This window comes from Diplotaxodon limnothrissa, linkage group LG2 (genome assembly GCF_057381915.1).
Source record: "Diplotaxodon limnothrissa isolate DT_005_m linkage group LG2, D_limnothrissa_male_GT1.1, whole genome shotgun sequence".
Taxonomy (NCBI): Eukaryota; Metazoa; Chordata; class Actinopteri; order Cichliformes; family Cichlidae; genus Diplotaxodon; species Diplotaxodon limnothrissa.
The window spans coordinates 33,358,468-33,623,149 of record NC_140597.1 but is presented as its reverse complement, the minus strand read 5'-3'; the positions used below and the strand labels follow the sequence as shown (position 1 = coordinate 33,623,149).

The 264,682-nt window shown below is 40.7% G+C and overlaps 17 protein-coding genes and 3 non-coding genes across 24 annotated transcripts; 5 read left to right on the top strand and 15 right to left on the bottom strand.

Moving 5' to 3' along the window:
• Positions 1 to 10,215: 10,215 nt before the first annotated feature.
• On the bottom strand, positions 10,216 to 29,434 carry LOC146638934 (neuronal acetylcholine receptor subunit beta-2-like). The gene is made up of 6 exons (XM_085371778.1): positions 29,383 to 29,434; positions 21,177 to 21,322; positions 20,984 to 21,028; positions 16,328 to 16,437; positions 10,569 to 11,559; positions 10,216 to 10,380 (listed from the first exon to the last, which is right to left on the bottom strand). The coding sequence occupies exons 1-6, from the start codon at positions 29,432 to 29,434 to the stop codon at positions 10,216 to 10,218; spliced, it is 1,509 nt and encodes a 502-aa protein (XP_085227904.1).
• A 19,078-nt stretch (positions 29,435 to 48,512) lies between these two features.
• On the bottom strand, positions 48,513 to 62,993 carry LOC146638933 (E3 ubiquitin-protein ligase RNF38-like). Its single transcript, XM_085371777.1, has 12 exons — positions 61,631 to 62,993; positions 57,168 to 57,220; positions 56,792 to 56,973; positions 55,703 to 56,144; positions 54,854 to 54,994; positions 52,723 to 52,911; positions 51,945 to 52,106; positions 51,727 to 51,827; positions 50,685 to 50,763; positions 50,462 to 50,583; positions 49,925 to 50,024; positions 48,513 to 48,684 (listed from the first exon to the last, which is right to left on the bottom strand). Exons 1-12 carry the CDS (start codon positions 61,914 to 61,916, stop codon positions 48,622 to 48,624), a joined length of 1,920 nt encoding a protein of 639 aa, XP_085227903.1. The 5' UTR covers positions 61,917 to 62,993; the 3' UTR covers positions 48,513 to 48,621.
• A 3,276-nt stretch (positions 62,994 to 66,269) lies between these two features.
• Positions 66,270 to 77,792, bottom strand: LOC146638932 (zinc finger CCHC domain-containing protein 7-like). 2 transcript variants are annotated; one of them, XM_085371776.1, is made up of 8 exons: positions 77,131 to 77,792; positions 75,147 to 75,220; positions 70,796 to 70,906; positions 70,514 to 70,684; positions 70,248 to 70,283; positions 69,706 to 69,810; positions 69,277 to 69,394; positions 66,270 to 66,745 (listed from the first exon to the last, which is right to left on the bottom strand). In XM_085371776.1, the coding sequence occupies exons 1-8, from the start codon at positions 77,504 to 77,506 to the stop codon at positions 66,270 to 66,272; spliced, it is 1,467 nt and encodes a 488-aa protein (XP_085227902.1). In that variant the 5' UTR covers positions 77,507 to 77,792. The 2 variants fall into 2 exon arrangements, with proteins under 2 accessions (XP_085227902.1, XP_085227901.1); XM_085371775.1 differs by having other exon boundaries at positions 75,159 to 75,220.
• Positions 77,793 to 80,112: 2,320 nt separating this feature from the next.
• On the top strand, positions 80,113 to 84,105 carry LOC146638931 (paired box protein Pax-5-like). The gene is made up of 7 exons (XM_085371774.1): positions 80,113 to 80,155; positions 80,326 to 80,491; positions 81,668 to 81,865; positions 81,952 to 81,992; positions 82,063 to 82,170; positions 83,850 to 83,993; positions 84,083 to 84,105. Exons 1-7 carry the CDS (start codon positions 80,113 to 80,115, stop codon positions 84,103 to 84,105), a joined length of 723 nt encoding a protein of 240 aa, XP_085227900.1.
• Positions 84,106 to 88,377: 4,272 nt separating this feature from the next.
• LOC146638927 (signal-transducing adaptor protein 1-like) lies at positions 88,378 to 95,042 on the top strand. The gene is made up of 10 exons (XM_085371772.1): positions 88,378 to 88,479; positions 90,156 to 90,227; positions 90,383 to 90,499; positions 90,633 to 90,689; positions 91,324 to 91,496; positions 91,640 to 91,771; positions 92,260 to 92,329; positions 94,464 to 94,566; positions 94,637 to 94,813; positions 94,924 to 95,042. The coding sequence occupies exons 1-10, from the start codon at positions 88,378 to 88,380 to the stop codon at positions 95,040 to 95,042; spliced, it is 1,122 nt and encodes a 373-aa protein (XP_085227898.1).
• trnaf-gaa (transfer RNA phenylalanine (anticodon GAA)) lies at positions 92,582 to 92,654 on the bottom strand. The gene has a single exon. It is a non-coding gene; the product is annotated as a tRNA-Phe (tRNA).
• trnaf-gaa (transfer RNA phenylalanine (anticodon GAA)) lies at positions 92,932 to 93,004 on the bottom strand. Its single transcript has one exon. It is a non-coding gene; the product is annotated as a tRNA-Phe (tRNA).
• On the bottom strand, positions 93,875 to 93,948 carry trnaf-gaa (transfer RNA phenylalanine (anticodon GAA)). The gene has a single exon. It is a non-coding gene; the product is annotated as a tRNA-Phe (tRNA).
• Positions 95,043 to 96,387: 1,345 nt separating the features above from the next.
• Positions 96,388 to 105,156, bottom strand: ankrd13d (ankyrin repeat domain 13 family, member D). The gene is made up of 16 exons (XM_085371771.1): positions 104,543 to 105,156; positions 104,294 to 104,429; positions 104,083 to 104,207; positions 103,810 to 103,855; positions 103,381 to 103,524; positions 102,937 to 103,126; positions 102,708 to 102,774; positions 102,473 to 102,554; positions 101,890 to 101,951; positions 101,646 to 101,776; positions 101,407 to 101,564; positions 100,868 to 100,981; positions 100,590 to 100,762; positions 100,226 to 100,305; positions 99,118 to 99,351; positions 96,388 to 96,727 (listed from the first exon to the last, which is right to left on the bottom strand). The coding sequence occupies exons 1-16, from the start codon at positions 104,624 to 104,626 to the stop codon at positions 96,664 to 96,666; spliced, it is 1,890 nt and encodes a 629-aa protein (XP_085227897.1). The 5' UTR covers positions 104,627 to 105,156; the 3' UTR covers positions 96,388 to 96,663.
• Positions 105,157 to 106,677: 1,521 nt separating this feature from the next.
• On the bottom strand, positions 106,678 to 121,239 carry kdm2ab (lysine (K)-specific demethylase 2Ab). 2 transcript variants are annotated; one of them, XM_085362759.1, is made up of 23 exons: positions 121,067 to 121,239; positions 120,607 to 120,648; positions 118,048 to 118,186; positions 117,793 to 117,871; positions 117,658 to 117,704; positions 115,613 to 115,791; positions 115,302 to 115,408; positions 115,044 to 115,137; positions 114,158 to 114,311; positions 113,926 to 114,041; positions 112,292 to 112,418; positions 111,889 to 112,163; positions 111,700 to 111,777; positions 111,338 to 111,595; positions 110,843 to 110,971; positions 110,633 to 110,719; positions 110,243 to 110,467; positions 110,023 to 110,052; positions 108,778 to 109,823; positions 107,923 to 108,086; positions 107,633 to 107,779; positions 107,246 to 107,461; positions 106,678 to 107,154 (listed from the first exon to the last, which is right to left on the bottom strand). In XM_085362759.1, the coding sequence occupies exons 2-23, from the start codon at positions 120,640 to 120,642 to the stop codon at positions 106,973 to 106,975; spliced, it is 3,915 nt and encodes a 1,304-aa protein (XP_085218885.1). In that variant the 5' UTR covers positions 120,643 to 120,648; positions 121,067 to 121,239; the 3' UTR covers positions 106,678 to 106,972. The 2 variants fall into 2 exon arrangements, with proteins under 2 accessions (XP_085218885.1, XP_085218895.1); XM_085362769.1 differs by lacking the exon at positions 121,067 to 121,239 and having other exon boundaries at positions 120,607 to 120,743.
• A 4,143-nt stretch (positions 121,240 to 125,382) lies between these two features.
• Positions 125,383 to 138,531, bottom strand: stx3b (syntaxin 3b). The gene is made up of 10 exons (XM_085371770.1): positions 138,152 to 138,531; positions 131,074 to 131,148; positions 130,840 to 130,939; positions 130,647 to 130,721; positions 130,434 to 130,504; positions 129,769 to 129,877; positions 129,600 to 129,673; positions 128,849 to 128,983; positions 127,963 to 128,073; positions 125,383 to 125,870 (listed from the first exon to the last, which is right to left on the bottom strand). Exons 1-10 carry the CDS (start codon positions 138,179 to 138,181, stop codon positions 125,784 to 125,786), a joined length of 867 nt encoding a protein of 288 aa, XP_085227896.1. The 5' UTR covers positions 138,182 to 138,531; the 3' UTR covers positions 125,383 to 125,783.
• Positions 138,532 to 142,509: 3,978 nt separating this feature from the next.
• On the bottom strand, positions 142,510 to 144,355 carry LOC146638923 (uncharacterized). Its single transcript, XM_085362747.1, has one exon. The coding sequence runs from the start codon at positions 144,041 to 144,043 to the stop codon at positions 142,838 to 142,840; it is 1,206 nt and encodes a 401-aa protein (XP_085218873.1). The 5' UTR covers positions 144,044 to 144,355; the 3' UTR covers positions 142,510 to 142,837.
• A 5,473-nt stretch (positions 144,356 to 149,828) lies between these two features.
• ran (RAN, member RAS oncogene family) lies at positions 149,829 to 152,433 on the bottom strand. Its single transcript, XM_085371762.1, has 7 exons — positions 152,374 to 152,433; positions 151,434 to 151,491; positions 151,206 to 151,290; positions 150,884 to 151,009; positions 150,590 to 150,777; positions 150,325 to 150,495; positions 149,829 to 150,207 (listed from the first exon to the last, which is right to left on the bottom strand). Exons 2-7 carry the CDS (start codon positions 151,464 to 151,466, stop codon positions 150,163 to 150,165), a joined length of 648 nt encoding a protein of 215 aa, XP_085227888.1. The 5' UTR covers positions 151,467 to 151,491; positions 152,374 to 152,433; the 3' UTR covers positions 149,829 to 150,162.
• Positions 152,434 to 153,322: 889 nt separating this feature from the next.
• ndufs8b (NADH:ubiquinone oxidoreductase core subunit S8b) lies at positions 153,323 to 160,491 on the bottom strand. 2 transcript variants are annotated; one of them, XM_085371750.1, is made up of 7 exons: positions 160,435 to 160,491; positions 157,327 to 157,389; positions 157,184 to 157,249; positions 156,978 to 157,067; positions 156,163 to 156,335; positions 153,916 to 154,044; positions 153,323 to 153,731 (listed from the first exon to the last, which is right to left on the bottom strand). In XM_085371750.1, the coding sequence occupies exons 2-7, from the start codon at positions 157,373 to 157,375 to the stop codon at positions 153,600 to 153,602; spliced, it is 639 nt and encodes a 212-aa protein (XP_085227876.1). In that variant the 5' UTR covers positions 157,376 to 157,389; positions 160,435 to 160,491; the 3' UTR covers positions 153,323 to 153,599. The 2 variants fall into 2 exon arrangements, with proteins under 2 accessions (XP_085227876.1, XP_085227867.1); XM_085371741.1 differs by lacking the exon at positions 160,435 to 160,491 and adding an exon at positions 157,472 to 157,490.
• Positions 160,492 to 161,301: 810 nt separating this feature from the next.
• tbc1d10c (TBC1 domain family, member 10C) lies at positions 161,302 to 168,876 on the top strand. The gene is made up of 9 exons (XM_085371728.1): positions 161,302 to 161,414; positions 162,687 to 162,786; positions 162,919 to 163,026; positions 163,721 to 163,827; positions 164,090 to 164,204; positions 164,453 to 164,518; positions 164,719 to 164,908; positions 165,108 to 165,265; positions 165,847 to 168,876. The coding sequence occupies exons 1-9, from the start codon at positions 161,302 to 161,304 to the stop codon at positions 168,874 to 168,876; spliced, it is 3,987 nt and encodes a 1,328-aa protein (XP_085227854.1).
• Positions 168,877 to 169,047: 171 nt separating this feature from the next.
• Positions 169,048 to 178,900, bottom strand: rad9a (RAD9 checkpoint clamp component A). Its single transcript, XM_085371716.1, has 12 exons — positions 178,650 to 178,900; positions 178,461 to 178,531; positions 178,231 to 178,304; positions 178,075 to 178,123; positions 175,720 to 175,834; positions 172,448 to 172,547; positions 172,090 to 172,196; positions 171,857 to 171,963; positions 171,601 to 171,665; positions 171,410 to 171,508; positions 170,496 to 170,736; positions 169,048 to 169,431 (listed from the first exon to the last, which is right to left on the bottom strand). The coding sequence occupies exons 1-12, from the start codon at positions 178,681 to 178,683 to the stop codon at positions 169,324 to 169,326; spliced, it is 1,170 nt and encodes a 389-aa protein (XP_085227842.1). The 5' UTR covers positions 178,684 to 178,900; the 3' UTR covers positions 169,048 to 169,323.
• Positions 178,901 to 180,415: 1,515 nt separating this feature from the next.
• Positions 180,416 to 186,496, top strand: LOC146638918 (uncharacterized). Of its 2 annotated transcripts, none has more exons than XM_085371705.1 (6): positions 180,416 to 181,222; positions 181,318 to 181,442; positions 185,027 to 185,465; positions 185,583 to 185,718; positions 185,843 to 186,060; positions 186,243 to 186,496. In XM_085371705.1, exons 1-6 carry the CDS (start codon positions 180,416 to 180,418, stop codon positions 186,489 to 186,491), a joined length of 1,974 nt encoding a protein of 657 aa, XP_085227831.1. In that variant the 3' UTR covers positions 186,492 to 186,496. The 2 variants fall into 2 exon arrangements, with proteins under 2 accessions (XP_085227831.1, XP_085227823.1); XM_085371697.1 differs by having other exon boundaries at positions 181,300 to 181,442.
• Positions 186,497 to 189,845: 3,349 nt separating this feature from the next.
• p2rx3a (purinergic receptor P2X, ligand-gated ion channel, 3a) lies at positions 189,846 to 197,240 on the bottom strand. Its single transcript, XM_085371684.1, has 12 exons — positions 197,107 to 197,240; positions 196,818 to 196,980; positions 196,548 to 196,619; positions 194,947 to 195,010; positions 192,714 to 192,810; positions 192,550 to 192,624; positions 192,314 to 192,455; positions 191,850 to 191,986; positions 191,669 to 191,762; positions 190,218 to 190,283; positions 190,060 to 190,137; positions 189,846 to 189,971 (listed from the first exon to the last, which is right to left on the bottom strand). The coding sequence occupies exons 1-12, from the start codon at positions 197,238 to 197,240 to the stop codon at positions 189,846 to 189,848; spliced, it is 1,248 nt and encodes a 415-aa protein (XP_085227810.1).
• Positions 197,241 to 202,512: 5,272 nt separating this feature from the next.
• ssrp1a (structure specific recognition protein 1a) lies at positions 202,513 to 218,125 on the bottom strand. The gene is made up of 18 exons (XM_085362736.1): positions 218,072 to 218,125; positions 217,189 to 217,268; positions 215,345 to 215,530; positions 211,572 to 211,677; positions 211,206 to 211,399; positions 211,002 to 211,102; positions 210,323 to 210,452; positions 210,114 to 210,217; positions 209,792 to 209,920; positions 209,461 to 209,682; positions 207,337 to 207,409; positions 204,823 to 204,955; positions 204,677 to 204,722; positions 204,456 to 204,588; positions 204,192 to 204,359; positions 203,952 to 204,046; positions 203,670 to 203,838; positions 202,513 to 202,934 (listed from the first exon to the last, which is right to left on the bottom strand). The coding sequence occupies exons 2-18, from the start codon at positions 217,240 to 217,242 to the stop codon at positions 202,866 to 202,868; spliced, it is 2,112 nt and encodes a 703-aa protein (XP_085218862.1). The 5' UTR covers positions 217,243 to 217,268; positions 218,072 to 218,125; the 3' UTR covers positions 202,513 to 202,865.
• Positions 218,126 to 220,279: 2,154 nt separating this feature from the next.
• On the top strand, positions 220,280 to 234,016 carry clcf1 (cardiotrophin-like cytokine factor 1). The gene is made up of 3 exons (XM_085371673.1): positions 220,280 to 220,298; positions 228,843 to 228,994; positions 232,673 to 234,016. Exons 1-3 carry the CDS (start codon positions 220,280 to 220,282, stop codon positions 234,014 to 234,016), a joined length of 1,515 nt encoding a protein of 504 aa, XP_085227799.1.
• Positions 234,017 to 264,682: the final 30,666 nt, after the last annotated feature.

Genomic DNA, 264,682 nt, shown 5'->3' with positions numbered 1-264,682 from the left:
TATGGACAACTAATATGCAGTCAGATCAGCTGACCATGAAATGCTATAAAGCTCCAAAATAGATGGGATGTTGTGAGGGAGTGTCGCTGAGGAAGAAAAGAGAAGATTTTTCTAATTTCGCAAGATGTAAAGAAAAGCAGTCTTCACCCTTCGCCTGAGACTGGAGAGAAACAGGAGATCTTTCTTTTTTTCCCTTCATTCCCTTTCATTTTGTCTTTTTCAGATTTAATTTTTGATTATTAATAACTTTTTCTGTCTTTTTTCCTGTTGCAGATTCTTCTTTTTTCTTTTCTTTTCTTTTTTTTTATCCAACAGCTTAAAAACAGCGCGTTGTTTCCTGGTGACATTCTGCAGGCAAGATGCTGGACAAAAAACAAATACTTGCAGGTATTTTCCAGAGCGAATCTCCAAAGGCATAATACCAACCTGTGACCTTTGTCAATTATTGGTTAATGTAAGTTTTAAATGATTTAGGTTTCCAGAAAGGATATCTAATGAAATCCCATTTCATTGGAAGCATGTGATAAAAATGTTGACTGATGATTTTCTAGCCTCATATGGGAAACTAAATATTAAATGTTGTCAGATTTTAATATTTTGTAACCTCATTTCAACAAGGCTCCAATTATTACAACAACCGTTCCAAGGTTAAGGAAACAGTGTAATATATACAGCTATGTAATAACTGCATTATAATACAGTATATTAGACTTCAGCACACATTGTAAGTGATATAACATAAAGTCAGACTACATAGAAGCCATTACACAATGTAAGGTTTTTAAACTTTTTTAATCAGCAATCATTTCAAATTGTTATATGAAGGAAAGTTTTTGCCTGCATTTGGTAGAGCAGGTGAGTGCGAGTATTAGAGCACCGATACTCTATAAATACTAATGCAAGACTACACAGCAGATTATAACACACCCACATAAACCCAGCAGAGTGAGAAAGTCAGGTGGAGAAAAGGAAAGTAAAATGGGATTAGTTCATAGACGCGGAGCATCTGCACGGAGGCAGGAATTAGTCAGGTGCACGACAGGAGTGCATTGCTCTGTAGTGTCAAAATCAGTCAGCTGATGTCTGCAAACCACGCCAAATCTAAGTGACATCCCAGTCACTGTTTACTCTCTAAAAGAGCACCGAACATGGGAAACATTGTCGCCCTACAGCTTTTAGTCACTTTCTGCCTCGTCTATGTTTGTGAAAGGAAAGAAAACACAGAATTTAGACAGAGTCGAGGCTGAACCCTCATGGATTTGGTCAGTGACATGTTCACTGTTCGGGTAATGAAATGCAGTGTGAGGTGGAACTTTATATGTTCATGATTATTTATCCGACTGGTGCTTAATTGAATGCCTGCATATATTGAAAAATTGTGCATAGTCAGTTAAGGTTCACAGCAATGAATAACACTGTGGTCGACAAGCAAATCAATTATTCTTTTACAGCTACCTGCAAAATAAAATAATATATATGTCTTTATACACAGAAACACTGTAATTTTCTTAAATAGAAATGGTTCTGCATGTGCAAAATAAAATCCAATGCACCACTAAACTAAACTAAACAGAACAAGAATGGGAAAAAAAAATCAAACGTCTTTGCAAATAAGCAAGGCACCTATGCAAGTCTGCAAGTGTGGTGAAGTCCAAGCATTTGCATTCAGCCGAAAGGAAAAAGGCAAGAGTAGTTACCGTGTGTGTCAGACAGCACTGTCCTGGCTCATCCACGTCAACCTTATACACGTTTTCTTTCTCCTGGGCTGAATCTGTTTTTGCTGTTTGCCACACTCGTCTGTGGTTTTTACTTTACATCCCTCAGCCTTCATTTTTTTCCTTCTTTCCTCTCCCCAGCTTCATTTTTGAATATTTCACCCCATTAGTCATAAAGGAAGCTTTTTCTTTACACCTTTTAGACAGTTGACACTTTGATTTGCCAGACAGAGGTGGAACTAATAATATTACGAATTACCGCACTGCATTAATTGCCGGGGCAGAGCTATCAATGCAATTAGTTCCACCATTTGTCCTGCTATAACTAGCCAAAATGCTGGATATAAATAGAACAGTTTAAATGGGGGTGGCAGTGGCTCAGGAGGTAAGTCATTTCCTCCAGGTCATTTACTAAGTTTTTCATCTGCTATTTGAAAGGCTGGTGGTTCGATCCCTGGCTGGTCTAGCCTGTACAATAAATATTCTTAGCAAGAAACTAGCTCCAAGTTGCATCCATCAGAGTGACTGTTAGACAGAAATCACTTAAGCATAGAAAAAAATGCTTGTATAAATGGTGTGAATGGGGTATGTTGTATAAAGTTCTTTGAGTGCTCAGGTAGGGTAAAAGAACCAATCTATTTACCATATATCAAATGTAAATATAAAAGACAGCTCGAGACATGGAAAATCTGTTAGGAGAGATCAAATCTGAGGGACATAAAAGAGAAAAGAAGAAAGTACAAGTAGGTTTAGTCTTTCCATGCCTAATTAAGTGTATTCTAAGTGCTTGTCTTGTCCCCTCAGCTGGCAGCTGTCTCACCTCATTGTCTGTCAGTGACACTGACGGGACGTCTACGTATGAACAACCTTAGTCTGACGTTACTGCAAGTCTGATCCTTAGTTTGTATTATTGATCAAGTTGTGTCTGTAGCCAATTTAGGATCAACTTGGATTACAGCTGGCCTCTGTTCAATCATACCGTAAGGATATTTAAAGCGGCACCAGTAACTATGTGATGCAGATTTGATCCCTGTTACGTTTACTTGACCTTTAACTTTTTGCTCAGTTTTCATTTTTCGCCCTAATTCTTCGTTAGTTTTCTTTTCTTGTCTCACAGCTCTGTTTGTCACCACAAGCCTTCCACCAAACTGCACTAAACATACAAAATAAGCAAAGTTATCAGCTTTTGAAATGAGAAGAACAAATATTGCATTTCATAATAACCTGATGAAGTCATTTTGTGGAGGTCATGCACTCATGTTAACTGACATTAGGTCATGTTGGGGAATAGAAAGATTTTGGTCTATCATAATCCTGAAAATGTGTCTCATATTCAACATTTAAGCCAAACCATTATTACTTACCAAAAGAAACAAGTGGGATGTCAATTCTAATCATAGAAATTATCATGATCATGATTAACCCCCTAACCCTAAATCTCAAATTTCCTCTTCCCATCCTTGCCCTTTAACCTAATCTAAAAAGCCTTCTTTCCTATAATCCCCATCTTCCACCACTCCACCCTCCGATATTCCCGTTTTAAAAGCTCTCAGCATCCCCTTTCCCCCCACAGCTTGTCCCGATCTGCCAGTCACGCTACCCTTGCTGACCCCACTCAGCCCTCCAAGCATGCACATCCTCAACCCCAGCCCTCCGCTTTGCCACTGCTGTCGCTCCTCCCTTCTTCACCCTCCTGCTCCAAACCCATTAATGCCACAAAGTCCATTTCTTATTTCTCATTCATGCAGTGTCCACTGTAGTCTGCTAGGCCATGCTGTGGTCTGTTCTAGCCAAGAGCAACTAATTAAAGTCCTTTCACTGCTCAAATCACAGTTATCTGATTAAAGCCCTTTGCTGCTAATTAAACTGCCATTTCTCTCTGCCATGCTTTTCCCACAGACTCTCCCTCCCTCCCTCTCTTTCTCGGTTCTCTCACAAAACATACAAATCTACAAAACCTTGTGCTCAAATATTGGTCATGTTATACTTCATGTTTTATCGCCTCTTCCTGTCTCATCCTCTGAATGACCAGCAGTGTCATTTTCAGTTAAACAGCTGCAGCCCGAGGGGTTAAAGTGAGCCACGCAAAGCTTACTCATTATCTGACTCACTCATCTTTGTCCTGAGATGAAATCCAAATAGTTTCCTGTGTCTCTTTTAGCTGTCACTGATGATCATAGCTGCGAGTGATATTTAATCAGTTTGAAATGTGGGAGGAACTTTTTAAATTAATACTCTAATACATTTTACAGTCCTTCTCATTGGCCTTGAGGCAACTATAACTATAACAAATCAGCCATCTCAGCCTTCTGTTATTCTGCTGCTTATCAGAGTAAAGATATTTCACATGTATCTGTGTGGCAAGTATATGATGTAGATTAGGTTTTGTTCAGCTGTTTTGGTTGTTTTTGCTTTTGTTGCCTTGAAACATCTTTTTTTTTAAATCCCACCTGAGTGCTTTTACTGTTTCTGGGAAAGACACTTAACACTGCAGTATCTCTTGTAGCCACTAGTGAGCAGCAGTAGGCACTCAGATCTGTCAGCCAGCAGCAGACTCAAGGATATTTATTTCTCTGGCCGGGACATTACAGAGCAACCCCTGAGCCAAGATGAAAGCCCTCTAAAGTGTTTAGACCACATCTCTGTGTCCGTCCCTCATCCCTGAGGCTCAGCAGCTCAGAGGAGAGGATCGATGGCTCCCCTGACTTAACTGCACGGCAGCTACACGTTAATGTAGTTCATAAATATCGACCACAGAGCAGAAATGGCAGGTATAAATCCTGAAGGAATGCCTTGTGGAGGATAATGGGGGAGATGGAGGGCAACGACCAACTACAGGAAACAGATCAAACTGCTGACACTCACCCTGCCACTCACACACACATAGTCCTACCAACAAGATTTCAACACAATATGGGTGTGTGTGTGTGTGTGTGTGTGTGTGTGTGTGTGTGTGTGTGTGTGTGTGTGTGTGTGTGTGTGTGTGTGTGTGTGTGTGTGTAGTGAAGAATTAATGTTTCTTGATCTCTGACCACTACAGCATGAAACAGTTTCTAATGTCACCTCCTCTGTCCATCTGACAGACTGCAAAAGTCCAGTGTTTCTCATTTATGACCGACCTCTCTGATGTCTGTCATCCTCCTTCATACCCTTCCCCCTCTCTTCTCTGCCTCCAGCCGTCCAGTTTGATCTCTTTGGTCACACTTCACGATCACACCTGGAAACCTTAACAACAGGATTTCTGAAGGAAAGACCTGTATGCAGTGGTGCCATCTCTGTAGAGGTGTACCTCTGAAGGGACACAGACACACACATGCACACCTTTATCGTATCTAAGACTGGCAGGTCGCTGACAGCGTGGTATAAATGACTGAGGGTCTTGTGGCTATAATACATGTGCTGCTGAAATCTGCGGAAAAACCTACTTTCTTTTTTGCTTGTCTGCAGTCAGTAAAGTTGCCAGCCTATACAATTTAGCCACAGCAGAAGAATTGCCAGGTGAGGCATTAACCTTGGTTCGATTTAAGATAAGCTTGAAATTGATTTCACTTGGATGGCTCTTTGCTTTAATCTTTCCTAAGCTTAAGCTTTGTCTCAGATTTGTTTTCTTATTGTGCTCCTTGTGCTGCAGAGGAAAGGATCAGTAAATCCAGAATGTGGGTAATTGGATGTAAATATGGTATAACAAAGGCAAACACAAGAGCATGAAAAGATGACAAACACTGCAAGGCCATATGTTCAACAGCAATAATCAAACTAAAACCAAAATGTAATGTGACTGTCTGACTCTGCAGCTCTCCAAAGCACGAACAGCACCTCTCCATCCCTCTCCAAAATCACGTGGCTCCGCTCTCATTAGAAACTGATGCAGATGTCAAGTATCTAATTTATGTGTCAGTGGAGGGAAGATGGGGTACAAAAAGGAGCTGTAATTGCTGAACCCAGTCCCAATTCAGTGGCTGTCACTACATCTCTGGGCTTATGTCAAAGTCATGTGTGTGTGTCGTGTACATGCTTTGTTTGGACACTTTTTAGTTCTAAGCTATCACCATGTATTTTTTTAGGGTTTTGTCTGGTCCTTCAAAGAGGTGTGTGATGTGATAACCTGGTTTTGGAGCTGAAGATTCAGTCATTAAGTTTTAAGTTCAAATGTTTAAACAGTCAGAATTTGAGGACTCAACTGTCTTGGTTTATTTGAAAAGAACCAGTTAAAGTGTTTGGGGGATCTGACCAGGATGCCTCCTGGGTGAGGTGCTTCAGGCATGTCCTACACTGGCGAGGCCCCAGGCCTGACACAGGACAAGCTGGAGGGATTTCATTTCTCAGCTTGCTTGGTAATGACTCTGCATCTCCCTGGAAAAGGAGGAAGAGGAGCTGGCTGTCTGGGCATCTCTGCTTATACTGATCTCCCCGCGACCTGAACACAGAACAGCGGCAGAAAATGGACTGATGTGTGTGTGGTTGAGCTGGGTTTATTTGCTAGGTCAAAAGAGATTTAGGGAAATAGCACTTGGGGGTAACTTGTCAGGAAATACAACCCTAAGTCCCCAAAAAGATGTAAATAAAAACACAATAAAACATTAAAAACCCAACACTGAAAATGTTTAAAATGAAAATGTTTAAAATGAAAAAAAAGTCCCTTTTTTTAATCCTCAGTGAACATCTGGGATCTCAGGAGACCAGCTGTTGGAATTTTGGAAGAGGAATATTGTCCCATTCTTGTCTGATAAAAGATTCTAGCTGCACAGTCCTGGGTCCTCTTTGTTGTGGTTTCATTTCATGATATACCTAATGATTTTAGTTGGTGAAAGATCTAGACTGCAGGCAGGCCAGTTCAGGACCTGAACTCTTTTAATATCAAACAATGATGTTACGTAATAAATGTGGTATGTGTGTGTGTGGCTGATATAACATTTGCAGGAAAATTACAGTGGCCCGCTCAGTAGTACGTTTGCTGTACACACCAGTTTGTTTGTATTTCTGGTTTGGAAGAACAAATAAAAAAATGTTAATAATAAATATGTTGGAGGTTCTGTTTTCCAAGCTCCAATTGTTACTGGAAATTATATAATAATAGAATAACAGTAAATAATGACCAAACTTTGACTCTGATTGTGTGAAATGTGATTATCTGTAACATGTACCCAAATATTTGCCTCTATCAGATACTTTAAAACCCAGATAAGTAGCTGCTTTGTGATAAAGCATCATAATACAGACTTTCCAGATTTGTGACTGTGTGTATGTCTGTATTCATTCACAAGCTGTGTCTCTTCAGCAGTCATACAGCCTCGCTGCCATCTTAAGATAACAGAAGGTGAAGTTGCAAAGCCTGATATGAGACTGTCTAATGAATCTGCAGTCAGCTGGCTAATTCTTAGCACTGACCCAGGACACATAGATCGCACACACTCCAGAAACTCCTGCTCAAAATTCTTTTTTTTTCTTTTGTACTTTCAGGTGAAATGATCTCCGACTATATAAGCAAAAAATCAAGAAGGAAGACAGAAAATGAGAATAAAAATGTCCCAGATAGAGATAAACGCAGAAACTAAGGCATGTGAAAAAAAAAAAAACACAGGCCAGAGTGAATAGTGTAGATGGGATTCATGAGGCCTGCTTGTTGCTTTCATTACCCTTTATTGATTCATTTAGCAAGACATCAGGTCCCAACACAGCCCCTTACTGTTAGACAAAACTCAGCATGTCACGTAACATGACTGTCTACTGGGAAGAAAGACAGGCATGTTTTCATTCAACCATCCACCAACAAATGAAAAATGAAACAAATCAATCAAGCTGGATTAGATCAGTAAACCCTTTTTTTCCCAAGCTGACATTGGCAGCAGTGACCGACGAGTGCATTAGGAAGGTGAAACGTTATATAATACCGCTCAGAAATAACAGGATATGATTTCAAGTAATTCATCTGAGAACAGACTGTAAAGTATACAATATGATGGCAGATAATGAAAGTGAAGCGACAGGCTGTTTGGTCATTTCATCCACGTCAGTGTGTATAAAATACTGTACAATATTATTGCTGCTGGTTTTTTGGTGATGGATGCTGATGAGCACTGCTTTTGACTGGCATGCTGTACTTTTAAAATCAGCAACAGCTTCAAAGTCATTGGTTTGGAGAATTTTTAGCACTATTTACCCACCTTTATTTCAAACAAAGATGCTCATAGATTTGATCAGCTTACCAAGTCAGCCTATCTGCACAGTGAGCTGTGTGAGCGTAAACAAAAGGCTGGTCGCCTCCCTCATACACACCTATCATTGTTATTTAAGCAGTCCAGCTGTAAGCTGTTTTGTGTCGGCTGTATATTGGTATTGGCAAAAGGACACAAGGGGAGTGAGCATCTTCTGGGTGTCTTCACAAAGCAGATTCATCTTTTGCTCTTGAGGCGTGCATGAGTGATGTAAAGTCCACATCTGGAAAATCAGCCGGTTTGTAAGATTTTGTTTCTCTTTGGGCTCTGTCACTCTTCAAGTTAACAAAATCAGCATCTGTACTGGTTTGTGCGCATGCTAGTCCCAGTTATGTCATGACTCAGCCACTAGAATTATTTCTTGATTTGGACGCAGCGACACAGATAAGAAATAAATGGGGTGGAATATAAGTCCTGAGTTGTTGTTTGTGTAACCTTTACGAACAATGATAAGGGTACCTTCAGTCTCGTTTCCAGTAAAGATGTGAGTTTTCAAATATGCTACATTTCAGTCCTATAAGAAAGATATTGACCCCTAAGTGATCAGATCAGGCTTAATATTTTATATTTAAACAGCATTTTGGTTAATTGTAACTTGGCTCTTGTTCTTGTTCTTTTCTAGTTTTCTTGTGAGAATGATACAAGAAAGGTATTAAGTATAATCCTTTTTTTTTTTTAAATTGGGACGCTGTGTAAAATCTTAACATAAATAGAACAAAAAATCATTTAAAATCTTTGTTTAACTAAAAATACTACAAAGTAGAAGCTAAAAATATGTGTTAAAAAGATTTATTTTTAACGTGATACTAATAGCATATTTCAGAGTTGTTTATTTTCTATTTTCTTTTATATTCTATCTAATATGCATTACTATAAAAAGTACCCCGCCCCTTCCTGGTTTCTTAGTTTTCAGCATTCTGTAAAATGTTTCAGAACATAAAACAAATTTTAATATTAGACAAAGATAACTCAAGTTATTCAGTGATGATTTCATTTATTAAGGGAAAAAGTCTATCCAAACCCATGTGGCCTTGTGTGAAAAAAGTAATTTCCCCCTAAACCTAAGAACTGGTTGTGCCACCCTTGGCAGCAAGAACTGCAATCAAGTATTTGCAGTAATTCGCATCGAGTCTTTGACATCGCTGTGGTAGAATTTTGCTCCACTCTTCTTTGCAGAGTTGTTTTAATTCATCCATGTTTGAGGGGGGGTTGGTCATGAACAGTCTTTTAAGGTCATGCCAAGGCATCTCAACAGGATTGAAGTCTGAAGTCTACACTCCAAAATCTTCATTTTTGTTTTTTAAGCCATTCACAGGTTGACTTGATGGTGTATTTTTTATCATGCTGTATAACCTGAGTGCGCTGGAGCAAAACTGATGGCCAGAAATTCTCTTTCAGGATTTTCTGGTAGGCCTAAGTCTTCATCTATTATAGCAAGTTGTTCAGGTCCTTAGGCAGCAAAGCAGCCCCCGACCATCACACCACCACCTGCTTTGACTGCAGACATGATGTAAGTTTGGATTTTCTATTTATTCAGGTTATTTTTATCTAATATTAAAATCTTTTTAAAGCTCTGAAATATTTAAGTGTGAGAAATATGCAAAAAAAAAGAAAAAAGAAAGAAAGAAATCAGGAAGGGGAAAAGCAGTTTTCCCAGCACTGTTTTGCAGTGCAGTTCTTTCTTTTTGTTTCATAATGCTCCAAACTGTTGTGGTCCGTCCAGCACTCACATTCTTAAAGCAAAGTGATGCTGCAGGTAAAGGTATAAAGGCTTTTGCCTTGTTGTACTGAATGGTATGCTGCCTGGTGGTTCACGCAGCCATGGCTGTCTGTACGCATTTGTTTATAGGGATTAGTGAAAGTGTGGCTGATACAAGAGGCTACACCCAGACTTGTGCTGGCTCTCCAAAATGAGAATACAACCACATTTTGCATAGCATCCCAACCTTTTAGATAAAGGTATTGAAGTAAATATTGTGACAGATAAAAAACACAAAAAAACACCTTGGGTTATGTTTTTTTCTTAATTTTTTTCTGTTATAAAGCTTGGGGTGGCAGATCATCTGAAATAAAACAATCACAGCCCCTGTGTGAATGGCAGATGAGTTGATTACAGGACTGCGGGGGGTATATGTGTAAGATTCAAAGGGCAGAGCAGGGATGGGGAGGAGGAAATGGAAAGGCTAAAATGCGTCCTTTCCCAGTCAGAGTGAGGTGAGAGGCGGACATATGACTTTATGTGTTAAAATCTGCTTCTGGAAATAAAAAGTCACTTCTGAGTCACATCAAGTTTCAGATTTATGATCCATGTCCTCAACAATGGGGGTGTTATAACTCTGAAAAAGAGGTTGCATGAAGAGCCCCATTGTCCCAACTACACACACAAACACAAAGATCCACAGGAAAAGACGGTCGATAACCATCGCCACGTATTTCCAGTCTTCAATGATCTGCAGAGAGATAAAGACGTTGGATATTAACCACTTGTGTTCATGAGTCTGAACTAAAGTGAACTGAGATTCAGGTAACAAGTGATTATGATTAAACCTTACAAAAGAAAGAAGTACTTTCTTTTATATATATATATATAAGCATATAAATCATGATATATATCCGATTACTTCTTCAAAACACCTACCCCTTCATCATCATCCTCACTCTTCATCTTCTCCGCAATATAACGTACTCCATCCACTGCATCCTCCACGTCAATGTTGCTCTTGAGCGTCATCCTCTTCCTGAACTCTGTGTTCTCTGAGCAGTCACTGACCCTCCAGCCATAGCGCTTGGCTGACTCCTCATTGACAAAGAAGGATGAGGAGGAATCAGCCATTCCCACGGAGCTTCCACCTCCAACTTCTGTTCCACACTGCTTCCGGTCAGAGTACTTCTGCTTCTGGTGTTTTTTCCGGAACCGTTCACGGATGTTGGAACTTCCTGGTCTCCGCATGAAGAGGAAAGAGGGGAGCCGGTACAGAAAGACACGCTTGACCCAAGGAGGCATGGTGTGCGTACTGGGTGACCGATGGTGCACATTGAGCACGCAAACGCTGGTGACAATAGAGAAGGTGACCAGCACCATTGTAAACATTAGGTACTTCCCAATCAGAGGCACTGCTAGAGACGTAGGTGGCACAATCTTTGAGATAAGGAGTAAAAACACAGTAAGGGCCAGGAGGACTGAGATACAAAGAGTCATCTTCTCACCACAGTCTGATGGGAGGTAGAAGACAAGAATAGCCAGCGACGTGATCAGGATGCAGGGAATGATCAGGTTGATGGTGTAGAAGAGAGGTTTTCTCTTGATAATAAAATCATAAGTAATATCCAGGTATCTAATATCGTTAGGGTCTTCATTCTTGCGTCCAGGCAGTGAAACAATATCCCACTCGCCACTAGGCTTGAAGTCATCGCGTGAGGCGTAATCACTGAGGAGGATGAGATCGATCTCCGTGTGGTCGTAGGTCCAAGAGCGAAACTTGAGAGTGCAGTTCTGCTGGTCAAAGGGAAAATCACGGACTTCGATTTTACAGGCCGACTTGTAGATCGCTGGTGGGAGCCAGGCCACTTCACCATTATTGGAGACCACAGCGTTGGAGTAGAAGGAGACTTCATATGTCCCATCAGCACTGAGGAAAAGGCAGGAGATGAGATAAAGTCAGTAAAGTCAAGCACTCACAAAAAGATTGCCCATATCACATCATTTAAACCAGTGCTTCTTATATTTGAAGGAGCCAGCTGAGGCGCTTCAAGCATACTCACAAAGATACGCCAACTGAAACAAGAGAACACTCAAGGACACTTGAGTGTTTTAATGCAAATCATTTTTGCTTAACTTTACAGGTAACTTGATTTCCTTAGACAGACAAAACTGTGAATAAAAACGAAAATATAATTCCTAAAATAAAGTCTCCGCTGTTTGCCCCTTTTCACCCAGAATAATGTGCTTTCTGTGGACATCTATGATTCGGACACAGAGTTAGGTTGGAAAGCTGACATGGTTTGAGTTGATAGAGCGTGCTCTGCTCTTTCAGTGAAGAAAAATAATCCTCTTGTGAGAGTTTGTACTTCTTAACAAACACACCTATGTACAGTATGTTCATTTTCTTATTTCCAAAATGCTTTCAGACAGTGATGTGGTTTTGGTGGTATGAGTTGCTGAAGCCACATTCAAACAAAATTACTTAATGAACTTAAATTAAAGTCAACAATAAGCGTTAATTACTGTGTAAATAAAATAATTGCTCCTATAATGATTGATAATCTGGTATCTGATCATTCTTCAATATCACTGATATACCCAACTCTGCCTTTTTACAACATTTGGCTGTTTCAGTCTGATAATGGCTATTGTCAGATTTTAATTAGCATTGTGCTTTGTTATACAGCTGCACACTTTTAGCTTCAGTTGATAAGAAACACTGTGCTGTCGGACACTTGTCAATATCCCATCACATTTATTAAAATAGTCTTTTAATAGCCTTTTATTCTCTGAATAAAGTCAAGAAATCCTGTTACAGACTTTTAGCGCGAGACAAACATGGATTTTATGTTAATTCATTCACCAAATGCTGAGTAAAAGATTGCCTGACTGCTACCATGAGGCTGCAGAGGTGACGCATGCAACAGTTTGAAGTCCAAAGGATGCATTTAGCATCTCAAGGGAAGAGCTTGGCCTGGGACACATGCTGGCATCAAGGCAACACCTGTCCCTCACAACTCAAATCTGCTGAGACTGACTTTTTTTCTTCATCTCATCAGGGCTGCAGGGGATGCATTATAAATAAGTGGCCTATCAATTATAAAGTGGGTCAGGAATACAACCATCCCACTTGCCTCTAATGCTTTGGGGCTGCTGTGTATATCCAGACTAATAAAAAATGCAGAGGTCCCACCTGCTTACTGTGACCTCAGGTCTCCCAAAGTTAGAGCTCAACCTGAAGTTAGATAGATGACCTCTCACTGGTCTCTTAAGCTATTATGCTCTTCAGGTTGTCCTTCAGCTGATGAGCAATCTCCATTCATAAAATTTGAATGCCTGCAAGCATAAGGTCAAAACACAAGAACAGTTCAAACAACTGTAAGACTCTGTCAGACTCAAGCTTAGTGGTTACAGTAGCTGAGAGAACAATCACGCATGTTTTCTGAGGTTTCATTTCAAACTCAAGTTTCCCTTTTTATCCTGCGCACTTTGGGAACTTTTCTCCATGTTGGCCTAAAAGCCGAAGTTCAATCATAAAACACCATGATCCGATGAAAATCATGACTCAGAGTTCAAGAACAGTTGTTGGAGATTTTGTCATGACACAAGAGGTTGTTTTCATGTAAATTATTACATAAGTTAAGGGGAAACTTGGATAAATCTGGGAAGAGAATAAAAAACAGCTGCTTGTCCTTCATTAGCAACACTGAGATGCCCTAAAACAAGGTTTCCAAACCCTAAATGCTCAGTAGATAACTCAGTACCCTGCAGCTTCAGAGGTGCGTTTTAGGCATTACATTATGAGCACTGACAGGCAACTTGAGTATCACTGACTGTCTCTTCATCACAGCACTTGTTAGTAGGTGGGATAGATTAGCGAGCAACATTTTATCCTCAAAGGTGATGAGGTACAAGGAGGAAAAATGGGCAAGTGTATGGATTTGAGTGAGTTTGATGTAGGTGACTGGGTCAAAGTATCACCAAAGTGCCAGGTCTTGTGGGTTGTTCCCTGTTTGCTGTGGTCAATATCTATCAAAAGTGGTCTGATATCCATGATGAAGCAGAGACAAGGTAACAGCAGCTGAGGGTCACTGATGCACATGGACAGCTAAGGCTGGCCTGTGTGGTCCAATCCAACAGACGAGGTGCTGTAGCTCAAATAGTCAAAAAAAAAAGTTCATGCTGGTTCTGATAGAAAATTGTCAGAAACACAATTGATTGCTGTTTGTTGCGCATGTATCTTCACAGCCACAGACTAGTCAGGGTGTCCATGCTGAAAGTGACAACAATGGACACGTGAGTATCAGAACTAGACCATGGAGCAATGGAAGAAGGTGGCCTGGTCTTTCGTTTACATCCCGTGGATGGCCGGGTGCATGCAATGCTTTGGGCAATGTTCTGCTGGGAAACGTTGGGTCCTGCCATCCATGTGCATATTTGACACATACCACCTAGCTAAGCATTGTTGTAGACCATGTACACCCTTTCATGGAAATGCTTTTCCCTGATGTCTCTGGCCTCTTTCAGCAGCATAATGTGCCCTGCCTCAAAGCAAAAATGGTTCATAAATGAGCTTGAGGTGTTGACTTGGTCTAAATTGTCTAAGGAGCTTGGAAAGAAAAGCGTCTGGACTTCTTTAAGTTGCTTCAAGCAACTTAAAGAAGTCCAGACGCTTTTCTTTCCAAGCTCCTTAGACTACAATGACCTGGATGACTGAGAACCTTCACAGACTTGGTGTAAATTGTACAGATATCAATCCAATCAAGCAACTGGGAAATGTGCTCAACAACAAGGTCATGAATGCTCCAATCACAACTTACTGGACTTAAATATCACAGAGAGCTGGGGAACAGCTGCAATCACAGCATTGTAAGATGGTGAAAGATGTTCCCTTAGGCCTCCTCCTCGATTCAGAGATGGTCTTTCCCTTTTCATGCAAATCTTACTTTCGCCATCTTACAATGCTGTGATTGCGGCCATTCCCCAACTCTCTATGAATGGTACTTATGGTCTTTGATCGATGGGCTTTAATCAGTGGTTGTTGATCATTGGTCATGAGAATTTGCATATTAACAATCAAGGAACTGACCTACCAGCCCATTGTGCAAATGTACTATTTGTAAGGTTAGGGAAACCTGCAGTCGCCAGAGACAGAAGAAGTCACTTGATTGACTGACAAAACTTTTCTCCCACTGAAAACGCTATGTCCAGATGAACAGAATCAACCTTTTGGGATTTAGTTACCTGGATGACTGAGCATGCATCAAGACACTGCAGAAATGAGTTTATTAAATCCTGTGGCGCGAAAGCGGAGAACGCCTACAAAAAGATTTCTGATGCTGCAAACAAAAAAGAAATTCATCTTTCAAATGAAACATTATGGTCTAATGAATAAAACCATTAACAGGAAACAAAGCAGATTACCACTACTGTGGTTTTTCCTCATCGTAAGCCCACATCAACTGTGGGCTCAGTGCAATTATTCCTACAGCCTAAAGAGGCAGACACAGCTTTCACACTCATATTACCTTTCTGCAACAACTGTTCTTAAATTCAGAAATAAAATTACTTTTACTATTCAAAGAATTATATTCTCAAATTATTTCTCCTATGGGCAGGTAGAAAAAACAGTACCTATTTATGCATGCTTGTGCAAAACTGCTTGACTTTGCTTGACTGTGTCAGGAAGGACTTTCCCACTGAATACATTTTAAACGGGGAAAATCAACAGTTAATGTTTTTCAAGAAACTAACAGATGGCGATGAGACCCATCTGCTGACCTATATGGGTGACAGACGACGTGACGTTCACAGGCCTTTGCGTCTGTCAGCCGACTCTCCAGTGAATAAGAGCAGTGCAGCTTATTTCTCCGAGTTCCTCTTTTTTTACAGTGCAGAAGTACTGATGTATTGATTTTTCCCTGCAGCCATTTTCCAGAGTTACAAGATAAATTCCAGATGTGCCAAGATATTCTCACCTCATCATTTTGTATACCTGTGCTCGCAGTACAAAACAATCAATAATGTACAAGGATATCCTGCTCTCCAATGTAACTAAGTTGGAAAGTCTGGATTTCTGTGTTTCTGTCAACACAGTAGTTGCAGAATTGCGCAGGAATAAATCTGAAGCTTTTCTTTCCAATCATAAACGAACTGCAAATGTTTACAGGAAGTCTAAAAAACCTGAAAGGTAAACATTTAGTGTATAGTGTGAAGCAGTCTCTACTGCGTACTGCAAGGTTAGCCTCAAATGGAGCAGTGAATATTGATTAAAAAGTAATATTATTCAAGTGCACCAAAACTTAAGAGATAAAAACAAATTGTTTTACTCTGTCTACAACAGGCCTGATTCTGCCATTGTAATTCATAATCTCCTTGTGTGAATGATTCATACGCTCTCTAACATTCAAACAGTCTTCATTATTATCAGACTGTCTGCAGACGCTCCATACAATGCCATTAAAAATTTGTTGGTTCATTATTCACTATTTATTAACCTAAAAGAAGTGACAAGTGGGCTAAAAATGAGATAGGAGGATAGACTGAGTAAGAGGATAGAATTGGAAAGCTTTTAGGGAAATGGGGCTTTTGTAAATATTAAAGTGAAGTTACTCAAGCTTTCTGTCTGTTCCTACTTTCATCACTTAGTTTTACACACACACACATTTATTGCGTCTGTCACAAAGAGGACATACTTGTTGTAAAGGACAATGTCAGGCAACCAGATGTGTTGTGACGGGAGTCGGATTTTCTTGATTCCCTCGTACTCTTCAGGATCCCACATTAATCTGTAGTCATTCCAACCCTGGTGTAGAAAGGCACGTAAGGGCATGCATGAACATACAAGTAAACAATTAAAATCAAGAGCCACATACAGTTATGGTCACAAGTTAACAAATATTTATTATGGGCTTGAATGTTGTGGTAATTTGAGGCTTTTTTGGGTAGTCATCAACAAGCTTCTGGCATAATTCTGGCCACTATTTCTGTCAGAACTGATAGAGTGGATGGAAATTGTTTGGTTTCCTGACACGACTCCACTTTCAAGAGTAGTCCCCAGAGTTTCAGTACCTTAAAGGTAGACTGCTATATCCACTCCAAAACCAGCTGTGATGTGTGTTTGGGATTGTTTTCTTGTTAGAACACAGAGTTGTCTCCAAGTTTCAACCATCTAGCTGCTGATTTGAGGCGACGCTGAAGAATTTGGAGGTAGTCCTTCTTTATTATTGCATCCAGTTTGTGCAACAGTACCACTGGCAGCAAAACTGTCCCAGAGCATAATGCTACCACCACCATACTTGACAGCTGGTATATTGTTCTTAGGTATTAAAGCCTCACCTTTATTCCTCCAAACATAGTTCTTGTCAATGTGGCCAAAAAGCTCAATCTTTGTCTCATCTAACCATAGAATATTTCTCTAGAAGACATTTGGCCTGTCCTTGTGGGCAGCTGCAAATTTCTGTTGAATGTGAAAGTGTTCATTTTGGAGCCGAGGTTTCTTTGTTGATTATAATTTCAGTCCATGGTAACTTCAGTGTGAACAGTGATGCTGGTGTTCCAGCAACTTCCAGTTCATGGCAGGTTCGATCCTTTGTGATTCCTTGCTTGTTCCTAAACATGCTAACTAATTTCCTCTCATAGGGTGACTGTGTGGATTAGAGGAAATCCAAAAAAAATTCATACTTGTGCACCTAATTCTTGTTTTTTCTTAATCATTAAAGATGTATGTGACACTCTAGAAAACAGTTCAGTGAAGTCATTAAAAGCCCAAAATTACCATGGTACTCATGCCCATGATTTCTGACAAAAAGAGACATCTATCATTAACTACATGAATACATACAAATGCATTTAAAGAACATGTCACGGTCCGCAGGGCAGACCATGTGTGAATGAGTGAGGACCCAGGCATGAACACAGGCAAGGAGACAAAACTGAACTTTAAACGAAAGGCGAGCCTTTATTGAGGCTTATAGAAAGGCAAACCAAACAGCAGGGACAGTGGTTAACCTAAACTAAAACCTTAACTGGAGAAACTTTGGCTATGTTCACACTGCAGGCGAAAGATTTTTTTGACCCTATGCGACCCATATCCGATCATGGTATGACAGTGTGAACGGCACAAATCCGATATTTTCAAATCCGATCTGGGTCACTTTTGTATGTGGTACTGAATCCGATACATATCCGATGTTTCAGAAAGCGACTGCTGTATGAATGGCCAAGTCGCATTAAATCCGTCTTTTACGTCACTGACACAAGACAGACGCCAATTATCAGCGCCGGAGAAGCGCCCGATAAGACATCGCGAAAGCTTCTTGGCCATCCGGTGAAACTGCTGGGAAGACAACGTTGGAGAAACGTTAACATTTTATTTGTACTGCATAATCTGCAGATTCAGATAGAAATCTGCAACTATCCTTTGAAGCACCACTCCTCTCTAAAACAGCAATAAGGATCATTATTAGGTTATCTACATTATTATGTAAATAACAAAATAACTTAAAGCAAAAATTGGGAAACGTGAAGTCCGAAGTCTTTATATTAAGGGCCATCAGTCAAACAATATTGTTTGCTCTGGGTCTAAACAGAGCGCGTTGTGTGTGACGTCTTCTTTTGCGCATGCGGGCCGCTTTGAGCGTTCACACTAGAGCGCGTTTGCTGTCGCATTTTATTTGTAGTGTGAACGAGCAGACAAAAAAATCGGATTTGATCAAAAAATCGGAATTGAGCATTAAGACCTGCAGTGTGAACGTAGCCTTAGGCTACGTTCACACTGCAGGTCTTAATGCTTAATGAACGTAGCCGAAAACTATGACTACGACAACTGTGACAACTATGAGGGAGGTCTGGAATGGTGTGAAAACCATCACAGGCCACAACACCAAGAAAAGCACAGTGGGGGGGACTGTGGAGAAGGCAAACGAACTCAACAACTTCTTCAACAGGTTTGACCAGCCCACAACCCCCCCACCCTCACCCTCACCTTCACTACAGAGTCCTCTCCCCACTCTCCTGCCTCCCTCGCTTCCCCCCCTTCCTGACACCATGACACCCCCCTCCTCCAATCCCTCTCTCAGCAGCAAGACATCTCCCCCCCTCCCCTCCTCCCAAACATCTCCCAGTGTCACAGTGGATCAGGTCAGGAGGCAACTGAGGAAGCTTCGCCCCAGAAAGGCAGCAGGCCCAGACAAGGTGTGTCCTAGGATGCTAAAGGCGTGTGCTGCTGAACTTGGGGAGCCGCTACAACGAGTCTTCAACCTCAGTCTGCGACTGGGGAGAGTGCCCGCCCTATGGAAGACATCCTGCATCGTCCCGGTCCCCAAAAAGAACCGGCCCAATGAGCTGAATGACTTCCGACCGGTGGCACTGACGTCACATCTTATGAAGACTCTAGAGCGGCTCTTCCTCAACTTCCTCCGACCACAGGTACAACATGCCCAGGACCCACTACAGTTTGCATACAAGGCGGGTGTCGGAGTGGAGGATGCCATCCTGTACCTCCTACACAGAGCCCACTCACACCTGGATGGGGGAAAAGGCACCGTCAGGATACTGTTTCTTGACTTTTCCAGTGCCTTTAATACCATCCGGCCCTGTATGCTTCAGGAAAAACTGAACAGGATGGAGGTGGACCCCTGCCTGGTGGCTTGGATCTCCGACTACCTCACCGACAGACCACAGTACGTCAGGCTGAAGGACATCACGTCTGACACTGTGGTCAGCAGCACAGGAGCACCACAGGGAACTGTGCTGTCCCCTCTTCTCTTCACCCTGTACACCTCTGACTTCTGCTACAACTCTGAATTATGCCATATTCAGAAGTTTGCAGATGACACGGCCATCATGGGGTGTATCTGGGATGATCAGGAAGAGGAGTACAGAAGTCTGGTGAGGAACTTTGTCGCATGGAGTCACACAAACCACCTGCAACTCAACACCTCAAAGACTAAGGAACTGGTTGTGGACTTCGGGAGGTCCAGAGAAGGTCCACTGCCGGTTCAGATAGAGGGGGAGGAGGTGGAGGTGGTCAACAAGTACAAGTACCTCGGGCTGTGGTGGACAATAAACTGGACTGGTCATGCAACACAGAGCACCTGTATAAAAAAGCCCAAAGCCGACTGTACTTCCTCAGGAGGCTGAGGTCTTTTAACATCTGCAGGAAGCTCCTGAGGATGTTTTACCAGTCGGTGGTTGCTGGAGTACTTTTCTATGCTGTGGTGTGCTGGGGGAGCAGCACAGCAAAGAGGGACTCATCCAGGCTGGAGAAACTGATCAGGAAGGCTAGCTCTGTGGTCGGCATGAAGCTGGACACTCTGGTGACAGTGGCAGAGAAAAGGACATTAAAGAAACTGATGGACATTATGAACAATGCTGGGCATCCTCTGCACACGGCCATAAACAATCAGAAGAGTCTGTTCAGTGACAGGTTGCTTCTCCCCAAGACAAGAACTAACAGACTTAAAAACTCCTTTGTCCCACACGCCATCAGACTGTTTAACTCCTCTCTGGAGGGGAGAGGGAGGGGAAACAGGAGGACAAAGGAGGGGGGAACAACTAAGCTGTAGTGCCTCTTCACCTCACTGTGCAATACCTTGTGCAATACTTTTTGTAAATAGTCAACAGTGCAATAGACTCAATACTTGAAATGTGCAATTCACTTGTATTTTTATTTTTTATTCCTATTTATTCTATTTATCCCCTTTGTATATTTTATTTATATTTGTCTCTGTATTTATATATGTGTGTGTGTGTGTGTGTGTGTGTGTGTGTGTGTGTGTGTGTGTGTGTGTGTGTGTATATATATATATATATATATATATATATATATATATATATATATAACAATTCTGTAACTGTAACTTCGGTCGTTGCTGTGCTTTTTGGAAGTCGAATTTCCCAGAGGAACCCACCCGAGGGATTAATAAAGTTCTATCTTATCTTATCTTATCTTAACTATGAACAAGACCTGTGCTGGAACGTAAAGGAACTATGAAATATATACTAGAACAAGCAACATCACCATGACCATGACCATGACCTGCACAGAGTCTTGAAAAAACACTGGACATGACCTGAGGGAAGAAACACAGACGGGGGGGGGGGGCAGCAACCATAGAACACAGAAACCGAAACCAAAAGACTAGAAAAGATAAAAAAAATGACAAAATCAAAGTTCAACAATGATACAAAAACTCAAAACACTGGGTCACTGACCCAGGACCATGACAGTACATTTATAATTGTAGTGGTTCATGAACCGATAGACCCTAATGGTCAAATTTTTCAATTGGTCTGATCCTCGGAAACAAACAAACAAAAAATTATGAGCAAGGTGCTTTGACACTAACCTGGGTGAGCCAACAGTTGGTGGTCATGATCTGCTCTCTCTCATTCTGAAACACAGACATGGGAAAATTCTGTAAGCAGTGGCTCCACTGACAACAACCAGGTTAACGTGTTCCCCAGTCATTTGACATTAGTAGGGTATGCCTCTTTGCTCACAGTATGTGAGGTTATGGGTTTGTTTGTGTGTTTTCTTACCACATTGATCAGCTGGGCTAGAGACACCTGGATGTAAATGGTGACCTGCTGGCTGGTGTTGATAGCTGGCCTGATGAGTTTGTTGTAGCGCTCTGGTGACAACAGGTGATTCACCAACCGTTCCTCTACCTCCGCACACAGGATAGCTGCACACACAAATACGCACACAGGGGGAAAACAGTCAGAAGTACACTACAGAGGATATCACAACTCATTACAACCCAATATAACCTCCTATCAAAGGCATGTTAGAAAAGTGCTAAGCACTGACTTGACTATGATATGACAAGCAAGTGTGAGCACAGTCTAATACACCACTGGTTCCACTCTGTAAATGAAAAGCAAACAGTAACTGGACTGGTTCTTATTGAGTATTTTTCTACCTTTAATCTGAACTCTATACAGCATCGTTCCACATCTGTTCTTTCTGTCTAATATTCACACTCTAATAAAGCTTTAGGATCAACTTGGGGTTCAGTAACTTGCCCAAAGATACTTTGGCATGCAGACTGGCGTTGTGAATCTCTGGACTGTTTCCAGAACTATTGTATACAGTCTTCATCTGTTTTCTTAAAATAAATTAGCTCCAATTTTATAAAGTAAAAGATAAATTGCATTATTAAGAATGAACATATTCCATATTTCTTCCTCATACGTAATAGTAGCTACTCCAGTTTATTCTGTTTCACGGAGATAAATGTCCTCTGGCTATCATACAGTCAGAAAATGTCAAGAATAAGCCAGACTTATTCGTAATTTCATCATCTCAGTCGAGTGCTTGTTGTGATGATGCAGCCAGACCAAGCTTACAGTAAGCACATCTTTACTACCGTGCAGCTTAAGTTATTGGGTACAGTGAACTGGGGCCTTATGTAGACCTTGAATTTAACACAACCTTGAGCTAAAATTTACAGCAGAATAAGCTGTTGTTTGGTTGACCATCCATTAACTTCACTTTGAGTCTCCTGCAGTAAATACCTCCTTGTTTGCAGCCCTGCATTTTGGCTGGGTGACTATAAAATATATGTGTATGCAATTAAAGCATTTTAATGACCGCTAACACACTCACGATTCACATTTAATTTCAGTGGGACTTGAATGAGAAAACACAGATGCCCAAAACTCTAGCTGGTGAAGCGATGTTTAAATCTCGTGTTGTCAGGTTTCGCCAATTACGTGCTGCAGTGATGCAGCCCGCTGCATGCTCTCATGCGCTCGTGTGTATGTGTCATGAGTGGGAGTGTTACTGTCTCACAAACAGATCACATGTAATTGTATTCAGTCACAATTCAATACACAAACACAAAAACATAAACAAGTTTTGCACCTGCTCAAAGCACCTCATGCCCAGACATTTCATCATATAAACTACTGACTGTATATTCAATTTTAAGAGGAATAAATATTGGTGTTTTTTAAGGAATAAATACTAAATAAAGAAAATATTATGGATGACTTATCGCATATCTGTTCTGTTTTATGTTTAACTGCAATTTAAGAAGCCATTGTCTTTTGTGCTGCCACACAAACAAGTCTTGTCACATAAATTTCCATTTAAAAGCTTTCTATGCTGTCCTGTTTTGTCCTGAACGTGTTGTTTCCTGGTATGATTTGCCTTGTGTGTTTTTATGTTATTTGAGGTCTGGGAGGCTTTTGTGGCAGCATTTTTTTTCTGTGTGTGCCTCATAAATAAACTTGACATGACTGTTGGCTATGCGTATACAGTGTATACAGGAGAATGACGAGCAGGGGAAAAAGAAAAAAAGTGAATTGTATTAATGCTTTGCAAAGCAACATAAACTACCAGCTTCAAAAAAACAAGTTACATAGTACATGTTGAATCTTAACCTTTATCCTAAAAGCACAAACAAAACACTAGAGAACCAGAAAAGTAAATAACGGGGTTTGTGTCAGTGTCTTAATGAAGAGTAACGCTGCCAGTCCTCTATTATGCAGTGGTGTCTGTTTAGATGAGATTATATCTCTCGGCTGCCCTGGGAACGCCTTGGTATTCCCCCGGACAAGCTGGAGGGGGTGGCTGGGGAGAGGGAGGTCTGGGCCTCTTTGCTTAGGCTGCTGCCCCCGCGACCCGGCCCCGGACAAAGCGGATGAAGATGGATGGATGGATGGATGGATGTCTGTTTAGATGAGTCATCTTTGGCTTTGCCAGACACAAAGCAGGTAAACTGTGATCTGCCTTTGCCTGGCCAAAGCAAGTAACATGGAAGTTGCAAAGAAGCAAGTCAAAATATCATAGCAGCCTCCTATTATTTGCACCTGTGGTTAAAGTTTGAAAATCCTAGGTAATTTTCACCAAAACTGACCTCTGAACCAAGATTTTTATTAGATGTGCCTTGTTCTCTATGACAATACCCCATCAGCCTTTTACTGCTGAGGGGCAAAAACAAATTGCTGTTTGAAACACAGTATATTTAAACAACTTTAGCACTGAAATCTATTTTCTAACCATATTCTACCCCATAATGGCATTGTATGTCAACTTAGAAGAACACACCTGTTCAGGCACTTCACTTGTATAGCTTTGCAGCCATGCTCTCAACTGTCTTGTCAAGATATACTCAAGAAACCAATATGTTTTGAAACATGTCAGAATCAGACTGAAAATAAGAGGATCTGAGCTTTAAAGGCAGGTGACAGAAGAAGAGGTATATGCTACACTTGGTCACTTTACATTAACCTTCAGACAGGAGACAGGAGAAGTGTCCGGTGTCTGAGCAACTATGACAAGAAACCCCGAAGGTAAACCTCCTCAGAGACAAAAAGCTGCGTCTGTCAGGATTAGAGGGAGAGGAGACTCGTGCCAGGAGAAGAGGACAATAGAGACACGACAACATACAATGGAAACATCAGAGCGTGAGACAAAACAATTCCCAGATTAGTATAATCATCAGATAAAATTAAATAGGATCATGCTATATTATGGTGATGAGTAATAACAGGGATTTATGAGTTTCATTTTTAAAGGGATTAAAGCCTGACAACAATTCACTGTTTACATGCAATAAACAGCCGTATGAGGCCAACTTCTACTTCTAATTCAAATCAACTGGTTATCAGATTTTGGTGGCCTTCAGCTCTTCTGATTTCAGAGTTTTAAGGTGAGGTGTGACTGAGTTTTGGTTCCTGTTAATTTCATTGTTATTTTTATGTTAAAATATTAGTCCTGTGTCTTTTGCTGTTTTTAGTGTCTGGTTATTCCAATGTTGAGTGTTTTGGTTCAGATCTTGGTTTTTATTGGTTGTAGTAGTTTTAAATCCCTTAGTATTTCCCGTCTCTTGTCCACTCTCTCATGTCTTTCCATTAGCACCTACACACAGGGGTTTGTTATTCATGTCTGTGTTTAGTATTTTGTCTTTTGGTTACTTCCTGTTAGTTTTTGGCGCTACTTTCTGTTTTTAACCTCCTTTGTGGTGATCAGCCCCACAGTAAGAGGATAGTCTGACTGCTTTGAGCAGGCAAATAACACACGGCACATGACTTCACTGTACTCGAATGGCCTCCATGGATGTGGTGGAGCAGGAGATTCCCATCGTAGATGTCCAGCTGGAAAATCTGCTGAATCCATGTGATGCTCTCGTGTCAAAATGGGCCAAAATCTGTGAGGAATGTTTCCAGCACCTTGTTGAATCTATGCCACGAATAATTACAGCAGTTTTGAATGCAAAAAGAGTTACAGGAAGGTTTACCTAACAAAGTGACCAGTGAGTGTATAGTCCTGTCTTACTCTTGTTACAGTGTCTGTTTTTGCTGTCCTGCTTGGCTCCTGCATGTTTTCTTTGTTATGTTCTTTTGATTTTCATATTTATTGTTCTTTTTTTATTCGCTCAGTACTTTTGATCAATGACTCAACCTCAAATGTCATATATGTGAGTCCTCAGTCGTATACTCTTTACAGATCCATTTTATTTTATTTTTGTTTCTATTTGTTAATTATCACATTTGCTTTGCATGTGATTCTATTTATGTCATGGTCCTGGGCCATGTGGGCCCAGTATTCTTAGTTTTCATGTATTTTTGTATTTTGTTCCTTATTTAGGCCATGTTTTCTGAGTTGCCCTGTTGTGTTGTTCCCTAAGTGTTTTCCCTTCATGGCTCTCTCCCCCCTGTGTGCCCTCTATGTATTTATGAGCCCTTGTCTCCCTTTGTGGTTGTTTCATGTTTCCCCAGCCCGTTACGTCTGTGTTTCCCCGTGCTCTCTCTCCTCCTGTCTGAACCTCTGTGCCTGTACATGTCATGTTCAGTTCACCCCGCCCTGTCTCGTTATGATTATCAGTGTCACCTGTGTTCCCCGTGTGTGCCCACTTTCCTCGTTTACCCTCTGTGTATTTCTGTCTGAGTCTCCCTCTGTTCGGCGTCGCGTTCTCCCTCATGTTGTGTGTAATTCTCCCCGTGGTTCGGTTCCCTTGTGCAGTTCATGCTTTAGTTTTCCCAGTTTTAGTTTATTTGTATTGCCTCCCGTGGCCAGCAATAAAGCTGTGTTTTTGAGTTTATCCCCGTGTCTGCGAATCTGCATCTTGGGTCCTTCCCCTGCCTGCCACACAACGTATCATGACAATTTATAGGACGCAACAAATAAAACATGTTTAAAAGCTTATCCCAGCACAGGAATAAAGTTCCAGTGAAAACAATTTTGTTGTCAGATGGGGCAATTCAAGTTAAGCACTGCCAATAAACCATTTCCCACAACTGTTTTAAGATTATAAAGACACAGTATTTTTTAGAGAAGTCTCTAAGCTCTCACAGTTACTTTGAAAATTAACATTTTATTGCTATCGTGACTAAAATCATTCTCATCGCCTTCGCTATTTGCTCTAAGTGTTTCAATCTTTCTGAAGCAGAGAACAATCAGTAAAAAAGTCATTTGGAGCAGGAGCAATAGACAAAATTCAAACACATCTATACACTATACAAAAAGAGCACTGTAGTAGAACAAAGTGAAATAACTAAACAGATGTGGTTTCTAATTTGAATGCACAGTTTTGTAGCTGTTTGACCCTAACGCGTTACTCCTTCTCTAGTGACTTCAGCTTGTGGCTGTTCCATGGCTGCACTCTGATTTCAGCCTGAGAGAAACAAGAAACGTCACATTGCCTTAAAAATGTAAAGGGAGGCAGTATAAAAATAAATCCAGCACAAAGCATGAACAAACTGGGAAAGACAATTTGCTTCATGTGTCTGAAAATGATGAAGAGATGCGATATAGATGGTGGGTTCGACGGTAATGGCTAAAATGGTAGATGATGCTAAAATAAGATGCGGATACGGCTTAAGTAGAGATGGAGCAGGAGGGAGTCTACCAACAGGTCTCATCACACATGTATGCACACACACTCCTGTCTGCCTCACTGCACTCTCCACACCTCAATAATTCATTACCGCTAAAATAAAAATGCCATCATCTTACTTGCGCGGAGACGCAGACACAATCAGAGAAATAATTAAAAAACAAACAAAAACAAGCTTTCAGGCGTGCCGCTGAGTTTGAGTGATGCAGATGGACAGAGAGGTTGTGTCATCAGTCAAGAGTGCAGAGAGGAGAGGAAAAAACAGTTCTACATCCTGTAGGTTTCTTTTCAGGTTAGTGAATTATTCAGCGTGTTACCATCTGCAGTGGCCTTTCAGAGGCCAAAACAATTTAGGATTCAGCTGTCTTTGGTTTTACTCAGGATGCTGTCCATATCAGTCATGTTATAAAATACAGGCCTGCGTGCATACACATCCACAGAGTCTCACATCCACGCATTTCATATTGTTCGTAGCAAATCTACTGCCTGAGAGATTTTTGTGTTTTTTGCGCCTCGTGGGATTTCTTTTACTTGTTTTGCCCCGAACTTTTCCTCATCCCAGACAGTCCTTCTGTCTGTGAGAATAAAACAAATTCTCTTATTACAATGATTTTCTTTTAATCTGTCGCAATCTCTCCCTCGTGTCTTCCTGTCCTGCTTTGCTCTTTTGTTCACAGCGTGACAGGAACATGTGCAGATTTAGGATATAAGAGAGACAGCAGATGCAGTAAAAGTGCCTTTCTTTTGCGCTCAGCTCGCTCAGTGTCACCTCTAAGTGGAAGCATTGCTTAGGTGTGCACCACCTGGTGCCGCTTTCATTTTTTCTTTTTGCTTTGCAAAGCACTTCGATACATCTTTTCATCGGCATGCATCTCTCCTTCAAAGAGCAGCATCCAAACAATCCTGCCAACGCAATGACTAATAGTTTACTATGAAGTGTTGACTCAGTGATGCTGGGCCCTGCTGGCGAGATATACATCTGCAGTTATGAGAAACCAGTTTTAAACTCATGAGAAACTACAAGCACAAACTAGGAGCTGCACAATTCTGCCCACTCACGTATAATGCATCACACATGAGCTACAGAGAAGCAGAATCAGGGTATGGTGACACTGATGGTTTCGTGCAAAATGTTAAAGATCTTGCAAGCCTACAATGAGCAAAACATCTCATAGGGTAGCTGTAGCACACATTAGCACTGTGCATTTACTGCAAATGATCCTGAGAGCACAGAAGGCAGAGAAATGTGTGATGCAGCACTGTAAATATTAGATAAGTTGCAGTATAGGAAACAAACAAAGTGTGAAAATATAGAGTAAGGCAGAAAAGATGGTGTGCAGGAACAGAGACACAGAGTGAGAACGGTAGGGAAGCCAACACAAAGGAGCAAATGCATCCCAGCAGAGTGGCTGACTGGATTTCGTCTGTTTAGAGTTGGAGCCATGAGAATGTTTGGTTGAAGTGACAGATTCATACAGTGAATCACTGGCAGACAGAGCACAGGTGACACTGAATAAGTTACAGAGAACAAGCAAGTCTGAAACCATGAACTTCACTTTTGTACTTTTTTAAATAATATGAATGCACTTAGCTAATCCTGCTTAATTTCTTAGCTGTTTTACTGAATACTCAAAAAAATTAAAGTGACTTTCTTTTTGAACTTACAACATGTTTAATATTGAGATTTTTATTAATACAGCAACTGATGAAATACACCAGGAGGTAGAGCAGGTCATCTACTAATTGCATGCTTGGTGTTTTGATCCCTGGTTTCCCCAGTCTGCATGTCAAGGTATCCTTGCATCCTTGTGCTCTCCAATGTCCCATCAGCGTATGAGTTTGTGTGATTGTCAGATAGAAAAAAGTGTTTGTATGAATGTGTGACTGAGGCATGTTGTATAAATCGCTTTGAGTGTTCAATCAGAGTAGAAAAGAATCAGCACATTTACCGTATTCCCCCGTATGAATTCATATTATCTGCGCGTATACTTTTCTTCCAGTAAGAACACGCCCTATTCATGGCAGGGGGGGTAAATTAAACCCTCAATTACTGAATTTAATTCCACTGCAGTAGTTGTAACACTGTTTTTCTATCTCTCTGTCTATCTGAACTGGAGAAGCAAACACAATGGGTACTGGGGTTTGCCTGGTAGAGCTGCACATTGATCCAATTTCAGCACCACTGACAGCTCAATAATAGATTCCTCCTGCCTGATTTAGGACCTCATAAGTTACTTTACTTGTCTGTAGGTGGGGAGATCATCTGATAGGTGTGATGTAAGTTAAAGTAAGCAAACTCTCAATTGAAATGTCTGCTATTGTTATCAAAGTATCTTTTTCACTTACTGGCAATGAAGGCATTTCATGTAGGTTAAATAGCAATAATTGTATCTGCACTTACAACCACGCAGTCAGCTGTTTCGCGAGTTCTCTTCAAAGCACGGTGCCAGATTTGTTATTTAAATTGCAGGCTATGAAGTCTTGAACCAAACTAAAATGAGTGAATGAATGCTCCTTACTCAGATTTCACACCCTTGCCCTTAAAATGCAAATGTAATTAAAACTCCGTGGGTTTTCTGCCTAAAGGACAAGCGTGTTAGTTAATTGAAGCATGCTGAAAAATCACGTGCTAAAGGGTTTGACGCATGGAAATGCCGCTACTTATCCCCACTGGCCTGCTTTCCCGAGACCACCTCTGTCTGCAAGGTAAAAGTGTGGCTTAACCATGCAAGAAATTAAACCCCTTAAGAAAGCACTTATCAGACCTGTTATATTAACTGGCATGCATTTGTGTAAGAGAGGGTGTGCAATTTTGCAATGGCCAACCCAAGCCAGATTTTAAAGCCCAATAAAGTAAAGTCTCCCGTCCCGTTCCGAGAGGATTGGAAAGGATTACTCACTTGTCACGGTGAAAATCAGGAGAGCCAGGGCTGCTTTCACCGGGGCTGCCATCTCTTCCTCCCCTCCAGTGCGGCACACACACGAAAACTTGCAGATGAAGAGTATTTCCCGCGTTTTCCTCTTCTCTGCGCTCACTTTGCAGTAAGTAAAGTGTGAAACCGAGAAAAAAAAAGAAAAACAATGAACAGGGTGGATTACAACGGTTTCATTGCGAGCGGTGAGTGAGGGTTGGGGGACATTGAAAAGAATACCGATTGCTGTTAGAACCGAGAGATAAAGAGGCTGGATGCTTTCTGCCAGAGCGCACCGACTGTAACGCTGGTCCTAGAGCTGTGATTGCGCGCAGTGGAAACCGGCTGTAGAGATCAGAGCCCCCCTTACAAACAGCACTTTCTTTGGGAAAGTGAGTTGAGGAGCTAGCGGGAATACGTCAATCCCGTTATCGCCAAAGCAGCCATTCTTAAGATAAAAGATTTAAGTACCCCGGTGACCGCATCGCCCTGCCCGCCCCAGTGCGCTCACTGACCGGGCGTCAGTTTCGCTCTGCACCTCCTTGATCGACTCAGTTTAACATGTGTGACAACAAACAGGAAGCGATAACGGTTAGAAACCCCCCAGGGAAGATATTAAACACCCCGAACCAACCTTATCTCCTCCAGTTTATGGAGAATTCAAAGTGGAATTTTACTTTGTAAAGTTGTTGTAGAAAAAGTAGAGAAAAAATAAAGTCAATCTTTTAATTAATTAAATAATGATTAAATGTAGTTAATAACGCCGAAGCAGGTTCTTGGCAGTAAAACAGAAGTCTTGTTGCCCCTGTTAGCATGTATATATAAAATCCTGGAAGGCTGCCACTTGCAGTAATACAAAATGAGCATATAGGATATTCAGCTGTCTTTCTCCCACTGGGCGGTCAAAGGTCAGGGTCCACTAAAAGATAACTCAATAAAGGTTATCATGGAGAGATTCAGAAACCACACAGCTTTTGTCCAAATCCACATTTACTCTGAACACCAGTTTCACCAGTCAAATACAAAACAACTGGAACAACTTTCTCAAGTCCAACTCAGAGTTTCTGAGGGAGGCTGGAGCTTATCCCAGCTCTCAAAAGGTAAGATTGGGATTATAGATTATACCAGTCAACAAGGTCAACAAAGGGACAAACATAACACTGTCACATCCACACCTACAACCAGGTTTTAGAATCACCAATTAACCTAACATGCATTTCTTTGGATTGTGGAAGGAAGCTGGAGTCCCCAGAGAAATTGCACGGGGATCAATAAAATCCTTCATCACTGTCAGTCATCATCAAACCAGCTGTATGATTTCACCAAAACACAAAGATACAGAAATTTAAAAAAGGGAAAATCCCACTGACTTTATCAAATCTGTTTCCTCACAAAAATCTGAGAGGAGGAATTCAGATATATTTGATCTGTGGCTTAATAAGTCAACTATAGTTATCCTACAGTGGAACTGGCCTCAGCTGGTGGGTCTATGGGTCTGGTTTGTGTGTGTAATGAGAATGGAAAAGCTGCAGGCTTCTTGAGTCTGCACACATCAGTGAAGTATAACTACCCAGAACTCCCTTTGGTGATGTGAGAGGAGGAGAGGGCAGAAGGAAGACGTGGTCTTAAATTTGCTAGACAAAACGACTCCAGCTAATTACATGGACAGAGAGGAGGAGGAGGAGGAATAAGACAGGAAACAAAGAGGGGAAAATGAAAAAAGCTGATTGAAGATCATATATTCAATGTGAATTAAAGATCAGATTTTTTTCCCAAGAATTAGTGGAGGAGATGGATCACAGTTTCATGCCTTAAGCAAGACCTGGGGATTCTCCAACATCAGCGAAATTTTCAAAATAGTATATTTAAAGATCACTAATGTAATTCACACAGTAATGGTTTAAAAGATAGTATGAATTTTTTTTTTAAAACTCAAGATGTGCTATCAGCTCCTGACACGTTATGCGATCATTTGAGCATCAGACAAAGAATTTTCACACTTACTTCATACATGAATTAATTTAAAATAATTTTAGCTTCAATAGAGAGTGCACTGGCTTCTTTATTAGGTACAGTTGAACTGCAACTTTTAGTTTAGGCATGTTGTTGTTGCCAGAGGAGCTGGTCTGAGCATTACAGAAACTGATTATCTACTTGGATTTTTTTACCCACACAATCATATCTAGAGTTTACAGATAATGGTAATTGGTAGTTATCTGGATGAATGGCACAGAATAATGGCCAGACTGCTTTGAGCTGATAGGAAGGCAACAGTAACATAAAGAGTCAACCAAGGTATGCAGAAGAGCATCTCTTAATGCACAACATTTTGAACTTTGCAGCAGATGGGCTTCAGCAGCTGAAGACCACACACCGGTCAACCACTCCTGCCAGCTAGAAGAGGAAAAATGGACAATAGGTGATTGGAGAAACATTCACCTTATGAGTATCAATTTGTGCTGCAACATTCAGATGTTAGGGTCAGAATTTGGTATAAACAAGATGAAAGCATGGATCTGTCCTGCCTTATATCAGCAGTGCAGGCTGCTGCTGGTGGTTGTATAATGATGTGGCACCAGCTGAACATTTTTAAACAACACAGCCTACCCAAGTATTGTGCTGACCGTGTCCATGACCACAGTGTATCCATCTTCTGATGGCTGCTTCCAGCAGAATAACCCACCTTGTCACAAAGCTCAGATCATCTCAAAGAGGGTTCTTAAATTCACTGTACGCAAATGGTCCACAGTCAAAATGAGGATGCAGACAATCATAAATACGTACTCGTGTTTACTGTGGAAATCTATGCATCTGGTGAGAAGTTTGATAGAAGGAATAAACTCATATTTTTGGAAAAAAAAAAAAAGTATCAAACTTTAAAAAAAAAAAAAAGCTTAGCAAATAAATAATCTTACAATAAAGTTTTTAGTACCTAATCCTGCTAATTTCATTGTACATCCATTTATATATGAAGAAACTGTGAGTTAATGTTCCTTAAGTGATCAGCTAAGTGAACTAATCACATAAAGTGATTTGGTAGTGGCACTTTTTAACGGTGTGCCTCGGAAATCCATGACACAGCTTGCATTAAATCAAACATTTGCTAAGCGTTACTTTTTTTTTTTTTTCTTAATTTGAACAGTAACAGTAAGTGTAATAACTGATACATTGATACTGATACTGAGGCGATCGTGGTTCAAGAGTTGGGTGTTTGTCTTGTAATCGGAAGGTTGCCGGTTCGGGCCCCGGCTTGGACAGTCTCGGTCGTTGTGTCCTTGGGCAAGACACTTCACCTACTGCCTACTGGTGATGACCAGAGGGGCCGATGGCGCAATATGGCAGCCTCGCTTCTGTCAGTCTGCCCCAGGGCAGCTGTGGCTGCAGCTGTGGCTACAACTGTAGCTTGCCTTCACCAGTGTATGAATGTGAGAGTGAATGAATAGTGGAATTGTAAAGCGCTTTGAGGGGTCCCGAAAAGCGCTATATAAAAGCAATCCATTATAGTTATTATTCCATTGTGGCTTCATAGTCTGTGTCTCTATAAGGTTTCCTGGCAACAGCAGAGACCGAAAGACACACCAAAGCAGCTTTGATCAGTCAAAGTATGGATACAGGACCTCCTGCAGTGTGCTGTGGTGTCTGGCAGTGCATCGTCTCGAGCCTCTGTGGACTTGTTGTGGCACACGTCCCCCAGTGTATAGAATTTTGAATTTTGGTGGAATTTTTAGTGCTCTAGTAACATCCATACAACATAATAGTCACAGCTTCATATTCAACCAAATAGCATTAACCTCCCATCAGACCCCATTATTGCCACACATGAGCAACACACGAGCATCCGCCTCCCAAAATCCCCACCCGTCGCTGCTAATGAACATTATCTCTGCATCCTAAAAGCAATGGAGAGGAGCAGAGGGAGGCCAGATTTAATCAGGGTTACTTAGAGCTCACTGCTGGGATTGCTGTGGCTCTGAAGAGCCTACCAGAAAACACTCATGTACATTTAAAGGATAAAAATCTTTGTTCGCCTTAGTCTTGCTTTGTGCATAGTGTAACTGATATATGGGAGATGAACATTATTACATGCATCCGCATACAAACACACAAATAGACGGGACTGTGGTAAAAGCTTTTACATCTCACAAATAACACCTGGAAAAACCTTCTTAGATTTCTCTTAAAAGCCTACTCTTGTGATTTTGGAGGAATTAAATGCAAACTATGCATATCTCTAGTATTTAAGTCATATTATTACCAGATAATTTCACAGATTTTTAAAAATTCCTTAGTCTTTTTGGCTTCCCCTAACATCACATTGATTTCCTCATAATGATTTTTTTTTTATTCGCCTTTTTAGAAGTCAAAGGTCAGTTGATAAAAACAGGATGAACAACAATAAACCCTACATCCAAAATACACTGCAAAAAAGTGTATTTATTTAGCCTGATTTCGTCTGAATTTTGCCTGCCAGGAAGGTGATGCTAATAATAAGTTGTCCAATAGCCTCTTGAAAGTTAAAACATACATATGTTTCACATTATAATTTCATGTAAAAACAAACAAAAAAAATGACATCATTGGAAAATTGAAAAAAAAAATCCTAAATCTTATATTTACACAGTTATTCTGTCCCTAATCCAAACCTTTTAAAGCACACATCCAAACTGTCAAGACTTCAGAGTTCATAAGGATGTCTGTAGTTCTGCAGAAGGTGTTTTTGTTTCAGTCTACACTGTAATCCCTAACAGTTGTCCTAGCTCATAACTAATAAGCTCATAACACTCAAATGTCGTTTTGTAGTTGAGCAAACTATAAAGTATTGAGCTCTGTTGGCTTTTATGCAGCTTTAATTGAATAGGGCTCAATATTTTTTAGCTAATTTTTTTGGAACGCTCAGAAAGTTTAAGAAGCATATATTAGTGACGTTCTGGTGGGTGGAGTCTTGTCGCTCCCTCAGGAAAGCTGAGTCAGCCATCTTGAATTTACCTTGATGCAGGGAAGATTTGGCCAGCCCTGTGGATTAAGAGTCCCCAACTTCAACCCACCACGACCACCACCTTATTTTTTTTCATCAACTGCCCTAAATTTGGTAAGTCTAACGTGTTTTTGTTTTGTTTAAATTTAATTTCGATAAACATTCTTTTTTTATTTTTTACTGGAAATATATTCGTACTTTGTGCACAGTGAATGTTTGTTATAAATGAATTCGAATCCAAGTAATTGTAATTTTTGAAGTTTTCGAATGTGACAAATACGTAATGTTATTTCAAATTAGAATGGTGTAACGTTTTGGCGGTTTTCCGTGGGGGACAACATTTCCCATAATGCATTGTATTCTTGCCCGGGAGGTTGACGGTGGCAGTTCTAGCTCCATGCGTTTGAACTTTCTACTAAAACGTTCTACTGTCCGTTTTTACCGGTTGTCGTATTCGCCGGTAATGCACGTGCGTATTGTGAGTATACTTATTTCAATAATTGTCCGTGTTACACAGTCAGTAGTTTACGCTGTTGAGCTGTGTGTGTGTGTGTGTGTGTGTGCGTGCTAGCATGAAGCGAACAATAATAAACAACATGAGTGTGTTATCATTATGGTAATTAGACACATGTTTGTATTTTTTCGTAGTCTCAAATGTGTGGTTGTGAGATAATCTCGAAATCCTTTTAACAGTTTAGAGGGGTATTCCACTAAGCGAGCTCTACAAGTCAAGGCTTGCGGAAAAATGCATCGCCTGATTCAGCCTAACATTATACACTGGTCGAACTCTGTGCTACGAACGAAGTTCAGCTAAATTGTTCACGCTAATTCGACAAGGCTCAACCAGCCAGACTGAGGCGCCTCCTTGACACCTTTAAGCCAGACCCTATCGATCTTTGATAGATAAATTGAAATGAAATGAAAATAAAGAGCCACGTTCTGCTCCCAGGCTAAGAAAGAATCATTGATGCAGACTGTGCGGATCACAAATACTCCATAACCTGTAAGGCTGGGGTGTCCAAACTTTTTTCACTGAGGGCCACTTACTAGAAATTAGGTAAATAACCTTAACTTTAGTGTATTAAAGATCACAAAATCACTTAAAAGTGGTCGAATATGTTATATTGTTGAATATAATTAAAGACAAAACTGCCTTCATCACAGCTTTCCATAAATGGATCTTTATTGATTCAGTCAGAAAAAGCTTTGGTAGCTTATTTTCAGAACAGCAGCCTCAGATTTCTTCTTAGACAGAAGATTTACAGCACAGAGAAAAAACAATAAAGGGGAAAATAGGACGGGTAAATTTCAAGTTTGATATTTAAGTTATTAAGCTTAGCAACACACCTATCAACATTAGTTTGAAACGGTTAACATTAACAGACTGAACTGGACTTAATAACAGGAGTGCATATAATCTTAGTAAATTATTGTGGTGAGTATCAGCTGCGCTGGGTATGTAAATCGGGCCATCCAGCTGCGGTGCTGATTTGACGTCACACAAATGTCACTTGATCAAGGAGCAGATCTGCATCAGATGAGATCAGCTGACTACGTGTGTGTGTGCTGTGCAAAAAATGTTTTTGAATATTAATAAGTCGTCTTTGTGCACATATTGTTTACAGATATCAGACTGCAAAGAGTACTACAGAGAGTCAACATTTCACCAGTTGTCAGTGGGTGAGTTTTATAATTTGTCCTAATTTAAATAAAAAATAAATACAAAGAAACTAGAGAATTTTGCCCTGAATTATTCAAAATTTTTAGATTTTTTTGGGTTACCCTTCTAGATTGACAAGTTTAGCCCGTTACACAAAAAGTTTGGACACCCCTGATCTGTAACAATGACAATCAGAACATGGCTATCCAACACTTTGTTTTTACTCTGCATTTGTGTAAATACTATTCTAATAGATATTGTATGTTCATCTAGGAACAGCATGATGTAAATACAAGACGGGCCCTCGTCCTTCGTGCACTTCCTGTGTACACCTGCGTGAAGATGCCTCCACGTTATTCAGGACTTGTGATGTAAGTGTACTGGCCTCAGCATCAACCCCTTTGCCTAGCTGTTCAGTCAAACATATGACATCACTCAGAACTCAAGGAGAACCAGGGTGTATATCAGGAAGGAGGTTCAACACAGTCCTCATCTGACTTGTTTTCTCCCATATATCAACTATTGTTGAATAAGATTGCAAGAAGATTGTTACGCATAAACCAGAAAACATGAAAATAGTTGAAAGATTATTAAACAAAAACAAATCCACAGATAAAAACTCTCCCTTTTAAAATTCAAGTGTTCTATTTTTTTGGAGGTGCCATGTTGTGGTCAGAGAAATGTTTGGTAAATAACAAAAACAAATATCTTGGCATATATTTATTATTGAAAACATTTATTTAAACATATGTTTTGAAACCAAACCCAAATTAAGATTATTGTAATGCATCATGATGTATCGCAATATCAAATTAAATCGTTGACATTATAATCCTAAAAGAAACGTGTGACTTATGAAGATTCACACCTCTAATCAGTAGCATGATTTGTGTCCTTGTGGGGCTGAACTCATTCTTGTATAATTTTTGTTTTGCAGTCAGCAGATGGTCCAGACCTCACTGACACTCCTGTGGCTCTGCTGACAGTTGTCACGGATGACACTACTGATTCGGCCCTCTTCAGTCCCGAAAGCATCTGCATTGTCGTTGAGGATGAAATACTTGTGAATGGTCCCACAAATCTGGCTGAGTCATTTCTCCTGCTCTTTGGGTACATCTATGCACTAGACCTACAATACCCAAAGAAACTTGAGCTTACATTCACATTTATCCAGAAGGTTGTGATGTGCCTTGAGGACAACAAACCACTGAAAGGGCGTCTACTGATGCTGAAGAATGATTTGTTCAATGAGTGAATCACTCAGAATGGACTACTTGTTGAGCTGAGTATTGAGGAAGCTTTTTTTTGTTTGTTTTTTTCCTAATCATTTGCCTCTCCTACCTCACATTTAAGATGAATGACTGTTCAGTTCATGCACTATTCATGTTTAATGTTCTGTTGCCTAATACGTAAATGCACTGCCTTGATGTTTGTTCCCTATAAGTACAGCAGTGGAAACAGTACTGTTTTTTTTATGTATTTTTAAAAAAAGAAAGTGAGCTGCAGCTGTCAAGGTACAGTAAGTGTTAAATGCCTCAATGTTCTAATAGCTGCAATTGCTGTTAATACTGAAAATGTTATTGAATTTTAGAATTGAGATGGAGACCCTTGGAGTCTTTTTCTCTTGTTTTATTTATTAAGCACTTTTTTATGAGTGAGCTCTGTTGTTTGTGCCTTTTTAAAAGCACATTGTGTTTAATAAAAAGTTGTTAAATTGTTAGTGTTGTTACTTTCATGTTTTCTAACACTTTTAGCTGATTATAATTTACTGGGCAAACAGTTTAGAATTATTTGTAAGTGTATTTCCCACAGTATTTTAAAAATATTGAAGATTTTAAGTGTTATTTCCCATATTATAAGTGAGAAAATATGAAAAAGTTTGAGTTTATTTCCCACATCGTATGAGTTGCAATATGTAAAATATTTTGAGTGTATTTCCCACCTTAATTAAGTTGAAAAATATTGAACATTTTGAGTTTATTACTCCCTAATTATAAGTTGAGGAATATCAACATTTATGAGTTAACATTGAGGTAATTTAAGGCAACTGCAACTATAATTTTTATTTTAGTTAAACTTAAAACTTTTAAAAACATCACTAAAAAATTGTTGTGTAATCTGTTACACAACAATTTTTGAGTTCTGTGAACTTATTAGGTTTTACAGTGTAGTAATGTTTCTGCCTCTTTAGGCCACCACCACAGTGGAGTTTAAATTTGAAATAAACATTTAAGATAATTGTTGAGTGAAGTGCAAATTGTTTGGCTTGAATTTATAGATTTCGCTGAGGAATTACAGCCATTTTTAGGTTCAAAAGTAATTTAACATTTGACTAACAAGTAGTTTCATGGCAAGGTGAGTCCTGTTCACTTATATTTTCATGAAAAATGAAGCAGATATAATATCTGTTGATTCAAAGTGTTTAATTGTATTTTGTAGCTTTTCACTGAGGTACAGCAACATGACGTTTTTGATGCCAAGAGATGGAGGCCGTCATTAGATGGAAAAAATAAATGAATGAAATAAACAGCAAAAATTTACAATGGCCAAATTAACAGTGTGGTGTACTATTAAAAAAGAATGAATACAGTGACCTGCTCAGGAAAGAGGACAGAAAACTGCTAAAGTGCACAGCAACATAATTAGTTCCATGAATAAGAAAAATTCAACAGTCAGGAGACACCTTCATGAATGGAAATACAGAGGGTTTACAACAAGGTGCAAACCACTGGTTACACTCAAGAACACACAGTTCTGAGACAATAATAAAACAATTCTTTGGACATTGAAACTAAGATCATCTAAGATGTACCGGAAAGACAGGAAGAAGAACAAGAAGCACAGAGAAGGAGATAAACTGTATGATCCAAAGCTTCCCACACTATTTGCCTAACATGGTGGAGCCAATGTTATGGCACGGGCCATACAGGCCCGTGCCATAACATTGGCCAACAGACAGCCACAAAAACATAAACATGTTTCTTTTCCAAACAACTCATGAATTTAACTTTAAAACCCTTGTGTTTGCAGTAAACTCACATTAAGTGCATCTATTCCCCAAAAGCTGCATCATTGTGCGCTTTATAATTGAGCCTACTGACCAGCATCCCCATTATTTTACAGTTTGTTTCTTGCCTCCAGGCAGCAGAGTCACTAGCAGTGTTCCCAGGTTAAGAGGCATATTCCCCTGCTGCATTAAAGTTCTCATAAATTCAGATCACAAGGGGATATTTTTGCCTCAGCCTGACAGCATGAGATGAGACCACTCTTAAAGCCTGTCATGCTTGGTCATCACATTGTTCCAGTGGGACAGAATCAGTATGATAGGACAAAGTGGCTGTGTAGTGAGAGAAGGAAGTCATTGCCTATATCTTGTGTTTCTTACCCTCATCAGTAGCCCTCAATCTATGTCTTTTTCTAACTGTATATGCTAGTGAACCATTCATGTGCCTGCTTACCTTTTTACCTTCATTTCTTTCTCCTCTAGTCTTCATTGAATCAAACAGCGTATAACCTCTAATGAGTTCCCTGGTGGCTGGAGAAAAATGTCAGAAGTATTACATGGATCTTATCTGGGCAGAACTCAGTTAAGTGCTTTGGAGGCTGCAACCTTGGAGCATATCCCCAAACTTCTATTGAGCACCTGTGCAGCTCTACCATGTACTAAAGGAAGCGGGGTATCTGTGAGAGCCCAAGGATTAAACCATGAATATACGGATGAATTTTCAGCCTCATATACCGCATTGGATACTGTTCTTATACGAATGCTAAGCTACTATTTATCAAAGTCTATTATACTGGACACAATTAGAGTTTTTGCAAATACTGGTGATGTGCCTTTGGAGCATACTTGTAGGTATGTGGATTAAATTTTAAAGCATGCTTATCAGTCTCAGTGTGTTCAAGGCAGTGTAAAAATAGAGCAACAGTGAGCTTTTCACATCATCTTTACTGCGGGCCAGAAAGAGAAGCCTATATTCCATATGTTACAGGTGCGCAGCACTGTTTTCTGTTTGCAAAGTGCAATCCCAAACAAATGGAATGGGAGGTAAATGAAACACAGGACTAAAAGCATATGACCTCCTGTCATCTCTATATGTAAACATTTCAGTGCAGCTCTGCTGACCACACCATAAAGAACCAGATGTGACTGGATTATCTGGGGCATACAGCATGCAGCTTAACACATGAGTCTATAGCATAGGTCAAAGCTGGAGTGTGAAAAGGATGCTGCTGCAGTCAAGTCCTGACTAAAGCCAGCAGGGCAGCATTATGGTTCTTTGTTTGGAGGGGTTATGATACTAGGAATTGAAGAACCTCATTCTGAAAGCCTGCAGATGTACAATGTTCTTCCAAGTGAAGAACATGCTTCTGAAAGCCTGTCAATGCTTAATGTTCCACCAGTTGAAGAACCTTCTTCTGAAAGTCTGCCAGTGACTGATGTTCCCTGAGAGGAAACTCCTTCTGAAACTCCATCCGTGTCCCAGTTAGTTGTATCTGTTATCAGTGTCACAGAGAAGTCTGAAGACCTTAAAATCCAGAAGAAAAAGAAGAAGAAGAAAAAAAAAGGCTTCTTCCAAAAAAAGTCCAGTAAATGTTGTTAACATAAAATGTTAGTGTTATTATTTTTAGGAAAACTTAACTCTTTCTTACTGTTAGCATATTAACAAGAGTAACTAAAACTGGTGTCTGTGTATGTGAGTATCAGTGAGTGAGTGACAGACAGAGAAAGTGGGGAACTGGCATCAAATGAACAGGTGAAATAGTTTTTAATCTTGAGCTGTTTTGTTGGTTTTATTTTAAGATTTTGTGATAGTGGGAAAATAAACTATACAGACTAAAAACAGAGACATTAAAATAGTTTAGATGAGTTGAAATGTGGGAGAAACTACTACAGACAGGTAAATGGTTTCAGTTCAAATCATCCAGTCATAAAAGATGATTCCAAAATTCATCAACTGCCTCCAGCTACCCAGATTTGAGCCACCAATCCACCAATGAAAAATAAGTCTGAAATTAATGTGCCAATCAGAATGCTTTAGCATTCCCACACATTTTAATTCAAAGTGCAATGAAGTTTCAGCCTGTCTGCGATGATTTGGAGTGCCTGGTGTTGGTGGTGGTTGGCCCACTGTATTTTACTGAGTCCAAAGTAAATGCAGCCATCTACCAGGAGATTTTAGAGCACTTCATGTTTCCATCTGCAACCCAGAAGACGGACAGATGGTGATTTCCTTTTCTAGCAGGACTTAGAAAATGTCTGCAACCACAAAAATAGTTGCTGACCACATCATAACTTTGCTTGACTAACCAACTCACCTGACCCAATCACCAACGATGAACACACCTTTCATCGTTGGTGAAAGGACATTTCTATGTAATAAATTATTTTTGAATCATTTTTGATTGATCTAATAATCTTGGATACTGGATATCAGATTTGTTTTTGAGTTTTAACCCATAATCATCAAAAGCCTTGAAATATTTCATTTCATGTGTAATGAATACAGAACATGGAAGTTTAGATTTTTGAATTAAATTAGAAAAAAATTAAACTTTTTCAAAAATCAGATTTCTTTTTGAGATGTAGAAGCACAAGGGCCAAAATTGTGTGTGTGTGTGTGTGTGCTTTGAACCCCATACAGTGTTACATCATTATGACTCAGTCTCTCTGACTTCAGCACTCCTTAGTCAAGCTGCTTCCCAGCCTGTAGCCAACACTTTGACCTGAAATGACATGTCAGTAAACAAAGACTAACATGTTTGCAAAGCTACACACACACACACACACACACACACACACACACACACACATGCAGGTGAAAAGACACACAAGAAGACAGAAAAGCAAGAAACCAGCATTTTCTTTCCCACTGATTCCACCTCTGTGCTAAAAGAGAAATTTCATATCTATCTTTTAAAAAAAATGTGCAAAAACAATTAAATTTTCTATTTAAATGAATAAATAAATAAATAAATAAATAAGCTTGTTTTCTTTTAGAAGACAGCTTCAGAGTATTTATCCTCAGAATAGAATAGAATAGAATAGAATAGACCTTTAGCCCTTTGTCATTGTACATTTACAACAAAATTGTGGGTCCACCACACCAACTGTGCCAGAATAAAATAAAAACCTTCAACAGCAGGAATAAATAACAAACAGGAGAATTATATACAAAAATAAGAGCAAGCCACACATTAGAGAACAAGTTGCAAAGTGCTTGGAAGTAGTACAAAGAAAAAAGTCTTGGTCTGAATAGAGTCCGTGTGAGTGGCCTGAGTGATGGGGGTTACTCAGACCATGGCTCAGATTGGTGAGGTGGGTGGGCAGGGGTGGGGTGTGGGCGGATAGTGTTTGTTAACAGTCCGAATGGCCTAGGGGAGAAAGCAGTTTAGCACCAATGGTGAATAAATGTATTTATCTTCTCCTGTGGTGGGGATAGACAGCAGCTGCAGCTCTGGGTAAAATGACCATCAGCCTGCTATTACATTATTGTAACCATTTACTGGTCATCTTTGAAGCCCGTGGCAGAATAATGCTATCTCAGAGCAATCAGAGTACAGCATATGTCTCTAAGGTTCAACCCCTATAGCAAACTAGAACCCCAAACAAGTATGACCTTCTGCAGGTGACCCGGTCATTGGAGTCACTCTGTATGCCTCGAGCTGTCACGAGTTCATCTGGCACTATAAAATGAAGCTTGGGGCCGGTAGTCGATTTGAAACCATCATCAATCGTGGATCCACTTCAAAATCTTGCTAACGCTTCTTGAACTCTGAACATGAGCTCAGGTAATGTTCTTTAATGTTGCAGAACGCACAGTAAGGCTTAGGCTCACCCTAATTTGAGAGCTGCACTTAGCTTAAATTCAGCCTTTCTCTTTAGGGGTCCAAAGCATACCCACCAGACACAGAAGATGAAAATCATAAAGGACTCAATGCTTGGATGCACTAAGAGTTGGGCTGATGTGAGATCCAATGGTGGATGATTAAGAAGACACTTCAGCATAATGTGGTTGCCCCTTGGCACTGCTGGTATCAGGTTTGATGGAGTTCTTTGACTGGGAGCTACAAATATCACTCAGTGTAGATATGATTGGTATTGTGCCACTGGGACTGGTGCAGAGGCAGGAAGCAGGTGCACATCGCTGAGCCTGGAAAACAGTATTGATGTCATAACCCAGAGAGACTTTATTTTCCAGAGAGGGAGAAGGTTCCTGCGGCTCCATATAAATGGTAAGGATCAAGACAAGGGAGAAGCTGTGGCTTACCTACCACTTCTTACCACTTCCCCCTGAAGAGACACAGAGTCTTCTAGCGCCTAAAGAAAGGAGGTCACAAGTTTGGCAATGACTGACTGATATTCCATTTTCTTCACTAGCTGCTTGGTCAGGGTTGTTAACATTCCTCTTGTAAGCACCACCTCTATTTGGCTCGAATGTTAAATGTTTGCACTCAAGGTCTTTCCCTTTCTGTTTCTGTAAGTGAAGTTAACACTCAAAACAATTTGTACTGCCAGGAGGTCGGAGTCTGAGAGGGGAGATATTCTGCATCATAGAAGGCCAAGGATTTTGATGTCCAGTAGTCTCTGTGAGATTGATTAGACTGTGGCATAACAAGGGTGCTGAATCTGTCGTGTCTACTTGGAACTCACCCAGCTTACAGGACTGAAGGAGTGCAGCTTCTGAATGATTGTGTTCTTCCATGATATCACTTTGAAGTTGACTTTGACCTTTTAGATACCTCTTTATCTTTTCTGCTTCTCTTACATTTGTGTGAAATGTGGCTTCTGGAGTTAGGGTGAACTCACAGTGAACACATTTTTATAGTTCAATCCTTGAATCCAAATTAATGTTTTTGCCAGGCGTTCCAGAAAGCAGACATACTCACAATATACTGAAGATCATAGATTGAATAACCCATGTCCTTCATGCACACAACTGAGTTTTAATAGTCTGTGTTATTGTCCCTTATCATATTTTCATCCTCACTTAGCAGATGGGAAAAACAGGAGTTGCATAGGTCATATATGGCATCACCTTATCAGCAGGTAAAACTTGCATATCTTTTAGATAATGGGGTAAACTGAAGTCAACATCTGTGTCAGAACGTAACATATGTAACTCATATTGTCTGTTTGCACCCAGTGTGAGATGCAGGTCACTACTTTCCTATTTTCATTGTCTCAAACCATGCCTTAAAACCTTTGCTTGACCACAGTAATAAATTGTATAAACTGTCCTTATTTGATATACTGGAATGAGCAGACATAAACCCAAGAATAAAAAAGTCACCACCAGACAAATCATCAAGCCAGCTGGCATCAGATTTGCTTTTCAGCCTTTAAAAAATATATATAAAACTCACTGAAAAGTGATGTAACACCAAAACCGTGGAGGCTTTAAAATGATAACCAACAGGGCAGAGAAAGTGACAATAATAGAAAGTGGGAAAATATGGCTGCCCTCATCTAAATCAAACTATGATTCGAGTATTGGATCATCAGTCACATTCATTGCCGCATTTCAAGTGTTTTATGTGTCTGTTCAGCTTTGTTGATTTATGTGTGCACATGTATTCACTCTGATTTCTCATGTGTACTTCTATCAAGATGAGAAACAAATACATCTTTGCTTTATAAAGGTTTGCTTGTCCTTACTGGGGTTTCGTTTTAGAGTTAGGAGGAGGTTTGGAAGTGAGATAGAACCTTGAAGATGAAACATTTTCAATGCAAAACAGAAGATGCAAGAATGAATTTCTTATGCCAAAGACACATTTTTTGTCATTTTGCCTTCTTCTGCAGCACAGTGGATTTTTTTTAACAGGTGACCATGATGTGATTGAAGCGCAGACTTTCAGCCTTATTTCAAGAGGGTTTTTTTGCACAAATTTGCATTAATCTTGGTTTCATCTGTCCAAAGTCAGAGCTGTGCAGGCTCTTATAGATGTTTTCTGAGCAAAATTCAATGTGGCCTTCCTGTTACTGCTTGTAAACACTGTTTATTTGCATTCATAAAGGCATCTCTTAACTGTTTCTTCACTCTGATAACGGCCTCCCTCATCTCGTTGGGTCTCACATTTAAGGTGAAAAGATATGATATACAGACTCAACACTCTGAATCATCTTCAAGTACATCTGTTTCATTTGACGTGAAATAATGAAAAAAAAAAAGGCTTCACCTGGCCATGAAACTGCCAACTGTGACAAATGGCCCATTGAATTGAAGCTGAACTCCTAAAACTGGACAATTACTACATATTGTAATATTTTTTCTAAACCATAAAAGCCAACAGATAATGATGGCAGCATTTACAGATTAAAGAGTGCTTTCATGGAATTTGCTCCACTTTATTTTTCACACTGTGTCCTAAGAAGGAATCATCTGGCAGAGTGGGAAGACGACCAGAGACACCCGTGAACGGAAATGATGCACTCAGCCTTAAACCTCACCTTTCCTCCTGCAAACTGCATGAAACCGAAAGCCTCTACCTGACGCTGCCACTTCCACTGAGCCCCGAGTACCCGGGCTATTCCCACACCCAAGCACACATGGCAGACATGATTCTGTCTCTGTTTCTGTCGGGTCCATGTCTCATGTGTCTCTCTCTTACACCCACATCTCATTTTCCACGAGTGACAGTGATGGCCTTTGACAGCTCAGAACATGACATGGCCAGCAGCCACCCAGCATGGCGAGAGGGAAATCCCTATAAAATAAATATTACACACATATACTTCACTCAGGGAGACAGGCAGGGGACAACCTGACCTGCTGACACGTTCACATTTAACCCTCACACTGCTGAACAAGGAAAATGTAAAAAAAAAAAAAAAAATTGGAGAAAGGAAGATACATAAACACCCGTATACGTGTGTGGGTATCGGTGTGGGTGTAGGTGAAGCAGGCATCTCATTTTCTTTTTATATATACAAGCAAGATGGAGAATCCATGTACCCTGTCAGCTTGAGACAGCCTCCTCAGAACACAGGGTCTCACCGACAAACACGCACACACACACACACACACACAACTACAGTTCTAGATTTGCACATTAGAAATGTTGGCTGCTCACAAGGAAAAACTCTTGCCTCTGTTTTTCAGAGAAAGGGTGTGGCGTCTGATTTTAAATTTTTTAAAAAGCCTTATTTTTGCTCCAAAGATAAAAAATGTCTAGGATCAGCTTCTCAGCATCTTCTCAGACATAGTAGAACAGGCTGCCCAAAACATGTCACCAACCCGGGCACATCCTCAGGACAGAAAAGGCAGCCACTCATGAGTGAGCGGAGAGCAGTCAACCAAGCAAACACGTGGACATTCAAACCAGAACTTTTACCCGAGGTTTTGGGCAACTGAAGTTCTACTGTAGGAATATTTTGTACTATCTGAGTACTATCAAGGGTGGGTATTGTTGTGGAAATTGTTTTTGACTTTAACTTCTATATTGTAGTTTTCATTTTGCAGTTCACTTCACAATTACTTAAAATGTTGGAAGAAATTGAATGTTCCTACATTAAGAGGGCTTTATGTGCCATTAAAATTTGGTGAACTTGCCTCATACAACCATGGGCAGGAAACAATAGCTGAGTGGCAAAGAGAACACGAGACAAGGCAGATTATGCGCTTCACGGGAGCAACTGGGTAGTTTTAGACCAAAACCCCCTTATTTCCCCTTCAATGCAGCGGAAGCAAGTCAAAGGAGTGGGTGGAGATGCATAAGTAAAAAGACAGTGGAGAGGAAAAAAGTGGTGAGCACAACTGAAGGAGAGAGGAAAAACAGGGTAGTGCAGGAAGCGGTCGAGAATCACCAAAGTCATTACAGGAAGGACAAAAGTGCTAGGAAGGAGAGAAAAAGGCAGAACATGAGGTTGTAGATCAGAAGATGCAGGTCTAACAAGAAGTGTAAGAAAGAGGGACTGAATGAAGATTTGTAGGAAGATGATATATTTAAAGAAAAAAAAAAAAAAAAAGTATGGGGGGGACTTATCAGCCCCAGGTCAAGAGGCTTCTCACTTAATTAAACATGAGTGCAAAAGGGTTTTAGGCGCTTGATCATCAGTTTGAACGCCATCAGAAGTGTTGGATCAGCCCCTATGACAAGTTCTCAAGGGAGGTGGGGATGGCAGTCTTGAAGAGCAGTTACACCACCCAGTGGTCACCTGAAAGTTGTTACACCTTCTGAAAAATAGGGAGTCATCCACAGCAGCGGTCTGTAGTTTCATGTTTAGAAATCCAGCAAACCAAACATGATTTTTGCTGCTGAATGTTAAAAAAAAAATAAAAAGGAGAAAAAAAAAAGAATATACAAATTACTACATTTAAAAAGTCCATATCAAGCCTTTTATTTGGTATACAGATATTCATAGATTTATACAGTTATATATATATATATATATATATATATATATATATATATATATATATATATATATATATATATATATATATATATATATATATATATATATATATATATAGAGAGAGAGAGAGAGAGAGAGAGAGAGAGAGAGAGAGAGAGAGAGAGAGAGAGAGAGAGAGAGAGAGAGCAAGTTTTTTATATATATATATATATATATATTTAACATGTGCCACTGCAAAGTCACAGACAAAATTATTTTTGCCAAGAAAAAAAGGAAAAGAAAAATATATGTGCTTAATTTCAAAGTAGTGCTGTGAAGCTTTTAATGAAAGATGAACAAAATCGGAATGATGAGGTAACTGCAAGGAAGGAAAATAACCATTAATAATAGCTGAATAATAATAACCATAATAACAATAATAATAATAATAATAATAATAATAATAATAATAATAATAATAATAATAATAAACTGAACAAATAAGCAACCAAGAACTATAGTGGCAGCATGGACCCTTAGTGTCAAACTAGAGAAAAGGTTTAAGTCTATAACATACATACACACATAGTATGCATACAGACAGTGCATAAGCATACAAACAGGAAGTAAAGTCAGTCACTCATGAGAGCAAAAAGCTCTCACATGTTGTTTACTTTTCTCAACAGAAAACTCAGACATGCTTCAGGAGATGTTTAAAAAAAACAAAACAAAAAAAAAAAACAAAAACAAAAAAACACTCACACTCTCTCTCACACACACGGCCCTGCATTACAGAATGGGCCCAGCAACAGTTGCACAGGTGTGGTGCATGCACGTGTACGCGCCCGCACGCGCACACACAAACACACACTACAGCGGGAGATACTGGAGGACTTCTGTGCATTTGCATGGTAGAAAAGTGCGAGAGGAAGTCATCCCATGAAAATGACATTACATGTACGAGGGGATGCAACATTTTGGCAAAGAATGAAAAGAAAACAGGAAGAGAGAGTGCTGCACAAACATATAAGATTATGGTCACAAATATATAAGTGTGTGTGTGTGTGTGTGTGTGTGTGTGTGTGTGTGTGTGTGTGTGTGTGTGTGTGAGAGAGAGTGAGTGAGTGAGTGAGTGAGTGAGTGAGTGAGTGAGTGAGTGAGTGAGTGAGTGAGTGAGAGAGAGAGAGAGAGAGAGAGCAGGCAGTGCTGAACATGTCTGACAGACATTAAGGAGTGTCTGGCTCCCTCGTGTGGTCACTCCGAGTCTCTCTGGACCTCTGAGGCATCCGCTCGACAAATGGGGCACGTCCTGTTGGCCTGAGGGAGAAAACAGCAAATTAGGTTTGAGAGATGGTCCTTATATTCAGTCAGGATACTGATTTCATGTTCCCACACTTAGATATTTTATTTTTTAATCAATATGCAACCCTTTTAACCCAATTTACACTGAGGCTTTGTAGAGTGCAGCGTGTGTCTAAATCATAAGACTAGTATGATCAACAAGAACTTGGTGTTCAAGAGCCTCATTTAGCATTTTCAGTGGGAAATCACGTGTTTATGAAATCTTCAGCACCTTCTGACTGTAGTATCCTGGGGTTAGTGCGAGTTCACAGATTTCAGTAAATCAGATGAGATGAATTTAGAAACATTTCAACACACTTGGACTGAGACTTGCTTCTGCTATTTATCAGATCTCTTGAAGAGTGAGATTCTCACTAGAATCCTATAATTAAGAGGTGTCTGTGTATCTTAATACATGTGTGCTTGGACTGATTAGGTTTGTGCCTTTCAGCAACTTCCAAAAAGTTTTCCAGGTATGTTATGTAACACTTTGCTGGGTGACTTCTGCCCTGTTCACACATGGTCATGAATGATGTTATTACATTTAGAAAGCTCTAATTTACACTTGACATTAGAATCCATCACCACATGTGTCTCAAGTGACAACCTGTGAGCGTCTCTCACTTTCCTGCTTCATTTGCAAAAAAAAGAAAAATGTGTGCCACTTCTCTCTGCAGAGACCAAAGTGATGCAATTTTCAATACTAGTTTGCCAGAAATTAATGTTAGAAGAAGAAATCACAACAATATTAGACTCTGTTTATTCTTTGATACATTCCTGGCAAACCAGATCACCCAAGGTGTTTAACACACTCATAAACTGTCTTTATCATTTACAAACATTAAAAGGCACTGTGTATCTCATTTGAGAGCCAATGAGCGCACTATTATGCTTGCACAGAGGTCATCAATGAGCAGGGCAGTCTTTCATAATGAGGCCTCAGGCACAATTTCATGCTCACTTGAAAAACAAAGTGACCTTATGTGGCTGAGACCAGCTCAAAATCTGGTTTAGGTTATCAGATCATCCCTTAAAGTGTCTTGAGAGGACTCAAATTTACACTTGGAGTGAGCACTTATTTTGATGTTAATGCCATGTGTGAACAGTGATGTGAATCTGTTGCCAAACAATGCGCAATAAGCCTTGGCTAACTGTAAATATGTGTGTGTAACAGAGATCAGCATAAGCTGGTGGGCTTCATGCTGGACACACGTACCCTCAGCCACTTGTCGACGCACTTTCCGTGGAACTCATGACTGCAGGGCAAAACTCTAAGCAGTTGACGCGACTCAAAATCACTCATACATACCACACACCTGCAATGAGATAGCTATTAACACACAAATTACAGCAAAAGAAGAGACCTTTTTGACACTTTCTAAATGACAGACAGTGCATTCAGGCAGATTTAGTTAGGCCAGTAACTTAGGGTATCTGTGGAAATTATTTTGAAAAAGGTCACTTGGATGTACGCTTTACTAAAAAATATGCACATTTTGAATGTGAACATATTTCTCATGGTATCCAACCCCATTAGAGAGAGTTTATGGGTGATATTAGTGTGTTAAGCCCTCAGAAGCTTTCAAAACTATAAATATGCTAAATAAAATGTACAAAGACAGTCTGTTATCGATAAAAGTCCACAATGAGATTCTCAACCCTGAGTAGCTGAAAAAAATAAATAAATAAAAAAATAATTAGGATAATTGTCCATTATTAGCAAGTACATAGTTTCTAAAAGGGAAGTACTCACAGTGTTTGCTCAGACTGATGGTTATTTGGATTAAATCGATAAGAAGGAAGCTGTTCTATGTCTCCCTTGGTCAGTCCCCGGAGTTTAGCCTCTCCCAGGCGCTCAGCAAGGTTCAGCAGAGCCTGTGGGAGAAAACATCAGCGACAGTAGAATTAGAGTCTCTCCCCCACCCTGCACACCAGGAAATGCAAAACCAAAATGCTAAAGAATGGCAAGAACAAACCTCATAATTTTCCACTTCACCATCATCGACATCCAGCTCTAGACTGATTGCAGGACCTGGCTGGACTGGCAGCATTGATCTACAGAAGAGCGATTTAACACAAACCAAAACATTAATAACATAGTAGTTAATTCAGCTCTTGAATCATCACAATACAAAGTTACTTTTTGTACTTCACATTGCAATAAAGTTATGTTTTGTTGTCACTGCTTGGCTGTATAGTACAAAATAATGAAAATTAAGTCAAGGTGGCTCACAAACAGTCAAATCCAGGAGTGGAAATTGAAAAGTACCTGTAAAAATGACAAATATCATCTTGACCTTAAACACAGTTTGGATGAAGACTCATTAGGGGATCAGTAAAATCTAACCAATAGCCTGCACTGCAGTCATTGTATTCTTTGTTTAAATAAATAAACTCTGTATTAGTTCCTTAGCCTCAAGGGGATTTTCAATGACCATGCTCAAGTCTTAATGGCTGCATCTCATATCTCGACTTTATTAATTTGCTTTTATTTTGTCGGTGTGGACAAGATTTGTTCTTCGGTTCTTTTAAACACGCAGCAAAATTAACATATTTATCAATAACACACTAATAAATATTCACATTCCAGCAATAAATATCAGGTAAATTAAAAAGAATGAGCCGATTTAAAAGTCCTTTAATTCTGCAGCTGTCCACCGGTAATGACTGAAACACATACAGTAAGAAAGAGGGAAGTCATCAGTTTTATGTGGTTGTAGGTAAGTAGCATAACAGCAGTGGCTGCAGTGACTCCAGACATGGTCACAAAAGTATAGGAAGACTTGGACTATCATGTGGACATATGCTGTCTGCCTGGAGGGGGACGCACTGAGGTTTTGAACAAAATTTTATATTCAGCCATGTATTTTAAAATTTACCACAAGCTTCTATGTCCATTACTTCAAAAACAATATAATCTTTTGAAATCAGATTATTCTTTCTGATACACTCTGGATATTTGTCTAAAGATAATTTAAAAAAATCATTCTAAGTGAATTTATTCCCCGTTCTACTTACAGGAAGTAAGGCAAGAGGCTGGGGTGGTAAGGCGAAGGTGGCAGCTGCTGGGAGCGGTACCGTCGCCCTGGGAGACGGCGAGGAATGAAGTTTGGATAGGACTAGGTGGAGAGATACAACAAATACAAGTCAGATGATTTGCACAGCATTACATTTTTTTATATAACACTTCAGTGGGATGAAATAAACATATTTTATAAATTATTGTAAATGCTCACCACTCCAAAGAATTCCTGTGGCAGGGGGTCATGGGACAGGAAGTGGAGTTGTGTGGAGTGTGGGGTGAGTGCAGGGTGGGTGGCAGGAGGATAGTGAAGCCCAGCACCCAAAGACAGATGCTCACCAAGCAGCTCAACATCATTCTCTATCCTCTGTAACGGCTGAGGAGATCAAGGACAAAATGTTAAAATTCAAAACATATAGGTGATATTGCCCAGGATTTTTCCTGTTATTACAGCATAAGAAGCAACTTAACAACTTAATAAATTTAATTAAAGAGTCTGAATGGGATTAAGAAAGAAAGTTTCAACCTTTGAAATACAAGTGTTTACAAAAGGGATAAAGAAAAGAAATAACTGAATTCAGAAAGAAAAAAAAAACAATTGAATTATCTCTGAAATCGTTTTTTAATCAGTTAATTGGCAGCTGCTTTAACATGTAGCCAATGCAAATGAAATAAAGTTTTAGATTAAAGCTGTGCAAAGACAAAATGTGCACAAAAGAGCTGTCAATACCACAGTTTCAGTACATATACTCATTTGTTGCCAAAACTCAAGAGTACCACAAACTGCTTCAACTCTAGTGTTTAAAATATGCATCACCCATTTAGCTTGAACTTCGTAAGACGTTTTTATAAAGTTTACAGTTTTTGAAATTCCAGGAGGAATTTTGAAAGCTTCCCAGAAAGATCTCGACTGACTAACTACTAGCTTAAATTAAAACACCTAATACAAAAGCTGTATTTGATACCAAGTTATCAAAAGGTTTCCCACTCACCGAACGGGCCTGCTGTGCTGGATATGGTCCAAACTGTCCAGGCTGAGGCAAATGAGGTGGATGGTGGGAAAGATGTGTGGGGGTATGGGTGAGATGAGGTGGAGGGAGCAGGAAGGCCGGATCACTGGACAACAGTGATGGGAATGGGTAGGGCATCGGTAAGTGCTGTACAGAACAAGTCTGAAGGACCTAGCAGAAACACACAAAAGTTTCACTTGTTAAAGTATGTTACAAAAAAGGATTTCTTAAATAAATAGATAAATAAAAATAACAGAAGAAGATTAAGTAACATTTAACAGACATGATTTGAATTCATGTCGATAAAATGCTTATTTACACCTATAACTACTTTAATTCCAAAACAAAAAATGAAATACAGCCCTGTGAAAAAGTAAGTACACTTTTGCCACTTCCAAATTAGGCAGTGACGTAGATGCCAGCTGGTGCTAATCAAATGCACTAGATTAAATGAAGATCAACAAATTATGATCGGCTCTTTAAAAGCAGAAGTTTTGGCTGTTTGTTGGTTAATTAGAAAAGGAAAGAACAAGCATGGGTTGCCAAGAGAAAGACTCTCTAAAAAACACATCTGAACAAACTACAACACTTCTGAAGAGCATAGATTTTTTTGTGTTCAAATCATGCATGCATAAAATGTATTCATAAATTGATAATACTTTTGTATGCTTTTGTTCATACTTCACGGAAAAATTCAGAAACCCCTCTGACCATGCGTGGGATCAAAACTACTATCCTTTTTTTCGCACTATAAGACGCACTTAAAGTCCTTTAATTTTCTCAAAAATCGACAGGGCGCCTTATGTATGAATTCTGGTTCTGCTTACTGACCTCGAACCGATTTTATGTGATACACAACGCTCAAAAATCTGTCAAAAAATGTTTTAGTACGACTCTGGTAAGCTACGAAGCCACACCACTTGATGGATTGTCGGAGCATTACGACTACCGTAGTCAGGAGTCCCAAAGTCAAACGAACACTGCGACATCAGTAAGAGTTAAAAACTGTCTAAATTCTTTCATCTTTAACCCTTCTTAGGCCCTGGGACCATTTTTGGTCATTTGCATTTTTCAATTCCAAGCCATTTGCACTGTGTTGAATTGAATATAGCCAAATTCTCCAAAAAAAAGTTTGGTATAATTTTATTTCAAAATTCAAGTCTGACTTCCTTAATAAAACGGTCAGCGTTAACAATGAAGTTTAATATCCAGGCATCCATGAAAACAGAATGTATTAAATTTAATGGAGTTAGAAGCGAGCTCGCTAGTTTCCGCCTAAACATGATATACCATGTTCTGACTGAGAGATTTCTGAAATAATTAAAATGTACAGCTCTGCTTTCACTTCCAATATAAATAAAAACATGAAACTAAACAGCAGTGACTCAATAAACATGAGGGTTCCGGATGGTTGGAGACAAATGCAATAGCATGGCAGGATGCTGTAAAGGGACCAAACTTCAGGCAGGAGAACAACTGAGAAAATCCATCCACAATACGAGGTTAGTCATTAATATACAACAACATGGGAATAGAGCAGCAGCGAGAGAATTCAACATTAATGAATCAATGGTACGGAAAAGAGGAAGCAAGAAGAATGAGTTGAGTAAAGTTTGAGTTATCTGACCGTTTTGTTTTGCCTAATGCACCTTATAATCCGGTGCGCCTTATGGTCCGAAAAATACGGTACTATTTATTTATTTATTTTTTATTACCTCCTTCAGGTAATTATTTGCAGTTTTCCCAGAACATCAGCCACAAAATTCTCAGAATTGCCATAAAAATAACTTGCATGTAAAGAAAACAAAATACTAAAGAGAAAGGCCATCTTTTCTCTAGACTTTATCCTTTTAACAAACATATTCTTCATTTAATATAATCTTTTTTATCTTTTCTTTTTCTTGTAGCCAAACTTTTTTTTAAATTAGTATTATTTTCTACCTTGAGTCTCGGATGAAATTATATTCAGCTCAGATATTCAGTTTAGCAGTTTCTCCCTTAAGAAACTGTCACTATTCTCCCCATTTCACCATAAGGTTAAAAAAAACAAAAAACAACAACAACAAAAAACAGAAAATCACCAAAAAACGTGCAAAAAAGCAAAAACACTCACGGGAGGAGGGACGCTGCACACAGGATAGTGTTGACCACTGAAGACCACAGAGCATGCTGGGATCTGCTGTGGGGCAGAGCGAGGTGGCAGGCCAGGTGGCGCTCCCGGTGGTGTCACAGGATACGAGACTGGAGCCGAACCCTAAATATGGAGATCAGCAGAAAAAAAAGGTCTGCCACTTTATGGCTGTAAATTTTAATTAAAAGCTGGATAGCTGGAGTTAGCAGACTTAATCCACATTGTCCGAGTTGTAAATAACAAATTTTAAAACTTCATGGATCACTGCTAACACCACAGATTTATACTTGTTGTGGAGCACAAATCAAGCAGATGATAACCCTGAGGTCTGCATTTCCCTGCAGCTGAAAACTCGTTATTCCATTTTTTTCTTTTTTGTGTTATCATTAAATCCATTGTTCATTATGTTTTCTTTTCTAGAGACAAGTTCAAAATGCTTACTTTAAGACTGCTGGATATGTGCATTAAAATATATGTATTGATTTATGTAAAGATTATGTATTCATGCATGTAGAGATGAATAAAACACAAACAAGCCAGATATATTAACAGACAACCCTGCATTAACCTTTTACCTGTATGATCAAAACAAAATTATATTACTAATTAGTCTCCATCTACAGCCATAAATAAGTTTTTACACCCACGAGTGATAGGCTTTCATTTTCACATTGACTTGTTTGCATCTTAGAGTGTTATTTGCACCCATCTCTCAATCTTAAGCAGAGTTAAAAAACAAAAGGAGACAAAAGCACAGAAAATGATTCAGTTAACAGGAATTCAATTATTTTTCTTTCCTAAAACAGGTTACATCATCTGCTTTGAACCCACCTGCTCATGAAGATCCAACACCACACTGCTTTGTTGCTGGGAAGGGTGGGCGTGTGGGTGCTGTGGATGAGCTGCAGGGTGCAGAAGCCTGGGAGAAAGGTTTGGAGACTGGTGAAGAGGCCTCGGGGAGGGATTTGGAGGATGGTACCCAGGGCGTTCTTCAGGCCCGGGCCCTGCCCCAGGCCCTCGGGAAAGCTGCTGGTTATAGGGTGGGTAGCCCTGTGGAGGAGCCGGATGGCGGTAGTTTTCATCCTGATGGCCAGGTGAAGGGCCGTTATGGGAGTGCAGGTGGTGGTGGTGATGATGATGATGGTGGGCATTGGGGTGATGGTGGTGATTGTTGTTGCTGTTGTAGTGGTGATGGTTGTTGTTGTTGTGGGAGTGGTGGTGGTGGTGTCGGGTCAGACGGTCTCTCCGGCTACGCTGACGTCTCATTGGAGGGCTGAGGTGGAAGAAAGAAGGAAAAACTAAAGAAGAGGCAGAAGGAGTTATGTTGACATTTGCATCATGAAAGACACCTGATAAGCCACCTATGGCAACATGACTAAAACTTTAATTCCTAATCATTTAACCAAACAAGAGTCAAAACCACTCAACAGGCAGATTAGTATTCAAGTTATTAAGCTTTCTGAAATGGAATTTTTCATTCAGATATTCAAATCAATTCTAACATTCAGACAAACAGCCAAATACACTATAACAAGTGAAAATTCACAAATGCATGCAGATTGCAATGCATCAGAGCAAATTGCTGTGTATCTGATACCTTAATACATTCAAGTATTTTGTTTTTGTAACCTCAATAGACCTTCCTGATTTAACACATCTGATTAATTTAATTATACTAGAAAATATGAGAAGACAATACTAAAATTTATTCCAGTCACATAGAACACAGACACTAATATGCCACAAAATATAAGTTGCCAGCTGCCAACTAATAAAACTGAGCATAATAAATATTAATACAGACAAATTCAAAGATACTATTGCAAGATCTCCAATCTGTCATAAGTCATTACATTTACAGGCTGAAAAATTAAATTTATTAATGAAGTCTGTTTGTATGCATTTGTGTCAGACACAAACCTGCGACGGTTTCGAAGGGGTGTGTGGCATCGCTCTGGCATGTAGTGAGGGTGTGGTCTGCGACTCGGCGGCAGCTCCCAGGGGCGAATGGGAGAGGAAGGAGTTGAGGGTGGGGCGGAGTTTAAATCTAACATGGACTGCTGGGAAAGACGCTGCCTTTTTGGGCTTGGGCTGTCTTCCATCTGGACACAGAGGTGAGGGAGGAGAGGAAACCACAAATGTTCGGTTAGAGGGGAAAAAAAAAAAAAAAAAAAAAAAAAAAAGTGAGAACAATAAGGGAGAGGATGAATAAGAAAGAGAGCACAATGAAATACAAATTCTATTTAAACCAGAAAAAGAGCAAGGAAAACAGGCGGTGGTCATGTTTCATACTTACTTTGTCCCGATCCTCGCTGCACACGTTATCTGAATGAAAATGTAGCACTCCTCCTGCCGGCCGCACAGATTTAAAAAAAAAAAAAAAAATATCATAATCAGATAAGACAGGACTGAGGAAAACATCACAAGACACATGGACATTTGCAAGCCAAGCAGACAAAAATACACCACCCGCAACACACAAACATACACAGGTAACTGGCTGCCTCTGGCATTTTATTTTCCTTTTCTTGCCTAAACATTTCTACAGACTTCACACCACAAAGTCCAACGTAGAAAACAAAAATGTGACATTTTGTTACACAACCAGAAAAGTGCTTTGCCCTCCCATAGGGTTTGTCTTCTAAACAAACTTAAATTCTCTGCTTTAAATGAGCAGACAAGAAAGCGAGTCATCTCTGGAAGATGTCACCCTGGACGTCTCCTCGCTAGCTGTCACAGCCAAGTCACTCCCTCTGATCTTACATGAAAAGCCCGCACGCACGCACACACACGCGCGCGCGCGCACACACACACACACACACACACACACACACACGTATGTATAACACGCCAGAGCAACTTTTTGATTTTTAAAATGTAACCTACTTCAAATGCAAATAACTACTTTACCCACTTTTGTAGCATAAAGAAGGAAAATTATTGATAATGAAGATAAGGAAAATAACTAACATAAAAAGCGATAATAGGTGCTATTCCTATCATGCAATAGTTCCAAACATTTCCTGAATTCAGCTTCTCAAATGTGAAGATATGCATTTATCCTGCAATCTAAAGAGATCTTTTGGCAAATTATGATGGACATGCTCATTACTACTTTTTTTTTTTTGCATTTCACAATACATTTAACAACTGAACCCCCTAGCATTAGCCCATAAACTGGAGTGACCCTATACCTGCTGACTATCCCCTTCACGTACAAAGTATTAGCAAGAATCTTGGCTTCAAATGTCATGTTGACCCACTTTTAGTGTGCTAAAGATTTTCTAAGCAGGTTAGTCAAGCACTATCAGGTTTGCAATGACAGCTTTGTTTCTGATAAAGAATCTATTTTATAAGATCAACAGAGCATCACTAAAAGGGATTGAAATTAGTATGTGCCCCCCGCCCAAAAAACCTAAAACTAAAAATAACATTGCTGAATAAACCACTAATGCTATAAACGTAATCTCAGAAAAACACAGTGCTCTCCTATCTGTTTATCTAACAGTCCACATGTGCAGTCTGGAAGCAACATGTGCATGCAGACCTTTCAGCAGCTTAAGAAGGATGTCCTTGAACTTGGCTGACAAGAGTTTCCTCTAAGCAGTTCCCCAAAAAACCTTTAATCACCAAAAAGAGGGGGGGGGGGGGGGACTCCTCCCCTCATGCTTTTCTGTTTCTTCCTCTGTAAACCTCTCTCATCCAGACAGCCCTTTCTGCCTCCTCAGAAACAACAGATCTGAAGGCAGCCCCCTACCCCTTTCTTGTCTTTGCGACGCCACTCCAGAGCCATGTGAAGTCTGCCAATAGTGACAGCTCAAAGATGCCCCGCTAGTGGCTGCGGAGAACAGAGGGACGGGTGATTGAGTGTCTAGCCAACATTTGGGCCAGTACATTGGCTTACATGTTTATTCATCAAACCATCCCTTTTTCTTTAGACCTCATAGGGTTCTGGGCCTCAGATGGCCATGCAGTTTATGCAGAATTAGGCCGGTATATGCTGATTCATCCCGGGAAGCTAGGAGAGGGGATGGTGAGTCTGACTGGACAGGTTCTGTTGGTGTGTAGATGCGACCTTGCTTCCCTTTGAGCATGGCTGCTGATGGGAGACTGACACCATTTCTTTTACAACAGACAATTGAGTCGAGCAGGGTAGTGAACTCAGAGCATCAGCTGTCATCAAGAAGCAATTTGTTCATGCTCTTTAGCTGAAGTTCAAAAACTTCAAGTATCATGTGGGAGAGACAGGATGTAATCAGAGAACCACTCGATTTACAAATAGAATCTGCAGATGAAGATGTCTAAATATGTAACTACAATGTCAGCCAGCTATTACAGCTATACCAAGTGATGACATTGCTTGAAAATGGAAGAGAAAAAAAATAGGAGAAAATAACAGAGGTAAGGCAGTTAGATACATTTTTAACAACCCCAAATCCAACCCTGTCACATTCTGCATAAAGTGATGCCAAGAGGCGTAATACAGTGACATGTACAAACAAGACCTGGCAAACAAAAAAAATCTGTGATGCACTTAAATATACACAGTGTTGCTTTGCTTACACACAGAGAACATTTTACACACAAACCCCTGCCACAAAGGATGAGGCATGTGCAGCTGCTAAGAGGAATAAGAAGACAGCTCACACAGATGGGAAATATAGTGCTGAAGTCATTCACACAAACCCTACTTTGGTCTGTCAATTTGGGAAGCGTGTGTTTCTGTGAGAGTCTGTCTATGTGGCTCATTTTGGCTGTTTGGCAACAGTTTCTTCTATTACAACATGGCACCATTAAAAGCCTGCTTTCATTCATTCCCTGCACTTTTGTTTGCCTTTGAGGGAAGCCAGTCTAGTTTTACAGAGGGCTTCCAGTCACTTTTCACTGGAAACTTGCTGAACACTAAAGAGTGGTGCCAGTGGTGAGATAATAAACAAAAAGAGGCTCATGTGCAATCTCAAATGTTATTTTCTTTTATGAGAGTTTCATTCACTTTTTCCTCTTCTGTTTACATTTTTTTCTGTTGTCTCGTTGACGAGTTTGGGTTTGGTAAAGAAACACCGCTAACTGAATAAACCTTTGATGGAAACCGGACAGTACAATTAGATTTGATGTGAGAAAGTGATGAAACAAACAATGAGCCCACACAACTGCACTCAGCAACATCAATCTTTACTTGTTAATGGCTAAATACAGTAAAGAAAGACATATTTGACTAATCTGAGACAATATCAAGCTTTACTCAGGGTAAAATGCAAGTTGAAGAGTATAATGCTTAAGGATGAAACAAGGAAAACTGTATAATGCCAGCCTGCACCACAGCACTGAAACTAAAAATAAATCACTATCGAGAAAAGGACAAGCCTTGTTTCAAGGCTCCAACTGCTCTATTAATCAGACTCCTCTCATACATGTCTTGCAGAAACTGAATAAGAGCATGTGGGATGTCTTAACCAGTGGGCTCATGCATTTGTCTCTGATCTGATAAATGAAATTGCACTGCTGCTCTATAGCGAACACGATTACAGTCTGAAGAACTTAAAGATTTGTTTTATTCAATGTCAAAAGCAATTCAACTTTATCGCTAAATATCTCTATCTAGATAACAGTAATCTGAATGTTTTTGGTGTTACTTTCCTTATACTGTTTAACTGCATTCATACGAGTAACACGATGTGATCTGGAGGCCTTAAGCACAACTGTGCTTGGATTAGCCTTAGGAAAAATCTGCAGTGTGAAATGTCTACTAATAGCCAAGATCATTTGCATTCTGAGAATAAAGCCAGACAATGACATACAAGGAAAAGTTTGTGACCTATTTGCACTCTATTTCTAGAGATGTGTGAACAATGCACACTCCAAGACACACTGCAATAAGAGATAACCCGTTTCCTTGATCCTTAACATGCATTTTACATTTTTTTTGTATTTCTGTAAAGATTAATAAAAGCAATTCTACAAGTTTAACCTTTGTATTTTTCAAAAAAAACAACAACAACAACAACAACAACAACATGCTCCCTGCCAATTTTAAATATACTTTTCCCCAAATGTGAAAAAAGTCAAATATGCTTATTCAAACATCAATCATTAACCGTTACTTGGATGATAAAACTAAGACATATAAAAGTCATAGTCTTCCAGTTAAGCTACAAATAAGTTTATACAGGGAGAAGTTGCAGGCCAATAGAATAATATTATTTTTGATTTATCTGCAGTGCTTAGTTTCTACTGTGGGCAGGGCAAGTTGAATTCTGGAAATAAAGTCAGCTCAGGAGGTAGAGTAGGTCACCTACTAATCGGAAGGTTGGGGGTTTGGCAAGATAGTTTGGCAAGTTGGGCAAGATACTAACCAGAAGCTGAATGTCAGATAAAAAGCACTTAAGCCTAGAAACAAGTGTTTGTGTGAATGGGGCATGTTGAATACAGTGCTTTGAGTGCTCAGAGAGAGCAGAAAAGCGTTACATAAGAACCAGTCCATTTTCCAATGACATACAAGACAAAGTTTGTGAACTTGGTTTTCCCTATTTACATGAGTAAACGCTGACCAAACCTCTAAAGAAAAGAGACTGCTGCCTACCGAGCAGCGACCCATAGCTGGCCTTTCAAGCAACAGCTGGCAGTGAAAACACCAAGCCTTTTAAGCTGCTAGTGATGAGGCTGCATCCCTCAGAGGAGGGATCCATCCTGTGTTAGTATGTAATGTAGATGCAATGCATCTAGCCGGGCTGCAGGCCCCGACTACTTAACCCTGCTTACCGGCTCCGGGATGCCTGTGAGCTCCGTGTGAAGAGTGGCGCTGCGTCCCTGCGGACAGGTAGCTCCCCTGGGTGTGCTGCTGCTGGTTCTCGGGGTAGCTACGACCTCCGTGGTGCGGCGCCCAGCTAGAGTTGCTCTGCTGCGGGTAGTTCACCCCTCCGCCGCTGGCGCTCATCAAGCCCCCGTTACCGATCGCGTTAGCGCCGCCGTTGCTTCCAACGCTGCCGTTCATGGCGAAATGAAAGAAGCCAGACCGAGACCGCGAACGAGTCCTCGGGGGGTCCATGGCTAGAAAAGGACGACGGCGGTGGTGGATGTAATGTGACGTACGGGCAGGTGCCTCGCTCTTTAGACCGCTTTTCCGTCTCTCTCTCTCTACCCGCCCAGTTACCTCTGACGATCACCTGCTACTGCGAGTGTTTTCTGAGGCATTTAAAGCTATTGTTTTAATGAGATGAGACACCTGAAGGCAGCAGGTTCAGGGAAGCACAGCCCTCGTATGTCGCACAAGCACCATCTGCATCGACTCCATCCACTTTCTCCTTTTTGCTATCGGTGCCGCTCAACTTAACGAAAAACCGCTTATTATTTTCTTAAACCATAAGGATTCAAAATTAATACAGCTGCATACAGTACAACAAAATTATGTTTTAACTCTCCGTTATCGTCAGTGCTGTCCTCATTACTAGAACGGTTTAATCATTTTCTGCGTCTCTTTTGTGTTTTCACAGTCAACAGTCAGGCTTTCCCCACATTAAATAAAAGTATTTTATAAGCACTGGTCGCACAGAATTAAGTCTTATATCAGTGAAACCATTGCCGAGACTTATGCTGAGGAACAACTGAAAATAATAGCCAGCTCTGTGCCACCAAAAAGCCAGCTAAATAAAACACTTCGATCCGACAACACAAAACACAAGCAAGATGGCTAGCTGTAAAGCGTTAGCGAACTAAAAACAAAACACAAAAAACGGCCGCCCGGTAGTTGCTTGCAAAATAAAGTTATTAGCATAAGTTTTTCAATAAATTAGAAGTAAACCACAGCGGCTTGCCTACAGTAAACAGAAAAGTTACACCCCTCTGCGTTTGCTAACTATACCTACTCGTTCATTAGCATAAATTCGATTTTCCAGCTAGCCCAAGGCTAACAGGAAGCGGGGTCTAGAGGGGAAAACAAGTCCAACAGTGCCGACATTACGAGCTAGCGAGCGTCGTTCCGTGTCAATGTCAGGCTGGTCGGTGAGCAAAGCTAAATAGCGAATATCCTATCTACATGAAAAAGCGAACAGCTACCTCGTCCGTGAACTGAGGTGGACAGTATATGTCTAATTTAAATCCCCTCTCGCATTCGCTATCGAGTGTTTTCTCTGGTCAGCGGGGAGTGTAGTGGAGATCAATCAATGGGAGGTTCGCATCGCTGTCAAGTCATCATCAATCGATAGCAGAACGACATTTTGCTAAATTGCTTTCTACTTTTCATATAAAATTATACAAAGTCGCTAGAAAGGAAAAGTGAAAAGTGACGAGAGCAAAATATGTCTTATTAGCATGCGCCAAGGTCGACTTTAACTACTGGCTTGTTTTCGGAATTGACTATTTTTGTCTGGCCAACCGCAGGCGTCAGCTCCGCTCATTAATTATTCAGCAGCTTCAAAGCAGAAATACTATGAGACAAGGCTTTGAGAGCCGCTGGCATCCCGGGGCTTTTTCAGCTGGATGTGCTCCACATACACGGATACTCACCAATGCACTGCGTAAACCTAAGTCCGTTTATTCGGTTTCCACGCAGAAAATATTTATTCTTGTGCTGTGATCACAAATTATACAGTACTGTCCAAAAGTCTTGAGTCATTATTCTTTATATTTTTCTAAGAAATGAGAAATAGGGGCAGCAAACGTACAGGGAAATACAGTATATCAGGAAAACAGAGTTTGTACAATGGTCATGAGATTGAAAGTCAATATATGTTATGGCCACCTATATTCTTCAACACAGCCTGAATTATCTTAGGCAAGCTTTCCTGCAATTTCTGTAAGTCCTCAGGGAGAGTCTTCCAGGTTTCTTGAAAGACAAAGATCTTATTTGGATATTGGCTGCCTTTTGTTCTGTTTTCTGTCAAGACGATCCCACACCGTTTCAATAGTATTGAGATTCAGGCTTTGGGGAGGTCAATCAAAGATAGCTTAACTGCTTTAACTGCATCGGCAGTGTGTTTGGAATTATCAATCATTCAGGCCTGTTTCCTCAAAATATTGAAGGACTCACTGCACACCATACTGAGACATGCCAAGTCTTAGGCTAATAGCTTTTTGGGAATTACCTTGTTAGTGCAGAAATAGTATTTTATGCTTGTCAAACTGTTATCTTTGGCATTTTTCATAGATTTGGCTTTTTTTTTTTTTTTAAAGGAACAAATGATGTGCCTTTGTGACAGTCTGGTAGTAAGAAAAATACGTTACAATTCCATTTTAAATTGGTTTCTTGCTAGGGCCTCTGTTATTTGTAGATACAACACCGGTTCAGCCCTAGATTTAGGTGCCTTTTTGTGCTTAAATGATTCAATGTAAAAAACAATATTCCAATGTCCAAAGAAAAACTTTGAAAGACTTTTGCTCAAGGCTACTTTAAAACAATTACAGAAAAGTCTGGCACTTTAGAAGGAAAACAAAACGAAATGAGTGATTCAAGACTTCCACAGTTTCTCCTTTACAGTATACATGTAAGATAAGATAAGATAGAACTTTATTAATCCCTCGGGTGGGTTCCTCTGGGAAATTCGACTTCCCAAAAAAGCACAGCAACGACCGAAGTTACAGTTACAGAATTGTTATATATATATATATATATATATATATACACACACACACACACACACACACACATATATAAATACAGAGACAAATATAAATAAAATATACAAAGGGGATAAATAGAATAAATAGGAATAAAAAATAAATAAAAATACAAGTGAATTGCACATTTCAAGTATTGAGTCTATTGCACTGTTGACTATTTACAAAAAGTATTGCACAAGGTATTGTACAGTGAGGTGAAGAGGCACTACAGCTTAGTTGTTGCCCCCTCCTTTGTCCTCCTGTTTCCCCTCCCTCTCCCCTCCAGAGAGGAGTTAAACAGTCTGATGGCGTGTGGGACAAAGGAGTTTTTAAGTCTGTTAGTTCTTGTCTTGGGGAGAAGCAACCTGTCACTGAACAGACTCTTCTGATTGTTTATGGCCGTGTGCAGAGGATGCCCAGCATTGTTCATAATGTCCAGCAGTTTCTTTAATGTCCTTTTCTCTGCCACTGTCACCAGAGTGTCCAGCTTCATGCCGACCACAGAGCTAGCCTTCCTGATCAGTTTCTCCAGCCTGGATGAGTCCCTCTTTGCTGTGCTGCTCCCCCAGCACACCACAGCATAGAAAAGTACTCCAGCAACCACCGACTGGTAAAACATCCTCAGGAGCTTCCTGCAGATGTTAAAAGACCTCAGCCTCCTGAGGAAGTACAGTCGGCTTTGGGCTTTTTTATACAGGTGCTCTGTGTTGCATGACCAGTCCAGTTTATTGTCCACCCACAGCCCGAGGTACTTGTACTTGTTGACCACCTCCACCTCCTCCCCCTCTATCTGAACCGGCAGTGGACCTTCTCTGGACCTCCCGAAGTCCACAACCAGTTCCTTAGTCTTTGAGGTGTTGAGTTGCAGGTGGTTTGTGTGACTCCATGCGACAAAGTTCCTCACCAGACTTCTGTACTCCTCTTCCTGATCATCCCAGATACACCCCATGATGGCCGTGTCGTCTGCAAACTTCTGAATGTGGCATAATTCAGAGTTGTAGCAGAAGTCAGAGGTGTACAGGGTGAAGAGAAGAGGGTAGGTATGTCTGTGTAGGTTCTCAATCATCCAGGTCCTGGTAATCTAAGGAGATACACTCAGTTGTACATCTGCATCTAAAGGATAAAGGTCACTCTTTCAAGGACGTCAATGATCACATTTTGGACAGAGAAGACAGATAATTTGAAAGAGGAGTGAAAGAAGCCATCTATGTCCACTGTGAAGGACCATAAACAGAAGGGGTGGCTTACAACACCAACTGTCTGCCACCTACGATCCAGTTTTGAGATCCCTAACCCCTAAGGGAGAACTCCCACTAGGGCTTAAATACCTGGGATTCTCCACCATTTGGTCTTAGAAGTGAAAAAGCTTCTCAGATGAGAGGTGAAATGTCCAGTTGCTTTGGTTTCCAAGCTCCTTAGACTACAGTATTCATGCTTTTCTTTACAATATGCCACTTAAACATCTAGGCAGATTTCAAAATAATACAAAAAAATTAAATATTACTAGGAAGGCAACTACGGTACATTCACAAAATATTACATCTGAATAAAAATCTAATTTAATATAATCTAATAAAAACAAAACATGTTCAAAACTGTGTAGGTGTAAAACACTTAAGTATTAAACTACAAAACTAAATATTAAGTACCAAAGTACATTCCTGTATAATTTTCAGTTTTCTGTACTGTCATTAAATGTTGATAAATAACACATCAAAAGATCACAGACACAAAATGACTTCTTTGCAAACTTGTTACATTTATTAGCACCTAAAAAATAAATGCATTAAAAAAAGATCAGCTATCATTTTTTTCTGTGGCGTACTCTTTGTTTTGGGGAAAGAAGATTTACACTCCTGATATCTATGTCAGCATGGGGATACAAATACCCACGTTTTACCCCTCCTCTTTTCTTCCACCTTTCTGCCTCTCTGCTCTTCTTGCTCTTTTTGCCACCTGTCTCATCCCTCCTTTTCTTCTGTGGAGGTGCAGTGGACTGTTTTTGCCTGTCATCGGGCCGACTAAAGGGGACTCTGGGATAGACTTCGTCATCAGAGCTACAGCGGGACTTTATCAGTAGTCCTCCTTCCCGCCTGGCCTGAGCTTCCCTCCTCAGACGCTTCACCTCTCGTCTCTCCTTGCGCCTCTCTTGCCACGTCTTCCACGTGCCAGCTCGGGTGTGCAGCTCCTTCTTTGTCTTTGTCCACCCCTGGACTGATCGATTCTCCTCACCGCTCGTCCCTGTTTTTTCAGACAGGTCTGAGAAAACATGTGCAGGCTCTGAAAACACAGAAACACAAAAGACGTCCTTGACAAGTCTGATCCTGTTTTAACTGAATAACAGGTGATTAAAAGCAGCTGTTGAACTAATAAATCTTTTCGTTTATTTCCTGATCAAACGCGGTGTGAAAAGAACGCTTTATCAACCAACTGTGCAGTTCTTCTTAACTCTACAGAGATAATGTTTTTCAGTTCATTGTATTAGTTTTATGTTTTAATTCACTTAATTCACAGTGCTGGTTTCAGTCATTAAAAGGCAGCACTGATAAACCTACCAATCCCACCCAAGCAGTAATTGGTGCATTTAAATAGTGAAGGGGCATACTTTGTTGCAGAGCTGTTAGAGATCAAGAAAATGTGTCCAATAACTAACATTTCAGACCCAGAGTTACACTAATCCAAAGAAAGCACCTTCACAGAATTCACATGTCAATCTATTCTCACCAAAATGAAGCACGCTGGTGCATTTTGAAAGTGTTCCCTCACCATTCAAAAGAGCCAGCAAAAAGCATAGATGCCCAATAACATCATTTGTCTTTTGATAAATCGTTTCATTTGAAATGTTTTTCTGGGCAGGATGTGATCTGCTTGCATTTTGTATCCCACTTCTGATTAAATACCCAAAGCCTTGTATCATTATCATGATTCTGCGATGCTTCTTGGGCAAGGTGAATAACAGTCTGGATAGAATCACAAAAAAACTAAGTATGATTAAAGCAATCCCAAAGCAGAAAAATGGCTGGCATTTCCAATTCAAAACCAACAAACATTTAGGTCCACACATCTCTAGACAATGACATTTTTAAAATCATTTTTCCTCTGTACACCATCACTATGGATTTAAATCAAACAACTGAGGTATGACTGAAGTGCAGACTTTCAGCTTTAATTCAAGGGGTTTAATTAAAATATTGTCTGAACTGTTTAGGAATTACAGCTATTTTTATACATAGCCCTCCATTTTCAGAGGTATTTTCAGAATTAATTGGACAACTTACCTATAAATGCTTTGTGCTACCATGATACATCGAATATTCCTGTAAAGCTCACCTTTTCGTCTTCAAATCCGTTTTAATTTAGTCTCAAGCACAAATGGGAACACAGTCATTTAAAAAGTGCCTGTAAATAGGGCCGCTACCAGGTCAAAGGTAAATAAAACAGGTTAATCAGATAAACCATCTCCAGCTGACATCATTTGTATCTCGTGGTGATTCACTAGAAATCTCAAGGAGGAGGAGGAGGAGGCTATCGTTAGACTGAAAAATCAAAATAAACCTATCAGAGAGATTGCAAGCACTTAAGAAGTGACCAAAATCTTTAAAGAATCTGGTCCATTCCTAAAAAGGATGAATGCACTGGCCAGCAAAATGCATGATGACAGAATTATTTCCATGGTTAAGAAAAACTCCTTCACAACATCTGACAATGTGAACAACACTCAAAGAGGTAGGCGTATCATTATTAAAGTCTACAATCAAGAGACACCTTTATTAATGGAAATGCATAGGGCTCACAACAATGCGCAAACCACTGGTTACACTCAAGAACAGTAAGATCAGATTAGACCTTGTCAGAAAACATCTAAAACAGCCTGCGCAGCTCTGAAACAAAATCTTTGGACCAACAAAACCATGATGAACTTGAACCAGAGTGATGGGAAGACAAAAGTATGGGGAAGGAGCAAAACAGCTCATGATCCAAAGCATATCACATCACACAACACATATCTTCCTAACATGGTGGAGGCAATGTGACAGCATGTGTACATATGACTGCCAGTGGAACCAGATCACTGATGTTTATTGATGAGCTGACTGCTGATAGAAGCAGCGGGATGAATTCCTAAATGTAAAGGACTCAACTCTCTGCTCAGATTCAAACAAATGCTGCATAACTGATTAGACAGTGCTTCACAGTACATATGGATAATGACCCAAATTGTACTACAAAAAACCCCCAAAAAACAAACAAAAGTCTTTCTGAAGGCAAAGAAATGGGATATTTCAATGGCCAAGTCAGTCACCTGATCTAAGCCCGACAGAGCATGCTTTTCAGTTACTGAAGCCAAAATAAAGGCACAGCCTGAACTGACAGCAGCTGCAATAAAGGTGTTGCAGAGCATCTCATGGGAGGAAAAACAGCATTTGGTGATGTCGGTGGGTAGTAGACTTCAGCAAGTCATTGAATGCAAAGGATTTCACTATATTTAAAATATTTAAAGTTAGTGCATCCAATGACTTTTGATCCCTGCAGTTATAAAACCAAAGTCTGCACTTCAACACATAATGATCTGATTGTTCGATTAAAAGTCAACTTGGGGGATGTACAGAAAACATATGGACTTGACTGTATATATAAATGAACAACCCATTTCAGGAGATAATTTTGGTTATAATTCACGCTCAGTGTTCAGTTTACATCTGCTGTTTTCGAACTAACAGGCAGCTCCAATAAACTCACATGTACAGCCCAAACAAAGATACACCGATTGTAAAATAATAATGTAAAAACTCTGATATCAGCTTCATCACCTTTAACTCTTTCCTCTCGCCTGGTCCGAAGTTGGAGAATGTCTTCCCTGGTGTCATATTGGTAAACATAAGGCAATGATGGAAAAGTGCCCGTAACCATCCTCCTTTTAGTGCACTCCTGATACAGAAGACAGGCAGTGATACACATGAGACAAAAGAAGAAAAAATGAGTTGAAGGATGGATACAGGACAGTGGAAAATGGATGCAACTGAGACTTAAATAGAGAGAATTTAACTAAGTTTGATTCAACACAAAAAAAGAACAGGGGGAGAAAAGAATTTGGTGAAGCAAAAAAAAAACTAAACAAAAAAAGAGTAGCAAGTTTAGGGAAAAGACAAGTGAGAGACCAAACAGATTAGGCAATAGACATAAAGGCAGACAAAGATCGAGTAAAAGTAAGATGAGGATTAAATGTATTTATCACTTACATAACCGTAATGTCCTCTTTTAGAGCAGTTGTAACAATGAATGCGGCACTTCCTGTGATGGAGGCTGTGGCTTGCCTGTGGCCTGAGGGGAACCGCTACCCTAATCTGGAAGAAAAAGGTCAAATGCAGGACATTTCTACAGCGATAACAGACTTTCACTGATCTCTTGGCTATTTTAGCAGTACACACCTATCAACAGGCTCCTGATAATGGGTGTATTCTGGTCTGATCCCCAGCACGTGGGATCTTCATTGCATTTGATTCCCCTGATCTCTTTCCCCCATTTTCCATCTATTTTGTCCTGTGACTATCAATGAAAAGGCAGCGAATACAGCTTTCAAAATTGCCTAATTAAACCGGTCCCCTGCCACCTAGTACCTAGATCAATTCTATTGCTTACTTTAGAGAAAAATCATTAAGAACTCCAATTAGGTTTACACATTGAGCCAGAAAGGCTTGTTATTATGCATTTTGCTGAGTAAAGAAGATTAGATTAAAAAAAAAAAAAAAAAAAGAGCAGATAAAGAGCAGTCAAAACTCACTGTCAAGTGGTATTGTCTCCATGTATCAGGGCAAGCCTGAGGAAAATCCAGAAAACAGAGAAGAAATGTTTTCTTTAAAAGCAACAACGAGGAAGACAAAGAACTGTTTGCAAGAAATAAAACAACACTTCATAAATTGAGCCCACACAATCATGAGGTTACAGAATCTGTCAACAAACAACTGTCAAATGTTTTCAACGCTTCCTTCAGCACAATAACACACTCTGCAACACCAACACTCAAAGGGGCCAGACCTGCGAACTCACATCAGAAAGGTGCCCTGTCATCCCGCAGCGCAGGCAGTGCTGGTTCCATACTGGAGGCAGATCACATGGCTTGAGCCCGTGTGAAGGCAGTCCACATCTACCACAGGGGCGACTTGGACATTTCCTTTGGATGTGACCTTGGATCCCACAAAGGACACATATAGGATATTTCTGTCAACACAAAGACAAAAAAAACAACAAAAAAAAGATTTTTAAAATGGTCCTGTTGAGGAACCTCTGCAGGTGTCCATGGAAACAGCACTGATGAGTGAGTTCATTTACCTTGCGGAAGGAGCAGCTTTTGGCAAGGTGTCCTGTCCTGTTGCATGCACGACAGAACAGGGAACAACCAGGCGAGAAATAACGGCTGGTCAGAGACTGATCCGCGCCACTCTAGATAAGATGATCCAGGAATAATCCAAGACAACACAGAGATTTTTAAAATTAGGTTAAACCATAATTTTGTCTCCACACTGCAAAATCAAAGGTACAGAAGGCAAGGCAAGGCAAGGCAAGGCAAGTTTATTTGTATAGCACAATTCAACAACAAGGTGATTCAAAGTGCTTTACAGAGACATTAGAAACAAGAACAAATAAAAAGCATGATTTAAAATTGATTAAAACAAGCAAATAAACTAACTAACTAATTAACAAACAAACAAACAAACAAACAAACAAACAACAGTATATAAAATCAAAACAGATAAAATCAGAACAGTAGATAAAATCAGTAGTTAAATGTAAGTTTTGAAATTTAAGCTTAAAGTGTGGATTTGGTGCTTTATTCAAATGCAGCTGAGAACAGGTGAGTCTTCAACCTGGATTTAAATAAACTGAGTGTTTCAGCTGATCTGAGGCTTTCTGGGAGTTTGTTCCAGATATAAGGAGCATAAAAGCTGAATGCAGCTTCTCCGTGTCTGGTTCTGACCCTGGGAACTGATAAAAGACCGGATCCAGATGACCTGAGGGATCTGGATGGTTCATACTGGGTCAGGAGGTCATTGATGTATTTTGGTCCTAAACCATTCAGAGCTTTATAGGCCAGCATCAGAACTTTAAAGTCTATCCTCTGAAGGACAGGCAGCCAGTGTAAGGACCTCAGAGCTGGACTGATGTGGTCCACTTTTTTGGTCTTAGTGAGGACTCGAGCAGCAGAGTTCTGAATGAGCTGTAGTTGTCTGACTGAGTTTTTAGGTAGACCTGTAAAGATGCTGTTACAGCCTACTAAAGATGAATGCATGGACTAGTTTTTCCAGGTCCTGTTGAGACATCAGATCTTTTATCCTTGATATATTCTTGAGGTGATAGTAAGCTGACTTTGTTATTGTCTTAATGTGTTTTTCTAAGTTTAGGTCTGCATCCATCACTACACCCAAATTGCTCGCCTGGTTTGTGGTTTTTAGATGTATAGATTGAAGTTCTCTGGTGACCTGTAATCGTTTTTCTTTGGCGCCAAAGACTATTACCTCAGTTTTGTTTTTGTTTAGCTGGAGAAAATTGTGGCACAACCAGTCATTGATTTCCTCAATGCATTTACCAAGAGCCTGTACAGGGCCTCGGTCTCCTGGTGACATTGTGATATATATTTGTGTGTCATCTGCATAGCTGTGATAGTTTATTTTGTTGTTGTTTATAATCTGTGCCAGTGGGAGCATGTAGATGTTAAACAGAAGGGGTCCCAAGATGGAACCTTGGGGAACTCCACATGTGATACTTGTCTGCTCAGATGTGAAGTTACCTATTGATACAAAGTATTTCCTGTTTTCTACGTATGTTTTGAACCAGTTTAGTACAGTTCCTGAAAGACCTGTCCAGTTCTCCAGTCGTTTGAGTAATATGTTGTGGTCAACTGTATCAAATGCTGCACTGAGATCCAGTAAAACTAGGACTGACATTTTTCCACTGTCTGTATTCAGACATATGTCATTAAACACTTTGGTCAGAGCGGTTTCAGTGCTGTGGTTCTGTCTAAAACCTGACTGGAAGGCATCGTAGCAATTATTCTGTTTTAAGAAGTAACTGAGCTGTTGAGAAACTGCTTTTTCAATGATCTTACTTAAAAACGGGAGATTTGAGATCGGCCTGTAGTTGTTCATTTGTGTCTTGTCAAGATTGTCCTTTTTCAGTATAGGTTTGATTACAGCAGTTTTTAGTGATTCTGGAAACACACCTGATAATAAAGAAAAGTTGACGATCTGTAACAGGTCTGACTCTAAAGTCTTTGAGACCTTTTTGAAAAAACTTGTTGGCAGGACATCTAAACAGCAGGAGGAGGAGTTCAGTTGACCTAAGATGTCCTCCAGGTCTTTGCTGTTAATAGGTTGAAACTGTTTCATGGTGTTTAAACAGTTTTTTGGTGGACACAGTACATATCCTGGATCTGCTGTTGATGTACCAATTGCTTGTCTAATTTTTTGGATTTTTTCAGTGAAGAATTTGGCAAAGTCATTGCAGGCCATGGTCGAATGAAGTTCAGCTGCCACTGACACAGGGGGGTTTGTTAGCCTGTCAACTGTAGAAAATAAGACCCGAGCATTATGGCTGTTTTTAGTGATGATGTCAGAGAAGTAGGACCTCCTTGCATTCCTCAGTTGTAAATTATAATTGTGAAGTTTCTCTTTATAAATGTCATAATGAACCTGGAGGTTTGTTTTTCTCCATCTGCGCTCAGCTTTCCTACACTCTCTTTTTTCATTTTTCACCAGTGTGGAGTTTCTCCATGGAGACTTTTTCCTTCCAGAGATAACCTTCACCTTAATGGGAGCAATAGTGTCCATTACATTTAACATGTTAGCATTGAAGCTATTGACGAGCTCATTGACTGACCCTCTGGACAGGTCAGGTGTTAATGGGAAGACCTGGTTAAAAATTGCACTACTGTGTTCAGTTATACACCGTTTTGTGATCACTGTTGTTGATATATTTGTGTGGGCTGAGATTTTACTTTCAAAGAAAACACAGTAATGATCAGACAGGCCCACATCAGACACAGTAACCTTTGAAATGCTCAGGCCTTTGGAGATCAGTAGGTCAAGAGTGTGTCCTCTATTATGTGTGGCCTCTGTTACATGCTGAGTCAGCCCAAAGTTGCCCAGAGTGTTACTCAGGTCTTTAGTCCCTTTGTCCTGAGGGTTGTCCACATGAATGTTAAAATCCCCAGCAATAATTACACAGTCAAAATCAACACAGATCACAGACAGCAGTTCACTGAGGTCATTAAAAAAGTCTGTGCAGTATTTGGGAGGCCCGTAAACATTAAGAAACACAACTTTGGATGGGGCCTTCAGCTGTAAAGCCACATATTCAAAAGACTGAAAACTTCCAGGAGATAGCTGCTTACATTGAAATGATTCATTAAATAAGACAGCAACCCCTCCTCCTCTCCTGCTCGCCCTGACCTCACTGATAAAACTGTAGTTAGGAGGGGTCGTCTCGATGAGAACAGCTCCACTGTTACTTTGGTCCAACCAAGTTTCAGTTAAAAACATAAAATCAAGGCTGTGCTCAGTGATTAAATCATTAATTAAAAATGTTTTCCCAGCTAGAGATCTAATGTTTAATAAAGCCAACTTAAGTGTTTTAGAGGTATTACTTGTCCCCTCGTGTTTGGGAGCAGTCTGTGGCACACAAGGTATGTTTACTATGTTTAAAGATCTTTTAGAGTGCAGCTCTCTGTGTTTTGACCAGGCCACATGTCTCCTGTCACCTAAAAGTACAGAAATTTTAAAACCTTCTAGTAAACAGGGTCCCAGCTTCTCCTGGGAAAAGTCATCACTGCCATAATCCTCACAGCCCGGACCCTTCACACATCACGCATCAGACTGCGGAGACAGGGCATGAAGAGGAACTAAGGGGGGCGAGGCTGGGCAATGTGACTTCGATTGCTCTGTTGAGGGTGGGGCTCGATGGCGAACCTTTGGCCGCTCTGGTGGGGGGTTTATGGGGGACAAAAAGGGATTGGGACGGGGGGTAGATCTGAGCCCAGCAATTTGTTGAAGTTATTTGACAGAAAAAAGAATGCTGTACTCATGAATATACATTGATTAGAGTGTAATTACATCTTCAAACACACCAATGCCTTCCAAAACCCTTAAATCTCTTTTTCATTATGTCTTTCTTCTCCATCACTGCTCTCCCACTGTTCCACCTGATCCTCTTCCTCCTCACCTCAAACCTCCTTTCCTGACTTGAAATCGGAGCTCTAACACACAAAAGCATGCATAAAATGCTTATTTATTCCCAATGTTGTCGCAATTGCTCCAGTCCAACAATTTTAGATCAATGTCAAAGAATGTTTCACTAACACTGGTTAATTGCAGCTAACAGAGGTTAACAAGGGCTAATAGCAGCTAAATGAAGCTAATAGCAGCACTTACATAGAGAAAAGTTCAGCATCTTCAAAAGCTCACCTCAGTGTTGCTGTCATTGGGCAGACGTGAGCTTCACTGACTCGTTGATTCATATTGGACTTATTTCACAACATTTTACAGACTCCCCCAGATTAAATTAAAGTGGACACCCGGCATATTGACAGCTGAGGTAAACTGTGGACTGACAGGCTACACTCACTGCAGATGAGCTGCAGTGAGTCGTCCTATAGTATTCATGAAAGCTGATAAAAATCAAAAGTTACCTCAAAAGTTACCTTGTCTTTCACAGATACAGCCCAGCTTTCTTTTACTGATTTTCGCACGTTGCCCTTCAAATCTGTGTTGGAGAGAAAGACCAGGGGGAACATTAATAAATACAACTAAATATTGTGTGCAATAAAATATCCAAATTTAAGCTGATCTCAGCATAGTTACTGAACAGAAACATAAGCACCTAAAAAAAGGGAATAAAAAGAAAAATAGGGTTTTTCAAAGCTTGGTAATCTTTTCTAAGCATTCAGTCTCGATAAAGCAGGAGCTCTAAAAAATAATGAAGGGCACCTGACCTTTCTGGACTAACTATCACTTATGTGTAAAGAAAACCTAAAACTTTACTGCTCCAGTGGAGCCCCGAGCTGGTGGGTCAAATCAAAGTGGTTGTTCTGTGCAGCTCCCTGGTGTGAATATGATAATCTTCATCCAAAGCACCAAGCTAAGCAAACTGTCTCTGTATACACTTTTTAAATAAATTGCACTCCCACACATTTACAAAAATAACTGTGCACTTACTGGGTCCATTTACTCTTTTGGTTGAAATGCATTTACAGAGATGTGTTTTTAGTCACCTTTATTTTTCTTCATTTTTATCTCTATGCTGGAAGCTGGTACATCCACAAAAGAATAACTAAACTGTATCACCACAGCCCATTATAGAAAACAATACAGCTCATGGAAACATCAACAGTAGCATAATAAGTAAGCAATAAGTACGTAGCATCTGTTTGTTGTTTGCACTAGCTGCATTTCAAAGCTGTTTTCTCTCTAATTAAATAATTATTAAAGTACATGTATTAAAGTCTTTCTTTTGATCGCCCGCATCCAGTTTTTTTGTGAACCAATCCCCATACCAGTGAGCACAAGCATGTGGTGACAGTTCGTGATTTCTTGGGCTCCCATTTTTGTTATCACCCCTTATTTTAATTTAAGTATTGATTACGCATGTAATTAATTGTGCATGGTTCAAAGACCTATTCATGCCACAAAATTTAGGTGTTTGATGACTTTTGCAGATCAAAATGGCTAAATGTTTCCCTGGGGTGGATTACTTTTCTTTGACCCTCATGTATTATATTCACTAGAATTTGTTGTTTTCCAGTTACAGTACCCTTGGATGTGATTTGGTGTACATTTCTCCAATTGTTAAAACACAGGCACAAAAAAACTTCAGATATTTTGCCAGAAATTGCTGAAACAAATTACCTTTCAACATAAAAAAAAATTAATCTAAGCAAATCTCAAAATGAAAAATTGCTTTGTTAAACTAAACAAGGAGCATTTTAGAACAACAAGTTAGTACATAATTTTTACTGGATGTTTTTAGTTAATGCAATAATGTTTTTATATTTCTTGTAGTTTGCTTTATTTTGTTTGTTTGTTTTTTTGCTTGTGCTAGCATCGTTTCTGTCAGGTAACACTTCCAAAAGGTCCACTATGAGAATAAGTATGATTAATTTTAATGCTTCTATTCATTTACTTATTGCACGCATAGTATCGTGGGATTGTTTTGGTCTGTGGTATGTATTAGAATCAAATTAAACTGATCAATCAAATTAATACTGCACGGCCTCAGTAATCTTTTGGAATTACATTTAAATGTACATCAATTTTCAATTTTCCACATATATATATATATCAATAATATACATTAACCAGACAAAACTTCAAAGGTGAAGCCATACAGTAATATGTAATCTACATATAGTCACTGTGAATAACATCCATCCATCTGGATTAGCTGAGCTTTAACGCACATTACAAATAGGTAGTGGAATAATCGCATTTACTTTTATTTATTTTGTTATTGCAGATTTTGGTTGGATATCACTCCTGTATTGCACTTACTTCTGACTTTTTGCTTTCATATTTAAACTCTGCGAAATCTTCCTCTCGCGCTTGCATTAGGACTACGGAAATAAAATGGCAGGAAACTATATTCTTAACCCAAAAGCTGACCAAGTCAAGTTTCACCTTCATCATCTAATTCCTCCCCGGAGCTGTTCCTGTAGCTCAGATTGAGCTGGATGTTTGAGTCCTCCACCTGTTCCTCCCCTTCCAGGATCATCCAGTCCTCTATGGGCTGATCCTCATCTTTATCGTCCCGTAGGTCATCACTAGAAGACACTTCCAGCTCAGCGTCCAGCAGAGCCCTTTTTCCTCCAGAGGAGAATGGAAAGACCAGGAGGAGCGGAGGGGAGCTTTCTCTGCTCTGCCGTGCAGCTTGTTTGCAGCTCATCGAATGTCTCATACACCCTCCTTCGTCTTCTGAACTGCTGGACCCCCGAATAAAGAAGTCTTCGGAGCCCTCCTGCCCATCATCAGCTTCATTTTCCTCAGTGTGCTCCATAATCAGACCTGACACAACCTGTAGCTGAACAGCGCCACTCACAGGCGACTGTCTTCACTGCTAGCAAACAGCGATAACTGATGGGTGTTTTACACGTTTTTATTAACGTCTTTTATCCGACCGAACTAAAACCGTTTTGGTTTAAACCGGGATAGTTACCGCGCGGGTGTGCAAACATTAAAAAAACGTATTTTGTCGCGAGCTAAGTAGCACCGCTGTGCACGAGGCAGTTAGCTAAAGTAGCAGCTAAACATTACCAAGTCAAATAACTTCAGTAAACATGATATCCGGCTACCTACACCTTTAACTCCCAATACTTCGCTTTCAGGTTCATGGCGTAAAATTATTGTTCCTTCAATACAGCGCAGAAAAAGCTTGTTTTTCTCCCATGCTTGTTTACTTGTGTGGAGCGGTTTACCCGGCGTTTCCGGAAAATGTTGGACAACCAAAACAGAACCCAGCGTCCAAAGTCTGTCTAGGAGTTTCCAGGTATAGTCAGTGATAAAAGAGGAAGAGGTCCACGTTTGTATGAAAAACTACTTTTGTTGGGTTTAATTGTTAGCGATTGAAGTTAGACCATTTTATAATATGGACTTCAGTCTGCAGCGTAGCTACAGCTGTAGGATTAATTTTGTGAACTAAAAATAGATTATTTAACTAAGAAATGTAATCACATTAATACATTTTGAACTGAAATAGGACTATCAGCCTACATTCAGTCAAGCGTAATCCTAATTAGAGGTTAACTATAAAGGTCTAGTGTTATATTACAATCAATGTAATAAATAAATAACTAAAAAAAAGAAGTGCACCCTTTGTCAATTTTAAGGCTTTACATATCAAGACATAATAAAAGACTCAAGAAGTTTATTGTCATTTTGTATGATGTTACCCAGCCTGAAACGAAATACGGTTTCTCACCAGCCTCCACAGTGCAATAAGCAATACAGTTTAAACAGAATAAACAGATTAAAAAGAATAAGTTTAAAAAGAGCAGTTAAAAGGCAGTAATGAATTGCAACAATAGTTATGGATAATAATAGCATAAAATCAAAGTTCTAAAACAAACTCAAGTGACATTCGTTCGGATGGATAGCAGCAGTCCATTCACTGAAGGGGATGGTTAAATTAGGTAGTGTGAGTATCTGAGGAGTGTATTGTATGTGTGTACGTGTGTGTTTGTGTGCGTGCGTGTGTAGACAGGGACAACACAGTCCGCTTGTGGATCTTACAGTGTAGCTGTGTGAATGGCTGTGTGGGTAGGGAGGGGGCACAGTCCATTTATCAGAAGGCTTATCAGGTCTTAAGATAAAATATAAATACAATGAGATGAGTAACACGTGACTTATTACACTGTCATTATTTATTTTTTATTTAAAAAAAAACTAAACCAAGAATTGTGTGGAAAAACTAATAACGCCACATGATTCAGAAGTCTCTCACATGATTGTGGAGGAATTTTGACTCACCGTTTGCAGTATTTACAATATTCCTTCAGTTCATTTGAGGGTTGCACATTTTCAGCTGTGCACAGCTCTTAAGGTCCCACCAGAGGATTTCAATCAGGTTTATGTCTGGACTTTAGCTGTGCCATTGCAACGCCTTAATTCAGAGGAGGGGGTCTCTGTCATCCTGTCATGCTCTACAAATTTTGTTAGTCTTGCAATTATCTTACATCACTGCACATAGCAGAGAACAATAAACAATCAAAATTTAACCTAAATGTTGCGCTGAAAAAGTATACCAGCTGCAGCTCCCCTGCTTCCCACAGCCTTGCCTTGATGCTTTTCTTCAGAAAGTGCCAAACATCTCCACTGTGGTTTTTATCTGTCCAAAGGACATTAAACCAGCAAACCAGAACTTCTGCTTTTATAGAGGTTTCTCACTTGCTGATGATCAGTTTGCATCTGGCTGCTTCTTACCATCTTAATTCTGATGTAAGTAGTTGGAGTGCACACGATAATCTATTATAAAAATACTAAATTTGTGACGTTCTTACACATAAAAATGATTTGATGTGCACACCGAAAATAAGTTGTATGCACCTGATGATTTACTATAATATTTTTGTAATAGACAGATGTCAGCTACACAGCTTGCTTATTGCTCTTGCTTTAAACGTTAAAACTGATTTATCATAAGCACAAATCATCTGCTGCTCAGGCTGTGCATTGTGTGGATTAGCACATCTTTCATATGCAGCAAATGGTGTCTGTACGTGAAAGAAGCCAGGTGTAGTGTTTGTAAATATTAAATATCTCACGATATTTCTATGACAAATAACTTTAAAAGCACATGGACTGTGGGGACTTAAGGGGCTCCGCCTTGGGGACTCTGATTCACCACTTCTGTATTCCTAAAGTCCTGGTACAGCCCTGCTCACACGAGCTGCTGCACGTGCGTGTGCGTTCAAAGCGCTCCAGCAGCTTTCCAGCGCGCAGGTGCTGAAAGTATCAGAGAGGAGCCTCTGACCTGCCACCGCGCACAACTTTAGTTTTTCAGTTTCCAGGTTGGTTTAAAATGTTGCAACCTCCACAATAACCGCACCCAGAAGCAGAAGTCCAACAGATCTCAAAGCATTTTCCACACTTAGACAAAAGTCTGTGATGGAAGTGCATTTTGGACAGGCTCCGCTCACCGTTATGCACAGTAAGTAGCCTAATAATGTTTCCTAGTGAGGGACTTTACCAGCACCGTAGCCCAGACTAAGTTATAGTGTTACTTCTTTAACTTTAAGTAGTACGCGGCAGTCGCATAAATGGGTGGTCCAAAGTATAGCACAATTTAACTGATGTTTCTTCATCCGCTCCGGTGCTCAGGGCACGGTGGAGTCAATCAGCTTGGCGGTGTCTTCATTAACGGCCGCCCGTTACCTCACGTGGTGAGACAGCACATCGTGGAGCTCGCGCAACAGGGCGTGCGTCCCTGTGAGATCTCCCGCCGCCTGCGCGTCAGTCACGGCTGCGTCAGCAAAATACTGGCCAGGTAAACGGAGTCTGTAATGTACGAAGGAGCATCAGGGCCACGTGATTGTTAATCAATGTCAGATTGAAATATAAAGATTGACGCCTTTTATATAATGCTTTATATAGTGAAATCGTACTTCATAATTAGTTTTATTAACCCTTGTTAATAAAACTAATTATGAAGTACGATTGTGTCTTTTTTTTTTTTTGCTCATGAACGCAGTTTGCTGATATGTGATGAGGGCGCTGAAGAGCTGAAAGCTGCATTTGGTCAAAAAGAAAAAACATGAGCTTGGAAGAGTAAAATAAAAACAGCTGGTAATGGAAAGGTGTACGGATACCGATGGTTAGAGGGCATATGTTGTATCACAAGACGCAAGAAGACAGCTGATCAAGTTGTTTCACTAACTCATCTACACAGCCTAGGAGCTGGATTGGATTTATATAGCCCAAAGCGCTTTACAATGCCACTATTCATTCACTCACTGGTGGAGGAAAGCTACGGTCGTAGCCACAGCTGCCCTGGGGTAGACTGACAGAGGCAAGGCTGCCATATCGCGCCATCGGCCCCTCTGGCCAACACCAGTAGGCGGTAGTCTTGCCCAAGGACACAACGACCAGGACAGAGAGCCCGGTGATCGAACCGGCGACCTTCCGGTTACAGATACACTTCCCAACCTCCTGAGCCACGGTCGCCCGTTTGACTTGAAACAACTGTTATTTGACTTGAAACAACTATTTGTTTTATTTAGTAGTGTTAGTAGTGATGTCTGCTTGGCTGTTTTACCACTTTTCCAAAAGCAAAGTGTATCAATTGAATATGAGAACCACATATTTTAAACAATTTTTTTTAGCTTATTTGTAAAACTTGTCATTATCTTTTTAATCTATTCCATGTCCTACTTATATTAATGCAAATATTTTGTGTGAGCACGCTAGTGAGTGTAATTTCTTTGTGATGCTGTGATATTTTGTTGTTGCTTTTTTAAGCTTTAAGCTGGACTGTTAAACTTCTTGGTTTTTCTCACTTCATTACAGCTTGAGGTTTTTATGGAAAATGTAAAAAAAAAAATATTACAATAGCTGATTAAAGGTGAAAATCCTTGAAAGGTGACTTTTTGATGTGGTTGTTATACAGCATTGCTTTCAGGTAAAATGTTAGCCCAACTGATAGATATTGACATTGTTTGTTCAGGTACAATGAGACAGGAAGCATCAGACCCGGACTGATCGGGGGCTCTAAGCCCAAAGTGGCCACTCCCCAAGTTGTGCAAAAGATCCTCCAACTGAAACACCACAACCCCACCATGTTCGCCTGGGAGATCCGAGACAGGCTGCTGCTGGAGCAAGTGTGTGACCAGAACAGTGTGCCCAGCATCAGCTCCATCAACAGGTACAGTGTGTGAACTCACGTGTGTCTGACTACACAGATTTTAAAAGTGAAGAAAAACGTTGAGTGGGTTATTTCTGTCCTCACAGAATCATCAGGAAGAAAGTTCAGTCCGAATCTTGTGAAGCTGGTAAGACTGTTTCTTTTACCCTCTAGTGCTCTCACAAATGTTTAATGACACTAAACCTCTGCCTCTGCAGTGTCCTCAGCATCATCAGTTGCCATGGGAACAGCCTGTTCCTCCCCAACCAGCTTTTCCATCAGTGGGATTCTGGGAATCTCAAAATATAGCTGCAAGATACCAGAAGGTAATGTAATCTGTGAGCATGATCTGCAATTGTTCATGTTGAAAGTTCAGGCTCACGAGTATTCTATTAATTTCTATATTTTCACTTCTACTACCAATTTCTACACTCGATTGCTTTATCTGCTGTTAGCAGCTCTCCATTTTTGTCAGACATTATTAAGGAGCAACTCCTGCCTGCAGCATCACATGTAAGTCCAGAGAAAGGGAAATGGGTGGCTGCTCAGTGTCAATGGAGCAAAGATTTTGGGAGATGGTGTAGCGATTCAGTTGCTCATAGAGGTTGTGAGACACAAAATCTCAAAGGAACTTGAGCAGGGGATGCTCCAGGGATATGAATCTTAATGCTACAGAAAAGATTCTGTTACAATCGTTCAAACAAAAGGTGAAAAAAGCAACAGAAAGAAAGGAGAATTAATGACAGAAATGAGAGATGCTGCAAGAGGTTGAAATAAACCCCAACACTGAAAAAGGTTGTAGGTGAATATCTGGACCCAGGAAGCTTTAGTTTAAATAGAAGATAATAGAATATAAGGTCAAGTCCAGGATACACCGTAGTTTGTTAGCCATCATGGATGGGCAGGTAGTAAACAACCATGAACTGCAAGAGATTGAGCTCCAACTCTTCATACAAGTGCATTTTAATAAAAAAAACAAACATGAGTTTTGTTTTTGTTAATTTTGAGAAAACTGGAAGATAATCAGATCCTGAGGTCACAGAAGCAGTTAGTGATGTCTGGCAGACAGTTTGTGGTGATGTGGAGCTGAGAGAAAGTTTAGGCTATGCTTGCATATATTTTTTCTAAGTGCTATTGAGCCCTGGGAAACACATTTGTTGACAGAGATTAGAAGAGAGGAGAAACTTTTAAACTGTTATTACTGTGTTTCATATTGAGTCATACAATCTTCTCATCTGATTGTAGTCATGTTGGTGTCACAAATCTAGAAACGTTCATATCTGCTCATGAGCTGGTGCCTCTGGAGCTTGCAGACACTAGCTGGATAACTGGTGAAGAATGTAAAGTTTCTCTTTTTAAGCAAATCTGCACATTGTTCAGATGTCTTTGAAAGTCCTATTTTTAATACCTTTCCAACAAGTTTTTTTCTTGATGCACCTTTTTAAAAATACATATATATTTTAAAGTCATACCAAGAAAACATAATTTCTGCAAGAAAAGTCAAACACATTGTTTGAAATTGCATCCTTAAGATAGACAAACTTCACTGGCCATTTCTTTTTCTACTGTAAGAGCTCACACACATGGATGTATTTACAGAGGAGGCTCAGGGTTTAAAGCCTATTCTTCTCCGCAGCTTGTGACCACATGGCAGACTGATGTGAAAAGCCAGCGGTCTTATGTTAATATTAGTCTGACTAAAACAACCTCCACGGCAGGAGGTCCACCTCAGCTCCCCAGGCTTCTGTCCTCAAAGCCAGCAGGTTCTCTGCTCCTCGCTGCCTCCTCCTCACCTTGGCCTCTCATTACAGGCCCATACACCCTCACATCTCCATCACTGCGAGCATTAGAAGAGGAGATTGCATGGAAAAATATGCATAGTTACCCCTGGAAACGCAGGCATGCATGTGTTTCATCATTCGTCTAATTAGCACAAGTGAAGATAGAAATGGAGACAGGAAGGGAAATAAAAGAGAACCTGAGCTGGAACTGTTTTGTTTTCCAGCAGGGGACATCTCTTGCAGCGTGTACCAAGACCAGCCGTGTTCATGTTATGACACCTGGGGACAGCCGGACCCCTGCATGATCTCTCTGTCCAGCTTAACCTCTTATACAAGCCTGCCAGCTAATCGTAATCCAGACGTGATGGGTCAGTATTTACTGAATTATGATCACTTATCTCTCATATGAGGTCAGCTTTGATGTGTCTTTCTCTGTCTCATACATCCTCTTGTTTAGGACCTTCGTGTCAGTGCAGCTGAATAAGGAGCCCTGAGAAGAAAAAATATCACCGCTTTAGTGCCACAAACAGGATGACTGCAGAACTCGTTTAACTGTAATTCTATTTATTACTATCACCGAGATAGAAATCTGGATCATAATCGAAAACATGTGGAAATAAAACCAAGATAACAAGCCTCACCTTTCATGTTTTATTCACATTATTTGAAGCAAAGAACAGCCTAATAGAGCTTCATCAGTCCAACATATTATCCCCCATCCCTGTCGCCCCTGTGGCCACTTTCTCCTCTGTCAGTGGTATAGGGTTAGCATCATTAGGGGCCTCATGATGGAGAGCAGAGACTGCTTTCTCTCCTTTGTGTGCATCTCCCTGGCCTCCCCTCCAGGATGAGGGATTAAAGTAGAAGATGGGAGCTGCTAGAAGGAGCAGTGGGGTCAAAAAAAAAGAAACACCGCTGAGAAAGAAATCTGCTCAGCAGTAGACATCAATCTGCATGAAGCATGTAGAGAATATTAACAGGATGACGAATGTGTTTTTGTTTTGGTTTTACTAAGTATATCTAGACACGTGCACAAATCCCTCATGCACCACAAAAAATTTATGAAGCACCATGGCAACATCTGTGTGCAAATAATTCAGCATGTGACCACAATAAACCAAAGCTATCAAATCAGCTTCACCTTTAAACTTAGAAACCGCAATTCTGTTTATAAAGCAACAACAATCACCTCAAGGTGCTTTATACTGTAAGATAAAGACCCCACAATAATACAGAAAAACCCCAACAATCAAGTACTTGGTGACAGTGGGAAGGAAAAACTCCCTTTTACCAGGAGGAAACCTCTGGCAGAACAAGCGATGGGACGGGCAGCTATCAGCTGGGCGTAAAATAAATGTTCATGACAGAAAAACTGAATAAACCTTAAGATGGTCAATAAACAAGGCCTGGTTTAGCTTACTGGTGGAGCAGCTGCCCGATTTGTGTTCTTTGCTGTATGTCAAATATCAAATAAAGGCAAAAAAACCCCAAATAATCCTAAATGAAGGTCAATAAGCAAAAAAGTGGTCCTCTTCCTCAGATTTTATATGCCCTGGACGGGCATATAATAAGTGCTATAGATACAGATTAGACAGAAATACAGTACAAAGTAAAAAATGACAGGAACATGGAATAAATTCCCAGATTTATTGGATAGGTGAAATATGCCCTCAATCATTACACATGCTTAAAACTCAATTGGATACCAGATTTTCAGATGTATCTTGGAACGCAGCTCTTCTTCTCCCTGTACTAGTCACAGGCTAGTTGTCCACCAGTGTCACTGCGTTAAGTTGAATTAGCAAAAATATACCCTCATTTGGACCCGATATGTAGCGCATGTAAATCACCTCCCGGTACTTTAATCCAGATGTTTTAGTCAGACCCTGACCTCAGTGCATTCTGGTGTTCCATATTTAAATCACTCAGGGAGGCTTTAAACACACCAGCTGAGCCCAGTCCTATGATTGCCATATTTAGTGTGAAACCTGGTCTAAAAACATCCATAATACTCTTTCTTTTGATTGCCTGTTAGCCCATCATCTTGTTATTTAAAACTGGAATGATTACCTCCACCACCCCTTGCCAGGTGGATGAGGGACACCATGTTCCATTTGAAGTGAGAAAGGGTTAAATACAATACTGTTCAAAAGTCTTCAGTCACCATTCGTTTATTCATATTTTGCTAGGAAAATGGAAAATGGGTGTCTTTGTTCAGTTCTCTGTTGAGATAATCTCATTCTGCTTCACTAATGTTGAAGTCTGGGCTCTGGGGAGGCCAATCCATGACTGATCATGTTCTAGTGTGTGTGTGTGTGTGTGTGTTTGTATCCAAGTATAATTCTACTGCACTGACAGTATGTTTGGGATCATTGCAATACTGAAAAAAGAAGCAGCTATCAATCAGCTGCTTTTGAGATGGTATTGTATGGTGGATTTAAATTTGGTGGCACTTTTCTGCATTCATAATTCCATCAGTTGTGATAAAATCCCCTATTTGGCATAGCTCAACCTTTTTTCCCTGTTTCCCTTCTAGCTTCTTGACTGCCGCTCTTCCACTGAGACCCTTTCTGATGAGGTTTCAATGAACAGCGAGAGAGAACAAATCGTGTATTTTTTGTGACAAACTGCTAATAAAAATAGGTAAAATTGGTTCTTTTCTAAGTCCTTGTGTAGACACAAGACTTTTTCATCCCTTGAGTTTGGTGTCTTTTTTTATACTTGAATGATTGAAAATTCCTCTCAAAATAGAAGGACTGAAAATGAGCTTGCATCAGTAGAGGACAGCACTTCTGTGAGTAGTTTGTCTTGTAAAGTGACTCTGTACCAAGGATGCATTAACAGAGCTAGTAATGCATCCACACCCACTTCTTATCATAACAGCACAGCTCCGGAAACACTTCAAGCTAAAACTCATTAAGGCAAATCACTCAGAAGAGCATTAACACTTGATGGGATTATGAGACAGTGGAACAAATGCAAAGGCAGACAACTCAAAGAAGGCTCTTATTTTAGGGTTCTGATCACTTTGTTATGATACAATAGCAGCCAGTGTCTTAATCAAGCCGGTTACTATAGTGACTGTAATCCAGTGTCACTAATTCCAGATGTGTCTCAAGAGGTTTTACCGTCTGTTCAGGTTCTTTAACCCGTTTGGATCAGGAAAAAGGAAGAACAAACCTTAAGAAGGCTTATAAACATAATAGCTGAAAAGCTAATAATTCTATCTAACATCCTTGACTTTTAATGGTTGAGCTTTGTTAATGAATTTGTCAGTTTTACCTGCTCATCTTGGCTCAGGTCATATATTGGGTTTTTTTTAAATACCTTTTTTTCTTTGCAATTACCAAATTTATTAAAAAGCCCTATTTAAACATTCCTGGCAGTGTGGCTAACAACTCTAAAGCAAAAATGCAGGAAGTGTCATGCAGACAGACACGTGCAAGTAATTCCTCTAAAACACATTTTAGCTGAACAACTGCTCAAAGGTTTTAATGGCCGCCAATGTCACTGCCTGCTATCATACTGGTAAATGTCAGGGTAAAAGGTTAAAATGCTGCTTGGCATCAGTTAAACATTAACCATGTTCACCACAGATTGAATGCACTTGGAAAACAATGATGCTTTTCTTACCTCCCAAAATCCCAGACAATCTGAAGTAAGAGCCTTCTGCTGGTGTGATTAGCTGCACCTGAGAGTGTTACATGTAACCTTTATGTAACGGTTCATAAACTGTAACAAGTACCGTAGACACACTTCTACCTTACTACTGCTGAGGATAATACGATGTATTGAAAATGTATAGCTAACACTGTTATTTCTGTTATCTGCTACACAATATCGAACTATTTATTTTTCTAGCTAGCATCACTGAATTTTAAGTAGTGATGCAGGTTTCAGCAATTTACTTTTTTTTTTTAAGTTTTCAGTCTAATTTTGCCCTTGTCCTTTACACCTTAAAATATATTGATACCATCTTATAGTCAAGTTTAAACCATTCATGTATGTATTCTGTGTATTGTATATTTTCAACTTTGTGATAAATCTGTCTTAGTACATGGCGCCGTGCCAGCTCTCACACGACAAATCCTGCTGAATGTTTTTAAACAAGTGTTGCTTATCTTCTTTAATCGTGTGTTCAATCTAAATATTACGCTGACTTGCAATATTAAGAGCTTGTGCGTGCGTGTGTATGTGTGAATTCCTCAGAATCTGTTTGCAGTCCCATTTACACCTGAATTTAATTCTAGGTAAGAATTTATTATGTTTAAAGTTAAGATAAATCTCCAAGAAATAAGTGAAGTTAACTGAAATAATCTTTGATCTGATGTGAACGTGTGTGTGTGTGTGTGTGTGTGCATATTTTATTGTGGTGTAAAGCTTTTTAGGGATATGCTCAGGTCCAAAGTACAAAAGCACAAGTTAGTATGAGAGTTCTTATAACACCAGCTACTTCCTTCTTTATATATTTACTAACATTTCATCATTCTGAGGGAGAGGACAGTGCTGAGGCTGAAGTTGGGGGAAAGAAAGGCTTATCTTTGTACATTTATGGCCTCGTGATCAAAACTCTCATATTCTGGACGCCTAGTCTCAATTCATACCCGTTATCAGAGCCTCATAAGGAAACAAAATCAGAACAAAGCTTTTCCAGGACTCAGCAGTTCGCCCTTGACTAGTGACTGCACTGTAAGACATAAGCTGAGCCAAACCAGGGCAGAAGAAGACGTTGACTTGAGAGACTACTGGACAATGTCAGTGCCCCCCAGAGTTGTCCACAAGAGGAGGGAGACGATCACAGCCCTGCCTCTCTACTACTCCGGACACCTGCTGAAGAAACACAGTAAAGACAAGGTAAGAACGAATATGGGGAATAAACATGAGGAAATGTAAATAATTAAGACCAAACAAACCAAACAAAAGCTGCAAAAGTGTAACAAAAGTAAGGACTTATAATGGAGAATTAGCTTTGTCGGCCTGTTACTAAATCACTTATACTGACTGACAGTATTTTAATGCTGTAGGTCAGAGAGTTGGGTCTTACTGCACTGCACTGTAATGTTGGTTGCTGAGTACAAGCTACATATCTGATTATTAATCCGCTAGATTACATAAATTTGTGTAGCATAATCTGATTACTCTTGGACTACTTTAAAAAGTGGAGACAAAGCAAATTTTGTGTTACTCAACATCAAAAAACATAAAAATGTTTTATGTCTGTACTCTTCATGCAGTCATGACTTTCAGCAGACACACAGTGCTGTGGTACACATAAACTATGTAGGACACATTTTTATGAGATTGTTTTATTGGTTATCGAAAAGGTTTTATAACTGTAAAATATTTTAATGGCATGAAAAATGTAGAGAAGCAATTTTTGACATTATTATTCAAATGTAATCTGGGCTGACTGTAGTTGTTTCAATCTGACGTAAACTGTTACTGCCTTATTGTGGAGAGGGGACTAAATTTAACCACCTTTTATCACCGGTGAGTGAGTAGCTCGGCTCTGACGGTGCATCATATTTTATAATGGTAATCCTACAATAAATATACAAGACATAGAGGTCTGTATATAAATACCTCATCTGTAAATTATCTTACAGCCTTTAGATACGTGTAAATACAATCATGTGACAAAGAGCATTTTTGAAAAAGCTACATCCTTACTGTTTCCACAGGAGTTAAGAGGGTAAGAGGCAGCCATGGGCCGTTAATCAAATGTACTTGATGAACTGATCACCAGCAAGAGTTTTAGCAGTTTGCTAGTCTGGACCATTCTGGTGTGTTTTAAGACAATCTACCCAGGGTCGATGTCTCATCAAGATCAGAAAAATTTCAACAACAACCAAGAGCTACATTTCAGACTCTACAGGCCTCAGTTGGCGTGTTAAATGTTAAAGTTTACACCAGAACAGTTAGAAAAAGACTGAACAAGTAGTGCATTTTTGGAAGGGTTGCCAGCAGAAAGCCTCTGTTCTCACTAAAGCAAACATGGCAGCACAGCTTTGATCCGCAAGGTTGCATCTGAACAAACCACGAGACTTCTGAAACATCGTCCTTTAGACAGATGAGACCAAAGTAGAAATGTTTGGAGATAATGTACAGCAACACGTTTGGAAAAAACAAACACAACATATCAGCACAAACACCTGATACCGATTGCAAACATGGCGGTAAAGGTATCTGCAAAGTTCACAGGCCCTGTGAACTTTGCAGATACTGAGTTGACTGTGAATCTCTCTGTATACTAAATATACAAATGTGAGGCCATCTGTCTGACAGCTAAAACGTGGCAAAAGTGGGTCATGCAACTACACAATGGAGAGCACCAAATCTACTAAAGAATGGCTGAAAAGAGAAAAGAATCAAGGTGCTGCAGTAGCTCAGTCAAAGTCCAGATAGCAACTAGATACCGAATCAGGAAGTGTGCATAGTTTTCCACATGACTGCGTAGCTGAAAAACTGAAACAGGTCAAGTGTAAGTAGTTTAAGTGTGATGCCTGATATGTTCATCAAATGACTTTCAGGATTTCAAGAAATACTATGGAGAGCTCCGTGGGTGTTCGCTGTTTCTGTACAAGGATGACACACAGGATACCGTAAGCAAACACCTATGCTTGTTCACATTGTGCGCTTGACTTAATCACTGAATCATCTTTTGAAAATATGTGGAGTGTTTAATTCCAAGAATTAGGAAGTAGCTTTGAGGGGCAATAAGGAAGTGCTGGGAGCACTGACCTGATTTTTTTCTCAGTATACAGAGAAGTTGGACCTGGACCAGCTGAAGTCGATGGAGTCAGACTCTCCATATCAGAAGAAGGAACCCACTGTGTTCACTCTCAGCCTCAGCACAGAGAAGGTGCAACTTAAGGTCTGTTGTGATAAAACTCACTTCAAATGATCCAATTACATCTAATATCTAATCTTATAATTAATCACTGGATGGATCAATACTATACATCGCACCAGCTTTTTATCAACTGTGTGTGTGTGTGTGTGTGTAGATGGACAGTGCAGACATGGGAGAGGTGTGGAGGGGTTTCATCCTGACTGTGGTCAAGGTGAGCAAACACACGCCGATCTAATTGATTCAGCACAATTATTTCCATTTATACAGGATATTACACACACACAGTGATGTAGACAGTGGTATTTAAATAATGTTCACCTGGTACAGATAAAGTCTGAAGTCCTTCGCATTATTACTGCACAGCAGAAATCGAGACCCAGGCAACATTTTTCTGTTCAGTGATGATGACCCTCAGTTTCTTGTTTGTAGCTGAACGCCTGGTGTTGTCTTTTGTGATTGGATGTGTTGTGCATTCAAAGATGCTCTTCTACCTTAGTTGAAATGAGCCGTCAGGTATATGGTAAAATCCCAAAAGATCAGCAGTTTCTGAAATAATCAGACCTGCCCATTCAGCACCAACAGCAAAGGCCGAGTCACTTAAATCACCTTTTTTCCTTCTCAGTTTGAACTTCACCAGGTTACCTTGACGGTGTCCACATGCCTAAAATGTGCTGAGTTGCTGCCATTTGATTGACTGATTAGATATTGGTGTAAATGAGCAAGGTGCCAGATAAAGTGGCCAGTGAATAAACGTTTATATATTTTTAAAATATATCAGGATATATTTTTGAACATGTTACAGATGATCTGAATGGTACTGAGGTCGAGCTCGTGTTTCCTTGCAGAAGGAGCTTCCCAGTAAGCTGCAGCTGATGCCTGGCCAGGTGTTACAGCTGAAGGAGGTTCTCACTCAGGAAATAAAAAGAAAATCCCCATCGTCACGTCCACCGCTCCCACCTCGACCAGGTTTCCTCTCAGGCCCGCCATCCAAAGACAAATTGAGCTCTGAGATTGCTGAGTAAGCACTGTCTGCTGTTTGTGTAAACACTGATCATTTGTAGGTTCAGAAAATTCTCAGATAGACTTTAAAAAGTGTTTCAAAACAGTTAAAATACAATAAAATAGAAGTGTGCCTCCTTGTTTTTCCTTTGAATCCTGTAGGTGTTTCTTTGATGTGACTCGAAAGGAGGCTGAGAAGATGCTAGAGGAAAACCCAGAGTGTGGAAGCATCATCCTTCGCCCGTCCACCATGCCCAACAACTACGCCTTGACCCTCAGACAAGTGTCATCCAGGTCTGCTAATCTATTCAAACCTCTGATATACACCACTGAATGCAGAATACCTGCTCATAAATGACTATTGAATTTTGACCATTAATCTTTTTGTATTATAAATTTTCTCCTGTACTGACTGATTTCATCAGCACATCAGCTATAAATGTCTTGTTTTATATCTCTTACAATAATATATATTACTGAGTTTTAGAACTATTTTAATATTGTTCCTGCTAATTTCGTAATGTAACGTGAGTTTGAGTGCTTTGAAAGATGCCAACAAACAATTTATTCACCTTATTATTATTATTACTGGTAAGTCTGACACATTGACACAGAGAATGAAGTGTTCACCAGGAACTAACTGGCGATAAAAACAGTATTGAGTGGGACAGACAGAAAGTGGAACGTAATATGAACTTTGCTCAGTGAAAGCCCATTGAGCAAAAACACACTGTGAAGAATTTAACTGTAATATAATCATCACAACGTTTCTTCTGTTTCAGCGGGCCTGTAATGAAGAATTACAGAGTGACCCAAATAAACGCCGGATTTGTCATTGAACTGGAGACACCAGTAAGTCCTTACAGGCTCTCACAGCTTCTCACCAATCAGAATATATTTCAGCTAAAGGACACATTTACACATAAAGTTCCTTCAAAGCCACAGGAGCACAAGTGATTCAAAGAAGAATCATGAGCGTGTAGTGAGTGAAATTAGAGGCGGACAGATCAATCGTGTTGTTAACGATACTGGTTTTGGATCAACACTTTAGTAAGTTGTTTGGAGACATTTACCTGATGGCATTAACACATAATCAAAACACAATGCCGAAACCCGGGATTGAACCAGGGACCTTCAGATCTTCAGTCTGACGCTCTCCCAGCTGAGCTATTTCGGCAACAAACATGTTCAGCAGAAGGACCTATGTGTTCGCCTCACTTGAACAAACCTCAGGCTAGTTTTAAGTCATGATCCATGCCTAGAAACTCACAGGAAAAACAATTAAAATGGGATTAACTTCAGATGAAACCAGATTTTTTTACTGGGGCAACCCACATACACAATTCTGTTCAGGTTCATGGATGTAGAGGAGGACATGCAGAGGGTTGGTGTTGCAGAAAAATACTGTAGTTCACCTTTTCTAAAGATTTATTAATCAGTTAATCAAAGCACAATGCCGAAACCCGGGATTGAACCAGGGACCTTCAGATCTTCAGTCTGACGCTCTCCCAACTGAGCTATTTCGGCACTGGAGTGCCATTATGATGCATGCTCAATCATCCAGGTAAGTAAATCTCCAAAAGTTGATTCTGTTCATCTAGACGTAGCGTTTTGTGGGAGAAATGTTTCATCACTCATCCAAGTGACTTCTTCAGTCTCAGCTGACTGCAGGTTTCCCCAATCTTATAAACAGTACATTTGCATGGTTTCAGTCATTATGTAATGTAATGTTTATAAGATTGGGGAAACCTGCAGTCAGCTGAGACTGAAGAAGTCACTTGGATGAGTGATGAAACGATTCTCCCACAAAACGTCACGTTCATATGAACAGAATCAACTTTTGGAGAGCACTGGAGTATCACCAAGCATCCATGACTTGCACCAAAAAAGGCAAGTGATTCAGTAACTGACATCACCCAGGTGCTGCTGACCAACAGAGTGCCAGTGGAAACTGTACAACTGTTAGCACAAAGACAGAGGAAGAGGAAAAAGGGAAGGCATATGAGGAGGGAGCAAGAGAGAAGGAAAGGCAGGAGTGTACATATGTGCAAATGCATTTCTCTTACTAAACCATTTACTGGTTAAATAAGGGGAAATAAACAGACTTTTCAACAGCATAAGATTAATTGCCAAGAACTACTGTTCCAATAAAGAAATTATTGATCAAACACGAATGTCCTTACTTTCTGTGCCAAGTAATTTTAACTGAGTAAATGACTTGAATTTGGTAGTCATGTGGGAGAGCACCAGACTGAACATCTGCTAAGAGGGCAGTATGTCCTCTCAGGCTTTTTTTTAAACATTTAACCATTTTAGATACAGGTCAGATTTAAAAGGCAGAGGTTGTGGTTCAGTTTTATTAGGCCATTATCATCCTTTCTCTGATTAAATGTATAATGCCGAAACCCGGGATTGAACCAGGGGGCCTTCAGATCTTCAGTCTGACGCTCTCCCAACTAAGCTATTTCGGCAATGCACTACACATGGAGAATGAGAGAGAGCACTGTGACCCGTCACCTGACCAAAACAGTCAAATAATTTCAACATTATCAGTTGTTGATCAAATGATGACCAAAAACTCATTTAAAAAAGCAAAATGCACTTACAGAAAGGACACAGGATTAATAAATGCTGCAGAAAATCATTATGTGATTTATTGCATAGAGCAATAAAACTGCAGAGCTAATAAAGACTGAAGATCTGAGGGTCCTAGGTTCAAGTCCAGGTTTTGGCAATGTAGTACATTTCTGTGGAGCACAAAGTTCAGATTATTGCCAGTTTGCAAGTCTCAGCAGAACAGTGAAGCTTTACAGTGTTAAACAGGCCGCCTGTAATTATCGTTGTTTTATTATTATTTTATAAGCTGTAGAAGTGTCATAAAATCTGCTGTCTGTAATAGAGGAATGACAGATACTTCTGATAAATCAAAGGGGAGCATCATTAACCGAGTCTATCTTTGGCTTTTTTTTTCACACGTCCTCTGTAGGTGACCGTCAGCTCCCTGAAGGATGTTCTAAAATACTTCATTGAAAAAACTGAGTATCGGCTTTGTCCTTTCATTCCATCTCAGCCCTATGACACTTTGATCGGTGAGAGTACTGCTTTTAAAAATGGTTACAGTGAAGTGGGCAACTCCTAACCACCGATTGTGTTCAATAGAGGCGTCACCAGCTCCCAAGTGCCTCAACACAACCGCACGTGCACCTAAACCACTACCAAAGGCACAAGTGCCCCCTATGCTGCGGTCACGGACCAAAGAGGAGATTCTGCCAAACAAGCCTGATGAGGGAGAATATGTCATTCCTGATGATCCCAATGACTCCAGCCTGAATCTAGGTGAGCAGAGTGAATGTTGATTTAAAAACAAAACAAACAAGCGAACGGGCAGAAATCAAGGCAAATGTAAGAGCAAGTCTAAATGACTTGAATGCTTTTGTTTAAACCAGCTCAGTTGGATGATGAGCTCAGGAGAGCCCTAAAACAACGGAGAGAAAACATCTATGTTTCGACTGATGAGAAAGTCTCCCCTTATGAAACAAAACTGAATGGAAAAACAACGATCTAACACGGCACAGTGGACGACCGAGAAACCGACAGCGTGAAGTAGGGACTGGTGTAACCTGACAAGTATAACGTAAAACTTTTACCTACAGCTCAGAGATCACAATGTTCACGGTGAAAATGGCTAAATTCTGCTTTATTGAAACGAAATTTATACATTTTTCTCCAAGATGGGAGAGTTTGGACCGTTGCTTAAATATTGTGACCAAATGAGCGGACGGTGCTAGATGATCAAAAGGATTTCTGTGTTTATTTCAGTGACCACTAATATCTGCATCCGTCATTGCAATCCAGCTGAGGGGTGTCAATAAAAAAGCTGAACATTTCATCCCGTAGTCAGTCCCAAAAACTTTGTAAAAGATTAAATGTTTGTTCAAATCTTTGTACCTGTGGATGGATCCGTATTGGAACTTTTACACTGAGGGTTCACCAAAGTAATCAACCCCCTCGGGAACTTGGATGTTAATCAATGAAAAGTCATGCCCTGGATGTTTAGACTGGGCTGAGGGTGGCCATCAGCGACACCGCTACAGCTAAAGTAATAATACCAGAAGCAGGAGGGTCTGAACATGAGGATGAAACATGTTTGAGAGCCCGAGAATATTTTTAAAAAGCTTGGCCAATGCTAGATAAGATTTTCACATTGCAGAGTTGTAAGATTATCAGTGAAGGTCTTTAATATGTTCTTGATGAAAGATTGTTTATATGTGCAACGTTGCATCACTGTACTCCATTTTTGTATTTTTCATAAGTTTTGTAAGAGTGAGCTTAAACGCTGTCACTGGGGTTGAATATGATTCCAACTCTGCTGAGTGCTTTCTTGCTTTACTGATTGATTGATGACTATTTTCACAATACAAAAGTGATGACTCTGATGTCAAAAATCTCACGTAGGTGAAAACAATCAACTGCCAAAGTAACATGAATAGGTTTTGCAGATTAGCTTTGGTTTTTGTCTCAGCTTCTGCCTGTTATTCATGTTTAAATGTGTAAAAAAAAAAAGAGAAAAGAAACAAAAGCTTAAAGCACTGTTGTTTATTTCGGATCAATGTATAATTAAATTGTAAATATAGAAAACTGATGTTTCTTCTTATTCTTTATTAATAAATTAAAAACAAACAAACAAAAAAAAAACCACAGACACAATCCAGGATCATTGTTATTTTTTTTTTATTTTCCACACACAGGAGTAAGCCAACATAAACTTTTGAAATGTTATAGTTTTATAAGTTATTCCATTAAGATTGCACTTTATTTTATTTTTTATCTTTATTGTGGATCATGTTATAGGTTTAAAGTTTAAGGATCATTCATTACTCAGTAAAGACAGCAAGACTGTGAAAAATATTCAATAAAAAAGAAAACCAAACACACTATCCCTTTTCGTCTCACTCCTTCACTATAGTGTTTATTTTTTGTTGTTTTTTAAGAGTAGCGGTCTCTTCCTGTTTCACATTTCTTATATTCAGGTCCTTTACACTCTGTTGTAGCAGCCTTCGTGTGAGAAATACAAATAAAATGTCTGTAATAAGTTAACATCTCAGGATTTAAAAAATAAAACAGAATAAATAAGATGATTGTTCCCTAATGTAGACCTGCCTCCGCCTGCCCTTGTCGGTGTTACATTACTTTTCGGTGAGTGACAGCTGCAGGATCCTCTCCAGCTCCTCCTCCTCCTCCTTACGCTTCCTGTAGCAAAATAAGAAGTTCATCTGTCAGAACACTGACAGCATCATCACTTTAAGGTGACTTTCTTCACAGGTTTAAGGCATCTGAAAAGCTGTTCGGATCGTGTTATAAGTGTAATCTGAAGGTGAAGTGTCTTGCCCAAGGACACAACGACCGAGACTGTCCGAGCCAGGGCTCGAACCGGCAAACTTCCGGTTACAAGACGAACTGCCAACTCTTTAAGCCACGATCGCCCGATAGTGTGTTAAAGTAGTGTTAAATGTAAAGTGGTGTATTTGATATCCCCGTGTAGGTGTTCCTGCATCATCTTAACCCTTCAAAGCATGAATCACAAAATAATTGTCAGAAAATTCCAATTTTTTAACAATAGAGTATTTGGTGAATCTTCTGATGAAATTTAAAAAACATGAAATATTAATTTGCATATATGAGTTAAAATTTGTATCATATTTTATAATATTTTTTGCAATTTATTCCATACAAATATCTCCTGCAGTTTATTTGGGTTTTTCAGGGGGTGGGGTTAGGGAAGGGAGATCACACTTGTGATGTAATCTCAAAAACTCACTTAACAAATATGATTTGGCTTTAAAGGGATCAAGCACATTGTTGTGATGCTGATCCTGGAGCAACATTAGTATTGATGATGCAGGAACAACACCAACACACCAAAAGATTGAACAAATGTGGCTTGTTTGGAAGGACTGAAAGAAGAAAGCCTCCTCTCTCTAAAAAGCACATGGCAGTACAGCTTGGGTTTGCAAAGCTGCATCTGAACAAAGACTTTTGGAACAATGTCCTTTGGACAGACGAGTGGTGATGATCTGGGCTTGCTTTGCAGTCACAGGGCCAGGGCACCTTGTTGTCATTGAGTGGACTATGAACTCCTCTGTATACCAAAGTATTCTAGAGTCAAATGTGAGGCCATCTGTCACAACAGAATGGCTGACTCAACCTGATTGAAATGCTGTGGTAGGGCATTAAGAGAAACCCTGCGAACCTCGATGAACTGAAGCAATGCCGTAAAGAAGCGTGACGTGAGAGACTGATGTAGAAAATAATTAAGTCAAGTTATTTATACTGAAAGGTGTTTCTACAAGCTTCTCAATCACATGGTGTACTCCGTTTCTCACAGGACCATAGCTGAAAAAAAAGTTGTCAATCTAAGAAAACTGCACAGTTCTTGCTGAAGCGCGCATGAATTATGAAAATCAAGAAATTTACTAATAAAAATGAATTTTTTGTTGAACAGGTGAATGTATTTAATCAGGTTACCACCCAAACGAAAGGCACCAAAAGCAACGTGACTTCACACCGAATTTGCAGCTCATTACCATCTGACACAAAGGAGGATGGAAGAGTAACTCACTGCTAAATGTGCATTAACTCACCAGAGATGACTGAGGATGACCGACTGAAAACAATACACGAGTCTGAGTCGTTGTGAGTCCTAATCTGGGTCAGAATTTTTTAATTTTCACCTTTATTTCATAAAATTGTGTCCGTAGAAGTTCACAAGACTGCAGAATGAGAAGTGACCCCCCACAGCCCCCCACTGTTTTGCTCATTCAGTGGACTGAACCTTTCACTTCGGGCATTTAGCATCTGCTGAAATCCCTCGTGCTTCATAAAGACACTTTTAAACTGCCTGTATAGCTAGTAGTTTGCAGGTTCAATCGGGCCTCTTTGACAGCAGCTGAACTATGAGCCGCCATTAACACCAGAAATAATTAGACCGCTACAGCTGAAGGCTGATATAGTTATAATAACATCAGATAAACTACTTTGCTATTTGGCTATGATAGCGCTGGGTAGCATTAATGGGGTGCTGACAAGCAGTATTTTATCCCTCATTATCTTCCTCTCCTTTTTTTCATATTTTATTTTTCAAGCTTAAAACATTTTTAATGTTTCCAGCCACGTGAGAGCAAGGAAACTTGTCTGCAGTGTCCCCCGCCTCTAGCCCAGTGACAGATGGATAACCCTGAATTAGATACGTGGTTATGAAAAAGGGTGGTTAGATGAATGGATGAATCCATCTGAATCCAACTGCTTCCCTAAGCAGGGAATAATTTGTCAGCATCATTTGTTTTTTGAGAGATTTTTGACACCTAAAGTGTCGCAGTTGTTGTTTGTCACACCATGCTGCCAAAATATGAGTTTGAGATGAAAGAGCAGAGGGCGGCACTCTCTGTGTGCACACTCCATTAAATTAAAACAAAAATAAAAAAGATGACTAATACTTTGTAAGCTCTACAAATTCTAGCAGGTGTGAGAGGTTTTTTGTTTGTTTGTTGTCGTTTCTTCCTTCTGTCTAACAATTATAGGTCATATAAACCCACAATTTCAGAAATGACTCATTTCCTCATCCATCTCGTCTCCACTCCCACCTGTCTATCTCCTCCTGCTCCCTGCAGGACAGCTCCATGGCAATCCGCAGCTGCTCGTCGAAGCTGGTCGCCACACCGTAGTGTGCGGATAAGCGCGGATCGGTCACTGTGCTGTAGGAGAGCGGGGAGTTGGCGGTGGGGTCCAACGGAGAGACAGAAGAGGGCTGGCTGGGGTCGGCCATCTCCTCTCCCTCTCTGCTGGCCAGTGAGATGGACAGAGACTCCTGGATCGCCCTGAGATGGGAGAGAAATGAGGACACCGTTAAATAACGACGGGTCTCTTAACAGGAGACTTTTCAAGCTGCGCTTCATTACAGGATAAATTTAAGCTGGTGCTCTCAGGAGAAGGTGGGAAGAAAAAGCTCATCACTGAACTCTATTTAGAAATGTGTAATTAAGTCACTTCACAAGCCAGGGATTTCCCTACATAACAACAAGGAAGATAAGTTAAAACTGTCTGATTTTTCTTTACAGTAACAACTACAAGAGAGTTTGTGAGGTCATAACCTTTTAACCAGACATGTCAAAAGGTGAGTGAAAAGTATATGATCAGTGCCATTTGTTTCCATTGTGAAGAGGAGGAGCACTGGCAAGAAAAAGAGCCTGTTAAATTTGGTTGCAGAGGTGTTATCACTTTCTTAGAAAGTGTAAGTATTAAAGTTTAATACCAGAGAAAACATATGGAGGATATCTACCTGCATGTCCTCATATCTCTGGCTGTTTTCTGAAGCTTTCATTCAGGCATAAAACCTTTAACTAGTGTGAGCAGCGTGAAAGTGTCCGTGAACTGAAGCTGGGCCTGGCAGCTGATCAGTGTTGCATACGATTTAGACAGACTGACTGAGATAGCAGACGTTTAGTCTCATCATTTCATTTGCAGAACAAACAAAAGTCAGAATGTCCAGCCAACAGTCCACGGACCAGTCATTAACATGTGTTGCATAGATGAGTGACTCAGCTGCCAGGTTTATGCTCCTCTCTGTCAAACACGACAATCTGGAAACAGTCCTTAGGTGTGTTGTGTGCCATCTCAGAACGTTTGAAGTAATTATTAAGGACATGGCCAGTTTAAGAAAAGAAGATGGGTAAAGCCTGAGGATAAGCTCACCTCTCCAGCTGAGAGTCTTCCTCGTACACGGGAGACTGTGGCACCGGACGGCTGTTGGTGAGGGCCTCCCAGATGGTCACCTGAAAACCAGACACAAGGGTTACACCTGGCTTTAGATTTAAGGACAACCTACACAGAGACTGTGCTGAGCTTTTAAATAATTCACAGTGGAATGAGTTTGAGATGATAAAAACACTGTAACAGTATTATGACCCGAGACCCTTTGTTTTTTAAAAGGTGCTGTAAAACGTCACATGAGAAGGGCAAATTAATAAACTGAGAGAAAATTTAAAAAAAACCCAGAAAAGTCTTGAAAGGAAAAGAAGAACAAGGCTCTGTGACCCAGAAGGGGATTTGTTCTGACCTGGTCGCTCTCTGTGCCGGCGTCCAGCAGGCTCTGCTGAATGGCAAACTGCAGCAGGTTGTCATCCTCGTCCCTCATTGGCTCGCTGCGGCCCGGACCGAGAGTGGTGTAGTCGGGAGGGGGCTCAAACACTGAGGGGTCCACCTCACAGTGGAAGGGAGGAGTGGCCTGACCTGTGATATGAGAAAGTACATGATAATAACAATGATAATGATTACATGTCAATTTAAAGTCATGTAAAGGTATCAGGTACCACTAAATGTTAGGTCAGTAGTTACCAGCTTCTCCGGGGCTCTCTGGTTTGTGAACCGTCACAGAACTGACCGGCTCGTCACAGCCGCACAGGTTGCTGAACGTCACTCTGGCATTCAACACATGAAACAGAGGAATCTCTGAAAGGCAGACGGAGAGTTCAGTCAGACATGAGATGTGGTGGCCAGCAAGGACTTAAACAAAAACATATAAATAAAACTCCTTCCAAACCCACAAAAGGTGATTGGAGGCTCAGAGGTGATTGCATTTCTGGGATCTTCAATATATTTAATATAATTATATACTTCATATAAGCTAGGATTGCACACCCTAAACAAGACAGTTGCCATTTGGATTTAACCAGTTTTGACCGATGATTTGATACATGTGATTTTTACACCCTGGTAAACATAGAAACTAAAGTCTTTGCTCTCTCCTCTTTCATTTATACAGGTGCTTGCTCTTGTTATTGCAAAATAACTACCGTGAGATAATGTCAAGTTGGCAAACTTTCAAAAAGTCTCAAATAGTGCCACTAACAACATATATCTTTAACCACACTCACCTATCTTGACAGGGAAGCCTGGTGGCAGGCGGAGGGTGATGAAGTCACGCAGCTTGGCAAAGTGGGCGTTCGAAATGGCCATGAGGTCTATGATGGGTGTCACTTGCTCGGCCAGGGACAGAGGGTGAGACTCGCTCAACCACAGCGTTGCTTTAAACCTAGAATGGAGGCAGAACAACAAAAAGAGAAATAAGGGTGGTGATGAACATCTGTGCATGGATTTGCGTTGTGTATCTTACCTCTGAACTTTGCTGGTAAGCTCAATGGGGCGTCCAATGTCGCGGCCGTTCAAGTTGAACTCCGGGTTGAAGTATTCCTCAGCTGTGATGGCTGTGGGGTTGTGAGGACTGGCGCACTGGGACACGTTGCTCTAAGAGAAATATGGAAAGGGAGCAGTAAGTAACAGTGTTCATTAAAGGAGGCTGAAAGCAGTGTAGGTGGTGTGTGTGTAGATGTTAATGCACGGGCGCTGCTGAGACTTACCCCATTGTGAGCTGTGTGCTGTTCAGCAATCCCCAGGAAAGACTGCAGAGGAGTCTTTGAGCCTGAGTAGGAAGACAAAAAGGAATAAAAAGAGATCACTATAAAAGTGCTACAAAAATCCATTAAAATTTACTCTGTATGGTCTGTTTAAAGTGGACTGTAAATTTCCAGCCCCATATTTTTATTCCAGCACTTTATTAGAGCAGCTCTGCAAGACCCATAGTTCAAAATAGTCCTTATTTATCTTTTACTGTGCCTATGGACTGATGATCTATCTGACATGGAGCATTCTGAGCAGTTAGATGCTTCGGTTTCAATCTCAGAGGGATTACTCATACTTATTATTTAAAACCTTGACCACGTTTAACATGAACATTCACACTTGTAGCAGTGTATATATGACCAGAAACAAGTAAAAGCATAATAAGTCCACTTAAGGAAAGTATCCATGAAGAGCTAATTTTCTAATACAATCAACATTTTATTACAATAAATTGGTGAAAAATCACATTTTTCAGTCTCCACGATCTGTTCAAGATACACACCTCAGTTATGAGGTGTATCTGTGTGTATCCGTTGTTACCTTTGCTTCTCGACTTGTCCTGGTCTGACAGATGTTCTGTCCTTGAACGAGTCACCAGCTCCACATTGGTAGCGCTGTAAACCTATACACAACAACGCACAAAGGAAAAGCACCCGTGAGCATTTTAGTTTGCTTTCAGTCAGGAGTATGAGTGTCTGCCTGTCTAAATTCAAAAGCACAGTTTGAAATAAATAATTAAATACATCTAAAACTAAATGGGCTCACTCGCACTTACCTTAGCTTCATACCCACTGACGACCTCGCTCTTTTCAGAGCGCCAGCCCCAGATTCCAGACTTGTTCCTAAACACACAATGACAAATTAAGTACTCATTGTGCTAATATAATATATATTTCTACATGACTAACTGTGAGGATGCACTCAGAGTTTATGCACGGAAACATGAAAAATGAGATGTGTAGAAATAATTTAAGAATTCTGCGTATATGTATACAGTATGTTACCGCTCAAATGCAATATTGCGAGTGTTGAGGTGCGTGGAGACAATAGGCGATGTGAGTCTCTGGGCTGTGTTCTCTTGAGATGGCTGCATTGCTGCCAGGAGCGAAGGCGCATCACGAGGGGACAACACAAGCGGCTCTGTGTACACGACCTGCTTCTCATGGTCCACCTCCATGACCACTGCCCCATCGTCTGAGAAGAGACGGACAGATAGCACAAACAGCTAGGCTGTGTAATCAGGGTGCATACAAAACTCAATCAAGATACAGGTGCAAGAGGAAAATGACAATAATTCTGACAGAATGAAAGCCATCACAAAGCTAGAAGAACAGAATTGCTTTTTAGTCTTTCAGGAATGGCCTACATCAGCTCAGAATCTATCTATGTTAGTTTCTAAGTTAAAAGGCTTGCATGCTATTGTGGCCTAAGGTGCAAAAAGCGCATACCTCCACCCTTGAAGATATAGCTGCGTCGTCCTTTCAGCCAAGTCATGTGTTCAAAACCCAGGAGTGTGGTGTCCACACGGAGGCAAGAGCCACTCTTCCACACCCGGTAGACATCACTGGGGCACACTTTTGACACCAAGGGCACTGAGATGGAAGTTGAAGAAGATGAGATGCAGTTACAGTGAAGTAGCACTAGAAACAATTTGAATACCTAATGAATAAAAAGCTGGCTGACAATAAAGCTGACAATTTTTGTCTGAATTTATTAACTATCAATGAGAGAATCATATATGCTATAATCTGGTTGGTAGTGATACTCTAATTTTAATCCGCTGAACAACATCTGTTTGCGGCTGTTGTGGGAGCTGTCCAGCTAGTTGTGGTGCTGAAACTGACCTCTGTGGATATGCATTAATGAGCCACACTCACCCCAACTGGTAAACTCCCATTTCATCTCCACATAAAAGTCTCGTGCCTGGAAGACACAGAAGACACTCTTAGATCTTCTCAAGTCGTCTACCGTTTATGCCTTCAGATTCAATACAGCTCAAGAGCTGCTAAAAACATACACTGACACATCAGACTTAAATTCTTCCCCATCAACCTTCAACCAGGCACCAAGGAATTGATGAGGGTTGTCTCAGTTCAACGGGTCAGGTGTAAAACCCAAGAGATTACATTTGTGCAACCAGATGGATCTACCTGTCTTAGTTTGCTGAGCAGCTCGGGAATGCCCGCCAGTCTCTCAGTGGCACGCTTGAAGTCTCTGTACTGAAGCACCAGCTGTACAAGCTCAGGGTCCCCCGTGCTCACTGCCTCCTGCAAGACTGAAACATGCATTTATTTACAGAGGGTGTTTCTCTTTCCCTCAGTAGCCTGAGGGTAGGAAACAGAGAAGCAGCAGAGCACTCACTGGTCCAGCCCTGTGCGTTGCAATGTGTAGGGTCTGCAGAGTGCCTGAGCAGCACCCGGGTTGACTCCAGGTGGCCCAGACACACAGCAAGCTCCAGCGGGGTGCGCCCTCTCGGATCCAAGCGCTCCAGATCCTGCTGCAAAACCAAACACACAAGCAGCAGCAGCATGAGCGCAATGCAGTTCGACATGCCAAAAAAAAAACCCCCATCATCAATCACCAGCTCCAAAAAACAAAATCAAGTCTTACCTCTTTCTTCTGTAGCTCTCGATCCAGCTCCAGGTACTGATTGTTCCAAACCAGATAATGCAAAGGAAACGCTTCTTGAGCCATGTTTGACAACCGTTTGAGAGTTAATCAGCAGGAAAGCTACGACTTCTGCAGCGACACCACAGCAGACGGGTGCTGCGCTGATCGGCACCGCTGCTTAGCTAGCTAGCCTCGTTTACAGCAGGGAATTGTAAACTCTGAATGCAAGAGGTGTGTCACCAAGGGGGAAAAACCCTTCCACTCACTAAATATACCAAAGTTGCTAGCGTTAGTCAGCAACTAAACGACTACTGTACCTGCCTATGGAAATTAGTGGGCTGAGTTAGCTAGGCTAACTCAGCCCACTAATTTGTTGTAGTTAACGTTAACTAGCAGCTAGCTGGGCTAACGTTAGCTAACTGGCTAATAACATCATTTCCCTCTCGTTTTGGCGCCTGTGTTCCATTATTCGTAACTGAAGACAGCCTAAAATGCGCCTCAGTGTCCGCTCATTTTTTCCACAGTGTCCTTAAAGTAGTAAAATAGCGGGTGAAATTGCCGGCTGATGGAGTTAGCTAGCTTCTCCCCCGCTGCTGCTACTGCAACCATTCCCCCCTTTCTTATCGCAGGGCTGTCTAAATAACACAAGACACGGCCTTTACTCCGCTTTCACATCCAGGTCCCTCGAGTTGGGGCATCCGAGATGATGCTGGTGACAGTTGATGTCGGGACGGCACTCGTTTCCTGCCAAGCAAACGCCTAATAAAGGCGATTACATCTGTCAGTCTGCTGCGATCCGGTACAAATATTCCTGTGTATTTACAGCCGCAGCGGCAGTTTTCTTTATTATTTATTTATCTAGGCGTCGCTTTATTTCCAGGTTATTGAGAGATGCTGGGTGGAGCCACCGAGGAGTGGATAGATGGTATAAACAGGAAAATACTAGTGATGTAATTGCAGTGCATCTTCCCCACTTTCAGCTCAACAGAAATCACGAAACCCAGCCATTGTTTATCATTCTTTTATTTATTTTTTTCTTGAAAAATAACACAAATAACATAAAGTGAAAAAGGCTTCTGAAAATAATTACAATGCTACAGGTTCCCCGTTTTGATAATCTAAAAGAGGAAAAACACATTTACACAAAAGTATACATTTATATTCTTATATTCATTTTTAAGGGATATGGCCAGGAGGAGCAGTCTGGGAGGAGACCTTTGATATAGAGCCATAACACTATAAGGGAACAAAGAAATGAGCAGAACCCCCACCTCCCTAAACAAAACATCTCTACACTGAATCTGACAAAGTCATGTGAAAAGTAGATGGTCACATTTTTTCCTCTCTTTTTATTTGTAAATGAAAGCAAAACAAGTGTATCAAAGACAGGTGGGGAGCGGTTTAATCTAGAATAGTTTTGCTCTAAATGTTGTCTCTGTACAAAAACAAAGCAAAAGGAGTTTGGAAATTATAGCACCTGAAGTCTAACGTTGTTTGAAAATGCACCATTTATCTGACACCTTATCCTTGGCTCGTCCCCTACACTTAATGCAACCTGCCCTTTTGTTGGGGTGAGGTCTTGTTGCCATGTTGATTGCCTACTCACACTTTTAACTTTCTTACACACTTAGCATCCATATACACCATACAACTGGACTTGTGTCGCAACCAGTGACTTACAAAGCTGAATAAACATCTGGTAAACATAGGTCATTCCCGTAGCTCACGTTTCCCAAGTCTGACATCGAAGTCCTTTCACCTTTACTTTCCTTTTTTTTTTGTTTGTTTGTTTTTTAAGTATCAAAGCATAGCTGTTGTGCATGAAGCGCAAGTCATCAAACAATTGAACAGAAAAAGATATTAATATGCTTGAAGCACCCAAAAGTAGCTGAAATCAGTTAAGTTCAACAAAACAATGCATGTTTGTTCTGCGGATGAAACTCAAAGTCTCTGCTTATCTTTCTCAAGGCAGAAAGCTTGTGATGACAGTCATGACTGGCTCTGTCCAAAGAAGAGTTGATGACTTTGATATCCACAGGATGTATAGTCTAATACAGCTTTTAATTGCCTGCATTCTCCCACTTAGGAAAATTTAAAAAAAAAAAAAAAAAAAAAAAAAAAGATGTTTTCTCCACTCACCACGAAGTCCCAAAAGAACAGCAAAAAAGCTCCTGAGTCCTTTTTTCCTTTTTAAGTACATGGCAAAATAAAATGTAATGAAAAGAAGCATCGTTCCAGCTGTGACATGCCATTTGACCCCTCCCAACAGCACCAGTCAGCGAGCCCTCCCAGTTTAGACCCCACCCTTCCTTTGCGTGGCACAGGTGCATGAGCTTCCCTGCCTCTCTCTGTTGCACAGATTCACATCAGGATCCACTCCCTCCGCTTTTGCATCTCAAATCACGTCTGCAATGACAGAAGGCGAGCCGCTTAGGATATCCGCTGGATCAGTTTTTCGTCCGATAGGCAGTAGAGTGTGTTGACCGACAGCTCAGAGATGAACGCCTCACAGGCCTTGCGGGAGACACCTTTACAGCCTCGTAGGTCAAGCAGCATGATGCAAGAGAGGCGGCGGAGATACTTCAGACACGTATCTGTCAGTTTACTGCAGCCTGGAAAAGAAACGTGAAAACATTTATCTCCAGTTGAATGAAACTTCCCAGAAATGCTGTCCAGTCCATATACTTCCCAACAGTTTCCTACCTCCCAGATTGAGTTCTGTGAGTGTGTTTCGCGTGGACGAGCCCACTGCAGTCAGCAGATTGATGGAGTGGTCGGTGAGACTGTTGCAGTGGGACAGATCCAGTTTTGTTAAATGGGGCATGTGGCGGATCACCAGACGCAGAGTGGAGTCGCTAATGTCCAAACCTGCTAGCCGCAAACACTGCATGGACCGCAACTGACTACGATTGTCACAGCCTGGACCAGAGATGAAAGAAAACAAGCAGAGACATTCTGTAAATTTGGTAAAGGAAAGGGAGAAAGGAAAAGGAAAAGACACGAAAAAGAAAGAAAACTATACTAAATCTATTACTTGATAATGCACATCGTATGATCCCTTTGTACCCTCTGAGGCTCCCCTTTCCTTACCTGGAGGAGTGACTAGATCCCTGATCTGAGCATCTTTGACGGCATCTGCATATCGCAGATCAAGTGAACGGAGTAGAGGGCAACCAGAGGAGCACAGAGCTGAAACAGAGGACCAGGAACAACCTGCCAGCATCAGATCCTTCAGCCCTGTAAAATGGGTAAGATTTAAATAGTGTTTAATGTCATACAATCTAAAAATTGAGTCCCCCTTTTATGTGTTAATATTGTTAATACATCTATATTGTCCCTTTCAGAATTCAATAATCCTGGAAGAAAACTTGAGTGTGTACCAGGCAGGCGGTCAATGAGCCAGCTGAGCTGTTTTTTAGAGATGTTGGTCCAGGAGAGGTTGAGTGTGACCGGCTGTCTCTTTATGATGCCTGTCAAGGCCTGAGGACTAACCGTGCGCTTGATGCTTAGGTCAATCCGCGCCCAAAGCCGCTTGTCTAAACACCTACAGATGAAAACATATGCATAAAGAACATATCTGTGCATTTGTAGATATATGGGTCAGCGATACAGTCTAAATAAACCATCTTTTAGGCTTTCAAAAGGGCTCACTGGGCCTTTTAACAAATACAAATCAAAGTGGTCTGAATTGATTTTAAAAGACTGAAATCCAACTGAATCTTACTAAAATCTTTTTAACATTTAAAAAGTAGAAGCAAAATTATCCTGCCTCTACAACATGAAATTGAAATGACCCACAAGACGGCCCAGTTAAACATACCTCGATCGTGTGATTCACACCTGTAGTCTGGCATAATTTAACAACTTTAAAAAAGGTCCAGATTCAGAGTTATCATAAATATCAGATAAAAATGCTGAGATCCTGAGGTGATCAGCCAGGTAACAGTCATCACTTTGCTGAACTACAAAAAACAAAAGTCCAGTAGGGTTTGTAAAGCTCTCTTAAAAAGTGTGAAGCTTTTCTTTAACTTAATGCAGAGACCAGCTATAGAGGCCACATTAACCAGAGAACAAGCCATCATTTGTAGCCAGCACAAGTAACGTCAGTGATTTGTAATTTAAATTAGGTAGAATGGGCCTGAACGCGTATGTTTTACTTTGCTTTTTATGAGTGTAGTGAAACAAAAAACACTTTAAGGAGATTTGTTAGTAAAGTGTCAGGGAAGAGGTCTTACCATTTGTACCAGTTCTTGCAGACTGCCATGCAGACGCAGAGATCTGCACGATTTAAGTAGCGGAAGACAGACACCCACACCTCTCTCTCACAACTTGGGTTATTCCCGACACTCCCCCTTTCTGCTTCGCCCCCTCCTTCCTGCAGGGCAGACAGAGGGACGCGGAGATGGGGAAGCTCAGAAGATGAAGACGAGGAAGCTCCATTGTTCAGTTTGGCTGGCCTGGTCAGTCTCATTCTTTTTGAGGCCTCAAGTCTCTCTGAGTGGGAAGTGCGAGTGCCAGTGTGTCCACTGCGAGTCTGCGGTGGTGTGTGCCTATTTGAGTGCTGATCAGGACAGGGGCTGCGATTTCTAATTGGGGGTCTGAGGAGGGCTCTGGGCTGGCTGTGTACTGTGGAAGTAGCAGTGTGAGGGGCGACAGCCTCTAATTTGGGGACAATAGCTGACGGGTCCTGTTTGGCTCTGGTTGGCCTTTGGAGTGTGACTTTATTAAGATATGTTGCATCTCTGTCCCCTGTTCGACTTTCCTGCTCCATCTCCTCCTCTTCATCCTCATCTGCTCCATTTTGGTTGGCCATCTCAAACCCGTCCTCTTCTCTTTCTTTGGCTGCCTGTCCTTCCCGTCTCAACTGTGGCTGGTTCTCTTTATCACCTCCCCTCCCGCTGTTCTGCCCACTCTCTTCTTCTTCGTCGTCGTCACTGCTGCTGCTGTTGGTGCTGCTGCTGCTGCTGTCCTCACTGTCCTCTTCCAACTCTGCGTGACTCTGACCACCTCTAATGCCTTTTCCTGCCCCTCCTCCCCGCAGCCTCACACCTCGCCCTCTCCCCCTGCGGGGCTCTCCTTTGGGTGCAAGCACTAAACCATGGGAAGACTGCTGCTGCTGCTCAAAGGACTCGGTCTCTACTGGATTGCTGTGGTAAGAAGACCCATTCGCCCAGGTGGAACCTTGACCTCTGCCCTGAGGTAGTCTGCTCGCTGGAGAGCGCAGACGAGGCAGCACCCTGGAGCCCAGCAGCCTCGGGGAATGAGCTAGAGATGACGATTTCTGTTTAGAGGGAAAAGGCAAATATCAATAAGACATGACATGTTTCAGACATCAAATCTAGTTCTACAAAAAATGGTTTTGCATAATTGTGTCATCTGCTGCAGATATAAAACATTGAAAAGTTGATAAAAAAAACTTCACAAATGCAACAGTTTCAAATGCAATACAGAATAACTGCAGAAATAAGTGCACCACTTACTGTTAACATTTTGACCCGATCCAGTTTCAGCTGCAATAAAAAGAAAAGATGTAGGGAAGAGTCAGCTACAGAAAAAACTAATCTATGAATAGATAAAGTGTTAGCTTATTATTTAAAGTCAGAGACAGTTTCCCCAAACAGGTGTTTCAGTTGGAAAATCAGTAGCAACTAAAAAAAAATACAAATCAATGTGAAACAAACTTAAGTATCCCCAACTTACTCTCTTTTTATATCTGAGCTGAAGCTCAGTTGCTCGTTTGCGGCTCTGTTGATGCTGTAGTAGCAGTTTCTGAGAAGGCGGTGGTGCTGTTGGCCGGCCTTGGGGTCTGCTACGTTTTGCTGGACCCGCCTCTTCACCAACACCAATTCCTTCCCTGTATGAAAGTTTGGACTGTGGCAAGGAGGTTGAGCCTTCTGACTCTTCACTTTCCTCATCGCTGGAAGACTGATATGGGAGTGTCATTATTAATTAGTGTATCAACATCAACTATAAGGCAACAGGAAGTGGCTGATAAACAATAAAGGGAAAAGAAAAAAAAACACGTCTGAAAGAATGAACCAGCTAAAGCAAGAAGGAATCAAAGTAAATGTAAGAAATATATTTAAGCACCTCTGATGCTGAATCTTTTCCTTGGTAACATTTGGGACACTCCCAACAACTCGGTAAGTCCTTATTGATCTTCCCCTCACCAGGTTCCTAAAACACAACAGGTAAATGTTTGAATTGGAAACTACAAAACCTGATCACAAATGCAAAAAGCATCAATGCAATAACTGTGTAATGTCCTTAATTTATACGCTAGATCAGAAGCAGACGCACCTTAATGCATTGTCGATGGGCGATTTCTGAACACACAGAGCACTCCATGAGGGTGTGAGTGATTGGATTTGCTTCATCTGACTCCCCCTCTCCACATATGGCACATCGTGCTGTGTTCGGTAACGCAGGCTAGATGGTGGACAAAATAAAGCCCGAAATTTTACATATAATGCTGACAGGACACTTGTTAAGCCTTGATTATACTTTCGGTGTCTATGAGTCGGCAAGGGTCTGAGTGATGTAACCTTTGGCACACACCTGCCTGCTTTTTTTTTTTTTTTTTTTTTTTTAACTTAGCTGTCAGGTCTTCAGCAACTGAGTATAATCAAAACTTTAGAATGATTTTCCAGTTCAGTTTGTCAACACACTTTAGAGTAAGACGCTTCAGTAAAAGTATGTTTTAACAGTTTTCAGTGTTTCTTCTGCATGCATTTACAGATGGACAGCATAATTATTTCAGTGTATATAAATACAATGATGGGTATGAAATCTTACTGCTAGACACTGTCGCATGACGCAGCTCTTCTTCATGCGCCCAGGTCCACCGAACTTCCTCATGTCATGGCAGTACTGGCAGTTGCCACACTCCTTCCTGCAGCAGGCAGCACAGCGCTTGCACCTCACCCGTCTCCGTCTCAAGGCGGAGATGGAAGACCGTTTGGTCTTCTGACCCAGAGGCTTGTGGAGGGTGGGTCCCAAGCGAGGACGGTAAAGAACAGGTGTAGGAGGAGTGGGAGGCTGGTACCATGATGGCTACATATACAAGACCAGCAGGCAAAATGCATGTTATGATTGAGTCCCACAAACATCAGGCAGATGATTAAAAATAAAGCTTAGAAAAATAGTTCACTACTCACCCTTTCAGGCCATCTGACTATGGGCTCTCCAGTGTAGGCTAGCTTAGGGCTGTCATCGGCACAATCTGTCAGAACAGCCTAGACAAAAAAATATGGAAATGACAGATGAGTATTTGGTCTAAATATATTAAATAGAGCATGTGACTACATTCTAAGTTGATCAATGCAAGGAACTTTGGTGACACTCACCCTCATGTCCTCAAGCAGGCCTGCAGCATTCGCAATTCCTTCAGGGACGCACTTTTTGTGGCTCGGCAGCTCCTCCAGTTTTCCTAAAAGGTTCCACAGTCCTTCCAGCTCAAAGGGGGTCAGCACGGGCCGGGGTTTGCTAACTTGGATTGGTTTTTCTTCTTCGGCATCTTCCTCCTTGATCTTGATATGCTCATCTTCATCATTAGTGTCATCTTCATTGGAAGCACCATTACCAGTGTAGGCATTGTTTTCGAGGTCAGCTGGTGTTAAGCCTTAAAAAAGGAAGCATGTAGTGTTTAAAGTTAAAGTAAGTGATAAACAAATGTTTGTGTTCTGTAGGAAAGAAAAAAAAAAGGGGGGGTGGGGGCAGCGGTCTTTATCTGAGTACATTTATCCTTACCTATACCGAGGGAGTACTTCTTGAACTCAGGGGTGAGGTGCGAGATGTCTGTCAGACAGTAAAGGTATCTCTCCAGGACGTACCAGCACATCTCATAGTAAAACGGGTACCTGAACTTTGCTGGCACCTAGGGGATGTTGATAAAAACAGACCAGGAAGAACTGCTAAATCTTATATAATAATGATATATTTATGTCTGCATTTCTGTTCCTGAACTCCCCCTAGTGGATTGGTTCAATCTTTATGAAACTTGGCCCATAAACTACCTCGGGTACCAAGACTAATAACATCACAATATGGCGGTTGATTCAAATATTTACGGCAAATAAAAAACTGCTGGGTTTTTTTCTGCATATTTGTATCCAGAACCTGCGTGACTGAGGCCAGTTTGTAATATACACCATTTTTACGCAGGTAAATAAAACGTCCAAAGAACCACAATGGACATAAAAGCAACCAAGTAGTCACATGAACAATGGGTATGTCAATTCATTCGTTTGAGCTAAAGTGTTGCCTTGCTTTTTCAATTATTTCCTTCTTCGTTTCTATTTCTATCACAATTAAAAGCTCCTATTATTGATTATAAAGTGAAGGTTAAAGTGTTTGACCTGTAGCAAAATGTTGAAAATGTCCTTTTCTCTCTAAGAAACCATGTAAAGGTTCATTTTAAACACTGCTCAAAATCATATTTAACCCTAATTTAGTACTAATTAAACTATTTATGCTTATATTATAGGTAGATCAACATTTACAAATAACAGAAACCATATGTATAGCAATCAATGTAAATAAATGACGGAAATATGAGCCATACCACATACAGGATGGGGACATTGATATTACATGTGTTCCTATAGGAACATGTAGGAAGTTACATGCTTGTAATGCATCTACAATGGTTCCAAATTGTTAATAATTAAATGTCTTTTTTAAAATTCTCAGCTGCACCTATGCAACTATATTATTTATGTTTTTTGTTTTGTTTAACAGCTACTGTCAAGCACCACAAAAAAGAAGCATTTGTCACACGGTAGCTGTGGTTTTCACTTCTTCTTAGAAATATATATTTAAAAAAAATATGGTGTCACTGCAGACACAGCAGTCCAGATACAAGCTGAACACCTGTGTGTGTGGGCTAACCCAGCCGGATACCTAACCTGTGTTATAGCTAAATTTAAGAAAGGAAAAGAAACTTGACATAGTCTCAAAATAAACTTCATATTTTCCATAGCACATTTTGATTTCATCTACCAGTTAAAGTCACAGCATCTCCAAATTTATAATATACAACAATCTCTCACACAATTTGAGGTCTAGTTTTTCCTTTCAGACTTTTTAATGACCTGCAGTAACCCTGTCAGTGGGCTACAATTGTGTGGATAGTGCTTTACAACCCCTGGATTCATATCCAAGAACCAAAAGATGCATACATGTTTCAATTTCAAGAAAATGACAGTACTGGCATCAGATTTCTACAGTGGGAATACCCGAAAAGGTACTAAATGGTTTTTTTAGACTTGTCTTTTTCGCCCCTTGTAATTTCCACACGGCCCTGAATCATGTATTACATTACTCTAAAATCTCAAATGATTTATAAAGACATTTAAACAGTGAGCTGTTTAACTGCTGCTCACCCGTGTGCGATCCTCAATGGTGTAGATGTTGAGCTGCATCGGGATGTTAAAGCTGTGGAGGAAATTCCCCCCAAACACCAATGTGTCCTCTGGTGTGTACACAGCATGGATCCACCCTACACCATATTAAACACAGGATGCTTGTTTACATGTGTGAGAGGCTTACATACATTGTCTCTACCCTCGTCTGTAACTGTATGTACTAACGCTATTATTCTATTACAGAACAGACCTGATGGGATGACGAAGGTGTTCCCTTGATGGAGCTCTATCCTTTGACAGTCATGGCACTTATCCCCCAAGAAGATGTCTCCCTGTTTTCCTGATAAAACCCAGTTCTCATACATCTCCAGGTTCTGTGGTGAGGGTGGAATCAGCCAGAACACCTGTAGGGGGAAAGTAAATCTTAGTTAGAATCTGCAATGCATGCCAACTAAACAATTTGATCTTCCCTCTAGTCTGCTAACAAGAATTGAATTTATTAAAGGAACTGGCATGCACTCATAAAAATGTCCCCGTCAGTATTTACTGCATAATAACAAGAAGTGTGATAACATTAGATCATACTTTGATTTATTCTGAAAGCAAGACTGAAGAAAAGGACTGTCCCAGATTAAGTTTTTACCCAGCTGTTATAGGCACTGCTGTTAGAGTTTCTGTAAACACAGCAGCCTACCTGGATTTTTTAAATACAAAAGCCACAATTGTTAAGTTAGCTAATGTACCTTTACTATTATGTTCAGAATTCCTACACGCTTGTATCCATTTCAGAAAAAGCTCCAACTTATCATTTGCAGTAACCTCAGTGTTTGCATCTTCAGTAAAATACACCTTTCTTCTCCTTCTTGCTTATTCTCCTTTAATGCCACCAAATTTCTCTCAATGGTAAAGGCTGTAAAGTGGGAAACAAATTCTCCTTCTGGAAACCCTCTGTGAGTGCAGAGATGCACACATAGCTCCTTTGCTGCATGTGGGCCTCATAGTTAGCGTTGCAACTGTGCAACAACAGCCTACATACACATAGAAATGTGCCTGTTAAAACCACCAAAGTTAACAACTATTCTGATGGACACCTCGTTAAATCTATAGTTCTTGTGCGGTGTGACATTCAAACTGACCTTTCCTCCTCTCAGAATGTGGTACCAGACGGAAGTGCCTCCAAAGTCAATGTGGAAATCTGTGAAGCAGCCCTGCACACTCATGAGACAGTACCTGAGAGATATGAAGGCAGGATTGAAAACCATCAAACAAGATTAAAATGTGAACAGAAGCTGCCATACAGATTAGCTAGCTTACATTTGCATTGATATAGGAGAGGGTCATGATGGTGGTTTCTCTACAGCACAGCAAATGTTAAATGTTGTTAGTTTACTCACTTCTGTACTTTGGGATAGTGCATGTCTATGATGGCATTGGTGGAGTCCCTCTGCCTCTCCTTGATATGACGGGGCCACATGTTGTCCACCCAGTCAATAAGGTCCACCTGTGTAATACAGAAGTACACAATTAAAATTTCAGCACCAAACCCGAGACTATTCTGATGATCAGCACCACTTTCTGCTTAACACATCACAGTTGGTCAATAACTAAAGGTGAAGTTACGGATCCATTTTTTTTTCCCCCAAACAGTTGCTTCAACAAGTACAGTTTCTGTAAACGTCATGTGTAAAACTGTGCAAACTCTCACCGAAGCAGGCCGTTTCACCAGGTTTTCCAGTCTGGTGTGACTGAACTCTAGACTGATGACATTGTAGAGTTTTTCTCTTTCTGATGGTGGCGTCTCATAGTACCGTCGCCACTGAGCCATCGACATCTCAATTCCTTTCTGGGTGTTCACATCCATAACGTCTACAATACGTCGACTACCTGTAAGCACATTAATGTCAACTGAGATCATTGCTTACTTTGCATAACACTCACCAGCAGGGCTGGGCGATATATCAAGTTTTTAAATACATCGATATATATTTTTATACGAGATATGAGATGTGAAGATATCGTTTATATCGATATAGTCTATGTTACGTTATAATTATACTTGTGCAGCCGCAAGTTTGCCTCTCTTTCGTCCACTTTTGTCTGTACGCAAAATTACTCTGCCTCACCTCTCTCCTTCACTGAACACAACTCCCCCTCCCCCATCATTTCAACTGCAGGCTACAAGAAGGACACAGAGGAGCTGGTCAGTAAAAAGAAAACATTTGGAGATTACTATTTTAGTGCTGCCAGCGTTAATCTTGTTAAAATGACATTAACGCTGCATTAATGCGACAAATCTCCGTTAGCGAGTTACCACGGATCGGCACGTGCATGGGGCTGGACGGTGTCAACGTGTTAACGAGCTAACCGCGCTAACGCGTTTGGCCTAAAATCCTTTAATTTTCTCAAAAATCGACAGTGCGCCTTATGTATGAATTCTGGTTGTGCTTACTGACCGATAACCGATTTTATGTGCTACATGGCGCTCAGCAATCTGTCAAAAAATGTTTTAGTACAACTTTGGTAAGCTACGAAGCCACACCGCTTGATGGATTGTCAGAGCATTACGGCTACCGTAGTCAGGAACCTCGTGGAGTACTACGTACTGTCCTTCAACATGATATTACCGTATTGTGTGTGTATAAGGACCACAAATGGCCTGGTTACAGAGCGGATTTCAAACTCAAGGCTGTCAGTCACGCAGTAGAACTTCGGAACAGAGCAGCTGCAAAATCTGTCTTTGTTATTATGCTCAGCATCTTTTTAGTTTGCATTTTGACTGCACAATTGTGAGCTTTTTGTTATGCACAAAAACAACACTGTTATTTTATTTATGGAGCATTATTATTTAATAAATGCTGATAATTTATTTTACGTACATCTATGCTGAATGTTAATAAAAGTGCCTGTGTGACATCTGGGACAGCTTGGACTAAGAACTCTTTTTTTGTTCTTACTTTATGGCTTAAAAATAAAAAATAAAAAAAATAAAAAAACGAGATATATATCGTATATCGCCATTGATCGCCCAGCCCTACTCACCAATTTATAATGGATATTTTGTAAACCTTTACTCCATTTTTTCCCCCAATATGCACAAATTTTTGGAAACAAAACAAACCAACAAAAAAAACAAATAAACAAAAAAAACATTACTACGTTTTGGAGCCACAATGAGCAGAACAGTACACAAGTTAAAAATCAACTCTTCAGTGCTCTGTGGGGCTGTTACAATACAAGAACTATTTTCTAGATCATGGGTGCAAAAATTAAAAAAAAAAAAAAAAAATCAAATCAAGAGGCGTTTAAAAAAAATAATAATAATAAAGATTATAACAATAACAATAAGATTAGTAAAAACAATATTTTTAAGTTGAACAATGTAGTGCAAAAACATTTTACAAGTATAAAAATATTATTATAAAGTGTAATTATATTTTAAGATTCCATCTGGCAGTGTCATAAAAACAAAAAAGAAAATATTTAGGCTTTCTGCTGTAGTGCTGTGGTTTTAGTGACATGGCTTTATATTTTTCTTGCCGATAAAATGTTGCTGCTTAGGTGGGCTGCCACATTTTCTGGTAAAAAAAAAAATTTAGTGAATGCAATTTTTGATGCAACCCTCCCAATTATCCAAGCTTAGGATTGGCACTAGGATTGGCACTAGGAGTACACTAGCGCGTTACCCCTGAGGCTGGGTTTGTGGCTACTGGTTAATTGCTTCCTCTGAATGGGGATAAAATAGGAACTTACCAACAAACAACTTGACATCACTCACGCTAAAATCCGGATCTGGCATTCTGTAAGAGAGGTAATAATTTTACTATTACTTTTCTTTGGTGAAAGACACACAGTGAAAAGAGTTTTCTAATGAAACCAGTCCCTTACTGCATGCCAAGGCCATCAGTAGTCTTGAAGATAATGGGATCCCTGAGTCCTTCCCTCTGGATGTATTCAAATGTGAATTCTAGAAAAAAGATACACATATCAAAAACAAAACAAAAACCCCCAAGGGACAAGAAATTTGTAGATAGACTCTTACAAAAAAATAACACATCAACTCATCTCACAGAGCTCTAGATATAATCACAAAAGGTTCTGTTTTAAAAAAATAAAAAATAAATTTCAGTACACTAGTCTCACCTTTACCCTCCATGTGTTTGATCAAGTCACTGCCGAATCTCTCACACTCCAGCTTTTCATCCAGGTCAAACATTCGTTTTCCTTCAATTTCATCATCGGAGATTCCATCGTCCTGATAGCGGCGCTGTGTTCGCGTACGCTGAAGACAAATAAAGGTTTTCAGTTAAAGTCTGTGCCATCCAAACCCTTAGAAATGGCTCGGGGTTTAGTTTCACAAAAACTTAAACTTAATAAAACTTAATAAAGTTTTAACTTCACAGAATAAAAAAAAAAATAGACATGTTTGTTAATTTATCATTTTATTCCTTTTATCTTCATATGGCAAAAAAAAAAAAAACCCTGCTCACAAACACCAAACAAATGAATATACACTAAAAACATGTTTACAGTTCATATTTGAAAGCTACATATTCAATGTATAAGACAAAATAATCAATTACAGACACTGCAAGAAATATTTTTAAAATACAACATGTAACGTAGATCTAATGTCCCCATTTGTTTTGAGATCAGCGACTACAGATAATATATAGAATTTCTAAGAATTTGAATGTTTTAAAAGTAATTTCCAAACACTATACAGATGTTGATTATCCCGGTACTCTAGGCAGTTTATATAGTAACCTTCATCCAGATTGGTTAACGCATAGAAGAGAAGCTAGTGAACAGACATACATGCATACGCTATAACTATTAGAGTAAGATGTACTCTGGGGGCTTGAGTCTCAGAAAAATATAAATTATATTAAGGTAAAAATTTGTACGGCTTCATAAATTATGCGACACAAATCAAGAATTACAGCTACGCACAACAGCCATCCACCAAGAAGAACAACCGGACTTTCCAGTATTTTCCAGCTTCATGATCTTAACTTCACTGTCAACAGATATCTCTCAAAACAAGGTCCCAAAATTGCAGTTTACCAAACAGTTTCCAGTGCATAAAGAGCAAATAAACAAGGTGCAATTTTGTCTCAAACCCACATCCAGCATAACTCTCAGTTATGAGGGGGAATCCCCTGTCAGCATAGCCACATGGGCCTAGACCTGGCAGAGGTTTTGATAAAGCCTTCAGCCTTTGGCGATAACCCTGTGACGACTGTGATCAATCAGCAGAGTATTGTGAACCTGGTGGAGTTTTGTATAATAAGCTTAATCATTTACAAATGTGGTACAAGTGGGTATTTAACTGTGTTCATGGTTACTACACAACAATAACTAAAAGAAACACAGTTTGACACCTTGAGTTAAATACTCATAGAAAATGAAGAAAGAAATGTTTGAAAGTTTTAGAAAATATAAAACAAAAAGAATTTAGACTTTAGCCTAGTTTCCACACACTTCATCACATATAGTAAAGGTATCTTATTTATAATAATCAGCTGATACTGACGAGATCTGATTGGAGGCACACACAAAGAAATAACTGAGAGCTGGATAAATTAAATGTGCTTGAGAGGAAAACCACTGAAAAACAGCTGTATATTACTACAATATACTTAAACTATTATAACACTAATAACTGGATTACCTTTTGGCATCAAGTTAAATTTCATTATAGGCATTTAACAAGACTTTAGACCTATACCACAACATTTTTAAGAAAAGAAAGAAACTGAAACTAGCAATATCAAAGCTTTAAGCAAAGAGCTGGATAGATGTAAGCCCATCCAAATTCATCAATCAGTCAGACACAAAAATCAGTTCATCTGGTAAACAAACAATACAGTATTACAATAGCAGGGGTTAATCTTCTACACACTGCCCCCCTTTAACTCCCCTCCTGCCATTCATCCTATGTGCACTGCTTGGCAAAACAGATGGATGAAGCACATGAATTCTGTTCTCAGATCTCCCCACCCCCATCTCTACACCACAAATGTAGTATTATTTAAGATATAATAGTCCTTACTTTCAAAGAACACACAGTCCCTATTACTATTAAACTAAAGCAAGTCAATATTACCAACGAAACCAAAGCTAAAGCTTCCAGATAAAGCAATAAAAGAAGAAAGCATAATTAATAAAAATAGTATTAAGCAACCACTTTATGTGTGCTTTTATTAGGTTTTCGTGCAATAAAATAATAATCAACAATGACAAGAAGTCTTTTTAATAATATAAATATACCTAATATTGAACCTCTGCCCCGGTAATAACAGGAATCAGCTGGTGCCATTTTTTAAGTACAAACCGCAGACGGTAAGCTTGGAGTTTATTGCTTTACATCGACAGGGAAGAGGGTGAAACAGGGTCACAGCACAAATGCTGTCAGTTTAGACACTGAACTTGACCTTTTCCTGAACCCAGAGCCTTTACACAGGTTCACTGCCGTTATCATTAGGGTGCCACACAAAACAAAAATGGGACCATTACCGTGAACACAATGTGCCAAAAAAAAAGAGAAAAGAAAAGCAGGCCGCTCTAAAGAAAACATATCAGTTCTCATTCACTAAATCGCTTATTGTCCATTAAAAACCCGCATTGAAAACGAAGAAGTTGCCCTGCTAACATAAAACAACGAATCCGGGGATTTAACAGTTGGGTGAAGTTACTTACCAGGCGCTTGCTGTACCGTGTATGAGAATCCTCCATTATTCTCTGGAAGCGAAACAAAAGTTTCTGGTCACACAGATGAAATATCCAACCACTGTCCGAGTATTTTAGTTTGTTTTTACACCCAGTCGGACAGAAACACACCCCCTCTCAGCCAGATACCCCTGCTAACGTTAGCCAACAGTGTTACTGTAGCCAGCAAGCTACGGTTAGCACAGCACATATAATTACCAACATAAACGTTCATCTCGCGTCATTCTATGATGATAACTGCCTATAAGAGTAGCTTAATTTTAACACAAATACCCGGAACCACCGTCTCAATTTTCTTCCGTTTTTTAAGTGGCCTTATCGGCTAGCGTAGACTAGCTCAGTTGGCAAGCCCTTTCTTGAGTCGTCCGCTATCGCTAGCTAGCTATCGTTAGCCTCTGTACACGGTAGTTGTAAGCTTCTTTATCATTACCTCCGCGATTTAACTCCTTTTAGTCGCAGCGGTCACAGTAATGCTTCCCAACTAGAGCGTCCAAAACCTCCCAGTAAAGTTTCTCCCCATGTTATGGGATAATAGCTGTGTATATTGTTATGTTTATTATTGTGCGATAAAGTTAGAACGGTTCGAAGCCAAGAGACGCCATTTCCAGCTAGTCAAAAAACATACACACGAAACGGGAAAAAAAGGAAAACGCTCAGGACCCACCCCTATTTACTCCACTGCTCCGAGAAATTAGCATGTAGGCGCTCTCATTGGGCACAGGGTGTGTCACTTAGAGCAGATTAGCATATGTTAACATACAAGTATGTTTAGTTTGTCTGCTCCGGTGTGACCGGTAAATTAATATTTTATATAAAACAAATACTACTGGTATTTTAGTATTAAAATTTGTATTAAAAGCATTTTATATTATTAGACACCAAGTAGTGTCTATTTTTTTTTGTTACCCGATCTCTACATCTGAAGATTTTGTGCCTTTACACTGTGTTCTGACAGCATGAACAATGAAAGTAATAAGAAATGGACCACACACCTTGTGATATCTGGCATAATTAGAAAATTATTCCATAATTTTGGAATAATACTAAAGGAGGACCTAAAATTATCAAAGCTGGCTACAGTGGGGGGCATTAAGAATGAGAGATATTGCTCTTGTAATGAGCAGCAGTGTGTTGTTGATGTCAAACTGATTTGAACTGATGGGGGCGCAAGAGTAACTCGAATGACCACTCGCTACAAGGTGTGCAGAAGAGCATCTCTAAACCCGTTGAACCTTCAAGCAAATGGGCTACAGTAGCAGGAGACCACTTCTGTCATTTAAGAACTGGAAACTGATGCTACAATTTACACGCAGTTACCAAAACTTGACCATTGAGACTGGAAAAGTCTCCGTTTGTTCTGCGACATTTGGCTGGTGTCTGAATGTGGCGTGAAGAATATAAAAGCATGGATCCGGCAAACACAGAACAGGAAAACGAGCGCACCCTCATCTACTGCTTGCCCCGCATCGTGTGGTTGGGCGGGGCTTGCAGCTGGTTAGGAAGAACAGCGAGATGGGGATGAAACGAGGTCAGGAAGGGTCTTCATCCGCGGATGCAAAGTCGTGCTTATATCAGCTGCTGCATTTACGTCTTTGACATAGGAAAATAGCTCCACACGGCCGATTCTATGCAAGTCAGGGTCATCGGGATCCCTCCACGCAAAGAGGCGATCAGCTGAGCCTCATGCAAGAAGCGAGCCGCACACAGCACTTGATGTAACGCACAGAAATTTTATTACATAACAGGCTTTACAGAGACAACACAGCCAGTGAGCGACTGACAGCCGCTGTTACGGAAAACACCATCAGACAGATCTCACACACAAAGTCACGCACATTTTTAATCATAATTATGACAAACAGGCCAGAAAATACCACTAAACTGGACACTTTGGAACAGATCATTTTGGAGCCGAGACAGTAAAATAATTAAATATGTATATTAAAAAAAAAATAAAGAAAAGAAAATGATTAAAATGTGTTCTTCCAAAGTTTTATTTTATCCTGAAAAAGATAATTTCTCTAAATATGGGGTTTTCCCTTGATGCACCACCAGGAGGCGGTAGAGTATATGATTACAAATCACGAGTCAAGTCACCTGGCTGTGAACAGTCAGGCTGAGACATCGACACACAATACATTTCAAACACTTCATATAGCAAGAAAATTGTTTACATTTCAATTAATAATAAAAGAGAAAGTGAATGGGACGGATGTGATTTTTTGTTTTTAAATACTTTATTGTATATAAATAGGGGGGGGGGGGGGGGGGGTATGAAGGAGCATCAGGGGAATATTCCTAATTTTTGGAGAAATCCTTCGTGCCTACAAACACCACACAGAGACAAAAGAAATGCAGTCTTTAAGCATTCAGAGAGTCCGCATAAACAATAGCACTGAAAGGCTGATGCAGGTGTTTTTTTTTGTCTTTTACCTGTGTAAAACGGTTTTTATGAGAAGAAGCTGTAGAGATAGGAGAACCCAACGATCCCAATGATGGCACAGCACAATGTAATCATCATCTTTTTCTGGAGACGCAATCAGAAACACACAGTCAGACGATAAAGAGAGGAATCAGGCTTTACTTTGCGAGCCGACGCAATTATCAACATTGATCGACACTGGTTTGAGGAAACAATTGAGCAAAAGCAGAACAAAGGGTTATAGAGGTTTGTGTGTAACTGTGTGTGTAAAGAGACAGGAAAGGTGAAACGACTTACCCCCTTTTTTGACACGTGTGCACCAGTCTTTAAAAGCTGTACTTTGCAACACTGTGGTTAACATGCTGACAGCAGCTACTACACTCCAATAAAACACACACACCACTTTGCAACAAGCAGTCATCAGAATGTAAAATTCAGTTACATAATTCCATTTCTGCAAGTCAAACACGACAAATAAACACTGGGTAATTTAACACATAAAATCTTTAATTTCTGATAAAATCATTGACATTTACACAGGTAAAAAAAAAAAAAAAAGCTTCAATTTTCTCTTATGTTCCAGTCTGCACCAACGGCTCAAATAAAATGGATTGTGCCCCTAAATGATGATGATGCTGCGGGATTCTCATTTTCAAATGCTTCATACAAAACCACAGTTTAAAATTTAATTCATGCTTAAATTACAACATTGTTTTACTGAAATCGGCCTACTCCCTTATGTCAGGGCTTCTCCTCATGACTGGTTGGTACTGATTTTATGTACGGCTGGAATCATGTGCTTTAATTACCCTGTTAAAGCCACTGGATGACAACCTGTGCACTTTGGTTTGGTAAACTGTCAGTTCCAAAGATTGTCTGAAATGAAATGAATGAAATGATGATGGACAACCATTACTGAATCCAACAGGGAGGTACATGTTGCTAAAGCTAATGTGATCTAATACACAGCCCTGCAAAAATCCTGTCGTCTTTTTTTTGAAAATACAAGTTTTCTATGTACATTAAAATGACTTCTTTAAATAAAAAAAAGGAGGTATAATGTTCATTTTAGTTGAAATTGTTCATTAAGACTCGATGGGCTTTTTGGAGGACGTACTTTGTGGTGCGGATGAACTGGTTACAGTAAGAGGTGTTTGTAATATTGTCCCCACCCCCCACATTCACTAATGAGGGCAGTCTAAATGTTAGACACACCTATGAAGTAAAGAGCAGCACACATACAGCCTCTGTTAAAAATGTCAAACCATTACATCCTAAGGCTGTGTAAACAAAAACTGAACATTATCACCTTCGCAAACATCAGATGTACTGCAGGACTGTGTCTAAAACTGGCAACTCAGTAGTAAAACCTAAAACATGCCTGTTAAGGCATTTCCTAGTAGTAAGACAAGACTAGCCACGGATACTTTACAGAGTGCCCATTTGTATGTGACGTCATAAGCAACATGTCTTAGAACAGTAGAATAAATACAAAAAGACTATTCTGGCACTTACGGGAAACAAACCACTAGTGTTACTACCAGACTCTCTAAAACTCCTTTGGCATTGAAATATTTCTACAGCACTTTAACAGGAGGAGTAACTGTGTCTATACATGTAAAAGCTTTGGTTTGGGTTGTGAAAAGGATCAAATTTCAGCTGCTACAAGTAAGCAAGTAATGAGCGTTCATCACACGCGCCTGTAAGTTCATGAAATGTGTTCCCATAAGTGCAATCCTTCATATTTGTTTTTTTAACAACCAGTGATAATTACACATATCTGAGCTACGCATTTGGAAATGTTAAAGTGCTGGAACTCCCCAAACCCTAACAAGAACAACAACAAAAAGAAATCCCACAGCAGTGAAAGTTCACTGGGGAGATTTTCAATCATAAAATCATATCAAGGCTCAAATAAATCAGGGGGTTTATGTGCTTCTGAAAGCTTTCAGATGACAAACGCTTCCCAGCTGATTCTTTGGCAGCAAATGTTGAACAGTGAAATGTTTAGTGACACTGAAGTGATGTTTTGTTTCCCAATTCCCTTTTCGCCTTCACAGAGGTACAATAGACAATGTACCTCATATGTCAGCTTTGGTCTTGTTTCCTCATTCGCAGGAGAGCATCCTCAATTGTCCAAAAGTGAGGGAGACCTTCAGTGTGTTTTATTCGATTGAAAAGATCTGCAGGTTAAATATTCTTATACCCATATGGAGTGATCAGGATCAGTTTTTCCTTCTGCAGGCAGGCTGATGAATAATGGTGAGGATGTTGAATACACAGATGATGAGATGATGGCAGCGATCAGCCCTATAGTGTCTGGGTGAGGATGATGATGAGGATAATGAGAAGAACCACGGCACAGACCACAGCAATAATGATGATCTTCTACAGAGAGGGAGAAACATACACAGAAACAGCGTTGATGATGGGATACCTACAACTGAAAAGCACCCACAAACTTAACACCAGCAGGAACTAATTCGCCACTACAGTAACCAGAGGCAAGAGGCCCAGAACAGGAGAACAACAACACACCCAAAGTACTTCAAACAAGCACACACACCTCGAGTAAGCCCTCTGGATAGTAAGAAAACACACACTGAGCCTCAAAGGAAGTGCAAACTCCTTCCCAAAGCATGCCTAACAGACACACACCCATTATACAGCAGGTATTTGCTCAATTACTCACCCTTAGCGCTTCTCTTACTCAAATAATTCATCATCATTTCTTTAATCCCACTGACAATCCGATTGCCAGAGCCACTATGATCACCAAGATCACCACAATCACAATTATTATCACCAGTTTCTGTTGGGGACAATTAGGACATAAATTATCAGATCCAATGTCAGTGTAAAAACAGCAGGACAGCAGGTCTTTACTTGACAACAGCAGATGTATCAGATAACATCGATTACTCTTGAGGCTTATTTACCACAAAAACTCTGCACATTAGTATTGCACAAGACTGAAACAGGGTCAGGGTTGATTGTTGTTGTCCTGAAAATACAACAGTTTGCCTTTGCACACACACACACACACACACACACACACATATATAATCTGTAACAGCCAGAAGCAAGCACACAACATCTCCAACCCTACAACACAGCAGCGGTTGTGGTTACAGCCTTCATGTGTAAACTGCACATCAACACAGTGAGGATGAAGCTGAAGAGAAAGGACAGAAAGAAAAGAAGCTGTGTGTGTGTGTGTGTGTGTGTGTGTGTGTGTGTGTGTGTGTGTGTGTGTGTGTGTGTGTGTGTGTGTGTGTGTGTTGGTGGGAGGGAGGGAGGATGCTTTTTATTCTGCTACGTGTTGCTGGGCAGGTCACAGTGGTGTTTAAAGCACAGGGTTCCACAGGCCACAGGTTGGTAACGGAGCAGGTAGAGGGGATCGGAGAGCACAAGTCACCACAGGGGGAGGTGGGAATGGTCTTCAAACAGGTTTCCCAAAAGCATCCTCTAGTGGAAGAGGAATTCCAACTATTCCCAACCTGAAAATAAAAAACAACCACGAGCAGGAGTTGCCTTCAGGACTCCTGCTTGACGATTGTCGGGTTGAGGACTGTGTGCAGGCCTCTCTAGGATCTGGATCCTTCTGAGGACAGGAAATGACACCGCACAAGAGCTTGTGACAGGTTGTTTGTTTTTAACCATCCCACACACTGATGGTATGCAATCCAATGGTAGTTAACAGAGCTGTATCATCTCCACACTAGTTAATGCTATCAGTGTGTATAAATCTAAATTAGGGGAGTTAATGTTACAGATCTTTTAAGGGCACCTGCCAGGCTGAACAGGGTAAACTGAAAGTCTAAACATGAAAAGGAAGGTTAACCAGTAGAGACTGGGAGACATCTTTACTTTGTTTTGGTTTCATTATTGCTTGAACAGCTTATTGTGGACTGTGATTACCTCTGGCACGAAATTCAGAAAAAACCCCAATAACTGCATTTAATGAGTCACTAACATGTAAATGTTGAAGGTCAAGCTTCTATGTTTGAAATCAAGTCTCAGAGGTCAAAGTACCTCTGAGACTTACCTTAGCTTTTAAGAGAACAATTTTCAAAAGCCAAAAGTCGATTATTTTGTGAACAGAGTTAGCACTTTTCACTGATGATGACTTAGACTTCAAAAGTTAAGATAATTCTTTCTTGACAATATTTTTTTTGTTTAGCCTGAAGGACTTTTTACAGGGTTTACTACCCTGTACAACCTGCATTACACCTGCATGACGGTGCAGTTCTACTCAACATGAGAGAGAAGAAAGCAGACTACATTTCCATATGCCGAACATATTCTAATTCACAATCAGTCAGGCTGGAGAACGCAGTTTTTTTTGCCCCATGGTGTCAAAGTTATTCTGTTTAATTGTAATTTTTAATCTTTGTCCTGCTTGTTCAGAACTAACTAGATTTGTAAATGCAAAGTTATTAAATAAATAATTCCAGTGCTTTTGGGAAACCTGACCATTGTTTTCGATGATTATCACTCACACGGCGAGCCTCTTGCTGAAACTTTGCAGCTTTTTTAGTGTCTGCAACAGCGCGCTCCACAAAGCCCACCGACTGGTCCATGTTGCTCTCGATCCTGTCAATCATTCCACCCTGATGTAAACGGCATCAGAGGTAAAGAAACGTAGCAGTGAAATTAAACAGAAAGAGAGAGAAAAAGACAAGCACCAGCAATGCAACAGTTGTTGCGAATGGCAACGTGTGCGAGTACTGGGTGAGGGAGGGTGAGAGAGACATGGTGAAGGGAGGATATGTAGGCACACTATGTGGTTTAAGTGTGGCAAACAGTGAGGAGTGCAACAGTGTACAGAAGATAAGCAGGAAAAAAAAGACAAAAGCGGCTTGGTGCTATGACTGGAAAGAAAGAAAAAAGAAAGACATTACCTTGCGTGCTTTGGTCTGATACCTTACAGCTTTTTTGGTCTGCTCCTTTGCTGCTACTATGTGGTCCACTGACTTGGATATATTCTGCTCTATGTTTTCTACCATGTCACCCTGAAAAACATGCAACATTCTGTAAGGTACTGACACTTAAGCAGAAATGAGAAGAAGATTGGGTTAAATACAGAGGAATAAATCCGGTTAGAGGGGTATTACATGTTCACTGAACAGTTAGATTGCCAACACCTGCACTGAGGATCTCAGGGGTTTGTTTTGAATTCTGACATTTAATTTTAACTTGAATCACTTTTTATAGCCTCATATAGAGATCTATAAAGAGAGATCCAGGACATCAGCCTTGGTGGAGAATTAGCTCTGCAAGCACCCTTCTAGTTCTCTTCTGTAATTCAAACTTTCAAACGTAAAACTGGAATTAAAACTGGCAGGAAAAAAAAAATATCCAAAACAATCTCACAGCACAACATGAAACATGTGCATAACAACAACCCTTACCTTACAAAGCCTTTTCCTCAGACAGCATTTTGCAAGCAACAAGAAATATGTGGTTATATTTAGTTAAGAGGCTAACAGTAATGTCCCTGTACCAGCTAGTTAGACGTTTGTTGACCTTGATGATTTATTCTATTATTATTTGTATTGGTACCGTTAACGCTGAGCGATGGGATGGAGGTGACAGTGGCAGAAGAGCGCAAAGAGTAAAGGAAAGACATACAGCTGGAAAAGAGTAAACAGAGTAATGATGTGCAAAGAGTTGGATACAATGAGGGCTGAACACAAAGCCATGGAGAGGATTTAAGGATGAATTCAAGGAATGAACAAGCAAATAACTAGAATCAAATGACAGGCAGGTGGATGCAGAGGACCGTACCTGGCTCTCGACCAGCATGGCGATGTCTACAAACATATCGTGCAACTCCTTAATACTACTCTCCAGACGGACGATGTCTTTGTGTCTGGCTTCAATCTCATTCAGGGCTTGTTTGGAGATCCCCGAGTCTATAATCTGCGCAAAGGAGAGGCTTAACATTACCGAACAGCATCAGTTTAAACACAGGTGGCTAAATGAATATTTGGCATTGATTCAAATCAATGTGTATTCACTTAAAACGGCACCAAGCTAGAAAACAGTTGTTGTGATACAGCCTAAAAATCTAAAATCTATTCAAGGACACCACTACACAACAGTCCCGTCCTGCCCAGCAGTTGGATTCCTTAACAGTTAAGTGAGGTCAAAGTCTAGCCTGTTTGTTACAGGAATGTGAGACACCGTATCTGAAAATATCAAGTCAAGCTGTGCGTCCTTGTGCAAGAAATTCCTCCCTACTTGTGTATTTTTTATCAACGTGAGCTCAGAGAATCTTGGCTACATTTTCAAGTTTTTCCAGCTGCTGCGTGTAGCCAAAGCAACACAACACAATGCTCCTTATCTCAGTGTGTCATGAGCAGACTGAGTGCGAGTCAGGTCGACTCCTAAGCGCCAATAATTAGCTGACACAAGCAGTTTAAGTTTTACTGAGAAACTGACAACTCGGCTTTCACAGTTCAACCACATCATGGTGGAGTTAACGTTAAGGTACGTTAAGGAAAATGCATATACGTGCACAAACGCACACTCTTACCCCTGCAGTGAACACAGAAGCATTACCACCCTCCAACATCTCCTCTAGTTCTTCATCCGTAGTTGCTTTTCCAGCTGGAGAGGAAAGGGAAAAAGGAAAAGGAGCGGGATTAATGACAAAGGCGACAATGGAACCGTCAAATGTCTTTGTTGGCGTCGTTGTGACTCACTGATCTCGAGCTGTCTCTGAATACGTCCTTTACTCCTCTCCCGGAAATCCACCTGAGCTTCATTATACTTTGTCATCACCTCCACAAACTTCCTAGACAGCACTGCATGCTGGGAGGTAACAGAATAACAATGGAAGAGCTTATAAGTAACACTTTTAAATGATGAAAGCAGAAACCTGAAGACAAAGACGTGTATTTGTCCCGTCTTCCTCCCTTCACGCCTGATCAGTTGCGGCAGATGGCTGCCCCGCCCCAAACCTCGTTCTGCTGGAGGTTTCTTCCTGTTAAAAGGAAGTTTTTCCTTCCCACAATCGCCAAAGCACTTGCTCATAGGGTTTCATTTTATTGTTGGAGTTTTCTGTGTTTTCTCTGTACTGTTGTAGGGTCTTTACCTTACTATATGAAGCACCTTGAAGCAACTCTTGTTGATTGATTGAAATGGAATATTTTAGAAATGCTAAACATTTATTAAAGTCTTAAAGCAGAAGTATTAACAAGCACCCTCTTCTCTTAATTCTCTCTTAACCTACTTTTACCTAAAATACAACAAATAAGACCATCAGAAAAAAATCAACCTCACATACAAAGCCCAGCATGAGGGGGAAGTTTGCAAGAAAAGCGCTTTCTCAGAAGGTTACTTGAATCGTCTGAAGGAGATGATTTACCTGTGATTTACGTATCCGCGTGTCAGCCGACACCCTCTCCTGCTCTTCTGACTCCAGATTCCTCTCAATGGCTGGGAAGAAGGCAGAGTTACTTCACTTAAACAACCTTGAACTGATTAAATATAACACCACTATTCACTTGTTTACTAATCCAATAGACATACAAGTTATTCATAATGACAGGCTGTATGTAGAAATGGGAGCGGGACTCACTCTTGAGTTTGTTCCTCGCACCGTTGGCCAACTTCTTTATGTCATTGGTGATCGCCTCCAAGTCCTCCTGTGTTTCTGTGCAGGATACAGCATAGTGCAGATTTTCAGTGCTGATGCCTTTCCTGATCAATGTTGTGTTATTTTGTAACGCAAAAAAATGAAGTAAATGTCAGAGCTGGTGGTGATTTCTTACTCTGATCTGATGTGGGAGCAGACAAGATGACAGAGTAAAGCTTTTTCACTTCTGTCACATTCTCATCGATTTTCTCAATGTTGTTTCTGATTACCTCGATCTGTAACACAAGGACACACCGCAAATGGCAAACACATGCAAATCACACCATCTTAGAACACGCAGGTCCTCGTGAATGCAAGTGAAGCAAAACAATCACACTCAGTGCATACATACACCCATAGCAGCACTTACCTCAGAAAAGAACTCATCCATGAAGCCTGCGTTGTCCACAGCAATCTCCACATCATCATCATCTTGATCACACACCTATAAGAATAAACAGAAAGAGCAGGACTAAGAGCGTCAGGTGGTAGGCCCGCAGGCCCTATGTTTCTCAATAGCTTTTCATTCTTCATGTAGAACAAGCCCATCCAAAATTTTTCCTTGTCAACCTGTTGTCTTTAGGTTAAGAGCCGACTAGTTGCTGCACAATTATGGTATTAATGATTTAATCCATATTTTGGGGCATCGCCAGAAAGAAAACCAGCGCTGTTAACACTGCACTGCATTAAAGGTCCATGCAAAACCCCCTAAAATTAATTTTTAAATCCAAAACCAGCCATTTGTTTAGGACATCAGTAAAATGTTAACTATTCAAAATGCCTTACAACAACCTGCAAGAAGACAAAAGGGCTGAAACTGAGTTTATACAACTTTAATCAGAGGACTTCCTGTTTGGTGATTGTGGGCAGCATTGTCCTGCTTTCATGTTTCATGCAAAAAAACAATTTTGACCTAATTTCAGTATGGAGAGGTAGTTTAGTGCATTTTCAGCACATTATTATTAGTTACATAAATCAACAGGATAAAAGACAAAATAAATCTCTTAGCTTGTGTGTGCATGTGAAGCATGTGTCCTGAAGTAGTGACATTGGTTGAAAATGTGAGGTAGTAAGTCCTGCAGTCCACTACAAGGTACACTAAAAGTTTTGTTTTACAAGGGGTAAAAATACTGTACATTTCTGAAATCCCACCAAATCAAAGTTAAGACTCTCAACTTGAACAAACAATTTAAGCTCAAACACCAGAATCTTAATATTAGCAAAAAAGTATAATTTAACCTCCCTCAAAGCCATAAAATGTGGAAGCTGCAGTTTCTGTCATTTTGAAAAGAAAGTCCATGTGCTCTGTTAACCCAGCCGCCACACATGTAACATCAATGGAAAGCCCGGATTTCCCCTAGACTCCATAAATTGTGCTTGACATAGAGGTCTCAGACTCATGTCAACGACAGAGGACAAAAATGAACTGCTGGGTCTTGCAGAAAAATAACCTCGATATCGGTGCCTCCAACACTGTCAAACAGCACCACAGACTAGCTTGCAGATTTCCCGATCCAGATCTGGGAGGATCACATCCAGAGGATGCCCAGTAGTTGTCTGGAGTGCAAACAGGCATGTGGAGGTCATCCATGCAACTGAACTATTTTATAACAGTTGGATCATCCTGTAGCTCTAACCCATCTAAGACTTTTCTCATGTATTACATATTACTTAAGCAATAAAGTATGTTTGCCATGATATTTGCAATTAGATAGATAAAAAGAATACATAAATAAATAATGACATAACAAACCAGCCATGGTTCAAAACCAATCTTCCATCCACTGTCTTAACTACTGATCCAGCATCCCCCTGGGGGCTCCAAACCTCTGTTTAAATAATTCAAAGCTACGTCCGAGTCCATTAAACTCTGCACTTGTTATTTTTTGTATCTCTAAAACCTTACAATAACAGCATTTAAATTAAACCTTTAACACCGGTGCAAACTTAAAAAAAAAAAAAAAAAAAAATTAGGTCAGCAGTGGAGGCTCCAGGAAGTTCCTGTTCCCAGCCAGAAGTTAAGTCTGGTATTCACCTATAAAAACCACACCCTGAAACTTCAACACTTTGGTCCTCGCATGGATTATAATGTGGTTAGTTGTGAGCTTTAGAGGTGCTGCTAGGGGAAGTATTTCCCATCTCAACGTCAAGCTAAACAAACTGGCTGGAGTCTGGTGAGAAGAAGGATATCTCTATCTGTAGGGTAAATACGAAACCTCAAACAACATTAAAGGAAGTGTATTCAAATCACACTGCTAGACGATATATTGAATTTATAAAAATAAAATAAGCAGCTGTGCTTTCTTTAAACAAAGTAGAGTCAAAACAAAACAATTAGCTTAATTTAAGTTACAACTTTACACATTTATTTTAGAGAGATTTTCTGTTTAATTTCTTTTTTCTGAAGTTTTTCTGTTTGGGTTGGAAAAGCCACCGAACACAGTTTAGACCGTGAGTCTTCATGCAAAGCTATACTAATGAAATTGCTTCCTGGTTAGCAGCTCAGCCTGACCCTAATCAGTTTACATCCAGCATTTCATCAGAATGCTTCACGCTGCTGACTATACGTGTCACAAGTGACGGGCAGTAAACACAAGTCAGCACTGATGGTTTGCTACGCACGCACCAAGCACTGGCAGTGAATATTTAACATCTAGGACCAGAGGCAGGCTCCAAGACGTCAACCCAATTTTCACTCTAAGCTGACTTTAACAAAACTGAGGCAGAGTGAACGGACATCACGGCCACGCCGTGACTGCGTTTGATAAAGCGAGAAAAGAAAAAGCAGCCCTATTTGCTTCCTCCCTTCTAATTACTTCTGCTTTTAAGTTAAATATATTCTGATCAGACACCCGATGAGCTGTTCCAGGCATTTGTCCAGAGTTTGTGCTTTGTAACAGGTGACTCTGTGTGACCTGCAGAGGTCCACAAATTTGGAATAAGCTTCAAAGCACTGATTTAGGTTAGTATAATAATGTATGTTGGAAATTAAAGATGTATTTGCTGTATATTATCTGAGGTTTGGGCGTTGTATGTTATGGAGAGGCCCATTTCACAAATAACAGTCTTATATATTATCATTTCGGAATTTGTATTTTAATAAATTTGTGAAACCTTTGGCTCTTCAGGTGTGCACCCAGGTCAAAGTCGAGGCTTGGAAAATGTTAAGACGTCATCGGTTTAATGCCTCTGATCTCATATTAGCTGACTCACACACAGTATTTACAATAGTAAGCTCAATAAATATTACGGTTCATTCACACTGCACCTGTCCTGTGCACCTGTTGTGCTTCTTTTCACTGTCATATTCAAACAGTAAGCATTTTCTTTTGCGGTCCTCAGTTTCTGGACAGTTTCAACATTTCCTGACATTTTACAGACAAAAATGATTAACTGAGAGAATAATCAGCAGATTCATCAGTATTGAAAGTAATCATTAACCCTTCTAGGCAGTAACATTTACTGCAACTGCACGAATGCTGACTTTTAGACTTGGCCTTTAACCTTCCAGCCTTCATCGAAAATTTGAATTGCAAATGTAGCCGAGACCATTTGCTTCAGGCTGGCGTACCTACAGCAGTAGTTGAACCGAGAGTTTCCAGGACATAGTGCTTGCTTTTGAATCTCTCAGAGAGTTATTCATCAAACGCACCACTCAGGCTCACGCACACTCTCACACTGCATTTCTGCTCTTGTGAGATAAGACCAAGCACTCACTTCCTTCCAGTGTCTCTCATTCAGCAAAAACAAGAGGAAAGGGAGTGATGTGTGCACCAAACCAAACAACCAAAGACCACAAAGACACGCACACACACACACACAGCTTGTAAAAACATCGTGATAATGACAGGAACAGTCAGAGGCAGTGACCTTATCCAAGTCATCAAGAAAACTTTAACAGCATTACTCAATAAACTCACTTGCTCATCTTAACACTTTACTTCACTTCAGAAGACACAAAGAAATTCTTGGATCAAACTACTACGAACCATTTCAGCTTAAAGTTTGGGAGATGGTCAACTCTTCATGATTGGTTTGCGAGATGTCAAATATTTGGGAGGCATGTTTAGACAGGTGAACAAGGTTTATGTAACAATATCTAACACGAGCTTTAAATGGTGCTGCGAGCCAAAATCCAGCCCGACTGTTGGTGAATTAGATTTGCTCGCTTAGAAATAAAAAATAGAATAACAAAAACAAAAAGCATGACAGCTATAATCTCATGCAGAAGATTGCATTTAAGATTTTGATGGCTGCACAGTGGGTAAAATTAGGTCAAGTGGACAAACTATGTGGGCACCAGTAGAGCTACAGGACAAGATCGACCAACCAGAAAAAAGAAACAAATATAAAAACAGCAGAGGTTTTGATGATCAATAAAAAGTTAACAGCCAAGCAAAAAGAAGAAAACCACTTTTGAAAGTCATTTGTAAGGATTTGTTGTTTCTTCAGGCTAATATGAAGTTCAGTTTTTGGACAATTTGTCGATAAATAATGCAGAAAATAATCAGATAAAATCCATAATAACAAGAAATGTTAGTTACTGCTGTCTGAGCAACAGCATTTTCTGTGGGATGGTTTAAAAAATGAGCTGCTACCTTTAAAAGCAGTAGCACAGGGACCTGGGGTCAGATTTACAGCAGCGTGGTGACAGAAGCCTATTTAGTCCATCAGCAGTTGTGTTGATGCAAAGCATCTGACAAGGGATTTAAAAACTCCATATGGCAATGAAGACGGCATGTTTACGCTGTTACATTTTTACCACTGGGTGTAAAGTGCTTTCAGTGACTGATAAGACTAATAAAGTGCTACGTAACTGCACTCCATTTACGATTTGTGCCGGTCAGGCTAGGAAGCAGAGCAGCACCAGAACCCCAGCTCGTCACTGAAGACACAGAACTGAAAACCAGATGAGCTTAAATGAAAGTGCATTTGAAAATACTATGAGGGAACAGAAAGGCAGAACAACAGAAAGTAACAGTCATGTTAGTCTAGCTCACAAGTGAGGTTACCAACTTCTCCTCTCAGTATTTCTCGAAAAATAGTCAAATAAAACAAGCGTAAAGTGGAGCTTGGCCAATAAGCTGCCACATGTAACAGTACAATAACTTCAGCAAATTACGATTCTACACTTCATACGGTTTATAAAAGTGCCAAGGTCTTCAGTACGTCAGGTGATGTGATAATGATGCCAGTGGCGTAAGCAAACATTGACATGAACGCACACATACACACACACAGCCTAGATTACTGTCGGCAAGTTAAACATTAGAAAGGAAACTCAAGGAGGGAAATGAAGACAGGGGGATAAGGTGGGAAGATAAAGAAACACAGGAGTAAAGGCAGGTCGAGGTAGTCGGAAAAGACGCAAGTATTACTGGAGAAAAATTAAAAATGTCACACGGCCTGCTTATAAACACATGTCTGACCTAGTTCTGCTTACATCTGTACTTCCTTTAATGTAAAGCCAACTGTGTTGTGATAAAGATATCTGGGAGTGGGGGCAAGTGAGGAATACCACTGCTCAAACAATTTTAAAACACAGCAAATATTTGACCAGCAGTTTTAGGTAGCTATAGCAACACAACATCCCTCAACACACGCCATCATGAGTTACTGTACAACAGCAGCAGCATAACCCAATTCAGAAAAGAAGAGGCCAGTGATATGAAAATGTGGGAGATTCGCGCTGTACTGCACCATTATTGATATAGACCCACTGGCCACTTTGCTAGAACCCCATTCCTTCAGAACTGCCTTGATTTTTCATGGCATGCCAGAAACCTTCTTTTCAGTCCATCCTGACAGGATTGTATCACAATGTTGCTGCACATTTGTTGGCAGCATGTCCATGATGTGAATCTCTCGTTTCACCGCATCCCAAAGGTACTCTACTGAAGTAAGATCTAGTTGACACGGTCAACACAATACTCAGGTAAACAACGCTCCGTTGATATTAAGGAACTCAAAGTGTGTAAAGACAACACCCCCCACACCACTAAACCACTACCAGCAACCTTAACTGTTGAGACATGCAGGAAGATCCATGCTTTCATGTTGTTAACGGCAATTTCTGACCCAACTACCTGAATGTTGCAGCAGAAATCAAGACTGTTCAGATAATGAAACGTTTTCCAGTCCTCTATTGTCCAATTTTGGTGAGCCTGTGTGAACTATAACCTCAGTTTTCTATTCTTAGCTGACACGATTGACATCCAGGGTGGCTGTAGCTCAGGAGGCAGAGCAGGTCATCTGCTGATCGGAAGGTTGGTGGTTTGATCCTTGGCTCCCCCAGTCTGCATGCCGAATATCATTGAGCAAGATACTAACCACAAGTTGCTCTCCAGGGCATCCATTGGAGTATGAGTGTTGAGTATGTGTGCAGTTAGAAAGCACTTATAAGCATAGGAAAAAAGAAAAGTTGCATGTTGTATAAAGCGCTATATAGGAGTCCATTTACCATTACCATTTACATCCGGTGTGGTCTTCTGCTGCTTTAGCCCATCTGTAATAAGTGGTCATTTGAGTTACTGCTGCCTTTCCATCAGCTAAAATCAGTCTGGCCATTCTCCTCTGACCTCTGACACCAACAAGGGATTTTCGCCCAGAGAACAGCCGCTTACTGGATACATTCTCTTTTTCAGACCATTGTCTGCAAACCCTAGAGGTGGTGTTGGGGGGAAAAAATCCCAGTAGATCATTTCTGAAATACTCAGACCATCTCATCTGACACCAACAACTACACCACACTCAAAGTCCCTTAAAAAAAAAAAGTCACCCCTCTTCTCCATTCTTCACCACCACCTGCCAACACGGCTAAATGCACTCAGTTGCTGTCATGTAATTGAGTATAGGTCAAATGTCTGATTATCTTAATTTCTAAATAAATAGTTAAACAAATTATCAAGGTGCTGGGACCAGATCCTTCATTCTTCAAGAGCTATAATAAAGTCCTCCCTTTTATCGAGCAACAGTTAATCAATACCAATGAAAACAGAGTGACTCACCTAAGTTATTTTTAGCCACGATACACCGGGATATATAAATTAAGCTCAATTTCACTGGAATTACTTGGGTAAATATGACCTGTTGAGCTGCAGTTCAGTTAATAAGAATTAACCTCTACTTCAAACCTTATACTCAGAAGTGAATGCACAAAACACGTCTTTCATCCAGCACTTCCATTCCCAATCATTATCCAAGCTGTAATGTCACTACAGCCATCACATGAGTTACATCATCATATATCTCACTATTGTTGTTTGTTTATATATGCTATATATTTATGGTAAAGGTTTAAATCAAAGAGTGTAAAATTTTCATTTTACAAATCCTAACCTCAAACATCTTAAAATGGTCGTTTTTCTTTTTCGGAGTGTACAGAGTCAATATTGATGAGTAAAAGGAGACACTTTCAGAAAACTCAACGTTTCCTAAACACTACCTACCGCTTTAAGCTGCTCCAATCGGTCCTTCATTTTTAGGCGGTTAGCTTCACAGTATTAAAATAAAGAAATAAACACAATATTGTGCAAAAAGGGTTTAAAAAAAAAAAAACTAGTCCCAATCTCTCAAGTTCTCAGCCAGCTGCCAAGCTAGCTGTGCAACACAGACCCACCGCCAGTGAGGCAGAAAATTAAACTCCCCAAAAGTCTTGACAGATGTCCTGAGAAAACGACTTTTTTCTGAAAACAGGAGTCTTTCCGTCGCTTTTCCATACAATATGGCTGCTGGGTTTGAAGCCAGTGTTTTTTTCTTGCTAAATCTCCTCGCTCAGGGGATTAAAACAACAGTTGTGTGGAGCCGTATAATCTGTTTCTCCGCTGGCTACCAGTAATCATTCTAAAACGCACTTTTATGGCTAACGCATGCGCAGTGTAACGTGCGGTGGAGATGAAGCCAGCCGCGGAGGTGTGCAGGTGGATAGCGAATGAGCAACAGCTTCTGACTTTCCAAAAAGTACTCATTTATTTACAATATCAAAAATAAGTGCTACCTCTACCACACATTACTGAAGAGCACACTAGTCCGCGTACACACGGGAGCATCCATTACAGGAGGAGTGCGAAGAAGAACAAAAAGGGGGTGACACCAGTCGTGAGACAGGAGGCGCCGCCATGTGGTGATACACTGCATTACGATAGCAACTGTTACATAGTCCCCCCTGGTGAGAAAAAGGCTGTCCTCAGCCATACACAGCTGGAAAAGCACACACCACACCTAACAGTACCCTATACATAGAGGTTACAGCTAAGATTAGTGCACACACAGGGCAAAAGACCATTTAAAAATGAAATTGGTGAAAATAAGACGAACATGTACAGTGGAAAATCAGTCTTCTTAGTTTTTTCACTTTTTCCTTTTTTTTGTTTTTAAAGTAAATGCCAAGAATGAACCTTAACGCACTAAAGAGCCATAAAACTGGATTAAGTAGAGCAAACAGAAACATCTACATATCATGACTCAAAGTAGCAATGCAACAAGACAGCATCAAACAGGTTTAACCAGAACATTTCACTTCAGATCAAGCCTGGTTGTGTGAAAATCATTAGTCCATCTTTTGTTGCTCCAGCCAGACGTAACTCTGGGGCAACGTCTGAGCCTGAGATTGTAATGTCCACCAGCAGCTGGGTGCTGGACAGATCTGGGTGAAACACTCTCTGGAACAGCGCCCACACCAGAAGAAGAGTCAATGTCCGGTAAATCAAAGGGGAATGGCTCAGAGCCAATGTCAGTGTCTGCAGGGGGGCCAGGGTGGGCCTGAGAGTCAGAGTTCAGACCCTCTGCGGTCTCTCTCTCGGCAGGCGATGAAACAGAATGTTCTTTGGAAGTGAGAGAGTCCCAGGTATGGAACGGTTGCATGTTCACAACATGATAAACACCTGCATCCACACCGGAGTCCACCCAAGTGAGCCTGTAATTAACATCACTGAGTCTCTGAGATACACACAATGGTCCCTGAAACAGTGGTGCAAGTTTAGCAGTAAAGTTAGACTGAGCATCTGACCTGGGGTGTGTCTTAACTCTCACAAGGTCACCAACACGAAACGTGGCATGTCGATGTCTCAAGTCATAGTAATGTTTTTGTCTGTCATGGCTATAGTCCAAAGCTGCTTTGGCGTGGTCGTGAGCTTCCTGCAGGGAGGCTCTCAGAGTCTCAGGGTAAGGCACACCCGGTTCATCAACACCTGCTGTAGAAGGCTGAGTGATAAGGTCAAGCGGGGTGTCTAACTCACGACCATAAAGCATCATGGCAGGAGTCAAACCTGTACTGTCATGAGGGGCGGTGCGCAGAGCAAAGCAAATCTGAGGGAGAAACTTGTCCCATGATGTGTGCTTATCACCTACATAAGCGCGGATTGCAGTTTTCAGAGTCCGGTTGACGCGTTCAGTAGCATTTGTCTGAGGGTGATATGCCGTAGTGAGTCTGTGCACCGAGCCTAATGCAGAAACAACATGTTCAAAAAGCTCACTCACAAAAGGAGACCCTCTGTCAGAAATCAGGTAAGTGGGTGTACCATGTCTAGCAAAAATGTCAGTGACGAATTTACCAGCTGCTACCTGAGATGTAGCTTCTTTGACAGCACTGGCTTCAACCCATTTAGTCAAATAGTCAACAAACACGATCAAATAAGCATTACCAGTGGGGGTGCGGGGAAGTGGCCCAACAAAATCCACACCCACATACTCCCAGGGTTTCTGGGGGACAATGGGAACCATAAGACCGGCTGCTTTTTTTTGACTTGGCTTGGTGAGTTGGCACACTGAGCATGAAATCACATAGTGTTTCACATCAGCTGCCATTTTGGGCCAGAAAAACCTAAAACGCAGTCTAGCCAATGTCTTAGAAACACCCAAGTGACCTGCTGTGGGGTGGTCATGGTAATAGTCCAGCAAGGTGCCTCTCATGGAAGTAGGGGCAAACAGTTTCAGCTCTTTCAAAGGGTGCAAAGCACATGTGGACTTGGGTTCCCTGTGATACAAAAGAGAGTCATACACAACATACTGTAACAAGGTGGCATTGTCCGAGCTGTTCAGAGAGTCTGCTTCAATGTCTCTGAGGAGTGGACCTGTGACGTGATCGTCTAACTGCAGCTGTCTCAATTGTGAACGGTCAGCCAGAATGACGGGGGGCAGAGTACGAATGTCCAGGCTGCCCATAACAGCATGATCTGGTAAAAGATCAGTCGGCCTGTCACAGGTCAGAGGCAAAGGGTTGCGTGACAGTGCGTCGGGAACTTTGTTTTGTGCACCAGGTTTGTGCACTATTGTGAAATCAAAGTCCTGCAAACGAAGTGACCAGCGGGCGAGTCGGCCCGTTGGGTTTTGACGAGACATGAGCCACCTGAGACTGTTGTGGTCAGTGAAGATAGTAACATGAACACCTTCAACATACGGGCGGAAGTGTTCCAGAGCCCATATCACAGCGAGGCACTCCTTCTCTGAAGTGCAGTAGGGGAGTTCAGCTTTGTGAAGGGAGCGACTAGCAAAAGCCACAACGTACTCACGACCCTTGTCATCCTTTTGCATCAACACTGCCCCAAGACCAATGTCACATGCATCGGCGTGAATGGAAAAGGGACGGTTGAAGTCTGGAAATGACAGGATCGGGGCTGATGTGACATGATCCTTCAAAGTGTCCATGGCCCTTCGACAGCTGTCGTCCCAGTGGAAAGCATTGTCCTTTCTGGTGATGGCGTGAAGAGGTTCGGCATGGCGGGCATAATTCTGAATGAAGCGTCGATAATAGCCAGTCAAGCCAAGGAACTGACGGACGTGTTTCACTGAGGTTGGGGTATCAAACTCCTTAACCGCCTTTACTTTGTCTGGATCGGGCTTAACACCTGATGATGTGATGCGGTACCCGAGAAAGGTGAATTCATCGAGGCAGAATTGGCACTTTTTGAGCTTCAATGACAAGCCAGCAGCCTGGAGTCTGCCCAGCACCTCCTCAAGATCCACTAAGTGCTGTTCAAAGGTAGGTGAGGCGATAACAATGTCATCCAGGTAGACTGCGCACGTTTTGTAAATGAGGCCAGCAAGCACAGAGTTCATGAGTCTCTGAAAAGTTGCAGGTGCGTTGCAGAGCCCAAAGGGCAGCACCCGAAACTGGAAGAGACCGCAGTGAGAGATGAAGGCAGTTTTAGGCTTCGAGTCCTCTGCTACAGCAACCTGCCAATAGCCTCGCGCTAAGTCCAATGTCGAGACAAACTTTCCTCTTGCCAGAAAGTCCAAAGACTCATCTACACGAGGCAGGGGATAAGAGTCTTTTCGGGTAACTTGGTTGAGCCCTCGAAAGTCCACACAAAACCTTGGTTCCGTGGCCGCTCTATTTACAATGACTACAGGAGCTGCCCAAGGGCTTGTGGAAGGTTCAATGATGTTGTCCTTCAACATTTGTTGTACTTGTTCTTCAATCACACGTTTCTTAGCAGGTGACGTGCGATAGGGTGGGAGATTGACAGGTGTTGCATTGCCAGTCTCTATGGCGTGCTCAGTGAGAGCCGTTCGACCAAGTTGACCATCAAACAAGGAGCTAAACTTGCTGAGCAGATTGAGTAAAGCATCCTTGTTGTTCTCTGAGAGACTTGCTTCAGACAGTTTGGCTGTTAAGTCTGAGCGAACCAAGTCCAAAGACATCAGTGTTCCAGGTGAATGCGAGTAATCATTTTGAAGGTCCTCTTCATCGTCTGCGAGTGGGCAGGGGATGTCCTCAATGTAGACGGTTCTAGTGGGAATGTGAATAGAAACAGAAGCTCTTGCCATAAAATCCATTCCCAGAATGAAAGGAGAGGACAAATCTGGTATTATTGCAAAACGCTGGTAAAAGTTCTTGTTCATGAATCCAATATTGAGCCAAATAACACCGTCAGGGATACAGGGAGCATTATTGGCAAGGTTAACTGCAGGACCATTCCACTCACTTGTGTTTCTAGGGTGAGAGTCATTTACTTGAATGAGATCTGTTCGTACAGCCGAGAGGGAAGCACCCGTGTCGAGGGTAGCATCCACAGATGAAGCATTGAAGTTCACTTTCGTTCTTAGTGGGGTATTCCAGTGGACTTGTGAAAAATTGTCTTCCAAGTGTCCAAGACTGTGTCCACCCTGTAGTGAATCGGGCGTGTGAGGCTCCGTTAGTAACTGGGGGAAGGTTGGCCTCTGTGAAATGTCCTCCCCCCCCTGTAGTTTCCCGACTGCCTGTATTGTGGCTGGGATGTGGTGCTGCTTAATTCCACCTTTTCATGGCCAGGGTCAGAGGGGCCAGGTGCCGGCAATGGCTGGACTGGGCCATGCCTAGCGGTGTTCGAGGCTCGTTGTGGCAAATGAGGTTGGGTGTTACAGTTTGGGCAGGTGCGTGTGGTGAACCCTGGCTGAGAGCATTTGAAGCAGTAAGGTTCAGGCTTATAGTTGTCTTTGCTACATAAAGCAGGCTGTGGTCTTTGTGGTCCAAGCACTGAGTGAAGCTCATGAGCACGTAGCAGCAGGTCCATTACAGAAGTGACATTAGCGCCATACAGGGCAACTCTGTATTTTTCAAGAGCATGTTTACTAATTAGGTCGATTCTGTCTTTTTCAGGTGGAGGACTCTTCAGTTTGTCAAACTCACTCAACATGTGGGCAACAAAGGTTGGGAGTGGTTCGTCCTGAGCCTGAACACGATCTAAAATTCCTCTCAGGATGCGTTCTTGGTTGTCGGAGGGCAGAAAAACTGTCTTAAACAGTTGACAGAATTGAGCCCATGATGTGATGTGGGAGCTCAATGCCTTGAACCATTTCCCGGGCTCTTTTGCAAGAAAGTGTGGCAGTTCGTTTAGCAATTGCCCATCGGTTAGGTTCAATGAGGCTTTGTATGTGCCAACTGCATTTAACCAGTCCTCAGGTTGCACTTTGCCGTCCCCAGCATACACAGGAGGCTCCAGTTTTGCGTGATGTAAAGCTGCCGCAATCACTCTGGAAGTGCTGCTGAGCTCAAGTGAGTGAGATGGGAGAAAAGGATTTGTAGGTTGAAATGGGTTGCTGGGCAGGAACGGATTGGTACTGTTGGTGGGTTCAGTTTTGTCTCTCGCAGGAACATGAGGTGTCAATGTGGCCATTGGGAAAACAGGAGACTGTGGGACTGCAGGAGGGGGAGAGCTCCCCATTGTGAGTTGGTCCCACTGCCTTAGTAAACTCTGCTGTATGTTCAGTGAGTCACGTAAACAATCACTAAGCTTATTCACCTCAGTTCTTAACTCCACCACTTGTTGGCTAAGGCTAGGAGTCACATTTTCAACTATCTGGCACATAGGTAACGAGGTAAGTTCCATGTCTGAGTCAGAGTCGTCTGGGCAGTGTGCCATTGTGATTTCAAAAAAATTAAGCCGCTCCAGGGCACAGTGTAGTTATTGATATAGTAGTAAAAGAGTCAGATCAGACTAGAAAGACAAAAATGCAAAGATTAATTTTAAATCGTTTCGTTATACTGAGCCGAAGACCAGCACCAACGGTTGTAGTCGGCCAAGTTCTCACTTACATGTGCTACAGTCAGTCTCAGCAGAGGGAAAGGGGAATGGAAAGCCAGCAGAAATGTTCATGTCCAGGCTCTCCACAGAAGAATTAATCCTTAGAAGACGAAACCAACAGCACGTCCAAATAACAAATCCACGGAGTCCATTCGCGTCGCGGAGTCAGCTTCTCTCTTTTTCTTTCTCCCAAGCAGAGCAGCGGCACACCGCGGTATCCAGAAATTAGTCGGGTCCCACCTGAGCTGAGGCTGCGGCCATGGCTGGAGAAAACGTCCGAGCGTCCGCAAAACTTGGGGGATTTCCGAGACAGTTCACGTGCTAGAAGAGAAGAATCCTCGGCGGGATGCAAAAATCGTCTGAAGTCCAAGGGGAAAAAGTTCGGGCGCCAGTTGTAACGTGCGGTGGAGATGAAGCCAGCCGCGGAGGTGTGCAGGTGGATAGCGAATGAGCAACAGCTTCTGACTTTCCAAAAAGTACTCATTTATTTACAATATCAAAAATAAGTGCTACCTCTACCACACATTACTGAAGAGCACACTAGTCCGCGTACACACGGGAGCATCCATTACAGGAGGAGTGCGAAGAAGAACAAAAAGGGGGTGACACCAGTCGTGAGACAGGAGGCGCCGCCATGTGGTGATACACTGCATTACGATAGCAACTGTTACAGCAGACAAGTCCCTCGATCGCGGTGATGAAGCCACGCCCTGAGCCACCTGCACTCGTGATGCATTCAGGTATTGTAGGAATAATAATCTAACTAACCTGCGGATTTGTTGGAAACTCTTTTAAAAATATATAATAAGGAATCAAATGTGATTATTTTTGTCTTATGAGGGAATTTAGAGAAAGATATGGAGTCACAGAAGATAAACATCCGCAGAGTCTCACAACAGCTAAACAACATGCTGTTAAATATCAAGTTGCCTGGTTGAACCAGTATAAAGGTATGAAGGTAATAACGGAAGTCATAGTATGTTAGTATGCCCAGAAACATACTAAGGCAACAACTCTAACATACCAATTTCCACTATACTTTGGGGCTTTCTGTGATATTATTGGTTAATTAGCATGATGTCATTAGTTTCACTGGTATGTAGTAATAAGTAAAAGTCCATCCCTCTTCTTCCACTTATCCAATCCAGAGCAGTGGGAGGGCCGGACTCCTTGTACACCTTGGAGAGGCTGCCAATCTACTGCAGAAGTAATGCAGAGAGACAGACAACAGCAAGTTTTAGGATCACCAGTTAACCTAGAGTACCTAGACAGAACATGCAACTCCAGACAGAAAGGCCCCAGACTGGGTTTGAACCATGATCTTTGTTCTGTGAGACAAAGGGTTTGTTTTTCTACTGCTGGAGGAAATAAAGTCAAATGATCAGCAACGAGATCATCGATCCAGAGGGAAACATGAATACCTGACACAAATGTCATTGCACAAGTTGTTCTAATGTTGTGCCACAAATGTGAAGACCACTGTATTGCTGAAGTCACTGGCAATGTTTTACAATAAGTGATCATAACTTCACCGTCTTTCTACCATGAATGTCTGAACCAAAAGTCATCACAATTAATCTATCGTTTAAGAGAGTTTCAGTCAAGAGCAAAGTACTCAACTTAAATTAAAACCAATTAGAACGTGTTTACATCTATTAATCAGGTCTATCTTTGCTGTGTCTTTTCTTTTTTATTTCAGCACATGGATCATATTGCCATGCCAGTATGTTTACACCTCAAGGTCATAGTTCAAAGAGTTATGAGAGTTAATGAGTTTTGAAGAGGAAAACAGCATGACTGATATGGTGGCCTGCAGCATTACTGGAGAATTCACCACCTTACTCTTTACAGCAAAGTCTTTACTGATGCCCTCTATTCATTTGCGTTTTGGGATGTTTTGCCTTAACCATCGAGGGCACTATAAATAAAACATCACTTTTTATCCCCCCTTAGAAAGCCTTGGAGAGAGCTGAAGACAATTTAATTTTAAAGTAAGCTCATGTTAAAGCAAGTGATCAAGCATACTTATTTATGTATTTATTTTTAATTGTGGTGTTTGATACTCCCAGTTGCACAAGTGACCCAGGACAGTAAAATATAAATTATAAACTAAATCATAAACACTGTTTATCCCATCGAATGTAGAAAAAACTCCCATGGTTGTTTACAGGCTTTTATTATTAAGGGGGACTCATAATATGATCTCTCAGGTAAATTATCTTATTTAGACCATACATTTTATTGGTTGGTTCACTTTACTGTGAAATATAATATTCCCTATTGGAAATGACAAATCTCGCGGTTTTAACGTAAAGTAAATGTAGCACTAAGGGTTGACGGCATTACAGCAGCGTTATTGGGGTGGTGTGTGTGTGTGTGTGTGTGTGTGTTAATAAAAATCAATCAGATCATGGTTACGGAGGTTTTAAGTCAGCCAACCAGGGGAAAGGAGCAAACACATATCTTCCTAAGCTCAGGCATCTCTATCCTGTTATAATGACTGCATATTTTTAGTGCAATACGTGTACTCGTATTTTCACATGTGCAGTGTGTTCAGCAGCCAGCAGCAGTAAACATGAATGTAGGCCTAATGTTACAGCTGGGTGTCAGGGATCAAAATCACACTCTCCTCTCTCCCACCGTCACCTAACGCATCGTGATCATTTCCTTCCAGCTAAGCCGATAAAGAAGAGTTTTATTACAGCTTGTAACCAACTGTTGAGAACTGGATATAGATGTCTATTTCCTCATTTTGCGGTTTTCTTCTTCACTACGCTTTCAACACACAACGACTAAATTGTGAAACGTAAAGTGGGACCCGAGTCTGAATCAGAACATATGGCGCTGCGTGGAGGGTGAATGATGTTGCACCCAGATCCGTGTAGTAACCGGCACACGTCACAGTGACGGTGCATCAGAAATCTATTACATAACCCTACAGGGCGCGTTCATTGTGCCCTCAATTTAAAAAGCAAGGGGGAAAGGGAAAAGCACGAGTGACACCTAGTGGTCACGAGCTTAAGATGAAACCCTCCATCACTGGCATCATCTTGTGTGAGTTTTCATAAAAGCACACGTGCGTCCAGTGAAGGATCTGGGACTCAGGTAGCTACTTTATGACTTTAAATGGTAACAATGCGTTCAGTCTCCTTCCACTCACACATTTCTTTTGGCTACTCCACTGAGCCTCACTGTGCAGAGGCAGAGTGATGTTATAAGATTCATTTTTTGTTCTGCTGTCTCTGAACTCACCTTGTGAGTTGAAGACATGTCCCATCAAGCATGGCTGGTAGCATTAAAATGAGCTCCAGTGCCAATCGTAGCAAATTATAGGAGGCTGCGATGTGGAAACCTGAAGACTGCGCTGCACAAACATGCTCAGTAGTGCAACTTGGGAAAATTAAGGTTTAGCGTTTTGTTCAAATAGATATGAGCATGTCAGCGGAAGAAGCCACAGGCTACGACATGTGCCTTGTAGTCATTACATTTTGAAATTGTGTATTCATGTTATTCGTCTTTATTCTGCAGATAAGGAGGATTGGCAGAGACCTTTTTCTGGAACTTATGCATGAATAATTTAATAATCTATAGCACTTTTTTAAGTGCTTCAGTTTCAGTAAAATGACAATTTAAAGTGTACATACTCTGTTAAGCATACACTCTTACATTTAGAGCTCCAATGAGAAAGCCCCTGCTGACCAAAAGAGCACAAAGTGCTGTCTCAGATTTGTCAAAGACATCTTGACGATCCTCAAGACTTTATGGAAAATATTCTGTGGACCGATGAGACAAAAGCTGAACTTTTTGCATCTTATTACATCTGCTGTAAAACTAACACAGCATTTCATAAAATCACATCAAGAGTAAAAATGGTGGTGGTAGTTTGATGGTCTGTGGCTGCTTTGCTGCTTCAGCACCTGGATGACTTGCCGTAACTGATGGAACCATGAATTCTGCTTCCTATCAAAAAATCCTGAAAGAAAATGTTCGGCCATCAGTTTATGCTCTGAAGCTCAAGTGCACTTGATTTAAGCAGCAGAAACAGACCAAGTCCACCTCAGAATGGCTTAAAAAACAAGTAGATGATTATGGTGCGGCTGAAGCAAACTCTGGATTTAAAACTCACTGAGATGCTTTGGCGTGACTTTAAACAGGCCTTTCAGGCTTTAAAACACTCCAGTGTGGCTGAAATAAAACCATTGTGCAAAGAGTGGACCATAACTCCTCCACAGCGATGTGAAAGCCTCATTATCAGTTATCACAAACACTTGATTGCAGTTCTTGCTCCTGAGATTGGCACAACCAGTTATTAGGTTTAGGGGTGCTGCTTTTTCACACAGGATCCTGTGTGATTGGATAACATTTTCTCTGAAATGAAATCAACGATTAAAAGCTGCATTTTGTATTTACATGGGCTATCTTTGTCTAATACTAAAGTTTGTTAGATAATCTGAAACATGTGTGACATATATGCTAAAATACTAAGAAACTGGGAAGGGCAAATACTTTTTCACAGCACTGTTGAACATACTTCCATGCAAACATGGTGTAAACTAGGGCAAAAATAAGGAACAAATTATTGAGAAGCTTATCTATAAGAGTACTGATTCAGAAATCTACTCTTGATTTCTTTGACCTGCTCTTTTTCCAGGTTGGGATGATTTCACATCATCTGTTCAAAAGGCAACTTGCTAAGGAACATTTAACCAAAATATTAATGGCAATATATGTGTATGCATTTGACCCTGTATGGATTGCAGTAAATTCAAAATAAATTCTCACTCATGCACCCAATTCTTGTTTTGTTAAGTCATTAAAGATGTATGCTGTACATTCACTCTATCCCAAAAAAAAGGACTGGTCAAAGAAGTCATTAAAACCCCAAATTGCCATGACATTCATGCCCATGCCTTAGATCTTTTTGGCTATATCAAACTTTAATCAGTTATATTTTAAAGTGAAATCTGAAGCCAATGAAACACAGTCAATAGCCAGCTTTTGCATTCTTAAACTCAAGATTCATCTAACTGGAAACAATGTTATCTGACACAAATATTTAAAGTATTTGGTGCCTTTCAAAGCTTTGAAGGAACAGTTTTTTTCCCCCATAATGCCCTACAGTCTGCATGCTTTTTCAATTTAATGGCACACTCTTAAGATTAAATGGTTTGTATATCTCCTTTAGCTGTACCTGAAAGCAAAGCATTCATTATTACCACACTTTGTAAAGGCTCACCAAGACACAGGCTATCATTGTCTACTTCAGGTTTCCATGTATCCACTTGATTCCAACAGTAGTAATTAGTAAGTTTGGACAAATGTCAGTATAGCATTATCTAGTTGTATTTGACCTACTGTGGGCAATGTTGCAGACAAAGCTATGGCATGAGACTTATTCCATATGAAACATTTACTGGTGACTGCAGGAGAGCACAAAAGTAAATGCTGAATTCTATTAGTTTCTTGTAGCCATCTGAGTTTCAGGAACCTGTATTGTGCATCAAATAATCCTCACCAAGATGCTTGAATATGCTAAAGCCACTTTTTAACTACGAGGCGCTCCCTGTGACCTGAAATCGTTGGCGTGCAGGCAAATCACAACAAACACGGCCGTGTTATACCGAGAATGTTTTTATTCAAAGTTTACTCCCCTTAGTGCTTCCAGTACACCGTACAACAGCATTATGTGAGCTGGGTAAGTGCAATGGAGGGTGCTCAACGATGAAGAGTAGCACGTTGCCATGCCAACAACAACACTAGGGTGGGTGTGTGTCATACAGTGAAATTAGAACCACAACTTTTCCACCAAGTTTTTTTCTTTTTTTACTTAAGTTTTAAAACAAAAAAAATTCAAAAATAAAAAAATCTGAAAAGGGATTTTACAGTAAGGGGGCAAAACTCCAACGACTTCCTGTCCACAGGTGGGGGAGGAGGGAGGGACAAATCTAGGTAACAGGTTAGAGGTCATCTTCTTCATCTGGGAGTGCTGTTTGTGATGCAACCTGGATATGGAAGAACAAAGTCATGTTTCAGATTGTTCCACATTTAGAAGATGCGCAAGTAAAATTTACAATATATTCATCCAAATCAGACAAATGAGTCTGTACAGTGATACTCACTTGAAGCTCTTCCTCATACTTAGCAGCAAGGGATGGGTCCATCTGGACCTCTGGGGGAGCAAGGGCAGGCATTGCCACAAACTCCAGGTTGGGATCACCGATCAACTTCCTTGCTAACCACAGGAAAGGCTTCTCAAAGTTGTAGTTACTTTTGGCAGAAATGTCGTAGTACTGCGGGTAGAACAATTTGCAGCAGTTAGAAATGACAAAACTCAAAAGTTTATTCTACAATTCAAAAATACACATTTTTGCAAGCAGTTATTACCTGCAGGTTCTTCTTGCGGTGAAACACAATGCTCTTGGCTTTGACTTTCCTGTCTTTGATGTCCACCTTGTTGCCACAAAGAACAATGGGAATGTTCTCACAGACACGGACCAGGTCACGATGCCAGTTGGGCACGTTCTTATAGGTGACTCGAGAAGTGACGTCGAACATGATGATAGCACACTGAGCTGTTGAGGAAGCAAGAAAGCATTAATGTATTGTTCAGCTAAAGCCAAGGTACATGAATTTTAAAAACGTGACACTTGAGCAGCGTGCGAAGGATGCAAGGAGCACCTTGAATGTAGTAGCCATCTCTCAGGCCTCCAAACTTCTCCTGACCAGCTGTGTCCCACACATTATACTTGATCGCTCCTCTGTTGGTGTGGAAAATCAGTGGGTGCACCTCTACTCCAAGAGTAGCTGAAATTTCAAGCAAAGACATAATGAATAAGGAGAATGAAGGTGTAAATGGTGATGAGATAAAGGCCATGCAGGACATGTTGCTCCCTGTAGTTCCATTTAACACATTTGGCATCTTACATCCTGCTTTCAAATCTATTACCACATCCAGACTAAAAGAATGAGCTGATTTCCTTCCTGGCAAGCGAGTACTTACCAACATATTTCTTCTCAAACTCTCCTGTGATATGCCTCTTCACGAAAGTCGTTTTCCCGGTGCCTCCATCTCCTACCAACACCAACTGCGATGCAGAACGTACAGTTAGTCTAGACTGGTTGGTACTGGTTCACCACACTGACCGTTGTTAGCACAGATAGCGGTGCTTCATTTAGTTAAAAGGCTGAGAAATGGAACATCAATTTATGTTAGATAGCAAGCACTTACCTTAAACACCGCCACCGGAACACACTGTGCCATTGAGTCCGCCGTGGTTGCGACTTTTCTGTTAAACAAAACGAGGCGGGATGGTTGATTAGCACGTTGTCCGTCAACACCAACTAGCAGTGCTAGCAACTACTTTAAATGGCATTTCAAGAAGATAAAATATGACATAAGCTATGATTTGTTGAGATGTTATTTTGGTCCTTTGAGCAGTTTTCTACGATTTGATCGTTTAGCTAAACTCCATAGCTTGTTACATAGCCATAACTTCTAGCATTTTCCATCCAAGCTAACGTTCATGCACACGTAACGAGTAAACGTGTAACGGTGCAGCTATGTTGTGGAAAAAGGTTTAATTCATGTTGTGTGTCCAATGTGTATTTGCGTTCAATCGAAAATTCGAAAGCGCGCTTCTAAATGCGTATTTCAATACCAACGGCTGCTAGCTAGGAAAGCTAAAAACGTTAGAGTGAGTGCGCCACACGACGGGCGAGCGCACTTTTTCTTGTTCGACTGAAACAATCCGACTGGAAGCCCATCTAATGTGTTCCACGCTACACTCCAAGTCAAACCCAGCCTAAATAATTCTCTACACATAAATGCAACTCCACGCATCCACAATATATTTTGCCAAAAATACTGAATATGTATTTACAGGAATACGCGCGAGTCCCAAGAACAAAGCAGAAAAAATGAGGGTTAGCCGTGCATGCTAACCCGTTAGCTAGCACAGCATGGAAGCCATTCTTTTCATCGAGCTAACAGCTAGTTAGCCGCATAAGAAAAACCACCGGCCTTCCCCAGCTGCCCCATTCCTCACGTGGATACAGCTACAAAATCGCAAAGTTAAAGTTGCCCATTGTTTTAACTGACTTTTTATCCCAACGAATGCAAACTTGAAATATATGATAGCCCGCATTGTGAGAGGAATTCAGAGACTCACCGGTAACACTTCGAAGAGAGGAAAGAGTAAATGGCTGCGTTCGCGGGAGATTCAGCGTGGACTATGAGTCAGTTTCCGCCCTTATCATGTGACCCTTGCAGCGGCAAAAACGCATCAAGAAGCAACACGGTCCTAACTGAACGTGATTCAGCATTCAGTCTTTATTTAAACACACTTATCCAACCCTAAAAGACATTCACATGTAGCTAGAAAAGCACAATTTCCCACTACAGACAAGCAGCTGAGGCTGGGCAGCTGGGTATGGTTACGAGCTGTTTATTTCTGAGGTAATTTGTTAAAAAAAAAAAAAAAAAAAAACCAAAACAAAAAACCCACAGGATAGCAGCAACGTCCTCGTTTCATTGAACAACTTTTGGATGCACATGCGGCAGACAAAAGAGCCCAATACCCAAAATGTTTAGTGTTAGCCAAAGCTTCGTAGGTCAGACCAAGTAATGTTGGTACACTTACCACATACAAGTCAGTGAATGAAAAGTTATTTTCTTTCTTTGTGTACTACAAAAATAATAATCAATTTCTATAACTACCATCTGTTTACCAGAGCTGGCTTCAAAAACACAAGTGCGTTTTAATTTCGAAAACTAGAATGACATAGTTGAAAGTCAGTTGGTCAGTTTTTTATTTATTAAGCAACTCGAAAACGCAGATAATCCAGTGAACCCTGAATAACCATATTTAATTATATATATTTTTTTCTATTGACTAAAAATTTAAAAGTAATTTATTTGCATCACAACTGCAGCCGGCAATAGTTACACTGGAGGCTACAACCATCTAACAATAGCCTAATAAACCATTAAAAACACAGTCATTAACTCACTTAACATAAGGGATTTGGTCCAACAAGAGTCAAGTTTTGGATATAATATAAAAGACAAAAAAACCCACAAAACACATCTTCTCAGTTTCAGAGGTTTTTCCCCTTTAATTTCAATTCGGTTAGTTAAATTTGCAACAGGTCTGTCAATATCTTTAAAACAAACATTTCAAATAATATACTCTTATATTGCAAGCTTTGACGTGCTACAGCTCAACATCAAAAAAGTACAACTACACCCAAGAGGCATACAATTTGTGCGTTTTTTATAGAATTTCCTCAGTGTATGAGGCTTTACCACTCGGAACCCGCTGGCATAACTGTAAAACCGCCAGTAATCTCTTTAAATGCATATCAGGAGGACATACAGGACCTTCCCACAGTGAGTCTATCTGTACAGATAGTCTGCTTGTATGTTGGCTGCTATCTCAGCCTCCCATCGGTCTCCGTTGTTGAGTAGCTTCTCCTTGTTGTATAGCAGCTCCTCGTGGGTCTCTGTGGAGAACTCGAAGTTCGGACCCTGAAGGAGGAATTCAATTTTTTTTAAAGACATTAACTGTCTGTTTTGAAGGAGGGTTGGGTAGAATAGTGGAGTTTTTCAGTTGTAAATTTATTGTACTGAACTAGAGTAAAGACAGTGAAAGATCCCCACATTATCATTTGCTTGTTCAGCTTCATCAAACTTGGAGGACACTTGTTTTTACCTCAACAATGGCATCAACAGGACAGGCTTCCTGGCAGAAGCCGCAGTAGATGCACTTGGTCATGTCGATGTCATAGCGTGTGGTCCGCCTGCTGCCATCGGCTCGAGTCTCAGCTTCAATAGTGATAGCCTGAGATCAATAGAGAAAGGAAAGGGAAGCATCATGTTTATTGGCACAACAGTAGGAAGCATTCAAATATCAGCAACATTCATTTTACAGACATTTTGAGAACTGACTACAAACAAACAAATAAATAATACATAATCTAGATAATGTTTTAGCATAAGTGCCCAAATTGAGGTATTTCAAAACAGCTACTGAGTGAAGAGACATTACACCCCTGTTTACCTTCAGAACTGTCTCACTCTCACCCATGTTTTCTTCTGGAAGATGTGAAATATGTACAGTGATTTTTTTTAAATATGTGCAACACCACATTGGGTAGAGAATTTTATACAATTTTAGTATGACCACATTTATTCTTCAGCACAGCCTGAACTCTCTTAGGCAGTGTTCATATCATTTCTTTAAGCAGTTGTCAGGAATAGTTCTTCAGGCGTCTTCAGAGCCATTAAGCTTTTCTTTGGATGTTGGTTGGCTTTTGTTCCGTTCTCTATCTAGATGATCCCACGCTGCTTCAATAATGTCGAGGTTCAGGCTCTGGGGAGGCCGATCCATGACTGACAGAAACGTACAGAGTGGAACACTATCTAGGTATGCTTCTACTGAATGGCAGCGTCCTGGGGATAATTACCATGCTGAAAAATGAAGCCAATCAGATCAAAATCTGATTATACTTTTCTGGGTTCATAATTACATCCATTTTGACCAGATCTCCAACACCTTTGGCTTAAAGGCAGCCCCAAACCATGACAGAGCCTTCACCGTGTGTAGACACTCACTGCTGTAGCTCTCTTCCGACCTCCTCTGCATGTCATGATGACAATTTAGACTAAATATGGAGCCATCACTCCATCAAACCTTTTGCCCCTGATTTTCAGTCCCAGTTCCCGATTAACTTGGCATACCTCAGCCTCTTTTCTTTGTTTGCATTCCTTAACACTATCCCTGCTAATAATGAAATGTTCCAGCAGTCTATGTTTTCCCATCAAGCAATAGTTTAAACTTTAAGTTTTTGTTCTTTCTTTTGAGATATACATGTATTCATATAACCAAAACATCCTGAATGATTAGCAATTCATGATCCACTGGTAGCTTCAAAACAATAATCTGGTTTCAAGAATGTTTCTTGACAGACACCCTACCACTGAGCCCATTTTTGGTCAGGTTTTGGTGAACAGTAGATGGATAGAGTGTAGAGCAAGATGCATTTCTTAGGTCCTGTCTCAGATCTTTCCCGGATATAAAAAGTGTCTTATGACACAATTTAAAATGGATTCTTTGCTAAATTGTTATGTGTAAGCTGTAGGCACAGCAACGGCTCATCCTTAGGTGTTTTTTTTTGTCTTGAATGATTCATTCATGAGTGCTAAGTGGCTTAAGAAAAAAAGTATTCCTCAGAAAGTGGTTAGGTACAGGACTAGAGTGCATCGAAAATAAGGGAAAAAGCAGCCAATGTACACAGAAACAGAAAGCCATTGCTGAAGAGCTCTTTAATAAATTACAAGAAAATCCTGCTGGTCTGAAGCAAAATAGAAATCAATGAGGGCTGACTGAAGACTTTTTCATAGTACTGCAGATGCAACAAGGTGCTTAGAAGCTTAGAAGCACTTGAAACCACATGAGAGCACAAGGCAGTTCTGGTGAGATTTGGGGATTATGGAAGTTATTTGTGTCAACAATACTCGGATAGAAGGTGATGTTTAAATGAGCGGTAAATGTGTTCAAAAATATCTGCCACACTATTGCACTTGTGCCCACTCTAGCCTCAGTTTCCTGTTCTCAGCTGGAAACCTTCAGCTGCTGTGACTGGTCTGCTTCAAGGTTTCAACATGTTGTGTTTTCAGAAATGCTCTTCTTTTCTTACAGTGGTTGAAAAAGCGGTTATTCAATGTCTTTTTATCAGTCCCAGAGAACTGCCGCTGCCAAACCATCAGTTTCTAAAAACCCTCAAACCTGATCATCCATGGCTAACAGCTATGCCATGTCAAAGTGATGTCATTCATTTTTCTCGTTCCGTATAACGCTTTGTTTGTACTTCAGTACATCTTCTAGACAACCTCAACATGTCAAAAAAACCAAAACACAACTATCATAATAAAAGGGACTGTGTGTGTATGCGTTTACCTGAGCAGGGCAGATAGCCTCACAAAGCTTACAGGCAATGCAGCGCTCCTCTCCGTTAGGATAGCGGCGGAGGGCGTGCTCCCCACGAAAGCGGGGCGACAGAGGACCCTTCTCAAATGGGTAGTTGATGGTGGCAGGTTCACGGAACAGATAACTCATGGTCATTGCCAAACCTGCGTGAAGGCAAAGAATAAAATAAATAAATAAATAATAATTAAAAATTTAAAAAAAACTTAAAGGGCCCACTGTCTCTGACACACATTGATTTGCAAGATTTGAGTTAGTTGAAAAGAGGTCAATTACTCACCTGTACTGAGGAATGTACTGTTTAAAGGCGTATGAAGCCTGAGTTTTTGACTCATATGAATAAGATGGATGTATACTGACCTCATTAACTTAATTTCTGGCCATGATTAATAACAGTAGATAAACAAATCAGGCACTTTATATAGATACACTTTGGTAGAACTGGGTTGGAGCCCCTTCTGCCATCAGAATTGCTGTAATTCTATTCACATAGATTCAACAAGGTGCTGGAGCCTTTCCTCTCAGATTTTGGTCCATATAGACATGATAGCATCACACAGTTGCTGCAGGTTTGTCAGCTGCACATTCACATTGTGAATCTCCTGATGGATCACATCCCAAATTTGCTGTTAAACTGACATCTCGTGACTGTGGAGGTCATTTAGGTGGTGGTTTAGTGAACATTGTTGCAGTCAAGAAACCAGTTTGAGATGATTTGAGCTTTGTGACATGGAGCATTACAGGCTACAAATCTAGGCTATCAGCACAGAAAACACAATCAACGGGACCTCTGAAGAGCTCGGTCCAAAGCAGGGTTGTGGCAGCCCGGTCAGTGATGGATCTCATGTCTGTTGGCAGCTCCTGAGCATTTACATACTCTGACAGAAGAATAAAAGGAGAGAGGAGTAGAAGAGTAAATACAAATTTGGCATGCTGATGTGGTCACTGCACTGGAGATTCATATATATGTACAGCTCTTGGTGTGTGTACTCACTGTAGCCGTCTCTCTGCACACTGAGACTCAGCGGGCGAATTGCACCGCAGCCATATCCAAATGTACCTGGAGAGACATACACGTGTGATCTGAATATTTTGTGCACTTAAATATTACTGTGTTAATGACACCTGCATTAGTACCTTGTTTGGAGTAGCAGTGGAGAAGACGTAGACTCAGTGCTGCAGACATCTGAGCAGAGAAAGCTTTTAAAAGAGTAAAGAATAGTTAGAAGAATGAAGATTCTCAGAGTAAACGTGAAAAAAGAAATTCACAACTGCACAATACCCAAGAGCTGCATCTGAGCCTCTACAGGCCTCAGATAGCATGTTAAATGTTAAAGTTCATGACAGTATAATTAGAAAAAGACTGAACAACTGTGGCTTGTTAGTAGTGGCCGCTAGGAGGAAGCTTCTTCTCTAAAAAGAACAAGACGACATGGTTGAAGTTGGTAAAGCTGCCCTTGAAGAAGACTTCTGGAGCACAGTTTTTTTTAACAGATGAGACCAAAGTGGAGGTTTGGCCATATTGCACAGCACTACCTTCAGCAAAACTCAAACACAGCACAAACACTTCAAACCAACTGTTCAATCATGCTGGTGCAAGGTTTCTGATTTGAGCTTGTTTTGTAGCCACGAGAGATAGGCACCTTGCAGGTGCCTAACTCCTCCGTATGTCAGAGTTTTGTAGAGTGAAATGTGAGGCCATCTGTCCGACACCTAAAGCTTCTCCTAAATTAGGCCATGCAACAGGATAATGACCCCAAGCACAACAGCAAATCTACAGCATGGAAGTCCAGACCTCAACCTGACTGAAATGCTGTGTATAAAGGAATGCTTGCTAATGCCAATGAATTGAAGCAGCTGAAGTTACTGCTGTTAACTACTGGCTCTGTAAACTACTCATAGAATGATTGTGATGTTGAACTAAAACAAATGCCTGAATCCTACATTGTGGATATCCTACTGTGGTGATCTGAAATGTGATTTAAAATCAGAGTTTTTTCTTTTGTATATTTTATTTTACGTCCAGGAGTTAATATATGCTAAAGAGTATACATTTTCATTATGTACATTTATGTACTGTCGCATACTAAGTGTAATTACATAGTTATTGCCTGAGACTATTGTTGTTGAATGAAAAACTCAAAGAAGGTTTCAGCAGTGGACCTGTGTGAAATCAGCAACTTGCAAAAATAAATCAAAACGGGGGTTAGTGATTCTGAGAAAAGCAATCGCAACAAAGTTCAACATTTAACCATCTGAGCAGCTTTACTAATGAAATTATATCAGACTTCAGAATTTATATGCAGTGAGATTTACTGATCAATGATCAAAGGGGAGATTTATGTCATTTATGCCAAATGTATTCTGGGATTTGGATCCAACAAGTAAAGTATGCATATTACGCACACACACACACAAGCACACATGCAGCTATTACCCATTTCTTATTTTTATACTTATTTTATACCTATATTTTTTACACTTGTTTTTTACACTTGTTTTTATACTTATTTTTTTCCAGAACTTCAAGCATTACTTGTTTTGTTGTGTTTCTCAATGTTCTGAAGCTTGCAATCCATTTCTTTCTGTTTTATCTCCTTTAACCTTTTCTCTTGAAGAAACTCTACATTTGTGTGCAGTCTCTTATCACACCTTGCTTTCAGCACTCTGTATTTTATCTCCATGTCTTGGAGTTTGCATTGCATCTCTCTCTGTTTTATGCCCTGTTGTTTCTTCTCTTGGAGGATTTCTTTTTTTTTTCCCCAGAGCTTCACCAGGCTTTACTTGCATCTGCTGATTCCTTTTGTCTGTTTCTTGGAGATCCCATTCTTTCCATCCATCCATTCGCTTCCGCTTATCCTTTTCAGGGTCGCGGGGGGCGCTGGAGCCTATCCCAGCTGTCATAGGGCGAGAGGCGGGGTACACCCTGGACAGGTCGCCAGTCTGTCGCAGGGCCAACACACAGGGACAGAAAACCATTCGCACTCACATTCATTTGCACATTCACACCTAGTGACAATTTGGATTATCCAATTAACCTATCCCCACAAGCTGCATGTCTTTGGACGTCCAAAGACATGCAGCTTGTGGGGATAGGTTAATGCACGGTGGTTAGCACTGTTGCCGCACAGCAAGAAGGTCCTGAGTTCAATTCCACCATCAGGCCGGGGTCTTTCTGTGTGGAGTTTGCATGTTCTCCCCGTGTTTGCGTGGGTTCTCTCCGGGTACTCCCATTCTTTTTCCTCAATAATACTTCCCTTTTCTTGAAGCTAGTAGGATTTTTTTTTTTAAATTGGGCGCTCTTTTTCTCATTTTCTTGCATCAGGAACATAATTTTCAGGTTACTGCAAAGTCCCGTAAAACACTCCCTTTTCACCTGACTGTAAAGGGTTCGCTCAGTGGAGCCAATATTGCAGCAAATATTTTTATAAATGTCGTATTAACCCAGAAAAGCTTCTCTACAACAACAGAGGAGTGAAAAAAGGGAGACAGACTGCCAGCTGATCCGAGTCATCCTGTAATCTGGCGCCCCAAATCCCAAATATTACGTTAGCGATTTGCTACGTTCACGGGACGCTGTTTGAATCGGAAGAAATGCACTCTCGGATTATCCCTCGATTATTGACCAGTATTCGCCGTGTAAAATCGTAAAATACACAGGAAAGTCGATCAGCTGAAAAACCTATAAGCAGGGACATTACATAAAGACCTTAGTATTTCTTAACATGTAAACCCAGAGAGAAATCAGTCGATGCCTTTACTGTATCGGTGCTAGTATAAAAATACGTATACGATCAAAAAACAATCCACCACAGAGGTTTAATCTGAACTACCTGTGTTTTTCGGACACATGAAGGACCAGCTGTCCTGACCAATGACAGGATAAAGCCTTTAACCCAGCCGCTGGTTCTAACATACAGTCTACACGATTCACCTGAACGCCTCCTTTCAAATAGCATAACAGTTAGCAAAATTAGGCTCTGGTACACTAATGCTGCCAAGCTAATTTCTTTAATTAAGCTTTATTTAGTTTTTATATATTTCCGTTCAGATGAAAAATGTTTTAATGCGCTAAGCATTCCTCATAAAGGTAAACTCATCGGTCAGCAACTTTGCAACCATGTTAGCCAGTTAATTTACGGTAATTTAGTATAATCGAGCTAACATGACAATAAGATGAACATAGCCTATTCTCAATGCTAGCTAATTTGCGTCATTATTAATGTAAATCTCTTTTAGACTTACCACTGGCACAAGTTTATGATGATCAACACTAAGGAGGCAATAGTCCCTAAACTGTGCAATGCTATTAATGCTGCATTCAAGGCCTCCACGTTGATGTTGTATTCACCGTCACCTAGGAAATCGCAACATTATTTTACCTGCCATTGAAAGTAACAAGTTATTTAATTTACCTGGCTTCCTAAAGTACGCATAGGCCTTCTTGTTTCCCACCCGCAATTAGGAAGTCCTATAAATGACAGAAAAGCCCCAATTGCACAATTATCACTTATATGTGATGACTGATGAATCATATTTAAGCAGTTTAACGGCATTTTCATGACAGTAAAAAAAAACAACAACAAAAAAAAAACAAACCACTCCATAATTTTATCGTCATTGTTTGTGACGCGGAAGTTTATGTGAAAACTGCATTTGTGACGGTGAGAAATGAAGGCGTGGTGAACAAATGAGAGCATATGAGAGAAAGCAAGAGAGAGAGAGAGGAAGTTTGTCTTCCTCCTCCATCACTGGAGGATCACTTCACCTCTTCAGCAGCCAACTAATCAAACAGGGCGGAAATGTAAAAGGTAGTCACATTTAAATGTATATTTTAAAAGCTTTAACAGCTGTGGTTATGTTTATGACTTAAAATCGGGGGCTGGGGGGCTTGGTACACTTCTTTACTCTCATTCTCAACTTGGAAAATGCAGATTTCATAGATCCCGAGTCAAATAAGAGAGAGAGGGTGAAAACGTGCACAGAGACGTTTGCAGAGTGGGGTTAAGCTGTTTACCATCTTGGATGTTTGAGATTTTAAACATCTCTGACGCACACATCCTCATCGGTTGCATACTGGATGACGAGCCCATCCTCTTTTCTTTAGCTAAGATGTTGAATTCTTCGAGTCCAGCCCAGAAGAACCTCAGTGAAGAGGACAGCTCTGGATCTGAACCGGAGACAGACCGCTTTGGCTTCATCTTAACCAATGGTTCCACAGCTGGGTGAGCACATCCACCTTGCGCCTTGTGTACTCTTACTGTGCTGTTGGTGATCTGTTCAAAACCAGGGGATCTAAGTTTTCATTCTCCCATTAAAGAGATTTTTTTTTTTTTTTATTATAAGGGACTAAAAGACGTGCAGGGCGACCTTGTCGAGATCACACAGATCAGAAAGCCCAGGGACTTTGGTAATAGTAAGGTTTGCACCTGCTGTCAGAAGATATAATTTGAAACTAAATATTAAATATTATCAGATAATTTAATGGTTGTTGCTTTGTCTTTATATGAGCAAAGACAAAGGTTCCAGATGAGCTAAGAGTTTCTAATGTGGGCACACAACACCCCCTGAAGCAGCACACAAAGTAATTTTCCTCCATGACAAGACCAGGAAGTGTTGAAACAGTGTTTAAATCTGCCGATTTTAAGAGACAGAGGAGCATTTGCACCCCCCCCCCACACACACACACGCACACAGCCAGGTGGACTAAATGCCATTAATAAAGAGTTAAAAGACAAATTGTTAGAGCAGAGATGTTAAGATTGAGAGAAAAAGTCACACAGAGTGAAAGAAAGGAACATTCAGGCTATACTGGTGTAGTGGAGAATGTGTAAGAATGCATGTCAGTTGGAAACACGTCAAGAAACAAAGAAATCAGGATGACCCCTGCAAATAACGTGGCTTTACGGCAGTTTCATAAGCAGAGCAAAGGGGGAGGAGATGCTTTAGAATGATTTAGCTGAGCGTATCAGTGAAAAAGCCAAGTGGTTTCAACCACAGTGGGCCTTCTTCAGTACGGAAACTGCACAAACAGATTGTTTACACTTGATATTCTTTACATATAATCCACAAAAAAAAAAAAATATTGCAAAAAACATAATGACTGAACTGAAAGTGGGTGTGTGTACTTGAAAAATAAAGTGCAATTTTACTTTCAGAATCAGCTGACTGTGCGTTTGATAATAGCCCTGGCAGGGGATTGCACACGAGGCGGTATAAACTAAGCATTAAAACTAACTGAACAAACTGCAACCTGTCATCTTTACTTTCTTCATTGATAACATCCTGACCTGTTGCCATAGAGACTTCACACTGCTAACGTGTGGTTTTCCTGTTTCCTGTCTTGTTTTCGGAGCACTGTGTGTCTGTAATGACAACACACTAAACAGTGTGCAGCGACACAGCACTACAAAGGTCTCCAGAATTTAAATTGTTCAGCAAACAGGTGAAACGTGTCAAAATACTTACCTGGTGATTCATGTGCTGTGCTGTGTCAGGAGTTTGGGCCCGCCACCTGAACTGGTCAGGCAGAGGGAGGCCAAGTGGATAAAGATCATTGACCAATGGGATCGCATCTTGTCGAAGAAGAGCAGTAAGGTGCGTCCCGTCAAAGATGCCCGAAAATAAACCCTGGCACCAAATGATGGGCGATGGGCCTTATACATGACAGACATTGTGACACATCAGGAAAAAGCACAGTAACCGTTTGTTTTCCGGGTCTCTCATTAGGTCAAAGTGCAGTGTCAGAAAGGAATCCCTGCCTCGCTCAGAGCCAAGTGCTGGCCTCTGCTGTGCGGAGCTGCCAACAGGATGAAACAGCATGAAAACCTCTACGAGGCAAGAGAAACAAACACTCTCACTGGGATGGTTTAAGAAAGTGCAAGAGTCCAGCTGCAAAGACTTTATGTAAAAGATGGACATAGCCACCATGTTGTCTCTCGTTGGAGTTTGAAGTGCTGGTTTACTATTTGGCCGGCAACATGTTGTTCACGAGTGATTGATGGATCTAAGTGAGAAATTTAGGAAACTACATACTTATAGAGCAGCAACATCACATTCCCTAAATCATGCCGTCTTTATCATTCGTTTAACTATAAATGGGACTATAATTGTATTTTGCATTAAATACCACTTCAGATTAGCGACTAAGGCCGTAAACCTATCAGGAAATAATTTAATATGACCAAGAGGGTCATTTTCTAATTTTTTCTACGCAATCTGACTTTTTTTTTCCCCCACCAGGAGTCTTCCCCTTCTGGCAATTAAACAAAATGCAGGTTTAAGGCATTTCTACATTGCTTTCTGTTAGACCTGGAGGCTATATTGTCCATTGTTTATATACAGTCTATGCCTGATCATCTATATATACTGTTCTAAGTTGTGAGATCTTGTGATCACTGTTTTCTTATATTTTATTGAGTAAAAGTTAAATTATTTATAATATTGAAAAACAAACTAACTTACTTAGAATTTTAAAGACTCAAAAATCTATTGTTTGGTATGCATTTTATGTTTTTTGTCTCTGCATCAGACTCTGGATGAGCAGCCGGCTCTGCAGAGCTGGGTGGATGTGATTGAGAGAGATCTGGACCGGCAGTTCCCTTTCCACGAGATGTTCCAGTCCAAAGACGGACACGGGTAGGCGACGTTTCTGCTATTTGTTTCTGAAGCTGAGAGCTGCAGAATAACCATACAGTTTATTTAGTGTTCAGCGTGGCTTTCCAATCTTTTCATAGTTTCCCTGGTTTAGCTTTCACAGTTAAAGGCTTATTCAACAGAACAGCAAACAGTCTTGTCACTTGTCTTTCTTTCTTTTCGTTATTAAATGTATAACTCTTGTCAAAGGTGACTGAAACCTCTGGCTGTGTGAGAGATGATTGTGGTGTGTGTGTGTCTGCAGGCAGCGTGGTTTGTTCCGGGTGTTGAAAGCTTACACCCAGTATCAGCCAGATGAGGGTTACTGTCAGGCTCAGGGGCCGGTGGCTGCAGTGCTGCTGATGAACATGCCTGCTCAGGTAAAGGCCATTAACAGTTTAGCTTCGGTCTGATAAATCAGCTGCAAAGACATTAAAATAATTAGATTTCAGTGGAGAAACAACAACCTTCATTTAAGACACCGACTCTACCTTGCTTGTTTCATCGACCTGTTAAGCTTTTTATTTCAGAGGTATAACAGTATTAATGCAATCCTGAGAATACAGTGCTAATTTTCTATAATACGGAGCAGTTATTGGCCTAATGTTCACCTTATGTAACCTGGCAGGAGGCCTTCTGGTGTCTGGTTCAGATCAGTGAGCAATACCTGCCCGGATATTACAGCCCTCTGCTGGTGAGGACATGCACATCTTCTGTTTTTTACATTTTTTACCTTTTATAATACATATAATCAACACGTAGGCGAGTAGATGTTGATTTCAAGGCTGATTCTTGATAAGTTGTGCTATAAATATAACCCAAACACAAAGATGAATCATGTGTTGACCCTGAAAGCTGGGCAGCTGTCTGAGCCTACTGTGGTGTGCTGTGTAGGAGGGAGTACTGTTCGATGCGGCCATGCTGACCTGGGTTTTGAAAAAGACGTGTCCAGCTGCACACAAACATCTGCAGAACCACGGAGTGGAGCCCCTCATGTTTGCCACCGACTGGCTGATGTGTCTGTTCACACGTCACCTTCCATTCAACACGCTTCTCCGAGTCTGGGACCTCTTCTTCTGCTATGGTAGAGCTGACCTCAGGCTAACACAACCCCCTTAGGACTGGCAGGAATAGCAGCTTATTAAAAGCGATGGTTTTGTCCACTATATATAGAAGTGTTTAAATATCTGCACAATTCTTACATTTTTGGTCACTGCCATCATCTACCTGATATGTAGCATTTTCACCAGGTCTTCCTCTTTCGCCCTCATCTTTCCTCGTAGGGGTCCGGGTGCTGCTACAGGTTGCAGCGGTGCTGGTGCGCCGGGTGTTGGGTCGAGCTGAGCAGAGGAAGCAGTGTCAGGGCCAAATGGAGACTCTGGAGAAGTTGAGGGGTGTTAAGGAGGAGGTCCACGATGAAGATGACGAATTCATAGCAGAGGTAAGATTTCGATTTTTAAACCTGATAGGCTTATAGAGAAGCATCTTGTTCTCTGCCAATTACCTCAAGATAACAGCTTTCATTTGTAAAGCAACAGAGCAAGTAAATTAAACTAATCATGGCCACAAATAGTGTAAAAAGATACACCTCAAAAGCAAAAACCTTTCAAAAAGATGGCTGCAAACCAAAGAGATGAGGCAAATAAAAAAAACCCTGAAGAGTAAATTTAAAACATGTTTCTATCATTAACTTTGTTTTATTTAATTTTTTTACAAAATGGCACTATTCTATCAAATAACGTAGATATAAATCTTGGTAAGTTACTAAAACAGCTCAGCCACAAACATGTCTGATCCACTGTGGCATGAACGTGGGAGCTCTGGAGGTGTCCTGTGGTGCTTGGAATTAGTGTGTCAAAATTGCTCAATTGGATTATGATCTAAGGAATTTGGAGGTTAGGGGTAACTGTTCAAGGCTCTTTGTGGTGTTTCTCAGGGATCTTTAACAGGTTTTGTATTGTGGCGGGACACACTGTGTTGTTGGGGTACAAACTATCTGCAGAGTTTCCCTTCTTGTTTCAGGTGTGCTCTGTGCCACTGTCGGGTAAAGATTTGGAAAAGCAGACGGAGAAGGAGCTGGAAAAGTGGAGGAAAGAAAAACCATCGTCCACGTTTGACCCCAGAGGTCGCTGCCATGGATACCAGAAGGCGTGGGCTAGAGCTCGGCAGCATGAAATTGAGAAGGAGAGGAAAGAGAGACAGAAAGGGAACCTCTCTGTCCCACTAACTCGCTCAGCCTCCTCTCTCTCACTGTCTCCTTCCCTCCTTCACAAGAAGTGGAGGAAAGTGGGAAAAGGGAACACAGGTGACTCTGAAGGCAGTAACAAAGTAGTGAGGCATCTTTCAATGGGTGGAAGGGAGGACTGGAAAAGCTGGAATGAGTTTGACTTTAAGAAGGTACAAGGAGTCAAAGAGGAGGAGGATGTAGTTTCAGAGGGACAAAAAGAGGGACAAACTGAACAGAAGGAAATTTCACAGACACCTGACAAGATTCAAGAAATCAAAAATATCCAAACAGAAGAAACAGCAGCGGGAAAAGAACAGACTGAAAACACGGAAAAAGGAGTTGCTGAAATTGAGGAAAGCAGTGTCAAAGAGACAGAAACAGGTGATGTTAGAGAGATGGAGAAAAGTGTTGTCACAGAGACAAGTGTTGTCAGGGAGACAGAGACAAGTGTTGTCAGGGAGACAGAGACAAGTGTTGTCCGGGAGACGGAGACAAGTGTTGTCGGGGAGACGGAGACAAGTGTTGTCGGGGAGACGGAGACAAGTGATGTCGGGGAGACAGAGACAAGTGATGTCGGGGAGACGGAGACAAGTGTTGTCGGGGAGACGGAGACAAGTGTTGTCAAGGAGATGGAGACAAGTGTTGTCAGGGAGACAGAGAAAAGTGATGTCAGGAAGACGGAGACAAGTGATGTCAGGGAGACGGAGACAAGTGATGTCAGGGAGACGGAGACAAGTGATGTCAGGAAGACTGAGACAATTGAAGTCAGGGAGACAGGGGAACGCAAACTCAGTGATATGGATGAAACCAAGCTGACTGAGATAAATGAAAGCAAAATGCTTTCAGAACAAGAAGAAAAGATTGCCCCAAATCAGACTGTTGAAAATATTCTTCATCCCCCTGATTATGCACCTCACTGTGAACAAGAAGAAAAGCTGGACGCAGAGAGTGAATCACAAGTGCTAGAAGAACAAAGTCATAAAAGCAAAGACCAGGAAGTAGAGCTCAAAGACACAAATGAAGAGGCAGAGAAACACGTGGTTGCTGTGGAGGAAAACCACAGTGAGACACCGAGAATAGCCGAAGCACATACAAACACAGAGGACGAGATGCAAATAGGTGTAAACGCAGGCGAGGAGCAGAGGATACAAGCTGACGTGAAATCAGAAGAGAGTGCTGACACTGAAAGTGTGCAACAGGTGGAGATGAACGCAGACGTTACGGAGTCTAAAAGTGAGACAAGTGTGGACACAGACAGAGGTGTTGAAGCTTTAACTGTTGATGATCAGAATAGTGCAGCAGAGGCAGAATCACGACAGGAAAAGGAAGAGCTGATCAAGGAGACAGAAAAAGGTGCACTTGAAGTAAAATACCACAGTACTGAGTCATTAGTACAAACAGAAAAGGAAGCAGAGTCCCACACCCAAAGAGACACAGAAAATGAGGTTCTGACACATAATCAGGAAAATTCAGCCACACAGTGCGATATAAAGGTAGAAATTAAAGAAGTCGATTCAGAACAACAAGTAGATTCAAAGACAGAAATGGAGCTAGAAGAAGAAATATTAATGCTGTCTTCATCTGAATGCACTCAACAAAAAGAAAGCACTGGTGGAGTAGATGATCCAGAGACTAAAGCTGAGATAACAGTAGGAAAAGACACAGTGGAGGCGTCAAATAAGGCAACAGAAGAAATGATTTTGAATGTACACTCGGAGGCACAGGTTGAAAGTGATTCATGCATCTATACTCAAAAAATCACAGAGGAAACACCAACAGAAACTCAGACTTATGAGAAGCCTGCAGACTCTGCAACACCCATGGAAACGGAAGAGTCTGCAGCACCAGCTGATCAGCTCAACCACACCAGTGAGCCTGATGAGGAGAGTTCAGTACAAATTAGTACCTCTGAGACAAAAGCACCTGAAGAGACAACAAGCCAGGTTACTGTGGATCCTGAAGACTCAAATCAAAAGGTTCAACAAGTGGAGCCCACGCAGGAGGAAGAAATTACTGAAAAGATTAAACAAACTCCAGCAGGAGAGGACGATGTCTTCATTTCTTCTGAGCCAACAAATGTTCCCCAAGTCCAATGTTCTCAATCTGCAAAAGAGCCCCCGGTACAAACCCCTGAGCGTCGCAGCAGTCGATCATCCGCTGATTTCTGCGTTCGCAAGTCATCCACCTCACGTAGCTCCAGGCTAGCCCGCAGGCTTTCCGAGGATCTCTTCACCACCCCCCAGAAAACTTCAGAAAATCAACCAGAAGCCAAACTCACAGAGTCACAGTGCAATCCTAAAGCTGTGACCTCAAAACAAGCTGCTCCTGATCTGCTGCCGCCTGCAGCAGCAGCAGCAGCAGCAGCAACAACAACAGAGGAAGCCCCCACACAGCAGCAGCCACAGCCCGACACCCCTAAACGTTTTGGTCTCTTCCGCAGACTGAGAGGTGAGCATCACAAAGACAACAAGGCTAAGAAGGCACCCAAAATGCAAGTGCCGAAAATCTTGATTCAAGACTTCAGTGATATGCCAGGGACTGGGAATGCAGCTGAGGAAGAGGCGGAGGACAAACTGAACTCCAAGGAGAGGAGGCGGCGGCGGAGGGAACAAGAAAGAAAGGAGAAGGAAGAGGAGAGGTTGAAAAAGAAGAAAGAGAAGGAGCTGGAGAAGGGGAAGGAAAAGGAGAGGAGGAAACCACAGACGAGAGGGAAAAGTTTTCAGGTGCAAAAAGAGAAACGTAGTGACGACACTGCTCATCCTGCAAAGACTGACTCACAGACAATTCACAGACATTCTGCTGGTTATGCCGAGGCTTATTTTTGACATTACTCAGATTCTGCATCACTGCCTTTCTCTCTTTGAGCTCCACATTGGTGGATATGTGGAATTCCCTCATCCTAAATATTTCTCATACTTGAACTTTTCGACATGTAAATAAATAATAAATGATGTTTACATATATTGAAAAATAAGTTTGCTTTATTCGGTGGGACCTTTTACACTGCACCTTAATTACAAACTGGGCAAACACAAAATTAAAATAAATTGGAATTGCTTCATGTCTAGTTTTACATAATGAGAATTTAGAGGCTGGTGGCCTCTGCATATTTAACCAGGTCCAGGTACTACTTGTTCTGGCCAGTAAGGATGAAAATTTGTGTTCATTTCTTTATCTTCAAGTACTCCAGGTGTCTTTGTTTAACAGTGCACGCACATGCACCCACTGTCAGTTTAGTCCATGTCTCCTCTAGCCGATCAGTCTGCAGTTATTTAATTTTCTTCCTCACTGTCGCTGGCCAGCACCTCTTGAGAAGTCATCGGCTGTGTGCTCAACTGAGACGACGGGGGAAGCACCGATCCAAAGAAGAGCGACCGAAACTGTGAGAAAAATCACACACAAGGGAAATATATTAAAGACTACAATTTATCGAAATGTTAAGATACCAATATTTAATTAATTTGAGAGCATATACAAACATTCAATCACTTGTTTATTTTTTTATTAAATATCTGCTTAAATGTGCACGCCTTTGTTCCAGAGGTTTCTGTGGTTTGTTCAGAAGCAACTCTGCAAACATAAGGTGTGCTGCCATGTTTTTAGAGAGGATTGTTTCTTTCGCCTAGCAACCCTCCAAACAAGCTATTCTTGTTCAGCGTTATTCTAATCACACCCTTATAAACCTTAACATTTGATATGCTAACTTGAGGCCCATAGAGTCTGAGAACTGCACGGTCTGACCTTTGGGTGAATTTGCCAGGACCTTCACTTCCAACAACACTGAGAGCTGTCTTGAAGGTTTTCCACTTGTGAATAATCTTCCTCACTGTACAGTGATGGAGTTCAGGTTGACTGGAAATGGTCTTATAACCCTCACCTGATTGATGGGCAGCAACAACTGTTTCTCTAAGGTTATTGCTGATGTCTTTCCTCCCTGGCACTGCATTAACAAACACCTGAATGCTCCAGACCAGAAAAACAACCAGACCTCTGGTTTTATAAAGGTGAACACACTTGCTGTTAATCAGTTAATCAAGTGGATTTGATTAGCAGCACTTGGCTGCTACTGTATTTATCTTCACACTCAATTTCTGTGGAAGCAGTGAGGATATATTTAGTTACACACACGCACTGCTTGTGTGTAACATGTAAGTAATGATAATAATTCATGAGTTGTTATTAATCTAAAGTTGCATTTAGCTAATTTTAAGACCTAATAAGAACAAGTTGATTTTTTTGTTACAGCCTGACACATAAAACTAAATTAAAAGAGCGTGCGTGTACTTTCTTTTTCACGTGAGGACTGTATGTGGACAGTTGTGACGACTCAATTTTTAAAGAATCTGCTTCTTTTTGTATGTGCGAGAATATTTTACTTCTGTCTTTTTGATTCATTGAAGTGAATCCACAGCCTGTTAACACGCCTGAGAAACCTAAGGCATACCTTTTTATTAGGTAGTCTGTCTAAATCATCTGTTTCTTCTTCTTCTGCCTCCTCGATGAGAATCCTTGCCTTGTGGCTGACTGCTGCAGGCCGTTTTGAACGTGTGTCACCAGATAATGAAGGCGGGGGTGGACCTGTGTTTGAGGGACCTGGCGCAATACTGGTATCCATGGCGATTAGATATGAGTCCATGTCATCATTCATGAAGTCATCGGGAGGGGGTGGAGCTGCTGTGTGTGCTCTGAGGGGTGGAGCAGACGGTTTGGAGTGCAAGTCAGATAGAAAGATGACACACAAGATTAAAAAAAAAAAAAAAAAAGCTTTTCTTGCTCCTTTTGACCTTCATGGTGACCGTTTGATTTTCTGGACTTGCAAAACAATAACAAATCAACATGACTAACCAGCTTCAATTTTAGAGCTCAATATCATAACAATTAAGCCTACGGCATTCTAGTTTTTCACTCCCATAAATATACTGAGTGCATTTATTGTGTGAAGATGCAACTACAAACAGCTGTTAACTGTGACATGAGTTCTCCAGATTTCGCCTCTCAGCCTCAGAATGACAAGATGTGAAAACCTGAATAAACACAGTTTTTTTTAAAGAGTTTATTCAAACTGGTGGACTAAGAACCTGGTCTAAACTCCTGGAGCAAATAATAAAAATCCATTTCCAACAACTGGAAATGTCGAGTATGAAATGTAAATGGGCTCCTCCAGCATTTGTCTTCATTTACACTCTGATCCACCAGGTGGCGCAGTAGGGTAAACGTTTAGAATTTCCTGCCTGTCACCGAGCTGTTAATAAGCCATTGTGTGAAGGGTACACTAGTTTTGTTTTCATTTTTCTTCCTGCTCACAAGCAAGAGAAAAAAACGTCCCAAATCAACAAAAATATGTTTTGTCGTTTTTACCCTTTGCTGCTATTTTTACGAAGGCTGGGATCATCAGAAAGAGTGGCCAGCACAAAGTTTCCTTCCAGGACACTGTCCGTTACTGAAAGCACCACAGGGCTGTCACACAAACAGACACAGAAAAAAATTATGTTATTAAAAAGGAAGAAACAAGTAATCAAAAAAAATAACCCACAGGTGGCGATGCTCACCTGCCCGGCTCGTCCAAGTACATAGAAACAGGGAGGCCAGTTGATTCTGCAAACACTAGTAAACCCTGAATGAGAGATACTAGTTAGTGACTTTGCAAACTATGCAAGCATTACAAGAACACCACAACATCTTGTAAGTGCTTTCATCTGGTCTCCAAATAACTTCTTTCACATTCTGGTCTGATAACCACCTCTCTCCCCCTCCCAAACTAACTTACGCAACTCTCTCGTGATTTCCCTATATAGTTTCTCTCACCCGCAACTCCTTCAGACAAAAAGTCACACTGTTGTGAGCTTGGGCAGCAAAATGATCAAACTCGTCTGAAGCCAAACACAGCTCGGTCAGCATGGCTTTGGACGCCTCTGAGAGAGCAGAAAAACAAGAGGACAAAAAGCTGATTTTAAAACATAGCAATGCATGGCATTATTAGATGTCAGTTCCTGCTTTACCACTACGCTGGCGAAACTTTTTCATATCAGTCTTGTCACCTGCTTCTTCCTCCACATGGTTCCTGACCCACATCCGTTCATCACTCACTGACACAGTCACTTCGTCCAGAGATGGAGGAAAATGGACGACTGTGTCTACCAGCAGCCTGAGAACAAGAGAAATCAAATCTAGCTACAGCTACAAAGTTACACCTCCCTTAAAATATATTTTACTATTTAAATCTATTTATTCATTTAATCAACCAACTGAAATGTAAAAATGTTTTTCCTGGTGTTAAAAAAAAGCTACACAGTGTTTGTCATCATCAAGTACAAGGAAATAAAAGATTAAAAGCAAGTGGGAGACTGTCATTGTCATGATTTGCAAAATAAACTATGAAGAAAGATTTTTACAGACCTGGGCTGGGCTCTGAATACATTGGCATAGCTGTCCTTATCAAACACTGCCTGCAGGCTCTCGCTGTCCTGGAAAGACAGGTTATGTGTCTTCAGTAGGCCTGTAAAGAAAAATCACGTCAAGTTTGTGAGCAAATAGAAAGCAATGAGATGAAAGCACGATGGGCTTCATTAAATACAAAATATGTGAATGTAAACAAGATGTAAAAGTACAATGTAACAACTTGTTTATAGAGGTTATTAAAAGAGTTGCTTTACAGGCAGAAGATAAAATAAAAAGACGCAAAACATTATTTATAAACTGATGTGAAATCAGAATTTATGGATTCAAAGTGTCACAAAAATCCGATATGTATTAATGTGTAGAAGTCCCATTTTTTTAAGTGCTCTTGACCAAAGTTCTCCAGGCCTTCTGAAGGTCTTCTGGCTTCTTCTTCATTCCTTTTTCAGTCCAGTGCTTTCACCTGAGCATTTTCCAATCTGTGTATTTTAACAGATAATTTAGCAAATAACTCATTTTAAATTGTATCTTTAGGCACTTTGTTATTAGCAGCCTGTAACAGATTCCCATTACTTTAGTTGAATCTATGAAAAATGCCAAAGGTAACAGTTTGAGAGGCATAAAATCGCATTTTTGCTCCATGAAAGTGATTCCCAAATAGCCAAAGTATACACAGTGGATGAACAGTCATGGCTTAAGACATGGAAAGAACAGGAAAGAAAATCCAGCAAAGACCTCATACAAGACCTGAGAGATGCATCTGGCCCTAAATCTGATCCATCTACTGTTCACTGAAGTCAGATCAGCAAAAAATGTGGCTGTCAGGAGAAATTAGACAATAACTGTGACAGCTGCATCAGGTCTTATGAACTAATGACTCTAAGTTTGGTCCAAATAATCATCATTATATGCAGAGGAGGTACAGCAGTGAGTGTCTACAGCCATCTGTAAAATACAGTGGAGGCTCTGTCATGGTTTGGAGCTGCTCGAAACATAATATCTTTCTATAATGGTTACAACTTTTATTTATGAATTTCTTCACGAATGAAAGTCGTTCAAAACATTACTGCTACTTTCAGTGCTATTGATATTTATTTAAGACTCTTGTTTTTTAATCATATCTATCTAATAGACTCCAATCTGTTCATGTAAATGAAGAGTCCTCTTCACATGCTAAGGTTAATTATGGAGTTCCACGGGCTTCCCTTCCTTAGGCAGTATCATCAGAAGGCATAGCATACATTTTCACTGCTATATAGATGACACCCAACTTTACCTATCCATGAAGCCAGATAATACACATCAATTAGTTAAACTGAAGGAACGTTTTAAAGACATAAAGACCTGGATTACCTCTAATTTTCTGCTTCTAAATTCAGACAAAACTGTGGTTAATGTACTCGGCCCAAAAATCAGAGACAGATTCTTACTCTGGATGGCATTAACATGGTCTCCAGTAACACTGTGAGGAATCATTTTTGACCAGGATATGTCCTTCAATGCACATATTAAACAAATATCTACCACTGCTTTCTTCCATTTGTGGAATAGAATAGTTAGAAACATCCTGTCTCAGAGTGATGCTGAAAAACTAGTTCATGCCTTTATTACTTCTAAGCTGGACTACTGTAATTCATTATTATCAGGATGTCCTAAAAACTTCCTGAAAAGCCTTCGGCTGATCCAAAATGCTGTGGAAAAAGTGCTGTTAGGAACTAGAAAGAGAGAACATATTTCTCCTATACCGGACTCTCTTCGTTGGATCCCTGTTAAATCCAGAATCAAATTTAAAATCCTGCTCCTCAAATACAAGATCTTGAATAATCAAGCCCCATCTTATCTTAATGACCTTATAGTGCCATATCACCCCATTAGAGCTTGCTGTTCTCAGACAGCAGGCTTACTTTTAGGCCCCTCTTCTGTGGACCCAGGCTCTGTTCTCTTTGTATTATTGTAGTCTTTATCTTACCATATAAAGTGCCTTGAGGCAACTGTTGTTATGATTTGCTGCTATATAATTAAGACTGAATTGAATTATGAACCCAAAAAAGTATCATCAGATTTTTATCCACCTCACAATATCAACTAAAAAATGTCTGATTGGCAATGGCTTCATTTTTCAGCATGGTAATAATCCCAAACACACTGCCAAAGCCGTTAAAGCATACTTGGATAGAAAAAACACACTCTCAGTCGTGGATTGGGCTCGCCAGAACCCGGACCTCAAAACTATTAAAGCAGTGTGGGACCATCTTGACAGAGAACGGAACAAAAGGTAGCAAACATCCAAATAAGACCTTTGAATGAAGCCTGGAGAACTATTCCTGAAGACTACTTAAAAACACACCAAGAAAGCTGCCAAAGAGTTCAGACTGTGTTGAAGAATAAAGATACTTATAGCAAATACTGACTTTCTAACTTGTTACAATTAAACAGTTTTTGCCTGATTTACTGTATTTCCATGTATGTTTGCATGTTTCAATAAATCACTGCACCTATTTCCTCTTTTATTAGCAAAATATAAAGAAACAAGGAGTGACTCAAGAGTTTTGCACAGTACTGTATAGTTTAATAAATACATGTAAAAGCCATATGAAAAAGGGTAGTTTTTCATTTAAAATAGCTACAGTTGAGGCACCTCTAAGTTTCAAAGAGATTATAGAAGTTTTGTTTTAGCTCTGTGCAGCACTAAGTGACCTGCAGGCCTGACATTTGTACTCAGTGAACTTATCTCTAATATATTTGGGTTCCGCAGTACTGGTGGACTTATAAATGATAAATAATTATATTATAAATACAGAATTATAAACACTTATATTTATCTGTAGGTCAATGCAAGGATGTAATAATAATAATAATAATAATAATAATAACAGATTGCATTTATATAGCGCTTTTCGAGCATTCACTCTCACACACAAGCTACAGTTGTAGCCACAGCTGCCCTGGGGCAGACTGACAGAAGCGAGGCTGCCATATCGCGCCATCGGCCCCTCTGGCCAAGACCAGTAGGGGGTAGGTGAAATGTCTTGCCCAAGGACACAACGACCAAGACTGCCCGAGCCGGGGCTCGAACTGGCAACCTTTCGATTACAAGACAAACTGCCAACTCTTGAGCCACGATCGCCCTGTAATGTAAGAACTGGATGTGTTCCCTCACCTCTGGGTTTGAAACCAGCACCATTCTACATGCCTGAATGAGTTGTAAGCCTTCTTAAATCATATATGGAAAACACTTTGAATGATCTGATAATGAAGTGAATCACTGATACCGTGCTTGCAGTGCAGGGTGAAGGTGAGACGGTCCTTCTGTTTGTCGAGATCGATGTGACACTTTTCCACCGTCTTCTCCAAAGTTGTCAGAGATCTGAACACAGACTGTACACTCTGAAACACAGGGGGGAAATAATGCTTATCAATATGCAATGACACACTCTGGTACAATCAACAGGAATCAACATTTTAGTCACACTCAAATGGTATCTAAATCAATATGTTTGCTGTTTCTGACAAGTGACACACAATTCACTCTCTAATATAACTGCTAAGTACAACTGTTAATACGAGGAAGCTGTGAGGTTTTTGCAAAACTTGAACACAGATAACCACAACCGTTGGGTGGTAACACGACAGGAAAGGAGGCATTTGAAGCTGTCAGCAGATACAAGACTACGCTCTCAATCCCAAGAATAAGATCTGCTATTCCTAACTGTAGTTACATCAGGGAGGCCCAAGTACTGCCATCATGCAGTTAATTTGAAAAACAGCAGCAGCAACAAAAAAAAAAAAAAAACAAGGAACAAAAAAATCATTATGAGAAAGTATGATGTTTATCTTTAGTATGTTTAAAATCAAAGTAATCAAGAAACTATCAGCCACATTTCCATAACATGGCAAACTGCGACTGAGAATTAATGTAAACCAGTGAGAAAAGGAGAAAAAAATATATAGAGAGAAAGTTAAAATTTACATTTTTCACATTTTGGTAGTGGTCACATGAATGCAAACCTGACCAAACTATTAGACAAAAATCAGACTGGCAGCTTTAGTTTCAATACATCTTTTGTGATCGAGTGGTTGAACTTTTTGTGATGGGACTTTCGGGTTTAATGCAAGGTCAGAGTAGTTATTTAAAATGAACTGTGAGCTTAAAAAGAATTCAAACTAGACTAGAAAACAAAAGAAAAGTAACTGAAGTGATACTTATCACAACCTGCCTGAGGGGCCTTTGGTAAGCATGTTTATTGAGATCCGTGACAGTCAAGTGACTGATTCTATGCAATCCTGAGATAAACTAAATACAGTCTTACTGCTAGGGGCTTGTAATCCAATTCAAAATGTGAGTAGTTTGCATGTCTAGAGCATTCAGGTGTGTGTTAACACAATCCCAAGGATGGAACATGTCAGCAGTGATCTTAAAGAAGCCATTGTTGATGCAAAGCAATCTGACAATCGTTATAAACCGATTTCCAAATAATTTGACCACGGTGAGGACAATTACAAGTGGAAAACATTCAAGACAGCTGTCAATCCTTCCAGGTGTGGACGTCCCTGCAAACTCACACCAGTGACAGACTGTGCAGTGAACAGAGAAACTGCAAAAATAAAAAATAAAAATCCAAGAGCTACATTTCAGACTCTACAGGCCTTAGTTAGCAGTCAAATGTCAAAGTTCACAACAGTACAATTAGAAAAAGACTGAACAAGTTTGGCTTGTTTGGAAGGGTTGCCAGCAGAAAGCCTCTACTGGCTGTAAAAGAATATGGCAGCACATCTTAGGCCTGCAACTGAAGAAACCACCTCTGTTTGGTGAAAACCAAACAGAGGTGAAAACCAAACAGCATATCAGCACAAACACCTCATACCAACTGTCAGGTATGATGGTGAGAAGGTGATGATTTGAGCTTGTTTTGCAGCCATAGGACACTGACACCTTCCACTCATTGAGTTGACCATGAACTCCTCTGTTTACCAAAGTATTCCAAACTGAAATGTGAGGACATCGGCCTGACAGCCAAAACTTGGCCCAAACAGCATCGTGCAGGAGGACAAGAATCCCAAGTACTAAAGCAAATCTACAACGGAATGGCTGAAAAAGAGAATAATTAAGCTCTAGACCTGTCCCCAACTGAACTGCTGAGGTGGGACCTTAAGAGAACTGTGCATAAATGAATGCCCGCAAACCGCGATGTCCTGAAGCAACACTGTAAAGAACAGTAGGCCAAAACTCTGAGACAATGATCTGAGACACTGGTGAAGTCAAACAGAAAACGATTACTTTGAAACAATATGAGCGACTCATAAACTTCAAGTGATTGCTCCTATAGGTGGTTCTACGAGCTACTGAATCATGGGGTGTACTTAATTTCACAGGTCTAACTGTGAGTAACAAAGACCTGTGGGAACTCTTTTTCACAAGATTGTAACTGGAACCTAAATGCCTTCAATACGTTGCACACCTCTGATATATCATAACTGTTGTAGATAAGAAACGAATTCTATAATAACTTTGGGTGTTATGTCATCATGAAAGTTTGGGAACCACATTATCTACTAAAATGTAATTAATGTCACACCCAGACTATATAAAGCCTTGAAAAACAGTAGATTATCTAATTCTCTCACACCTTTATTGCCATCTTGCAGCGGAAGTTATCCCCACTAGTAATGGAGTACCTGCACAGAAAAACAGAGGTATAAAAGGCAGAAGTTCACTCATATACACGCTTTCTTTTTCTCTCACACAAAGATGCCATTTATAAACACAGGCATGTAGTCTGCACCTGCTGAAGAAGAGTGGTGCGAACAGGAAGCAAGCATAAGCCGACCGAGAGGAGTTCACAGACCGCAGGGCCAGCTACGACACGAGAGAGAGAGAGAGAGAGAGAGAGAGAGAGAGACCAACAAATCAACTTTTTTCATTGACGCAAAGTGTGCACCCACAGGAAGCAACAAGCCTATCTGCATTGTAAGAGGAAGTGATGGTGTGCAAGTCAGTGTCAGAACAGCTCACCCCATCTTCCTGAGGCTCAACATACAGCTCATCGCCGATCCTGGACAGAGAATGGACGGCTTTGGCCAGTACTGGACGGTACAGACACACCCACCAACAAACACACACAAGATAATTATTAGCAACATCTAATCAATGACACATGTTCTAGTTAGAGACTGTGTTTAATATTCAGGAAATGTTTGCTACCTTTCACGTTTCCTCCCGTTACGATACAGTGCATCTCTGCAAACTCACTTTTCCGCTAAGTTAGCACATTTGGCTAAAAGTTAGCCAAAACGAGCGGCTAAGCATCACCGAGAAGTACACAAGACGGCGTTTTAATCGTTTCCACGCCGAGAGCAAATCTTCCTACCGAAAGCATACTCCGTTTATTTCCAGTCTAAGTTTATTTTACTCGGTTAAGCAGTGTCTCTTTCATCGATATCAGCGTTGTTTACGCCGCCATTGCCCGCTTACAAAGTGCGGACCAATCAGATACACGGCAACTTAAAGGGGGCGTGCGTTTGACGCTGCACATGCGCACTTAGTTTCTAAGTGAACATTTCTGCCACTTGTGTTTTTCTTCACTGCATCTTCGGGGCTGGTTTTTTATGATCGTCCGGATTAGAAATATATAAAGATAGCGTGACGAAAAACCAAAAAAAAAGGTATAATTGTAATGGATAAAGATGTACATTGTTACTAATTGTTATATAAACTTTACTTAATGATTAGCAACTTGATAATTATTAAATAAGTTCATGTCAGAATAGGAAAGTAGCTTTTCAAGTACTGTAGTGTACCTACTTAATCTTATACTCTAAACCTTCAGTCAGAAAGAAGGCAGTACAATTACTGTGCTTTTAAATGCATAGTAGTTGGCTGAAATATAATTAAAACAGTTAAAAGTTTATCAGGGCGGCAGCATTTTTTAATGACTTGCAGTGGAGAACAGTATAGCTGGTGGTTAACAAACCTATAAGAAAGATTGCATGGTGTTCTCCAAGCTGAAGTACACTGCATGTTTGGAGAATCTATTACTTTATTTCGACAACAGTAGCAAAGGCCTCTGTGACAGCATTTTTCACAGAGTTGATATAAAATGGGTTATTGCAAAGCTCAGTGCAGACATTTTCCTATATCTTTAATTTGGCAGGCACATTCATAGCGGCTGCTCTTAAGAACGCCCTATAATTATCAGTTACAGGTCACAGAGGGTGTGTGTGCACTTGAGTGAGCAAGCGTTACAAGTAGAGAAATGGGAAGGAAGGGAGGGCAAAATACAAAGATGGGCAGAAATACACACAGTGGGAGAGAGTTAGAGTCAGCAAACAATTATCTCACCTTACTGGTCTTTCTTGTTGGTCTGCTTCAGTTTGTAATATCTGAGGAACGCAGCCATTCACAGTCTCTCCTCCCATTACCAGTGATATAAGTGGCTGCTGGAGAAGAGGTGTGACGACAACACCAGTAGTGTAATGGAACTATGGGCATTTAGTAAAAGCGAGAGACTTTTGAAAATAGGGAAAAAACACCAAAAGCTTATATCTCTTTGTTGCAGAACAACAGAAGAAGACTTCTGCTGCTCTTCTTGAGGATTGAGCATTAGTGGAGGCAGCATAAGAAGCAGCAGTTTACACAGAGAAGAAGAAGAAGGATTTGTACCTCTGGACGTTTAACTGGAAGAGGTGGATCTTTCTTCATATTTGCTATGAAGCAACTACATTGTCATGGAAAGGGATTGGATTATTCAGAAAGGCGAAAGCAGCCATAACAGGTGTCTTTCTAACAAAAACTGGACCAAAGAGTGATATCTTCTACACAAAGGTATTTTTCCTCTTGTCATGCTGGTTGTAAAGCGACGAATTATATTATTTGCATAGAGTCCGTCCTTGTGTATCCAGTTTCACTGTGGTGTTGACACGCGTTTCTGCGACTTCTGGATTTAGAAGACTTAGAGGTTGTGTTACTAGATGTCTCAGTCACCTAATCCAGCAGACTCCCAGGCCCTGCTGCAGTCCATGCTGCAGAAACTGAAGCTGCAGTCGGAAAGAGAGGGCCAGGGGCACCGGCACACTCTTGGACCAGAAAACAGCAGCCCAGGTACTAATGGCATCCCTTCAAATAAGGTCAGGAGCCCTGCTGCAGACAGCAACTTTAACTTCAAATTTAGTCATCTACAGCAGCCCGGTCATGGAGGTGGGGTGGACAGGGGTTTTATTTCCTTCCCCTCCCAGAAAGACAACAGTGTTGGTGACACTGGTGATAGCAGGGTTATGGGACAGGCGACACAGCCTGCGATCGCCCCAACAGTAACAGGGCAGCTGTTTCCTACCACATCACTTAAAGATGCTTCCTTTGAGAGGACTGATAGTGAGAAGTGGAGTTTTGGCAATTCTGCAATGAAAAGAAGCATGCCTCCTAACACAGATGCTGCCCAAAGCATGGGAGTGAATGAGAACCAGGAGCAGGGCTTTAAACCTAAAGTCTACCTGTGGGCCGCGAAAAACACAGACCCTTTCGCAGGAGGTCAAGACAATAAAGCGTTAATTGTAGGAAATGGAGGATTTGGAGCGATGGCAGAAAACAAAGATACGCAGGTTGCCTCAGACAGTCAAAAAACAACAAACAGTAGCGTGAGGAGGAAACAGAGATCATCTGAGAATAAAACCAGAAGGTGGACGCAGAGGCTCAAGGAGCGATGGAAGGACAGACAAGGAAAAAAGGGAAAAGAAGAAGAAGGAAGCATAGGAGACCAGAAGAGTGGGGAGGAACCTGAGGTGAGTAGTGTGGTTTTGTTATATAATGATAAAAAAAGAAATCTTGAAGTGACACTGCAACTTGTTTTTTCACGCAGATTTCACACCCAAACCAGGTTACAGAAAGCCTCATCAATGCGTCAAATAAGGACGAAAGGACCCTCCGTTCACTGGACACCAGTGGAGCCAGTAAAATGCTTCCTGCACGCACAGAGGACGCCACTAACGACAGCCACATCAGGTAACAGGCACACAAATGATCCTAAATTGCACAAATACATCCAAACCTGCACTCTAGCAGCATGGCACAAACTGAAAGCCGAACAGTTTTTTTTTGGCTTTATTTGCTCTGAAACGTCAGCAGTAAGATATGTGAAGCATTTGAGATGTTTCCAGCCATCAGATATCTTTACCCTTGATGTGTGTCTGTGGTCTGAAGTGCCAAACACACCCTGTCACTGAGAGCATGTGTCATTACAAACTTTCATGCTGTGTACAATGAGATTTTTTTAAAACCTGCTATTAAAGGAAACAGATGTACACAGCAAGTAACTCATAAAGAATGATTCTCTCATTAGGACTTAACACACAAGATGGAAAGATACTCGCTTACCGAAGCCAAGTTTGTTTGCTTTATGTTTTTCCTACTAGAGACATAAATAATTAAAATAACTCCCATATATGTAGCTTTCATTTTGAAGGATTTGTAATTTCCTAAAACAGGTAGACTTAGCTAGCTGGATCTTGAGGAAGATTAAGGAACACTACAAAAACATAATCAAGCGATGTAGAAGTGGTGCAAAACTGGTCTGTAGTATATGTAATGTACAGGAAATGCTGCCTGAGCCCTACTTGCTGGAAATGAGAGCATGAAAAGTAGGCCGTAGAGAATATGAAATAGCTTAGAAATTGTAAAATTGCAAATTTGACCAACGACAAAAGATAAAAACAAGCCTTAAAGCCATATAAAAACATCTGATACTTGACTGGTGGTGTCTCAGGGGCTAAAAACAAATAACAACAGGCAGCAACAACAACAAAAAAGGTTTATAAAATTTGCTCTGGTCAGCATTTCTGTTGTATCGAGTTAGCTTGTAAGCTTAGTTGGTCCATGAAGGCCCATGTAAACTACTGTAAACTACTGTAAACTACTGCCACAGTGTGTGTCATTGATGTGTTTTATGTATATGGCTACATTTCTAGGGAAACAGTAGAGCTCTATGGTGCAGTGGACTAAACAGTAATACTTGCTAATAGAATTTAGTCAAACATGAGGCCCGTGGGTGAGAATCGAACTGGCAAAGAAAATGTGAAGTAGGGCATACATTTTTGACTTTTAACTGTATTTTCATAAACTTTACAGCTTGTTCTAGTGATAAAGACCTTCCCCACAGTCATTCATTATACAGTAATGAAGAACAGATAAACACAAGTTCCTGTTCTTTTACTATCTACTATAGGCATGTCTGGTTTTTACAAGAAGACCACAGTAAGGTAAACAAATAAAATAGGACATTTTCTGTGTATTGACAAAAGCTTTCTCCAGGACAGCCTGGACAAGGAGCAAACAGAACTTTAAGAATTTAATCTGCTGAGAGATTTCTTTCATTAAAGTTGTTGGATAATGACAATTTTTGTTATTTTGTTTCTGCACACTGGGGCTTTACAAAAATGTTGCATTAGCTGTTTAGGAATTTCAGGAGATCAAAAGTAATTGGTTGTACTAAGATAATTTTAAATATAAATTCAGTTTTTAATACTTGGATTAAAATTATTTGCATACAGTGACCAACGGAACAGTTTCTTCCCCCAAGCCGTCGGACTCCTGAACACTCAGTGACTGGACTGACACACACACGCACACCTTCATGCATGTGACTACCAAGCACTTATATGTAGTATCTCATATTAACCACACACACACACACACACACACACACACACACACACACGTGCAGACACCCCTATAGACACCAAGTTACTTTTGCACAATACTCAGCATTTTGCACATTTCCATTGCACTGTGTTGTGTCTATATTGCCCTGTTCTGTCTAGTGTTGCACTGTAGCACCAGGGTCTCGGAGGAACGCTGTCGCATTTCACTCTGTACTGTACCACTGTACATGGTCGAAATGACAATAAAAGCCACTTGGTGCGATCGTGGCTCAAGAGTTGGCAGTTCGTCTTGTAATCGGAAGGCTGCCGGTTCGAACCCTGGCTCTGACAGTCTCGGTCGTTGTGTCCTTGGGCAAGACACTGTTGCCTACTAGTGGTGGTCAGAAGGTCAGAGGGCCCGGTGGCGCCAGTGTCCGGCAGTCTCGCCTCTGTCAGTGCGCCCCAGTGCAGCCGTGGCTACAATGTAGCTTGCCATCACCTGTATGTGTGTGTGAATGGGTGGATGACTGAATGTAGTGTAAAGCGCTTTGGGGTCCTAAGGGACTAAGTAAAGCAAATACAGGCCATTTACTTGACTTGATTTGAAATGCTGTGTTTCTTCCCTTGCGATGCTCTGCCTGACCTTTACCGTAGTCCCCTACAGCTGTTCGTGGGTCTCTCTGGTTTCAGTTTAGTTTTTGGTAACTGAAAAGCATCCTCTGTTAGGCTCAGGTGACTGACTTGGCCATCAAAGAATACCCATGTCTTTGCCTTGAGAAACTCTTGGGTTGCTTTTGGAGTATGATTGTAATCTCCATTTGCACCATGAAACAGTGTCATGATCAGTTTTGGAGCATTTGGTTGAATCGGAGCAGAGAGTAGAGCCCTGCACACTTCACAATTTATCCGGCTGCTTCTTTTAGCAGTCACATCACTAATAAAGACCAGTGACCCAGCTCCAGCTGTACATGCCTATACTGTAACACTGCTTCCACCATGTTTGACAGATGATGTGGTACACTCATGAGGATCATGAGATGTTTCTGTCCTTCTCCACAGTTTTCTCTTTCCATCATTGTGGTGCAAGGTCCAAAGAATTTTTCAAAACCACATGTTTTCTGGCAAAGTCTAATTTGGGCTTCTTGCTCTTGAGTGTAATCAGTAGTTTGCACCTTGTTGTAAACCCCCTGTTTCTATTCACGAAGGCGTCTCTTGATTGTAGTCTTTGATAATGATACACCTACCTCCTTGAGAAAGTTCTTGACTTGGTTAGTTGATGAGTTGAGTGAAGTTGTTTTTGTTAACCATGGAAATAATTCTGTCATCATTCACTGCAGTTGTCTCCTTAGGGCCTTCAGGCATTTCGGTGTTGCTGAAGGAGGCCACTGTATTCATTCTTTATAAGAATGAAACAGATTGTTGATTTGGACACTGCTGAAGCTTTTGCTCTCTCTAAGATGTTTATTTTGTTTTGTTTTTCAGCCTCCCTCACTTGCACAGACATCTCTTTGGGACTCATTTAAAAGTACAGTGAAAAATAAAATGCAATTTTAACACTTTGAATCAGTTTGAGATATTATGCTTTCTTCACTTGTCATAAAATAACAAGGGAGCAGGCCTCTACTGCTTGTCAGTCAGTTGTCTCATTAATTTTGAACCTCTATGCATAAAAATGACCCTTTCCTAAAACCTTAATGCCAATTTCTTTCTAATAATGTGTTGATTGTTTGTTTAAAATCAACCGTGGTGATGTACAGAGGTAAAACCTCAAAAATACAAAGTTATGGAGCTAACTGTATTCAAGGACCTTTTATAACATCACACCTCATCTGAGTGAACTCTGAAATGTTATTTTGGGTTATTTTAAATAAAAATCTCTTTGTGCTGTTGGTAGTGATGGGATTTGTATACTGAATTTTTGAGTTTAATGAAGATTTTGTCCCGTTTCAGACCTGCCAGTGACTTTGAATTGGGCCTCGGGTCATTCAGTCTGCTGGAAGAGATCACTAAGGGCCAAGAGTGGGCTAAGTTCCTCAGTCCCAGCCTTTCATCCTCATCAGCAAATCAGAGACCATTAGAGGACCCAATGGGCCAACCCCCAAACCAACTAAATCCTCACAGTAGCACTCCGTCAAATGGGATTTTGAACCAACTTGGCAGTGGGGGCAACCAGTGGAGCTTCAGGAGCACAGAGTCATCACGGGCCACAGATTTCAGCATGGCGCAAACATTGCCTAATGCTTTCCCAGCTGCAAGTACGGACATTTCAGGTGGAAAACTACATCAGACTGACCCTTCAGAAGCAATGGAAGATGGTCACAACTACCCACATATGCAGTCTGGAGCGAGCAGACTGGAACAGCAAATAAGACCTCCATCATTTGTAGTGGTAAGATATTCATAAACAAAAAATATCTCATGTTCATCCAGTTAATATAAAAAAGAATATCTATATTATCAATATGACAACTTTGTGATTCTCCCCATTCTCTCTTGTCCTTTGCAGTCTACAAAAAATCCGCTTAACAAGGCGTTGAAGAGCCGAGTCACCCTCAACAGAAAGAGACAGCATCAGTCGGCTGACAGGAGAGACGACAGGCTTCAAGCCGACAAAATAAGTGATGGAGAGCAGACAGACAGAGGTCAGAACAGCTTAATACTCCAACAGCAACATTAATGATCAGTTATTATTAAAGAGTTTTTATTGTTTGAGCGATTTAATTTGGTGGCTGTTCAGGAAATCAAGTTGTCTCTTTTGTTTTACAGAAGGGGACATGTCTTCACTGAATCCTACGAGCAGCCAGATGATGGTTGACACAGGAGAGTCAGAGCACGAGAACGTAATACCCTTATACACCCTAAACTCTCATTCAGCCTCTCTCTCCCCAACTGCTTTTAATCCTTTGGCTCGAGCGCCCCATGGTGTCCTCAAATACCCCGTATCCCCCGAGTCGGAGTCCTCAATGGAGACAGTGAATAAAAGGGTAAGATAGTGTGTATCGCAGCGCCTCCTTGTGGTTGGAAATTTTAAAATGTCAACATCCACAAATAAAATTAATGAAATGATTTGAAAAAACTTGAGGAAATCATTCAGTCTCTGTAATATTTAATCAGATGCTAAATTCTCTGTAACTTTTTTGTGTTTCGTGCTTCTTTCTCGGTTCAGAGGAGAGTGGAGGAGAACCGCCGGGTTCGTTTTGCGGAGGAAGTGGTGGCCATAGAACCTCCAGACATGGATCTGGACACTTCAGACTTGGAGGATGACTCAGCAGCTACAGATGAGGACTCGGTGACAGAGCAGGAGTGTGAAGTGCATCCGGTAGCGGCAGGGGAGGAGGCACCGGCCCGGCGGACAGCCCTCCCTGCGTGGATACTGGCTCTGAAGAGGAAGAACACAAACAAGAAACGCAGATAGTGACTGTAAAACTGTCTGCGTGCTGGGTTCATTCTCACGGACTTTGCGTTCTATAAATTAAACAAATAAACTTAAGGGGATACAGTTTGTCTCAAGAGCAGGTTGCTCTGCTTTGAAAACTTTTTTTTTTTAATGTGACAGTATTTCAAAAAGTCATATCTGACCAGTAGTAGGCCTGGCGTGGATACGTAATCACTTTTTCCCTCATTTATTTTCTGAAATGTTTTGATTTTAAGATGCAATAAGGGAAATAAATACTATATTGGGATATACATATATATTTATATATATATATATATATATATTTATATTTATATTTTCTGCAGTGCACACAGAAAGCTTTATAAGTGGATATTTTTGTCTTTCTTTTTCTTATTGTTCCTGCTTTATTAAGCAAAGTTTGAGCAGAGGTTAAAGACTTTTCCAGTTGCACTAGTGATCCAAACTGAGGACTATGCTGCAGTAACCCAACAGCTGAATGTGCTGAAAGCATTTTGTTGATTCAGATGTTCCTCCTTGTGCTCCTTCAGTCTTACACATGACAGCAGTCTGCTATCTGCGTCACTCACTTACTGTACTCACCACCCCACCCCACAGTCCATATCCTGTCTCAGGGTAATGGCTCCCAGTCCAGCCATCATAGAGAATAACCCCAAAGGAGGAAGAATGTGTGAGCTGGAGTGGTCAGTGGTTTCTGATCAGCTGCTCCTCTCTATTCAATACCACCATTTAAATTTGGAGAGATGGAGACAAGCACCTGAGCACTGAGTTCACTTATTCTAGTGAGAAAGCATCGACTTTGTATAAAAGATGAATGTAGCCACTAGTTTTTAAGCCTTATTTAAACAGCACAGTCCCGTCCTATTTAAACCCTGAGCCAGGGCTGGAGCTGACCGAGGAACCAAGGACACTGCACACTCATATGGTAGTATGAGTGTGCCATACTGTCAATCAAAAGGTAGCTCCTCCATAAAGCGAACCCCGCTTTTTCTACATGTGATCACTGTTTATGAAATGAACATCATTCTGTCTTGAATAAGACTTAAAACTAGCAGCTGTGACCATAAACCAGGTTGGTATTTAAACAGTTCGTTTTCATAGCCAGAAACTGCTTTTATCTTTTATATACTGTGTATACAGAGTGAATCATCATCTCACATGAACCTCTGTGAATTTTTTTAACAGCTGAGGCCGTTTTATTTCTTTTTAGATGTAGCAACATGAGAGGCTGTGCAGTATTGAGACAAAAAATAAAGCGTCAGAGCTTTAGCTATCTGTCTTCTTTGGTAGGGTTAGACGAGAACTTTGTTATTTCTGCCTTTTTTCTTTTTTTTTTACAGAATAAACAAATAAAATAAATTTATACAGTCATGTGAAAAAGAAAGTGCATTTTTCAATTTTAGGGTTTTATGTATCCGGGCATAATGGTAAATCATCTGGTCCACAGTAGGTTCTAAAATTAGATAAATACAAGCTGAAATGAAGAACATAGATGACATATACTGTGTCATTTTTTATTTAAGAGGAGAGGTTCTGGCACTTTGCTGGTCTGGAGCCTTAAGGTGAGTATTAACATGATGCTAAGGATGACACACATCAACAATGACCGTAGAGAGTCAGTTGTTGCTTTCCATCAATTTAGGAAGCTTCATCAGGCCCATTGTATATTGTTGCATAGTGAGAAAGACTATTCACGAGTGGAAAGTCACCTGCCAATCTGTGGGAGGGCACATCCCAGAAAATTCACCTTGGGTCAAACTGTGCAAACTGTGCTCAGAGACACTACAAAAAGTGGTGAGCTACATCTAAGACTCTATAGCCCTCAGTTAGCATGTAACATATTAAATGCTAAAGTTCATGATACTCCAATTAGAAAAAGACTGAACAAGTTTGGAAAGGTTGCCAAGAGAAAGTGTCTCCTCTATAAAAGAACATGGCAGCACAGTTTAGGTTTGCATCTGAAGAAACAACAAGACTGAAGTTTAGAGAAAAATCAACAAAGCAAATCTGCACAAACACCTCATGCTTGTGCATCTATGCTGGAAAAGTTGAGATAACACCCACATTTTCTCTATAGCTGACTAGCAAATAAACACCTCCCACCAAATCTCATCTCATCCCACTCACATTATTCAATGCTAATAATTATATTCAACAGGTGTCAGGTTGGTGCAGTGGGCAGGGGCGTTTCTGTGGAGTTTGGATGTTCTCCGTGTCCCTTGTGTTTCTGCTCCAACTTCCTCCCACAGTACAAAGACCTGGCATGTTAGGCTACTTGGTAATTCTAAAAAGGCCATGGATGTGTGAGAGAGAAGGTCCTTAAAATTATGGGATACACTGAATCATTTTGTGTATTTTTCATGTACAGAGTGCTTCGTGGTGTATTGTATCATATTCTATGATTTCCATTACATGCATTATACTAACTTGTGTTATCATTTTAGTACATCAAAGCTTCACACTAACTGCTGTTGTTTCCTCTGTGGCCTCCCCTGACAGATATCCTTTCTCATAAATCACTGTCAGCAAGCACCATTAAGAAGCTCTTTAGCCGATCTATTAGTGTCCTGGTAGTGAAGAGTGGGTGGGCACAGACGGATGACGGGAAAATGAAAATATGTGACGGAGAGAAGTAGAGGGACTGTCTGAGATGAAAATCTGTCAGAAAAGCAGAAGAATAATCTTTTTTTCAATTGCATAAACAAAAAAATGACTAAAAATTGAGAGAATAAGAATCACTATAATAGTCCATTAATCTGCACAGTAACTGTTGCATGAGTATGCAATATCCACCAGATGTGGACTAATAGTGGACCATTTGTAAACCTTAAGATCACACACACACACACACACACACATACACACACACACACCAGGATTTGCTGTGTCTCTACACCACTTAGAGACTTGGACACTTTTACTTCAGACAAAAGAACAGACTGTGTTTGTGCGTACATGACAACAAAGAAAGATACTCCAAAGTCTTATTCAAATAATTTATTCTCAACAGTGTTTCAGTATTAGACATATTTTTTCCTATTTGGCTTGAGTCAGGAGGATTTAATCGGCTCCACCTTTCAGCTGACAAACATGAGTTTGACGATTATCATAGTTAACATGTTGCTAAATCAAAATGTTTGGAATAAAAATGGATTTTATTACTATTACAAAGAGGCTCTAGTTTGACAGTTATTGTTGTGAGCTACAAGCCCTTACTTCTTATGGAGATGGCAACAACATCGTCCTCCTTTACCCTGTTCCATATACTTGCCGATCTAAAGCTGAATACCTCTTATAATAAGGTGGAAAGGAAAAGAGGAAGGGGAGCCCATGTCTTCACATTGCTGCTGTCGGTTAGAGAGGTTGGTCATAGGTGTTGAGAGAAAGTGCTCCAGAGTCACAGGAGCTCTTCATGCATTTGAGTGACAGCTGGCTCCCTGGACTCTGAGCTGTGGAAGCTTCTATCTGAGCCTCTGACACCTGCACGGACAAAGCAAGAAGGAAAATCTGTGATAAGGTTCTGATAGGTTTTTGGACAAACATGTTGCTGTGCCATGAAAAGCAATACCTCTTCAAACTTTTTGGCTTTGTACTGCTCTGCCCCTTTCAAGAAGTTTAGTAAGATGATGTCACAGAGAACCGCGCCCTGCCACGACAGATACAAAAGATCAATGAGAGCCGAGAGCAACATGAGAACAATAGATTAGGTTGATAAGAATTTCATACCAGTCCAATCGAGGTAAAGGCAGCTACCAAGTTGATCATAGTTGGGATTGTGTTAAACTTTCCTGCCTGAAATAGATGGAGTCACTTTAGATGGCATGTAATGCAGTTTCATACACACAGGCTCTCTCCATAATGTTTAATTTTAAAATAAAGTACTATTCCTTAATGATTTTCTACACTATTATAACTGAAATGTATATTTAAAGATGGTGATTTATTTTCTAAACATTTACAGTCCGGGATTTAAAAGTCATATTTTTACACTTGGCTAGTATGCTTATTTTCTGCTCTGGTGAGAGAGGACGGATCGCGCTCTGTGCCAGCAGTTTAGTCTGAAGACTGAATTCTTGGAAACATCAGCTGAGCTATTTTCAAAGGAATATAGATAACATTCACTCACTGTGCAACAATGTGTAGGGCAACACATTGACCCTACAGCAGTAGAAGACCACACTAGGTGTCACTCATGCCAACTAAGAACAGGAAATCAAGGCTATAACCCACACAGGCTCACCAAAATTGGACAATAGAAACTTGGAAAAACATCGCCTGGTTTGTTCTTGAATCTTGATATCTGTCCTAACATTTGAAGGGTAGTGTCAGAATTTGGTATATACAACATGAAAGCATGGATGGTGGTGTAATGGTAGCAAAGATATTTTCTTGGCACACGCCTTTAGTACCAACTGGGCATTGTTTGTGCCACAGCCTACCAGAATATTGTTGCTGACCATTTTCATCCCTTTATGACCACAATGTACCCATCGTCTAGTGACTGCTTCCAGGAGGAAAACACTCTGTGTCATGAAGCTCAGATCATCTCAAACTGGTTTTTGGAACATGACACTGAGCTCACTGTACGCAAACAGCCTTCAAAGTCAACAAATCTTAATTCAGCGCAGCACCTTTAGGATGTTGTGGAATTGGAGATTTGTATCATGGTCCATGATGGTCCATGATACAAATCTCATGGAAATCTGCAGCAACTGTGCGATGCTCATACCAACAGGGACCAAAATCTCCTATGCCATGAAAACGAAAAGGGTGTTGAGCCTGGTGTTAAAAGCATGTACCCGATAAAGTTGTTGGTAAGTATATTTGCTTATGCAATTACTGGAAATTTGGAAGCTTCAAAACGTTTGTGCTGTGTTTAGAAAAACAGCCTATGCAATAGGCTAAGTCTAGAGTCTAAGCTAAGCTAGCTCTGTGCTACAATAAGCTAACGTGGTGGTAGTAGGTTTCCCACAATGCTCAGCTCAACAAAATGATTTTAGTTCATGTTAAATTGAGACTTCTGCAAAGTTTCTTGATTTTGTCATGTTTCAGTGTTTTTTTAATTAATAAATGTCACATTTTCTGAAAATAAATTACATAAAATGACACATGGAAATTCTTTGTTTTAGCCAGTTGTTATCACACTTTGTCTAATATTAAGTTTGAAGACAACTCACTTTGCCAGTGACCATGACATCAAAACGGATCGCAAAAGCCTTATGAAGAGTCCGAAATTCAGTCCCATTCTCTGTTTTGAAATATTTTGCATATCTGTATTCAAAGAAGAGAAAAGAGTAACTAAAGACTGATTTTTTAAAAAAAGAAGTAAACTTGAAGAGGAAGAATCATTATCACTACCTGAAGTTGTATCCTTTGGACACAGCATTCTTGGCAAATGGAGCATCGAGTCGTGTGAAGGAGTACTTGGGAATACATTTTTCAATGTTTAAGTCCAGGTTACATTCCCACTGAATGTTTATTCCTATTTCTCCACCCTGAGACAGAAGGATTGGGAAAAGAGAGACACCCCTTGAGGTTCAGCACCTAAATATGTAATACCAGCTTTGGCTTTGACGTAAATATGTGTCAAAGCTAAGGCTGGTATTGAAGTGTATGGAATTGGATTGACTTTAGGTCAGAGAGAATTAATGTGAAATACTTCCAAAAATATCTGGCTTTTTGAGCTAAGTGTTATCTTGTGCACTTAATGATGATTGAGGCACTTCAGAAGCTTTGCATAGGAAGGACAAGACCGCTGTCTGTAACTTGAAACATCCTAACAGTGACAAGACCTTCATACGACCTTGTACACTCATGCTTACCTTGCTTAACAGTTCGGTTATATTCTGACCGGTGTAGTTCAGCACATCCCCCACACGAAAGATGGGGCAAAGGGGGTAGTCCTCTGGATGGTATTTACATTTCTTGATTTCATCGGCTGTCATTGTGGGTGGAAAGTTCCCTCTGAGTAAGGAAAATGATTTTATGTTTTTTTAAAAAGACACTCATAATATATTGATGTTTTTTAGCTGCTTCGGTTAAGGTTTGTGGGGTTTACCTGGTGACATTAAAAAGAGGGAAACGAATACTGTTTTTGATGAAAATAGTGAAGGTGTTCACATCCATTGGTTCACTGTGGGAGATAAACACAGAGACAAGGGGACAAAGATGACACTTTCAGTGAGTGAAATGTATTTGTGTGGGATGTGCGTGCACTCTTACATTTTGATGGCATCATTTTCAGCTGGACACCATCCTTCCATCTCACACATGCCATGGGACTCATTGGAGTTTTTAAGGCAAGCACCTGTTATTACACCTGGTGTGTAAGAAAGAAGAGGAAGGAAACATTGTGCTCAGGTAACTGAATGGAGATACTGTTAGCCATAATAATGATCAGTTATACAGTGCTGTGAAGTAGTATTTACCCCAAGTGTTTTTGTACATTTGCCACACACATTTCAGATCATCAAACACATTTTTATGTCAGACAGTGATAACCCAAGCACATACAAATTGCAGATTGAAAATAATAATTTCATTTATTAAGGGAAAAAAATGATGTGTGAAAAAGTAATTGTCCCACTTAAATTATTAATGTTTTGGAAATCTGAGTTAAGTTTCATTACATCCAGGCCTGATTACTGACCAGACCTACTGAATCAAGAATTTACTTAGATAGAACCTGTCTGACAAAGTGGGCTAGGTCAAAACATTTCAAGAAGCCAAACAACATGCCACGATCTGAAGAAACTTGACAACCATCTGTTTGTAAAGGGCTACAAAACAATTTCTAAGGCTTTCGACGTGGAAGAGCCTTTATCCACAGACAGAGAAAATTTGGACAAGCGGTGAACCTTTGCCGGAAATGGCTGGTTGACCGAAATTACTCCAATCGCATCGACGACTCACAAAGAACATCAACCAAAGAACTGCAGGTCTCACTTGCCTCATTTAAGGTCAGAGTTCATGATTCAGCAATAAGAAAGAGACTGGGCAAAAATGGCATCCATGGAAGAGTAACAGTGAGCAGACGATCACAAAGGCTCATCTCAGATTTGCAGAGAAACATCACGATGAGCCTCGAGACTTTTAATCAAATATTCTGTGAGACAAAACTTTAACATCTAGTGCAAAACTAACACAAAATTTAATAGAAAGTTCATCATACTAATAGTCAAACACGGTGGTGGTAGCGTGATTGTCTGGGGCTGCTTTGGTAGACTTGCCATAATTGATGGAGTAATGAATTCGGCTCTCTGAAAGAAAATCCTGAAGAAGAATGTCCAGCCATCAGTCCATGCCCTGAAGCTCAAGCTCACTTGGGTCATGCAACAGGACAATGATCCAAAAAATAACAGCAAGTCCACCGATGTCCTCTGAATGGCTTAAAAAATGAACAAAATGAAGGTTTTAGAGTGGCCTAGTCACTGTGGCCTAAGTCTGGACTTGAGATGACCATTCATCCTCAATCAGCAAATAAGAGTGGGCCAAAATTCCTCCAGTCCACAAGGACAAGGACTCATTACCAATTATTGCAAACACTTGAGTGCAATTCTTGCTGCCACAACCACTTATTAGGCTTAGGGGTGAATTACTTTGTCAGACAGGGCCAGAGAGTTTTGGATAACGTTTACTGCAAATTGTTTGTAAACAATATAAAACTATAAATATTTACCCTGCTTTTTGATTTAGGTTCATACTCTGTGCAGTTGATATTCTTCTAAAATATGCTAAAGGACATGGCACCTGGTTGTAAAGACTGAAATATTTAACAATGAGCATTGTCTGACTTTCTGTTACCAATATGTTTCAATATTATAATATTAAACCTGCAAAACATAGGAACACATTTCAATTTTCACCATTTACTACATTGGGTTTAAACAGTATCAGGTGGTATAAAGATTCCATCAATAAATCTACAAGTTTAACAAAGGCTGGCTCATTCTACTATAAATATATTCTTATATTCAATTAAAGATTATTTGACGATACAATAATATCACAAACATCTTTGCACATTATTTTGAAGATATTATTTATATTGATATTATTTTTAAGAAGGTTTGTTCCTGGGTATTAAGTGCTACATTCTGCCTTATGTCTCAAAGGTAGATAAAATAAATCTATGATTCTTTTTAAACTTCACTTCTACTTTAAAAATATTTTTGTCCCGGTTAAAAGAACAAAGAAACCCTGTTTTGTTTTTTTTTGTTAAATAGCGTAATTCATTTCCTCAGTTTTTAGCACCATGCCTTATTTTATTAATTCAATTTTTGGGTTAAAAGATTTTTTCATGATTATTTTTTCATCTAGTATTTACTTACCAGCCAATGCCACAAATCTGATTTAAAGAATATTTAAAGATAAGCAAAGTTACAACACCACAGACTTGACATCAGCACGTTTCTGTTTCTGTTGAAAGTTTCTGTTTAAAATAAATCTGACTCACCGTTGTAAAGGTTGCTGCCAACATGCTTCTGGCAGTCTTCATCGGAAGAACATTTCTTCTCAGTCTAAAAACAACATAAACACAGAAACTGAATGCATGCTAGACAAAATAAGAAACATATAGAAATGTAACAGTGGATGAACAGGAACACATGGACGACTGCTCTGGTGCTTTTACTACTGAAAAATAAAACTGAAAATCACATCTCTAAGATAATAATAACGGATTGGATTTATATAGCGCTTTACAATGCCACTATTCATTCACTCACTGGTGGAGGCAAGCTACGGTTGCAGCCACAGCTGCCCTGGGGCAGACTGACAGAAGCGAGGCTGCCATATCGCGCCATCGGCCCCTCTGGCCAACACCAGTAGGTGTTGCCCAAGGACACAACAACCAGGACAGGACAAACCAGCGACCTTCCGGTTATAGATGCGCTTCCCAACCCCCTGAGCCACGGTCGCTATATATCAGTCTAAATATAACCCGATATATCAGTCCAAATATAACTTGAAAAATGTTGCAGTATTACCAGCTGCTATTAATGCACTGTGAGGTCAGTTTTTAATCATCCTGTCTGCCACTGACAGATAAAAGGCTGCGTTTAAGAGCCTACAGATCTGCCTGTTTACGTTAGAAACATTAAAGAATACATATCAGAGATATTACTAATTGCATTCATCTTATACTAACATGAAGCTGTTTCCATACCAAATGAATAAATGTAACAAATTCCAGAATAGATTCAAAGACTCCCGTTCTTCCCATTCTATATACAGTTCTAGCATTGCCTTGAGAATCGAGTCTCTGCCTGCCATCCGGAGGCAAGGCCCTCCTACCTGGTCACACACACCGTCTCATTACAAAATGGTAAATGGCTTGCATTTGTATAGCGCTTTACTACCAAAGCGCTTCACATTACATTCAGTCATTCACCCATTCACACACACATTCACACACTGGTGATGGCAAGCTACATTGTAGCCACAGCTGCCCTGGGGCGCACTGACACACTACTGTGACAAACTGATGACTTCTCCAGGTTATACTCTGCCTAAGAAAAATGGATGGATGGACCATACTGCCAACACTACACTGAGAAGGAGTTAATGGCTCAAGGTGTGTCCTCTGCCCTTCAGCTCATTACTGCATCCTACCGCCACTCACAGGTAGGAGTAGAATGTAATTTGATGTCAGTGCAAAAGAGACTAAAACTTTAATTAGATTTGTCAGAAAAAATAAATATAGTCATAAATCTTTACTGATATATATGACCATGTTTTTGCTGTAGGGCTTTCAGTGAATTAGCTGAAGACTTCCTGTTGATTCTCTGGAGACCAAAAACACCCCGTAAGTATAAATGCCAGGCAGATATCTGCTGGAATATCAGTTTGCAATAATATTGATCCTGATATGTTGACAAAAAATCTGCAATTTGGTTTCCTTGTTCAAAATATGCAATATTTTTGACGTATTTTATGCTGCCTAGGAATAAGAAGACATAAGTGGTTACAATAAAACCAGCAAGCCTTAAAATCGACTGAAAATTAATGGTAAAATAGTAAAACGTGACAAAAGCATGCGTTTGAATGTGTACTCACCTCTGTACATCGTCCTTGGAACTGATTTTCAGTGACGATGAGTTTGGTGATGATGCAGAACACGCCTGAACCCTAAAACAACAACTGAATGCTTATGATATGCTTTGTGTTTATTTATTACTACACATATGAGACTGGGAAGAAAGCTTGCTCATCATAAAAGTTATTTTAAAAACACTTTCAACTGCAGCATCTTAACTGCCAACATTGTTAATAACTCATAGAAAACTACAAAGTTTAAATATGTCATGTTATCATCACGTCACTCACCTGAGGGGGCGACACGTAATCAGCCACGTCCATCACACGATTCTGATAGTTCTCATTTTGGTTTTGGTTTTGTAGATAACCAAAGCCTTTGACTTTGGTCATCACGGAGGACTCAATGTTGGTGTCGCTTGACTGATAAGCTTTCTCATGGATGAAGACCCAGCTGCATGACACGGATCAGTGAAAGAAATATTTTGTAATTTAGCTAAGGAAAACTCAATTTACACCCATGATTACACACATTATTACACTCTGAAAAAAACTCAAAAGAAAACTACAGATCACTGACCCGACAAAATAGGTGATGATGAGCAGCTGTACAATACGGTTGATGATACCCACAGACCAGCTCTTTACCACCACGGATTTGGTGGTCTCGTAGGTGAAGAAATCAGTCAAGAACCCCCACAAAACGAAGCCCATTGCTGCTCGTCAGTGTGACCCAGGTAGCAATGACTCTGAGAGAAAAGTGCAACTCTTCTCCCCAACAGGTGCCTTCTTGGAAACTTGATGGTAAATCTTTCACAATACAGCTCTCCCTTCTGGTTCAAATAAAGAAATAAGATCCTAATTTTCACCCTGCTTGTATCATCTCTCAGTCCTGCCTGTGTTTATCGCCTTCCTTGCATGCTTAGTTTTGTTGGTTTATGACACAAATTGGACCTCCCCCTTTCTTGACACAAACGAGTGGGAGGAAAATGTCTCCTCTGTCCCTCCCTCTGTCTCTTTCTTCTCCACAAATCCCCATCCCCAAACACACTAACCATGCACAGACAAATGCACAATTAGACTGAGGCAGTAATCGATACCCCATATGTCCACTGTGATTTGCTCACAGCATGCTTTCAGTAATAATGTAATAATTTTCGTCTTTCATGTGTTAGTGTCTGACTCAGAAGGAATCTACCACTCACACTTTCCATTTCACTTTTAGTAACCATTTTATTAGCAGCATGAAGAAAAAATGATAAAATTGGATGCTTTAGTGGTTTAGTTCATGAGAATAAAATTTTGCAGACATTAGAATAAACCAGACAGAAAGCATCAGAAGGCAGATTTTATCTGTTATTTAGTAACAGATGTTATATTGCAGCAGAGATAACCTCCTGGTTGGCTGGGGCCTGTCTGTTTGGATTTTGCATGTCCTCCCTGTGTCTGTTTCTTTGATTTCCTGTTGTTAAGTTTCTTCCTTCCACAGTTAATACTGACTGAGGTGTAGATGCCAGTATGAACAGATGTCTTTACCCCTGTTATGGACCACTGACCCCTCCGGGATGTACATCTTACCTAATACTAGCTGGGATATGTGGTATGTTAGAAAAATGAGCGCTGCAATGGATATGGTAGAAATAAACAGTAAATATAAGGTCAGACAGAACAGTGAATGGTCCAAAATACAGTCCACAAACTAAAAAATAACCATAGCAAAGACTATCACAGGGCTGGAAACGAAACAGATACTGTGACAAAAAGTTAAAAAGAAAACCATGATAACTAACACAAGACATGAAAGGAAACAAACCTTCAAAGTAAAAAACAGGAAGTAACCTGAAGACAAACACTAAGCACCGAGACAAGAAGAACACATTAACACGAGACAGAGTTACTATAATTTGTCCTCATTTCTTTATGGTCTGTGATGAACAAGTGGTGCTGCTGATTGTTTATTGATTGTTCATCTTATTAAATGTGATATAAGTAATGCTCTAAATAGAAGAGATGACTATGTTTGCTTTTAGCCACATAGAGAGGAAGGACCTTCCGTTCTTTAACTAAACAAGAAAGCCTGAGTGAAGAAAGTTGTTTGTACTTTCATATAAGTGGCTGTGAAAAACTTCTGGAAATGTCATCATTTAAAATGAAACCACTGGGGGAAATCTTAATGTTCAATATGACTCCATTATATGCAATTTTGTCACCTTTCTGCACATCAGTGGCATAGAAAAAAAGCAATGTGCTTCCATACTTACAGATGACGCCTCAATAACAGCACTGCAACAAATTACAAAGAGCGGTATTACTGACAAGTGTGCAATAAGTGCGACATATGATACGATCGGTTTTCAATACATTCACAAGGACCAGCAGCATTAGTGCCTTTTACATTAGAGAGATAATGTAATGCAGTGACAGCGCTCTGTGTGTGTGTGTCTGTGTGTAGATAGTATGTAATTACTTAAGTGGATCCATTATGTTTGTGGTCAGCTAATGGTGACCTAATACAATGTAAGATACATCTAAAAACACACACAAGCATGCGCTGAACATGCAAACAAGATCACAAGCTTTCATGTAAATGTCATGTTTATATCAGCAGAAAACTGAACACTAAACCCTATTCGTCAGAGTGTAATTGAATGGGGAGCAGACTGATGAAAGGGGAAACTGCAGCGGAAAAGATAATTATGTCACAGGAAGGGATGTATGCAAACACTTTCCACTCTGATTTTCTTTGGGCTCCACATTTAGGACATGACTAAACACACTGACACCTGCACGGCACCCAAACACACCACATGAAGAGCGTACGCAGCTCATTGTAGCGAGGTTACTCTTTGCCATGAATCTTAGCAGACACATTCATGCTCTCCAGAGGATTTATTCTACTGACTTGGAATATAATCATATTCATGGTCAAGGAAGTCACATGCAATATGAAGTACATATTTAAAATTCAAACTTAAACATCTATTCATCAAATGTGTTGCAAAGTGAATAGAAATTATTGGAATATTCTAATAGTTCATCCTTTAAATTTAATCTAGTCAAAGAATCACTTCAAGCTGTCAATTTGTTCAAGTAATCTGAATCAATTTCAGCCCATGCTTCCTGAAATCCTCCCACAAATGAAATTAGTATAAAAGCCACTTCTTATGTAATATAAGTTTAAGCTGTTCCCACAATAGCTCAATAGGATTATGATGCAGTGCAGGTCATCATAGACTCAATACCTTACTTCTTTCACTCTAAAAAGTTCCTCTAATACTTTGGTGCTTTGATTCATGATTAAGGTGCAGGAGGAAACCACAAAAACTTTAAGGGAAGCACCTGAAAATAACAAGTCAGTTAATCCTCACATATATCAGTGCATCTAGTTAGGACGCATGTGCCACATGTGCAGTGTGATTTGAATTGACATGTGTAGCATAATTGACTAAAAATTACTAAAATTGTAAGGTATGACTCAAATGCCAAACTATGGATGCATTCCTTCTAAAAACTCAAAGACTGTTAACAGACAGAAGAACAACTGAAATCACAGTGACATAACAGAGAGTAAAGGAGTATAAAAGGACAATCACACAAGACAAAAAGAACAAACCTCAGCTTTTTAATTCATATTCTGTTTACTTATTAAGAGAGCTGGAAAGGGTGCATTCAAAAAAAATTAATCAAAGGAAACCAAATTAAAACAATAACACTGAAAGCTCTGCCTAGTTGCAGCTTCACAGAGCCACTTTGCAACACCTCGAGTTTCACATGATGATAACAAATATCAAATGATAACAAATATCCAAGGCTATTCTAAGGATATGTGATCAGTACTACAGGATGTGGGAAGAGTACCTTATTGTCAAAAGCCACATTAAGTGGAGATGAACTTTAGAGCTGGTATCGTTTAGCTCTTAAAAACCACTCTTCAAACCACCTTGTACTTAGGCTTCAGCAAATCGCTAAAACCACTGTCTCTTCAGCTTTGACTAGGGCAGCCAGTTAACACACACTCTCAAACCACCCCGCCTGGTCAAGCGAGCAAAAGTGTAGGTAGGTCCTATGGGAGTATCTTAACAGCTTAAGAGGTTTGGTTTTCATTCTGTGTTGAAAAATTACACTAACATACGCTGATCATATTAATTTCTTCAAGGATTTTTGGACCACATGGCTGAGTTTTTCTGGAGCTATTTTCATTTGCAGAGTTAATCACATGTAGCTCAATTGTCACTAAGATACATGTTTAATTCTGCTTTCTGTGAGCCCTGTATAGACTTCTGAGTGATGCTGATTTACATATAAATTTTTTAGTAACTACACTGTGGAGGGATGTTTTTAAAGTATTTCATAGTTCACATAGATAAGAATTTCCCCACAAGCTCAGACAACAGCCACTAGTACGGGTTGGGCACCCATTTGACTTCAGGACTGCTTTAATTCTTCGTGGCGTAGATTCCAGAAGACGCTAGAAACATTCTTCAGAGATTTTGGTCCATATTGAAATGACAGCAGTCACTGTTTGTTGCACTTGTGAATGTCCTGTTACACCAAATCCCAAAAGTGTCCTGGTCACTGTGGAGGTCAATTGAGTATGAGTATAGTTTGCTGTGTTGTGCCTTCAGAGGTGCCCTTTTCCATAACTTGGTGGTTGTTTAACATGTGTATTTGCCTTCCTACCAGCTCAAAGCAGTCTGGACATTCTTCTCTGACCTCAACAAAGTATTTTCAGTCAGAAATCTACTGCTTACTGGACATTTTCTCTTCTCTGACCAGTCTGTCAACCCCAGAGATGGCTGTGGGGGAAAATCTCAGATCAGCAGTTTCTGAAATACTCAGACGAGCCTGTCTGGCAGTAACAAGCATGCCATGTTCAAAGTCACTTAAAATGACCTTTCTTCCTCATTCTGCTCAGTTTGAACTTCAGCATCCAGTCACAACCATGTCTACGTTTAGACTGTACTGCCAATCATATGATTGAGTGGCTGCCATCTGATTTCTTATATTCCTCCTATACTGGCTTCTCTTCGTTGGCTCCCTGTTAAATCAAATTTAAAGAATCCAATTTAAAATCCTGCTCCTCACATACAAGGTCTTGAATAATCAACCGATCCTATCTTAATGAACTTATAGTACCGCATCACCCCATTAAAGCACTTTGCTCTCAGACTGATGGTTTACTTGTGGCTCCTACAGTATCTAAAAGCAGAACACCCCTCGTCTGTCAAACCAGCTTCCAGAGACAGACACTCTCTCTACTTTTAAGATTAGACTTATAACTTTAGCATATAGTTAGGGCTCCTCTCAGTTACACTGCAGTAGGTCTAGGCTGCTGGGGGATCCCCATGATGCATTGAGTTTTACGTCTTCAGTTACCCTTCTCACTCACATTTTTGGTTTGTTAACATGTGTTAACCTCTCTGCCTTTAATCATTAGTTAATGTTAATCTCTGTCCCCCTTTCCAGAGCATGTCTTTGTCCTGTGTTCCTCCCCTCACCCCCAACTGGTGGTAGCAGATGGGCGCTCCTCCCTCAGCCTGGTTCTGCTGGAGGTTTCTTCCTGTTAAAAGGGAGTTTTTCCTTCCCGCTATCGCCAAAGCACTTGCTCATAGGAGGTTATAATATTGTTGGGGGTTTTCTCTGTATTATTGTAGGGTCTTTACCTTAAAATATAAAGCGCTTTGAGGAAACTGCTGTTGTGATTTAGCGCTAAATAAACAAAACTGAATTTAACGGAATGGCTGAAACGGTGTATGTAAAGAAACTTTTAAACATTCTAAACAATGAATGAATGTTTACATGTTGTAAATAACACTAAATGGACCACATTCATTAAATGTGCTTTACAAGCTACTTTACACGCAAACGGCAGCAAGCAATCTCTCAAGGTGACCGTTTGACCATCAGTTCAGAATCTTTTTCCATGAGGATCAAAGCACCACCAACTGAGTTTTTATTGAAAATGATTCATTTATTTATTTTGGCCTGAAAACATGACACTGGAAAAGTCAAAGAAATTCCCGTACATAAATTTTGCATCTGCTAACTAACAACCCCTGCAATCATCGTGCTATGTAACTAAAACATATATGCCCACTGGTTTGATGGAAAACCCTTCAGTATTTCCAAAAGGTATGCCAGCTCATCATCAAACTACTCAAATATCATTACATGGTTGAAGAGTCAGTCACAAAAATGTGTTTGTACTCATAAAACGAACCACGAAGAAGCAAATACAACTCAAGTCTGTTAATTTGTCCGTCAGTGTGGTATCAGCAGAGAGAGTATAAACGCTTGGTCCTTGGTGTGTGTGTGTATACGAGGTGGAAAAGTGTGTCTTCAATCAGACTCTTCCTCGGAGCTTGCAGGTGTTGACACCGCCTCTTCTTCTTCCTCATCGTCTGATTCCTGTTTAGAAAAAAGAAAGAAGAACTCAGTGTTTACAATCATGTCAGAACATGAAGGAGTGCTTTAGTCTAAATGAAGCAGTTTCACTATGTTTACATCAACAATTTCCATTGATTTAATGCGCAACGCTCAAGTTCTCTGATTGCTCTCTGCATCTGTGTTATCGAGAAGCGAATAAAGCACATTTCTTAACAGTTAACTCAAACTGCAGGCAAAATCTCAACTAAACAGGAAAAAGCAAGTCATCAAACACTGCCTCGTAGCTCTATCGCAAATATATTCTAACAGAAACTGCAAATATACACAGACATGTTCAAGAAAATTCTTAGTCTCCTCATTACTGTTTTCTTTGCATTTGGTTAAAAATGCAATATAGTGATACACAAGATAACAGGAGCTTTCATTCTCACACTCATTAGCTCTCTATTGCCTTCCCTCTCTCCTACCTGCCATCTTTTTAGTAAGCGGGGTGCTTCAGTTCCAGGTTTTCCCTGATACACTTCGTCCCGCAGCTGTCCCTCAATCAGCTAACGGGATTTAAAGGTTTCTCCTCCTGAAGAAAATGTCTACTTCTCACTGAGCAGCCATCAGTGTTTTGACTTTTAGCTAGATCAAACATTTCCATCGCATTGTGGTTTCTGATTAGGTAAAAGAAACTAAAAGTCATCCTACATCATTCAATAAGAGTCTGAGTCTGTTCTGTCTGATGACGGCATTTACAGTCACTGGATTTACCTTCTTCCTCTTGGACTTGCTCTTGTGGTCAGAGTCTGATGAACTCTCGCTGGTCTCGATGAACTCTCGGCTCTTAAAGCTGTCGTTTCCTCCCCGCTCCTTGTCCTTGTCTGCTCCGGCAGACTTCCTTTTCTTATCGTCCTTTTTGCCTCCAGACTTTTTACTCTCCCTAATGGGTGAAAAGTGGAAGAAAATATAACAAATTTAGCCATTTTTCTGCATCAAGACTTCAAAAAAAAAAAAAAAAACCAAAGAGTTGACTTATTTTGTTGCAGGCCTTACTTCCTGGGGCTGGAAGTTGCTCCTCCGCTCTCTTTGTATTCTTTCTTTGCTTTATCGTACTGTTTTTTCGCCTCGCCTGCCTTTGCTTCCCACTCCTACAGAAAACATTCTTTAGAGGTTTCTCTACACATTTATTCTGGTTAATTAACATACTTAAGTGGACAATAGATGCATTTTATTCGTGTGTATTTTTTTTTAAGTTAAAAAACCAAAACTAAAGCAATTTCTCTTAACCCTCACCTGCTTCTCATCTTTGCTCAGCTGTCTCCACATCTCTCCCGCTTTCTTAGAGATCTCTGTGATGGAGATGCCGGGGTTGTCCGACTTGATTCGCTCACGGCTGGAGTTGAGCCAAAGCATATACGCACTCATTGGTCTCTTGGGTCCGCCAGCATCCTTCTGCTTCTTCTGCTCACATTGAAGATAAAAAGGAATTGAGTAAAGAAATGATTGAAACTGCACACCTTTATGTACAGTGGTGGCTTATTTTAGCCCTTCTCTCGCCTCTTTTCGTGGCTTTCTCTCTTTTTTCTCCTTCACCACTTTGGCTTTTTTGGCCTTTTTCTTCTTTGCACTCTCATCTTCGCTCTCCTCTCCTCCTTCACTGCTCTCGCTTGCTGAGGCATTGCTGTCATACCTGATTGAAGACAAGGAGACGCCAGTAGTGTTAATAAGTGTTAATAAGCTATCATATCATCCAACTACGTTTTAGGAGAGTCACGTACTCTTCTGCAATCTCTTCATCTTCCTCTCCAGGGTTGAAAGACTCATCTGAAGAGAAACAAGAAAGAAAGAAAAAAATATCACTATCCAACGTTCCCCATCTTCTGAGTATGCTCGCTATCCTGTCATATAGGCAGTCATTACTCACCACTTTCACCGTCTGATTCGTCGCTGTCGTTGCCCTCCTCCCTGATCTTGCCCTCAGCCTTCATCCTTTCCAAGTAAGCATCGTGTTGGTCATCATCTGAGTCGCTGTATTCATCAATCTTGCCCTTCATGCCCTGGAAATACACTACAGGGTCAAAAAACAAAACAAACAGACAAAAAACAAAAAACACAGTACCCACGAGCCTCTATCTACTCTGAGATAAAGTTAGCCACCTTTTCCTTATTGCTTAGTTCATTAGCAAAAAACAGAAAAGAAAGAAACATCCCACTAGGCATTACAGATATTGCAACTGCTGTTTTTTTCCAGCATGTTTAAAACCGCCAAATATTTAATGTACAGTGCTATTAAATCAGCCCGACACATGACTGCAACTTAACACATCACTTCGGCCCTTTTTGCTAAATAAATAACTTAATTATCAGAAGTAATTTCAGCTGATCGCATTTCTGTCACAAAGAGAATATAATGCAGGTTTAAAGGTTTAATCTGAGGGGGCAGCTAGCTTATTAAGAACAGGAAATGGGAAGAAAAACATTTTTCCTACGGAAAATTTTTAGCTTTTATGCCAACTTTTTTTCATTTCCTCTCTAGTTCTGCTGTTTTTACTGTTGTTATTGCACATTTCATGGTTTAAAACATGAATGTAGATTTTGGTTTGGAAAAATGAAGCCGCTGCAGAAGTGCCTAGAAACCTGCATTATTTGTGATGGCCACCAGAGGGCAATAGCTGTGGGGGGGAAGCGCACACATACAATAAAGATTTGAGATCCTATAGCAGCCTATGCGAAAACAGCTTTTTGACTCAACCTTTGAACACATTTTGCGAAATCTTCTTCACACCGTAGAAAATTGTGTTTAAAAATACCCTTAAATAGAAAAAAAAAGCAGTGTGTTTTTGAAGGTGTGGCTACCTTGTGACTAGCAGGTCTCTGCTGTACAAGAGTCAAATGCCTCTTTTCCACTAGTACCTACTCGGCTGGCTTTTAGAGTTTCCATCAGGTGGTGCACTTGGTACCAGGTACGAAAATGTGACGTCAAAAGACTGCAAGCCCCGATTGGCCAGTCAATGATGGCATTACTTGATGAGTCATGAAAGTGACTCTTTCAGGAAAGGGAAGAAAGAAAAAAAAAAGAAAAAAAAAGAAGAACTTCCATTTCTGAAACTCTGCAACGAGGTAAATGGCTGCACAAAAATAAACACCGTGGTCCTCGAGTCTGAAACCCCCACCACAATGGAGCAAAAGGTATACTATCACCCCTAAGTCCTCCATTATTGTGTCGTGTTTGTGTCATATATAAATAGTGTTGCAGAGTTTCGGACGCGTTGCTATAATGACCATCATACTGCGATGGCACTCAACTGTAATGGGAAAAAACCCCACCAAAACAGAGTAGAGTGGAGTCAAGTCGGTACTTGTGGAAAAAAGGCACACAGTGTCACAAAGATCCACCACAAAATGCCCAGCTTTAAGATGTGACTTCAGAAAATAATGGGTGATGTCATGGTGGCCATGCTCATCTTATCTAGAATTTTAGGTGGTTCAGGGCTTTTTTGGTCCATTTCTGAGGTCTTCAAACTTCTGGATGGACAAAAATTTAGTTTGCCAGGACATGGAAAGGGTTAACATGAGCCAAAACCATTGGACACTGTGATTCTAATCAATTAAATGACTCATGTTTGCATATAAAGTGAAGTATAAGACCACACAAAATCTTAGCTTAGCATCTTCTTCTTTAGCTTGAGGCTCGCTATGCTGTAATGCCATCCTGGAAATAAAATTCAAACTATTTTCTTCTTCTCCATCTGCACGCATCCAAGTCCACCAATCGACAGACAAACAGGGAGGCTGCTACTTGAACACCAACAGGAATTAGAGAGGAGCTCCATTAATTTTCATTGACCTCTGCTGACCCCATCACCACAGAAACAGATGGGATGGCCTCGTTGAAAGAAGCTCATATATGTCAAAGACCATTGTAGGTAATGCAATCAGCGTCGCCTTTGTAAGGCAGCAGTCTTGATGACAACTGTACTCAGTGTTAAAGCACACCAAAAGCCCCCAGGCCACACATTAGTCAGCACAATGCAAACACACACACACACAGAACGCGCGCACACACACACCAACCCAAAGAGGTATTGGTCAGCGCTCCCTCACCTCCATGTCCCATGATTAGTCATAAATCACTCAAAATATCTCAGGTTCAACAGCAATCATATTGGTAATGTCAAACCAAATCAAGATCATTGGACGCCATCCTCAGAACACGCACACACATACCAGCAGCACGCCATGCAAGCAGGAAATCACTCCAGACCAATAAAATCAAGTGCCTAATCCACACGTGACGCCCATGACCATACCCACCTTCTTCTACAGGTGTACAAGGACAAACACAAAGGAGAAGGGCAACAAGCATCAATATCGGGGATAGAAATATGATCAAACTTAATGTACAAACTGAGAGGTGTTTCAGTGACTTGTGCATTACCTCTTTGAAACCTCTGTTCTTGATGTTGAGCTTCTTAGCATTAACAAAGTCAAAAAGTTTGCCGTACTCCTCTCTAGAAGGGAAAGAGACAAAGTAGGAGTTATTTATTTTAAATTAATCAGAATGGCTTAACAATATGATCAAAAACCAAATGTCTCACAAGCCTCAATTCAGCATCTAAAACTGCAGAGCTTCCCCTGCCCTGCAATGGGATGGCTCTGAAGCTGAACGTCCTTAAAATAAAAGAACTCATAATGGACTTCAGGAGGCACAGACAGGTCCACTCCCCTCTGATTATAAATGGAGAACGGGTGGAATTTGTCTCCACCTTTAGGTTTATGGGCACTCACGCCGATCTTATCTGGACCCACAACACAAACGCGGTGGTAAAGAAGGCCCAACAGCGGTCCTGAGGAAGAATAACCTGGACCAGAAGCTGCTGCAAATTTTCTGAATTTCATAAGTCATGTTGTTTAGACCCTGTGGCAAAAGCAGCACCCACTGTGTTAACCTTTCCAATCTGCTCCCATATGAGAAATGCATTATCACCAATTTAAATGTGAAAACGGTTCCTTCTCTGAAGTTCGATTCTCATTTGAATATACTACTGTCAAAATCAAGCCTCAGCTGTCCACATGCAATCTTGAAACATTAACATGCTTTTACAACATATTGTCTCGTTTTGATTACGGCAATGCAATGCACATGTCTCCATTTCTCGACTACAGCTGGAGTAAAATGCTCTCGCTTGATTTTTTAAATCAGGTTAAAGCAAGTAAGAGCACATAAGCCCAATTTCAGCTTCCCTTCACTGGCTTCCAGGTCATTTACAAATCGATTTCAAAACCCTTTCATTTGTTTTTAAGTCTCTTAATGGTGGTGCCCCATCGTTTCTTTTTCTGATCCAGCCAAATGTCACACTGGTTCTCTCAGGTCAGTAGACCAGCAAACCTGTGGTTTGCCATTGCACATCAAGCAGGCTCCTTTTCTTGTTGTTTTTAAATCCCTTAAAAGCACACTTTTACTCCCTGGCTTTGAACCCAGTGTGAGATGTTGACTGTGATTTTAAGTTATATTTTATGTACTCCTTTATTGTTTCACTTCTACAGCTCTTTTGTGTTTGGTGTCTGTTACCTTTTGGCCTGTGCTTTATTTCCTTTATTTATGGTTTTATTTTTCAGCACAATGGTAACCTCTGTTGTTGTTTATAAAAGTGACATTATAAATATGTAGTATGGCAAGTTGTGCTGATGGACAACGATGTCGATGATGGCTCAGCTGTCTCCATTGGTCAATTATGATATAGGTTCAGATGCCAAAATATGGAGACCCTTGTCCACCATTAATGCATTCAATTAAGATATTTCTTACTATGATATTCATAATAACATGAATCTGTCTCAATCCATCTCAATATTGCTTCATATTTCATCTCCACATATACTCATTTGTAAGACATTTCACTGGCGATCCCACATGGGGACAATCAGACCATGGCAATCACCCAACCCTAGAGTCATCCATAGGAAATGCTCATCCTCCTCCATATTTTGGCACATGAACCTATATCATAACTGAGCTCCTGTCTGAGCAGTACAGTGCTGGCAAAAGCTATAAACAAAATAAAAACATGGTATTAGCAAGATCTAAATTTATGAACAACATCCTTGCTTCAGAATCTGAAATTACCTACTGTCCTTCTTTTGATGGGAATATAACCCTCCGTGTAGGCACTTAACTTAGGTTCCAGCAGCTTCATGTTAAGCTTGAGTTTTGTAGTATATGGCACAAAATGAAATGAAAGTCTGACAACTCTAATGCAGATGATGACTTTTAGTGCTTGGAAGGATCATGTTACATTAGTGGCGATAAGATGGAGATGCTGAATCAGCAGAGTGGTCAATGCAAACAGCCAGAAACCAAAATGGATTTACTCTCATCCTCTAAAGTGAGTTATTAGAAGAAGAAAAAAAACCAACACAATGTGAATGAGTGTGCCAGAGTGAAAATCATGCCCAGACTTGTATATGAATGAATATTCCCCCAGCATGAAACACATATCCAGGATACCTTTGTGTTTTTATGATAGGTCTGCTCCTGTTAACAAAACCTCTCAATGCTCACCTCTCAATGCTGCTAAAAGTGTACTGGTTCCCTTGCTTGGTCTCAATCTCAAAGTCAAAAGAACGTGTTGTGGTGGTGCCTCTGGCAAAGTTGACACAAGAGATCTCTTCAAAGCGCAAGTGAACAGGGGGCTTGTGGACGTAGATGAAACCCCTTTCCAAAGGATAGAGGAGGCCTGAGGATGCCTTGTAGGAGCAGGTGATGCACTGGGCTCCTGAGTGTCTGAGGAGGAAGAGATCAACGCCCAAAGAGTGACACAGTTATACTTAATTTTGCAAAAGAAAAAAACAAAACAGTGTTTTTGAAAAACAGAAGTATATGAGATGCCTACCCTTGGAAGTTTCCAGGTACTGTGATTTTACGGTTGACCAAGGCCTTCATCACCCTGCTCACCATCTCATAAAGAGATCCTGACATGAACTTACTGAGTTTACCCTCAAAACGACGCTCCACATCTTCTCTGTGACACACATGGGAAAGAACAAAGTTTAAAACCTTAAAATTAAGTTTTGAGAGTTTCTAAATGATGCAAAGAACTGTTTCTACTGACACTACTGACTCAGACCCTTGGTTCCCCCTAGTGGACACACGCTTTACAACATTATTCTTCAGTCAAAATTAGCTGAAGCCAATCTAGGTCTAGATGCACTCACTCGCTCATGTTGAGGGTTAGGCTAATATCTTCTTCCTTGGAGAAGAGCAGAATGAGAAAGTGATAACGTGTCTGCCCCTGCTTGATAGGAGGATCCAGACTGATCTATAAAGAAAACAAAAACGCCACAAAGAGAAAGCAGGTCAGAAAATGGGAGCATTAAATGCTAACACTGTCAACAATAAAAGTCACACAGAAAAGTTCACATACCACAAAGAACATCTGCCTCTGATCCTTGTGTGGCAGCAGGAAAAGACGGAGGACGGTGGTGTAGGGAATCTTGTAGTCGAACGTTTTACCGTGCAGGTGAAGAAATGTCGGGTAGATACGGATGTCATATCTGAAGAAAGGAAAGTTAACTGGTTAACTCCTAATGTGAATAACTAACTAATGTGAATCATATAGTGAGTTCATAAGTGTGACTTCATGAAAGTGCAAGGTTTATGCACGCTTTATCCAAATATACAAAGGCCATTTTATTATTAGGTATATCAGCCTAACTGCTTGTTAACTCCAATATCTGAACAGCCAATCACCTGGCAGCAACTCAATGTACTTCTGCATGTAGACAATGTCAAGATGACCTGCTGAAGGTCAAAGGTAAAAAAAAAACAACAACAATTCCCTGGTGTGGTTGGTCTCAATTTCTGCTGCGACATTTGGGCGGTATGGTCAAAATTTGGTGTAAACAACCTTTAAGAATGGATCCAGTCTGCCAGTTCAGGCTAGTGGTAGTGTAACAGTACGGGAATGTTTTCTTTGTACAATTTGGCTCCCTTAGTATCAAGTACGTTCAATATAGTGATAAACTGGCCAATTTTTTGGTTTAAAATCAAATCAGAAAATCGGTAGGTGACTGGATTTGGGTGCTCAAATGTCAATCTTTTACCTTCCTCTGGGTGTAAGACACTGCAGCTCTTTGAAGATACACACAGCGTCTCCTGTAGCTTGGATCACATCAGCCTTAGATAACACATTCTGGGCAAATGCCTGAATGAAAACACACAGTTTTAGAACTACTGTAAACAAAAACAAAGAAAAGCATAAAGAAACCAAACAAACAAAAAAGCAGAAGTAAAGCATCCTTTGTCACCTCCACGGGGTCTTGCCGTTCATCAGACTGACTGGGTGGGACGTAGAATCGGACCTCCATAAGGGAGACTTCTGTGTCGTCATTCTGGTGAAACTCCAGAGTGACTTCGTTCTTCCCTGTGGCACACTGGGAAACGTTGGACAGTGGGATCTCAAACGCTGTGTTGTCATTGACTTCGAAGGATAACAGTGGCCCTGTGAAAGGCAGAAACAAGACAGTTAGGAGAGAAACAACTGACCTCATCTTCAGAGCTCTCTGAGTTGATGTTAAACAGCAAACTAATCTTAAATTGACTGTTGATTTTCACCTCACTTATCATCATCAATATTTCAGACATTATTAGTGCAGTGATTCTGAAAAATTTACCTGAAAACTTGGCCGTTCCCCAGTTCCAGCCCTTCACACACATGTCCTTCTCTGTCAGCTCCACCTTGTAGTTGGCCTTGAAAAACTCTGAAATCTTCTCAAAGTCCTGGTGGGGTGAGCAGAAAGAATAACAGTGGGAAAAAAGGTTGACAGAAGAGAAAGAGGTGAAAACAAAAGGAAGAGAAAGCCTCAAAGTTAGCAATGCCGTCAAAGCACTGGCTCCACATGGGTCAAAGCTTATAAAAACACCACCTAAGAAGAAGGAGGAATGGGATAATTAATCACAACGCAATTGTAACTATGTCCGCCGTTTGGGCCTCTTGGGAACACAGGAGATGAATGTAATCCATCCACCCTCTCTGTCTTCTTTCCCTCTACACCACCACTGACAATCAGCCTGTTTATTTATCCTGCAGGACCCCTTACAACTGGAAAGAAATCACACAGAGCGACAAACACATGGTCAATCACACACACACACACACACACACACACACACACACACGGAGTCCCAGTAGTGCAAACACATGTGGAAGTGATTGTGGTGTGTGAGTGTGTGCAAGGTAGAATGAGACTCTGTGGGAAACCGAATTTACGCACCTGGATATCTGCCTGTCCATGAGGTTATTACAGCCAATTAGAGCCCAGAGATTCAGAATTGTGTGTTTGTGTGTGTGTGCGTTGAAGTTCATCAGCATGTTTGTTGACCAGCATTAAGGCATTTTTTAGATAGGAGAGCAGGCGCAAGCAGATGTGTAAATTCATAAAATCAGAGTTTGTGCAAGTTCTCATCTCCTCGATGAAGCTTTGGCAGATTTGTTACTGCCCAGCTCATGAAGTTATAATAAACACAGACCACCAAAAGACAGACACACACACACACACACACTCACCCAACATGACCACCCTGTCTGCCTTTTATTAGTACATTTTAAATCCCTGCTTTTCCAAAAGCCTTCATCCACTTTGTTAAAAGATTACTTTCATTATGTCAGTTGGATATTTGCTTTATACAGTTTACTAAGACTAGGCTTAAAAAATAAGTACGGGAAAAAAATTAGAGTTAACCAAAACTATTTCAAACAATGTATTACAGAACTAAGTAAAATAAAATAAAAATGTAGAGCTAAATCTCTTTAATTTGACTCCGTCATTGTGGTCAAATCTTTCATCATGGCCAGTCTGATGAGGTGGTTTGGTGGTTATGTTTATTGAGACTGGGATGTCTACATGACTGTGAGTCAAGTGTTTGTATTGCAACTCCTGTTCTCAACTTCTCCCTGGGAAAAAATGAGAAAAAAAAAAAAGTAAAAACATACCCATAGTAGTAATAATGATTATGATAATAATAATAATAATAATAATAATAATAATAAAGATATCTTTAGTGTAAAATCTAAACAAGCAAACTCTGGAAACAAAGACTAAACTGAGTAAAAAGTGAAAATTACAACTATTATATAAGAATCCCCCCCTTGCCATTTTCTTCATTTAAGATCTTTTCATAAGGAGCTCTTGTACAGCTGTCAAGCAGCTGTATAAAGTACTGTCAACATCTGGACTGAAACCTCAAATACTTGAAACAACCACTCAAACAAGATTATTTTAAACGGAAAAGAAAAAGTGAGCTTTCAATTAGGACCGAACCTAACAATTATTTTATCATTGATTCCTGGAACAATAAGGATTAGGGCCGCCCTCCAAAAACATTGTACCAACTAATCAGTTGATGACAAGAGTCTTGTTTTTGTTCGGTTGTGCACAGTCAAGTCCACCACAGGAAGTGGCTACAGAAAGACATCGACCGTTCATCGATGCAGTTACAGGCGGGATGTCGAGGCTTCTTTTGAGGAGGTAAAAGACACTCAAGAATGTCCAAACTCTGCAGGCATCATTTGTCAACATTAAACACGGTTTATCTAACATTAGACAGTCAGCATCTTGCTTCTCTAACATCAGACACAAAGTTTCCTCATGAAGCACAGAGCGAGCGCTCTGTTTTTTTAAAGGCTTGCTACTATCTTACTTTTATGTGCTATGCAATGTTGCCCTGCATTAACAACGTTACTTAAAAGATTTTCAGCCCTGAAACGATTTTGACATAATCAAAAACAACATAGATTGAAACGAATAAATTAATGTCAAACTGCAAGACCTTTACTATTATAGTCTGTTTAAAAGGTTTAAACTTAAAACATTTGTATTTGATTTGGATCTTTGTGTTTGATTTGGCACAGACTTTGCCAAAATCAACTAGCCTTGCAATCCCCCTACGATTGGTTTTACATTCATTTATAAATACATGTTTTTAAGCACGTGTGGCTCAATCATGTTTATATGTAGGCACCATCAAAGGCCAATTTTAAGCCAGGAAAAATCCTGTAGGAGGTACAAAGACTAAGCAACTCATTATTTGAACTAACAGCTGGCAGAAAAACCTTTGGGCAGTGCTAGTTTACGCTATAAAATCTCAAAAAGCTGCAAAACAACAACATAAATACTGAGGTGTTGTCTTGCTCTATCCTAACACACAAACAAGCTGCGTTAAAACAATACTGAGCTGTGATTTAAACGATTAACTACCTATGAATTGTTTCTGTTACCTGTCAAACTATTTCAACTTTACATGCAGGGTGGAAGCCTTTAGTACCTGACAGTTTGACGCATGAGGCCTAAACACTTTTGAACCCCAATAGTAAAATGCATCCACAGTGGGCTGCTGCATACATTCAACACCACACTCGCAATGTCAGCAACAGCGTTATGGGCCAGCTGCACTCTAAACATGTGAGTGACATGAACATAAGTGAAATCCATGCTTTTCTACACCTTCTGCTCCTCCACATGAGTTACAGGTCAGCTATATAACAGACTATCTGGCAAAGATTCACCATCTTGCTCAAGAACGCTTCACAGGGACAAATGAATCAAAGAGTCTGCTCCGCACGCCAGCAGCTAAACCTCCAGCCAATTCTCGATTACCGACACTAACCGTGGGATAATAAACAATGACATCACGGCCTGCGCTCCAGGTTGAGAGGATCCATCTTGAAAAAAAATACGCTGATTAACCCCAGGAGACAGCCGCAGACTCCAGGTTAATACCCGCTCCTCCATCTCAGAGTTGTACTTGTGTGTTGACATTCCCCACACACTCAGAGCAGCAGGGAAAAGGCAGAGCAGGGGAAAAAAATGGAGTGATAAAAAACAAACACGACCACAATTTTTTCTTGTCTGTTTTCTGAGCCAAATTGTTTCAGTGGATTGATATAAACACTGACTCACATGAGCCGATGATTACACTGTTTATGGAACACACATGCTCGTGCTCGTTTCCCTCATTAATCCCATTAGGAGCTTCGGGGAGAAGAGCAGATTCATTCGCATACTTCTGACACACACGCACCCTCAAGTGGTGGCATTTTCGCAAGATGGTAGTGTTTTTCCTGAGGAAATGTCAGACAGGGAATGGAAGTTGTTTATCAGAGGTCCCCTTGCTTGGGTTACATCCCTGGCTATAAACACAGCGCTGAATAAACCAGCAGTGTGTGTCACTCTGAAATATTCCACTGCTGCCTTGTTCTCCTCCAAGTAAGGTAACAATTATTTCCCAGAAACGGAGAGAAAAGATTTAGATCCCAGGAAAAAAAAAAAAAAAAAAAAAAGGAAGAGAGAGACAAACTTCAGAGACTGATCAGAGATATGAACCACACACACACTTACCCAAATCTACAAAACAACCTGGAGGCATGCAATGTGCATCCAGAACTCACCGTGTCCCTGAAGCCATCATATTTGTAGACGTGTCCCGTGCTGGTGCCAAGTTTGATGCCATGGCCTAAGCACACCCGCCTCCACTGGGCCAAATTGAGCTCGCTGGCAGGGATGCTATCCACCTTCCCCGTCTTGCTGCTCTTATAAACCACATTCTGCTTGCTGAAACGCAGCCGTCCGTCATTCTGCAGCGAGATATTGAAAAATGAAAAACTCAAATATTTTATACATAAACTAAAAAACACTGGTTACAGCTTTCCAAATGGGAGCTTGCTCACATCATAACATTTATTTTTTAAGTTTGATGATTAGTTTAGATTTAGATTAATTTACAAAACCAAAATCCAGATCTTCTTATTGTTTCCGTACTCGTGGGCATGGATACCCTCTTTACAATAGTGATTTTACAAGAAAAAAAAAAAGAAGAGTAAATGTCTTTTCAGCAAAACAAAAATTCCACAGCTGAGCCGATGACAGTTTCATTTTTTTTCCACACTCATGGCTAAGAGTCAATGCTAACAGCATTTAAAGGCATCTTATTTTTACTAGGTTGTGTAATGATACAATAATACAGTGCCATAGAAAATAATTTTCCCTGTTTCTGACTTCTTAGTATTTTGTCACATGTTTCAGATCACCAAATTGTAACATAAGATAAAAAAAAACATAACCCAAGGAAAGACAAAATGCAATTTTTAAAATGATGATTTTAATTATTAAGAAAAACAAACAAAAAACTAAAATATCCAAACATATCTGGCACATCGTAAATCATGAATTAACTGCGATTAACCACATTTTTTGGAGAGCTGAGTTCAATGCCACACCAAGGCCTGATTACTGCCAGACCTGTTTACTTAAGAAATCACTTAAATAAAACCTGTCTGACAAATCGTAGTTGCCTAAAAGATCCAAAAAGCAACACATCATGCTACAGTGAACAGATGAGAAACGAAGTAACTGACATCTATAAGTCTGAAAAGGCTTATGAAGTCATTTTAAGGCTTTGGGACTCCAGTGAATTACAGTGAGAGCCATTATCTACAAATGGAGAAAATCTGGAACAGTGTTGAACCTTCCCAGGTGTGGTTGGACTATAAAAATTACTCCAAAAGTGCATCAATGACCCATCTAGTAGGTCACAAAAGAACACCCAGAGCATCATCTAAAGAATTGCAGGCCTCACTTGGCTCAGTTAAGGTCAGAATTCATGACTGAACAATAAAAAAAGAAAAGAAAAAAAGAGACAAAAATGGCATCCTTGGGAGCGTTACAGGGTGAAAACCACTGTTGACCAAAAAGAAAACGAAGGCTCCTCTCACGTTCGCCAAAAACATCTTGATAATCCCCAAAGACTTTTAGGAAAATATTCGGTGGATTGACCACACAAAGGCTACCCTTTTTCACTTTTTACCAGAGACTCCTTAAGGAGAATGCCCATCTAAAACAGCACATTTGTGACTGAAAACCTTCCAGTGTGGCAGATAAAACAATACTGCACAATTATTGCTCCCAAGCAGGGCACAACCAGTTATTAGGTTTAGGAGGTAATTGAACCAGGGCCAGGCAGGTTTGGGTGGCTTTGTTTCCCTTAATAAATGAAATCCTCATTTTAAAAACTGCATTTTATTTTAAATTTACTCAGGTTATCTTTCTCTAATATTGACATCTGTTTGAAGATTTGAAAAGTGACACAAATAGGAAAAAAACAAAACAAAACAAGAAATCAGAACTGCAATTAAGAGCACAGGAGCTGATGTTTGTCTGCGATGCCACTTCAAAAGAGACTGTAATGAAGACCTGAAAGAATTTGAGAGCAGAGCTGCTGGGTGAAGATACTTACCCAGGAGCCTTTAACCTCCTGGTAGATCTCGTTGAACTCCAGTGTGTCTCCCATTTTGGCTACAGGCGATGACTGATGCTCTACAGACAGACAGAGACGGAAGAAACGGCACTAAATACAACCAAACATCTACAACGAGGCTTATGTCACGCCTGGCTTTAAAACCATTCCCAGATTGTGGCAAGGTGGGGTCTGCATTTTGTTGTTGCTCCTCACGGTGGGAAAGTAGTGTGGTGTTGATGAAAACATGAGCAAGCACGCAGCGACTGAGCCAAAACACCCGAGAGGCAGAAAGCAGCCATCCTGTGAGTGTGCAAACTGTAAAAGCAGCTTCGTGTTGAATTTGGGTCTTTTCGTGTTATTTAATATTTCCGTTTATTAGTGTTTAAAAAACTGAGTGAAGTTCTGAGCCAGCTAACAGCTAACTATGAACAATTAAAAGAAAGCTCTGCCCGGCGAAAGTTTACGAATATCGTTATCTTATGGCGTGAATGTGTCAGCGACAGTTGGGTCTTTGTGTTTCTCGAAGCAACCCTTAACTATCACCCATGCTGCGCCACTAACAATAGCTAGGCTAACTTCAACTGCACAGGGTACGCTTCTTTTATACAACGATGTGGGACAGTTTCCAACTGAATCCTCAAATTGAATACGGCACGCGCTAGAACGCCGCCCGCTCGGGCTGGTCCTAAGTTAAAATCCAGCGCTCCATCAGCACTAGGCCGGTAAAAAGAAATCATGTAAATATTTGGGGTTATTGTAACAAACGACGTCACTCAAAGTAATTAATTGTGCGCCACGCACTCCCTCGTTGCTTATACATATCAAAAAATTAATTTCTATAGAAGCGAGAATGCAGAGTTTAAAAAAAATCAGGTCTTACTGTGACAGTGCTCAGCAGCTTCGCCTGTTTTCCCGCGTGTAGCATCGGGAGCTAGTCACAGGAAACACTCATACGGTGGCTCGTATTTGCTTCCGGTTTTGAGACGTTACCCCCCTCTTCCTTTGAATCACTGAGGTGTTTGGTGGGTAGTAAATTACAAGGATTTGAAGTGGTTTGAAAGCTGAGGTCTGTGTGAAACTTGGACAATAAAACAAAACAGCCCAAAAACATTTTGTTACGGAGTCTGCGCAGGACAGAATGCGTTGCAGTAACCGCTCATCACCACTGGGTGGCACAGAGCACAGGTAATGAAGCTAGTATGGCAGCCTTTACTTAGTGCCAAAAGGTTTAATAACATAGTATTAAACACAAACTATAACAATACTGATGGGTTTATTTTTTAATAAATTACAAAAAAGAGTCAAATAGGAATATTGCATCATTCTAAATAGTTATTTAGACTCTTATAATACGACATATGGACAGAGATAGGAAGGCCCCGGATCAAATAGGCTAGTACGCATGGTCCAACAAACCTTATTGAAAACCTTAAGGCAAAAGGCACAGTTTGGCCTTTATTTCGTTTTAAATCAATTTAAGAAAATGCAACATAAGGCAACCAAACAGAAATCGGCCAAATAAATGAACCCTCTTCCCCTTCAAAACAGGGCCTCAGCAGGCCCGAATTAAATCGGGGCGCATTTAAGGCCCTTATCGTTTGAGGTGAGTTTAAAAGTGCATTTTCACATTCTCACACACACACACTCTCTCTCTCTCTCCCTACATCAGCACACGAGGCTGAAACAAACCGCCGAAGCTTTTGGCAAAGTCCTTGAGGACCCCCTCCTCCGTCTCCTCCACCTTAATCCAGCCTTGAGGATACACTGTCAGTCCGTATAACTAGACTACTTTATTCAACCACATGAACCGGTGGGCCTGACGGATTTTGGAATATCTCAGCGATTACGAAAGAATTTTACTTGGATCCGGGACAAATAAGAGTATCAGCAGCGGTGCTTCGGGGCACGATACGGTGCTGCATGCCACGGGCTGATATTCTGGCTGGCACGCTGAGTGACAGCTGGAGGTGAGAGAAGAAGATCCAGAATAATCTCACTGTCAATAAAAAACTAAGAGCTGAGGAATGGAGGGAGAAGAAAAGAAGCGCGGGACAAGCAAGCAAACACTTGCCTTCATTCTCCCGCAAAGAAACAGAAAGGAAAAAAAACAAAACAGGCGTAATGTTTTTAGACGCAATTATTTCCATTATTATTTGCGCCCCAGTTTAATTAAAATACAGCCTTGAATTTTTTTGTTATGTTATTTCACTTTATTTGAGATTTTTGTGCAATATTATTAGGCCTACTTTAAACGAATAGATTTAATGTACATTTTTAAACTAATTTGGTCTCTGCGTAAAGAGGACAAAAGAGAAAAAAAACATTTCGACTGTTTGGTAATTTATTTTTTACTCCAAGTGGAAGCGTAAATGCTTAGTTAAATGAATAATGATAATTATTATTGTAATAAAAGGGAAAAGGAGAGAAAACATCTAATTCGTTCCGTATTTCCCGGACGATTTGAAGGTCACGCTGGCCTCAGCTGAACGGATCAAATCGGACTCGCACCTTGTTAAAAGGAAGCAGATTTAAGATCAAACGGCCGCGCTTACGTCGGGTTCCCGAGGATGACGAGAGGAGAGAGAGGAAGAAATGAGTTGTGACAAGTCTCGTGGTTCAGCGGCTCTGTCAAGTTGAGCCGTGATGCGTCAACCCGGTGAATCACCACCATTTACTGAAGAGGAGGAGGCGGATAACGAAAGAAGAAGAAGGAGAAGAAGAGACAGGGATGTGAAGGAGGGGAGGAAATAAGTGGAAAGGGTAGAAAAAGAGGAGGAGGAGGTACAAAAAGGCTCCGCCGTCATTCAGTCTGTCGCACAGACCACACGCACCATAGTCAGCGGATCGTTAATATTTCAACTGAATGTAACAAATATTTCACTTTAAATGACTGGATCGGCATCACCTGTGTTTCACTTTATCTTCTCCTGAGCAGATTTTATTGAGCCGATTAGACGAAAAATAAGAAAAAGGTTTGCGGTTCTGTTTAATCTCCAAGAGGAGAGAGGAGATCATTATCGGGTTCTTTCTGCGCTTAGTGGATGAACTTCTGAGAGCGCACCGACGTGGATAAAAGGATTTGAGGAAAATGAGGAGATTCTGCGGAGGTAAGACCATGAATCTAAAACCTTTTATGGAGGGATGATGGGAAAAAGAAAAACTTTGTTGCCAGACAGAGTAAAATTACAGTGGAATTAAGTGGAATTTCCTTTTTTTAAAACATTTCTTTCTTTTACACTTAAACGTTTGCTTTATTATTTAATAATTTGTTTTGCCTTGCATCTTCAATCATGATTAAAAGTTGTGGCAAAAGCGCCGAGTTTGGATATTTTAGTGCGTAATCCCCGCAAATATGATCCTTTCCTGTGTAGCCTAAGGGTTTAACATGCGCACGTTTCTTCCACTTAAAACCAAACATCAAATTATCCCAAATATCAAAACAGTTTTTTTTATAATACTGGAAAGAAATCACATAATTTAATTTTTTAATATTTATTTTTCTTGTTGTTATTTTAAATATAAAATGAATTTAAAGGTTGTTGTGAGTCATCTCTTCACATTTGGAAATTACTGGTGAAGGAGCACACGTGGGTTTAGTGGTCCATCATCCAATTCTCTGAGGGTTATCAGAAAAAAACAAACAAACACAGTAAAAAAAAAAAAAGGATGGAAATATGAATGGAGCGAAAATATAGGAAATGTAATTATAGGGTAATTTGGTGTTAAATATCCATGTGAGAGGGATGGCAGGAAGAGAGAAGGAAAAAAAGAGCGAGAAAGGCTGAAAAATGTCTGTGAGAGCGAAAGATGGATGGGGAGGGGTCTTATTCACAGTAAAAGGGAAAAAAATGACTCGGGTTGAGGGGGTCAGATGCAGCTAAAGCTCCTGTCTAGTTAACTGTCACTGATATGACAAAGTACATGATTCACGTTAGTCACACACACACACACACACACACACACACACACACACACACACACACACACACACACACACACACACTTTTCCCCTGGGACCACTGGTGCGGCTGCTGCTCCATGTCTAGGAGACGAAGGGAAGAGGAGAAGTGAAAGAAGAAGGAAAGATAAGCAGCTACTGAAGGATGGCCCATGACGAAATGATGCTCTCTGTCCCGTCTTGAGTCTCACGTCAGGTATAGTGTAACTTTAGAAGGACAATAAACAGAAAGCTGACTACAGAACAAACCGATACTTGGAGCAAATAAATACACAGAAAGCTCGGCTGTCTTTGTCACACACACACACACACACACACACACACACACACACACACACACACTTTGAATTTATCTTGTCACAGATGCACAGATACACGCTTTTCCTCATCACTGTCTGACTTTTGCGTACACACACGCAGACAAAGACTTTTATTGCCCCAAGGCTTGAATTAGTGTCAGTGTGTTTCAGATAAAAGCTTTAGTATGTGCTGGACCCATTAACTCCAAAATGCTGGTTAAAAAGGACAAAACAAAGTCAGGGTGAAAAGAAAGAGAGGTAGGGATAAATGGAGAGAGAGAAGAGGAGGTGGAAAACAGGATAAAGTGAGCCTTTCACATCTTTTTATTCGCTGCAGCGCCATCCCCAATTCTTCACGGTATACGTGAACGTCAGGAAGATGTGTGTGGAGGGGCAGAGAGACAGATAAAAGTAAATAGAGAAGGAGAGAGGGAGAAGGAGGAACTGGCGGTAGAGGGGTTAATGCAGTGCAGATTGACAGAAGTTAGCAGCACCCAGAGGGAAAGAGAGCGGAGAGAGCAGGGGGGGACTGATATAAAATGAGTCGGTCACGCTTTGAACAGTTACACATGCTGTTTACATTTTTCCCAAATTAACATGGCCCCTCGCTTCACAAAACTCTCCCTCACCGGCTCCCTCGTGCTCCCCTCCACCGACCCCTTTTCCTCTTCCTCCTCTTCTTTCCCTCCGTCTATCCTTCAAGGCTCCAAAATATCTTCCTCACTTCCAGAAAAAAAAAAATTGCAGTAAAACAAACAAACAAAAAAAATCTGTCTTTTATATCCTATTAAAGTAACCAATCGCCAAGTTTTAGTGTATGTGTAGCCAGTATTTTAAAGTTACAGCGGTTCTTTTAGGTTTTTGTCACATTGAGCGACTATTTAACAATGCGTCGTATAAGAGAAACGCATAAACACTTCAGCTGGAGTGAGTAATGCGCAAGGGAAGCCGAAGAATGCATATAACTGAGTAAAAGGTTCTTGACAAAGTGGCGTAAATTGGTGAATTTACACAGGCGCATACACACAGACACACAAACCCAGATGATACAAGAGTCAAACTGCTCAGAGCACAAGCGATAATGATAAGGACCCGTATTCCACCAGCACATGGGTGTTTCTTTAAAGAGAATCGGTGTATGAATCTAAAAGATAATATATAGGGACAGTTGTCGAATGGATAAATTAAAAGGTTGACCCTAAGCTGACCTTAAGGGTATAGAAAGTGTATAGAGGCACTTTCAGGAGGTCTGTTATCGACAGTTGTGCCTTTTAATCTGTTAGTTATCTTCCGAAAGACGAAGGTAAGGACTGTAAATCCCTTGTTTTGCCGCTATTATTTTCCCTCTCCTGTGAGATGATAAAAAGCGGTGAAGCTGAAGAATTTAAGAAGCTGGAAGTAGAGAATATTTAGCATTTTTTCCTTTGTATTCCCAATCCTTTTATACTCTTCAGTGCTACCTCGTATTTCGATAAACAGCTCCGTATTTCCCACCTCTGCTCTTCGGCTTTCCATCAAGGCCGTAGAGGAGCAGGGGAGTCTCGATTCGGCAGCGGATTCTCGTCTGATTCTGTTTACGGGGTGTTTTTCTAAGCAAAATCTGTGAGTTTGGGGATGGCAAGGGGTGGGGGTTCGAAGTAAATTAAAAACTGAAGGTCTGACAAAAAAAGAGGGAGGGAATGAGAGATGTTGATGGAGGGAACGAGTGGAGCCAATTAGTGAAAGGAAGAGAAGGGAAAGGTAATTAGGGATAGAAAGGAAGGAGACTTTAAAATGGAAGTTTGATGTTTCAGAGAGATTTAAGGAGAGAGTGGTGGAGATGAAGCGACAAAGAAATTGAAACCAAACATGGCGATAAAGCATGGAGCCACTGGAATCCAGTGATATAAAAAAAATAGGAGGGGGTAGATTGGCTTATAAGGAGAAGAAGGAGACAGACAATGAGGCGAGAAGCGCAGCCGAGCAGAAGATGTTGAGTTTACAAATTGCGAGAAATGGTTGCAAAGAGAGATTCTGGGCATGAACATGATTTTTATTGGATTTTTTTAATGTGTGTTTTCTTTTGCCTTTGTTTTGGGGGTCATTGATGTTGTTTGGCAACCCCAGAGTGTGTCCAGTGCCAAGAGGATCAATTTGAAATTCACCATGAACAAACTCCAGAGGAAGGAATCTCATGAGGGAAGGGATGGGAAAAGTTTGCACATGTGTGTGTGTGCTTGACTATGAAAAGGTTTGTTTATATGTATTTCTCTGTATAACGCCTGTGCATGCACGGATCTACACTCCAGTGTGCAGTCTTTATACATGTGTGTGTGTTGAGTTAGTGAAGGAATGCACATTTGATTGAGTACAGACTGCACATAAATCTGGCCTTTAACTGTACACAGATAGACAAAACTGACCCCGACCCCAGAATGTCAACCTTCTGTCCATCTGGCCTGTGTTTCCCCCATCCTTTATATCAGTAAGGCGATGCATGGCTTTCCCCCTGGCATCCACTGGTGTGTTTATGTTTTTTTGTATATGTGTGGCTGAGGACAAAATTGCCACCAGGTACAGTGCAGCCGAATAGTTTAAAACAATGGAAAAAGCAAACAGCTTTCTGATTTTTGGCTCGGATGCTTCCTTTCTGTCATCAGAGCCACATTGAGGCTCCAGCTCAGCCTCTGCCACGTTAGCTGGAAGACAACAAGCGTACAAGACAAGGCAGAGGATCCGTTTTTCATTTAGTGGCTCCAGGATGTGGATTTCAGTGAGCACATATCGATAATTTGTGAACTTGTTGATGTTGGCAGTGACGCCCACGCTCACAGTGTCTGATGAGGGCTGTAAGACTGAGCTGGAGCTTGAATTTGTTCTGCATTCATATAATGTCGGCAGGCTGGGATGGACAGGAAACGCTGGGGGCGGCTGCGGCTCAGGAGGTAGAGCCGGTCGTCCTAATAAGAAGGGAAAGAAACGTTTCTTGGGAAAGATACCCATCCCCAATTTGATGCATCCATCTGTGTTTGAGCTCGACGAAGTGCTTAAAGTTAATAGAGTAAAGTGTATGAATGGGTGAATGTGGCTTTTAGTATAAGCGCGCATAGAAGAGGTCGGTAAGGCTAGAATAGCTTTTACTATTTGTTCCATTTTTGCAGTGTTATTTTATTATGTTTTTGTGGTGTTATTATTTGTAGTGCTGTCCTAACAAATGGAAACAGTATGATTTTAGTTTACTTTTGCTTAATTAATTCTATTAGTGTTCGTATTAGGATTATTTAGAAGTCCCTGCCAATGGAGGAATTACATCTAAGCAATTGTTCCCAGATGTTAGCGGACTATGTTGTTGTTGTTTTTTTTGAGCTGTCAAAAGTTTCTGATATCTCTGACTCAGAATCACAATCATTGGCTCACATGAATAGTATTTGCAGGGTCTGCTGCCTGGTCTGATCATGACGTGAGTCCGGTCATTTTAGCAAATATTGAACAGATTATATCGGGATATCTTTCTTAAAGTCTGGAGAGAAAAAAAGCATACTAAAAATCAGTCACGGAGCTGAAATATAACCTCAATATTCCAATCACGGATTGCAGCAAAGTGGAAAATATCTGGAAACATCAGTTATTTCTGTCCCTAGTGATGTTTGATATTGTCCTCTGGTGGAGTAGAGGAATTCTTCACAGCGACTAGATACAAATAATGTGTGACGAGTGAGGAAATTAGCATCCATCTCTGGATTTTGGTTCAGGAAAACATGGCTTGGGTTTGCAAAAGGTTAAATCTTGTACTGTACACACAGCACTTATATGTATGTATGCACATGACAACATCCGATCCTATCCAATCAGCATTACACAGGAAATAATAAACATCATGAATCTAGAGCTGATTTACAACATCTTCCATGTACTTAGGTTTCATCTCTGTTTCAGACCTCTTTCAAGTGGTTAGAGCGATGGAGGGCAACCTTTTTTGGCACCCGAGTGAGTTTTTCCTGGACCAGACCGGAGAGATTTTCTTGCACATGGTTTTCCCACAATACCAAATTCTGTTTAAGTGCTTGTTTAAAACCTCAAATGGTGATGCATGCTGGGAAAGATGAAATACCAGTCCTCTCAGATGGAAGCGACACAACACCCACAAACACTGGGTCACTGGTTTACCAAAACAGCGTCTGGAGTGTAAAATGTCAAATGTCCTTTTATCCTTGAACACATCCTTGCGCCCTAACATTCAACTCTGAACCCTGACCCCGTGTTGGTGTTTAATTCTGAACTATCTGGAGCGCACAAGCTCTGCTGCCAGAACCTCACGTTCAGCTCTGCTCTGCAGATAGCAACCAGACTCCAGAGCGCCAGAACTGACTTTACACCGGCGAACAAACTGAAGATAAAAAATATGATCTGTTGCAAATAAAGGAGCCCCCCCCCCCAACCCACCTCACCCCATGTGTGCATATGTGTAACTCTAATAGGTACACGTGTGTAGACTCACACAAACAGGCAGGTCACGGTCGGCCGTTGTAGGGAACTCCTGTGTTGCTGTAATGCAATCCTCCCATGGAGAATGTTCTGGTTTCAACCCTGCCCTGCGGAGTGTGCTTCCACTGCCAGGTACACAGACACAGCCCCAAGCCTACAGGGCTCGCCTTGAAGTCAGGCTATATGCCGACTATACTGCCGTTACTCAATCTAATATTATATAACGACAACATGGCTTTCGGTTTGAGTTATCTGAGTTTACTTGTACAAAAGAGCGGTTGTTTTTAGCGGCAGCAGAGGCCGCTTTAAGACATGTCAGTGCTCAATCAAAACAACAAGAGCCTTTCACGTCTGGCAATCATCTCCAAGCATGTGGCTGCAGACAAAAGGAAACGGTTTGGAACAGTTTGGGTTGATTTTTGCCAAGAAGATTTTTCCTCCTTCATCCCAGACTCCTTTTTTCGGTACCTGTTTATTCCCTTTGAAAATGACCCCTCACTGCACACTGTGAGCCCTTGTTTTCTTCAAGCTTGTTTACTTCAAGAGTCAACGATGTTGTGTTGGTTTCGGGGTGTTTTGATGCTAATGGGGGATGTTCAGTGGGAGGAGCCAGCTGCTTGATGAGCTCCAAATGTTTAGCCGTTGCTGAAAGATGCTTAGTGCCTCTGACAGGTGACGAGGAGTGAGGAGGAGGCTTGGCTGAGAAGGGTTGCCCTGGATGACTAACTTCAAGGTGTGTGTGGGAGTTGCCATGGGCTCAGAAAATAGTCTGGGAAAATGCCTTGATGTAGTCGGCAACTTGGGGGTCAACGGGTAGGGGAAGAGTCACCTGGTGTGAAAGAGTCTTGTTTAATCAAGCAGTTAGGGCGTTGTTTGCTTAGATTTTGCCCTGTCACTCAAAGCATGACACACATTTTTAATCCTGTTTTAATTTGAAACTGTCTGTCATCTGCTATTAAGTGAGGCTATAGTAGAAGCAGTTGCCATGTCACAGTGCTTTTTTAAAAATGAATCAAATTAAGTAACATAATTAATCCTACTTGTTGCTGTATTCTAGTGGTTTGTTTTTGTTTCCGATTTTTGGGTGAGTCATAACTAATCACTTACTTATTATAGAGAGCTAAATCTCTTCCTCAGTGCAGTTATTTCTGGGATGCTTTTGCATATCACTCAGTTTCAACCCAACCCTGTGTGGGAGTGCATACTGATATGGCAAATATGGTGAGTCAGAGAAGGAAAAAAAGGTGTTGACTATTTAAAACCGAAATCATTTATTTATTTATTCTATTTTATTTATACCCAAGTGAACGCTAGGGGTAAATGTTCTGCAGGGTGTTGAAGCAATTCCCTCAATTCTCAAGTCTCATATTAGTCCTGTGGGGCCCCCGTAGTGAAATATCAAAGGGAGAGAGAAAAGGGAAATTGAGGAGCAGGCGAGCTAATCAGGGTTAATTGTCTGCTGTTATTCCGACCTAAGGCATGCGAGAGATAAGATCGCTGAGAGGAGAAAATGAGGATAAAGGTATGACAGGGAAGATAGGAACGCTGGAGAAGAGTGTGACTAATCTAGAAGCAGAAAGGGATTGCACTGGTCAAACAACAGGAGGCTTGAGGTGTGTCTAAGACAGAGGAGATTGAGCATAAGAGAGAAAGCGGACGCACACATGAACACACACACATTGTGCAATGCATATTTCACACCTGTTGAGCAGCAGCACGGTTTGCCCATAATTACAAGCATGAATCACGGCCTGCCGTCCGGGTGTCAGGAGGATGGAGGGGGGGGAGAGGATGATGGAGAGCAGAAATGAAAAGAGGAAATGTTTGCAGGGCTCCAATGAAAGGCTGAAGCAGTGCTGAGAGAGTGAGTTAGCGAGCAAAGGAGAAAGTGTGAAAGTGTCCAGAGAGAGAGCGCATGGGACGCAGAGAAGTGGACGTACATGAAGTTCCTTAATGTTGAAAATCACCTTTCAGCTCCAATTTTCCAATTTTCTCAGTTTGAAACCAGAGACAGGGGCACTGAAAGGTTTCCGCTCTTACAAATACACTGCCGCCCCCCCCCCCCCCCTCTCTCTCTCACACACACACACACACACACACACACACACACACACACACACACACACACACACACACACACAATCATTGTATACACTCTCAGCAATGCGAATTTAATCCACATATATAATTACGGCTACAAACATTCTCACAAACACTCACACAGTAACATGAAACACCTACACAAACACTCTGAAACCTAAACAAGAAGTCCACAGCAAACATACAACCCATACAAACACATTAATGTTTGTGATTGTAAAGAAAGCCACATGCCTTTGTTTTCGGGGTTATCGGTCAGGAATGAACGCGTGTGTGCGAGAGTGTGTGCACGTTCAGGCGACTGCTGTCCTGACAGACTGCTGCATTGAACATAGGAGCCATTTGTCTGACTGTCTGAAGCTATTAAACAAGGTTTTATTTGAAGCCAGAGTAAACCTCCGACAGCCAGAAACCTCTAAAATTAGATTGGAAACGGAAAAAGCTTTATTGGCAGTGTCAGATGACTCTGACCTGGCAAAATGTAAACAGACAAGGCCATCGTCATAGAGACAAAGGAATAAACTGGAATATTGTAAAAAAAATCCCTATAAACAGTGTGATGCGACCGGAGAAAAGCTAGGAAACTGTTGCTGGAGGTGATTTTCTTTTTTTCTGTTTTTTTTTTTTGCTTGTTGAGCTCCCTATCATCAAAATTCATTTAAAAACTCATCATCCAAGTTAAATAATGACAACACGTCTTAGAAAATAAATTTCACCTCTCTGTTTTTACGGCAAATACCTCTACAGCGTGAGCTATTTAACGCTTGGACACCCAAGACGTGAAAGTCATTAAAGACACATCTCACAGTGTTTTCTTTGTTTCTCCATAGTCGAGCACCAGCTCGTCTTGCTATTGGCCGCTGCCATGGCCACCGCCGGGGATGCTCTCCACAACCTGGCCAGCGAGAGGAGTTCAATACAGAGCACCTATGAGCTCACCAAGTACCTGGAGTATCAGCTGAAAGAGATCAAAGACGTATATGTGAGTAGTTTTGTGATATGTTCAGTCTTTTACCAAAATGTCTGCATCAGAGAAAAAAAGTAAATAATTTTCAAATAGGAATGCATATGCATGAAATACACAGGAATAAATGAGAATGCTTAAGCAAAACAGCTCAAAACTCACAAATGCACTATTTATCATAAGAATGTATTTAACAGTGACGATGAATATGATCCTTCACAACAATGAAAACGATAGATAGTTAGTGAACATCTAGCAGATAAAGAGCCACATATCTGTTATGGTTCCTTATGAAATTATGGTGAAATTACATGTCATTAAACAGGCACTTTAGCCATTTGCAGTAACTTGCTTGCAGTTAATGTTCATATTCACACTGTGGACGTTTGTGTAGTTAACAACTGAAACTACACACAATTTTTGGCCAGAAAGTCCAGAAAGTCCTCAATATGGACAAAAACACTGGGCCAACTACACATTACATCAACAGAAGCAACTCAGGCTATGGAAACTGATGCCATGAAGCACCAGGTGCACAATTTTTGTACTGATTTTAATGTCAGAGGAGATTCAGAGCTCTGCATTTATTTACTCAGCAGAGCTTTGGTGACTTTTACATGTGATCCGCCTCATCACTTGGACATCCCCCTCTGTAACGTCACCTGTGGTAATGGGACTAAACACCCGTCAATTCAAAGATTAAGAGCTGTGGCTAAATGCTTTTGCCCACAGAGTGTATAAGGCAAGGACTAGTTCCCAAAGGGAAGCCTAATCAATGTTATATAGATAGCCACAGATGGCATTTCTCCACTTTCCCATGAATAAAGGAGTATTTCTTTTCTTATACTTGTAAACAAGTACAGCTCTTTGCAATAAATTAAACTGATTGACATTTAGCTGACATGTGGCTTTTTGGTAATATATTATAATGTCTTTCTCTCAGCAAAATAATTAATGAAGTAGCTTTTTCTTTTTACCAGTTTCTCCCTCGGGCGATTTTGCTAGCTGAGCTGCTCCCTGTGTGAATTAAATTTTTGGTTTGTAAACCACTTCAAAGTAACTTTCCCAACACTGCCAGGCCAAAGATAAGAAAAATAATAAACGTAACAGATAATGAGAACTGGGAACAGTAGCTTATTTTGAGTTTAGTTTTAAAATGGCTACAGTTGGGGTATATCTAAGCTTCGTGGGGAGCTGATTCCAGCTGTGGGCAGCAGGATGGCTAAAAGCCATTTCACCATGTTTGGTTTGAGTTGACCAATCCCTGCAGACTTGAGAGACCGTGCAGGCTTGTGCTCAGTAAACATATTTGTGATATTTTTTGGACAACACATTGGGACTTAAGGTGAATTCTATATTTAATTGACAAACAGTGCAAGGATACAAGAAACTGGAGTTATGTGTGATCTTGTTGGTGTATCTCTGTTACATTTTGAAGACTGTCTAACATATACTACAGCAGTACACCTGACAAGAAAACAGAGCATGAAGGAGCTTTAATGCATCTCCCTCTTTTTTATTGCCAAACATAATTACTTCTGTCTTCATGTAGTTGAAGGATGTTTTATTGCATTCAGTTGTTTACCTTCTCATGGTACATGGCACGTTTGTGTGACTAGTCATATGGTGAGATTGAAGCAACCCTGTTGGACTCTATACATCATGGAGACCCCTTCATATTCATCATTATTAATACTAACTCTATACCCTGCTTTTTAAATATGATCTTGACTAACTAAAGAACACTCCTGAAAGCACTTCCCACTACTTCTGTCTATATAGATGTAATTCCTGATGAACAGCATCAGATCCAAAAATAAGATCTAAGTAAAGTGATCTATCTAGGGTGTACCCCTCCTCTCGCCCTATGGTAGCTGGGACCAGCCCCCCCCCCCCCCCCCCCCCCAACCACCACCCTGACCCTGAAAAGCATCAGCAGAAGAGAATAGATGGATGTTATAGGCAGATAGTAGTGCAGGCGGATGTGGCTGAGGAGGCAGAATGGGTTTTCTACTCATTGGAGGCTTAGTGGTTCAATCCCCAATTTAATTCTGCATATTGAAGTACTCTTGAATTTGTAAAAACACTTCTTTACTTGTTTTCTGACTCCTGAATGCTGACAGGACTGCAGCTGAAAGTCAAAAACTGTCTTACTGTCACGGTCCTGGGTCTCCTGACCCAGCGTTTTTAGTTCTTTGTGATTTTTCGTATTATTGTACTTGTGTGTGATTTATTCTATGGCTTCTAGTTTTGATCCCTTGCCCTTCATGTCTCCCTGTGTGCCCCTCTGTGTATCTGTGAGCCCTCGTCTCTCCTTATGTTTTATTCCATGCTTCCCCTGCCCACTATGTCTAAGTTCTCCCCGTGCTCTCTCTTCCCCCTGTGTGCCCTCTATGTATTTATGAGCCCTCGTCCCCTTTCGTGTTTATTCCGTGTCTCCCCTGCCTGTTACGTTGGTGTTCTACTCGTGCTCTCTCTCCTCCTGTACTTCCTGTTCCACCTCTCCCGTCAGTGTTCAGTTCACCCCCGCCCTGTCTCGTTATGATTATCAGTGTCACCTGTGTTCCCCGTGTGTTCCCACTTCCCTCGTTAACCCTCTGTGTATTTCTGTCTGCGTCTCCCTCTGTTCAGTGTGACGTCGTCCCTCTTGCTGTGTGGAGCTCCCTGTGTGTCTCTCTGTGAGTTTTCCAAGTTCCCAGTTTAGATTAGTTTGTATGTTTTTTCCCTGCCAGCAAATAAAGCTGAGTTTTGAGTTCACCTCCCTGAGTCTGTGAGTCCTGCACTTTGGGTCCAACTCCTGCCTGCCGCACAGCGATTCATGACACTTACATTATGTAGAAACACCTTAATTTAAGCAAGATGTTACTATAAAAAGGTTTGGGTATTTATATTAAACAATGAGGCAGTGATGCTGATAAGTCTATTAACTTGCATAGGGTGAATTTTACCAGCTTTCCTTTCTGGCTTTAAATGGGCTGCAATTATATCACACTTCTCCGACCCTAATGCGTGAAGCACTAGAGTGTATTAAGAACAGTGCTTTTTAATTCTACAGCGCTTTTAATATTATAGTTTTGTATTCATTGGTAGAATATGTCATTCTGCTGTAACTTTGTCTGCTTGTCACTGGACATGTGCCGCAGATGATGCCTCTCATATGCGAACAGGCTCATGAAGAACCATTTAGCAGAAAACCTCCTACATTTGAAGAAACACAACCAAAAAAAAAAAAAAATCATGCTGGTTGTTTTTTTGCATGTTACTTGCTGAGATCTGGGACTTTGTCAAGACAAGAAACAGAAACTGCTATTTCAGATCAGACAGGTTTTTACTCAAACCCTCCGGTTAGCCGAACTATTTGGAAACTAATTTGGAGGAGAAAACAAAGCCAAACTGCAAAACAATTGTCAGTCCTCACAGTTTAGTGGGTGACTTTCCCGCTCAGCCTTTGTACAGTGTATTTGCATAAACTGTGCACTGTTTTTCTGTGTAGCACCATGGTATTCGCCTTCCTTTTAGTTAAAAAGGAGGCCCCCTAAAGCACTCAAATAGAGTGGCTCTTGACTTTTTTTTTCTCACCCTGACAAGTTTAGCTTTATAGCAGTGAAGATATTGAAATTGTTATGATGAATGATTGCCCAATTTGTAATAAACTATAATAAATCTTCTCCTTTCCTCTTCTCATTTGTCCTCCAGCTGACCTATCTTGGCCCTCCATTTAATGACAAAGACTTCTCCCCTCCGCGGCCCAACAGCACAGCTCTGACACTGCCGAGTGCTGCCACTCGAGTGGACCAGTGGCACCGCCTGGAGAACAAAGCACGACTGGCCCAGAACCAAAAGGCCTACTCTGTCCTTCTAGGAGCTGTCAGGGAGCTGGCCCGCTCAACCCTCTGCCCCTCACTCAAGACCTCCCTCCTGCACTTCTGCATGGGTCTGGATGGACTTCTGGGTTCAATATCTGCACTGATGACCGCGCTCGGTGACACAAATCCTACACAAACTCCAAACATGAGAGGTAACGCTGGTGAGCTGCAGTATTTGCAGACAGGGACAGGAGGTGGCCGACCAGCTCCGCTCATGAGCCAGAACCTGTACAGATCGAGAGCCGGATCTAGATCGGTGTCTGGTCAGCGTAGTGGCCAAAGAAGAAGTGGGGCAAAGTTAGTCAGAGGAGTTAAGGAAGATGGTGTCACTAAGGAGCTGACAGAAAAAAGAAGAGGAAAAGAGGCAAGGAGAGCAGAGGCAGCCAGAGGAAGGAGTAGCGGATCGAGGGAGAGGGCAAGGGGAGAAAGACGGAGAAGAGAGAAGAGGGAAGAGCCAGAGAGAGGAAATTGGGCAGCCAGTGCAAAAAACGCAGCAGGAAAGGAGGAAGAGGAGAGATGGGTGAGGAGGAGAAGGCTGTTAAGTATAGCTGAGGATGGAGAGGAACAGGAGAGGCAGTTCGAACCCGGGTTTGAAGTGTCATATGTGGACACAAAAGGCTTGGGATCTCTTCAACAACAAACAGAAAACCAACAAGGAACCAACGACCATCAATACAGCTACAATCTGAACGCACATCATCCAGACACGCTCAGAGCGGAGGATGGATTCATTCTAGAGGGGAGCAGAGGGTCAGAGGAAGAGGAGGACAAGCAAGCATACGCAGATGCTACCTCCTCTTCCTCCAGTGGATATCTGAAGCAGCGTCGGTCTCCTCGCTCCCTCCTCTCCCCGACTCTCGAACCTCCTCTGTCCACACTCTCCCTCCTCTACCAATTCGGAGCAGGCAAGGAGCACACCCTCCTCCCCCAGCCTGTCCCTCTATCTTTACAAAGGGGCACCTCCCTACTCTCGCCTCCCTTGAATCCGCTCTTCACCTCCTCCTACACCTCCGCCTCCTCTTCCTCCCCCTCATCTTCCCTGCTGCCGGCACGGACGACAATGAACGACTTTACCAGGAAGGTGGAGGGTTTCTGGATACTGCGAGAGCTTCAGAGCTGGCTGTGGCGATCGGCGAAGGACTTTAACTGCCTCAAGAAGAAGCTCCGAGGCTGAGGCACTGATAAGACTTACACGCACGCTCACAAACACACACAGACACACAAAAGTGCAGTATATCGGGAATTATTTGCACAAAATCTGAGTGGAATCAAACCGACGGATTTAACAGACAAAAGCACATAAACACATGCATTCATACCGTACTGGAATAAGTGAATGAAGGACTGTTTGGCAGGTCACCAGAAGTGCTAATGGAATATAAGACACACAAAGCCAACACATTACCAGCACTGTCACCCGCCTAATGCACATAGCTGCTCATTGAGTGAGACACACTGAGGCTGGGCTGAGTTACCGGACTTCACGGCTCATAGATCAACAGAAATACCACTGTAGGTGGTTAGACACACACATGCAGACGAGGGCAGACTGAGTGACAGGCGGTGAGACAGACAGTGCCTCCATTGAGTGAAAACTGATTCAGTGACCCCCAGATGTGTGAATCAGCAAACATTCATTTTCTCTAAAGGAAGAAGGGAAAAATTCTGAATGGGCAAAAGACAAAAGGGGAGGAAAAATGGCCGGAGGGATGATGGGGGCGCAGAGGAGGAGAGAAAGAGGCAGAAAAGGAGAGGAAGCTGAGTCAGTGGGATGACTCTGGAAATAACCAGCAGAGCGGTACTGCTGCGTAATCACAAGTCAACTGGTCAGTTACAGTAACCCTACAAGAGCGCTACACATACTGCCCGGACACATACGCACACACACACGCTAATTATTGTGGTGTTTCCTGCCTTAACACACCATTCACTTTTATCCCGTCAATTCAGCTCTTCACATATTTCACTTCACAGCAAGAGATGTTAATAACATTTGAGACAAAGCAAAGAAATACTTCCACACTACACTGCAGTGGAAAATATACTGTGTTGCTTCCTTACAGGAAGCTTGATGAGAACATCTAAACCACTGTCAGATTTGTACAATAATATGATTCTAGAGCCAGCCTTCAGTCAGCTTTCTTAAGCATAAAAACAGGGTAAAGAAATCTACTAACCTGCAACTCTAAGGCTCACATTTGAATACACATTTTTAATGTCTATTTTTTTAAGCCCAGGTAAATATGTAAAATCACCAAGTTGCAAACCAGCAAAGCCTACACGTGGTCTCAAAGTCTTGAATAAAATGTTGCATAACTTCAGCATCCATGTAATGCCACAAATTGTAATTTGTATATGTATTTTATATCAAACGAGACTTAATTTAGTGTCAACATTTTGTCCCTGTTCTCAACTTTCATTTATGCTTCTAATGTCTTGTCCCATAGCTATAGCAACTGATTGTGCTTTCTCAAACGCAAACAGAAAAAGACTTAAAAGTGGACCCATTATGCTTGTCTTTATTTTATTTTATTTATTTTCATACATGGATGTCTGTGCAAAAGTCTTGCACCACCCCTTACTTCTTTATATTTTGCTTCCAAGAACGCAGCTTTTGTGATTTTTATAGTGGTCTCAAGCTTCCTGGCTTTTTAAAGGTCTTTCAGATTTTTCCTTTGCACATTGGAGGAAGCTGAAGAAGTGGAGGATAAAAAAGAAGTGGTGGAAAGGCTAAAAACTAGAAGATAAACAGTCATGCCCTTAAGAAATAGATGAAATGAAGCAAAGACCCAACACAGGACCTGAGGGCTGCATCTAAAAAAAACACAACGTGAAACACTATCATGGATTGGCCTCCTCAGAGTCTGGACCTCAACATTACTGAAGCAGCGTGGGATCATCTCGACAGAGAACAGAACAAAAGTCAATCATGAATGTCCTTCAAGAAGCCTGGAGAACTATTCCTAAAGACAACTTAAAGAAATGACAAGAAAGCTTGTCAACAGAGTTCAGGCTGTGTTGAAAAACAAGGGCTGTCACACCAAACTAGAAAAGTATATAAAGAAATGAGGGGCGGCTCAAAACCTTTGCACATTACTGTCCAGTTTTAGACATTTTTTTCCTGTGATGTCATTGACGGCAGATATTCCTGTTCTGTTCAAACCTTCCATTTGCAAAAGGCATCCAATCAGAAGAAAATGGGCTTAAAGAAGAAAGGAGCTAAAACAGCTGGCTTCAAACTGCAGAGTCCAAATAAAATATGTACTTTTAAATGAGCATAATAGGTCCACTTTTTGAGTATCTGAGCTACAGATACAGGATTTTTTTTTTCAGAACTGGAGATATGGGCTTGGTTGTAGTGACAACATCGTGAAGCAAGTTGGAAAACTGCTCTGTAATCTCATTTTCAGTGCCAAAATGATGAACTTTTTTTCCCCTTAAACTTACTTTACATTCCTAAATACCAAAAAAGCAGACGTGGAGGTTAACAGATGGCTTTTTTCCCCCCAGAATAAATGTTATGTGTTTGCAATGTGCCTTAGATGATATGGCTAAAGGTTATGGATCATATCTATACTATTTATTGAACAAGATGTTTATTTATTTTTCTCCAGTGTGAAAATACTGTGTTGTAACTTGAGAGAGAATAAATACTAGCTTTTGTACAGAGCGCGGTGTTATTGGTCATTTGGGAGCCCGTTGGGAGAAGAGAATAAAGAAATGCATATGGGATTTTTGTTTGCAATGGTTTCAGTTTTATAGGGATGGTTTCGGGTGATTGGCACAAGGGGAGAGGAGTTTGGGGTCAGGGCGTTCCCTGAAAAACAAAGGCCGGCTCACATTCGTCGCAAAAAAAAGAAGAAGGAAGGAGTGAGAGAGGCAATGTATGAGAGTTTTTATTTGTCTGTCCGGGTGAAAATTTACGATCGTTTCCCGTTTTGCTTTCATCTCTCTCTTCCCACCTCCTTCTTTGATTTTTCCTTCTCATTACACTATCTCACGAAGCTCGTCTTCCCTCCAGAACAGCCCCTGACCTACGACATTGACTGATTTACATGAGCACAGGTACAAACACTACCCATAATCCAACCAGGGTCTCTTGTTGTGTCTGTGTTTGCCCCGTCTCTGTCACCAACTTTGCCTCTTATGTTTTTTTGGTTTGTTTTGTTTTTTGCATGGCCATTGTCTGCTGCCCACAGTCTCTCAGCCTTTTATTGCTTCTTCACCTGTTATCTTCTTTTTTTGTCTTTCTTGTTTGGCCTTATTGCTCTCAACTGCACTTTTTCTTTTCCCATGTATTTTGCTGTTCTGTGCCTCCCCTCAGGCCAGATATTAAAGGATCAATGAGAATCTCCCTTCCATCACCTCCAAGGTACACACCTGCACGTAACCGCACACTCCCCTCCCTGACACACACACATGCACGCACACAGTCACAAACACCCAAACGTGGACGAAAGTGCTGGCAAACAAGCGCACGCATGAGCCTCAAATCCAGAATTAGCTCACTAGGAAGTGACTTATATGGGAGGCTTACTGTGTCAACGCTGATGCATCATCGTCACGCACGCACTAAGAACTCTCGCTAAGAGCTGTAAAGGGTTAAAAGGCATGACACATATGTGTACACACACACATAAACACAAGGCGCCGTGTGTTTTTTTACAGTCAGTAAGCAGTGACCGAGCGGCTGCCAGCAGTCGACAAAGGCAGCTTTGTGGGGCCTATAAGTGTGTGCGTTTATCTGTGTGTGTGTGTGTGTGTGTGTGTGTGTGTGCCCCTGTGTGGGCTTGCAAGTGCAGCACGTGTGTGAATCATTATCTCTATGTGTCAGAACTTCGCTGGAATGAGGCTTGTCATGCATAGCTATCTAACAGCCATCACTCACTATCGTCTCTCTCTTTCTCTTTTCGCCGCTCTCTGCCTGTCAGCGATGCAGAGACAAATTGCTGTAACTAATACATAACAGGATAGCCGAGCCCTGTTAGTATGACTCAGTTGGCAGGTCCTTCGACGTGAACAGATACTGAGTGACAAGGCATCGACATTATTGGCTTGTTTCATCTATCAGGCAGTTACTGCTCACACAGGCCTGTCTGTGTGACTGACAGAGCTGTGATCTAATACAGTGGAGGAGCTCAATTTTGGGCCATCTTTTTTGAAGAAGAAGTTGTTTTTATTTCCTCTTGGAGAGCTCTCCTTTTCTTTTCTTTTTGTTTGGTTTTCTGGTTTCATTGCTCCCTTTACTCCTTTGCACTCCAAGGAAAACCAAGCTTTTCCTCTCCTTTATCTCCGTTTTGAGTTCAAACGCCCCTGGTGGCTCGTATTTTTTTTTCCAGCCATTTACCATTTAGAGGGATTATCCGTGTATATAAGTTTGGAAATATCAATATCAATTTTCTCCCTCAAAGAATAGCAGGGTAATAGTAAAAGTCAAAACTCAAGCTTGTTTTGGCTCGGGGCCTTCATCAGGGTCACATGTTGACAAGCCAAGACACAATGATAGAGCAATAAAGTTGCTTCACCCACTCTATGAAGTGGGTGAAGCTGTGCCAGATTCCACTTTTCTGTAATAGCACTTTTTAAGTTCATTTGAAATATAACTAAAGGTACGTAACAAAAAGATCAATGAACAACTGAGATCTGAAATATATGACAAAATGTGTAAGTCATATGAAGAATTTCAGTTATCCGGGTGGGTGGGAACTTAAGGGCAGGGGTGTGAATTTCATTGTTGTTTTTGGGACACATGCAGCTTAGTTTGATTTTTAATGGCCAAACCACTGAAATCCAAAATAAATTTATCCCCCCTCCATTGTTTTGCTTTTATTTATTTGCTTTTACTATAAAGAAGTTTAGATACAGCTTCAAAAAATTCACGTTTAATTTAAACCCTTTATAAAACTGACTCTGAACAACTTAAGTTGTCTCATGGCTCAGTCACACTGCATTAAAAATAGGAAAGCAACCTCTTTGTGACTAGAAAGACATCTGGTTGTCGTCCCAGTTATTGTATTGATTTTTTCACATTTGTTGGACCAACTTTCAATCAGAAGACCATTGCATGGGTCACCTGGCGGGAAGACAAATTGCCATTTTATTGCTGTCCTCAAACTTGCTTCAAGGACAGCAACCGCCTGTGACTGGTTGCAGACCTGGTCCCTACCTTGGAAGCAACCATTTCAAAAGCAAGAAGACCCCCTTGCAGTTGCTGTAGTTGCTGGTTGATTGCCAGGGTCACACATAGTTTATCTGTTTCTGGTTTGTGTTGCAATTTTCACACTTTTGCTACTACTTGGAGAATACTTAGCGAGTGCAGATAAGTTGTTGTCTTCCAAACTACGGACTACTGAAGACATTTGCCAGTGTAGTATTGCAGACCTCTTTGTGACAAATTTTTCCGTGTGATTACCAGTCAGCGAATACACATTTTTCCCCAGTGACTGGTGGTCACGGGCGGGTTGCTGATCAGTCTTTAGGCCTGCGCAGTGTTGGGGAGTAACGGAATACATGTACCGCCGTTACGTATTTAAAATACAAAATATGAGTAACTGTATTCCGTTACAGTTACCGTTTAAAACGGTGGTATTTAGAATACAGTTACTTTGTTGAAATAATGCTGTTATTCCAGGCGGGGCGGCAGCGTTATGGGTGTCATGGTTGTCATGGTTACAGGGTGACGCTCTCTCTGGAACTGTGTGTTTCCTGGGTGACAGAGCGCCTTTTTGTTGTTGTTGTTGTTGTTGTGCTAAGCTAATAGGCAGAATGCTACAGGCATAGCCCTAAAGAATTTAGCCTCATGGGCAGTGTAGTCTGTGCTGCAGGGAGAATGGACTGCCATACTCGTTATGTGTCTGTGAGCGCGAGGAGGAAGAAAAAGGAGAGTAGAAAAGTACGAGCTGTCATCGAGCAGAAACGGGAGCTGGAAGCATGTAAATATAATAATAACTACTGCAGCCAAGAAGAGTGCCTGACGAGCCCAGTTGTAAGTACGCTACTAAGACTCGACTGTACACTGTGTTCATGTTTTCCTCCGAAACAATAAGTTCCGTTGGAGCAGCCTTTCAAAGCCTCTCTCTGCCTCTCGCTAGTAAAGTTGACCCAGACAACAAAGTAAAGTTAGTTTTCAGCTACGAGCCCGACACGAACCTGACGTATTAGCCAGAGGTCCTTTACTGCGTTCAGAGCCGCGGACCTCCCGTAATAGTAATAAATCACACAGCAATAGTACATTCATGTAGTTGTAAAAAGCATGATAATATATTAAGTAATCCAAAGTATTCAGAATACGTTACTGTCATTGAGTAACGTAACGGAATACGTTACAAAATACATTTTGGGGCATGTATTCTGTAATCTGTAGTGGAATACATTTTAAAAGTAACTTTCCCAATACTGGGCCTGTGTGAATGAGGCATAAGAAAAGTAAGTTGTCTCCGTTTTTTACCTTTTTAACCTTTTACCTCCTTACTTTGCAGTAGTATACCAGACAATATATAAAGAAAGAAAGGAGTGGGAAACAGTTTTTTTCTTTAAGGGCGACCGTCAATAATTTCTGGTGAAACATACAGCCCAGGATTTATGTCTTTCTTTGTCATTTTTTGCAAAGTCATCCAGTCGGCCATCTTTGGGAGTCCGATTCAGGCTCCCAGGCCACATGCTTGAAATCCCAGCTTAATGCAGAGTTAAACAGTTTCATTTGAAAATAACCTCCCTGCTGATGTGTGCCAAAGAAACGGGACTGCAGCAAAACAATGCAGGGTCACCCCAGAGGAGAAAAAAAGGTTGGATCAGGTCCAACTGCTGAGGTAAATAACGATGACGTCATCCACTAGTGTGTTCATTCAAATCTAGGTAACCGCACATCCTGAAAGATTACATTGTAACAAGAACAGCATATTTATGTTGTTTACCTTCATTTTGACAAAAGACTAAACATTTGTTGATTGGATACATTTTTCCAAAATCCTGGCAGTGAGGATTACACAGCGTTAAGCCTGTAAACACATAAAGTTTTCACTAAGGCCCGATTCCCATGAACACGTTTCAAATTCTTTGAAGAACTTTGCCATTTGCGGTGTTTATTTTTTCCATTGTTATCTTACTGTAATACATATAATCTCTGTCTGTCTGGGTGTTTCTTTGTTTCTTTGTCTGTGAACTCCTACACAATCAGGAGTTGAGCAACCAAACTTGACGCACAGGTACATCTTAGTCCCCTGAAGGTACTTATCTATATCAGATTTTATGATGTCATCTTGTTGCCTAGCAACCACTTAGCAAGCCTAAAATGACGAGTTTAACTTATATGCACTTATAAAAAGTTACACTGGGTTAAATATGTACACTTGGGTTTTAAGGGGTATTTATTATTTTCTTCTTTTTTTGGGTTGTATGGAAGCCCCAAATGCAATTTCATTGTTCTTGACAATGACAATAAATAAATAAATACTAAATACTAAATACTAAAACTTTTATTTAATGTCAGAGACAACAGAAGCCACCCTGCAATGGACCTATTTTTAGTCTTTATACGTGTGACTTTATTATTTTTAGGATCAGAATCGTGAAAGAAAATTGTCAAAGGATCTTTGCAGCAGTAAAAATACTCCTAAGATCTTCCTCAAAAATAAATTTGTCACATCTTTTGTTCAGGACAATAATACTTTAAATGGTGATAAATGCAGTCCTGGTTACTTCCTGAGTGCTTGGATGTAGAAGAGAGTGCAATTCCTCTTTGCCCTTAAGAGGTGAGGTTCCTCTGTGGACATGCTAGATCCAAATGTGTGTGTGTGGTGTGTCAAATTCAAAATACATTACTGGCATCAGAAAGTCACTTGTGGTGGTTTGAATGTTGTAAAATACAACCAGAGTACATCCTCCTCTCCAAGATATTACTAGCTAATCGTAAACCATCAACAGTGTGTGAAATAAAGGCTAAAGTCTCCAAGAAATCCAGTGTATCCCTGTAAATTATATACATGCATTTTTCAAGCTCTTCACGGTTCTCATCTCCCCCCCCCCCCCCCCCCCCCTCTGTCTGTAGTTCTCGTGTTTGCTCGCCATGCTTTTTTTGTTTCCTAATCTTTTTTCCATATGTCCCACTGCCTCCCTTTGCAGCGTCCATCCGTATGGCATCCTCTCTAACCACACCAGAAGCCATTTTGTGTCATTTCATGTCAGTTTTGTTTCATTTTCTCCCCATGTGTCCCACTTTTCTCGGCTACAATCAAACCCTTTCACCCTTCCCTCAAATTCCCTCGGCCACCCCCGCGTTCTCTCCGCCTTTTTCCATCTGTCTATCTCCTTCCTCTTCTTCTTCTTCTTCTTCTTCTTCTCTCAGTCTCTTCCCTCTCCCTCCCTCTCTCTTCTGCTCACCTGCAGCACATAAAAATTCCTCTTTTCTCTCTCCAGAGGATAGTTCAGTCACTGTGGGATTTACTGCATTCCTCTATGCTTTTGCTCCCTCTTTGTCTCCATATCTGTCTCCCCTTGTTTCTCTCTGTTTTGGCAGCACAACACAGCAGTGGATTCAGCCTATCTTGTCCTTTGTCTTTTTAACACATTTATATCCCTCTTTAAGTCCATCTGTGCTTTCTTTCTCCATCCCTTCCTGTCTTTAACACATACTAATCCTATACCTGTTGATTCCACGACCACACCCTTTCTTTTTCTCCTCTGGAGCACCCACTCTACCTGCTACACCTAGCCTCTCCCTCCTGCTGGGTTTCTTCCATGACCTGGAACATCACGCCTCCACTTACTTAGCTGGAGGGCGTTGGGTTGGGCTGCAGGTTCTCACTGCTGTTTAGGGGTTGGTGGGGGTGGAAGATGGAGGGGGCGCTTCAGGGCCTGGGGCCTGGGAAGAGGTTGATTTATGAGTTAATCAATCGGTCGTCCGTGTGAGTGAGTAAAACCGCAGAGGTGTGTGAGCTCTTTCATGTTACTGTCTGTGCTTGTTGACTCAGTCCCTTAGGAAAACAGCAGGAGCTGTCACTCCCCATGTTGTTCAGCTCCTCGACATGTTTTCAAAAGCAATTACGGAGAAATGGGGCTGGGTTTTCATTCACCTTGATGGTTGAATGCCTCGTCTGTGTGGATGTTGGTGTATGGTGTTAAGGTCTTACAGAAGCCTCACCTGACCGTGAAAAGCCCTGACATCACGTTTGTGCATCGGCGGGGAGAATTCTGTCCGAATCGTTGTTTTATGGTGTGAATGTCATGTGCCAAAATAAACACAAAAACAGATCAATGACAACAGCGGTTCTGCTTGTTCAGCTTTAGATGACTGATCTGACAAGAAGGCAGAGATCACAGAAAGTTGTGTTTATACTGTCTCATCAATTGTGAGCAGCTTACACAGCTGCCATTCAGCTCCATTGTTCAGATTCACAACTGCTCACAGATTTTTTCAGACAGTGTACTAATTTAAAGACATCTAAGCAGCTGATCCAGGACATTTGCTTATCTCTGAATCCACTTTTACTCTACTTTGGTTTGTGAAAGAAAACGACCTTTGACTTTGTCACTTGATAAATGATGAGAGCTGGTTTAAAGGAGTGTAAAGGAGTGGTGGAAAGAGTCATCACTCCTTTACATCATCTGTCTGTCATACAAGCTGCATGAATTTAGCTCATGGGAGCTTATAAGCTGGGAGTTGATGCCCTAAGGACTGATAATAGGAGTGACCTGAACACTCGACTCCTCTTGAGTGGAAAACTAAAATCATATACAGTTTAAAAATAATGCATTCTTGTTTTGCCCGGGTCGAAATCTTTGAACGAGTTGACTGCTCTGTGATGTAATATAATGGTTTCTTAGTTAAAACAGTAACTCCAATGCTAGATTAGCCAGTTACTGCCATTTTTATAATCCTCACAGCCAATTTCAAGCCAGTGCTCTTCTGCACTTGATGAAATTGAGGCTAATGTAAAACTATTTTTACTTTGTGGCAGTATGCTGGCATGGCAAAGCACGATCCATCGAAATCTTCCTCAACAGACTCCATATATTATTGTAGGGTCTTTACCTTACAATATAATGCACCTTGAGGTGGCACCTTGTGATCTGGAGCTGTAAAAAATAAAATCCAATTGAATTTAATTGAATTTAATATTTAAAAAAAATGCACACAAAGCATCAAAAATTACCATTAGGGTGTGACTCTGGATGCATAGAAGTGGATGGGACCCTTGAGCTCACCTGACCTCAGGCCTCTGTAAACATTTTCCCCATTATTTTATTTTCCCATTAGTTTAAATGTCATTCTTATTAAATACAGTGTTATATTTATCTTTTAATTAATTAATTAATTGGCAAGTTGCTAACATATTTTCAGTCATAAATGTGACATTTAACAATCACAAAATTTATTTATATTAAATTTACATTAAGTTACATTAAAAAAAATTAATTCTTTAAATTCAGGACATATTACCTCAAACACACCCTTTTGCTTTTCAACAGGTTTGTTCAGCTCGAACTCGAACAGTAATTATAGTAATTATTAGGTATAATTATACCAAAACAAGATGCAGAGAAGACAGAACAGAACATTTAGTGAATATATCTGGAGGTAAAAATGGTAAAAGGTTTTTGTCTCTCCAGATTTTTTAGGGTCTCTCACTCAGTCTCATTTCTGCTACCTTGACTGAGGTGTTAGTAGGTTGTTCAGGAAACTCCCCTGTAAAAAGTGTTCATTATTTATTTATTGTTTTTATTTGATTTGATTTGTCTTTTAATGGTGTATATTGAGCTCAACCTTTCTGGATTTTCGTGTCATTTTTCTTGAGGCTATATACTTTTAATGTACGGTACTTTGGTCAATGCTGTTGTTATGATGTGCTATATAAATAAACCTGACCTTAATAATTGTTATTAATCAATAATAATTATTAACCGCGTTGATCTGCACGTCTCCTCGCATGTCTTGTTAGAGAGCGCTACAGTAGTGGAGATAATGGCCTCCGCTTAAGGCTTCAAGTTGGGATTTTACAACTGAATGGTGGCTGTGTCCATCTTTTACATACAGTCTATGGATATAAGGGTCTCTAGTGATTCATGAGGGAGGACAAAATCCCTGCCTCAGGTAATATCGAAGATGTGAAGATGGAAATGGAGTGCGGCAAGTAAACAATGACTTGAATCAGATCCTGAAACTGTTTGTTGATAATCTCATGGATTATGAATAAGCATGTCGGTTAAGTAATATCTAATGTGACTGACAATGCAGTAGGAACTGTATCCTACCAGTGCCTCATTTTTGCTCCAAGAAAATCATCACAAGAGCACAAAGTCAGCTGTGTAAAAGTAACAAACCCATGCACCTCCATGTCCAGCAAGTCCAGCAGAAAAGTGATGGTAAAGTCCCCATTTTTCAGACGTTGTAATACCAAAGCAGAAAGTACTGTAGTTAAGCTGAGGTTATGTTTTAATGGTTACAGATTAAACAATCATTAAGAAGAGCAGTTATACCAGAACAAGGTGTCAAGCAACATGATCTGAACACCTGGCCAATCAGAAACGGTGTTTAGATGTCCTCCTACCCACAGGATGTTGCTTTTTATCAGCAGATTTCAGCTTCAGAGAACCTTTGCATGTTTCCACGTAGTGTTGTGTATTTTCTTTGCTCTCCCCCCCAACTCTCTCTGTGTTTTTCCTTCTGCTTGTCCGTCTTTCTGGGGGTTTACATTTAATGTATGTTTGTGTGCGTATGTGGTGAGAGAGTGATGAAAAGGGAAAACAAGCGAAAGCTACTTTAGAGAGAAAAGACTGGGGGAAAGCAGAAGGAGCCAGATGACAAACAGATGATAAAAGAGACGTTTGATGGCGTCTAATAAGTCCGATAACTGACATCCATCCTGGCAAAAAGCAGAGATGAACAAATGCAAAACAGAGGGTGCAGCAGCAGCAGCAGCGGGACGGACGGGTGGGGGAGGTAGACACATGCATCCAAACCCAAGGTATGACAAGGTATGCACCTTTGTTCCCAGAGCCAAGCTATCCTGAGGTGATTCCAGCAACCACAGCCAGGAACTTCCCTCTGTGCATTTTATGACAATCATATTCCTCCCCATCCCTCGTAAAATCTCATTTATGATTAATGGCTACAGTTGGGAGTGTTTGAGCAAAAAGTTTTTTTTCTCTTTTCTTTCCCTCGAGGGTTTGGGTGAGAGTCAATGAGGCGTTTTACATGTTGCTGTGTCGCGGTCTACGTTACATGTTTGACGTGTCACGGTTTGTTAGAGACTAAAACGCCTGTTTTGGACCGGCTGTCCACCCACGCAAAGAAGACTTACAGTGCTCTCTCTGTCTCTCTCTTACACACACACACACACACACACACACACCCACACACACATCTCTATCCTGTGACTTGAAAATGGGAGAATGGTGCTAAAGGTAAATAGAAGGCTTTTAAACTGTCTGCATGACACAAAAAGACAGGAGATTATGGAAGAACTACAGACTCCCTCACAGATACACACAACGTCGCACACTTGTTTTTTGTCACTCAAGGGGAGACATTACATTCATGCCCTGGAGACTTACCCCAACTTTAGTCCTAACAAGTCCATGCTACATCCCTGCCTTTAACCTTTAAAATTACTGTGTTTATACTGTGTTTTTAAATGCAAACAAGTCTCGTGAAACACACAAAAGACACCAAATTTAGCCTTCCTCATCCAGCTGAAACCTGATGTAGCACACAGGATGTCTTTCTTTTCTCTAGATTTGACTGCAAGACCTTTTTTTTCTGGAATAAATCAGAAGTCGCTCTTGCATCTGGTTCAGAAGGTAGCACCTCGGTTTCTTGCTGGCTTGAGCAGGCAGCATCACGTCCCCTTAATCCAGGCTTCATTTTATTGGCTTTCTTTTGGCTTTAAAAAAAATCCAGGTTTAAATCAAAAGGAGATCACACCCCATCAGGGCCCCTCAACTCTAGAACGACCAGTCTGAGGAGATAAGGCTCGCAGAATCAGTGATTTCCCTTAAATCATTCCTGTTTATAGACCTTCCTTTTATATGATGTCATACTTAATTTTTTTGACTGTCTTTTAAAATTGTTTTTCCAAGTGTTGTAATTACTTTTATTTATGCTTATTTATTAAATCTTATACTGACATCTGAATAACCAACAATTTTTAAGTGTCCTTGGTTCAAGTGGTTCTTGGTTCCCACTTTGCTACCTCATTTAACTCCTGCTTCACAGACACAACACATTTCCTCACACACCTGTTCGTGGCTTCCTCTTTTGCTTTCTTACATTCTCACTGACCCTGAACTTTTTTTTTCTCCCCCACCATGCACCATTTCTAAAGGCAGAACCGAATAGTGGTCCAGGCCTGGAGAGTACACAGGGCCTCTTACAAACCTCACCGTAACATGATGCTGTTTCTTCATTCCGTCACGCTGTCTGAGTTTTCTTTAATTGCTTTGTGGTGTTTTACCATTTGAGCATATAAAGACAAGAATGGACCAAAGCAAACTCAAGCTGGGCATGCTTGTGTCTGCCTGAAAGTGCGGACAAGGATGAGCGAGTAGGAAAAAGTTTAGGGAAAGAGCGGGAGTCCTGACCAGATGAATGAAAAGCGGAGGGGGGGGAATTCACATCCTCTTTTTGACGCCTTGTTTAAAATCTGAACTTTTCATCTCGAACCTGCAAAAACATCACTTTACCTATCCAGAGGAATGATTCCCACGATGTGTAGCAGGGCTGATCCCCAGTTTCTATTAATGCTGGCAGATTTGTATTTTTTTATGCTTACAAAAAAGGAATAATTTCACATCTGCCGTGCAACCCCGCCATGAAGCTATTTAGTGCTAGGAGCAAGAACATTCAAAGAAATCCAGAACAAGTTGTTTTGAATAAGTTTGTGCTTTCATCTACAGTTTGCTTGGCAGATGGAACAAAGATCAGATGCACTGGTCAGTTTTGCCCACGGCTTTCTTAGTTCTGTGTGACAGTCAGAGTTAATTCCTCCTCAAAGACCTCAGTGGGAGCTAAAATAACGAGTGACTAGAATTAGATTTTGTTCAATGCGGCCCGGCTTGATTGACACGTTCTACAATCAGATCAAAGTGCTGACAGCTGGGACTGATTTCCACAAACGGTTGTGGTTTAGAGACACAAAGATGAACGGATGGCAAAGCAAAATCCAGAGAAACAGAGGAAAATGGAGAAATGTGGGTAAAGAATGGGTTTTCTTGGGCAATATTTGTTTTCTATTAAACTGATGGTTGTTATTTTTGACCAGTATGGGAGGCAGAAATGTGAGAAATTGAACTTACCGCAGAGATGCTCAGATATAGTTTCACATTCTACAAATACAGTCAGAGAAGCTGGCAGGAAAGCTGTTATTAATGAAATATTGATGTTCTAATTAGTTTAAGATGAATGCATTGGACTGAAGTTTCACTTAGGGCAGCTTTAGAGCTACTTTGATTTTTAGCCACTTGGAGACAACACAACATTTTGACACCCTGTAAGGATTATTTGATAAACATGTTAGCAGACAGTTGCCTATTCACATTAACTTGGACTCATGCATCACATCTCAATCTTCCTCTTTTTTTTATCCTTTATTTATCTTTGTTTTGCTCTTGGCTATCCACTAAGATCAATAAAATAAAAGCTCTTTCTCTGCTAAACATCCCCATAAGCAGTTTTCGAGAAACCTGGACATATGGACATACTTTATTTTTTTCTGCTTGAAAGGTACAGAACACGACTATCAAGTGCAAACTCAGGCCAGAAACAGCTGTGCACTGCTGCTAACACCACATCAACTTTTTCCAAAATCTGCAAAGACAACATGCGAAGGTGAATGGGACGCCTTCAGCTATCAGGCCCCTCTGCTCTGGAGCCTGCTTGCACTTAGGATTCAGGATATAGTTGGCCTCTCTACTTTTAAGATTAGACTTAAAACTTTTCTTTCTGGTAAAGCTCAAGTCGAGGCTGGATCAGATGATGCTGAACCATCGCTTAGTTGTGCTGCTATTGGCTCAGACTCCTGCAGGACTCTTCGATTGATGCTACATAAAAACAACTGAGTTTAAAGATAACTGGACCCAGAATGAGGTTAAAACTGAGTGTAAGCCAATCACAGACCAGCAGCTTGATTTTTAACAGGTGAGAAAAGGAGCCTTTTTTTCTACCCATACCTGTTTCTACAGTAGAGTCGCTGAGGCCAAAACATTTTTCTCCGAAGTGCTCTTTGGGCTGGTTTCCAATTTTGCTGTCCTCTTTGTGTTTAAACTTAAACACTAAAAGAAAGATCTTGTGAGTGTCCTCATTAGGTCTGGGATTTATGCCAGTGGGGTGGGAATGTAGCCTCTGGATTTTATTGTTAAATAGTAAATATGTGACAGTACATCTCGGGGCATGTTCCAGGGTAACACATAGGTTATGTAATGAGTTGTGTTAGGTTGTGAATTACTTTTTAGAAGGAGTAAACTAGTAACGCAATACATTACTAGTACTTTTTTAAAAACATCTCCACCCACCTTCTAGTCACAATTTTTAAAAAGTATTCTTTATGGGTTTTTTAAGCTTTTATTTTGATAGCTGGGAGAGGTCTCTGCGCAAGCCTTATGGCACATGGGTTACCTGCTCAACCCAGTGAGCGGAAAATAATACTACAGCTGTTTTTATACACGCACTGCAGCAATGATCCTTTCTAAACATTCCCCAATGGAGCTGCATGTGAAATCACAAATGTTCAACTCAGTCAGATGAGACAGCTCCCTAGTACAAAGCCAGTGTAATATTCAGTTGCACCCATGTAGGAATATGCAGGTTACACTAAAGTTCACAGTAAGTGTCATGCTGTCTCTTGCATGTTCATTCCAGGAGTTGCACCTCGCCTAAACCAAACAGAGTGATTCCAGCAGCGTCCTGTGGCATGTAACATCCGAGAAACTTTGGACCCGAATCTTCCAACTCTGTGCAGAGTTCATGTGTCGAGTCAGAAAGGTAAAGTTACAGACCACAACAACCACAACAACAAATACGTGGGAAAGTCTGTAGATGCAAGCGAAATGAAGTTGGGTGATGATTGGGGTTTGCTTCAAGTGTCCCTATCACATTACCCGCAGTCATCTGTCGAGAGCATCTTTAAGGGTTCGGTTGGCTTAAACCAGCCTAGGCTGTGCGAGGAGCCGCTCGATGGCGTCTAAGGACAAACGTGTAGCTATTTGTATCACTAAACACGAAAGAAAGTCTGTCATCATAGCCTCTATCTGGCTGCATCGCAATGCCTCCCTATCTCCCGTATTCTGCGTATTTCACGTGTCTCGACTTGGTGAAAGGTACGAAAGGTACGATAACAGCAAGCGAATTCAAACACTCTTTTCTTAAAGTCCCCTTTTGTGCTCAGAAACGTGATGACATTATGTCGAAACATCGATATGTTTGTTTGTAAGAGGGGTCTCACCTGTGCTAATCCATTAAAGGTGGAGGTTTTTTTGGTATTTTTCAGCGTCCAAGCCGAAGGGTGTTCGATAGATGTCCTGTGCTGTTGAGGACGTGAAAAAGATTGAAAAAGACAACCTGACGAGCTGTCTTTCTAAAGCACGCTGACTTCATTACTCTGATCAGACCTTTTCGGTTAAAGTAAGGGTGAAAGTTTAAAGTTGACTGGGTTGCTGCTAATTTGAAACCAGGTGGCAGTCTGAAATGTGAAGCTGCCGCAGTGCACTCGAGGTTCCTTCAAAGTCACAACATTCCTACCAAGAACCTGAAGTTTTGGAGTGAATGAGTGAAGAAAGACAGGAATCCGCGTATGGCCTGTTCAGACTGTAAATAGAGTAACGTGATGAGCGTGAAGAATAGCAAGAAGAGGGATTTGGGGTCAAACACAAAATCGGGGATCTCAAAACATCTAGAGAGATCGTGTGTTTTCCTAACCTACGCAAAAACCCATCCTCGCATCTCCCTCTCTTAAGCTCTCGTTGGAGTTTCATTAAAGTATGCTTTTAAGTTAATGCATGATCTTATCGTGCATCTCCATTCAGCTCAGCTCCTCTCTCTGCCTCTCTCGCTCTATTTGTTATCACTTCTAATCTTCTTCTTCCTTCCACTGTCTCCCACTGCTTCTCTCAATCCACCCTCATCCCCCTCCCGCCTTAACACACACTCACCTTTTCACTTACCCTTCGTCGTGCTCTGTCTGATTTACTCCGCCTGCTTGAAGGCACTCATTATCTACTTGAAGTTATGGAGCTCCTTAAAAGGCAGAAATAGAAGAAGGGCAAGAGGAGCGGGTAATACTTGAGGCCTGAGCCACTAAGACCTCCGCCATTCCCTGTCCGTCCTTCAATCTAGCTTTTGTTTTGGCTTTCGTTCCCATCCCTCCATCGAGAGTTAGTGTTACACCAGTAGCCCTGTCTCTTTCTCTGCTCGCCCTGTTCATGTTTTCTTTCCCTGGCTCATCCATCATGTGCTGTCGCCGGCGGTTGTAACGCTGTCGTGTAATTATCTCATATTTATGCGAATATGCTTGTCCTGAGCTACTGCCGCGTTGGTTTAATGCACACTCAGGGCTCCTTTCAGCCCAATGCGTCTAGTTTCAAGAGCTTCATGTCATAACTCAAGCCAGGAGTAGACTTTTGATTGGCCCATGGGCTCAACTGCACAGCGGGATCTCTTTGATTATTCGCCGACTTCAGGAGTAGCAAACCATTTTAAGACAGCAGGAGTCCTTGTGGAAAAAAAACTGAATGTGCTAATTACTTTTAGGCACCTACTTGCCTCACAGGGTACAAATGCACCATAAGCAATTTGAAGGATCCTTCTTATTACTGGTGTTTCAGTGCTGTGCAAACATGCAGTTTCGATTTGTGGAGCCACAGCGGGAGTCTAACCCCTAACCACAGAATGGCCACGCCATGCTCTGCCCATTGAACTTCAGAGCAGGAGCGTGCGGAGAAACAGCAGGGAGGGTAATTACTACCTACACACAATGTCCTCAAAGTCTTAATGCCCTCCCGAGGATAAATCAGTCAATGTTTGATCTGGACTCCATTTTCACATCTTCTTTCAATTCTAAACAAAGTCTTATTAGATATATAAAAAAATAACTCATCTCATGTAGACCATGTATTCTTGCCAACATGCCGGGCTCCTTGTTCCAACAAACAACCTCCAGGCTTTTCTTCATCTCTAATGGCAGATAATGCAAAACATTTAGAGTGCAATGAATGTGTGAATGTTTTGTTTTTTGTTTTTTTTACTTTTTCTGAAAGAAAATTCAAAGTATAATGCTGCTATTCTGCACATTTTTGAGGAAACTGTTCTTAATCTGCAGGAACTAATTTAAGTATCTCCGAATGACATCTTATGGGCAGCATGAACTTCAGTGGTGGATAACAGACTGGAGCTTTGCATAGGTCTGCAAGCTCCACGACTCCAAAATATCTACCAAATCAAAAACCTTACCTGATCTCCAGAAATTTTTAGAATGGTGCCTGGAAGTGCACATTTGAAATACATCCTGGATCTTTTCCTTGGTAACAGCAACCTTTCAATATCATACTGGGGATGAGTGTAAGTGGTGTGGTCGCTGAAAAAGTGTCACGCTCCTCAGGTCTCTTCAAGCAAAAGCTCTGTATGTTGACACAGTAACCCCAGGGATGAATTCATGTCTTAAAAACCTAATTTGCACCTGTTCATGCTCCTGAAAGAGATCGCATTCATGCCACTTGTGATTATCCTCATTGACGATCGGTCAGGCTGACAACAAGCTGGTTCTCAAGTTTTGTGAATGGTGAAGTCAGAAATTCACCCAACGCTAGTGTCAAAAGCAACATCTCACGAGTTATCCAAATGTAGCAGCTCACAGGATTTGGTTGAACCTTTAGCTTTTGAAGTTTTCTGTTTATTTGAGTATTAAACACCAAACTGACTTTCCCACTTTCCCTCTGGAAAACACGTAATCCTGATTCTCACCATCAAGGGTCGGCTGGCTCTTTTTTATAGATGTAGTAAAACACATATTCAAAATCAGCAATCAAATTATTATATATAGATAGTATATGCCCCCTATTCATTTAAGCAAATTGAGAATTCAACCTGGTATTTCATGCCGGTTTAACTACAGCCGTTATGGCTTTGCTGTCTTTTTGAAACACAAAGGGATCCGCTGCAGCTGATTTTCTGCACGTGTGTTTGTGATACTATAAACCAGTACGCAGCTGCAGAAATTAAATGATTTGTGATTGATGGTATTTTCAAAAGTTACACAAAATTTAGACCAACATTTTAAAAAGTGCAATCCTTAGTAAAATATATGGGGATTTTTTAAATAAAAAAAATCACTTTAATTTCATCTAGACTCATTAAATATATGTTCTTTGTATAGTTTTCATGTTATATGGACATTTGTGCTTCTATGCATGGTACATTACACTGCACGCCTGTTGAAAAACACATGTCCTGGCTGTTCTTGGGGTTCATTCTTTTGATACTACTGTTACAGGACCAGAGGGCCGCACCCACTTAAGGAAGATATATGAAGCTCTGCAGAATTGGTGTGTTGAATAATGGGAACCTACTTTCCAAGTTGGATAAGAGTTATAGCATTATTGAGGTTCAGGATTGAGAAGCAGTAGAAATGCCTCCAAGCTTGGCTTGAATCAAATAGATGTGTCAAAAAAGCACTCCTGCTTTGTTTTCTGTGTTACAGGAGAGCGCTGGATTACATTAAGGCTAGAGCTCCTGCTCCAGATCTTGCCGGAGGTAAATAAGCCCACTGGAAACTGTTTTGCTTCAGCCAACAGCACTGTTTCCTAAATGATTGGCCAGTTGTTAAAGAGGTTAAATAGACTTGTCTTGTAAAAGTTTTTTATATGCCTCTAATGCCTCCCTGTGGCGAGCAGTAGACGTTACTATTATCAGTTCATGCCTTCTCAGGAGTTGTGAGTGTGTTTGACCACCTGTGTGTAGTTTTAAACTGAGAAAAATGATGTGTTATGATCTTCTTCTAATGGAATCACAGGATTAAATGTTTTATGTTTCAAGTACCGTGCGACTCGCCCTCTCCCCTGCCAACCCACCAACCATCCTCTTGTTAATGAAAATTAAGACCACATTGAATTTGTGTGCGTGTGTGTGTGTGTGTGTGTGTGTGTGTGTGTGTGTGTGTGTGTGTGTGTGTGTGTGTGTGTGTGTGTGTGTGTGTGCATTCACTGATTACTGTCTGGACCTTATTTAACTAGAAACAGATTGAAGAATGATAATTAGGGCTAATAAGATGGAATTTCCCTGACTATGTCAAACGGCAGTTGTATCACAGAGTTGATTTTTTTTAAAAGGGCTTCAGGTCAGTTGGAACCACACACTCGTATACACAAGAGTAATATGACACCTATAAATTTTCTGCTTATTTACAAAAAAATAAAGAATTGAAAAATGACTATAATCTTGAGGCAATGATTCAACATTTTGTCATACTCTGTCTCCTACATAAACCTATACATTACACCTACAGGAGCTGCTGGGCCATGCTGTGAAGCACCTGGTGCACAGTTTTAATGCTGATGTTAATGTGAGACATTAACATCAACATCAACACTGTCCTGACAGCTGTTGGGTGTGAAATTGTAGCAGCAGCTATACAAAAACTGGACTTTACTCTACACTAAACTGTTTCTTCTTAAGGTAAATCTACCTGGCCACTAAATTGTTTCTACACAGACTTTTTACTCTTCAACTTCACAAGATCTTTTGTGAGACCATTAGGGTGAAAGCATTAAACATGTGACAACCTTCACCAAGAGAGAAAAAATATCATCACACATATTTCACATTATATCACAATCAAAGTTAATACATCAGCATGTCCTGCGGGATGATGTTGACGCCTATCAGTCTGGAAATGTTTCCAGAGTCATTCTCAAAAACTACGGGGCTCCACTGAATATCAGCCAACTACAAGCGGGAAAAAGTCTGGGACAGCACTGAATCTGCCAAGAAGTGGTCCTGCCTAAACCTCTCCAAGAACTGAAGAATCAGAGGAAGTTAAAAGAATCCCTCTTTTCAGCATCCAGAGGTCTGCTGGCTTCTTTTTGTCCTTGGCTTCAGTCAGTCATCATGAGTATCATGAGGCCAGAAAGAGGCTGAAGTAAAGTGAGATCTATGGCGAGATGCCAAGACAGAGTCCACTGGTCACTAGCAAGAAAAATTCATTCTCTGTGGTTTGCCAAATATCACCTAGTATGTGATCCTCAGGACAGAAACCTTCTTTTTTGGCATCATGCATTCAATAAAATTTAGAACAAGTTGGACTTGGGCTTGACCTTTGACCTGTTCCATATCACTCAAAAACAAGGAGGACATTCATCTCACATGTGCAACAATATGAAAAAGGCTTTTTTCACATTGCTTCCAGATGAATTAAGATGCTAAGTTGCAGCCAGGTGCTAATGATCAGATGTGCTTAATTAATGATCATCAGAATGCTATAAAAGCAGAAGTTAAGTACAGGTCTGAAGCATTCAGGTGTGTGTTAGCACCAAGGCCAAAGAGGACATTCAGTCAGTTGTTGGGATGGGAAGGGTTAAGATCATTTTCCAAACAATTTAAAAACCAATTTGTATAGTAAGAAATAGTCACAAGTGGAAAACATTAAAGACAGATGCCAAGGAGTCCCACGAGTGGACGTCCCATCAAATTCACCCCAAGGTCAGACTGTGAGATCCTCAGAGAAACTGCAAAAAGCTACATTCAGATTTTACAGGCCTCGATTGGCATCTTAAATGTTAAAGTTCATGAGAGTACAAATAGAAAAACCCTGAAAAAGGATGGTTTCTTTGGAAGGACTGCCAGGCGAAATCCTCTTCTCTCTAAAGAGAACATGGCAGCGCACCTTAAGTTTGCAAAGCTGTATCTGAATAAACCACAAGACTTCTGGAACAACGTCCTTTGGACAGATGTGACCAAAGTAAGACCAAATTATGTTGGAACATAATGCACAGCTCCACATTCATCAGATCAGCATATCAGCACAAACACTTCATGCCAAGTGTCAAGCATGGCGGTGGAGGGGTGATGAGTCCAGCTTGTTTTGCAGCTACAGGACTTGAGCGCCTTTCAGTCACTGAATCAGCTATGACCTCCTCTCTATTCCAAAGTACTCTAGAGTGAGATGTGAAGCCATCTGTCCAACAGTTAATGCATGGCCCAGACTGAGTCATGTAACAGGACAATAATCCCAAGCATAGCAGCAAATCTGCAATAGAATTCCAGAAAAGAAGTCCTGACTTTAGTCTGAATGGATTGCTGTGGTAGGACCTTAAGAGTGCTGTGCATAAACAAATGCCCATAAAAATCAAAGAACTGGAGCAATGCTGTAAAGAATAATGGGCCAAAATTCCTCCATAACGACGTGAGAGACTCATGAAATCATACAGAAAACAATTTAAGTTATTGCTGCAAAAGGTGAGTCTACAGGCTACTGAATCATGGGGTGCACTTAGTTTTTTACTGGACTTTCGGAGTCCTGTGAGAACATGACTGTACATGAACAGTCAAACACAATATGAGTTGCATTGTTGTTGTTTCTGTTTTGTCAGTGGATCTGGATGCATCAGGATTTAATTAAGCTTCCCTGCACATAACGCCAATGTGAAAGCCTGTAAATGATCCTACTTAAGCCAAGAACTTTCGTAATAAATCTGGACGCACGATAAGCTCAGTTATTTTTGTTCCTTTTTATCAGGCCTGATGTTTTTCATTCTGACAGCTACAAAAGCAAAAGCGTTTGAAGTCACATAGAAATGTACCACACCACTAACACAACAAGCCTTTTTAGAAAGCAGACAGTTTGGCATGTTGTAGCAGTATTTATGTCATACTGTAGTTAATTACACGTTTCAAACTTGTAAAGAGCGGTTACATCAATCAATCTGTGACAGCATCTGTTGAGACTAACATGGAAGTGTTACCAATACGAGATGTTACGACAAAATTTCATTTATATTTTCATTTATATTAAATATAAAAAGAGCAGGAAGTCAATTCTCACCATATCATTGGAATATTTCCCATTTCTGTTACACGTACAATTATTGCATTACACTTTTAGGCACTTTTTGGTCCTGATGCCAAACCACTGAGACACTGTCATAGATTAATGGATCTGAATGATTGTTAAGGAAATATGTTTCGCCTGCACTTTTCCCTCTGTGACATGCCAACACATTATCAGTGGAAAAAGGAGGCTATATTATGCACCAAAAAGTTGGAAGGAAGTGAAAACCACAAACTTCTCTGGGGCTGGATGGCTTTAAGAGCAGGTCAAAGTGCCTGCGAAAAGCATCAGTTTATGTTTAGCTGCCAAGAGCTGTCGCATTCTTTGTCTCCCCCCCCTATGTTTGTTGTCAGTGTTTTTCACTGAAAACACGACTTGAAAGCAGGAAGAGCTGCAATTCCACTGCTGAAGTGCAGTAAGTGCTTTGTGGTTTTCGAGAATGTTTTTTAGTGTTTGCCCCCTAAAGACTGCCTTGTGGTATTCATGTGAATATTCAGAGCAGATCATTTTTTAAATAGTTACCACACAAAACATTAAGCTCTATACTTTGTCTTACAGAGGTTTGTAAACTGTTTTAAAACAATCTCACTGATATGGGTGTGATGCAGTGACAACAACTAATTTGCTTTTTTAAATCCAGGCCACCACAGCACGAGTCCTCACTGACTTAAATTGTCTTAGGGTTACAATAACCCATTTGGCAGTGGGCCAAAGAGATAATTTTGACCCCTAGGACGATCAAAATGATATTATAGAAGTTAAATTTTTTTTATTTCTTTTGGAGTTAGTGAGTTTGAAATCTCATTCCGGCCCAGTGTTAGGACAAAATGAGAATTATTCTTTTTCAAAATTCTCCTATATGTTACTTATCCATAATATCCAGGGTTCTTCATCTTGGCCTTACTATTGTGTAGAAACTACAGATTGCATATAGTTTTCTTCTTTCAAAAAATAGCCCAGGGCAGTGATTCCCAAAGTGTGGGCTGCAGCCCTCTAACGGGCTGTGAATGTACTGCAGTTGAGCAGAGATAAGTTATTTAGATAAAAATAGATTTAAACTTTGGTACAAGTTAATTCTGTAGGATAATACTTTAGAATAAAATGGGATTATAGGGTAAATTAATCACAGGAACCAGTCCTTTCCAAAAATCCTAGTTTTCTATTAAAACCTTCTTTTGGGATTCTGCAGGACTTTTTGACTCTGATTTCTATCAGTTTATCTTAAAAATGCAATCAAATATTTACATTTTAAAAAGAAACTGAATTCACGAAACAAAACCATTGGATTTAAAAATTACTTAACATTACCTGCTGTTAGTCTTTATCCTGGTTGGTAGTTGCCCTGTTCTAACACTGCAGTTTAATGATGGGTTGGATCGGCAAGAACCCATCCCATTGGCTTCCAATCAGACTCATCCTCTACCTGCATTTAAGGAGAAGCTCCAGCAGCCAGTCTCCGCTAGATTGCCATGGATTGTAGATTGATAGTCAGGCTCATTTATGGCTTTAGTACTAGTTATTATCTATTACTACCGTACTATCTAGTACTACTGCCCTCAATCTCTTGCTGTCCACAGATTTCTGTTTGGCTGAAAAATATGCTTCTTGCAAAAACTTCTTACTTGTTTCCACCAAGCTGGTTCGTTTCTGGAAGATTCTGGACAAACACTCACCTCTCTAACTCGCCTACAGCACAAACTCCTCACAGAAGCCTGACCGGTTGGTCCTCCCGTCACGCTGCTCCCAAGTAAAAATACTCACCAGCACCTTATAACAGCTGTTGACTCATAACTTTGTTTGGACTTTTTGTCTTCCATCTCCTGGAGTTGCTGACCAGTTCTCCTGAGTCACCCCAGTTGCGAGTTTCATCATTCCCAAACCTCAAACAAATAAAGCCTTTGAATTATAAGCTATCCAGTTTCTGAGTCTGCAGACTGGTTTTACCTTTGAATGCCATGACAGATCTCTGGACTCTTATGTCGGGTTGTTAGTGGGTAAGATCTTAACTTGGGCATTAAGCTGTTGATGGGGAATCAAGTTACAAAAGTAAATCATCAGAAGATCAAAAAGACGGAAGGAAACAAAAAGGAAATACTTTGTGTCTTCATTTCCTGCTTGTGTAATGATCAGAAATGTGAGTGAAGGTCTGGGTGTGTTTTTAATATTCCAGACTGGGATGAGTTTGAGAATGACTGGTCTAGGGTTTAAGGGGTTAATGTGACTTTCTGATTTAATGGGGCTTTTGGGTATATTCCAAAGTAGTCAACGTTACCATCTTGCAGAAATATTGCCATCTGAAATGAAAAGAGGTATTCACAACCAGCTCTGTTTCTTCACTTAAAGTTACATGAAGTTGCTTGAGAAAGGCAGGGCAGAAAGTTAAATCTGGAATCTATTTCTCCACATATGATTTCTCAAAACTCTCAATGACAGCTTCAAAACAAATTTATGCTAATTACAAGAACGGCCAGTGGAGAGGAGACTGTGGTGGAAAGGTCAACATGCAATAAGAAAGACACCTAAAGCTGAAATGCATTTATGATGTGTAGAATTCAAAGCTTTAGCTGTTTTGACATAAACAACCTGTGTGAGTTGCTCAGAAACTCTTAGTTTTCTGTTTGGGTTTCAGATGTAAATGTACATCTGGTCTGTGACATCACTGACACACATTTTTCTGCTCTGTTTCAGATATAGCTCGCTGTGAGACCTTAAGCAAAACAGCTTCTTTTCTCACGGCTTCAGCCTAAAAATCCTGACAACAGCAGGAATTTTATTTTTTGTTATATAAAAAGCATGAGATCCTGGCTAAGGCAAGAGAAACAATGTTTTGGTAACGAGTAAATTGTTTGCAGCATAATTAGGTAATGAATTGTGGTTAGCAGTTCGGATACTTCTTTTGTTTTACAGACTGACTTTATTCCTGTTAGAGCTGACACTAACTGCCTGAGCCATTTAAGAAATGTGTCTCTTAAACCGACAAATCTGTCTTACTAAATGCTTCCTTCTACAGCACTAAGCCTAAGCTGCATTGGAACACCCTCATCTTATTGCAGTCTTTTAAATTTCATGTGTTAGCACACAAAGTTACAACTGTGCATAGCCTACATTTCATTATTGCATACGGACATCAGACGTGCATGTTGTACATATATTCCAGCCAATGTGTTTAACACTGAGATTAACTTAACTTCCTGAGATCCAAGCTCTTGTTCGTGTTGAGCAGAACAATGATAACGTGTAGAAAAGCCAAATGTAATATCCCCATATAAATATGGTAGTAGGTTAGGTATTAAAGGTGAGAATGTCAGTGTGGATCAATAGTCTACAGGTGGATTTTCTTCCAAAAATAAGAAGAACAAGAACATACAATGCTGAATGAGGTTACAGGAATGCTGGGCCAGAAAGCTAAATACAATGTTGCTGCAAACTACACTACTCAAAAAATTAAAGGAACACAATATGTAAAGTTAAGTATAAAGTTAGGAAGCATAAGCCATTGTAGATCAGTTTCAGTTGCTTTGGTGCAAATCAAAGCGAGAACAGGTGCACCAGAGAGCAAACAACAAGACAACCCCGAGACGGGTTGACGAATGGTTTAGCAGGTGGTGGCCACAGATCACTGCTCTCTCTTTATCCCTCCATGCTGATATTTCTCTAGCTTGGATTTTTATTAGCATCTTTGTCACTGCTCATAGAAAGAGACAAGGGGCACATTCCTGAAGAGACAATGCATGCTATCCTGGGAGGATCTCTTCCCAGACCCAGATCAGAGCATCAGAGTTCCTGGATTCTCTGTAGTGCAGCTGGCAGCATTGGATGTACAGCTATATACTATCCCAAAGGTTCTCAAATGAATTCAGGTCTTGAGAATGTGAGGGTCAGTCAGTGATATCAATGGCTTTGTCATCCAGGAAATGCCTGCATGCTCCGTCCATATCAGGGCAGACATTGTCCTGCACCAAGAGGATCCTAGGGCCCACTGTAACAACATAACATATACCAAAGAGTCTGAGGTTTTTATCAGCAGTGCTGTAGATCTCTGCAACCCTCAAAGGATATACCTTCCCAAATCATTACTGGCACACTAATAAATCGGCCATGCTTGATGATGTTGCAGGCAGGCATCTTTATCATCCTGATACGTCTAGACGAAGGTTCGACAACCTTCAACATGAAGACAACCATTTTAGCTCCTACTACTGAACAATTGGAGAAATCGTGCACCACATGCGGGTGGCGGAGGGGTGTTGTGGGACAGATGGGCAGATGAGGGATGTAATGTGGAGAGAATAATGAATACATATAGTATGTGTATTAAATGGTTCCGACAGTTTGTTCAGAAACATGCATGTGAGTAGCCTGCTGGCGGTCAGTTTGTAGAGCTCTAGGAGTCTTCCTCATGTTCCTCCAGCACAAAGAAGCAGATATCATCTCTGCTTCTACGTTCATACCCTTCTCTGGCTCTTTTCAGCTCTTTACAGCACATCTTACTCCACACGCTTTTTGTGACGGCACACGTGAAGTCCTGGAGGTGCTGATCTATCAATGCAGCCTGAATGGGCTCCTGGTTCTGTCTCATGATACCAGCATGACGAGCACACTAGCAAGAGGAAAAAGTAGATAAAAATCAGTCAGGGGCGATGATGGGATAACAATGGTCCGTGGCCACCACCTGCAGAACCATTCGCTTTGTGGAGTTTGACTTGTTTTCTCTCCTGTTCACCCGTTGTCACTTTAAGTTTCCCCAAAGCAGCCGAAACTGATCCACTGCAATTTACGCTTCCTAAGTGGACAGATTGATATCCCTGAAATTTAACTGTGTCATACTGTGATGATCAAGTGTTTCATTTTTTGAGCATGAGGCAGTATTATTTAAACTTTGGCTCACTGGAACCTCCATACACGACTCAACCTTTGACAAACTAAAAGCAGGTTTTAGATTCTTTGATGCAGCACATTCAAGCTGTATTCCTTTCTTCTTATTCTATAATTCCTTAGTTTAAACATGGATATTTATTCACTGAATCTGTGAAATCTGTAGAGTTGTTCACTCTATTTACAGGTCAGATAACGTCATTTAACTCAGACTCTGTACTGTTTGTTCAGTTTCTTTCACTGAAACATCTGCTGGGAAGGATCAAAATGTGCTTTCCTCCTCCAAGCAAGTAAACTACCAGTAATCTGCAGTAAAGAAGCTTCTTTGATGATCCATTGTAATTGGCTGTTGTGAGAGTGGACTGTCACTTTTTAATAGGAGCTACAGAACCTAATCCGCCCTTTTTAAAGCCTGAGATCACGCTGACTTGTGGCTGCACAGCAAAGTTTCATTAGTCTATTTAGCCGCTGACTGTTTCCTTATGTTGATCCTTAATGTGTCACCCATTCGGTAATGCAATACATGCGCCACTTAACGTTCTGCTTTGGTTAAGGTGACACGGCGAGCAAAGAGTACCCTCCAGTCGCTGAGACATGAGAAAAAAGGCAAAGATTTTTGATCCAATCAGAATCAGGATACTTTATCAGTCACAGGGGAAGCTGCATCTGGACAGGTGCTCAGTGCGAATATGAAATGTAGAAAAATATAAACTGAAACATATTACAATAAATACTGCAATAATATTATGGGGTTTTTTTGTTTTTTTTGCTAAATATGCTGAGGTCTTCCTTTTTTTCCTCCTTCCTGGCAGCTCCATTTGAAAAATCTCCTCTGCACATGCCCGAGCCATCTCAGCCTTGTCTCTATAACTTTATGTCCTTAGCCGTCCCTCCGATGCGCTCATTTCTAAACTTGTCCATCTGGGTCAGTCCCAATGAAAATCTTATTATCTTCAGCTCAGTCTCCTGTCTTTTTTCAGTGCTGCTGTCTCTAAACTAAACTTCAACTTCCTTTTTTCTTTTCTCTCTCTCTCTTTTAAAAATGACATCGTTTGCCACGATTGCGGGACGTCCAGCAGGTGGAGTCCTCTATCAGGATTCTCCAGACTGCAACGTGGTAAAATTTGCTTCATTAAAAAACTTTCCAGTTTTATTATAGTTATTATAGTTTTATGTTTTCTAATTAGGTAAATTTTGGCTTAGTTTCAGAAAGTTTCCATAGTGGGTTTCCTTGTTTTACTTTATTGTATTCAAAATATTTAGATTTAGTTTTTAATCTGTTTCAGTGTCGAAAACTGCACATTTTCTGCGTTGTTTCCACTTTATGTCTAATCCCTCAGCAACATATAGACTTCCCTGCTGTGAAGCACAGTCCGACCTCACTTTTATCTTGTTCACACAGGCCCTGGACTTTGCAGGTGGGGTTAAAGGTGACATTTCCGGGTGTCCACAGCTGGAGAGAGCTCACTCAAATTCCAATGGGATTATTTTATTAAGAAACTGGAGGGGCAGAGTTCTTAGATTTACACCTGCAGTTGGAACAAATGTTTGGCAATTGGCTGTAAAGCTGTGACTAATCAGACTACACTTGCTATATATCTGAAATGGAAAACTGGACAGTTCCCTGTGGAGCCCTGCGGGGTGCAGATTTGCTTTGCGATGTGAGCCCTGTCAGACTCATGACTAAGCAGAACTAATGCTTTTGTGCTGGAGCCAGAATTAATAGGGAATTACCAGATTTTGGCTCACTGCAAGATATTAATAATGCTTGGTTTTCTATATACAGGAGGGTTGATCTGATCTGTGTGTCCAAAATGACTTTCTTCTATGCAAGTAACTCCTGTTTGAAGAATATTAGTTTCACGTTATATTTATTGCTGGTGGTTAATTTATAATTAATTATTGTAGGGTCTTTACCTTCCAAAATAAAGGCCCTTGAAGCAACTGCTGTTGTGATATGGCGCTATATAAATTAGCTCCCTGTTTTAATTCTTGGCCTCAACTATAGTAGCCACGGCATAATGTGCCAAATACAGCTGTGTGCGGCTGTGTAGTTCCTCTACCGTTAAGCTAGCGTGCTTCTGATTGGCCAGCCCTCTGAAACTTCCTCATTCGCAGTGTGTTTGGGATCATTGCTGACAAGAGTGATACCAATCAGATGCTTTTCAGATGGTATGCCATGGTGGCTCAAAGCTGACAGTACCTTTTTGTTTTTGAAAAGACCAAAACCATGACAGAGCCTCCACCAAGCTTCACGGATGGATGTACAGTGGACACTCACTGCTGTACCTCTCTGCTGACCTCCTCGATACATACTGATGATATTTTGAACCAAAAATGTCAAATTTGAATTCATCACTCCATGTTGACAGTGATTATCAGTCCAGTTCTTGGTATTCCACATACCTTTTTTCCTGTTTCAGTTCCTTAAGAATAGCCTCTCGACATCCACCCTTACACTGAGATCATTTCTGATGAGACTTCAGCAAATAGTAAATGAATCAACTAAAGGACCAGATGACTCTCTCAGGTCCTGTGTCAGGTCTTTGCTCAATTTTTTCCTATTTCTTGAGGACATGATTTTCTATTGTTTCAATACCAAGTAAATACAGGGCCAGTATTGCAGATACAATTACCAGCACTGACATGTTTACTTTATAAAGGCAGCAGGGGAGAGCAATGTGTAATAATTTATATGATGAATCATCATCAGTTTGAAAACTAAATCCCTGTGATTTTCATTTTTACAATAATTTGTTAACATAATAAAAGAAACCTTTTAGCAAATCATGTATTTTGAAACTGAGCTTCTTGGAGACCTGGAATTTAAATGTCCCCGACTCTAAAGCACTGTGGGGCGAGTTCTATTGTTTAAATATGACACCGACTATAAATAAAAGACATGACAGTGAACAAAAAAGATTCAGATATGTTTC

Excerpts from the sequence above, each read along its gene's own strand:
- LOC146638934 (XM_085371778.1), bottom strand. The coding sequence starts at position 29,434 with ATGGCAGCCCCGGTGAAAGCAGCCCTGGCTCTCCTGATTTTCACCGTG. Across the intron at positions 16,438-20,983 it reads CCAACTGTTGGCTCACCCAG|GGTTGGAATGACTACAGATT; the intron begins GTTAGTGTCAAA and ends TTTCTACACCAG. Across the intron at positions 11,560-16,327 it reads GACATTGTCCTTTACAACAA|TGCTGATGGGACATATGAAG; the intron begins GTATGTCCTCTT and ends CCTTTTCCTCAG.
- LOC146638933 (XM_085371777.1), bottom strand. The coding sequence starts at position 61,916 with ATGGACCCCCCGAGGACTCGTTCGCGGTCTCGGTCTGGCTTCTTTCAT. Across the intron at positions 57,221-61,630 it reads TCACAGGCATCCCGGAGCCG|GAGGAGTGCTACATTTTCAT; the intron begins GTAAGCAGGGTT and ends TGCGGCCGGCAG. Across the intron at positions 52,912-54,853 it reads TGTGCAGCGTCCCTCCTCCC|GTCCTTCAGACTTGTTCTGT; the intron begins GTGAGTGTTTTT and ends TGTTTCTGCTAG.
- LOC146638932 (XM_085371776.1), bottom strand. The coding sequence starts at position 77,506 with ATGGAGCACACTGAGGAAAATGAAGCTGATGATGGGCAGGAGGGCTCC. Across the intron at positions 70,907-75,146 it reads AAGACAAGGTAACTTTTGAG|AGTGGCGCGGATCAGTCTCT; the intron begins GTAACTTTTGAT and ends CATCTTATCTAG. Across the intron at positions 69,395-69,705 it reads AAAGAGGACATTACGGTTAT|GAGTGCACTAAAAGGAGGAT; the intron begins GTAAGTGATAAA and ends CTTCTGTATCAG.
- LOC146638931 (XM_085371774.1), top strand. The coding sequence starts at position 80,113 with ATGGAAGTGCATTTTGGACAGGCTCCGCTCACCGTTATGCACA. Across the intron at positions 80,156-80,325 it reads TCCGCTCACCGTTATGCACA|GGCACGGTGGAGTCAATCAG; the intron begins GTAAGTAGCCTA and ends TCCGGTGCTCAG. Across the intron at positions 80,492-81,667 it reads GTCAGCAAAATACTGGCCAG|GTACAATGAGACAGGAAGCA; the intron begins GTAAACGGAGTC and ends TTGTTTGTTCAG.
- LOC146638927 (XM_085371772.1), top strand. The coding sequence starts at position 88,378 with ATGTCAGTGCCCCCCAGAGTTGTCCACAAGAGGAGGGAGACGATCACA. Across the intron at positions 91,497-91,639 it reads TTGAGCTCTGAGATTGCTGA|GTGTTTCTTTGATGTGACTC; the intron begins GTAAGCACTGTC and ends TGAATCCTGTAG. Across the intron at positions 92,330-94,463 it reads TCATTGAACTGGAGACACCA|GTGACCGTCAGCTCCCTGAA; the intron begins GTAAGTCCTTAC and ends CGTCCTCTGTAG.
- ankrd13d (XM_085371771.1), bottom strand. The coding sequence starts at position 104,626 with ATGGCTCAAGAAGCGTTTCCTTTGCATTATCTGGTTTGGAACAATCAG. Across the intron at positions 104,208-104,293 it reads CAACGCACAGGGCTGGACCA|TCTTGCAGGAGGCAGTGAGC; the intron begins GTGAGTGCTCTG and ends TGCATGTTTCAG. Across the intron at positions 100,306-100,589 it reads CCGGCACAGAGAGCGACCAG|GTGACCATCTGGGAGGCCCT; the intron begins GTCAGAACAAAT and ends TCTGGTTTTCAG.
- kdm2ab (XM_085362759.1), bottom strand. The coding sequence starts at position 120,642 with ATGGAGGATTCTCATACACGGTACAGCAAGCGCCTG. Across the intron at positions 107,780-107,922 it reads GCTCATTGACCGCCTGCCTG|GGCTGAAGGATCTGATGCTG; the intron begins GTACACACTCAA and ends CCCATTTTACAG. Across the intron at positions 107,155-107,245 it reads CACAGAACTCAATCTGGGAG|GCTGCAGTAAACTGACAGAT; the intron begins GTAGGAAACTGT and ends TTTCTTTTCCAG.
- stx3b (XM_085371770.1), bottom strand. The coding sequence starts at position 138,181 with ATGAAGGACCGATTGGAGCAGCTTAAAGCG. Across the intron at positions 128,984-129,599 it reads CTTCTGTGTTCACTGCAGGG|ATTATAGACTCGGGGATCTC; the intron begins GTAAGAGTGTGC and ends TCCTTTGCGCAG. Across the intron at positions 128,074-128,848 it reads CCATGCTGGTCGAGAGCCAG|GGTGACATGGTAGAAAACAT; the intron begins GTACGGTCCTCT and ends CATGTTTTTCAG.
- LOC146638923 (XM_085362747.1), bottom strand. The coding sequence starts at position 144,043 with ATGGCACACTGCCCAGACGACTCTGACTCAGACATGGAACTTACCTCG.
- ran (XM_085371762.1), bottom strand. The coding sequence starts at position 151,466 with ATGGCACAGTGTGTTCCGGTGGCGGTGTTTAAG. Across the intron at positions 151,291-151,433 it reads TTCCGGTGGCGGTGTTTAAG|TTGGTGTTGGTAGGAGATGG; the intron begins GTAAGTGCTTGC and ends TCTGCATCGCAG. Across the intron at positions 150,496-150,589 it reads ACCGCAAGAAGAACCTGCAG|TACTACGACATTTCTGCCAA; the intron begins GTAATAACTGCT and ends TTCTACCCGCAG.
- ndufs8b (XM_085371741.1), bottom strand. Across the intron at positions 156,336-156,977 it reads TTGGACCGAGCTCTTCAGAG|GTTTGGCAATGACCATGAGT; the intron begins GTCCCGTTGATT and ends GCCTTCACGCAG. Across the intron at positions 153,732-153,915 it reads CTGTTGATGCCATTGTTGAG|GGTCCGAACTTCGAGTTCTC; the intron begins GTAAAAACAAGT and ends TTCCTCCTTCAG.
- tbc1d10c (XM_085371728.1), top strand. The coding sequence starts at position 161,302 with ATGTTGAATTCTTCGAGTCCAGCCCAGAAGAACCTCAGTGAAGAGGAC. Across the intron at positions 163,027-163,720 it reads AGCATGAAAACCTCTACGAG|ACTCTGGATGAGCAGCCGGC; the intron begins GCAAGAGAAACA and ends TCTCTGCATCAG. Across the intron at positions 164,205-164,452 it reads TGATGAACATGCCTGCTCAG|GAGGCCTTCTGGTGTCTGGT; the intron begins GTAAAGGCCATT and ends GTAACCTGGCAG.
- rad9a (XM_085371716.1), bottom strand. The coding sequence starts at position 178,683 with ATGCACTGTATCGTAACGGGAGGAAACGTGAAAG. Across the intron at positions 171,964-172,089 it reads CCATGTGGAGGAAGAAGCAG|AGGCGTCCAAAGCCATGCTG; the intron begins GTGACAAGACTG and ends CTGCTCTCTCAG. Across the intron at positions 170,737-171,409 it reads CGTAAAAATAGCAGCAAAGG|AGCACACACAGCAGCTCCAC; the intron begins GTAAAAACGACA and ends TCCACCCCTCAG.
- LOC146638918 (XM_085371697.1), top strand. The coding sequence starts at position 180,416 with ATGTCTCAGTCACCTAATCCAGCAGACTCCCAGGCCCTGCTGCAGTCC. Across the intron at positions 181,443-185,026 it reads ACTAACGACAGCCACATCAG|ACCTGCCAGTGACTTTGAAT; the intron begins GTAACAGGCACA and ends GTCCCGTTTCAG. Across the intron at positions 185,466-185,582 it reads GACCTCCATCATTTGTAGTG|TCTACAAAAAATCCGCTTAA; the intron begins GTAAGATATTCA and ends TGTCCTTTGCAG.
- p2rx3a (XM_085371684.1), bottom strand. The coding sequence starts at position 197,240 with ATGGGCTTCGTTTTGTGGGGGTTCTTGACTGATTTCTTCACCTACGAG. Across the intron at positions 191,987-192,313 it reads TAACCGAACTGTTAAGCAAG|GGTGGAGAAATAGGAATAAA; the intron begins GTAAGCATGAGT and ends CTTCTGTCTCAG. Across the intron at positions 191,763-191,849 it reads TCCAAAGGATACAACTTCAG|ATATGCAAAATATTTCAAAA; the intron begins GTAGTGATAATG and ends CTTTGAATACAG.
- ssrp1a (XM_085362736.1), bottom strand. The coding sequence starts at position 217,242 with ATGGGAGACACACTGGAGTTCAACGAGATCTACCAGGAGGTTAAAGGC. Across the intron at positions 204,723-204,822 it reads CGAATCAGACGGTGAAAGTG|ATGAGTCTTTCAACCCTGGA; the intron begins GTGAGTAATGAC and ends GTTTCTCTTCAG. Across the intron at positions 204,360-204,455 it reads AGAGAAAGCCACGAAAAGAG|AAGAAGCAGAAGGATGCTGG; the intron begins GCGAGAGAAGGG and ends CAATGTGAGCAG.
- clcf1 (XM_085371673.1), top strand. Across the intron at positions 228,995-232,672 it reads AAGAGATCAAAGACGTATAT|CTGACCTATCTTGGCCCTCC; the intron begins GTGAGTAGTTTT and ends TTTGTCCTCCAG.